At 36.8% G+C, this 216,507-nt stretch overlaps 1 protein-coding gene, 1 long non-coding RNA gene and 1 pseudogene across 13 annotated transcripts; 1 reads left to right on the top strand and 2 right to left on the bottom strand.

The window, feature by feature from the left end:
- Window positions 1-20,768: 20,768 nt before the first annotated feature.
- Cnot4 (CCR4-NOT transcription complex subunit 4) lies at window positions 20,769-174,225 on the bottom strand. 9 transcript variants are annotated; one of them, XM_040291391.2, is made up of 13 exons: window positions 174,089-174,219; window positions 173,295-173,380; window positions 113,727-113,992; window positions 107,555-107,752; window positions 100,765-100,851; window positions 99,907-100,008; window positions 99,065-99,190; window positions 96,210-96,343; window positions 84,907-84,964; window positions 82,351-82,600; window positions 81,064-81,561; window positions 50,941-51,153; window positions 48,829-50,220 (listed from the first exon to the last, which is right to left on the bottom strand). In XM_040291391.2, exons 3-13 carry the CDS (start codon window positions 113,898-113,900, stop codon window positions 49,919-49,921), a joined length of 2,142 nt encoding a protein of 713 aa, XP_040147325.2. In that variant the 5' UTR covers window positions 113,901-113,992; window positions 173,295-173,380; window positions 174,089-174,219; the 3' UTR covers window positions 48,829-49,918. The 9 variants fall into 9 exon arrangements, with proteins under 9 accessions (XP_077896701.1, XP_040147325.2, XP_005332455.2 ...); XM_005332398.3 differs by lacking the exon at window positions 173,295-173,380 and having other exon boundaries at window positions 96,219-96,343; window positions 174,089-174,225; XM_005332396.4 differs by lacking the exon at window positions 173,295-173,380 and having other exon boundaries at window positions 174,089-174,225.
- On the top strand, window positions 174,154-197,236 carry LOC144375468 (uncharacterized). Of its 4 annotated transcripts, XR_013435428.1 has the most exons (5): window positions 174,154-174,289; window positions 175,179-175,287; window positions 177,469-177,525; window positions 178,701-178,804; window positions 197,119-197,236. It is a non-coding gene; the product is annotated as an uncharacterized LOC144375468 (long non-coding RNA). The 4 variants fall into 4 exon arrangements; XR_013435426.1 differs by having other exon boundaries at window positions 175,179-178,804; XR_013435425.1 differs by lacking the exon at window positions 197,119-197,236 and having other exon boundaries at window positions 175,179-180,419.
- On the bottom strand, window positions 186,629-187,760 carry LOC144375466 (integral membrane protein 2B pseudogene; annotated as a pseudogene).
- Window positions 197,237-216,507: the final 19,271 nt, after the last annotated feature.

Consider the following 216,507-nt stretch of genomic DNA (forward strand, 5'->3'; position numbering starts at 1 on the left):
CTCAAGTGGTAGCGCGCTGGCCTGGCATGCGTGCGGCCCGGGTTCGATCCTCAGCACCACATACCAACAAAGATGTTGTGTCCGCCGAGAACTAAAAAAAATAAATATTAAAAAATTCTCTCTCTCTCTCTCTCTCTCTCTCTCTCTCTCTCTCTCTCTCTGTCTGTCTCTCTCTCTTTAAAAAAAACTCAATTGAGAATACTACCAGCAGAGTAGAACACTTAGAAGATAGAACATCAGACAATGAAGACAAAGTATCTCAACTTGAGAAGAACGTAGACAGCTCAGCAAGACTGTTAAGAAACAATGAGCAGAACATCCAAGAAATATGGGATAACATAAAGAGACCAAACTTAAGAGTCATTGGGATACAGGAAGGTATAGGAGTCCAAACCAAAGGAATGAGCAATCTATTCAATGAAATAATACGAGAAAACTTCCCAGACTTGAAGAATGAGACAGAATCCTAAATCCTAGAAGCCTACAGGACACTGAATGTGCAAAATCATAAGAGATCCACACCTAGACACATTATAATGAAGATGCACAACATACAGAATAAGGAGAGAATTTTAAAAGCTACAAGAGAAAGGAAGCAGATTACATTTAGGGGTAAACCAATCAGGATAACAGCTGATCTTTCAACAAAGACTCTGAAAGCTAGAAGATCCTGGAATAACATATTTCAAACACTGAAACAAAATGGGTTTCAACCAAGAATCATGTATCCAGCAAAATTAAGCTTCAGGATGGAAGATGAAATTAAAATCTTCCACGATAAACAAAAGTTAAAAGAATTTGCAGCTAGAAAACCATCTCTTCAAAACATCCTAGGCAAAACATTACAGGAAGAGTAAATGGAAAATAACAATGAAAACCAACAGTGGGAGGTAGGACAGTAAAGGGGGGAAAATAATCAAAGAGGAAAACAAACCATGTTTAGTAACATAAATAAACAAATATGGCTGTAAGAACAACCCATATCTCAATAACAACCCTAAATGTTAATGGCTTAAACTCACCAATTAAGAGATACAGGCTAGTAGAGTGGATCACAAAACAAGACCCAACATTATGCTGCCTACAGGAGATGCATTTGATAGGAAAAGACATACATAGACTGAAGGTGAAAGGTTGGGAAAAATCATATCACTCATATGGAGTTCAGAAACAAGCAGGACTGTCCATTCTCATATCTAATAAAATAGATTTCAAGCCAAAGTTAATCAAAAGGGATAAAGAGGGACACTACATACTGCTCAAGGGAACCATACACCAACAAGACATAACAATCTTAAATACATATGCCCCAAACAATGGTGTAGCTATGTTCATCAAGCAAACTCTTCTCAAGTTCAAGAGTCTGATAGACCACCATACAATAATCATGGGAGACTTCAACACACCTCTCTCACCACTGGACAGATCTTCCAAACAAAAGTTAAATAAGGAAACTATAGAACTCAATAACACAATTAATAACCTAGACTTAATTGACATATATAGAATATACCACCCAACATCAAGCAGTTACCCTTTTTTCTCAGCAGCACATGGATCCTTCTCAAAAATAGATCATATATAATGTCACAGGGCAACTCTTAGACAATATAAAGGAGTAGAGATAATACCATGCATCTTATCTGATCATAATGGAATGAAACTAAAAATCAACGATAAAAGAAGGAAGGAAAAATCATGCATCACTTGGAGAGTGAACAATAGGTTACTGAATGATCAATGGGTTATAGAAGACATCAAGGAGGAAATTAAAAAATTCTTAGAGGTAAATTAAAACACAAACACAACATATCAGAGTCTATGGGACACATTGAAAGCAGTTCTAAGAGGAAAATTCATTGCTTGGAGTTCATTCCTTAATAAAAGAAAAAAACAATAAATAAATGATCTCATACTTCATCTCAAAATCCTAGAAAAAGAAGAGCAAAACAACAGCAAAAGAAGTAGAAGGCAAGAAATAATTAAAATCAGAGCTGAAATAAATGAAATCAAAACAAAAGAAACAATTGAAAAAATTGACAAAACTAAAAGTTGGTTCTTTGAAAAAATAAATAAAATCAACAGACCCTTAGCCATGATAATGAAGAGAAGAAGAGAGAGAACTCAAATTACTAGCATACGGGATGCAAAAGGCAATATCACAACAGACACTTCAGAAATACAGAAGATAATCAGAAATTACTTTGAATCCTTATACTCCAATAAAATAGAAGATAGTGAAGGCATCGATAAATTTCTTAAGTCATATGATCTGCCCAGATTGAGTCAGGAGGATATACACAACCTAAACAGACCAATATCAATTGAGAAAATAGAAGAAATCATCAAAAGACTACCAACTAAGAAAAGCCCAGGACCGGATGGGTATACAGCAGAGTTTTACAAAACCTTTAAAGAGGAACTAATACCAATACTTTTCAAGCTGTTTCAGGAAATAGAAAAAGAGGGAGAACTTCCAAATTCATTCTACGAGGCCAACATCACCCTGATTCCTAAACCAGACAAAGACACTTCAAAGAAAGAAAACTACAGACCAATATCTCTAATGAACTTAGATGCAAAAATCCTCAATAAAATTCTAGCGAATCAAATTCAAAAACATATCAAAAAAATTGTGCACCATGATCAAGTAGGATTCATCCCTGGGATGCAAGGCTGGTTCAATATATGGAAATCAATAAATGTTATTCACCACATCAATAGACTTAAAAATAAGAACCATATGATCATCTCGATAGATGCGAAAAAAGCATTTGACAAAGTACAGCATCCCTTTATGTTCAAAACTCTAGAAAAACTAGGGATAACAGGAACATACCTCAATATTATAAAAGCTATCTATGCTAAGCCTTATTCTAGCATCATTCTGAATGGAGAAAAATTGAAGGCATTCCCTCTAAAATCTGGAACAACACAGGGATGCCCTCTCTCACCACTTCTGTTCAACATAGTTATCAAAACACTGGCCAGAGCAATTAGACAGACGAAAGAAATTAAAGGAATAAAAATAGGAAAAGAAGAACTTAAATTATCACTATTTGCAGATGACATGATTCTATACCTAGCAGACCCAAAAGGGTCTACAAAGAAACTATTAGAGTTAATAAATTAATTCCGCAAAGTGGCAGGATATAAAATTAACACGCATAAATCAAAGGCATTCCTGTATATCAGCGACAAATCCTCTGAAATGGAAATGAGGACAACCACTCCATTCACAATATCCTCAAAAAAAATAAAATACTTGGGAATCAACCTAACAAAAGAAGTGAAAGACTTATACAATGAAAACTACAGAACCCTAAAGAGAGAAATAGAAGAAGATCTTAGAAGATGGAAAAATATACCCTGTTCATGGATAGGCAGAACTAACATCATCAAAATGGCGATATTACCAAAAGTTCTTTTTAGGTTTAATGCAATGCCAATCAAAATCCCAACGGCATTTCTTGTAGAAATAGAGAAAGCAATCATGAAATTCATATGGAAAAATAAAAGACCCAGAATAGCAAAAACAATGCTAAGCAGGAAGTGTGAATCAGGCGGTATAGCGATACCAGACTTCAAACTATACTACAGAGCAATAGTAACAAAAACAGTATGGCACTGGTACCAAAACAGGCGGGTGGACCAATGGTACAGAATAGAGGACACAGAAAGCAATCCACAAAACTACAACTATCTTATATTTGATAAAGGGGCTAAAAGCATACAATGGAGGAGGGATAGCATCTTCAACAAATGGTGTTGGGAAAACTGGAAATCCATATGCAACAAAATGAAACTGAATCCCTTTCTCTCGCTATGCACAAAAGTTAACTCAAAATGGATCAAGGAGCTTGATATCAACTCAGAGACACGGCGTCTGATAGAAGAAAAAGTTGGCTACGATCTACATACTGTGGGGTTGGCCTCCAAATTCCTCAATAGGACACCCATAGCACAAGAGTTAATAACTAGAATCAACAAATGGGACTTACTCAAACTAAAAAGTTTTTTCTCAGCAAAAGAAACAATAAGAGAGGTAAATAGGGAGGGTAAATAGGGAGCCTACATCCTGGGAACAGATCTTTACTCCTCACACTTCAGATAGAGCCCTAATATCCAGAGTATACAAAGAACTCAAAAAATTAGACAATAAGATAACAAATAACCCAATCAACAAATGGGCCAAGGACCTGAACAGACACTTCTCAGAGGAGGACATACAATCAATCCACAAGTACATGAAAAAATGCTCACCATCGCTAGCAGTCAGAGAAATGCAAATCAAAACCACCCTAAGATACCATCTCACTTCAGTAAGATTGGCAGCCATTATGAAGTCAAACAACAACAAGTGCTGGCGAGGATGTGGGCAAAAGGGTACACTTGTTCATTGTTGGTGGGACTGCAAATAGGTGCAGCCAATTTAGAAAGCATTATGGAGATTTCTTGGAAAGCTGGGAATGGAACCACCATTTGACCCAGCTATTCCCCTTCTGGGTCTATTCCCTAAAAACCTAAGAAGAGCATACTACAGGGACACTGCTACATCAATGTTCATAGCAGCACAATTCACAATAGCAAGACTGTGGAACCAACCTAGATGCCCTTCAATAGATGAATGGATAAAAAAAAAAGTGGCATGGAGTATTACTCTGCATTAAAAAATGACAAAATCATAGAATTTGGAAGGAAATGGATGGCATTAGAGCTGATTATGCTAAGTGAAGCTAGCCAATCCCTAAAAAACAAATGTCAAGTGTCTTCTTTGATATAAGGAGAGTAACTAAGAACAGAGTAGGGACGAAGAGCATGAGAAGAAAATTAACATTAAACAGGGATGAGAGGTGGGAGGGAAAGGGAGAGAGAAGGGAAATTGAATGTAAATGGAAGGACACCCTCAGGGTTATACAAAATTACATACAAGAGGAAGTGAGGGGAAATGGAAAAATAATTCAAGGGGGAGAAATGGATTACAGTAGAAGGAGTAGAGAGAGAAGAGGGGAGGGGAGGGGAGGGGAGGGGGGATAGTAGAGGATAGGAAAGGCAGCAGAATACAACAGACACTAGTATGGCAATATGTAAATCAATGGAAGTGTAACTGATTTGATTCTGCAATCTGTATACGGGGTAAAAATGGGAGTTCATAACCCACTTGAATCAAAGTGTGAAATATGATATATCAAGAACTATGTAATGTTTTGAACAACCAACAATAAATAAATAAATAAATAAAAATAAAAATAAATAATAATAAAAAATAAAACCAAATCAAATATGGCAAATGGATGTAACGCATATTCCTCAATTTGGTAAGCAATGTTGTGTGCATGTCATAGTGGACACTTATTCCAGATATATTTTTGCCATAGCACATACTAAGGAAAATACTCAACATGTAATTTCTCATTGCCTAGCAGCTTTTTCTGTGTTAGGGAGCCCTATGCAGATTAAAACAGATAATGCTCCAGCTTATGTAAGCTCTTCTTTTCAACAATTTTGCTAAGAGTTTTAAATTAATCATAAAACAGGAATTCCTTATAACCCTCAAGGTCAAGCCATTGTGGAACGAGCTCATTTATCTATTAAGCTTCAATTACAAAAATTAAAGGGGAGGAATAGGGTTATGACTCCCCAAAATAGCCTCAATCATGCTTTGTTCATTTTAAATTTTTTAAACTGTGATGCTGAAGGTCACACTGCTGCTGAGAGGCAAATGTCTCCCTCAGTAACAGGCCCTTTAGGCATAGTTTTGTGGAAAGATTTACAGACTGGTCAATGGAAAGGCCCAGACCCAGTGATTATGTGGGGCAGAGGTCATGCTTGTATATTTCCAGAAGGTGCTTTTTGTCCTATTTGGGTGCTTCAATGCACAATCAGACATGGAAGAGATAGAACTCAGATTCAAGCGACTGAAGATTGACCCGGAGGAGCCCCTATCCAAAAGGAGGAGATATCAGAAAAAGATGAAGAAAGACTAGATTGACCCAGCCGAAAAGCTGATTTCATGGGAAGACGTGAAGAAGCTAACAACACAGGCTTCCCGAATACTTCAACTCCTAGGAAAGAACAGGACCCCAGTGATGATGGTAGCAACAGTAATTGCCCTGCTGGGCTGTCAGGTAAAGGGGAATCAAATAGACACTTACTGGACATATTTCCCAGATCCACCCCTGGTACACCCAGCTGTGTGCACTGGAGAATCTATTCCAGTATTTATTAATGACTCATTCATGATGGGAGGATTTACAGATACTCATATTACTCCCAATCATGTGACTAGATTTAATTATTCTGGCTACAGTGCCCAATTACCTTTGTGTTGGTCCCACGATACACATACTGGCTGTCTGAAAGTATCATTCGAGGAAAAGACAGCGATTGGTAGACCTAGACTCACAAATAATTCTATTTATGGAGACTTAAAACCTTATACTAGATCAATAATTAAGATGGGACTTTCATCTGAGGCTATGGGGGAGTTGTGGGGCACCTAGGATGGTCTGAATGTTAGAGCCTCCACCATGCGATGCCAGTCATTTCTGCAAAACCTCCACAGATACCCCACTGTCCAAATAGTTCTACAATTGAGATTGGCACCTTTCCTAGATGGATGGATTGTGTAAATACTTTTCCTATACAACATAAGGTATCTAAAGATAGTGGGTATATTTTAGACTGCTCTCCAAAAATTGATAAGAGACAATTACAAAGAAATTCTGCTATGACACCTGCAGGATTTGTTAGTAATATTTTGACTTATACTGAAGGTGGTGTTCAAAAGGGTGTTTGGCGCTTAATTGCTGCCTCAGAATTCTTACATTTTACAGATAAGCCTTTACCAAAATTTGTTGGCAAGAACTGTAAGGAGGGATCTTGCTATGGCTTACGAGCCTGTGTCCAATCTCCTTATGTTTTAATTATTGGAAATGTAAAAGTTAAATACATAAATGACAGATATATTGTTACTTGTAATAAATGTAACCTAACAAATTGTATTACTAGGTATAATGGAGGAAAAGGAGTGCTGATACTTCATCAGCCCTCTTTCGTTTTATTACCTGCTAACATTTCAGAGCCATGGTATGCTGATACTGGTTTACAAGTCTTGCAGCAAATTCATGGCCAGCTATCAAGACCTAAACATGCTATTGGAGTTATAATTGTTGGTGTTTTGGCGCTAGTCTCTTTTATTGCCTCCACTGTCTCTACGTCTCTGACATTGTCTCAGAATATTCAGCATGCAAAATTTCTTAATAATTTAGCTCAAAATACTTCCAAGGCTCTGCATAATCAAGTAAATATTGATAAAAGGATTGAAACTAAATTAAATGCCTTAGAGGCGACTGTTATAGACATAGGTAATGAACTTTCAGCTTTAAAATTTAAAGAAAGGCTTAAATGCCATGCTAATTATAAATATGTGTGTGTTACAGCTGCCAAGTACAATGCTTCTCTCTGGGATTGGGAGAAGGTTAAAAACCATTTGTTAGGTATTTGGCAAAATAGTAATAATAGCTTGGATATTCTGGAACTTCATCACCATATCAAGACATTCAAAATAATAGAGCTGATTTTTCAGATCCTTCTTCTTTGGCTAACCAAATATTGAAAGAGTTGAATGGATTCAACCCTGGAAATATTCTTAAACACTTGCCCTGGCACATTATTGGATTATTCTCTTTTGTGTTGTAATTATAGGATGGCGAGTCTTCAGAACAAGAATACAGAAACTCCAAAGAGTGAACCGCAGCCTCATTTTTAAGAAAAGAAAGGGGGAATATGTGGGGAGCCATTCTCACACATGACTGGGCAACTCCCGGTTTGGGTCTGAGGCACTCTGGCTAAACTGTGTCTGAGCTTTCCTGGCCCTCTCCTGGTGCGAGAGCCTGTCCATGTGGGGGTGTGACTGACCCCGGGGGCCAATCACTGACCCTGACCTTGGAGTGCGGCCTCTCTCAACCTTCATTGGATGAAATTCTCCCCTGAATTTCTTGTTCCCCAATAAAAGGCTACTCCCTGGAGTGCTCTCTCTCTCTCTCTCTTTCCTGCTAGCCCTGAGTAATCCTTGCTGCCCTACCGGGTGGTTGGAGGTAAAAACCAGAGGGGGAGCCGTCTCGGACCTGGTCATAGAAAAAGGTAACTGAGTCTGTGTGTTTATTTACAATCTCACTAGTTAACTTTTATGCCAAGAACCTCATTAATGAAACCAGTGTGCTGGTCGCATGGTGGAGGCTCTAAGATCCAGATCATCCTAGGTGCCCCACAACTCCCCCATAGCCTCAGCTGCCACAGGTGGGGCCTCAGGCTCCCTCTGCTGGAATCATCCCCTAACCCAGCATGCACACCACTTTGAGACTATAGTACACATGTGACAGATTCATATGTTTCATTCTGAGTCTTGTTTTTTAAATTATCAAGATTGAGTTACAGAGTTTTAGTAGCTCAAGCAATGGAAGGAGTTTGAAGAGTACAGGGTATCAACTGAGGCTGGTGCCACACACCTGTAATCCCAGTGACTCAGGAGGCTGAGGCAGGAGGATTGCAAGTTTGAAGTCAGCCTCAGCAACTTAATGAGGCCCTAAGTAACTCAGTGAGACCTTGCCTCAAAATTTAAAAATAAAAAGATTTTTCAGGTATGGCTCTGATAAACCCAGCCTGATTCCCTCTTAAAATTGAGATCCATCTTGCCACAAAGGCATGAAAAGCTAATTTTGGCTTTACTATAAATTACTGTGAATTCTAAACTTGTCTGGAATGCCTGCCCGTGCCTTGGACTCACCCATGCCCGGCTCTCCCTGACCAGATAACAACCCTCCCTGAAACTTTAGTGACACCTCATAAATCTTGGCATTCCCTGGCCAGATAACAATCCTCTCTGAGGCTCTAATTACCTTCATAAATTCTGATGTCGGAGCCAACAAAAATATAAACCAGCCTTTGTGTTATGCTCATCAGAGTTTTGTTATCTGTAAGTTTCTCAAACCCCGCTTTGTGTAACTTTCTGGGCTATAAAGCTATAAAGCTGTGTTTCTAGAGAGTTGTGCGGCTGTCTTTTGCTCCTGTGGTTTTTGTTGAGAAAGGCAGCCCAGCAGGTTGAAATAATAAGCTTGCTTTAATTTGATTTTAATTGGAGTCAGTGGTCTTTTCTTTGCATTATGGTCTAACAGCTCTCTGGTTAAGGACTCTTAGGTTCAATCCTCTGTACCAAAAATAAAAAAGGAGTGTGTGGTCTCTCTGGGGGCCCATGATCTTTCCTAAAAATCTGAAGGAAAGATCACCTGAAGGAATCAAAATGCTACCATTACATTTTCACATACACAATGGACTGATTGTATCCCTCCAAAGTCACATGTTGAAATCCTAACCCCAAAGCTATGGTATTAGCAGGTGGAAGACTTTGAGAGGTAATTAGGCCCCGAGGGTGGAGCCCTCACAGATGGGACCAGGGTCCTTAGAAGAGAGAGACCCCAACGAGCTCCCTCACCCTCTTTCCAGCTTGGAAGGACATGGGCAGGAGGCATCTGTGGTCGGGAGTTGAGAGATCCCTCTCCAGAACTTGACCATACAGCCACCCAATCCCACACATCCAGGCTTCAGAACTGTGATGAATAAATTCCTGCTGCTTAGAAACTACACAACCTACTGTATTCTGCTATAGCAACCCAAGAAAAGACAACACTTTAATTTATAATCCCACATTTGAAGCCGTTCCTCAGGCCTTAGGCACTTTGGAAGAAGGCCACTAGCCCTTTTGGGATGTGCCATCCTTCTATGCTTGGAAGGAATGACCTAGGCCTTTTCACTGTTGAAGACAGATAATTTAATTGGTAACCAGTCTATGCCAACGGATAGCTGCGGGGAAAATCATGCCTGACTACAAGACTGAAGGATACCAATACCTTCTCAAGAGTAGGTCACCTAGGCTGTAGGTGTCACCATCAAAATCCAGTAAGCTTGCCCTCAATTTTCCTCTGGAGAATCATCCTGATATGCAACTCTCAGGCCCTGTACAGAGTGTACTCCACCTGGGCTGCAGGCATGAGGGCACAGGCCCAACAGAACACAGCAATATCCCAATCACAGCATTGGGTCAGTGAGATGCTAAGGAGCCAAGCACATGAAAGGGTTCTTGTACCTGGACTTTGAGGAGAGGTGCATTCTCTCCTTTTCACTCAACTTGAACTTGGAGGATTCTGCTCTGGAAGCTTCTGGCAATGATCTCACCACAACATAGAGCCCAAGTAAGAAGTCAGCATAGGGAACAGAGCTGAGCTGAGACTGGGTCTTGGTGATATTTGGTCTATACGTCAAGACATGCTCAGTCATGTATTGCTTAACAAAATACTGTAATGCCAAATTCATGGGGCCCCAGTAGACCTACAGGAGCCAAATCCGATGGAAGCACACAAGAGTCTTTATTGCAAGCTTGAGCCTGGACTCATAACCATTTCAGATGCAATGGTCCCAGTGAGTGAGTCCTGACCCTTAGATCAGTAAGGATTTATAGGTTTTGGGGGGATACTCTATACATCACAACATCACATAGCAAATCATTTTACACCACGGGAAAATCAAACAACAACTCTTAACATTGATTTGCACATTCACTGGTGGGAACAGTTGGGTAGGATGATTGTCTAGTACAAGAGGGGGATTCCTTTGAACTGATTGGTTTAAGCCACGAGGGGTGTACATGCTAAACTACTTGGTTTCCCAACATGTTATCTACCACCATAAACTACTGGGGGGTCATCTGGCATCCCAGGTATTTTCCCTGTCTCATGCTGATTGGTGGTTGCTAGGGGGTCGCTATGGGTCCTCACCTAGCCTAACTGAGTCAGGGAGACCTAGCACTGCAGATCTCTCCTGTTATTTGCAGACAAACAACTCAGCAGGGTGGGTATGTGCCTAGAAGTGCTCTATGGGGTTTTCCAAGGACAAGGATCACTCCCCCCCTTCCTTGGACAGGCTTTGCTCTGAGGTAGAGGCTGGTTTCTCAAAAATGGAGTCACATCAGTTTCTCATCCTCCCCTTTGTCTGGAAATTTGGGGACCAATCATGGTTCTCTCAGTTGGGGGTCTATTTGGGCAGACCCTACATCTTGGTAAACAGTAACCCTCAGGGGACAGTCAACTTCCCAGACTCACTCAAAATTGGCCTTCTAGATCCAACCTGACTTGATTTACCTATCTACACTGACTATCTATCTATTTCTGGCTTCATTCTCCTTCTCATCTGTTAATCTCCTTTTCTGTTCACATTTTGAAACAGTCCTTGTAAATTTCTTAATTTAGGCAAATTATTTCATTTTAATAAAAATAAATACTTGATTTTATTTACAGTACTCTTAATTGGAACAGTTAAAGCTTTTGGGGCTTTATATATAGAAATCTTCTATAAACTCTTGTATATAGAATCACATCTGCTTAGCATTTCACGAAAGTTTTCGTGAAATGCTAAGCAGATGTGATTACTATATACAAGCGTTTATAGACGTTTTCTTCATATATAAAGCCCCAAAAAGCTCTTAACTGTTATCAATGCAATTTAAGAGTACTCAATGTTATATTTAACATTTTGCATTTTAACCTTGTAAATCAATCAGATATCTAACAAAAGTACTCATAAATGAGTAATCCCATGTCAAATCTACTTTACTTATTTTATCAAAATATCAGACAAGTGTATTGAACAGTGTTAGCCATTTCTTCCTTGTTGAAGAAAAGTCCCATAACAAAGGCATATCAGACATTTCATAGACATCAACATTTCATTAGTTTTTTTTGAACACCTAGAAAAACTTGTAAGCTTAATTTTAAAGACATCTTTATTTTCATCTGTTTACCCAATTTAAATTGAACCTTCTAAATCACGTGAATCAAAGATATTTGGATTCATTTTTTTTAATTTCACGAGTGCTCCTTATATATCTGCCAATTTTCATATCATATACATGACATATGGACATACATACATACAGATATTCAACATGTAATACAAGTGTGCTTTATAATAGTAAAGGCCTTGTAGCTTTTCACAGGTGAAATCTCCATTGCAATGTTTAAAAACTCCACAGTTGAATAAAAATAGAACTGATCAGAAAAACATTAACCTAGGTCTGTAGGATCAAAATCATGAGCTCAAAAAAATAGAGAGAATCTAAGAAAAAGCAAGAGTCCTAGAAAAAAATGACCAACCAGTAATTAGAACGTACAATACAATTTACTTTTTGGTTTAATCTAGTTTGAGTTCAGGTAAAAGACACTTTTACTCTATTTTTTCCCTTGGGCCTCAGATCAGTCTCCTACTGAGCTCAAAGGCTTCTTCCATTTGCACTTCAATGTAACACCTGGCTAAGGTCTGGAAGGAGCAGGGAAAACTGCTATTCTGAGCAGAAACTTCATGCCTAAGGCATTTTAACCATTTTTAGTTGAATAGGTTTGGATATTGAAAATTATGATACCTCGGGCCTGGGGTTGTGGTTCAGTGGTAGAGTGCTTGCCTAGCATGCATGAGGCACTGGGTTCAATCCTCAGCACCACATAAATGTAAAATAAAGATATTGTGTCCACCTAAAACTTGGTTCCTTACAGGGAAGCAGAAGCATACTAGGGACATTTTTAGGCTAAAATTTGGCTAACGTTACTTTCTCACATCTAAGGCAGATCAGAACTTGGGACACCGAATCAGTCCAAAGTAAAACAATGCCATCACACTTAACAGAAACACACACAAAAAGACACACAAAAACACATATTCCCTTTTCAGATTGACAACAAAAACAGAAGTGGGGTGCTGGACCCAAGCCAACTGGGGCCTTCCCCTCAGACAAACAGAGGGGAAGTATCCCCCTCAGATTGGGGTCTGGGACGTCTCCCAGGAGCCCCGGCTAGTGACCCTATAGCACGTCCACCAAGACCAGTTGCCAGCCCAGAATACAGATTCTACTGGCCATAGTCAGAACAAAGCAGACAACAGACACACAAATCATAAGACTCAGCGGTTTGGGGGTCCTAGGATCTGAAGGATCCTGGACAAGCCCCCAGATGTAATGCCAGATTCATGGGACCCCAATAGACCTTCAGGAGCCAAATCCAGTGCAATAACACAAGAGTCTTTATTGCAAGCTCAAGCCTGAACTCACAAATGTTTCTGACACAGCAGCCCCAAGGAGTGAGGCCCTTAATTCAGTGAGGATTTATAGGTTTGGGGGGATACTCTATGCATCGCAACATCACACAGCAAATCATTTCATACCGCGGGAAAATCAAACAACAACTCTTAACATTGATTTGCACTTTCACTGGTGGGAATAAGTTGGGTAAGGATGATTGGAAGATTTGTGTGAACTGATTGGTTTAAGCCATGAGGGGTGTATGTGCTAAACTACATGGTTTCCCAACATGTTATCAACCACCATAAACTACTGGGGGGGTCATTTGGCACCCCAGGTATTTTCCCTGTCTCATGGTGATTGGTGGTTACTAGGAGGTTGCTATGGATCCTCACCTAGCCTAACTGAGTCAGGGATACCTGGTGCCACAGATCTCTCCTATTATTTGCAGACAAACAACTCAGAAGGGTGGGTATGTGCCTAGGAGTGCTCTGTGGGTTTTTCCAAGGACAAGGGTCACGCCCCCTTCTTTAGACAGCCTTTGCTCTGAGGTAGAGGCTGGTTTCTCAAAAATGGAGTCACATCAGTTTCTCAATTGCCTGTAGAGAAATGGTGTTACGGGGAACTCTGTTATTGTACAAATGTCACAGAGAACATTCATACAAACCTGTATGGTATTGCCACCTACATATCCAGACCACATAGAATACCCTAATGCTCCCAGGCTACACACCTGTACAGTGTGATACTGCACTGAATACTGTAGGCAGCTGTAAAACAGTGGCAACCCATTTGTGTATCTGAACAAACCTAAACATGGAAAATGTACAGTGGAATACTGGATAATACTAATTTTTAGCTTTATTACAATCTTCTGGGTCTATCTCTATTTTTGCATTCTGTCAGTGACCAAAATATTGTTATGCTGTTATCTGTCACTAAATTCTTTTTTGCTTACACCAATTTTATCTGGGTCTCTGTCACTTGCAAACAATCAACAAAGACAATCCACAAACTTACACTTTTGTCTTCATTCCTAGACCAGTTTTTTTTTTCACTAGAATTACTTACATAGTACTTGGTCAGTTTTTAGGCTTTATGAATAATGATTGTTAAATTTCAGAAGCATAAAAATATTTTAAAATGAACAAGCAAGTGAACAAACTCAACAAAACACCTCAACATGTTTCTCACAACAGAAGTACTTGTCTAAAATGTGGCTAACCAATCCAACTGAGTGTTGGAAAAACAATGTAAAGGTCATTTGTTCCCACGTGAAGTGGCGCACACCTGTAATCCTTAGCAACTTGGGAAGCTGAGGCTGGAGGATTACAAATTTGAGGCCAGTCTCAGCAATTTAGCAAGACCCTGTCTAAATAACAAATAAGAGGGCTTGAGATGTGGCTCAGTGGTAGAGCACCCCTGGTTCAATCCCTGAGAACAACAACAAAATACCATTTGTCTCTAAGGTGCTTCACTCAACTACATATCAAATTTCACAGGCACATGATGCAAAAGGTAAGGAAACCAACTTTAACCATAGAGGTCACAGATGAGTTTTTCCATACAGCTTTCTAGGGCCCTGGCTTGTTTCACCAGAGTTGAAATTGTGAAATTCTAGATTTGGATTCGCAAGATTATTTCCTAAGCATGAAGCTTAGGGAAGGTGCTTCAGGTGAGTTCAAGTGATTGGTTTATGAATTAATTCATGGTCCAAATACTTTCCATACTCATGCTTAATTGAATCTCAGTTTATAGAACAGGAGTTGGCAAACTATGGCTAATAGACCAAAATAGTCCCACTGCCTAATTTTGTAAATGAAGTTATTTTGGAACATGCTCATACTTGGTTTGCACATTCTATGGGGCTGCCCTTGTGCTACAACAGAAGAGAGGAACAGTTCTGACAGGCTCACAGAGGCCTTCACAGAAAAAAAAAAGTGCTGATCTCTTCTAGAATACAACTCCAAAAAATGACTTTTTAAAATAGACTTTCCCTTTTTTTCTTTAAAGAAAATTAGTTTTACAGCAAAACTGAGCAAAAAGCACAGAGAGTTCCCATCTATTCCCTGCTCCGACACGTCTTCCACTCCACATCTCCCACCAAGTGGCACATTTGTTACAACTGACCAACCTGCAACATCTCACCATGACCACCCACAATTTGTACTTAACATTATGATTACATTTTCTAAAATCACTCAATTTAAAAAGTCTTCAGCACATAATATTTCTCTTTACTTTTTATTAAATAATATACAATGTGGGCCTGATTTCAATAAATGGAACAACTCATACTTACATACTTTAACAAAATGTATTTCCTCCTCTTCGACAGGTATCAGTTTCCTTCTGGAACTGCACAGACCACAAGGTTTTCTTTGAGATCACTCTTGCAGAACACAAGCTGCTCAGCAGGAAATGTTGGTAGGCAATTTGTCGTTTATAATCTTGATCGCTGCTCTAGTGTAATCTTGGTAACTGCTTCTTCTAACCCTTCAGCTTATCTCTGCCTCTACATTTCTAGGAAGTAGAAATGAGACTGAGAACGTTGGAAGGAACTAGAGAAGAAAGTAAGGCCCAGAGAAGGAGGGAAGTTACTTCATCTAGTCGCATTGCCTTGATGAATGACATCAACCAGCTGACCCAAGTCACACCTGGGCATCATCCTTGTTAACGGGACCGCCATGTGCAATTTTTCCCAAGTTCTGCCAAATTACCTTCCTCAATAATTTCTCATGTGTGTTCCATTTCCTGCCATGGTCAACTGTATTAACCTCACTGAAGCCACCGTTTTCACTCCTTTTGCCAGTCTACATCAATTTCCTTATATCTTACATCATAACCTATTGTCTTCATCCAATTGATTTTAAGCACAGTGGTCTAGATGAACTCTTAAAACACAAATCTGACAGTGTCTTTACCTTTTAAAAACCCTCTCTGATTCTCCTGAACTCTAAGCATAGAGTGAAGGTAATCCTTAGCAGGGCCCATAATCATGACTCGTCTCCTCCAAGCCTGGTTGGTTGCTCACCACTCCCCGACCCCATGCTGTTTCTGACCAATGGCAATGGGACCCAATCAAATCGTCCAAGTTCACTCAGTCCACCCTAGTCACTAAATTGTGCCTCTAGTCTCTTGAGTCAGGTTTTTCTGTAGATACAAGTGGGCTTAACACCCTCGTGCCACTTTCCAAGTCTGTGGCTACAAGACAGCAGGGGATCTCCAAAAGCACAGACCAGGTGCTAGTTTACTGTGTGCCTGGGCTCAGGCCTGACAACAAGAGGTGGCCCACGTGCCAGGCACAAACATTGCCCCCTCCATGGCAGGAGCTGCTGCTAGTGCCACAGGAGAAGGCACAGAACTGGCTTTTCTCAAAAACTTTGGAATTCTTTTACCCACTTCAGAGGGTGGAACAGCTCCTCAGAGAGATGTATGCATTAGTCAAGGAGTTAGAACTCCTTACTTTTTTAGAACTGTATGTGGAAAGCTATTTAATTTTCAGTTGTAGATGGACCTTTATTTATTTATTTTTATGTGTGCTGAAGCTCGAACCCAGGGCCTCACCTATGTTAGGCCAGCGCTGTACCACTGAGCCACAACCCCAGCCCCTGGAAATTTATTTTTATTCCAGTCTAATGAGGTCAGAAGATTGTGGGAAGCCATCCATGAAATGCATGAGGACCGTCTCTCGGCATGGAAGCCAGGGAGGGGTAAGCCTGGCATTGGGAACTTCCCATGGCTCTCCCACGTTGACAGACTGCCCAATGCATGTGACCTTCCCCTCAGCTCTGTTGGAAAAGTTCCTCATAGTGGCACCAGAGATGGTTGTAACCCATCAGGTACTGAACAGCCCATCTTTATCCTATTTTGGAAAAGAACATTCTATAGAATCTCGTTGATGTCTCCCATGTAAATAAAGCAGGCATGGGCTCCATTTTGTCAGAAGCTTGATCCATCTGGTCAGCTTACCCGTCCTGCCCCCACTTTGAAACTACTTTCTGTCTTCTAAGGGTTTTTTCACCGTTCTATTTTTCCTAGCTTTTATTTCTCAGCCATCCCATTCCATGGAGGGGAACCCCATTCCCACCTCCTACATGGGATGTGGGCCGGAGGGGATGACTACCATGAAAAGAGAGTTTATTTCTCACAGTTTCCAAGAAGAGGGGCACCCACACGAGGCGTGCCACATGGGAAACCCCAGAGTTGACCAGGACACAAAAGATTCTGGGAAAAAAATGTGGACAAGAGGTTTTGTTTGTGTACTTTGTGGAGAGGAATAGGCAAGGAAGGGTGAGCAACCGGGCAGATTGCAGTCTGCATAGATTGACGAATCTGAGTAGTCTTTAGGGTGGAGGGGTTGTTCCTACCTGGCCCTGGGATGATTAAAGCAAGGAATCTTAGCGCAACAAGAAAAAGGAGGTGGTAGAGGCTGTGGGCTCTGGCTTGTTGGTTTGCACATGAAATGCAACTCACAGGGGAGTCCTCTGCTGCCTCTCAGAACAGGCTGGCCCTGGGAAGGCAGACTCTTGCCAGACAGGGAGTTCAAATGCCACTGCATCAAGAATACAGGAAATATTGACAAAATGATGCTAATGGGTGGGTCTTGAGTTTCTCACCAGAATAGCTCCTGGACATTCTCCCTTTGTCACCATCTCCTTTGCAATGGCCTCAAAAATCCCTTCTTCCAAAACAAGGGCCCAGGGCAAAGGGCAAGGCAGATTTATGGAAGAGAAAAATCAAGAGTGCTAAGCAAAATTTCTCCCCTGGCAGGGGAAGTAATCTGATCTCAGAGCTGAGAAGGAAGAGAGAGTAAGTGCCCAAAACCTAAGAGGAAAATGGTTGCAAACAGCTCCGAGTTTGGGAAGGTCACAGAGCTTGAGGGAGGGCACGGTGGCTGGAAATTAGGGTCAACCAAACTGTCCCATGTGGAACTCAGGCCCTCCACATCTCTCCTAGAGGTTTCTTTTCAGGAAACATGCATACCCCTGTAAGGACACCACCCCTATAAGGACACACACTCCCCCCAGTATTGTCTTGGTTTTGCTTTTGTTTCCCAGGACCATAAAGGAGCGATGGGATTAATCTTTATCTGCCCCCATTCTACTGTCCTGGAGAAGCCTGCGAGCTTCTCCATTTGGTTCAGGGGGTGTGTTTCACGCAGAAATTCCTAAGCAGCTCTACTCACCACACCAATGCTCTGGGAAATGTTCTGGGTATGCTGTAAATTCAAAGATGCAATTTGAGAGTCCTAGGCCACCGGGTCAAGCACACTGATGGTCTGATAAAGGTGACTTCAGTGTCCAGGACTCCTTGGGTGCTCTGCCTGTGCTAGTAGACTTGGCGCGTGAAGGAGGGGGAAGAAATGATGACCTGAAATGGCAGGGCGGGGCAGGCAGGAATATTTTCCGTGTTACAACAAGCTTAAATCATCCAGACTAAACACGGAAGTGAAAGATGGAGAATCAGAAGTGATTTCTTTGGCATCAAGTCAAAAGCAGAAGCATGGGGAACTGGCCAGGACACAGGCCAGGGCGCTTCCTGGCTCAGCTGTAGCTCAGGTCTCATCATCCCTCCTGACTCAGAAGGGGCACTCACCATCCTGCACAGGGCAACCCACCTGGAAAAGTCCTGGCCTCCTTCCCTCCTCAACACAAAGTCAGCTGCAGGAATGCAGCGGAGGATCCTGCTCTTAAACACTGAAAGATGAACAGCCTGGCATTCAACAAAGCCTCCAATAATGAACTTCAACCTTGCTTCCACACCAGTGCTCAGGCTGAGAAAACCAGCTAGGACTCGGTGCATCCGAAAACAAAACACACACACCTCAGCGTTTATCCAGAAAGTTTTCAGAGAGAATGAAGAGAAGGGCCACACCCAGGGCTACATTTCTGCTTGGCGCTTGCTCAGTCAGGGGGCTTTATGAAGCAGGTGGGCAGGAAGGAGCAGGGGGAGGTCGTGGAGGTGAAGGGAGGAAGGGTGGCAGTGCAGTGGCTTCTAGGGACATTCACCCCTGCTGCCCTTGTTGATTCACCCCAGTGTGACTCTATTGCAGTGGCTGCTACCCCAATTCAGAGGCTGGTTCTGTGGGATGGACCCACAGATATTCCTCGTGGGCAGCACTTTTGTTGGAGCATGGTTGATGGCCTATGTTCTTTCTGGCCTGATTACCAGATTCTAGGTTGGCCAGAGGAAGGTGGAACAAACATATATTCAAGTCAGTGACAGTGCAGATGTCACATCACATCACTACCACCATGTGGGGTATTATGATGTAGTCCCTCCCGGGGTTCTATGTCCAGAGACGGTGCTCTCCAGCACTGGAGGGTGTTCTGCTGTGACATAAGTTCCCTTCATTCTGGCTAGGCCCTCTCGTCTGCTCTAAAGAACACAGGGCGCAGGGCACTGGGCTCCCTCTTCCAGCTTCCACAGCATTAAGGCAGATGGGCTTCAGGGTTGGCTTTTGGGGGCTGAGCGGGATGTCACCAAACAGGCAGCATAATATTGACTGTCCCTAGGGGAGAGGGTGGTGACTAGGAGTCCCAAAGGGCGGGTGCACCCAGGCCAGCACTCGGTGAGGCTCCTCCCATGCAGGAGCTTTGTCCTGAGCTCTTCCACAAAATCTTTGTCCCACTAACATTTGCCCTCTCCCAGCACGGCTGCACGAGGCAGGAATACCCCTCTTCCCTCGTCCTGGATGGTCCCATCTTCTTTGCCTTGAGCTTCCTTACAGGAAAGTGCCAAGGAGCAGCTCTGATCTGCTCATTCTGGGTACAGGTCCCCCACCTGTGGAGCGAGTGGCCTCAGACTCATGGCACACTGAGCATGTTCCAGGTAGCACTCACCCTGGAATGGAAGGGCCCCTAGGGAGGCTGGTGGGGGGTGGGGTGGGTGCTGAGCTCCAGGAACTCCCCAGAATGCTCCATGAGCTCCAGAGTGCTCATGCCACATGTCTGCAGAGGATGCTGAGGTTGATAGGAAGACTAGAGTTGGGGTTCCCTGGCTGCAGGAAACAGCTACACACACAGCATGCCATCAGCCAGCTTCCCTCCACCCAATCCTCCCTCTGAGGTCAAGCAGGGTCACTGCTTGGTAAGTGGCAAAGACTACAACCCATGACTGGGCCCCCAGCTAGCATTCTCTAGATGATCCAGGTCATTCCCTCCCTGTTTCCTAGCTGGGAGGGGGGATGGGCCTGCCAGAGCCTTCAGGGACAGACAACAAGGGCGGCAGTGACACCTAGTGGAGAGATAGAAACCAGCTCCCTTCCACCTAGGGACAGGAATAGGCCTGCCCCTGCTCTGGGCCAGGATTCTGAACACACCCCACCTTCTGGGACTGGGCATGGGTCCTGTCCATGGTGCTGACCGCATGCTTGGAAATAAAAGCCATCTGGACTGGGTGACCACAAAAGGGCCCCACTGAGGACACCTGGAGTCTCAGGGGCTTCAAGATCCCAGCTCACACATGTGATTTCCCAATGTGACTTCCCTGGATGCTGTGTCCCTGAGTCAAGGCCCAAGTCCTGGCTTTTATCAAAGGGTTTATTCCTTATATCTTGTGTCTTCCAAGGAGAAGACAAGGAGAGAAAAGATGTTCACAATCTGCAATGCCATACCAGCTGAGAACAGGAATCTAAAGAGAACATTACCTTCGGGCTTTATTCAAGCATGTCTCTCCTCCTCTGCACCCCAGTATTGGGGATGGAAGCTGGAGCACTCTCCCTCTGATCTATGTCCACAGTTCTTTCTCTTTTCTTTTCAGACAGGGTCTTACTAAGTTGCTGTGGCTGTCCTTGAATTTGCAGTTCTTGTGCTTCTGCCTCCCAAGTAGCTGAAAGTACAAGTGTGCACCACCATGTCAGCCCAAGCATGATTAGTGAATGAATACCCCTTCCTCCTTTGGGTCCTTCCTTCCTTCCAGCCGTCCACTCAGCTGTCCATGCACCACATTCTAAGCATCACCCCCAGTGATAGGTATGTCACATTTGGCAAAAACACACAGGCCCCTGCCCTCTTGGAACCCATTACCTAGTGGAAGAGACCAGTGTAAATCAATTAATTATACAGATCAAAATATAATTTCAATGTGACAAGATATAATTTCAATGGTGCCATTGAACTTTATGACAAAGAAGGTTTTACCTAGTCAAACACATCAGAAAGAGATTCCCTGAGGAAACGATGACTATGGTTTGATCTGTTGGTGAAATGACCATGTTTCTGGAAGAGGCAGCAGCCAGGGCAGGAGACACAGGGCAGGAGACACAGGAGCATGTAAGGAGCCCAATGAAACCTGGTGTGTAGGGGTGAGGAGGGAGCAGGGTGCAAGCCAGGCAGGAGACCTGGACAGGCACCACATTGGTCAGGCTCTATTGGCCATGTGAAGTTTTGTCTTCAACTGAAGAATGATGGTAAATCATTAATATGTTTTAAATAGGGAGGTAATGTGAGCAGGTGTATTCCAAAGAGATTGTCCTGGCTGATGTGTAGCAAATCAACTAGAAAGGGGGAGAAGGAATGTGGGAAGACTGGGTAAGAGGCTCTTGCAGGAATCTAGGTGATAAAAGACTGTGGCTAAGACCAAAGCAACAGTAAAGACAGACAAAACCAGGCTGGGGATGTGGCTCAAGCGGTATCGCGCTCGCCTGGCATGCGTGCAGCCCGGGTTCGATCCTCAGCACCACATACAAAGATGTCATGTCTGCCGAAAACTAAAAAGTAAATATTAAAATTCTCTCTCTCTCTCTCTCTCTCTCTCTCTCTCTCTCTCTCTCTCTCTCTCTCTCTCTCTCTCTCAAAAAAAAAAAAAAAAAAGAGACAAAACCGGATGGATATTAGGAGGGAAAAAAATCAAGAGATTTAGGAGGTAAAATCAAGAGAATTTGGTGATGCATTGACCATGAGGGTGCAGGAAGGCAGCAAGATGTTGAGAGATGGCAGGGGGTTCCTGGGTTATATGATGGAAGTTAGTAAGACTAAACAAGGACCAGGTTTGGAAGGAAGAACCTGAGTGTAGCTGTTCAAATGACTTTGCAACATCCAAGTAGAGACCTCAAGGAGGCCGATGTCCATACATACAGAAGACCTCCCAGGAGAAAATCGGAGATGACAAATTTGAGATTCAAGCAATTGCATAAATGGTAATCATCGTCCCAGGTATGGATATTCAGGTCAAGTGACAAAGTGCAGAATGAAGAGAGGACACAATGCCAGTTGCATGACCATAACCTCCTAGGAGGAGCTGCAAGTCATCATCTCAGTCCAGGAACAGCAGCTGTAAGAGGACAAGTGACATCTCTGGCTGCCCAGGCCCAGGTACCAGCTTCTGCTCTCCCTGGATCAGAGAACTGTTGAACGTGGTCCTTGAGAACAGAGAAGGACAGCAGAGACTGACAGAAGGGCATTAGCACTGTGGGGACGTGAACCAGGCTCTGCTTTCCTTCCATATCTCCCTCTGAGGAGGGCTGGCCCCTGGCTGGACTCCCTCTGGGCAACTTCTCCATATCCTTGACAGATATGCCAAGCTAGTGATGAAAGAGGGGTACCTCCATGGCTGAAGTTCTCTGTTGGGAGAGAGGGCAATGGAAGCGTGTTGGGATGCCCATGCCTGGCTCCCAACGTGCCTCTCCCAGTCCATCCTGCTTTGATTTGCCCTCCAAGAGAACCCAGGGAGGTGGCCCCACGCAGGAGGAAGAGTCGGCCTCCCCAGCCTAGTACTGAGGAGACATTGGGGGCTTATGAACAAGAATGCCCAAGGGTCATGGACACACCTTCCTGCCTTTCTCTGTGCTCTGCATCCCATCATCCTCTTGCAGGGTTCTTGAGCCTCTCCCTGATCTGCTGGCCCTTAAAGCTGGAGCACCCCCACCAGGGGGCAGTGTAGGCCATGCAGAGACTGAGAACCAATTTTCCTTCCCCCACCCCACCTTTTTAAATTGGTAAAGTTATACATATTAATGGGATTTGTTGTTACATATCCATACATGCATACAACAAAACAATTTGGTCAATGTCATCCCCAGAATTTGCCTGCTCCCTGCCCCTCACTCTTAGTCCCTTTCCTCTACTGATCTCTTTGATTTTCATGAGATCAGGCTCCATCTTTCTTTTCTTTTTTCCTCTCTATCTTTGACATATGACAGAAAACATACAACGCTTGACCTTCTGATGAGTCTGACTTATTTTACTTAACAAAATGGTCTCTGGTTCTATCCATTTTTCTTCAAATGACATAATTTCATTTTTCTTTATGGATGAATAAAAATTCCATTGTGTACAGATACCACATTTTCTTTACCCATTCATCCACTCATGGACACTTGGCTGGTTCCATAGTTTGGCTATTGTGAATTGTGCTGCTATAAACATGGGTATGCATGTGTCACCATAGTAAATTGACTTTAATTCTTCAGGGTAAACACCAAGAATTGGTATCTCTGGTCATGTGGTGGTCCCATGCTTAGTCTTTTGAAGAGTCTCTATACTGATTTTCATGGTGGTGGTACTAATTTACAGTCCCACCAACAGTGTAAAAGTGTTCCTTTTCCTCCACATCCTCGCCAGCATTTATTATTGTTTGTATCCTTAATGACTGCCATCCTGACTGGGGTGAGATAAAGTCTCAGTGTAGTTTTGATTTACATTTCCCTACTTGCTAATGATGTTGAACATTTTTTCATGTATTTGTTGGCTATTTGTATTTCTTCTTTTGAGAAGTGTCTAATTCCTTTTCCCATTTTTTTTCAGTCTGTACTTCTTTTTTCTTTCTTTTTTTAAATTGTTCTTATTAGAATGACATGACAGTAAAATATGTTTTGACATACACATATGGAGTATAACTTCTCATTCTTCTGGATGTACAAGATGAAGAATTATTAATTGGGTTATTTGATTTTTGGTGTAAAGTTTTTTGAGTTCTTTACATATTCTGAACATTAATCTGCTGTCAGAAGAGTAAGTAGCAAAGATTTTTTCCAATTCTGTAGATTTGTTCTTCACATTCCTAATTGTTTCCCTTGCTGTGTAGAAGACTGTTAATTTGAAGTCATTCCATTCTTGGCATTATTTCCTGAACGTTAGGGGTCCTGTTGAGCAGGTTGTTGCCTGTGCCTATATGTTAGAATGTTGACCCTATGTTTTTTTCTATTATTTGTATAGTTTATGATTTAATTCCTAGGTCTTTGATCCATTTTGAGGTTTTTTGTTTGTTTTGTTTTGTTTTGTTTTTGGTACCAGGAGTTGAACTCAGGTGCACTCAACTACTGAGCCATATCCCCAGCCCTATTTTGTATTTTATTTAGAGACAGGGTCTCACTGAGTTGCTTAGCACCTCGTTTTTTTGCTGAGACTAACTTTGAACTCGAAATCCTCCTGCCTCAGCCTCCCAAGCCTCTGGCTTAAGTTGATTTTTGTGCAGTGTGAGAGATAAGGGTCTAGTTTCATTATTCCACATATGGTAACCAGTTTTCCCAGCATCGTTTGTTAAATAGGCTGTCCTTTCTCCAATGCGTTTTTGGCACCTTTGTCAAGGTTCTGATGACTTTAGATGTCTGGGTTTGTCTCTGTCTTCTATTCTGTTCCATTGGTGTCTGTGTCTGCTTTTAGGTCAGTATCGTATAGTTTTTGTTACTATAGCTCTGTAGTATAATTTGAAGCCAGGTATTGTGATGTCACCAGCATTGCTTTTTTGACTTAAAATTGCTTTGGCTGTTCTGGGTCTTCTATTCTTCTAAATGAATTTTAGAACTTTTTTTTCTGGCTCTGGGAAGAATGAGAGGGCCTAATTTTCAATGGTAGCCTCAGGCCAGGGCAGTGGTGAGATGAGGTTATGGGACCAGTTTCTTCCAGCTGCACTTCTGTCAGGGCCCTCCAGCCCTCTGCAGAGCATCCTCCTCAGAGGCCAGGCACTCACGCTGCCGGGGCCTTCACACACACTCAGCCTCCCCCACAGATGTGGCACCTCCTTCTTGTCTCCCTTGCAGCCTGGTGAGAGCATCAGCAAGATGCCCACATCCTGGGCTCCTGCCATGTTCCTGTGAGTATGGCCAAAGTGTCCTGGGCAAAGGGCATCCCCTCAACATGGCATGGTGGGAGGGGGAACCGTTGTTCAGTCCCGGCCACCCATCCTGTCTTCCCCATCCTCCAGAGTGCCCAGTTCTAATCTCTTCTCGTATGAGCTAGAAAGTACAAGCCCCCCAACTAGAATTCCTCTGTAAATAGCCTTCACTTTGTCACCAGAAAGGTCTTTCTAAGTCATAATAGTCTGTTTCTTCAGGGAAGTCAGACTTCACAAAGAGAATCAGAGAAAGAGGCTGAGTTTGTGGCAAGGACTGATAGGGATGCCGGATGATTTTCTTTTCCTGTAAGGGAAACAGGTTGTCTACTACCAAATAGGACTAACTGGGGACAACACTACTGAAGACCACCCATCATAATACTTGCAGGACCCAAAGCAGAAATGTAGATGGAAGCCTGGATACCAAGTGTCCGATTAATGGAAAGTTATAAATCGGGCAAACAGTGAAAGAAATATGCTCTATCTTGAAAAATACACTTTCATAACAACCTGGTGGCTAATTTTCACTCTGAATTCAGAAACCTTGAAGTCTGTGCTCCAACAGTGTGGTCCAGGGACAACAGGCCTCAGCTCCAGCCCAGTCCCCTGATTCCTCTTCCTTGGCTCCATCCCACACCACGAGAAACATGTAAATGGACATCCTCATCCAAACACCAGAGGTCTGTTCACTCCCCACCCTGCACCAGCACCTGCCCTCAGTCATATCCTAAGGTGACTCCTTGGTTGAGCCTGGGAGTGCACACCTGGGCAAGTGGCCTGCAAGTGGCCATCTGGGTGGGAACAGCAGGATCTTGGAATGAGAGCATGGTCTACAAAAGGGACTCCAGGGTGGCATGGTCCCTTGGACACAGACTCCTTGGCATGGGGAAAGGACTTGCCCAGAGGCATACCGGAGCAGGCCTGCCAGCAAGGCCTAAGGACAATACCAGCCGGGCAACACAGCCACTTCCTCTTTTATTGGCAGGTGATCAGCCAGTGCACCTGTGAGCCCTGGAATGGTCTCTATATGTCCCCTGCCCAAGTTTCGCCCTGACCTTTCTTTCTTTTTCTTTTTTTTGTACTGGGGATTAAATCTAGGGGCGCTGAGCCATATCCTCAGTCCTTTTTATTTTTCACTTTGAGACCAGATCTCCCTAAGTTGCTTAGGGCCTTGCTAAATTGCAGAGGCTGCCCTTGAATGTGCAATCCTCCTGCCTCAGCCTCCTGAGTCTCTGGGATGACAGCCTTGTGATGCTGCATCTGGCCTCACCTTCATTTTCTAATGCTTACCAATTAGACTCCCAGCAGGGAGCAGAAGGCACCATCAAATTAGATTCTTTACAAAGGCAGAGTGAAATGTGGAGAAACTACACTGAATCTGTAGTTACCCAAGGCTAGCAACTACGGAGGGACTCTTAACGCCCTTAGGCCAAGGACAGGGAAGGAGGGGATTGGCACTCAGGAGACAGTCATGTGGAGGAAGATAATTGGAGAAATGTCTGAACTTTGGTTAATAGACACCAAGATGCTTCACAGGTAGGAATCTGGTAGACTAAAGGTCTTTATAATTTCCTACAGTACTTCCCATTGGCCAAACCCACCCAAAGCCAGGGGGCACATGAACCCTGATGTAGCCCAGGTAGGTCAGCCCCTGGGGTGAGAACCAGGTAGGTCAGCCCTTGATGAGGAAGGGCAAAAGAGGGATCTGGAGGAGTGATCAGAAAATATCCAGCATGCCACTAAACAATGGCTCAGATAGAATCATCCATAGTAAATGACAAAAGGTGGGTATTTATCAACAGATTTTGGTGTCAGGTCAATAAAAATGCGGGTCTCAATCACAATGTATATGTCCAATACTGTGCCACATGGTTGCCGGGCATAGCTGGCAGGTGGTTTCACAAGTGTCCCACAGAAACGTCCGGAGTCTCCCAGAGACACCCAGATCAGTGCGAGGCTAAGAATAGAACCCAGGTCATCGCAGCCTGTGGCTTTTCCCACATCCACTCCGGGGCAGTACTGACGAAGCCTGTGAGCAGACGAGGGAGAGAGAACAGGCTGGGGGAACAGAGGAAGGTTTCATGCATATTAAGTGTGGAGGGACAGTGGACATCTACATGGAAATAGCCAGACAGTGGCTGGACATGCAGGACTATAGCAATAGCAAACAGAAAAAAAAAAAATGCCTCCACACTCCTTATCCCAGGCACCAGATGAAATGTGGGAGAGGACTTCACCTCGTCTCCACAGAAGCTGGCTCAGGGACCAGCCACACGGGCAAGACCAGAGAGCCACATCCCAGGACGGAGCAGGCCACTATTCCCTCCTATTTACTTTTCCTTCCTGTTCTTTCCCTCCCCTGCCCATTTGCTCAGTTCTCTAACTACTGCTCAGCCCATCTCTGCCTGACCTTTCCCCATCAGCCTACTGAGAAGCCTCTGCGCTTTCCTTAATTCATCCAACCCCTGATGTTGGTGAGCATCACCTAATGAGGACCAGATTCAAAATTAAACACCATGAAACACAAGTGGACTAAATTAAAAGGCATGATGGGAACTGGCTGTCATATTGGATACTTAAACGGAAATCCTACACAGTTTTCCATCGAAATGTCATCTGATCGGAGAGCATATGCACCAGTGAGAAAGGGATTTTTCTGGATCTCTGACATGAAGGAGCCTACTCTGGGGAGCTGTTCTCTCAGTCTGTGACTTAGCTCAGCCCCAGGAACAAACCCCCGCTCGGCTCATCCTGAGCAGCGTTGATCTGAATGGGAAACGTGCCAGTTTTCTCATCGTAACTGGCAGATTTCTTAATTAACTTGCTGATACTGTCACTGTTTTGGAGTGCGGCCCTGACTCTCCTATTTTTAGGGGCTTGTACTAGGAACCCACCTGTCATTCAGCTAGCCTGTCTTCAAGCGTGACATGAATGTGGGTGCCATCGACCACACGGGAGAGGAGCACAGCATATGGGTGGCTTCCGGAGACTCGCCTCGCTTCCTTAGGGCTCTTTGGCTCCACATCCTCCTCTCACTTCCCTAGTTGAGAGTTCCCAGGTCAGTCCTGAGCCAAGCTGTGCCCTAAGAACCCAGCCAAAGAGAAAGACTTAATCGATTAGGCTAAGCCTTGAGGTCCCCAGGGAAGAGGACAGAGCAGCGTCGGGTGCCAGTGACCAGCAGACTAAATCCCAATGTGGGCCAGCTAGTGTTGACATGTTCCCAGGCCTACATGGCACATGTGGCCCTGGCCAGTCACCTGATAAATGGATGCCACAGTCACAAGAACACTCTAAAGCGGGGGAGAATTTTCAAAATCATTTTCAACCCCTCATTGTATAGATGCAGAAACTATCTGTGGCCTGGAAGAGCAAAATGACTGACTGCTAATGTATTGAGTGATCTCACTGGTGTTAGAGGCTAAAGCCTAATGCAAGCCAGGTCCAGGTTTCAGATACCCAGCAGATCATGTGTCAATACTGCACATCGTGACCACTGGACACATAATGTCGAAGTCCTCGACTATGCCATGGAGGACATCGTTAGCATCATGGGAGGGGTTTGCTATAGACACCGGGTATGCCATCTTTACAGTGCTATTTATGATTAATAAAAAACATTCCATTTAGTGGGATTATTATTATTCTCCTCCTCCTCCTCCTCCTCCTCCTCCTCCTCCTCCTCCTCCTTCTTCTTCTTCTTCTTCCCTCCCCCCCCCTCTCTCCCCGTTAATAGGGATTTAATCTAGGAGGGCTTTACCACTCAGCTACATCCCAGCTCTTTATGTATTTTATTTAGAGAAGGTCTCACCAAGGTACTGAGGTTGGCCTCCCTGGTCACTGGGATTCCAGGGTGTGCCCTGTGCCCAGCATCAATTTAATGGTTTCCCATCTTCTGCTTAAGAACCTCACTAGGACTGCAGAAGAGAGGCTGGGGTGTAACAGAGGCAGCACCTCAGATAGCAACAACCAATGGCAAACATGCAAAAGTGGGCTTTGATCAAATTATAAGAATGAACACAAAGAGATTAAGAAAAGGGATGGAGTTTTAAAAATCCAGCCTTGTTTTCAAAAGAGATGGGGAATTTCATGTTTTTTTAAAAAATAGTCTTCTCTGGCTACTTCCACTTTCTCTCTCTCTCTCTCTCTCTCTCTCTCTCTCTCTCTCTCTCTCTCTAACACGCAAGGAAGTTTATTGCGGCACAACAACACAAAAAACATGAAGTTGGAAACAAAGTGAATACTTATCAGTCAGAAAATGGCTGAATGATTCTGGTTCATTGACACCACTGAATACAGGGCAAATTTTAAAAGTCTCACAACAAATTGAATGAAGCAGGTATGAGAATTCAACTGTCTCCTTCAAAGCAGACAGTAAAGAAGCCAGCAAAAATGCAAAACAGGACTGAGGGAGAGCACAGGGGTAGGGTGTGGGCTTCACAGGCCCAAGGGCCTGGGTTTGGTCCCCAGCACAGCAAACAAACACGAAAAGTCAAAATAATGCCTCTCTACACTGTCCTTACTCCTGGTTCCTAAAAATATAGATATTTGAAAATATATTTCAAATGTTACCCTAAACAAATTAATATGTGAATATTCGACAACAATTCTCATTGAATGAGGGCCATAAGAAAGCTACAAATTCAATAAGGAAAAAAAAAAATAGACAACCCTGGAGAAAAACTGGCTGATGACCCCAACAAATGTCACAAAAAAGGGGCTGGATATGTGGCTCAAGCGGTAGCGCGCTCGCCTGGCATGCGTGCAGCCTGGGTTCGATCCTCAGCACCACATACAAACAGAGATGTTGTGTCCGCCAAAAACTATAAAAAAAAATAAATATTAAAATTCTCTCTCTCCTCTCTCTCTCTATCTTTTAAAAAAAATGCACAAAAAGAAAATATAAACAATCACCAACCACATAAAAAATGTTCTTGTTATGGTTTTGATGTGGTGTCCCCCAAACTCATGTGCAATGCAAAAAGGTTTGGAGGAGAAACAATTGGGTTATAGCCTTAACCCAGTCAGTGAATAATCCCCTACAGGATTAACTGAGTAGTAACTGGAGGCAGGTGGGGTGTGATTCAGAAAGTGGTTAATTGGGGGCATGTTTGGGGTTGGGGTACAGATTGTATCTGGCAGCGTAGACTCTCTCTCTCTCTCTCTCTCTCTCTCTCTCTCTCTCTCTCTCTCTCTCTCTCTCTCTCTCTCTCCTTTCTGTGAGTTGCTTCCCCTGACCACATTTTTTCGCCATGTTGTTCTGCCTCACCTGGAGACCTGAGGAATGGAGCTGGATGTCTATGGATTGAGATCTCTGAAACTGTGAGCCTCCAAATAAACTTTTTCTCATCTATAATTGTGTTGGTCGGGTCTTTAGTTGCAGTAGAAAAAAGCTGACTAAAACAGTTCTCAATAATTTTATAAATAAAAAATATATACTAGCTGGGGTCAGTGGTACACACCTGTAATCCTAGGAGCTAGGGAGGCTGAAGCAGGAGGATTGCAAGTTCAAAGCCAGCCTCAGCAGCTTAGCGAGGCCTTAAGGAACTTAGTGAGACCCTGTCTCAAAATAAAAGAGATGAGCCTAGTGGTAAAATGCCTCTGGGTTCAATCCCTGGTACCTACCCCCAAATACATATTAGTATACTAATACTAACATATAAAAGTATATATTAAAATATTGTACCAGTGTTAATTTCCTGGCTTTGGATAGTATCCTGTGGTTATATGTTAACATTCCAGGAAGTTGGTTGAAGGATATGTGAGAATTCTCTGTACTATTTTTAAAGTTTTCCAAAACACTAAAACTAGTTTAAGATAAAGAGTTAAGGGGCTGGGTTGTGGCTCAGTGGTAGAGCGCTCACCTAGCACATGTGAGGCCCTGGGTTTGATCATCAGCATCACATAAAAATAAATAAATAAAATAAAGGTATTGTGTCCAACAATTCTAAAAAGAATGTTTTTTTAAAAAAGAGTTAAAATTTTATGGTAGGGCTGGGGTTGTGGCTCAAAGGTAGAGTGCTTGCCTAGCATGCATGAAGTACTGGGTTCGATCCTCAGCACTACATAAAAAATAAAATAAAGGTATTGTGTCCACCTACAACTAAAAAATAAAGATTTAAAAAATTTTTTAAAAAATTGTATGATGGTTAAATTTTAACATTAGAGTGTGGGAACAAACACTTCTCAGCCCTTTTTTAATATTTATTTTTTAGTTATAGATGACACAATATCTTTATCTTACTTTATATGGTGCTGAGGATCAAACCTGGTGCCTCATGCATGCCAGGTGAGCGCTATACCTCTGAGCCACAACCTCAACCCACTTCTCAGCCCTTGTAAGCTGTTGATTTTCCTCTGCTCACTGTACTGCGCAGTACTGATACTAAATAATGCTCACCTTGCCAGGCAAGTGTCCTAGTGATGGTCACATTACCACCAAGTTACTAGGCTTTCCCTCCTTGCTTTATAGAAACAGACTAAAGGAAAGAAATCAGGAAGATGTGATCGGTCAAAGGTGATGATGTGATTTCATGAAGGCGGTACTCTAAGCTTTCTTGGCTGCTTGAAAGCTACTTTCTGCATAGTTTGAGAAGCAGATGTAAGATAGTTGCCTGGGTTTTACTCTTCCTGAAATCTAACCTATGTAGAGAAAATGCATACGTACCATGAATGATTTCAAAGTAAACACTCGTAGAGTCGAAGGGTCAAGAAATGAAACTTGGCAGTATTTCCAAAGCCCCAGCTTGTGGCTTTCCCTCTAATAACCTCTGCTTTCTAGCAGTAAGTGCCATCCCTCTTTTTCAGCATCTTGCCCTCTTTTTAGGGCTGTCTTGTAGCTTTCTTTTACCTATTTTTAGATTAAATCTTTTTATGTATGAGTGAAGGCTTTACATATCCTTGTGGATCTTGCTTTTTCTCAACATTGTGAGCCTAGTTCATGTCATTGTGTCTCTAGAGTTCATTTCTTTTCATTGCTGCATCTCATTCACTTTTTTGTAAACTTTTTTTTTCAATCAACAAATAATCATGGTACCTATTTGTGGGGTGCAACCTGATTTATAATATATGTATTCATTGAGGAATGATGAAATCAAACTAATTAGCATACCCATCATTTCACAGACTCATTTCTTCCTAGTGAGAGTGTTTAAAATCTACTCTTGGGCTAGGGATATAGCTCAGTTGGTAGAGTACTTTCCTCACATGGACAAGATCCCGCATTCAATCCCTAGAACCCACCCCACACACACACACACACACACACACACACACACACACACATAAAATAATACTCTTTCTGCAATCTTGGAATACATTCTACATTATTAATAATAGTCACCATACTGTGCAAAAGATCACTAGAATTTATTTCTTCTAACAGAAACTGTCCCCTTTGACAGGCATCTCCTCTGTTCTCATCCACCCACCCGACCAGCCTCTGGTCAGCCATGATTCACTCTGATGAGCTCAACTTTGTTTCTTTCTGTTGTTGCTGTTTTGTTTTTGTGTTTGGTGATGGGGACTGAACCCACAGCCTTGGGGATGCTAAGCACTGAGCAACATATACTCCCAGCCCCTCAACTTATTTAGATTCAACATACAAGTGAGATCATCCATTCAATCTTTAAGCCACCATAATCACACTGTCTTTGTAACTGCTACCTCCCCAATTTAGAATGTCACATGCTTCTATCCTCTCTACACCTCCACAGCCCCCTCCCCAAATCTCTGGTCTCACCCTGCTCATCTTTTATAGCCTGGTTTCTGGGTTTCCCATCCTGCGCGGTCGACTCCTCCTCCACGGCTGAACACATCCCTCTTCCCACCACATTACTACAGCACATTACTCTGTACATCGTGGCTTCCCAGGCTTCATTATGCTATATTTTGCAATTTAAAAGTTTTGAGAGATACTTATGCCAGCTACTCCTATGAGTCTGTGACTTTCTTAGGGGTCAGGAACACATCTTTTCATCTTGGGCATTCTAGCTGGCAGGGGCTCAATAAGTGTGTGTTCAATGAATAAATATAATTTCCAACCATCTACACTGAGTTAAAATTCAGTCTTCTCTGGATACACAAGGACACATTATGTGGTCCCTGAAATGCTTCTTGGGCACAGGAGTCCATAATCTACTTGGGATACCCTGGCATTTTCTTCCCAAATGAAGTTTCCCAGCATATGGGGGAAGGGGAAAGGGGGAGCAGACAGGGAGGGAGAGAACAGTTATCACAACATCTGGGTTAAGATTAGTAACTCTTCAATGTCAAATATAATCAGGGTAATTATTCAAAGCTGTCAACTGATAGTCTGAGGCAATCAAACCCCAAGCACTGGTTTTCCCCAGGTGGGCTGTTCAAAAGAATTCAAACCAGAAGCCACTGGAACAGAAGGTCTTTTTTGAGGGGAAATTGTGGGTGTCTTTCCAATATGCAGTGAGGTCTGTGCGACTGCTCAGCGCACCTTCTTCTATACCTGAGAAGTCCAAGCTTATGCCCAAATCCCTGGCCACCAGTGGGAAGTGCTGTAGTGGCATTTCATGCAAAATGAGCAAAAAAAACATTTTGCAGCAAATTATTACAGCACTTCTTATTTGCTTGTACTTTAGTTTTCTAAACACTTTCACTCACAGTATCTCATTTTAGCCTTGAAGCCACATGAGCATAGTGAACTCAGTGCATAGGTGAATACACAGAGGTCAAAGGTATCTGGTCTTCCCCAGGCCAACTGGTCAGTGGTAACACTTTTTGCCTTTTCATTCAGAGGTCTTTCTGCTAAAGCCTGGAAATCAAGAAGTTATTTCAAAATCTTCAGTGTAAGTATCGGAGAAAAACCTGATGCTATCACATACTCCAAGATTACTTGCTCTTGTCACTGATAAGTAACTGCTAGATTAGGAAGGAATTTAGGAGGTCACTCAGTATAATCTTGCAAGAAATTCCCTTTAGCAACTGCTATGGTGCCGTGTCCGGCTAACTGGAACCAAGTCCCGCGAGGGACGATGAGGTTAAGAAATACACAGGACACCAAGGTTCTTCATCCAGGAGTCTCTCTTTATTCCTAACATCCTTCCCTTATATCCCCCAAGCAGCAGGAGTGGAAAATTACTCAGAAAAGGGAGGGAGAGGGGAGAAATTCGGCTACGACATCTGCCATTGTTAGACACCGAAACTTCTCTTATCAGGGAGTCCACCAGAGCAGAAAAAGGTCAAGACGTTCCTGACGTTCCTGTGGAGCACATATGTCTCAGACAGACAAGCAGGAAAACCGCAAGCTTGCTTGCATGGCCTAGTGAGCTGGCCACTTTGACATGCATAACAAAGAACTGGAGGCTGGGCCTCAGGGGCCTGGGAAAGGCCTGCTACCAGCACTATGGTTTGCTGGGTGCCCTCCAAAAGCCCATGTATTAAAGTCTTGGTCCCCAGGGTGGTGCTCCTGCAGGGTAGTAGAACCTTTAGGAGCTGGCCTTGTGGGAAGTCCTTAGGGCATGAGTGAGCCCTCAAAGGGGATTTTGCTGAGGCTGGCCTCAAACTTGGGATCCTCCTGTCTCAGCCTCCCCAATTTCTGGGATGACAGGTGTGCACCACTTCAACCAGCTTGCTTTTAGTTTTTTCTCCCCCCCCCCACTTTTTTGTTATTGGGGGTCAAATGCAGGGCCTCATGTATGCTAGGCAAATACTCTACCACTGAGCTACATTCCTGACCGTTTTAAAAAAGGATTTTATTTTGAGACAAAGTCTCACTAAGTGGCCCAGGCTGTCCTTGAATTTGTGATCCTCCTGCTTCAAGCTCCCAAGTAGCTGGGATCTCCTTTTCTCTCTTGATTCCTGGCCATTATATAAGCAATTTGTTGGTCCACAGAACTCCCACCAAGATGTGTTGTCCTCACCAAAGGCCCAGAGAATGGGGCTGCCTGATCTTGGCCTGGAATTCCAGAATCATGATTCAAAATAAACCTTTTATCTTTACAACTTCATAATCTCAGCTATTTTGTGATAATAACACAAAACGAATACACCAATCCTTAGCCATATTAGGTCTTCCTTATATTGGGTATCCCTTTAATTTCTTCCCATAAGTCTTAATTATCCTCAGTGGGACTGCAAAAAAAAATGTCTAATTCCTCTTCTTCAAATATTTGTGAGTGGTCTGCTCTCTTTTCTGGCCTAAATATTCCAGCTTGCTCAAGCCATTGATCTGTTTCTGGTACCAGCAATAATAGAACACTTCAGTAATTTCTAACATTTATTGAGTAGGTAAAATGCTAAATACTTTACATAAATTATTTTATTTAAGCCTCTCCACAACTACGTAATAATAATAATAATCAGGATAACTCTGTTAATACATAATAATAGCTCTGTTATCCTGATAATCATTATTACACAGTTATTATTAGTATTATATATTAATAGAGTTATCCTGATTTGACCCATGGAAGACACTTGAGATTTAAAGTTTAAGCAACTTGCCCAATGTCACCCACCTAGCAAATTATAAAACTGGTAGTTATATCCAGGCACTCTGAGTTTGTAACTCTCCATCTAAACCATTCCACCATAGACTCTCTGTGTTCTTTCCCCATCTGCAGTATAACAATGAAAAAAGGCTTCACATGCTAAATGAATGGAATGGAGGCTGGTAACTCTAAGAACCAAGTCCTAATTCTTGTCACCCAATTACTGTGACTGGAAGCAAATCAAATCACACTACGCTACATTTTGCTGTTATGATTCACACCCTTTCCACAGAGACACTTTAGTCACTGTCACCATCCACCTATCACTCTTGGGACTAAATAGACTACCTGGCCAGCTATGAAAGCCATGAACCATTAGGTCCAACTTACAGGCATCATCTCACATTATTTTCCACCTCATTCACTGTGCACCAGGGGACACGGTTGTTTTCAGCTTCATGTGACCAGTCCCCATAGTAGGGTCTCCACGTGTTTACACATGCTCTTCCCTTCATTTGATAATACCTGAATTTATTCTCATGGTTTAAAAAATCAAACAATATAGATAATACAAGAAATTCTCCTTGGTGCCCCCTTGTTGGAGTTGGCATGGCTGGTTTTGACACAGAAGAAAAGAATCTGACAGTTCCCAAGAGGAACTTTTTATTTTTCTTTCTTTCATCTTTGACAATTGTGCCTGTCCCAAATGCTGTGTGAATGCTCCAAGAGACCCCTGCTTTGGCTATAAAGGTTTTGGTTGAAGACTGTCCCAGATAGACTCCACCCCACATCCTCTCAAGGTGACTCTGTCCCTCTGCAGCTGCTTCAAATGTCTTTACTCTGGTGAGAGCCCCTCTTCTACTCATGACTAAGCAGAAGTCTGCAGTTAGCTGACAGGACACTGCATATGTATGAACCACCATCTTGTCTACATAAGAAGCCTTCCTCTTGCCCTTATCAGGTCAGTCCACATACTGCTTCCCCTTAGGCTGCAACATAAGTCATACTAAACCCTCTTTTGCATGGTTATATTTCTCCTTTGTGATTTATATCTTGTGTGGAGAAGGCTGAGCTGATTGTACGAAGAGCTGGTAATACTAAAGGATGTAGGCACTAAAGGTGGCCAGCAGCTGGGGCTGGTAACACTGAGGGCAGCCAGCAGCCAGGGAACTGTGGGGAGCTACGAAGTAATGGGGAGAGAGCTGTTAAGAGCTATTAGCTCCAGATGTTGAAAGAGTTCCAGAGAGCTGCCAATAGCTGCTGGCTCTGGCTGATAGAAGAGCCCCCAGAGAACTGCTGGTAGCTGCTAGGTCCAAGTGCAAAGATCCACAGGAAGAGCTACTGAAATTACTAAGAACTGAAAGCTGCTGGCATTCAAAGTTCAGAGCTGCTAACACTAAGGGAGCTTCACTTTGCCTATTCATGATTTCTGTCCAAATCAAGCAAAGGAACGCTCAAGCCAATTGATAACAGTTCCAAATTCTTCAGATTTGGGTTTGCAGATCATTTTCTCAGTGAGGCTTTCTCTTCTATCCATCCATCCATTCATTCATCCACCCACCCACCCCTCCATCCATTCATCCAATGTCTCTGCTGAGTATATAGAAGCAGTTAAATATGATGTCTGCTCTCCAAGAACTTTATTGTTTACATTCTGTTGCTTTGATTAAAAGCAGTTTCTCTACTGCACAATTATTGTATGTTATACTTTTCCTTTAAAGAACTGTCAGATCTGTTAGTTATATGAAATTTTTCATTTTGTAATACCTGAATTTATTCTCATGGTTTAAAAAATCAAACAATATAGATAATACAAGAAATTCTTCTTGATACCCCCTTGTCATCCCCCACCACAGTTCAATCCTTTCCATAAGGATGTTGCTATTATCATTTTAGCATGGATCCTTCCAGACCTTGTGTATGCTTTTACATGTACAGAGACACATATAAATACATGGTTTTGTTTATTTCATATATGTGTATAATGTAAATGGTGGAATAATATATATAGTTTTTTCACCATGTGCCTTGTACATAAAAATTAATTTCATTCTTTTAATCTCTTCATGATGTTCTATAGTATGTTTGTCTAACACATGAATTACAAATAAGCATTAATCCTGTTTAATTCTTTCCTCTTATAAATAATGTCATAATTAACATGATAAACATAATAAACAAGTGCCAGGAGAGACATTATTAGGATAAAATTAATGGGAAATTTTCATTTTCATTTTATTAATCCATTCTCAAAAAGAAAAAAAGTTTGCATCAATTTATACTCATATCCAAGGTGCATGAGATACCTATTTTCCTACACCAATGTATTTTGCTTTTGTTAATCACAAGAGCAAAACATTCTCAATTATCCCTATCTGCAAATTTTGTCTTTGGCCATTTTTCCTTAATCTTTTAAAAAGATTTATTTATAGGCATCCTTTATATAGTTGGAATATTGATCCTTAGTCTACCACCTCAGTTGCAAATATTTTCTCCCAGTCTGGTGTTAATCTATTTTTTTTAAAGAGAGAGAGTGAGAGAGAGAGAGAGAGAGAGAGAGAGAGAGAGAGAGAATTTTTTAATATTTATTTTTTAGTTTTTCGACAGACACAACATCTTTGTTTGTATGTGGTGCTGAGGATCAAACCCGGGCCAGGCAAGCGAGCTACCGCTTGAGCCACATCCCCAGCCCCTTAATCTAATTTTATTTATAGTGTTTTGTCTTATAGAAGCCTTAAATAAAAAAAAAGAAGCCTTAAATATAGGTTTAGTAAATTGGTCAATATGTTCTTCTTTGGGGTCTTGTGTTTCACATCTTGCTTGCAAATGCTTTCCTTTTCCCAAGGCTATAAACATATTCTGCATTTTTTGTCATGACTATATATTTGTTGGGTTGTTTCATGGTCATCTCCATTACCTGAATTTGAGCCCTAAGAGTCACATTTACTTTATTTCTAGCTTCATCCCCTAGAGCATATCACAGCTAATACCTCCATGTGCAATCAAAGTTTATTGAGTGACAAAAAGAGAATGATGTTGAGCTGGGGTTGTAGCTCAATATTAGAGCACTTGCCTAGCATGTGCGAGGCCCTGCGTTCGAACCTCAGCGCCACATAAAAATAAATAAATAAATAAATAAATAAAGGTTTTGTGCTCAACTCCGACTAAAAAATAAATATTAAAAATGAGCGAGAGAATGATATAGATATTATTAACAAGAAGATACAGGCTTCCCTGAAAGAAAATCAATATATAGAATTTGGCTATTGTGAATTTTTATAAAAGAATACATTGTCTTCATTCTATCAAATTTTTCACATAATTTTGAATTCTAGCAATTGCTACCTTCTATAGTAATCCCAAAATTATCATAGAATCTTAAATTTTGAAAGAAACTGTTAGCTGCTATGCTGGTGCTTTCAGGGACAACTGCCTATACTTGCAAGATGTTAAATGACTGTGAGCTTGCCTCTCAAATGGTTTTTTTTTTTTTGGAGAAGGCCTGCTAGAGAAACTTAGAAGGTTACTTGGAAGTGAACTCTGCCTCAGCTAAGTTTGCAGAATCATCCTGCCCCACCCTCCTTTTAGGTGACCTAAAAGAGAACTTTGCTCATTATAATATGGAAATTCCCCCTCAAGGATGTTCCCATCTGCCATTTTTTTTAAATATACAATATATGAAGAGGCATGACATTGAACTGAGCATACTCAGGAATGTGCCACTTCTGCATGTGATAACGAGGCATTCCTGCATGGCTGTGTATGAGTTTCCCCAATAAAAGGCTTTGATTCGCTTGCTTGAGGAGACTTTGCTTTGGGAATCAACCCAGAGTTGTCCTTACTTACCACCTCTCTCCATCCCTTCATCTCTTGGTCATTTTTATTGGGTACCCACTCACCAAGAGCTCAAACTATTACTTTTGGTTAAAAAAATTAGGGTGCGTCATCCTGTCATCTGATGTGGCATTCACTATATGGCTTTGTCTTCTGACAATGGGGTGCACAATGTGAACCCAGCTGGAAAGCACCAATACCTTTCTGGGACATGGATGGCTTGGTTGAAGAGCGCCCTCTGCTGGTGTCCTTCAAAGGACCTACACACCTGACGGCTTGGATACATTTACCATCTCCCGGAGACCCAGCCCCAGGATTTTCTGCCATTTCTATTTGCCAGAAGCTCCTGGTAATCTCCACCACCTCTGTTCCTTTCTTTTTCTCCAAGTCTGATGGGAATTTCTGGGTAATATCAAATCATTCTGGTTGGGCCCACTTCGGATGTAGTATTATTAGCCTCATCTGGGCCTTCCCTGTTGTTTACCCTCGTTTGCCCTCTTTTTGTCCATTCTTTCACCTTCCTGTTGCATTCAAGGCTGCATGTTCTCAAGCTCATGATTCCACCTCCTGCCCCCTAATTATACCCAGTTTATGGGCCCTTAACATCCTGTCTTCTCCTGAAAATTCTCTTATTTCTTTTGCTGCTCTCTTGGAGAAAGAGTATCCCTCTTCCTGAGACTTGGCCTCCAAACATGCTCCTGAGTCTATTCAATTCAGCTTTCTTATTCAAATTTGCTTTTCCAAATAATTTTGTCTTAGTCTTAGTCTGACTTCTATCGACTTACGATTGGAATAAAGCTTCCTTCACTTGAAAGTGTGTTATCATTATTCCCTCCTCAAGCTTCTTCAGCTTACACTATCTCCAATTAACTCCTGGTTGTTCTTCATTCTTCAACCCATTGCATTTGGCTTCCATTGCCTCCCCCACATTAAAACCAATCCCTTGAAGATCATTACTTATTTCCTAACAGTAAAATTTAATAGCATCACCCACCACTAAAAGCTTCCTTCCTTCCTTCCCTCAGTCATTCAAAATAAATGTCAGGAGTAAGGAGCAGTGGGGATGACACATGCCTCTCAGCAACTCTGGAGGCTGAGACAAGAGGATCACGAGTTTGAGGCCAGCTTAGTCAATTTAGTGAGACTGTCTCCAAAAATAAAAAATAGAAAAAGAATGTGAGGCACTATGCTAACTAAACCTTGGGTACACTCAGCTGTCCCCTATTCATAAGGGATTGGTTTCAGAACCCTCCATGGATATCAAAATCCAAGGATACTCAAATCCTTTATAAAATGGTATAGTATTTACTTATAATCTGTACATATCCTTCCATATATTTCAAGTCATCTCAATTACTATTAATATATAATGCAATGTAAATGATGCATAGTTGTTATGCTGAATTGCTTAGGGGAAATTACAAGAAAAAAAGCCTACATATTCAGAACAGAAGAAATCTCTTTCAAATATTTTTGATCCACAGATGGTTGCATCTTCTGATGCAGAACCCATGCATACAGAGGGCCTACTGTAGAGACAAGAAGAAACATCCCTTCTTCAAGGAGATTATGGTATAATGAAGGCATACTGAAGATATCAAGGGAGGCAGGAACACCTAAATCTGCACAGGGATGTGAGAAAAAGTTTCAAGGGGCAGATCACCAGCGAGGGGACAGGAATTATATATACCTTCCAGCTGCGAAGACAGATGTGCAAGGAAGAGGCACGGTTACTTGAAATAGGAGAGAGTGTGCTGGGTCCCACAGCAGCCCCCGCCATGGGTTTTGCATTGGCAGATTCAACCTTTTGTTATGAAGGTGCTGGGGAGGGTGTCCTTGGACAGCTTTGACAGGGACGTGACATGAACCATTTTAGTCTCTCTGAACCCCAGGTGCTGGCTGTCTGTTGACAATGAGTCATCAGCTCTACCCGCTACCATCCTCTCCTCTGTATTACGGTTTTCAGATTCTCTCCCTAGTTAGATCCTGCGACCAGGTGGGACACAGGTGAAATGTGAAAGGTGGAAGAGAAGATATCATCATTCTCCAAGTGGCAGCTGTAGGCAGGTGGCCACTGGTAAATGTGGGGTTTTGGTAGCAGCTTCTTAGAATCTTCCTGGGGTCACCCGCTGAGGGCACTCTGGGGAGGCATTGAAGGACTCCTGCAATTCCAGATCTGAAAGCCAGCAGAGCCTCCCTGACCATCCTCCTTTGGCCCTCCCCATGCAGGTTTTCAAAATTCTTCACTGGAAACATTCCTACAGTGACATCATACACTTCATTTTGGACCACTCCCCAAAGTTCCTATCTCACCTGTGCCTCTTATAAGATAACTCCCAAACAGTTTCTACCTCTGGCCTTTCTCCTTTGCAACACAGCCAAACTTCCAACTATTTCCTGGGACACCTCCACCCAGACTACCTGCTAGAACCTTAAGCCAACAAATTAAACAAAACAAAACAATTGGCTCTGTTTGAACTATAGTAGTTCCTTTTCACATTTCTTTTAAATACAATTAGTTATTCCAAGTATCTGGCTCAAAATAACATTATTTTAGTTTCAGAAATATTAAATTGAAAAGGCATAAATCAGTTTCTCTTTAAATCTGTTATTAGAGTCTTAACATTATCCAGACCACACAAAGATATATCTCTCTGGCCTGTGAATAGTCTTGTACACCTCATATTATTTATCTCCCATCAGGTAAAATATTTGAGAACCTACTTTGTGTGATATTGTTGTTTCTCAAGGAGTTTACAACCTGGTAGAGGGTCTAGAAGAAATCTAAAATTGTTGTTAGGTAGCTTCTTTTATCCTTCAACTATGGTTAGTAACTTGCAAAATTTGTTCATTTCTTCTTAAACCTCTCTTGAATTCTTCCCTCTTTTTTCTATTCCAACCAAACTCCCTTATTAGCACAAAACCTTCCCACAGAGGATTGAGTATTCATAAAGCAGAATCCTACCCAGACTCTGCCCTGCTTAGAAACTGTCAATGGCTCATTTCCAAAGAAAGCAGGGCCCCTTACAATTCTGGACTTCTTTCCCACAAATCCCCCCTACAAAACCCAAGTTCCTTCCAAATTAAGATCAGTACCCAAACGTGCCCTAAGCGCTCTCATTTTGATGCCTTTCCCTGTTCCCCGGTCTCCACTAATATCCAAAGCTCTCACCTCTTTGAGCTACCTTGACACTCTGCCCTTCTGAAACTCACATTCGGCCTTGTTTTAGAGCCATCCGAAACTTTTCAGTTTGATAGCAGAGATCATTTTATTATTTACACCTAAATTAGCCCAAAATAGGTATTTTATTTAAAAAAAATTTAAATTAAACCCAAATCTCACATCCACATTTCAGTCCTAATTGTGTCCTTCGTCCTATTTTTCCCTTCTACAGACCTGTATTTTAAATATTTTAAGATAATCACCTTGTCTTTGTTCCTTATCTGTATAAAATCCAGAAGACACCGGCCAATTTATTAGTCCAAATGAATGTAAACATAACCCAAATAAGCACAAAATAAACAAGAAGTTCCTAAGGGACTTCTTAGGCAAACTTTGACTCATACCCTGATTTGGGATAAATAAATGCAGTATCTCTTCATTTCCTTTCACCAACCACCATGTGACTAAAATAAGGCAGAATGTCTGGGGTTATGGCTCAGCGGGGGAACACTTGCCTAGCACGTGCAAAGCCTTGGGTTCAATCCTTAGCACCACGTAAAAATAAATAAAATAAAGGTATTGTGTCCAACTGCAACTAAAAAATAAATATTAAAAAAAGGTGGGGGATAAGATACCACTCTTTCCGGGCATGGTGGTACACGCCTGTAATTCCAGTGGCTTGGGAGGTGGAGGCAGGAAGATTGTGAGTTCAAAGCCAGCCTCAGCAAAATCGAGGCACTAAGCAACTCAGTGAGACCCTGTCTCTAAATAAAATACAAAATAGGGCCAGGGATGTGGCTCGGTAGTCAAGTGCCCCTGAGTTTAATCCCTGTACCCCCTCCCCCCAAAAGAGATAACACTCTTACCACTTTGTAAACAAAAAAGCTGGCCAAGCACTTGGAGTTTTGGAACCAAGTCATTAATAAATGTAGCCCAGGATGGGCAAAAATTAGTCCGATCTCTGCTTTAAAAAAAAAAAAAAAAATCTGTGACCTAAGACAAAGACTTTGTCTACTTTTGGCACATGAGTCTGATAAAAGCATAGGAATTCCTGCTACTGAAACAACATAAAAATGTATCTCTGGATGGTTGTAATACACCAGGGACTTTTATTAACATTATTTTAATTTTGGAAATATTAAATTGAAAAGGCACAAATCAGTTTCTGTTATTAGAGTTTTAACATTATCCAGACCACACACAAATCTCTCTCTCACACCTACTTCCTTCAGCTGTGAGGAAAAGCCATGTAAGGAGGTGCAATGACCACACCTACTAACACCTTGCCTTTTTTTTCTTCTGGTACTGGGATTTGAACTAAGGGGTGCTCTACCACCAAGCTGCAACACCAGCCCTTTTGAGACGGGTTTTTTTTTTTTTTCTTTTTTTGGACTGGGGATTGAACCCAGGGTTCTTAACCACTAAGCCATTTTTTATTGTACTAAGTTGCTTAGGGCTTTGCTAAATTGCTGAGGCTGGCTTTGAACTTGTGATCTTGCCTCAGCCTCCAGAGCCACTGGGATTACAGGCATTTGCCAATGTGCCTGGCAGTCCAATACTTGCCTAACACACCATTTCCCTTGGAGACGAACCAAGCAGAACATATTCTTTAGAATGGCCAATTCCTCTCAGGTGTATTTTGAATATGTGGGCCCATGTATATGTTCTTTCGCAAATCATCTGAGTTACCACCAAGGGAAAGAATCCCTGTGGAAATACCTTAGTTCTTAAAATTTTTTTAAATCATTTACTAATTCCCTAAATTAATTTGTTCAGACAATCTTCCTGTTGGACCATCCATGAGTGTCTGAAGATTAATCCTGAAGTACATTAACAATCTGGTAATAAGTACAAAGAGAGTACTGATTTTTGTGATAAAATACACTTTTGCAAATAGTTGTTGCTAACAACTTCAGCCATCTTTCAGACCACTTGGGCAGAGGTAGTTAAATCCAACAGAAGACATATCTCATAAACACATTTAGGTTATCTAAGACTTCTGATTTTTAAAAGTTTACAAATCCTAATAATATAGATCTTAACCCAAATGTTGTTGGTAAAACTTTGTTAGAAAACTCATGTGCAGTATATCCCATGTCTTCAAGTTTAGGCAAACTGTTGGAGAGATACAATCAAATTTAGCTCATTACTGTGTTATAGCAGAATTCCTGTGGAAATACCTTGTTGACACTTATGAAACTGTTCCCAGAATACAATTCACATGCAGGTAAAAGTGTGCTATTTTTTCTTTCTTTTTTTTTTTTGTGATTCTGTAATTATCCTTTAATCGCCTAAGTCTAGGCAATAACCCATATCCTTCTGTCTTGCAACCCCCACCCTCCCAAAACTGCAGCAAAATTTAACATTCAGCTTAAACTAACCACAAACTAAAAGAACACTGCTGGAAAACAGTAAGTTAAAAAGGGAAATCAGCTGGGATACAGTTCAGCAGTAGAGAATGTACAGCCCCTGGTTTCAATCCCCAGACACACACACAAATAAGGTTAAAAAAAAGATGACGATGACAGGTGCCATTCAAACCAAGGAACATGCAACATGCTGGTTTGTACTCATTGGCCAATGGGAAGAGAGAGTACCTCCCCCTACACTTTTGCACACAAATTATGCCTATTAGTTTGTAAAATCAGAGCATGAATCTGGGCAAAGATGGCAGATCAAACCTATGTATCTAATTTCATTTCTTTCTAAAAGTTCACCAAAAGTAGAGTGAAGAAGTAAAAGCAGATTAACAGCAATAAAATGTGGGAAGCTCGAAATAAGATGGTTGTGGACTTAGTTGATTTGAGGAAGTCCAACCTTAAGCTAACAGTGGGTAAAACTGAGATCCAATCCCATTTATATGACAAAATCTTCCAGGGCAAAGAAACTGACAGTGCTGCGCACCTTCAAGCCAGCGATAAAGCATACAGGAGGAGACTAAAATAGACTACTAAGAAAGTGACACAGGAAGTTAGCTCCTTGGACTCATTCCCCAACTCTACCCCATGGCAAAATCACTCTTCTAAAAGAGCGGGTATTTTAAGATGTAATCTTTGGGAAGGACTAAAAACAGGGATTAAGAAATATATATTTAATGAAAACAAAAGCCTCAATACTTGATTCGCCGTCAGTCAGACCGTTACCCTCCAGGCCAGCTGCTTCTCTATGGACTCTGACCATCAGAGACAAGGCCCTTAAGACACTGGCAACAAGGGTTTCCCAGCCACCCAGATCTTCCAACAGGAGCTCAAAGTTGGCAAGCTCTCTTTTTGCTTTCAAAACTTCCAATCAAATCTTCAGTCTTATTCATGAGCAGATAACAAAGGGTTATCAAGCACTGGAGAAGACTCTAACAAGGGAGATGGGAATGGAAGCAAACAGAGATAAAATCAATCTGGAGAAACGCGAAAACAAGAAAACTATAGGTAACAAGGTTAAGAGAAAACTTCCTACAAAAAAGAAGAAAAGTTAGAGATGGAAAACTGGAGAAAAGATAAGAAAAGTAGAAGAAAAGTCCCTAAAGTCCAATTTTTGAATAATGAGATCTTTTGAAAGAAGGACAGAGAAAATAATTGCAAGAATTTCACTAATGAGATAAGTAAAAAACACTTTCCCAGAGCTGGACATGAATCACCAGATTTAAAAAGCCCACACTGTGTTCAGCACAATGAATTAAATGAAGCCACACCTATAGTGCTAGTGTTTCTAGCACTATAGGAACATACACACTTTTGACATTTCAGAACACAAAAGACAAACTTGCCACAAGCTTCCCCAGAGAGAGTAAAACAGGTTACATATAAAGGATAAGAGTAGTCTTGGAGATTTTATCAGCAATATGGAAAGAAGACAATGAAGTAATACATTCAAAATTCTGAAGGAAAAAAATATAGCTTAAATTTGGCAGATACCAAATTATTTATTGAAATAGAACATTATTTTCAGACATGCAAATTTTGTTTAAAATATTTTTCATGTAACTTTCTCAAGAAATTATGGGAGAATGTCACTCCAGCAAAGTGAGAGACTTAAAAAAAAAAAAAAAAAAAGGCTAGGGTATGGGTTCTGGCACTATAGGAAAAAGAGGATCCAAACAAGGAAAAGGGAAATCCTAGGAATGATCACTGTACATAGGATCTGAGTATCATGACTTGAGAAACAGACACAGTGACCTTAGGTACAGAAAACAACAGGATTCTCACTGCTACTGTACCAATAGGATGCCTGAATCAGACACAGTGACCTTAGGTACAGAAAATAGCAGATGGCTCTTTTAGACCCTACATGTGCCAAAAATAAAGGACCAGGCTTACAAACAGACCTGTCAAATACCCCAACCCATGTCTTTTAAACTTACCAGAAGAGCTACTACAACCCCTATAACCATAACCCAGAGATTGATGGTAATATTGCTCTTCTCTTACACAGCAAGGCTTGGCTTATTACTCATCTTTTAAAAATTAAACAATGTATATTTTTCAGGGATACATATATTGCTGACAAAAGTCTGAAGACAAGATTGACATAAGAAAACAGGATAATGGTTATTTGTGGATGATGAAGAAAGGGAAGTGGAGTTAGAGAGAAGCACCCAAAGGGGTAACATATTGAAGGCTCTATTCCTAACCTGGGTGCTAGGCACACAGGTCATTATTGCTTATTTTTATCCTTTAAACAATAGTCCTAGTTGTTTTTTTAATAAAGTCTTTTGGATATATGACTCAGTAAACATAAACACGATTACAGTACAACCTCCCAAGGTAGAACTTCCCTCCTTTGACTGAAAAAAACAACTTTTAATTGACACACCTGTCTCAGGACCCACCCCCTACCAGCACACCTATCTCCCCACACACACAAAAAAAAAACCTTAATTATAAGACATTGCTTCCTGAATATTATTCGCGTGTTGGTCCATCACAATGTGATGGTTCAAGAGACCAAGGCCAAGTTCATAAGGCACAGAGAGTCAGTCCTTTCCTCTCTGATCACAGTAACACTTTTGATTAATTTTTACAAACATTTTGCTATCCTCTTGGTCAGCATCTATTTGTAGCAACATTTGTTTGAGAATGATATCTCAAAAACTTTCTTAAAAACAGTACAAACTAAAGAATGAGAAAATCTTAACCACTAAGCCCTTTTTTATTGTACTAAGTTGCTTAGGGCTTCGCTAAATTGCTGAGGCTGGCTTTGAACTTGTGATCCTCTTGCCTCAGCATCCAGAGCCACTGGGATTACAGGCATGTGCCACTGTGCCTGGCAGTCTAATACTTGCCAAACACACTGTTTCCCTTGGAGACGAACCAAGCAGAACAAGTCTGTAGAATGGCCAATTCCTCTCAGGTGTACTCTGAATATGTGGGCCCATGTATATGTTCTTTCGAGAATCATCGGAATTACCACAAAGGGAAAGAATTCCTGTGGAAATACCTTAGTTTTTTAAAAAAATTAAGAAAATTAAATTAAGAAAATCAATCTGAAAGCACAGTATTAGAATTAGATCTAGGTAATTCACCCTACAAAGTTCCTCCTCATGGACATGTGCAATAAAATGGTAACTTCTGAAAGCAGTTCCAAATAAGACAGACACCATATAGACTGCTAGTGTTCTAGAAGAGGAAATTTAATTTCTATCCTCTACCCTCCTTTGATCAGTAATGTGATCACTTCTCCATCAGGAGGCACTCCCTAAAATGGTCTACCATTAAAAGATGTATCTGTGGGCTGGGCACCATGGCACATACCTGTAATCCCAGCAACTGGGGAGGTTGAGGTAGGAGAATCACAAATTCCAAGGCCAGCCTCAGCAACTCAGGGAGTCTCTAAGCATCTTAGTGAGACCCTGTCTCTTAAATAAAAAATTAAAAGGGCTGGGGATGGCTCCCGGGTTCAATCTCTAGTATCAAAAAAACAAGCAAACAAACAAAAAAAACCCAACAACAAAAAATCCAAAACCAAAAACATGTATCTTCTTCCACTGGCTTTCAGGTCTTGTGGACAAGATAAACTGATCTTCAAAAATTATAATCAATGGTTTGGTTTTGTTTTCCTAATTTCTTCTTCTAAACCATCCTCTCTATTGCTGAAGATGTAAAATCAAATGAAAACATCAAATGGCACTTGTCACAAAATGTTTCAAACTCATATGAAATAAAAATGGAAAAACAGAAGCAAGAACAACCCAAGGGTCATCATCAAGTTTTTTGTTTTATTTAAGATTTTAGTTTTAATTCTGAAGAAAGAGGTACATTTCCTTGTTTTTAGTTTTAGCATCAGGTTATAACCAGGTTTCTGTTTGCTTTTCTCCTGTCTTTTCAATACTGCACGAACGTCCAGAAACTACAGGGTTACGTAAAAGCTGCAGGCAAGGAGGTCAGAGATTTGCTCCTGTTGGTGATCGTGTGGCCCCAGAGCAGTGCTATCTCAGAGTGCCCTCATCAGGTGGATTGAAGGTCAAAGAAAAAAAGATTCTGACAGAGGAGAAAGACTGAAGAAATCACTTATATTTCAGCTCTTATAATATGTATAGGTATTAAATCTGTGAATACTTTTTTTCTTTAAAACATTTGAATTTACTTTAAATCTAAAGCCAAAATTTGTTTTCTCCTTTTAAAAAAATCACTTCTCCCCTCCTTATGCTCTTTAGCAATAGGCCAGTTACTACTTCAGATCAATTTGTCTTTCCATCGACTTTCAATAAATTCTTTTGCTTAACGACATAATCAAGTCCTCCCCATCAACTCAACAAAAGAATTAAAAAATTAAATTAAAAGCATTTTTCCTGCAATAGTGATAAGCTGAATACAAGATGGATGCCAGGATCACTGCTTTCCCCCATGCATCTAGCAATCTCATTTAATTTAACCTGGTTTTCAAACTTCTGCAGTTGATAATGCATTTCCTTGAACTTTCCTATAGATTAATCGTCATTTTCTGCTAAGCAGATTATGTCATTATTATGCGCAACAGACAAACAGTAATTTTCTAAGTATCGAGACTGCCCTTTGATTTCTTTTTTTTCCCCCTCTCCTTAAAAAGGCATTTTTTTTTAAACATTCAACAGTGTCACTCAAATGCTGAATCAACAGAAACTTTTACAATTAAAAAAAAAAGATGGTAATGACCCTGTGATCGCATTGCATCTGGGGTAGGGAGAAAAAAATTGATCAGGAACTGGATTCTTCAGAACATAAGAGATGAGAGGGAGCTGTGGGTGGGCTGAGAGGGAGAAAACAGGGTGGGACAAATCCTGCATTTTCTAATGTTTCTCCTCTTTGCCTAGTGGCGGTCCAGTGTTGAACTCTGTAGTAGATCTGCGGGAGTTTTGCTGGGGGGTCTGAAGGCCGTCTGAAAGCCGGGGGGTGGGGAGTGGAAGCTGGAAGGATTTGAAGGAGGAGGGTAGGGACTCCAACTGGCTCTGTGCAAGGGGATCTGTGTGCTGAAGGGGGCGCTGTGGTGGGTCTGCGACGGAGCAGCGCTGGGGCCGTCCATTTCTGTGAGGGCCTGAAGGGATTTTAGCCAGTGTGGAGGATTGTCATCTTGAAGAGAGTCTAAACTGTTTCCTGAAGATGCTGGAATACCTAAAGAGAGAACAGAAAACAGGAGGGAAAATGGTGAGTCTGTAGAGGAAGAATAAGTAGTTCACCAAATTGAAAAAGACAAAAGTGATTAGCTTATCCAAGAAGAAATGCAAAGAAATTATAATTTGAAGTTTCTTCCAAATAAAACCTTTAAAACCTCATTATGTTCCATTTATTCCCCGAATCCAGCAATTACTAAGATTTACTGTCACACAAACCCATGTCCCTCTTCAACTAGCAACTTAGTCCCCCATTGTCAGAGACAGAACTGAAAAAAACAACAAAAAAAACCCCAAACAAACAAAAAACCTATTCCCCAAAACTGAATGACTATATTTTTCCCACTGTGCTTGTCTTTCTCTAAGAGGGATACATAAACAAGATAGCCTTATAATAGAGAGCTTTATTTTTAAAAAGTGGAGTATGTTTCTTTTAAGACGGCTCAGATTCTTTTGTACTTTGAGGCCTACAAAATACACACATACTGCCAGACGTGAATACCTACTTAGACCAAAAGGAGCAACCGAGGCACCAAACGCCTTACTACACAACGAGGCCGACAGCTGCACAGACTGCACAGCCCTGAGAATCAAACAGGCCACCCCTCACTTGGGGCTTTATGGGAAGGAATGCACGTCCAAGAGACCTCTGCTTTGATCTAATCTGTGCTAAAAACCAAATGTTGGCTGTGAGTGGAGCTGAAGGGGATGAGGGAGTTACCTGTGATGATGGCTGGGTCTGTCCAGCTGCCAGGGCTGTCCCAACTCACGCTGTCGGTGGTGGCAGTGTTGGACGTTGGTGCACTGTGGTTGGCGTTGGAGGGGGAAGAAGAATTGGGCAGTCCACCAAAGTTGATGTTAATGTTGGGTAGAAGTGCCCTTAGCCCGTCCTGCCATTCCTTCATATTTAAACTCTCTACAGAACTGCTGTTGTCTGGGAGATTTACCAACAAAAAAATGAAAGATAAAAAAAAAAAAATAAAAGCTGACGTTAGAAACATATGTTGTTCTTTAGTGGTCAAATGGGAGAAGAGTTATTCTTTCTTTATTGAGCATTTAAAATGGGCTGTTCTAGCAAAATTAACTGGGTTAGGAATTTGCTTGTGAGCTCAGAGCCCCTGAAGTTAAGGGAGGGGAAACCTGCTCAAGGATCTGGAGAGGGAGCTTCTTGTCTCTCTAGCCTCTTCACCACTATGTGTGGGCAAATCCAGTTCCAAGACTCAATGCTCCAGAACACAATCTAGTTCCAGTTATATTATGAAGATTCAGTTAGTAAGGCATTTAGCCGGTCGAGCTGATGTACACTATAAAAAAATCAAGTCTGCAAAGTTCAATATAGGAGCTTATTTTTGGGTGCATTAAAGGGAAAAGAGAAATCATTGTATGAAGAATAAACATAAGCCAATATAAAAAGAATAATAATTAAGTTCTTCCTGATTATAAAACTGGCAATGCATTTCAGAGGACAAAGCAGTAATGAACAGGCTTTTGAATTTGAAAGGGGGATTTTTCTGTTAATCACAAAGACCAAGGAGGCAGGGGCTGGGACACCTCTTGGATGGAATAATTTCCAATAGTTTGCTACTCTACTAGAACATCTCTACCAATTATTCAAAAGCGAAGTTCTGGAGTCCTACAGTTTCCAGGGCCTATTTATGAATAATGTCAAACATAAGACACTAACAATAAAAAGGTTTTTTTTATAAATTCTGACTAAGCTCAGTTGATGTACTACCATTCAGAATCCACACAGTATGACTAACTGGTGGTGGTGCTAGGTAGACTCTAATAACTACTTACAATAATTGTTTTTACTGAAAATAGAAATGTGAATCAAATTACCAACTAGAAAAAAAGCATAGAAAAATATTTCTAGTTCTACAGAATTGATTAAGTCAACATTGAGAATGAGGAGGAGGAGGAACATGAGGAGGATGAGGATGATATTCTATCAGGGACAGTCTATGCCATTAAGGAATTTGGAATTTTCTTTTTGTAATTGCTTTGCGCCAAGTTTTATCAAGTTCCATCAAGTGAAGCATTTACTTTCACCTTATTAATAAAAAAAAAAAGTACAACTAAATCAAATAGAATCATCTCTGACTTTGACTAAGATGAAGATAAACTACTATACACTATACAAACAATAGAAGGAAAGATCAATTCCTCAAAACTTTCTTTTCACAATTATCCTTCTCATAGCTACATATTATTTTACATTTGCATTGTGTCATCTAATTTACAAGGCACTCTCATAATTAATCATTATTTCATTTGACCCTCACAACAACCCTGTGAGGTAGGCAAACGAGGAGGAATATCTGCATTTTATAGATAAAGGAACAGACTCAAGAATAATTTGCCCAGTTCACAGAACTCATCATTGAGAACTTGAACCCTGGGGTTTTATTAAAATAAAAACAAAATACACCAAGCATTCTTTTTATCCGTTTTGTATAGACTATTAGTTTTTTTTTTTTTTTTAATGGATCAAATATTTAAGGAAAAACCCAGGGGTCAGTGAGATACGAGATTAAAAGGAGGCAAAAAAAAAAAGAAACACAGAAGCTTTATAGGTCTGTCCATTGGCCATGATTAGCAGGACTGAGAAACACTGTTCCTGAAAGAACAGACTAGACTCTGCAGCCAGGGGGGATGGGATGGGGGCATTCTAATCAAGGACACAACCCTAGTTCCCTAACTGCATGAGGCATAAATAAGATCACACTGGTAACAGAATCCTAGAATACCTTCAATTACAGGAAGGTTTGGTGTACATTCTGACCTTTAAAAGCAGTCAAACTGACAGGCTGAATAAACTCAAAATGGTTTTTAACTAGACATAACCAAACTCTCACCAAAAGCACTTCCTTGGAGGGAAATAAAATTTCTCTGAATAAAAAAGATGTTGTAGAACCATATGAGAAATTTTCTGCAAGATAGGTAGCTTGAGAAGTCTATGCAAATGAGGGGCTCCTCTCTTTTACTGAGCAGGGGAGAAGACCCTGTAATTCATTCAGACCAATCTGCTCTTTCCTTTTGCTTCCCATTTAGTGAAACATGAAATTAAAGGACACTTAATTCTGCATTAGCAGAATAACACTGGTATGTGTGTAAAATGTATTTAAAATGACTATTAGCCTAAAGTCAAAAGACAATGAAGTAAGGGGTCTGTGAGAACTCGCTACTTCATGCTTGGTTTTGCTTTGAAACTAAGACTACTCTAAAAATATAAAGTCTTCCTTTTTTGAACAAAGGATATTTGTTTCTCCGATTTCAGACTAATAAAGTGTTAGGATGTTAGCTAGCAAAATTCATCTATGGCACATGATGAGGAAACAGTAAAGAACTTATATCCTTCCAGATATACTAGGATTTTATGCTACTTTGGGAAATAATTTAGCTAGTTTATAATTTTTAATAATCTTGAGCAACAAAACAAACAAGAACAACAACAACAACAACAACCCAAAACACATATGAAGGCATTTTGGAATCCCTAGAACACTGAGTGTGTGCTTTATAGTGAAGCAAAAGTGAGACAGGGAAATGGACTATCTTCTTTACCTCTTGGAATGGGATCAGATTCCAAGTATCTTAGAAGAAGAAAATAAGTTAACTTCATTGTTTTCTCCACTGTAGTTAGGCAAGTGTTGGCATAAAGAAAGGGTAAGAGAGAGGCAATCTGTTAAAACCTAACCTCATCAAAACAACTTACCCCAATCCAGTTGCACTTGAAATTGTTCCTTTACCCTCCCTGTACCCCCTGCCTCTGTTTTGGCTGTGGCCTTCTAGTAATTGCATTCCTTTAAGTATATATAGCAGTTTGTTTGGGCTGTGTAGGGGGTGAATTGGTAGGGTGGATGGCAAAATCTCTCCCAGCAGAGAACCACGATCAACACAAGGGAAGTTGGTTGCTTTGTTTGTAGGGCTCTACATAATTCCAACTGAGTACATATTTCCCCTTCAAAAAGTATGACTCTGACCAATGAGTCAACCTGATTTAAGTTCATTTCCCTTTATTTATATGAGAACTCACACTGGGAGTTCAAAATATGCAAATCAGTAGGTCTAATGCAGAAAACCCATCTGCAGGCTGAACACTGCAGATGAGTTGCGTAAGGCAGCTCTACAATTGACTGTCAACATAACCTTGGACATGTGTCCTACTTAGTCTTCTACCATTCCAGGACCCTACTTCATTAAGTAGGAATAACATCTGCTTTACTCTCTCATAAGGATAAAATGAAATAAGAGAAGAATAAGCAATCTGAAGCACATTCATTACTTGACGTCTAACAACAAATGCATCTCTAGTGGTCAACCCTGAACAGATGGTAACCTTTCCAATAAGCCAAGACAGGGGATTTCTTATTTGCCAGGAATTGGCCCTGTGCAAAAGTCTCTTCTTAGGAACTTGAGGATAACATCCATCATTCTCAGAGGTACTGTGTAGTCAACCTAATTAATAAACTCTCATCACCAAGACACTGCAAAGACAAATTAAGATGTAGGAAATACTTTAAATTTTCCATAAGGAAAGTTTGAGAAGACCAAGCAAAGTACAATGAAAATCAATTACTGAACACATTTTATATTAAAAATGATACTAATTTTATTTAAAGCATTTAATTAGAACACTACATTGGGAGAAGGACTGTTTATTGCTAATAAGGTTCAATGTTTTATGATGTTAAAAATTATTTTTATGTTATATCGACAGGTACAGTAAAACACTATTTTCAGTTTTAAAAACCAGGATGGTAGAGGGGGTCAAATTATAATATTTTTCTTTTGGGCGTAGAACTCAAAAGACATGCCACTTAAAGTACTTTCAGGATGCTAAACAACCACTTATATTCTCTTTTGTGAGAAGTAAATGACCAGTTTCCTTGGTTTAGAGAATATTATGGTTAAAAATGTGACAGCTTGGGACTGGGGTTGTGGCTCAGCAGTAGAGCGTTGGCCTAGCATGTGCGAGGCCCTGGGCTTGATCCTCAGCACCACATAAAAATAAATAAATAAAATAAAGGTATTGCATCCAACTACAACTAAAATATATATGTATATGTGTGTGTGTGTGTGTGTGTGTGTATGAAAAAATTTGCTAGCTTGTTGGTGGCCTAACACCTAATTATAAATAGGTAAATCCTTATACACTGATCACATTGACAAATCTAGTTCTTAAGCAACAATAATAGAAAATCTGTATAAAACATATGTATGAAGACTGCCAAGCTAAAAGGCAAAGCAATTCTTGACTGAGTGCCTCCAGTGTGGAAGGAGTGCAAAAGCATTTAAACCATCATCTTTGTTCTCAAGAAGCTTGAAGCTGTCCCAATGACAGTACATGAAAAGGTCAGCAAGTGCGGACCAGGCAACAAAAGAAATATCCAGAGATGTACATCACTAACAAATACCGAAAAAGTCCAGTAAAACAAGAGTCTGGTTGAATACATGTATGGAAACTTCCCGGTGGTCGAAGCACAGAAGCATTCAAGGAGTCAATTTTGGTTACTACATAGGCTCCCTGAATCTGAAAATCTCGCACCAGGTTGAAACTATTTTTGGTATTTCTACTTAACACTGGACTAGACCAACTACTTACAGGAAATAGAGGGAAAGACATTATAAGCAATGACTACAGCACAAGATAAAATTAGGCTGTGTTCAGACATCAGACCTTTAAGAGAACATCATAAAACAGGAAAAGACAGTGATTTAGGCAAGTGCACATACAGAATGTTTCTTTACTTTCTGTTTCTCAGATTAACTGCTGCATCTTAATTATTACAAAATGCAAAACTACAGACAGCAAAATGTAGATAAACCTGCTCTTTACCAAAAGCTGTCACTGGCCACAAGCCAATGAGCTTTTCTGGTTTACATAGAATCTTTACCGGAAACAATGGAGGAAGTTGAGAGGGCAAGACGCTAGGACAAAGCATCCATCTCACCCCGATTCCATCCATTTCACACATTAGGGTATCATAGAAAATTCCATTTGAGAAAAAATATCCGCTGTTAACAGGGTGAAGACAGAAGATCTCTGTAAAATGACAACACAAAGAGATAAAAACACACTGCAGAAAAGCCCTAAAGCCAAAGGCTATTCCAGGTATTATTTTCTACTAGTACATTTTTCTACCACAAGATTTGAATATTAAGCCTTCTTGGTATTTTAATTGGTGCACTGTAACTATATATAATATTGGAAGCCTTCTTGGTATTTTTGCCTCCATCTTCTTTTTGGTACCCCTTTCCCCGCCAAGTCTTTCATTAACTAAACCACCTTGATACCAATGAATTCACAAATCAACAATGTCTCCAGTTTTTATGTTTGTGTAGGAGAGCTGGCTCATATATTAAGTCTGAATCCTTAGGTTTCCAGTATATCCTGTAGGACCTATGGCCAGAGACCTCACATTTCAGGTTAAACTGCTCTGTGAGAGTGGTCAGACACACCCCAATCGGAAGGAGTAACTGGGAAGAGTCCCAGTCACAAAATTTTCCTAAAGTTCAGTCTGTACTTCAGTTTTTAAGCCATATCTAATGGTTACTACATAAAGTCTCAATATACAACCTGATCATCTTTCTTTTATCTTCCCCAGTTCACTGTTGTCCTTTACAGTTCAAAATCAGATGCTCTTACTTCTTGCAATTGCTGCAGGGCACAGGGAACAGCCTATCTCAGTCCCTACACTCCCTGCCTCCCCCAGCCCACCTCACCCTATTATATATTATTTTCTATCAATTTTAGATTAAAGTCCATCTCCATACTACTTATTGCAAGAAAGTATAAGCTCCCTAAAATGTCTACCAAATTTCTAGGGTTATGTTTATTGAATAAAGGCAAGACCAATACTGCAGAGTTGCTAGGGCATAGATAAAATCTTAAAGCCTTATAGGTATGAAAGCAAGTTTAGACAAAGTGAAAATCTTTAAAAACTCAAAAAAGAGGGATCTGAGCAGATATAAAGGACAAAGTAATGGCAAAAACAAAAAAAAACCCACAGTCAAAAATCTGGATCAGCTAAATATGATTTATGCTATCTGGACTTTACTTCCTGTCATTCTCCTTGACTAGAACGCCTTCCTGATCTTCTCAATTTTTACTCTCTTCCAAAAGTCTGCCTTTTTTCTTCCACTCAGATCATTCCACATGACAGCACTTACGAACTGAACAACACTCACTTGGCATGTAGCTCAGTGTCTTAAGATATTTTACATTCTTTAAGATGCAGACTGGTAGGTTTGACTTGAGAAGAGCTGGAAAGTGACTTTTCCCAACAAAGTCTGTTTAGTTCTTATCTGTATGATGCTATGAACAAATGGTTCTTTCCAAAAATCTTTCTGAAATCAGGAGGAAGTTTTGGGGTTCAAGAGGCCTCTGTACATGTAAACTGAGGGAAATGAGAAACACTATGATGATGTTTTTAAATGTTTCAGATGCCAAAACCCAAGTGTCTATACTTTTAAAAAAGTATAATATAATAATCCAGTGGATTATTATTGTTTTAATAAGGATTTTCCCCCCTGGTATCCTTACCTCATGCATGCTACATAAGTGCGTAGACCATTGAGCTTCATCTCCAGCCCTTTCTAAAATTTTATTTTGAGATGGGGTCTTGTTGTACTGCTGAGGCTGGCCTCAAACTTGAAATCCTCCTGCCTCAGTCTCCCAAGTCTCTGGGATTATAGGTATGTACCACTGTATCTGACAATGAATTTTTTTTAAAAAAAAGTATTCTAATACTATGTACAGGGCAATAACCAAGGTGTACAAGATATATTTTACTCACTTTCTATTCTGCACACTATTCATTCACTTATCTGCACTTTTTGTACTTGATTACTTTCCAATAAGGGTTAAGAAGCGGCTTCATTTTACAAATGAGACAGCCAAGTAAACTCTGGTTGTTTAAAGAATTTGCCAAAGATCATATACAGTAAAAAAGAATGGAAGTCAGTAGTTAAATTCAGCGAACTCCAAAACATTTGTACCAACTAATCATTGTCCTGGCAGGATTCATAGGCCAATTAGGGGGCTCGGCAAACAGGTTTAAGTAACTACAATGTGACAAACAGTAAAGACTACGCTAAAATGAACAAAAGGCATAAATACGGAAGTGACCAATCCTGCCATTCTGCTTGTAGGATCACCACTGACCAGGGGCCTAAGGAAGACAAGCTGACATGGAAGTAGAAAAAGCATTCCATGTAGAACACAGGGCAGTGCAGGCAGCCAATCATAAAAAGAAGGAATACTTTAACATCAGATGTCTTTTGCACAATGCACATTTTTCTCTTCTAGAATGTTCCTACAAGAATCTATAAACTATTTTGGAGGAGAATCAGATCCTCTGAGAGCTGGAAGACATCTTGATGATTTATTAAGGATCTAAGGAAGCAGAATCAAAGGAGAGATGTCCATGTGTAAAGATATATATACATAAAAGTCATATATAAAATAAGGAAAGACTAAATTTAAAAATTTAATGCAAAAATACATTCTCAGAAGCAACACAGACTGGTTCAGATGATCTACAAGTTGTAAACAACAGAGCTAAATGAAGGAGAGGACAGAACAATGACAATATAACTAAGAAATCTGCAAAGCCTAAAATGAGAAGTGGGGAAGGAAACACAGAAATGAGCACCAAACTGAGCAATGGCTATGGCCAAAGCCCTGTGGAGAGATCCAAAGATGACCACAGAAAGGTACAACCAAGGAGATGACACACCAATCACCAGAACAGTCATCAAAACAGGATTTGAGATACATGGAGGGTGTCAACTACATGAACAGCTTCTGAGATCAAAATCTGCTATAAGAAAATAAACCTGATACATGTTCCTTACTGACCATCTGTCTCTCTTTTCCAAGGTGGAAAGGAGGGAATCTTTAATATTGGACTTCATTCTGATCAACAAACAACTGGATAGTGTCTGAGAAAATGCAAACCTTTGGAGTATATGACGGGGACAAAGAATGAGAATAACTGAACTTGAGTTCTTGGATGGCAGGCATCCTATTCCCAACTAGATTCTGAAGTCCTCCTTGATTAGGTAAATAGTAGCTGAACCTGAACCTCAGTAGGTACATTCAAGTTACCTAAACAAATAGCCCTTGCTTCCAGGTTTTTCATTTTGTTTTTAAAAATAAAACAGCTTTCCAAAAAAAAAAAAAAAATCAGAGAAAGGATAGGTGGGGGTGGTCCCTTGGCTACAGGGAATAGTTGTTCACAGGCCACAGAAGGTATTACAACATATCATTCTGGCAACACAATAATAAAGAATACTAATAAGAAAGTGAGAGCCGGGGTGGGGATGTGGCTCAAGTGGTAGCGCGCCTGCCTGGCATGCGTGCGGCCCGGGTTCGATACTCAGCACCACATACAAACAAAGATGTTGTATCCACTGAAAACTAAAAAATAAATATTAAAAATTCTCTCTCTCTCTCTCCTGTCTCTATCTTTAAAAAAAAGAAAACGAGAGCCAGTTGTATAAGTAGAATCTGATGTAATGAGATTTTAAAAGAAAGCTTAAAGAAGATATATCCTACCTGTATGTAAAAGTATCATAGTCCTTTGTGGCTTAAGGTCAGAATCCATAATGATCTGAGGCATACAAAAAATGCTGAAGGCAAGAAAAAGCTGTGTGTGAAATTATGAGAAAATTAAGAAAGGCCACTATTCAGCCTGATGACATAATATTAAGCCATGAGAAAAGACAGAGCAATGTAGTTTCATGTTCATTTTACTTCCTTCCAATTTTATAAGAGTGTGATCATTTTACCAATAGCAAAGATTAAGCAACACAAAGAAGAGATTGTCAGGAAAGATATGAAAATGGTAAAAGAGCATCTACTCAATTAAAATGTATTTAACATCTCTAGGTACAAAATGGATTGTGTCCTAGAGTATTAATACTCACAGATGAGATCACAATATTATTGTTAAGAGAAGTCTCAGAGGAAATGGCAGACTGCAGAAGCCACATGCTTAGAATTAGTTCCTGATAAGATTCTGAAACAGATTAGGGACTTGATAATATCGTCTTCAGAAATAAATATGACAGATTTATCAACCACTGTTCCGCTTTTTTTTGGGGGGGGGAGGGGGGACAACAGGAAGCATTTTGGATAGAATCCCAGCTCTCTTCCACCTAAAATAAATCTTAATTTTGAAATTCAACAGGTGGTCATGGAGGGAGCTTCTACTGATGACTGCTTAACATTGGAAATGTCCTCCTATATCCTGTGGCTTACTTTCTTTTCTCTTCTGCTGTCTGCCCAAATTACAGACTTTGCAGCTAGCTCCACTCCCATTCCACTGACACATCAATCCTAAAAGAGTGGAAAGGAGTGACTGATGAAAGCTGAAATGAATTTTCATAAAGAACCAATGATACCAAAGTAATTTATTCTCTGGATAGTTTCTCAGGATGTCAAAAGCAGCATAATATATCTTGAATTCGACAGTTTCTGCTAAGTTCTCTGAGATTTCCTTTTGGGATGAAATAGTTAAGTATAGCATGGGTAACAATATTTGAATGATTTTACACAGAACTGAAAGGTACTGTGTTGACCTAAAGGTGTCTGATTTTATGGTTTATGTTTGACTCCATGCTTTGTATTATACTTAACCCACAAAGTTCATTTAAATATGCAAACAAAAAAACCAATTCTATAGATGATAAAATCAATAATGGAAACTACCAAACCTTAAAATTCTTGTATTCTTCACACAAATGTTACCAACAGTGTTATCGATAATATTTATCTTTTGCTTTATAATAGTCCGTTTATTACACAAACTTATAGGAAGAGGATGTACAAATTAAATATACTCTAACCATGTTAAATTCAATCACATAAAGTTGAATATATATATATATATATATATATATATATACACATTCAGATTTTTAAAAATGCATTAGGACAGAGCAAGATAAAAGAAAGCTAACTAGTGTATAAGGAAAAAGGTCAAGGGGCTTTATTAATAGGTTCATGAAACCTGATATGACAACTTGGGTAACAGAACTCCTAAAAAGGTAATATTAAGACCATGTAAATGGATGTGCAATGTCTAAATTAGCAATAATCTGACCTTGGGCAAACACAAATGGTAACCACTATGCCTCAGATTCCTCATTTATAAATGGAGATAATACTCATCCCACAAGATGCTTTTATAAAAAAAAAATCTATAAATGTAAAGATAGTAGTAATAAGAATAGTTTTCATGAAAAATTAAGATTAGATGAATGTATATGGATTATTCAAGTGTGAGCTTCTCCTTTTCTTTACTTTTGTAGTACGGGGGATGGAACTCAAGGCTTCGTACATACTAGGCAAATACTCTACTACTAAGCTACAATCCTAGTCTTAGAGCTTCATGTTTTAAGAAAGACACTGTCAAGTCCAAAATACGTGTAGAAGAGTACTAGACTACATGAAAACTGGATGTCAAGTTACATGTGGAATGGATGTTTAAGCTACATCCAGGAAGTTACCAGAAAAGTGGTAACTGTCTTCACATATTTGATAAACTGCTCTCAAAAGGTACAAATGGGAAAAGATGAGAAGACTTTGGCTTAAAACACCAGGGAAAAATGTTAACAATTACAAGTTGCCCCAAAGAACTTCCTACAAACAAGCTCCTAAAACAGCTCAGCAGTATGCATAGAGTTCTAAAAAAGCAGATTCTTTTTATGATCTTTCTGAATTTTGTGTACGTGTTTCATTAAAGATTTATCAACATTTTATATATAAATAGGAATAGGATGGTAAGAAAAGTGATATGTCATAAAAAAATTTTAAAGGTGGTGATGGCTGGTGGGGTATTGAGAAGAACACCTGAAAAAAAGCTAAGAAGTGAGTTTTCCCGATTCAAAGGTTAAAAAAAAAAAAAGAAGAAGAAGAAAAGGAATAATCACAGTGAGGGGTTGTGGGGGAGGAAATCTTAACACAGAAGGCCACAACAGAATCCAGAGGTAAGTTATAACTCATGTGCAAATGAGTTCCAAATGCTTCCAGAAGTCCTGCTGTAATCAAAAGCAGATCTGTGCTTTGCAGAACTCCAGAAACATCCCGCTCTCAAACACTAATTTTTATTCAACAAATATTAATTGAATGTCTACTCTGGGCCAATTTCTCTGGAGTTCCAACAGTTTCCTAAAATTCACACTGTTGTGCTTGTTTTCTTTCTTTACTGAGTCACTACAGGTTGGCCATTTTAAAGAAAGTCGGTGATATCTTTTGGTTGTTTACTGCCAACAGCATATTTTTGTTGGGGTAAAAATTTCTCTTCAGGCTTACATTCAGATCAAAGTATTTTGAGCCTTTGCAGCAATTCCCCTGATGCTTATATGTCTACTGAAATTCCTAAGATTTTTGATGTTCATAATTTTCCAAATTAAAAAATTTCCAAATTATTGAAGTTATTTAAAACATCAAACCAGTTCTTCACTGTTTTTATTACATAGCTTACTTTTATTTCAATATTGAAGATGTTTCATCTTTTTCTAAAAGGAAGGGTCCTATCAACATAGAATTATTTTTATTTAAATCAAAGTCACGAGAATCCTAAATAAGAAGACTAAAATTGTTCATTTTTTCCAAAATATGATTTTAATTGATAAATGCTTCATAACCCAATTATGAGTTTCATGTCTGGATAGTATTTTTAGGCCTTAAAGCAATAGTTTGTTTAATTTCAGAAAATAATTATTTCAGAAAAGGTTATAATTTCCCATTATTTTATACTAAAACTAAATGAGTATAGTGGTAAACATTTTCAATATATCAGACCAATCATATCTTTAAAAGAATTCTTTCTCATTGTACAAGTTACCCAACTAAGGGATATTTATTTCAGGTTTGTCTTAAGACTGGTTTTAAAAATATTTTTTTTCTAAATTTGACTTAAATATGTGGTTTAAGAGAAACAAAAAGACTGCAGAAAACTTAAAGATATATTACTAAGTAAAAGAAGTAAATCTAAAAAGACTATATCCTACATGATTTCAAATACAAGACCTAGAAAAGGTAAAACTGTGAGATAGTAAAAAGATGAGTTGTTGCCAGGGATCAGAGAGGAGAGAAAGTGAGACAGATGAGTAGGAAGGGCATAAAGGATTTCAGGGCAGTAAAACTATTCTGCATGATACTATCATGACAAACACAGGTCACTATACATTTTTTTTTTTTTTTTGAGAGAGAGAGAGAGAGAGAGTGTTTTTTTTAATATTTATTTTTTAGTTTTCAGCAGATACAACATCTTTGTATGTGGTGCTGAGGATCGAACCCGGGCCGCAGGCATGACAGGCGAGTGCGCTACCTTGAGCCACATCCTCAGCCCCATATACATTTAACTAAACCTACAGAATGTATCACATCAAGAGCCTAAGGGCCACCATGGTCTATGGGTGATAATGGCATGTTAATATAGGTGGCTCAACTATGGCACTCCTTTGAAGGATGTTGATAATGGAGGAGGACATGTGTGAGGGCAGGGAGTATATGGGAAATTTCTGTATTTGCCATTCAATTTTGCTGTGATTCTAAATCAACACTAAAAAATAAAGTATTTAAAAAAAACTATTTTGCTTTTTCTTCCTTCTATTTATTCATATAGTAATATAAATAAAACTTTTGTTTCCAATTTTCAAATGATGTCTCAATCTTAAAAGTCTGTATCTATGGAAACTCTTGGGCTCAGGACAATATCACAGACAATGTCCTAGTATTAACTACTCTAATGTTAATGCTACAGAGCTGTAATTATTAAACTGATTATGTATGTCACAAGTAGTCCTATAATAATACATCCTGTCCAGTCCTACACAGGATGATACTCCTGTGGAGGACATTATTTTAAAAGACTCTGATGCATTCAAAGACTTACATGCTCACCAGCTAAAGGGCTCTTTGTTTAAAAGTCACTTAAAATATACATTTATTTAAATATTCATCCTTAGCTATGGTTATTATAGTTGAATTTATAACAGATTGAGAATTGGTTCTGTCAAGACTGTCTCTGGCAATCAATGTTGAATCCTATTGAGAAAAAAGGCAGGAGGAAAGAGAAGGAAGATCAGATGAATACATTATTAAATATAAATCAGAAATTATAATTCTTATTTCAGACATCCTGGAATTTTATACTGATTTATGTTTTAGTGAAAATAATTAACTATATAAAAAACACATTTATGAATTTTAGTTACATTGTTTAGAAGTGTTAGATAAATTTTATTTATCCACCTCTTTTTTTTGTTCCCAAGTGTTAGGTAGTTTTTAAAAGGGTGAGCATCACCTTAAAAATGGGGTCAATTAGGACTGGGCTCTGGCTCAGTGGCAGTGCACTTGCCTGGCATGTGTGAAGCTCTAGGTTCGATTCTCAGCACCACATATAGAGGGTGTAATGGATGTCTTATCAACAACTAAAAAAAAAAAAAATTTTTTTAATGGGAGTGAATTAAATGATGCAAAACTTAAAATGTAAAAATCTTCACTGATTCAACTTTCAACAATGTAGTGGTTGTTCCTCAACCAACTCCAAAATCAAAAGTATGCCTTCTGTTTAAAAATTCTATTTTGATTTAAAAGAGTGTGAAGAGGAAGAGAATAAAGAATATGGTCACTTAAAATCAAAAGCCAGTTTGGAAATAAGCTAAACGCTAGAAGAATAATTTGGAGGGAGATACAGGGTCTGGTGATTCTGGTAACCGAATAGACACTCCGAAAGAACACTGAACAGCTGGATGGAGGAAGAGCTCTCTTCTGTTAGAGGGAAAATTCAGGCTTGTCTAGGATCCAACAGAGAAATCATGCAGGTAATAAACATTAAGATCTAGTTGTGACCTCCCTATTAAATGTTGTAAGTTACATGGAAAAAGAAATGATTGCTTTTTTTATCCAAAGAAGGAAAAAGAAACTAGATGGAGAGGTGAGCACAGCTATCAGAATGGGACTCAAGGTGATCAAGAATTGAAAGATTTTTTTATTAAAATAAAGCTTGAAGGGCTCTGTACATTTATTCAGAGATTATTTAAATCAGTGCTAGTTTTAGTAATATGTTTTATTCTAATGAAATAATAACCTATCACTTAAAATACACGTTTTAGAGTTTATACCTTAAAAGGACCGACTAGACCAAAACTCAAGGAATGTTACAACTGTGAGACCAGTGGACGACTATGGTTAGGTTTATTAGCAAACAATTTAGAAAAGAGAAAAACACATATCTGGTAGCAAATCTTTCTCTAAATTGGGGCCTTAGGGAAGTAAGGCATGTAGATCAGCAAAGAATAATATATATATTATATTATAAAAATATTTATATTTTTTAAGCAACGTTCGAGATTGATCCCAGGTTCTTATACATGCTAGGCAAGCACTACAACAATAAATGTTAATAAAACTATTATTTTAATAGAGAAAATGTAAAAGGCATGTAACCCAACACTCAGCTTATGGCCAATGAGAAACCTTCCTATTTGGCTGCTGAAGTCCTAACCCATCACTTCCTTTACCTTTTAGCTGGGGACTCAACTTACAGACACAATAAAGGAAAAAATAACCAGCTTTGGGGAGTCAACGACTTCTTACAAATGGCAACATATTACATGATGAAGTTTAAAAACATCCTAATTAAGTTCCAAATCACAGTGTTCTACTCCAAGACTAATAACAGAGTATAAATACTGGCAGTCTTTGGGACAGATCTCACCATGTTAGAAAATAGCACTAGGTTACAAAAGTTGATTGCAGTCAGTCTTGATTTTTGTCTTGGAGATGGTGATAGTTATTATCATCTTTAAATCCTCATGGAGCTTTCCCTGTTTCTGTATGCTGAAAACAACAACCTCTTTGATTGGAAAAATAAAATCAGTAGATATGCTATCATTCAACATGATATAGTGCAGGGCAGTTCTTCTTGAAAGTTGAATCTGAGATCACATCATTAGTTTGGGTGTAGTGTATCTTGGTGCCATTATTTTTTCTCCTTCTTTATTTTGTAATATTAAGGATATCAGCAGTCTAGTGGTTATGCCTGTTGGTTCTTAACTGCTCCTAGGTACTAGAGAAAAATCCTAGGTAAATTAAATTCTACTTGTTTTACTCTTTATTTTTCTCCTGACACTAGGAATTAAGTAATTCTGTCTTCATGAAGAATAGTTGCAAGGTTATAGTTTTTACCCTTCTCAAAGTTAGACTCTAAGATCACTGGGCCACGTTTAACATAAGGTTGACTTGACCATACCTATCAGTCTGTGGACATTTTTTTTTTTTTTTTTTAGAGAGAGTGAGAGAGGAGAGAGAGAGAATTTTTAATATTTATTTTTTAGTTCTCGGCGAACACAACATCTTTGTTGGTATGTGGTGCTGAGGATCGAACCCGGGCCACATGCATACCAGGCGAGCACGCTACCGCTTGAGCCACATCCCCAGCCCTCTGTGGACATTTTGAAAGACTTAAATTCATATTATATGCACTGATTCATAGCTGGGAGTCCTTCATTAGAGAAAACTGCTATTATAACTAAACTGTAAGAACAATGTTTAGGGAAGAGATAAATCCTTAATTTTGAAGTTCTTTTTTCCACTGAATTCTATGTGTGAAAACAAATTCATGTGGTAAACGCTAAGGGAACTTTAAATTGCTGCTAGAATGTGGCTAGGGGTAAATCACGATTCTTCTGAGCCTTGTTATTATCATCATCATCATCATCATCATCATTTGATTTCTAAAAAGTCCTGTTAAAGATGGTTACAGGTTATCTCAAGTTTCATGACCTCAATACAAATCTTGTATTCTTTAAGTTTTTCCAAAGAGTGTGACATGGGATGGATATCCTCAATGTGAGAAGAATTTGATGAGAAAAAGCTATGAAATATTTGTTTAGATAAAGCATGACCAGGGTGAGCTGGGCACCAGTAATGTAATCTCACTGCATATAAACAGTCTTTCTTTCGTTAAAAAACAAACTCAGAATAAAAATATTGATCCTGAACATGTAAATAATTGAAATATAGAAGGAATAAACAAATAAGAAGTAACAGAAAAATGGCCTAGACTTTTTGCTTTGCTGTATTTGTTAAGGGGAATTTAACTGAAAACTACTTTATATTTTAAAAAAAACAATATAAATGCACATATGTACATGCACACATACTTCAACTCACATGTACAGAACCAGTCTTGTCTTTTCTTTATTGTGGTATGAAACCCAGGGCCTTGCACAGGCTAGGGAAGCGCTCCATCACTGAGCTACACCCCCAGCTCTATTTCTTTCTTATTTTTCAGACAGGATCTAGTTAAGCTGCCTTGGCTGACCTTGAACCTGCAATCCTCCTGCCTGTCCCTTCCCAGAACCTGAAATTACAGGCATGCACTGGGAGAGAACTAGTCTTCTAGATTACTTTTCTTATACAATGCTAATTAAGTATCATAGAGATAGTAAAACTGTCATTACCATTTCAAAACTACTCTGAGAATTGCTTCAAACATTTTAACCTACTCAGAAAAACAAATTTCATAAGGGTCTCTTGCCCAAAGCTCTGCTTTTCTATTTTTATTTTTTTGGGGGGAGGGTACACATTTGTTGCTTTTCTATTTTTATTTTTTTGGGGGGAAGGTACACATTTGAATATTTTAAGGTTTGCCATTTGCCTTTCAGCCTAATGGGTAAAATAATAAGTCTAGATGCCGCTATTATCATACAGCTCTAAAAAGGAAGGGGCCAAAATTCTCACAGGTTATTTATTCTACTACTTTGACAGAGAAATAATTTAAAAAATAGTACTAGGCCAATGAATTCTATTTCATGTGAACAGTTAATAGTTCAAATAGTTAATTCTATTTTATGTGAATTCCACCTCGATAAAAAAAAAAAAAGCTACTGGATACTTCCAAGACATTATAAATTATATGGAGAGAAAGCTTTGGGGGTGTTTCTAATGAATCTGAACACCAAGCAGGAGCAGGAAAGACCAAACTATTCTAAGTATATTATGTTCCAGATTAGCTTGGAGCTTCAACAAACCTTTAGAATAACCTTAAGCATGTGAAATGGGCTACAACAGAAAAGTCAATAGTTGCACTAGGAAGTGTGACCAAGAGGAACCTGGAGGAAAAGGATTGTTCTCAAAACAATTTCAAGCTGTTTTGTGAACTTCAATGTAATTTAGAACTTCTATGTAATTCAATTTTCAAGTGGCTTGAACAACTTGGGCTTACCACTGGGCACAGGTCCACAATCAGCATCTCAGGTGATTGAGGCAGGACCAAGTTTGAGGCCAGCCTCAGTAATTCAGTGAGACTATACCTCAAAACAAATAACAGAAAGATCTGGAGCTATATATAGTTCAGTGGTAAAGTGCTCCTGGGTTCAATCCCCAGTACAAGAAAACAAACAAACTTTTGGGTTTACCACCTCCTGTTCTAGGTACCTAACAAGTGTAAACTAGATTTCTATATAACTCAAACTCAGGATAGATTCTTCAAAAGACCATGAAATAGGACAGGGGTTTGTGGCTCAGTGGTAGAGTGCTTGCGTAGAATTCATGAGGCACTGGCCTCGATCCCTGGCACCACATAAAAATAATAAACAAATAAATTTTTGGTATTGTGTCCATCTACAACTAAAGACCATGAAACAGAATTAATTCTTAATGAATATCCTTAATAAATCTTGAACTATCAAGAGCTGATTCTATAGAAATAGCTCCTAAAAGAGCTATAAGTTGGTATGACCAGCAATTTGGGGTGGCTAGATTGATATTCTTGGAAGTAAACCACAGACCAGAAAGGAGATCTAAGGAGTATGGTTTCTCAAGCCATCAGCATGATTTTGCAACATGGTATTCTTGAGTAATGATTTACAATTTGAAGCATTATCATTTTCAAATTTCACAGTTGATATCTTACTGTTGTATATGGAAATAAGCCCTGTGAATTTTTATATAACTTAGTGCCTGGAAACTAAGGTTGCTTCCAAACTAGTGATATTTGCTGTTGATATTAAATATATCTTCATCCCTGCCCTACTATATCTACATCAATTTTCCTATAAGGTTACATTCTAAGTAAGCAAACTATAGACTTGTCCAATAATTTGGAGATTTTATTTATTCACATAGTATATTATCTTGAGGGGAGTGCCAAAATATTTTTATAACCTAACTTCTCTTTTCTACTTTACACCAATATACTACTTTTAATGAAAATCTACTATATACATAAGGAAGAATGGCCTCTTCCAACTACGTAAGAAGAGATCCTTTCCCTTTGTAAGTAGGAAAGCCTATGCAGGTGGGGAAGGGAGTTTTCTATTTTGCTTATGAGACTGGCAGAAGCCAGCTCACCTGTAACATGAGCTCCTCAACCTCCAGACTCTTCATATCCCAGACCTACCACTTTATCTTAATCTTTCACTTTGTAAATAACATTTCTGCCAATTCCTTGCACTCACTGGACTTACTTGTGCCTATCTATTCTCATGACTGGCTTTTCCCAGCCCCTCCCCAGCACTCTGCTTCCATGTCTTCCTATTGTGCTTTGAGAAAAGAAGTTTGCTTTGAGTCATTTCAACTGGAAACCTTATTCAGGATTCCCCAGGTAATACCACGCTTCCTACAATTTTCTTTCATACAGACTGACTTCCTACTCTCACAAGAAGACAAGGGTGGGGACAGGGTAGAGAGCATAAAGGGTTACAAAAGCTAGACTTCTTACTAACCCCCAACACTAGTTACACATTGGACCACCATTCTTCCGCTGCTTCTCACCCATCGTTTAGCACTATGAGGTCAACACACTGACCAGTCTCCTTACTTGCCGTTCTTTTAATGGATGTATTTATGTATTTACTGCAGTGTTGGGAACTGAACTCCGGGTCTTGCACATGCTTGGCAATTGTTCTATCACTGAACTCTACCCTCAGCCTTTGCCATTCTTTTAACAACACTAACTTATTCTTTATTCTCATTAAATCTAAAATCATTAAACTCCCTTCCACATGACTCAGACCATTGGTTCACAGAAAACTATCTCAGTGGACTCTTCCTGACCATGAGATTAGGTATTTTAATATTGTCTTCCTAAACATCTTTATATCCATGTCCTCTTCATCTTCTAACCAAACTCAATATTTGCTTTTCTACTCCTGATGCTTTGTGCCAAACCAGAGGAACACACAAAACTATACAAATGTGGACTCTTTTTTATAAACACTTCTAAGTGGACCCATATCTTTACACAGAAATTCTATATTTCAAAGCTAAAATATCCCTCCCAACTCAACTCTTTCACCTTCATTCTCAAATAATGCATTCTAATAATTACTGTTATAATTTGTTCTCATTTTCTCTAATATTGCTTTCTTTTTCCCTAGTCTTTTAACTGCCCTGACACATGATGGGGAAAGGTACATCTCATTTCTCTAAAGATAAATCACAACTTCATTTCAAGGGTTATTTCCTTCTACCATCTGCAAAGGTACGTTTATCCTGCTGAATTGGCCTCTCTTGCCTTCACTACTGTCAGTCTCCTCTTCTCAACTGTCATATGTCCTTATCGGTCTTTTCCTTAAAAAGCAGTGTCTCCTAAGCTCTACCACCCATCTAGTTAACACTATGTTTTCCTTTTCACCTTCTTACCAAATTTCTTAAATAAGTAGATATTCATATCCTTCACATTTCCTTGACTAGTTCCAGGAATCTGGCTCCCTCTCCTACCTTTATATGAAAGTTGGGTCGCGAGAGATCTGATAGTCAAACCTAAAGTCCCTTTCTCAGATCTCATGCTTTCCAATTTCTAGGTCATAATTTCTTTTTCACCCCAACTATTACATTGTAGCCCAGGCCAACCAACTCATTCACTCTGCCCAGCAATGGCACTGCTTTCTAATTTGTCCTCACTGTAGTCAAACACATTATCCAAATTACTTTTCTTAAAAACACTATAACGAGTTAGGCAAAGTGGTGTACACCTGTAATCCTGGAGGCTCCAAAGGCTGAGGCAGGAGGATCCGAGTTCAAAGCCAGCCTCAGTAACTTAGAGAAGCCCTAAGAAACTCTAAATAAAATATAAAAAGCGCTGGGGATGTGGCTCAGTGGTTAAGCATCCCTGGATTCACTCCCCAGCACCTCTCCCCCAAATGCTATAATGAAGCAACATCTTTGCCAAAACCCCACAGTTCTCTACCTCTACCATATCAAGGTGGAACTCCCTTTTTTAATATTCAAGGCTCTCAGCGCTTGACTTACCTACAGGACCTATACAACTCAGTGAGTGTATTTCCTTACTGTCCTTCCCTTCTAACTCCTTTGCACCATGCTAATTTCTGCTTCTAGTCTGTGGTTCAGTCCTCCCCCTTTATTGTACTGATCTTCTACTGCTTTCAATTTAAATTTAAATCATCTTTGAAAGTCAAAAAGTGGGCTGGGGATGTGGCTCAAGCGGTAGCGCGCTCGCCTAGCATGCGTGCGGCCCGGGTTCGATCCTCAGCAGCACCACATACCAACAAAGATGTTGTGTCCGCCGAGAACTAAGAAAAAATAAATAAATGTTAAAATTCTCTCCCTCTGTCCCCCTCTCTCTCTCACTCTCTCTTTAAAAAAAAAAAAAGAAAGAAAGTCAAAAAGTACCATACTCTTTTCATGAAGCCTCTCCTTATATCAGCTCACAAGAACTTCTTTTCTTTACTATCAGCATATTTAATATTTTTCACTAAATATTTACATGATGAACACTTTCATATCTTACTGCCACTTACTCATTCAGAGAAGGGCACAGCACTAAAGTGAAGAAAGACAAGACTGACACCAGATAATCTGACTTTGCCAATTTTGGAAAATAAAAGAGTGTGTGTGTGTAATTGTTTGGCATTATTACTTCTTTAAAAGGCTGGCTGGGTGCAGTGACATACACCTGTAATCCCAGTGCCTCAGGAGGCTGAGGCAGGAGGATTACAAATTTGAGACCAACCTTGGCAGCACAGCAAGGTTCTAAAGACTTAGCAAGACCCTGTCTCAAAACTAAAACATGGAAAGGGGGTGGGGATGTGGCTCAGTGGTTGAGCAACCCTAGGTTCAATCACTGGCACACAAAAAAAAAGGAAGATTGAATTGTATTTCCAATTGTATGATATCTATCACTTAAACAGATTTGGGGACACTTTACAATGAATCATAAACCAGGGGATGGGATTGTGGTTTAGTGGAGGAGCACTCGTCTAGCATGTGCGGGGCCCTGGGTTCGATCTTCAGCACACATAAAAATGAATAAATGGAAATGAAGATATCGTGTCCAACTAAAAAATAAATACTTTTTAAAAATCATAAACCAAAAATCTAAAACATTACAAATCAGCATAGGATAAATGGTACCCCAGTTTGTCTGCATAAATAATAATCTTCATTTTTGTAAGATTTCAATACAGCTATTTGTTCCTTTCTCTTGACTTTCTGCAGCAATGCCTCTGTGGGTGTACTTCCCACCTTCCTAAGGGCCTGTGTCACAGCAGAAGAAAGATCTGGCAATCTTGAAGGTACTTGGAATAAGATACAAATAGGAGCCATGTCAGTAGAAATGTGCACAGACAAATGCATTAAAGTTGTTTTTTTTTTTAAAGGAACACAACATGTATATAGAAGGCTTCAGTTATTTCCCAGAACACTAAGTAAAGATACATGAGCATACACACACTTAAATAAAAATAACAAATATATGTTTTTCCTATTAAGGTTTTTTTCACCTCCTACAAATTATCAAATATTTGAAATAAAAGTATTCAATATTCTTTGTTGCCACTGTTAAAAAGATTACTGAGAGATGAACAATGAAATGAATCTGGACTGTTATGACTATTCTTATTAAAACATATCAAGAGCTGACCTGATAAAAATAATGTGAAAATACAATTGCCACTGGACTCATCCTTGGTGGCAGGATGTACATTTATCTCATTCAACTTTGTATCCTTCAAGATCTAGCTCAGGTCACTACACAAAATCAGTACTCAAATATTTAATTAAAGCTTTGTGAAAATAAGGGGAGAATATACAAAAGTATCCCCTGGAAAAACACAATGCAACAGTAGAATAAGAAGGAAAGCATTACTAATCAAAACATTTTTTTCTAATGGGATCTTTAAGAAAATGTAGTCAAGAAAGAGGCACTTGATATTATATAACTAAACTCTTTCAGTGCAAGACTATTTTCTACAGTGGCACCAAAAACTTTTCAAGGCAACAGTTAATCCCCCCTTTTTTTATTTCTTTGAGGTGTAGATGGGTGTCAACAAACCCCTTATAAATCTAGTAACTAAAGATTGTCTCTCTCTCAAAAAAAGAATAGATGTGTACATGCACACAAATCCACAATTTTGTAGCTTCAGAGTTCTGGACTCCAGGTTAAAATTCCTATGTTAGAGAAAGACCAGTCGCTTTATAAAGGTTAAGGATGTACAAATATGTGTGTGTGTGTTTGTGTGTGTGTGTGTGTGTGTGTGTGTGTGTGTGTATAAACTTTTCCTTGCAAAAGATGGACCTAAACAAACCTGAAGCTTTTTAGAATTTCTCATTCTTTACCATCATTTTGGTTACAATTTGCTAGTCAGGTGAAATGGTGCTTGAGCATAAAATTATGGCTGACTTTTAATACTTCTAAGGAAACATATTAAATAAACTATTAAGTAAGCAAAAAGATAAGGCCTTACAAAGTGGTCTTGAAATTCATCAGTGAATTTAAGGATCACTTTTAGACATTCCTTATAAAAATTTGGAAATTGGAGTCTTACTATCTCAAGAAGCACTTTCCTGACTGGTGGTGTGCCTGGAAGCAGGGAGAGATGAGCAGCAGCAAAGGGACTGCTTTGGGAATCTATTCAGGACTCTGGGAAAGTCTGGGTAAACTTCAAGACAGCTTTTCTATACAAATATGAATGGAAAAAAGAAACAGAAACAGAAAGATCAGGAAAGGAGGTTTGTTTAACAGGTATCTCTCTCAACACTGAGAAGTAAGCAAATAAGAGCTAACCACCTGCTATGGCTTTGAAAGAAGATCCAGGAGATGAAAAGCTTACATTGAAAGCTAGAGAAAGCTATGAGCTGGTAAGCATCATGACAAAGAGCCCATGTTTTGTTAACAAAGTGAAGGACCACTTGCTCCGCAGGAAATAATTGGCAAAGTGTTAGTCTTTTACAACAAAAATGAAAATCATAATTAAATTAAGCTACAATTAAAGATTGATGTTTAATAAGTCTACAGTGTTTTATTGGATTTTCTTAAAATGCTGGCTTAAAACCACTTCTAAATGAAAATTAGAAATTGGTATTCATTTGGAGTTTCATAAAAATAACTTAGATGGCTAGATAATTAGTTCCTTCTGCATCCTCAGGTAACCAAATCTCAGGATATTAAGTATAGATTTTGGTTTACCCAACTATACTTCAGGATAAGGCCATTTAATTTGTTGCACTATATCTAGAAAAAGTAATCAGATCTTACATAGAATATAATCCCCAAATTCCAACTCCAACATAACAATAGCATCATCTACTAATAAGCAGATTTTATTATTTAAAATCTCTAGCCTTTTTGGTATTCATGACACCCATCTTGTATTTTTTTAAAACAAATTAAGGCATACTTTTTTGTTGTTGTTGTTATTGTTAAATCACAATTGTTTTGACTTTCCCTTTCTTCTCAGATGCTGCTTCACATAGGCAGAATATGATCATGTTTTCTAAATCAGCTTTTGTCCACTGCTCCAAACTGAGTTCAGTTTTCTTTTATTACCAGTTTTAAAACTATTTCAAGAAATTTTGTATTATCAAAAACATCACTTTACATTATCCTATAAAGAACTCCACTATTTTTTGTGATTCACTAAAATATCCATTTACAACTTACATGGACTAATTTTAGAGGACATCCAAACTTTTCTCTTCTACTTTAAGTCTCATTTAGGTCAAATACTTACAAAGACTTATTACCACATTTCAGGTATTAAACAATAAAATTTCCAAACAAATATCCCACCAAACTACTATTTGTTCAATAAAAATGTTATACTACTTTAGCGGCTACTCACATACAATGTTCATCCCACATTCAAGTTTCTGATAAATCAATTAGAAGTTGAAATTGTGTTTTTGAGGCATTTCCTGGTATACTAGGCAGTGCGTTAGGAAAGAGATTATATTGCATTTAGGCCATAATAATTATCTTTTAACCATCTATTTTATAATTAACAACCATTCAAAAATAAAGTGCGAATGTGCAAATGAGAGAGAACAAAACAGTTTCTACACATGTAATGCATAATATAAGATATAAATCTAGGTAACTGAAAACAATTGCTGACAACATCCTTCTGTGCATTAAATGACACCAACCAAGTTTGTTTTATATGTATTCTTTCTTCTCAAGTATTCAAAGAATGCAATAGACATTATCATCTCAATTCTCAAATTAGGATATTACCATTTTTTTTTCACAAATCAGAAAACAAAGAACTATCATTACCTTTGTATATTTTCAGTTATAGAGCCAAAACAAGAACAATTCTAGCTAATCTCATCTGGGATCTTAATTAGTATTATAAGTTTATTCATATGAGTTAAAAATAGCATCACTCATAAGAAACAATGCCAAAATTATTATGCTAATAAATTATGTTAAAGGCCTAATGAAGAAATACTTTAGCAACTATGAGGTAACACGCTAGTTGTAGGCATGAGGAACGTTTATATTGGCTCTTTTGGGTGTATACATTAAATGCAAAATCAGAAAGGAATCATGCAAAAATCCGGTTGCCCATGCAAGCACCCCAGAGTCTAATCCTCTCCTCTCAGTTCTGTTGTCAGGCCACAGTAGTGTGGAGACTTGTAGGCTGCTGTCCTTGTTGTAATGAATGGGAAGAGGCTGACAGTGGCATGGTCGAAACCTTCACCTCTTCTTCCCCTGTGGAAAAGTCAGTCATGGTCTAGTTATGGGTGACTAGATTTGTTAACAGTCCCTTTAAAAATGATTTCAAATATTTGGAATACTGATACATATATAAAATACATGCTTAATGGTTGGAATCCGGGTGTGAAACTAGACACGAATTCTAGAATATAAACTTTTCAAGTACTTAGAAAGTAGTTACACTCTAAACACACCCTTAATTTTAATGCTGTCAGAGATAAGATCAAATATAGTAGATTTAGATTACAAATATACTACCAAAAGAAAAAAGAAAGGAAGACAGGGCAGGAAAGCCATTCTTTTCCAAGCCAATTGGACGCCTTATAAACAGAGACACTCCTAATGAGAAATATTTTATGAAAAAATTAAAAACTGATTCACAGGAATGAAAAACTCATTTTTGAAAAAGAAAATTATAAATCCATCTTTTAAAAGCATAAGCTATATACATTAGGAAAAGATGGAAATTATAAAGATTAAATCAGTAAATTAACATATAACATGAAAACTTAATGTGTACTTTTGAGGTACCAGAAAAATATTAAAATGCTAACAATATATTGATCCAATTGACTGAAAGTAAGATGACTACTTTTAGGTCAGAGAACTACATATGAATGAAATCAGTTCTCCTAATTATAACTGATCATTATTTCACTAAAAGTGAATGATTTCACATATGACTCAAAATTCAATCAAGTCACTGTGAAAGCAGTTGATATAGAAACAAAGAAAATTTAAAGAAAAATGCTCTCATAAGTAAAATTAGAATTAACAAAACAGGAAAAAAAATCCCAAGTCTAAACAATTTCAAATATTTTTAAAATATATCTTGAAACAACAAAACATACAGACTCAGACTTACTATTATTGTTTTCCAAATAATTTTTAACATTATGGAATAAAAACATCTTGGCAGAGAATTCTTTAGAATAAATCTGCAAAATTACATTTGGAAAGATAGCTTAACTGACAAAATGTAGACAAAGAGTGTATCGATCCATAGAACAGATTATTTCAGTTCTTCAATAAATTGGCAAACTTCCTACAAATCCCAAATACATAGCAAGAAGACTGGTAAAACAAAACTTTAGACTAGAGTTCTTAGGTAAGATCATGGTATTAACGAGGACTAAGCTAGAGACTGATTTTCATCAAGTCAATAAACTTCATTCAATTTTGTTTTTATTTGTTTACTATAGGCTATATTTCTGAGCTGGGCCATTTTGTCTCATGAATAAATACTATTGATAAAAAGGGACTTACAAGTATGTGAGAGCAAAAGTCAATTACTATGGGAAGAAAGCCAAGTTAAAGTACATGCCAGTGATCTTCAATTGTGAAGGAGAGCATCAGTGTTGTAGTGCAAAAACATTTGCATTATTGAATTTGAGGTCTGGGTTCTTATGCTAACTCTACTACTAATTGAATGTGTGACCTTTAACAATGTAGTTAAGCTTCCTAGAATACAGCTCTGCCATTCCTAAAATGAAGAAACTGGACAAGATAAGTCACTTTTTACAACAAAACCACAGGGTTCCAATAAAAAAATCTAAATGAATTTATTATAACTGCCCACTAATCAAAGTTCCTCCCAAGAATATTCATTTAAATTTTTTTTCTAAGCTTGGCAAACCAGACGTGCAGCTAAGAAAATGCTGCTGAAAGGATTTCACCTAATTAAGGAAATAACTTTAAAAACAAAAATGTTTTCAATTAGATAAAGGAAACAGAAGCTGAATTTCTGTCAAACCTCTGGTAACTGTTCTTCCCATGATAGGTTTCAGATACATCACTTTTTAATGATTAACTGAAACAAACCAAAAATAAAATTTAATACAAATATGTAATACACAGACATGAAATCTGTAATGATATACAGGTGGCTGCCAACTCTGATTCGCTCCAACAGTTAGGAACCCTATTTTGCCCTTCATACCTAAGAAATAAAATATACATGCTGTTCCCAGTGTTGAATTAGTTTAGAATATTCTTTATCTTAAAGTAGCAAGCCCCACTGAAACAGTATGGAGTCTTCATTACTAAAGCATTTAATGAATAACTACTCTATATGAGATACTATGATGATCACTACCATAGTTCATTTTCAATAGTTCAACTCAAGGACAACTGAGTTCCAGCTGCAGATGGGGAGACAGATATTACCTAGGTATAAACTGCTTCAAATTAGACACATTGAAGAGGTATATAGGTTTTCAGATTTTTTACTCTGTCATTTTACTCTGTCATAGTTACTGAAAATCCTAAATCATCTAGCTGCAATGATTCAGTTATTCTGCTTTTAGGCTTAGCACATTCAGTTTCCTGAGGTATCTGTCAAGTGTTTATAAACCATGAGAGGATGCTGTGTGACTCTTGCCAAACAATTTTAAATATTCTGGTATATTAAACTTAAAATTTCTCTAGTTATCAGAGCCTTAAAAATAATCTAACAGCTTAACCACAGTCACTATTTAAATACCAAGCAAGTATGCAGAGCCCAAACTTGAAAACCTGAAATAACGAATTTCCCCCCACCAAATACAACAATGATTCAAAACCTTAAGTTGGTGCTTTATTTTTAGCAACTCTGAAAAATAAGTTTTTAGTGTCCTATGGTTGAGTATAGAGTAAAAGAAAAAAAAAACAGAACTATCATTTAATGCCACATTTTAAAAATAAAGTATCTACTGCAGATAAAGATTTCTAATAACTAACATAGGAAAACTACATTCACTGATCAGTGATGACTTATTACCAGTGTGGCACTCCAAAGTATCTGCTTACTTAAAATACTTGGATTAAAATTGCTCTTTGGTGTTAATGGACAATTTGAAAACTAAGAAATTGGAAGAACACATAATTTATTGAAGATGGACATGTAGAAAGTCAAATAAAAATATATAATGAAGGCAGCTAAGACTAGAATCCCATATCAAGCCCACACTATTGTGCCTCGCTCTCCAGAGAGCCTCATCTTCTCAACCATTGTATTACTATGGCTTAAGAAGCACTTCCTATTATGGAAGGCAGTTTTAATGCATTTTAATGTAATGACACACTAATGCCTGCCCTTTGTGCCTTTACTAAAGGGGTTTCCATCAACATAAAAGGCCCTTTCTCTTCCCCTGCCACTAACCCAAATCCAAGATAGTGTAGTACAAATCAATTCCTATTTCTTCAATTAAATCTCCCCAACAATTACAGGGTACATTGATGTCTCTCAGATTCCAGCACCATACAATGTTACCATTTTCATACATAACTTTATCTCTTCAAGTATACTCTAAAACTACTTGGAAATAGTGTTTGTATTTTATACTTCTTTTGTATCCCCACATGGCCTGGCTCATTGTTTGATCAAACAGGAACTGAAATATTAATTATAATTAGGTTAATACTTTATTTTTAAATATTTAGGGGGACTTTAATTTCTAATATTATAATCAATTATAAGATTCACTACTAATAATTAAAACGCCACCTTTCTAAATGATTAAAACAAAGCAAAACAAAACATAATTGTATTCTAATGTGCTATCTTGAATGGAAGAAAAGAAAAGGTGCACAGAAATTGAACACTTGTTTCATAAAGGAATATCACATAGAAGGAGAGGACTGAAAAATGTCACTCTGGATTACCTACTATCTACCATAATTAAAAGAGCAAATACCACAAGTCTCATCAATGTGTAAATCACTATATCAGGTGCTCTTAAAATTATGTAAATTCACTTTACTTATCCACAGTCACAAACTAAGATCTAGCTTTCTGTCTAGATCATGAAATGTTGTACGTTCCAAGGGAATACAGACAAAGAATTTAGATGGACCTCTGTATATTCATTTATCTATCTTGCTAACAACAAGAGAACGAATACCTTACTGTCAAAGTATTCTAATATAATAACACCTGTGTCATGCCACACCTTAAAGGTTATGACAAGATAAAAATAAATTATATAAATTATATATATCACAGTATAGGATTATTCTATTCTACTTGAAAGAATAAGGAAAGGAAGAAACTCTCTTTTACACATTATCTCAAAAGCCAAATTAAATGAGAACACTATTAAGAATGACTTCCTCAGAAAACACTACATCTAAAAAATGTTACAGGATCTTAGACCCAAAAGTTCTGAAACCTTCAAGGGTAGCAGTACAAGACCAGAAGTATTCTGGTATCAAACTTGTATTCTTAAATATATACCTAATATTTTCCCCCAGAAATAAAAACAAGACAAACTAAAAGGGTAATTTCTCTCCTTGAACAATTTCTTTTCCATATAAAGTATGTCTGTGACATGTTACAAAACATTAATAATCAGAGCTCTCAAATATTCTCATACTTTATTTATAGCGCAGTTTTGATATGTGTATGTGTGTATCTGTCAAAATAAGTAAATGCCCTACCAGTTAGAGTGGCTTTATCCCTCATGCTCTCATTGACTATCATTTTAAAAAGGGTTTTAACCACTTTACTTTTATAACATAAAATAAGATTTTTTTTTACTATGGTGTTAAACTTCACAGCATCATAATTTCAGAGTTCATTTGTTTTCCTTTTCTTTTTGCATTGATATAGCATATGAAAGTTTGATAATTATCCTATTAAGTAAAATGCTTCCAAACAATGACTTGGTATAATACTCCACCATCCTTATAAAGCTCAATATTACAAGGCATCTGTCTAATTAAAAATATTTTAGATTATGATAAAGACTAACTTTTTTTTACAGAAATTTTCATGACCAATAAGTACCCTCTGTTATTCAATAGTTCCTTCCCTACCCACCCAACAAAGTAAAGGCATGAGTTATTCAAGAATTTTCAAAGGCTTTAAATGAACCTACCTGCTATAGGGATCCCTCCCAGACCTGTGTTGTGCTGTGGCGGGAGATTCAAGTCCAAGAAATTACTATTTGAGGTGGGGTTTGCTGTGTGGTTCAAGTGCATGATGCTATTGCGTGGAAAGGCCATCCAAGGATAGCGGGCTGCCTGGCCTGGAAAACTGAAGGAATTATAAATTGCTCGGTGCTGCTGAAATTGAGGGAATCTTTGTGGCAAGACTGAAAAGGTACTATTAAGAGAGTTGGCATTTGTCGGTGCAGCAGGGTGTAGGAATCCAGAGCCTGGACCTTTGGCGGTTGTAGTGTGTGAAGAGGAGTTCTGAAGAGATGTGGGTGAAAGGGAAGGCTGGTCTTGGACGGACAATTCCTTCTCAATCAGGTCTGCTAAGGCTTTTCGAGTAACGTCAAAGGGATCAAACCCCAAGTCATCCTCTGGTTGTTTAGAAGAACCAAAGCCAAATGCTGCTTGCCAGTCTGTGGAGGATGATACTGGGATTGTTTCTGTTAGGAAGAAAAATAGTGATGAATATAATATGCATCTGGTCCCTTTCACAATTAATAAGCAACCACAACTATGAAAAACATGTCGTATTGTAAGATAAAAGCAAATATGTGCAAAATCAATGACTTTTTAGCTTGGTAAAATAATTAGTTACAAACTACTTGATATCCAAATTACACTCAACAATTCATAATCAAAACCAGCATAAATCATTTAATGAAACAAAGTAATAAATACAACAGATTTTAATTAGTAAAACTTATTTGTTAAAATGTATTTATCAAATACAAAGTATAAATATTTTTTAAATGTCTTATATACTTCCAAGAAAAAAAATGCACTTTAATGAAAAATATTATAGGTTTTTTGTCTGCTTCATAGGTGCTGATTTGAATGCTAACTTATGGCATCAATAAGAGAATTTATAGTAAATAAAAATGAAAATAGATTTAAAAAATGCCAAAACAATTTTTACAACTAAATAACTATCAGTTGGGGAGGGGAGAATCTTAAATTTAACTACAAAAGCACAAACCTAATTTAAAAAATCCTAATTCCAAGAGAAATAAGCTTTTTTTATTGGAAAAATTACATACCCCTTGATTTCTGCAGAAATGTCTTTTAACACAAAAACTTGTGGGTTATATACAACAATTTATCTTATCATCTAATCCTACGCAGTTTAAATGTTTACACTTTTATCAAAGGAAAGTACAAGAGAAAAAGGCTAAGAATATGTCTTACTAAATGGGTTTTATGTTACAAGTCCAGGTACTTTAGTTATATACCTGATGTGAAGAGACTCTGTGGCTCTGGTGCTGTAGGCCAGTCACTAGATGTCTGTGGGGAGCTGGGAAAAGGAGGAAGCCCACTTGGGATAGGGTTGGGATGGCGAAAATTGTCTGAGAATAATGACTGTGACTCTGTTACTGCCCCTTCAAATGGGGACCGTGCACTGTGATTGGATGAACTGATGGGGATGACTGAATTGGATTTTGATAAACCAGGTGGTGGTGAAGGCGTATCACTGTTAGATATCTAAATAAAAAAAAAAAAGAAAATAATCAATACAAGTTTATACTTTCAATAAGCCACACTTAAAAAGAGTTGCAACTAAATATATTAGAACTGTAATCTCAAACGAGGGAACTCAAAGACTTTTTAATTAAAGCATGGAGTGTCAGAAAATCAATCTTATCACTAACTTGCATCTGTATTCTTTTAAAAAAAAAAAAAAAACCTGATCCAGCTGAAAAGATTAAACCAATCTTTTTTCCTTTTACAATCTTACTCCTCTCACTTTGTAAACAAAGAATATTTCTCACTCTCTAGGATTTCATTACAGTATTTTTCTTAAGAATAAAAATTTTCTAGGGACCAAAGACAAATTATTAGAAATGTTCCAGTTGGTAACAAGAGAGTAAGTGACTATAACAACTAGAACCTTTTGAAAAATTAGATGTTCCCCCCACCTTTTTTTTTTTTTTTTGCTTTTAACAAAACTGAAGATTTTGAATCAAGTTGTTTCCAAAGCTATCATTAAAAAATAATTATGGTACATCTTTATATGTGTTTTAGGTATCTAATTCAGAAGAAATTCAAAGATTTAAGTGATAATAATGTAATATTTCTCCTATCTACTTAATTACACAAACAAGATGCAGTTATATCCTAAGAAAATGAAAAACCAGGACTATTGCTAAAACCTGTCTCATTTTACCAACAGATAATATTCATGTAGGATACATGAAATCTAAATTTAAAATTGCCCAATTCATCTCCCTAAGAAATGAATTTCCAATAAGTTCAGTTTTTATGTTTAATGATTTTTTTATCAAAATCCACACATTGTTTTAATCAATAATTCCTTTTAATAAACATTCAGAAAAAAATTGACATTTAAAGATTTCACAGAAAAAACATTTTTATTTCAATTCAAAATTTATATGCATATTTTATTTGGGTATGTGTATTAAAAAAAAATACATCATATCAAGATAAAACCCTAATGGCAATAGAAACAGGAGGTCAAAGAGGAAAAGAAATGACGTACAATTTTTTTTTTTTTTTGTTAAGAGAGAGTGAGAGAGGAGAGAGAGAGAGAGAGAGAGAGAGAGAGAGAGAGAGAGAGAGAGAGAGAGAGAGAGAGAATTTTTAATATTTATTTCTTAGTTCTCGGCGGACACAACATCTTTGTTGGTATGTGGTGCTGAGGATCGAACCCGGGCCGCACGCATGCCAAGCGAGCACGCTACCGCCTGAGCCACATTCCCAGCCCCGACGTACAATTTCTGACAAAGAGGAGTTTGTATATTTTTAAAAACCGGATGGTGGGGTATCAAAATGTATGATCAAAACATTACAATGGGATGTCAAAACATTAAACTTCTTAGTTATTGAAGGAGCAATGTAGCACTTTTACTTAAAAATACATCCTTTGTCTTATGAAAAAAAATGTCAACCAGAATACATAAGGGGATATGTAGATTTTTCAAATTCTTTTGTGGAATTTGTGAGTGAGAATTATAAGAAAACACTGTATTTTAGACCTCTTGGTTTTTCACCTATATTGTGGGAAACTGGCCATTGCTATTGAAGCAATTAAAATTACATTTATTTTACCAGTGTAAGAAATGTACATAAATGTAAGTAGTGAAAAACAAGTTTCCTAAGCAATAAAATATTACAAAGTATGCTCTAATTGTTTTCACAATGAATGAAAGTTTGAACAGCTCATCTGGTTTACCATTTCAAAGCCAGCATCATTTGGCAAAGAAAGGAGGAAAGATGTTAAGGGATAAGAACGCTGGGTGAAAATTCTGACAGCAAAAGACAGGAAGAATATAGTGGAGAATCAACTCTTAAAAGAACTCAGAAGGGGGGGCTGGGGTTGTGGCTCAGAGGTAGAGCGCTCGCCTAGCATGCACAAGGCATTGGATTGGATCCTCAGCACCACATAAATGTAAAATAAAGATATTGTGTCCACCTAAAACTTAAGAATAAATATTAAAAAAAAAAAAAAGAATTCAGAAGGTATGCTGGCCTGGGAACATCTGAGTAGAGTGAAAAAAACCAATAACAGAAGTAGATTCTACCATACAATACAATTATATATGGTCCTAATGATAGTTTTAAATCATCATGAAAGGGTTAAATTATGCTGTATATATTCTGTGAAGGAAAAGAAGGCTACTAATAACACACTCAACAATGCTGTCCATCAAAGGTATTTAATTTAAATTGTCAGTATTTAAAATATTTTTCACTATTTAGAAACTTTGCTTGCACAGAATACCTTGTTTTCAGGGTATGGCAGATAAAGTGATACTTTATCCAAATCTTACCTGCTGGGAATTATCACCATTCCCTATACTGAGAGAATCTGAAGGTTTATCAATGGGGCTGTAAAAAGAAAACAAATCAAATAAAATCAAGAGTAAAGTCATTCTGCCACAATAAAAACAAACTTCCCCAAAGCCAGAAAAATAGACATTTACCATCTTAATGAATGTTTATTTGAGGCAATGTGATGTAAGACATTAGGTTATATAATGAGAGCACAAAGAAGTACACTACCCTTCTTTGATCATTATCCCGTGAATAACTAACATTCTAATCAGACTCTAGAAAAAACAGCTTGTGGGGCAAGGGGGAGTACTTAAATCATATACTTCTTTAATTCACAGGTCAAGGGGCTGGGAGTTCAGTGGTAGAGCACATGCCTATCATGTGTGAGGCACTGGGTTTGATCCTCAGCACCACATAAAAATAAATAAAAGTATTGTGTCCATCTATAATCAAAATATATATGTGTATATATATATATATATATATATATATATATATATATACATGTGTGTATGTATATATATATATATATGAGTGTGTGTGTGTATATATATATGTATATGTATATATATTCCATCACTTAGTTCTGTGCCTGTGATAAACTGACCCATTTTTCTTGGTATATGACACAAGGGCATAAAAGTCATTGAACGTTCTCAACAGGTTCTTAAGAGCCAAAAATTTCATTGAAGACTTCTAGATACTAATCCTATCCTTATAATAGGCATATGTTTACATGCATACACACAAAAAAGAGACAAATGAAACACACTTTTATTTAAACTGACTCAAAACAAACATTGTTTTATTTTCATACAAAAAACCATAGAATCATGGTAAAAACAGAAATTACTAACTTCAAGTCCATTTTAACTCCTCTGATTAAAGGCTAGATAAAATTTCTACACACACTGCAACACTGACTTAGTGACATCACTTCCATAACTAACTTTATTTAACTTAGCACATGAACAAAAGTAATATTACCCAAATGGATATGCAGGGAAAAAAGTTAAGATAGCAAATTTCTCAAAATTATTTTAATTCCTGAAAATATAAAAAAGTCACCTGGCAAAGAGATAACTTACTGGTACCATACTTAATTGCTCTAAACAAAACTGAGCAAGGGCTAATACCCAATCTGAATTCCAAGTATATCTTCTGCAGAAACACTGCTAGATGCTCTTGATTCTGGCAAACAGACTATCTGCCAGGGGCAGCTATCATGAATTGTTTAAGTCCTTAAAAAGGCTTACACCTTAGAAGAAAGAAAAGCAAGCAAACAGTAAGGTAGCAACAGCACAGGTGTCAAGAGTCGAAAGGCTGCAGAGTTGGGAGTCAGGTAATTAACTAACAAATAGGACAGTGTAAATAACAGTGGAAATTTCTGAGCACAGAAATGACCTAAGCAAGCAATGTTTATGAAAAGCTAATTTGTGTGACATAAAGAACGGTATGCAACATAACAGAAGTGATCTAAGATAAAGTTGCCCTATTCTTACAATATGGGGCTAAGTGTTTCAAGTTGAGAGGAAGAGGTAGTAACAAAAAGATGAAAGCAAGATATTACAAGAGAAGAACTTCAGTGTCTGGATCTTGGTTCATCCTCCCAGCCACAATCATTAAATAGAACTAAATAAAATTTTCATTGTAAGGGAGTCAGTCTTACTAACATTCAGGTCAATAAATCTTTCTGGATTAACAACAAATTCAAATAATTTATATCATCTTGTCCACCATCCCAATTGCATTTTCATAAGTGTGACTTTATGACACCTTTATGCTTCCTCAGGAAATACTTAAGCATTTCTAAATTAGAATCATGAATTCAAAAACAGCTGAAAAATTGGTATTTGGGCTGTGGTTGTGGCCCAGTGGTAGAGCACTTGCCTAGCACATGTGAGGCACTGGGTTCAATCCTCATCACCACATAAAATACATAAATAAAATAAAGATGTTGTGTCCATCCACAATTAAAAAACATTATTTTAAAAAATAGGTATTTTAGTAAGCTTATATTCCACTTAGTTTTATTATATCCTCCTCAACTTATTTAATAATTAATAGATTTAAGGAATAATAAAATAAAAAATTAAAAATAGATACATAACTAGAAATTATTTTATATGTGGGCTGTTGGAAAACAAAAATAAAAATCAATGATAGTTGCACCTAAAGTGCAGACAAGAAACCATGGGAAAGTCCCTATAAAACATGCATAACCCCAATAAAATGAAAAGGATATTTACAAATTCCTAAAAATATGAACTCCTTGGATCTCTAATGGCTGGACATAAATTATATCATGTGCCTACTACTAACATGACTTTACTGGCATCAGATATAGAACTTCCCTTCTCATCAAGCCCAGTCTGCTCAAGCTATGGTCATTTTAACAAATTTGTTTTACTTTCAACATTCAACCACCATTATCATGCCTAGAAGGCAAATGCTTAAAAAAGAAAGAAAAAAAAGGAAAGGAAAACAAAGTTTAGTAATATTGTGTTTACTAGGAAGAAGACCTATTTTATGGTAGAGAACTGCCAGGTTCCTATCATATCAGATTTAAGAAGCTTAATTGTACCAAGATAAATTGCAATATAGGTTTTAAAATTTAAAACCACACAAACAAAAAACTTCATAAGCTTTCTTAAATCAATCTCTTTTTGCTACACCAAAAGAGAAAAAAAGCTTACATTTTGAAGCAAAAGTTTGGTTGTTCACTCCATTTTCCATGGAAAGATTTTTGAACTATATGTGGAGACTAGAGATGTGGCTCAGTCGTAGAGCACTTGCATAGCACGCATGAAGTCCTGGCTTCAACCTCCACCACAAAAAAAAAAAAATACGAACAACCACCTCCCAACCATTTGTACACCAGAGAGCATGGAGTTGCCTAATGAGAGAAAAAGCTAGAAAGGTGTTTGAAAAGTTAAGGATATCAATTTGGTTCTCAAAAGCAAAGAAAAACAGATAATATAAGCTGAATTAGACCAAAGAATGAGAAGCAAAAGCAGAGGTTTACAACCATATTTGAAAAGGCTAAGAGCTGGAAGACATATTCCTATGGTTCACTCAAATATGACAGTTATAATGCTAAGAAAAAAATCAAAGCAATGAATTCCCACAACTAACACAGCTGATTGAAAAGTATTGGATTCAAGTGGTACTGAGAAGTACCAATAAAACCATCTCATAAGATTATCGAGATTATTATTTCCAAAAGGCAATTTGTGAGTAAATCTTTGTAGATAAAACTCTGAAAACATATTTTACACTCACGCTAACTTCTTTTTTAAAGTTCTAGTCCTAAATAGTTCTGAAATCTATGGTGAGATCACAGATTTCTTAGAAATATTTTTAAATTAATGCAAACAGTTGAAATCAAATTCAAGGGAGCGCTTCAAAAAATAAATATATAAGCCTATGTAGATATGTTTATATTTATTTATTTATTTATTTACTTATTTATTTATTGAAAGTATAAGGTATATATCCAGTCTTCATCTCTGGAGATTCTGATTCAATTAGTCTAAATTGAAACACCTGGCATCTGATGCAATAGAGGAAGCGAAGAGGAACGCAGTGAAAAGGCATCATGTCTCCTCAAAGTCTCTCAAATTATTAGATTTCACAGCTAGAAGGAATCATTAAAATCAAATTTAAATATTTTGTTTTACAGATAAAGAAGCCAAAATTCAAAACCATCTGCAAAGAGGCAGCGACATAGCTGGGCCTCAGCTGGGATCTTGAGATCCTCAGCCAAGTTTTGCATTTTTTTTTTTTTTAATCTTTTTGCAGTACTAGATATGGAACTCAGGGACGCTCTACCACTCAGGGAGCTACATCCCCATCCCTTTTTATTTTGAAACATGGTCTCCTTAAATTGCTGAGGCTGGGCTCTAACCTGTGATTCTCCTGCCTCAACCTCTCAAGTCTCGCTGGGATTACAAACATGCGCCAATTTGCCCAGCCAAGTTTTGCTCTCTACTAACTTGCCCCAAATGCAGTGCTTGAATTTCACTTCCTTAATGGTGCTGCCAACCAAGTTACTTTCAGTGTAGTCTCCTGGATGCTTTTTAAAGTAAAAAAATTACAGTCGAAGAATCTAAGAAAAATTGACTTTTGGGGACCAAAGATGAAGTAGAAAACACGTTGAGAAGGTCTAGTTTCTCTGTTTATCAAATTTAAGAGATAAAAGTAGTAATGGTGATAGTATTAGTTTTTAGTTAGATTTTTTAAGGTAAGGTAAAATTTACATAAAGATAGGTATCAATATAATGGGCATTCCAAATTTCACTGCCATGTTACCACAAATTCAAGTAGGTATTCACTTTGCTCCTAAATCCCCATACTCATTTAGAGGAACTCATTTTAATTTGTTATGTTCACAAGAATCTTAAATAACTCTTCAGATATACTTAAACATTTACTACCACAAAGGATATATTTATGTCATCAACAGGTAAAACTTGCCTTCACAGAATACATTTTATTTGATAGGCTAAACATTTAGAGTACCATTTTGTTACTAAAATATGAACATCTCAAGTGGCACAATTAGCTATTGGTGGGGGTGGGGGAGGATGCCTCAATAATCCTGGAAGGTCATAGTTGGGCAAGTATTATTTTAATTGGAATTTTCTCATAACCCCAAACTTACTTAATTCAAAAGAAAATAAATGGGTGATTATTAGTAGGTACAGAATTAATTATTTTTAATATTAAACTTGGAAGATGGATATCTACCACCTAAGCACGTGGCAACCCTTGAAAAAGAGCAAGTAACCATTAATTTATTCTAATTTTGTATTTCAGTAATAAAATTTAATTTTAAATTTTAAAAAGATATTATACATTCAAGTTGAGTTTAAACATACAATTGCTCGATTGATGTGCCTTTTCTTCTCTTCTAGGAAACAAAGGCACAAAGAACCCTATCTGTAACCTCTCTTCTCCAGCCCCACTCAAACCAGCCCTATCTGGAACAAATCCTGTAGAACTATTCTATTTTTCTTAGGTGGAGTAAGATCCCCCAGATCACTTAACAGTTTTCTACTATATATGCACATGTGCAGGAATTGTGTATAAATCCAAACACAGCATGGGAAGAAAAGTTTGAAAGATTTTGAGACATAACTTAAAAAAAAAATCTAGTAAGTCACTCATTTTAATGTAAATATCAAATTTCAGCAAACCTTAACTCACCCATTTAATTTACTAGTAAACAGTCCTTAGTTTTATACAAAATTAAAAGTGGGGAACTGCAAATCAATTATCCATAATAAAATAGGAAATGCCTTTTTGGAGATCCATTTTACCAAATGTAGGCTACCTCTCATGACACCACTCTACACTTTGAGAGTCACTACACCACTCCTAAATTCACCTCTAACCCATCTACACCAAGAACTGATTTATATGTATACAACTATTTACAGTTCATGGACCCTCTCTCAAGAAAAATGTGAACACATGCAAAATTTTACAAAAATTTCAGGGTTCACAGATAACTCGAAGCCTATCCATGATTTCACAAGCTCTGCCTGAGACTATTTCCTACAAGTCTACATACTAAAGCTTTTCTAGATCTTGGGACTTTACTAAATAATGCCAGGGAATACAGAGTGAAGAAGCCATGCAGTGACCACTTCCATTCTCCTGAATTAATGCGGTATTTTAAATATACTTTCAGAGATCATACTTCATTTTCAATATGGAGATAGCCATATTATAAAAATGATGTACCTGTCCTCAATGTAATTATAAGTGATAAATTCCCACAGAAGTCTTCCTTTTAATATTTCGCTAGCTAATCCACTACTGCCACCAATCTTATTCTGATTAAAATACCATCAACTCCTTGGAAGTTATAGTTCATCCACAGTATTGCCCTGAGGTAAGAAGTCTCAAGCACCAGAAATCTTCATAGTCAAACTACATACAGTATGACACAGGTTCATTTAGCTGAATTAATTTGATAGACATTAAGGATTTTTTCTAACAGTTTCCTCTTAAGAATTTCAGCTCTTAAACTATGACAGAGCAGGGAAATCAACTTGGGCTTTAAAAAAGAGACAGATTTGGTTCAGAATCTGGTTGTTACAACTTATTTGTGTAGGAAACTGATAAATCATTCAAATTCTCTGACATTTATCTTTAATAATAACATACCTATCATAGGACTATTGAGCAGATTAAATAAACACAAAAGACCCCAAGTTTTTGTTCAACCTAATATCTCTGTTTCCTCAATGGTGGCATGTTTGTGTTATAATATCAAATCACAACCATTTATGTTGAATGATCTGCATTCTCAAGGAGTCTGACAACTAGACTTGCTCACTAGTGTGGGCACAAAAGCTCACCTAGCTAATATTTACTACTATTCCTTTTGCAGTACCTCAATCTAAAGGTATTTCAAAGCCCAAGCTTCAAAATAAAATATCTAGTCCTCCCACATCACTACTGCACAAATTCCTCTTTTGCCCATCCTCATCACTTACAGTCATCACTTCTTTTCTTTTTTCTCCCCCTTGGTAACAGGATTGAACCCAGGGGTGCTTAATCACTAAGCCACATCCCTATCCCTTTTTTATTTTGAGACAGGCTCTCGCTAAGTTGCTTAGGGCCTCACTAATTTGTTGAGGTTGGCTTTGAACTTGCAATCCTCCTGCATCAGCCTCCTGAGCTGCTGAGATTAGAGGCATGTACCACCACACTCAGCTAGTCATCATTTCAAAGCAATTTAGTAACATAGAAAAATAGTGTATTCAATATCTCAAAATTCAATCAAACTGATATGCTCTCAAATTCATAATAATTGAGGGAAGGGGATTCCGCCTTTTGGGTCCTCTCCTTCCTCAGGGGGAAGTCTTTTCCATTATCCTTTAATAAAGCTTTTTACTTTCCACTCTAAAAAAAGTTTTTTTAAATTCCTTTTTTTAAAATGTTTTGCTTGTTAAATGAGATAGGAATACGATATTACAGAGAAATTCACAAACTAATATATGTATATCCAGGGACCATGTCAGGGTACAGTGAAGATTAGTAGCTATGGTACAAGTATTTGTAAGATCTGTATTCTGACTTAATTAAAATTACATTTTAAGTTTAGTGTCTCAATCTATGAAGTCACAGGCTTTGCTTTTCTGAAATTCTTGGAAAACTGCTACTTGCTATCTAGGAATACTGAAAAATAAGAAAATAGAATTGTTTGAATTTCTTTATTCCCAGAAAGTTTAATTCTCAACTTACCTTAAAGGGTGGGGGGGAATCCTACCTCTTGGGTAGGACCAAAGCAAGAATTACAATATGCATCACTCTAACTTGGGAAGTCTTCCCCATGCAAAGAAGAAACCTTATCTATGAATTCATCCCTACCACCTACTGGTTTTTTACACTTACCCTGGATGGCAATAAGATGCAAGAGGAAACCAAAGCAAAGCAGACCCTCAGTATGACATGGTCCCTGGATATACAGCTAAAGGCTTACTCTTTCAGGGATTGTCATGGTAAGAAAGAAAGCTATTAGACCTTGCCATCAAATGTGACTTAATAAGTTTTGGATAAGTACATGAAAACAAAAACTAACTAAACAAAAACCCTTCCTGCTGGGCCTACCTGCTGGACGTGTAACCCCAGCTATTTGAGAGGAATAGGTAGAAGGATACTCAATTTTGAGGCCTCCGCAACTTAGTGAGACACTGCCTCAATATAAAAAGTTCAAAAAGGGCTGGGGATATATAGCTCAGTGGTACACCAAGTTCAATCCCCCCCCACACACACACACATCCCCCCAAAAAAGAAAGAAAGAAAACAAAAAACAACAGAAAAAAACTTCCTTATCATAAACTATGTGCAAAGCAAAAATACCTATGTCATAATTTATTTTGGTTCCAGCAGTACTGGTTTGGGGAAGTTATATTAAATGAGTTCATTTGTGTTAAATTTCCCCCTTTTCAGGCTAAGAATATAGCTCAGTGGTACAGCCCCTGCCTAGCATGGGTGAAGCACTGGATTCAATCCTCAGTACTCCCCATAACGCCCCCCCCCAAAAAAAAATTTTCTCTTTATCTCTCCACCCCCTGCGACTTTGGCTCCTGTTACCAAAGTCATCTCTTATCACCAAAACAATTATGAATGTACTCTGTATATCACCTAACTATACCTCACATTGAAGGCAAAGTCGATAAAACATTAGTAAATTAATAATTCATCACAAAAATATGTAAAAGCTAACTACTTGTTATAAATGCCAAAAAAGAGCATATCTTTGTTAAAGTAGATTTTTTCAATGTTTTACAAAGTTACATTTTCAAAAAAATTTTTACAATAAAGTTGTTTATTAAAAACTTCTGAATGATGAAAAAATAAGTACATAAATGCCAAAAGGATCTTTTGATAATCCCAATATTCATTTCCAACCTAATGAAAAAAAACTCAATAAATCAGGAATATCAATGTACTTTAATATTGCAATTAAAAACTATTTCAAATGATCAAAATCATGCAAGAGCAAATAAAACACTAGAAATATCCCCTTAAAAGTAAAAATGAGACAAGAATGCCTGCTAGCTCCATAGGCTAACACTGTTCTCCAATTTTTGCTTAAGAATCTTCCAACAGTTAGAAGACATGGAAGATCCAAAATGATAAATCAGGAAAAGAGATTTAAAAAAAAAAAAATGTTTCCTGAGAAGCAACCCCCCCCAAAAAAAAAAACAAAAATAAGATGATGATGATTTTGATAATGGGGATTAAACCCAGAGGTACTTTATCACTGAGCTACATCCTAGTCCTTTTAATTTTATTATTTTGAGACAGATTCTCAAAATAAGGGCCTCACCAAACTGCTAAGGCTGGCCTTAACTTGTGATCCTCCTGCCTCAACCTCCTGAGTCATTGGGATTACAGGTGTGCATCTCAGTGCTCAGAGATTTGAGATATGCCATGATAATAATTGGAAGTAATCAATGTTGCAGAATATAAATTCTCCTCAAATTATAAATTTAATTCATTCTGAAACACAAATCAACTAATTGAAAAAAGTCACATCCCTGTAATTCACATAAAAACAAATACACAAATAAAACATGAGAAACAAATTCACAATGTATAAAAAGTTTTACTCTATTCATCAAATACAAATTAAAATTAATTTTAATACAGATAATACAAATTAATCTTTTTAGTTGTTTATCAAACTGATAAATATGTTGAAGGAAAAAACCAAACTCAAGGAAATAGGTATATTCTTAGATTCTGTGATCAGTAGTTCTACTTTTTAGAACAATCAAAACTGTAACTAAAACATTTACATGAAAAGATGTTCAGTACAGTGTTATAAATAATATCACCAAAGTGAAAGTAACATAACACAGAAACACAGGAGGTTGACTTAATACATTTCAAATATTTATACCAAATGAAGTATCATGCAGCCAGAAAAAAATATGTTTTCAAGACATGGGGAAATATTTATAATAATGCGTACTGAGTTTTCAGATGTAACAGTTATTTTGTGTATAATGGTATATATACATTCATAGGGAGAAAAAGACCACAAGGAAATACATACTACAAGGAAAATACAAAAATCATTTTCAGTGAGAACCCTTGAGGACTGGGACCACATACAATACTTATTTTCTTCAGTATACTTTCATAAATTTTTCACATTTCCTTCAATAAAAATATTACTTTTATATTCAGAAAATAGCAAATGTTATATCAAAGAGATAATCTAAATTTTCAAGTAATACTCTGAAGTCTCTAAGGGCTATAAACCCAGAATATGACTTTAACTAGAATAACAACATTTTTAATGAGAACGATGATGCATATAAATACTGAATGCATCTGAAATAAATGTTTGCTACAATAGACTCATCCTTATACCAAGAACTATAAAAGCAACAATCAATAACATAAGAAAGAGGACACGGTTCATCATGAACACACAGGGTTGAAAAAGGGCAGGTACAAATGATCAAAGGGTTAAGGTTTGTTATGTTAACCCAGGAAGATTTCTGTTTGGACGTTGCTTTTATTCCTAGCTTTTATATAAGCAAATCTCAAGCAGTTTATTATACAGCAACTTTATTTTGCTTGGAAGTATGTATAAATATAAATATATACACACATGTGTTTAAGTAATAAGTATTTAAATAGTCTTTAATATTTAAATAATCTCCACTATCAAACCGAATAAATAGGGACTTCAAAATTTAAACAACTTATACAAATATCTTTGTGAAGAAATGGATTCTAACAACAATCCATGCAGTTATTACTGGTTACATCTGAAAATAGCTCTTTCAGCCCCGCACAGTGGTACACATCTGTAATCCTAGCTATGTGGGAGTAAACCCTAGCTATTTGCCTCTTGATGCAAGAGGATTGAAAGTTCAAGGACTATCTGGGCAACTTTGAGACCCTGTCTAAAAATTTTTTAAACAGCTGGGGATATAACTCAGTGGTTAAGTGCCCCTGGGTTCAATTCCCAGTACCTGCAGGAAAAAAATGACTCTGACCTTTTTAAAAACTAAATAGACACTGAATATCCAAACCTTAAAACTTAAATTAAAAACTATCATTTAAATTTGACTGTGGTATAAAAAAATAGAACAAAGATCCTAACACATAAAGCTTAAGAACATCCAGAAATAGGGTAAAAATCTCCAATCACTATGATTTTCTGACAGGTCAAAACCAGATATAATCCAAGAGATGAAGATTACATATCAGAATGAGACTCAATACTGAAGAATACATACATTGGTTTAAACACTGACACAATATCACCCACCCCAAACCATGTTAGGCATGTAGGATAGAAGACAATTTGTTTCCCCGAATGAGTACCCTCGTTCACAGGATACAAGATTTCAGTGATTCCTGGGATTAAATGTGTCCCCCCAACACATAATCCTTCCAAAAACTCCCAGGCTCCCTTTTACAATATTTTTCTCCCTCATTGTATCAGGGAGAAATTTCAATTAGATGAGAAGAGTGTTATCACACCCAACGCCCCTTAATTTCCTCTGGAATAAGAAAGGTGTTCAATGGACTGAGATGAGTCTAATCATCAAGGGGCTTATCTGAAATGCTACCAGGCAGTGGTAGCAAAAAAATATTTTGAGCCCAGAAACTGTAATTCAATAGTTCTCATACAGCTAAACAATAGTGCATAAATGACAGACGTTGTCAAAGGTTTTGCCTTAAAAAGATGTATAATGAAGAGAAGATTGACAGATATGAGGATAAGATGTCTAACTATGTTAATATCAGTACTTACGTATCATACCTCTGCAGTGGTGTCACTTTGTTCTTATTTTTATCAACTGAACCCGTAGATAATTGAAGAAAATTGGGATTTAATTTATATAATTCTTGAAGTAGTTTCTGTTCATATTCTTGGTGTTTACCCGCCTAATAAAAGAAGAAATTACAACTGCAGTAGGATTCACAAAATGGCAGATATCAAATATGGAGTTAACTTCTGAATTATTAAAGATATCTTAAAACATACAAAGTTTGTTCATGGATTCAGAGAAACCTATAAGGATGATGTTAAAAAATTTTAGACCAACAAAAGTTATTACAATTAAAATTCTATGATATATAAAAGCATTTCATCAACCCCTTTATTGTACAGAAAAGTATATTATGAAGAGAACAATTTCACCAGCTCAGGACACTAGAAGGTCCATTTTAAACCTACTTCTAAAGCTTCCATATAATTAAGTCTTCTAACAGGTCAATATTCAGTTTACTGACAATCCAAATTTATCAATCAATCTTCTAGAGATTAACAATATAAATAATTCACATACAGATTTTTTTAATATTCTTCATTACCTTGGCACTAAGTAAACTTTTCATTAGTTTGTTTTTACTCTCTTTCCTCCATCAAGAGTAAACTAAAAATTAATGTGATTTTAAACTCTAGACCAAGAGTTAGCATTTACAACCCGTCACTTGTTTTTGTAAATAAAATTTTACTGGGACACAGTCAAGTGGAATGTTAAAACAGATGGTTGAGTAGTTATGACAGAGACCACATAGCCCAAAAATCCTAAAATATTTATGAAAAAGGTTTGCTGACATCTTCTCTACACACAACAAGAAAACGAGGTATTTACTATAGTTGTGGAGCTATACATCAGAAGACAATATCACAAATGTAATGGAAAAAAATCAAACCAAGACTCATTGTGAAAGCTACACAAAAATAAATTATATTGAAACTACTTTGAGTAATATTTTACATGTGTATCATGTCTGAAATATTTTTACTTACCTTTAGGGATATCAAATATTTTAAAATTATGATTTAAATAGAAGTTATGGCAAAATCAAAATGGAGCAGATCAAAACAAAAGCAAAACATTCAGTGAAGGCAAATTTTAGCACAATTGTATCATGTACACTGCACAATGCATCGTTCCCTGTTCTGAGGTCACTTGCTTTTTTCAACTGGATCTAAAAATTCATTCTAAATTTTGAGTTATACAGTAACAAGGAAAATTTTTGTTTTTTATGATTTAATTTTTCAAATTCTCTTTCTACACTGGAAAGTGGGTTTTTTGTTTTTTTTTTTTTTTTTTTTTTTTTTTGGTTTTGAGGATTGAACCCAGTGCAATCATTCTACCAACTGAGCTATATAACCCCAGGCCCTGGAAAGTGTTTTAACAACAACTCAATACTGAAAATCCCTTTCAAAGTAATTTTCAAATTCAGGTAAAGAGCAGGATGAGTTCAGGACAGCACTGTGAAGTCAATTTTAAGTTATGAAAAAAATACAGTTAGATGTGGATTTTACATCTTTAAAACATGAGAAGCCTTGAAAATTTCAGGAGGTACTATGGCTTTCATTAGCCACAAAGTGTTCAATCTGATACTCAAATGACTCTATGGGGGCAGTTCCTATAGACATCTTAAATCCCATTACAAATACATTTCAACCAATTGTCTATATATTTTGCTTTATTATTCAGCTATACTTTAAATGAGATCACCTGGGGCTTAGAAATTCTTTGATAGAAATTTTCATTATAACAATATATGAGTAAAGTATGCTCTCCACTCATTAAAATTCAGTTTGAAAAGGATCTATCTAGATTTTATTATAAAAAGTTTTATCCAAAAAAACATTTATCAAGTAATTAAGCAGTAAGTCCCTCTTCCATTCCCATTAAATACAGATGGACCTTACTTTCACACTGTTTTGAATCATAAAGACCATACTGTCGAGCAACTCCAATGTATTTATTATAATGGGATTTAATCTGTATTAACTCCAAGTCAAAAAGGGTAAAAATACTTCATTTTATTTAACAATCTGCTCTTAAAGGAGGCCCTACCAGACTTTCTCTAGTTTGACCTGGAGAATGAAAGGTAGCAATGAATGCCCCCCACCTTCTAAAAGAGAAGTATTCCTGCAAAAGTCCACAGCAACAATCTGAAGTCCTCATCTATAATAGGGAAGTGCAGCATTGTGCTTTGGTATAATCCTCATTTAATAGGCCATATGGTCAACATTTTTACTTGTAAAAGCATGTTTATACTACAAATTGAAAGGAGACAGGAGAAGAGGAAATGTGAAAAGAACATAGGATATTAAGCCTTCAATTCATCCTGTACAGGATAGCGACTTTGTGGACACATTGGAGAATCAATTTATAAAAATGTTGCTTTATTAATATCAGTAGACAGAATATTATTTTCTAGCTTATTCTGAATAGAGATTGGGCCAAAAACCAATAATTACAATTTCCCACTTGGTTTTCATTTTGCTGACATTCCCCTTAGTGTAGCATTTCACAAACTGTTTCCTTTGGTCAACTGAGTGCTGGTTGTTTAAATGTACATATCCATTTTTATTAGCATAGTAAAAACTCTGGTCCTGAAACAAAGAAACCTGTTCATCTTCATTAATCTCATTTTCAAATGTAGTTGACCATAGACCCATTTTTATTGTAACAATATCTGTAGAACTGACACTTCATAGAACACTTTGTTTGGAAAGTGCTACTTTAAAGCAATACCAGTTTTCATCAACTCCCTAGATTTTGCTTATGCAATTTTAACTTTTATTAAAGAAAATGTACTCCCTTTGTGCAAAGTTGATAATTCATATGACTTTACTACCTGCATTTCCTCTTTTGTGAAGCTTGCTGCCTCATCTCCCAATTCATGTAGATACATGCAATCAGGTTTTGGACACTGCATATTCTTTAAGAAGTAACTGCAGTATTTTGTTGTACCTAGAGATGCCTGCAGGAAGAAGAGGGGAGGGAGAAAGAGGACTCAAAATGTGAACTGACATCCCAATGAGAATTTCCATGTTTAGTGTTCACCTAAAATGGGCACAGATAAGATAAAACAATAAGTATGGCCAAGAATACAAAGACTATTACTAGTAGGATTTATTATAGATAATGCTCATTTGGAACAACTAAAGAAAACGTCTCAGTCTATGGCTACTAGAACATGAACACCAAAGGTGCTTCCCTAGACATCAGGAGAATAGATAAGATAAAATTCTGTTTCATGTTAGGAGTAGTTAAGCACAGAGGCAAATTCCTTTGTCTAATTCTTCTTCTCTTTACACATCACAGTGCTTGGTAGGATCTGTTTCTTAAATTTGAACCAAGGTTCAGGCACTTAATGACAACAAACCTGAACACTATATTTCTGGTAAGAATAATAGTTCCATTTTTACAAAATTTTAAAAAAATGCAAAATATGGAAGATTTTAAAAAGATTATCCTGTAATGATGAACATGCTGATTCCTACCTTGTAAACAGGACCCTATGGAAGTTACCAATGAACAAATCAGCTATCACAGATTGCTATGGGTACCTAACAAGCAATCTTCAAATAAACTTCCTTCACCTTTAGTATGTATGTGTTGGGCTCTCTCTACTTACTACATTTTATTCCTCGCTCTTAAAAAGAAAGAAAAAAAAAATCAAGAGGATCATATTACCTTAAGTGTTCGGCCATCTACCACCACATTATTGACACACTGTATAGCTCTGAGAGCATCTTCTGACCGGATATAGGTTACATAAGCACTGGCACTTGGACCCTGAAGGAAAAACATCCCAAACCACTGTTATTAGTTTCAAATTGTTTTAAGGATACTTTAAAAAAGAAAAGAAAAAAAGAAAGAATATTCTCTAGCAACCTGCCTAGGGAATGCTAAAGGTGTTTACCACTACTGTTGTTAATAATAATGACAAGTACTAATAGTACTAGTAGCAGTAGTAGCAGTTTTATAAAAATTCTAAACTAGCTCATTTAAAAGCAATCATACCTGAACTTTATCTGATTTTAAGTAGACTATAACAGATGAATAAAATATTTTTGGTTTAGCATTTACTTTCTTAAAACGTCAAGGTTACACAACAGTCTGAAATTCAAATTTAAAAATTAATATTTACAGATACTATGTTATGTTTGAGAGAAATTATGTTCTCTCAAAAATAGATGTAATCTACAAGTGTATTCTTATATCTGTTAATAGCAATATTAAAAAGATGCTCGATTAAATTGGAATATCTTAAAAAGTATTTGATTGTAAGTCATTACCTAATTATCAGAGTGCCTAATAATAAACTCAACTCCCCCTCTTCCCCCTTTACCCCATGACCAAAATTTCTATTTTATTATTTCCCTCTTAATAAGCACCCCAAATCCCCCACCCCACCAACAGAGGTCACTACACTCCTTACATCTTTGACCCTCAAGCTTTCTAATAACAGAAAGTAAATTCTCCTTCTGAACAGCCCAGGTCAAGCCCAGACCATAGGGAGGAAAGGCAAAAATCCCTATAATTAGTTACCTGTGAGCCTGCATATGATGTGCTATTATTGATGACAACTTTATGTATTTTACCAAACTTCCCAAAATATTCTGGTCGTTTTAAAACCTATAAAAGAAGAAGAAATAAGGTATAAACTGTCCCCATTTTCATCAATTTTATCCTTATAATAGGGACATTCACCATACTTTGTCATTAAAAGGAAAAAGGTAATTTTTTTCTAACAAATGTTATTACTCCCTAATTGTTACTTATATAGCTAACCTACAGAAAATCTAAAATGAAGTCTAAAAAGCTACTCTTTTTTTTTTTACCAACTGATAGAAACTGAGGCTAACTTTGGTATTATCTATTATTTTTTCTAATATCTGCACTGATGATCTATGGGTTCTTATTGTCATAGTATCCTAAAACACAAAACAGATCAAGTTATCTTAACTGCACTGTCATTAACAGATGATCCTTATAAGAAATTATTCTCAATACAGTGACTGAAATTATGTCTTAAGAGCATAGACAGAAACAAAAAACAGATATAAGACAATCTTTACTCATACATCTATGTATTTTATATTAAGACATTGTTTATAAGTTACAAATTCCAAATACAATAACAGTGTCCCCTCAATGTTCCATGCTTTATGATTTATTGCTGTGTAGTTTTCAATGTCCATCAAGTTTACAATTTTTCAATTGTCTCCCAAATTTTCCCACACTACCCCCCAACCCACCCTGTGCTTTTTCTGGTAAATTACATTGCGGGGGGGGGGGGGGAGTTATACTTTTTCTCTCTCTCGATTACATGGTTACTTCTTGGTGGCTACTTCCCTTCATACTTACCTCTCCCTTTTTTTTTTTTTTTTGTAATTATCACATGCATTCTTTTACCTTCTCTTACAAACTTACTTAACCTTGGCTAATTTGATCAGTATGCGAATTTGACACAAAATACTCTTCCATGATTTGTTACTCAACATTAAATTTTGTTGTTCCCTAGAAATTAACTATAGCCCTACTGTTGCTGCACTCTCTCCAAACAACAAGCTCTCTCCCATTGAAAGTTTTCTGCATACACCTGTTCAAGTTGGTGCAGAATACTTCTCTTTCCAGTTGTATTTGATAATATGCTCACATACTTATAATTTAAATATGTTCTATATCTGATAGAATCAAAGCTTAAAGTAAACAGTCTATGGCTGGTGTCATTAATTCTTAACAATCTTCAAGTTAATATAACTAATTAATTTCAACATATTTCATTTTAGGTGCTCATATAAGTAAAATTGTTACGCTTGTTACAGCCAATTCTAATGGATTAATAGGTCTTCAATATTTTTTCACCCAAATCCTTTTAGGGATAAGATAAAAACAGTAACTAATATAATGACCCTCAGGTTGCTTATAATAAAGTCTCAGGGTTGAGGGGTAGCTCATTGGGAGACATTAAGGACATTCAGTGGATGGAAGTCAGGAGTGTCTTATAAGACTTAAGCTAGTCCTGCAAAACAGCCATCCTGCACAATGTGTGAATGTTCTCTAAGACATTAATGAAATTAAGAAGCCTATTTATGGGCTGGGTTTGTTGCTCAGTGGTACAGCACTTGCCTAGCATGTATGAGGTACTGGGTTTGAGTCTCAACACTGAATATAAACAAATAAAATAAAGGTTCACTGACAACTAAAAATATATTTTTTAAAAAGCCTATTTATAATGGACTCTAGAAACAAACTCTAAGTATTTCCCCAGTTTTGACATGCGCTAAATGTACAGATAATGTTATTAAAGGAAGACTACGCATGTTGTATGTGCAATTTTACTAAGAGTTGCTTCACAAAAATCACATTATTGGCATTTCACGGTACCCAAGTTGCCAATGCATATACCTTTAGCAAGCTGCATTTGTGGTCATCACATTCAGTGAGACTACAAGTAGGAGGCCAAGCATCTTATTACTCTATTTTGTAGTGTAAAAAATAGTACTTCAAGAGCTCAAATACACATACAAGTCCTTTGAGGAACTAGTTGAAGTGCATATTCAGATCCAGTAAATCTAATGCACAGCCTGAGTGTCTTCATAGTAAGCTCCCTGCTAGAGGCCCTGAGACTGTACCTTGAAAAAAGGTTCTAGAGTAGTGGTGCCCAAGCACTTATGTGTAGCTATAAATTTCTGATTATTTTCCTTTTATTTCTCCTTTATATACATATTTTCTTTCAAATTACATGGGGAAACATATTATCAAGAAGTCATTTTATGACAAAAATCACGGAATTTGCAGGGAAATGGATGGCATTAGAACAGATTATGCTAAGCGAAGCTAGCCAATCCTTAAAAAGCAAATGCCAAATGTCTTCTTTGATATAAAGAGAGCAACTAAGAACAACAGGGAGGAAGAGCATGAGAAAAAGATTAACATTAAACAGAGACGAGTGGGGGGAGACAAAGGGAGAGAGAAGGCAAAGCATATGGAAATGGTAGGAGACCCTCAATGTTACACAAAATTACATATAAGAGGTTGTGAGGGAAAAGGGGGGGAAACAAGGGAGAGAATTGAACAACAGCAGATGAGGTAGAGAGGGAAGATGGGAGGGGAGTGGAGGGGGGATAGTAGGGGATAGGAAAGGTAGCAGAATACAACAGTCACTAATATGCCTTTATGTAAAAATGTGAGTGTGTAACCGATGTGATTCTGCAATTTGTATTTGGGGTAAAAATGGGAGTTCATAACCCACTTGAGTCAAATATATGAAACATGATATATCATGAGCTTTGTAATGTTTTGAACAACCAATAAAAAAAGAAGTCATTTTATTAAAGTAAAGGGCTATAATACATATCAGTTTTTTGATAAAGTTGAAGACCACTCATTTATAGAAATAGTTTCTGGCAAACATTTGGGTATGATAACCTTCATAACAACACAAGAATGGTACATAATTACACTGACATGTCCACAATGCAGCCAGAATGATATTTTCAAAGCACATATTTAGCCGTGTCACTCTGTTCTTAAAAACACTCAACAGCTTCCTGCTGCCTTTAGGATAAAGTGAAAATTCCTTCCTTAAGCATAGTTAGAAAGCCCTTTATGACACTGCCACTTACCTTGCCTACCATTTTTCTCACCATTCCTCTCTAGTATTCCGGTCAAACAAATCAGACTGTAGATAGAAGTCTCTTTGGATAGTTTGTGTGCCAGGAGCACTTTACCCCAAAGATAGCAGAGGAGGATACACCTCCCCTGCGAGATCAGGTGCTATCCCTTGTGCCTCCATAGCACATAGTACTTCTCATGCCATACTGTTATTTTTGTAAAAAAGCAGGAACTATCTTGTTTATCATATTTTACATAGTGCCTGGCATATTACTTACTGACATGTTTACTGAAAAATTGGTGTTAGCAGTGAACAAACAACTATATGGAATACAGAACTGGTGAACCTCCAAGTGACAGCAATATATTAATATGGAATAGGCTGCCCATGCAAGGGAAATACCAAGAATTTAAACTTTTTATATTAATTTGAACACTCCATATTCTGCCTAAACAACCAGCAAAATAGTGTTCTATTGAATAAAGAAAGGATATGGGAAGTAGACAGAGTATGCTGTTTATCAGCTCATTATTTAGGTATTCAGTATCATACATTTTCTTCACAGTGGGTCTCTTTTAGCATTAACAAAGAACATACAATATAATTAAAATATAATTATGTGACAAAATTATAAATGCCCAATAGCATGCCTAATGACTAAATTGTCTTGCTATATGTTCTTTGGAAACATAGTTAAGTGTTCACAGACACTACAGAGAAAAACAAAAATTTCATGGATGGCTGAGTGGATAAATGAATAAATGGATAATAATAGACCAATCATCAATACAGAATACACTAGAATAGGAGCTCTATGACCACAGGCAAATCACTCAACCTTTCTTTGCTTCAGTTTCTCATTTTTAAGATAAAATGGCTGTGTCTAAACAATCTTTTAATTCCTCAAACAAAATGCTCTCTGGGGCTACCACACATGTCTGGGATGCTACTGTCCCTAGTTAAGACAGGCTTATTAGGTCTTTAAGCCTATATAAATCATTCTTTTTTCAAGGAGTTTTTTTGTAAATCTCTATACTAGCTTAGCACCCTGCTGTTACATGTTCCCAAAAAGCTGTATACTTCCTTATTTATAAGTGTTCAACACACATATAAGCACTTAAATTCTGTCTCCCCTTTAGACTGCAAGACTGTTAAGGGTAGAATTAGTAGGGCTTGCTATCTAAATTATCCCCAATATCAAAGCTCCCTAGCACATGCTATATATCCAGGAAATTAATTTGTACAATTAATGAAGTAAGTCTCTCCAAATCTAAAATTTGTAAACTTAAAATTTTTTCATCATTACCTCTAATCTAATCGTTGACACTAATTACCATGGCTTCAAAAACGTTTTTCTATTGACGACAGAAATAAATAAATGAATACACTTTACAATCTTAGTATAAAGCTTTCTAGTGTGCAAAAATTATTTTCAAAATAAGCTTTATTTCTCACCTGTTTTGTTAACCAGAATTTGTTGACATAGCAAATTACTCAAAGATATGTAAGCTACAGGGATCGTCTGTGATTTGAAAGTAACTCTGACAATTTGAAATTTCTTTGAGTTTTCTAGTGAAGCCAACTTTAAGTTTTCCAAAAACTTATGATAAAGTTATACAAATAAATTAAAGAGATTTTTAAAAGACACAAAGAATTAGTAGTATTTGATTTTTAAAAAGCACTGTCTCTGGTCTTAAAAACAAATGTTTTAAGAAAATGAATTAAAAGTTTTAAGAAAATGAATCTCACTATTAGCAATAATGATTTTTAAAAGTGTAAAACTAGTGATTTTTATAGGTATATTTAGATTCCTGATAAAGTGCTATCTCCACGTAGTTACCACCAAGATTGATTTCCTTTTGTGTAACAGTTCTTCAGATTAATCTGAAGTTATTTGAAGTAAAAATAAAGAATCTCTGTAAGTAAATAAAAACCTCTTACAAATCACAGACTCAAAAGAGATTGGAAACCTATAATCCAAATATCAGAGTTGAGCTATGACTTAATTTCATCTACCTTTGTGTCTGTTCCATATGTCCCCAAAACTAGAATTGAGTAGACCCAAGACATAGTAACAAAAACAAGTACATTCATATCCAAGAGCTCTCAAATCAAGATAAATGTTCCATTAATTTATTAGAGTAGCAGTTTCAGAAAATTAGATTCTAATCAGTAAGATCAGGAGTAGAAAATATGAAGTGCCCTCAAGTAGGAAAAGAGGCAGTGTTAAGAGAGAGAAGGTTTACTGCAAAATTGTAGCCATGTTCAAGGAAATGGTTAAGGGAGAGGTGGGATTTTTGTCTGCCTAAGGAGTAAGCAGAAAATAGAAGCTTAGGAAATTGAAGAATTAGCTGCTGAAAAGTTGAGTCATAGTTCTAAAATAAGCTCTCAACATATATAGTTACTACAGTTGAGTTGTTCGCTCACCTCTTTGGCTCTGGAAAGAACCTGGTTTTCTGCATATCATGTAGCCCACTACTGTCAGGATCACTAGACCTAGGGTCCTAGTAATTCTTGAGTTGCCTCCATGTTTACTGACCATAAGATTCTCCTTAATAATGTCTCCCTGACTTTCTCCTGTATTGATTCTGAAGTCCTTTATACTCTCAACACATAACAAACTCACTATCAATAAATAACTATTTTAAATTAATTTTTACACACAGATATGAGGCTCCTTATAGTTCCTCTTTCTGGGGTATTTTTGTTTTGCTTTGTGCAGGAGAGGACTGAATCCAGGGCCTATACATGCTAAGTATAAGCTCTTTCACTGAGCTACAATCTATTCCCTTTCTGGGAGCTTCAAGCCAAGTTCAAATATTCCTTCTTCCTTAGGCACATTTGCTACAATTCTCCTTCTGATTGACACTACAAAGAATACTACTTCAACCACTTTCAAGGAGTCCTTTTGGAAGATTCCCAAAATCCAACTCTCTCCTACTGAATACTCTGGCTGTCAGTCAGTTTCTACTTGCCATCCCAACAATCTAGTCAGCCCTTCATAGTATATAAGAAATTTAAAATTTGCATATGCATATTCATGGGCCTCAAAAAAAATAAATATAAACTCAATAATATGTCAATCAGGCTAGTGGTGGAAGGAAAGAAAAAGAGGTAGTAAACAAAAAAGTAAAAATCTATCCTGCCCCAAATGAGTAACAAATAACTTGGTCCTTTACTGCACTTAATCAAATTATCCTCCTTTTCCTAAAATTATATTATAATGAATAAATAAAGGAGAGTGACATAGTACTGTAGCAGTTATAAATAAAAATAAAAATTACTATTTAGGGTAGAATTAAAAAAAAAAGGTCATTATGATCTCTAGTCGGTTCAAATAACTGCATCTCCATTGTTGGTCCTTAACACAGGTACAGAAAAGAGGAAAGAATCAGAGTATTCATGTCACATGTTACTATTAAGGGCAAAAATAGAACCATTATTCATTTGCAGAGTAAAGGGAACTTCAGAAATCTAGTTCGCCTCCTTAATTTTACAACCAAAGAAACTGAGGCCAAGAAAGAGATGAAACATTTGCCTAAGATCATAAATGGTCACTGGTTCCTTAGCTATTATTAAAATGTCATTTCTTATGTTCTCCAAGGTTTCATATATTCAGAGGGATCCTACAGGTAAATAGGGTCAACTATCATTTCCAAAACAGCAAACACACAAGAAAAATGTCAAGTTGACAAAGAAAACGGGAAGAGTACTCACCTCTGGGTCAGCTAGGCGCTGGGACAGACCTACAACAAAGACGAGGTTTTTTTGTACAACACGTACACTAGCCAAATGTTTGCGATTTTCTGATATTTTCTGTTTTCTCTCATTTTGTTTCTGTTTTTTCTCATTCTTTATCCTTTGTAATTCTTCCTGGGAGAGGGGTTTGTAAACTGCTGGATCTTCTGGATATGGCTTTAAGCATAAAACACAGACATTAGCATTAAATAAATAAAAAACTGAATAAATAACAAATGTCCAATTCTGGATGGCGGGTATAAGGTTGTTCTAATTTCCTTTTTTTTTTAATAGATTAAATTGTTTTTACGTAATAAGTTAAATATCAAATAAAATAGTTATTAAGATACTTCATTTTGGAACTTAGCACAGACCACTTTTAGCATTAAAATATCAAAGGTTCTAAGTGACCACAATACCACTAACACCCAGTCTTGGTATTTGCCACAGTGCACAGCAAGCAGTTTATAAGAAGCTTCTAAGGTAATGCATAAGAGGAAAAGAATATACATTCTCTTATCTAAATATGGGATTTACATATTATAATCAACAAATACATAATAAAATCTACCACATGCTAAAAGATTAATAAAGTTATATGCTTTTTTCTTTAATACATCCTCAGTCTGATAGTGAGAGAAATAGCAAATAGTAATATCTAGATACTGGACTCAGGAGTCTGAATTTAGTTTTAACAGCAGTCAGGTAGTAATGGGCAAGTTAAACTCTATGTCTCAGTATCCTCATATGTAAAATGAAAATAATCTTAAAGGTTGATGTAAAGACAAAGTAACACTAAAAAAGCTATTCTTACTGTGCCTGGCACATAATAAATCCCTCAATAAGCTAAGAATTTCACTGTTTTGTGTCTTTATCTTTTGCTTCTCAAAATTATGGCATTATTTTCATTCCTGCTGCTAATGTCAGGGCTACAGGAGTCCAAATAAGAGCTGTGGAGTCTGAATGCCTGGCTTTGAACCCTAGCCCACCCTGAGGTCATGTGACCTCTCTGCCTCAGTCTCCTCATCTGTAAAACAGAAATTACAGTACTTTAGCCAGAGAGTTTTTGTAAGAGTTAGCAATCCTGCCCATAACCAAAGTCATTTATTATCACTAATAAATATTGCTAATGAAAAATGGAAGATGAACATTAAATGCAATAATATTAAAAACTGGATATGAAGAGATTGCAAGGAATAAGAACCAGAATTGGCTGGACACTTTGCCTATCAGAATATGGAAGTGGAGGACAACAAAAATTATGCCAATAAGAAAAAAAGTAGGAACAGAGAATAATGAAGAGACTATCCAGAAACCTAAATCCTTACTAATGCCTTTAATATGAAATTATTTTCCTCTCTTCATATGTAAGTAAATAACAAACAAAACCCCTCAAACTTGTGAACATATCCAGAACAATGATGACAGCAATTTACAAAGTGAGATTTCCTTTTATGTTCCTCAACTTCTACTAGTTATTACCTTAAGTTCTCCAACAACCTGATTCTTTCCTTTTTATGCCTACTTTCAAATTTAACCTGCTGCTTTTAAAGAAAATTGTATACTCTTCATAGCTTATATCATCAAAAAACTACATACCTAGTCATCTAAAAACGATGTTGGCACCCATGCCATTTGATTAAAACATCACAAAATCTGAACCTCTTAGTTAATTGGTCCTATTTGGCATGTTCCAACTTGTGAGTAGGGGGCAACAAAACATCTGGCTCAGTGACCTGACTTTTGCATGATCCTTAGGATTCCAGGATCAAATATAAAATAATAGAGCATGGCTCTTTTTAAAAGTTCAGTAAGTATTTGCCAAATAAATACTAAATTACTAACTAAAATTGGAAATTTAGCAACATTTTCTTTAAAAAGTATGTTTTTCAGATGAAAATTATTTCTTGCATTTTAATTCCAGGGCCCAAATGGCTAAGATCTATTAAAGAAAGTTCAATTCCTCAATCAACCACATAGTCTTCCTCATTTGAGTTTTTTCTCAACTCTGCCTCTCAAAACTTTCTTGTCTCTACTCACTTTTCCGTACATGTATTATCTTCTTCCAATCTTATCTACCTGACTGGATGATTTTAATCTCTTGAAGGTATTTGGAGTTGAGTACACACTAGTATAAAACTTATACAATAAGTACCAAAAAAAGCACAAAGATGAAACACATATCAAATTACTAATTAACCTGGGTCTACTGTAATCATTTAATTTCTTCCCCATGTGTTATGTTCTTGCTTTGATTCCAAATGCTCTTTACTTGTGATGTTTACTTTTATCAGACTTTCCAAGAATTTGATTGTTTTGGTCTTTTTAGAGAATCAGCTCTTTTACTGAACTTTTTCTTCCTATTTCACTAAATTCTGTTTACTCCCCTGCCTTCCACCATACCAGAGCTTTTTTTCTTTTCTGATTTCAAAACTTTAAAATAAGTTTGCTAATTTTTGTTCTGTTTGCTAATTTTTCTTCTGTTTTCTAATACATTTACATCTTTAACTTTTCCTTTACATATCATTTAGGCTTCACTCTAGATATTATGATAAGTCACTTTACAATTACTGATTCAAAATAATTTATAATTTTCATTTTTTTGAGAGAGAGAGAATTTTTTAATATTTATTTTTCAGTTTTTGGTGGACACAACATCTTTATTTTATTTTTATGTGGCACTGAGGATCGAACCCAGCGCCCCTCGCATGCCAGACGAGCGCGTTACTGCTTGAGCCACATCCTCAGCCCTTATAATTTTCATTTTGATCTCTTAAATCAACATTACAGAAGACCATAATTTTTATTTTACAGATGGATAACAAAGATCAGAATCTGAAACAATCCCGATTCTTGGTCTTTCATATGTTTTTCTGCTCTGCAAATTCATAGAACTTCTGTTATCTTCAGTATTCTGATATTTCAAAATAAAAGTTAATGCTAGGTACTTGAAAGGCCTATTCATCAGGAAACATGACTTTTGGTTCTAGGAAATACTCTTCCATCATATATTTGATAATTATTTCCCCCCTGTATCTCTATATTCTCTTTCAGAGTACTAATATTTGGTATTTGACCTCTTTGATTGCTCCTCAAATACGCTTAATTTTTCTCAAATATTCCATATCTTTTTTTTTAATGCTTTCTCAAAGATCTTCTCCACCTCATCTTCCAACACTTTCATTAAGTTATTTCTGCTACTGTATTTTAATTTTTAATAACTATAGTTATTGGGGCTAGAGTTATAGCTCAGTGGTAGAGTGCTTGCCTAGCATGTGTGACGCACTGGGTTCGATTCTCAGCAGGGCAGATAGATAGATAGATAGATAGATAGATAGATAGATAGATAGATAGATAGATAGATAAAAAGGTCTATCAACAACTAAAAATATTAAATTTTAAAAAATATTCTACTAAAAACAATAACTATGGTTATTGTTCATTGAATGTTCTTTTTTATACTGTCTTGTTCTTGTTTCATGGAGACAATATCTTCTATTATCTTCAGATGAAAACAGTAACATTTCTGTTGAAGCCCACACTTCCTTATTCAGTCTCTGGTTTTCATGTGAGTGAATATTACATGATACTATGTCAATGCACCACCTATGTTCCCCCACATCTCCTGTTTCCCACCAGGTATTTTTCTTAGAAATGCTGCACTAAGTGGACACACAAAGGCAGTTAAGGCTGTGGATATAACTCAGTGGTAGAGTATATGCTTAGCATGCACAAGAACCTGGGTTTGATCCCCAGCACCATGAGGAAAAAAAGAAAAAAAGCTTGGGGGTGGAGGGGGGAGATAAAAGGAAATACTAAAAATGACCAAGTTGGGCTGGGGTTGTGGGTCAGCGGTAGAGCACCCGCCTCTCACCTGCAAGACCCTGGGTTCGAGCCTCAGCACCACATAAAAATATACGAATAAAATAAAGGTACTGTGTCCAACTATAACTAAAAAAAATTTAAAAAATTAAAAATAAATAAATAAATAAAATTGACCAAATAATCTGTTTAGTAACTAGGACAAAGAGCAACACTAAACTTTCTTGGTTTTTGTTTTTCAAAGCTCTTAAACCTTCCTGCAGAAGGGCACGTTTCCTCTTGTGAGCCAAAACCAGAGCTTGCTTCAACCATCTCCCCACTTGCAACTCCAAGTTTACTCACACTATCTTGACAAGCTACCTTACAGAGTGGCCTCTGTAGGCCCTCTTCCTACAGAACTGGATTACATGTAAACTGCAGCTTCCCTGCCCTCTTCAGACATCTAGTAACATTTGTGATAACCCTCTGTGTAAACACAGCCAGTGTGGCTGGTCTTCAGAGACTAAAGACTTACTAGTCTCTGACAAGACACATTCAGCTCATGTCCCACTGATGAGCTTCTCCCAATCTAATAATGACTTTGTGAAGTCAACCAAATTCACACTTCTTAGAATCTTGAGTGATCCTAAAAGTCACCTTGAAAGAGTTCAATATGACTTTTGAATGGTTGATTTTAAAAATATGACTAAATACTTAAAATTCATAAAAATGTATATTTTTTGACTAAAGCAATGCTAAAGTTTTCACTTACCTTTCTATTCACATTTCTATATAAATACATGCTATAGATATATTACATATTATGTAATATGTACAATATATGTAATATACAAATATATGAACTATATTAACATTTAAATAGATTTTTTATTTATGTGACATAAAATATGTGCCCATTTGATTTTTAAAAATAAACAGAAGTGAATTATGCATCAGTTTCTGAAATTTCTTATAAATCCTCAGGTAAAAAGGTTAGAAGTAGTTTATTTTCTAAATTCTAGATATGAAAAGCATGTTTTGATTTTTTCAAAATTTGGAGTAATAAACCCAGAAGTTCTTTGAAACAGTTAATTAGAAAATAAATGGGGTAGGCAGAGCGAGCATGGGAGGAATAGACGAACTCTAGATAGGGCAGAGGGGTGAGAGGGGAAGGGAGGGGGCAGGGGGTTAGCAATGATGGTGGAATGTGATGGACATCATTATCCAGAATACATGTATAAAGACATGAATTGGTGTGAACATACTTTATATACAGAGATATGAATAAGATTGTGATACATTCCATTGTTGTGTATTTAAAAAAATAAAAGCAATTAAAAAAAAAACAAAGTTTGAATTGTATAATATGAAAGTGAAGACAAATTTCATAACATAACAGACATCTTAATCCCTAAGGTCACAAATAAAGTCCTTTAAATGGAAATGTAGCAGTCCTACCTACCCTAATAGTTTATTTATTACACTGTAGCTGTGTTGTAGTTGTTATTCAAAATAACAAAATCCACAGAACATCAAAACTCACACATTCTTAGAGTTAGAAGGGGCTTTCAATAACACAGTATTTCAGGGAAAAAAAAAAAGACTTTATACTCAAAAGTATATCTAAATTCCAAATTTACTACTCAGAAGTTGGTGACTCTGGGACAAGTATAAAACGCAAATAGTAATATCAGCCTAGAATTATAGCAAGGGTTCAACAAATAAGCAGTTACAAACTTATGAACCATAATTTCTCTGCCATTATTAACTTCTTTCAGTAAAAATCTTAACTTCTCACCTATTTTGTACTAGAAAATTTAAATGAACAACCCAACAAAATACAGAGCATGTTTTTCCAGTTTCATATCACCCTACCCAAATTCATTTCTTTATTCTTAATCTCTTAACAGCAAGCCCCATCGACTGTCCATTTCCTCAACCAGAAAGATTATTTAACTTCACAAAGGTCACATAGCTAGTTAACAACAAAGCCTTGACTTGGGTCTGACTCCCAGGGCAATGTTCTTTCCATCTCATTTTGCCCTTTATTTTATTTTTTTAATATTTTTTTAGTTGTCAATAGACCTTTATTTATTTATATGCAATGCTAAGAATAGAACCCATGGCCTTACACATGCTAGGCAAGCACTCTACCACTAAGCCACAACCCCAGCCCTCACTATTTCTTAAAGATATAATGCTACATATAATCTCACCTGAGGTTTGTAGACTGTTTATAACCAATTACTCATATTCATGAGGGAAAAGAACTATACAGTTAGAACTGTCAAGTTAAAAATTTTAAAAACTATACAGTTAAATAACTATAAGGTTATTTTGAAGTATTTACCTTTCTACATGCAGGACAAAGTCCATTTTCATCAGTGCGAATTCGATGCCAACAAAATCGACAAATCTGGTAGCCACAGGTGCAAGGGAAAAAGTTGATATCATCTATCTCCAAGGGCTCCATGCAAAGAGGGCATTCCACAGGGTCTTCCTTAGCATCAGGACTTCGAGACATCTTCACGTTTATTAAACAGCAGCAAAAGTTTATAATAATTTAAGGGAGAAGGAAGTTCAGCACTGAGAGCTAAAATGTAGAACTTTGAAGACCTGCATAAGAAACATAAAAGATAATGTTTATTATTGGAGAAAACAGCATACCCAATAATAAAAAATGACATCATCAAAAAATTTAGAAAAAGCCATGTGTGGCATGCCTATAATCCCAGCAACAGGAGACAAAGGACGACAGCAAATTCCAGGCCAGTCTGGGCAACGTAGCAAGACCCTGTCTCAAAATAAAAAATACAAAGGGCCAGAAATGTGGCTCACTTGTGAAGCACCCTTAGATTCAATTCCTGATACTCCCTGATAGAAGGGGGTATTGGGTGGGATAGGGTGTGTGGAGTGGGATGGATGAGGAAGAGAATATTAACTTCTGCTCTAATCTTAGATTTCTGAAAAATTTTGCATAGCAATACAAAAGGCCTGGCAATAATTTTTTTATTTCAACAGAAATATAAAAGAACTTCCTTTTTTCTAGATAAAACATTTAATAATAACTTACAGCAGTATTTATTTTACTAATTATTTTATGAAAATAAGATAAAGAAACACTTTAAGCTTTAAAAACACTAAAAAAAATCTTATCTCTGACCTAAAAGCTAGTAAAATTGCCATATTATCTAAAGAAGTATTATAATATGCTAAAAATGTCACAATTTACATGAAACCAATTGAAAAAGATAAAACTTTAATCATCTAGTGTTACACATTAATATCAAGCTCTTGCCACAGAAAAGCTTAGCTCACAGGAGAATTACAAGTGATTTTGATTATGAGAGATTTTGATTATGAAATAATGATGAAAAGATGATCAACTTCTTTATTTAATCAACCAAAAATAGCTTTTATTTTTCCTATTAATCTGTCAAAGAAGTTCATACCTCCACTTCAAAAGTAGAGATTATCACTAATCTAGTCCCTCTTTGATGGAGGAAATGTAATCTATTACCTTGCCTTAAGTTACACAGCTATTAAGTGAGGTTGTCTGGATTCCTTTCAGGAAGCCTTTGCCTCACAATCCACTCCCTTATATCAAATAAGAAGATTTCTACATAAACACACACATGCATCAAGCAGTTGCTATGTTCTTTAGCACTGTTCATAATATAGAAAACTACAAACAACACACCATCCATTAACGGGGAAATCATTAAGTTAAGATAAGCCATAAGGTAAATATGTGTTAACTCAGAAATATGTCTTATTATAAAGTTAAGCATTTAAAAACAGGAGTATTATATATACATATAAACTAGCATTTATATACATTTACTTTTTTTGAGAGGGAGAGAGAATAAGTCAATCTTTTTTGTAGATGGACACAACACAATGCCTTTATTTTATTTTATTTTTGAGAGAGAGAGAGAGAGAGAGAATTTTTTAATATTTATTTTTTAGTTTTCGGCGGACACAACATCTTTATTTGTATGTGGTGCTAAGGACCGAACCCATCGCCATGCACATACCAAGAGAGCGCACTACCGCTTGAGCCACATCTCCAGCCCCAACAATGCTTTTATTTTTATGTGGTACTGAGAATTGAACCCGGATCCTGCCCGTGCTAAGCAAGCACTCTACCACTGATCCACAATCCCAGCCCTATATTTACCTCTATATAGATTTATTAAGCCATATAGAGAAAGACAGAAGTATAGATACAGATATTTCCTTCACCAAAAAAAAAAAAGTTTGAACATTGAGATGTTGTCAAATTACAAAACAAACTCTAAATGACTAATATTTTGTTAGAAAAATTGGTATTATCTGAATTGCTGAAAAAAATTATTTTCATACATCAAATGGCCAAACTTTAAAAAGAGAAATTGTTTTCATTTCCCTCAAGAAACTTTTGACTTTTGTTAGTAATTACCGCCCCCCCCCCCCCGCAAAAAAAAAAAAGAAATGGTATCTTTCTGTGACTCTGTAATTACTTCAAAATTAAAGTGTCTAAAAACAAGTACACTGAGGGCTGGGTAGCTCAATTGATAGAGTGCTTGCCTCACATGCACAAGGCCGTGGGTTCAATCCCCAGCACAACAACAACAACAAGGAAAGAAATACACTGAATATGTATTGGTAAACAATATAGCACTCCTGAGCTACAGACCTGGATTTGCCACTATCAGATACCTTCATATATAAAAGTAGCAGTATTCAGTTATTTTCTAATGGATCTTCCAATCTGGCCATTCAAAAACTATACCTCTAGAAAACACAGGCTTAAATACAGGTTCTATCAACAGGAAACCAAACTAAACTAATAAAGGAGTGCAGATTGTACTTTTATTTTTTTTTTTTATCAATCTCATTTTTAATTTTTTTATTTTTTTTTCAAACCATAAAATATTCTTTTTTTTTTTATTGGTTGTTCACAACATTACAAAGCTCTTTTAATACCTTAGACAATAAGCCAGCTTTTGCTTAACTACAGCTTTATTTGAGTTTTAGTGAAAGAATCTATGGATGGGAAGAAAATAATATACTGGCGTTTATGACCTGCAAATCTTTCTAGAAAGTATATTACTATAAATAAAAGATGACACATTGAAGTTTTTGCTTTTTAATATTCATTTGCTTTTTTGTATTTTTTATTTGTTTTAATTAGTTACACAGGACAGTACAATGACCTTGACATACCATACATTTGAATCAGATGGGATATTATTCCTCATTTTTCTGAGTATACAGGTTGCAGAATCATATTGGTCATGCAGTCACATACATACACACAGTAATAATAATGTTTGTTTCATTAGATTTGCTTTTTAATTTTAAAAAAGTTTACAAGATTATGCATCTTTCCATTTAGATGGAAGAAAAGGGACAAAGAAGAAAGAAGTACACCTAATACAAAAGCAGGTACATCTTCACACTTCTAGCACCATGGAGAGATGCCACAGAGCAGGTTAATCAGTCTGATACAGTAGAACACTGAAATTTAAAGAAAAAGACTTCACTTCATATCATCCACTAAGTAGCTATGATCTTGGATAAGACACTCAGAAGTTCTAGAACTTAATTTCTCAAAAATGTGAAAAGACATGAACTTTTAGGGAATTTCAAGTATAAAGAAAGTTCCAAATGTAATCTTTCTGAATTAAGTTTTTAAAATAATATTTGAAAAAAACTCTCTCCCCTCCTAATACTCTGGCTCAAATTTTCATAGGGAAGAATAATTTTATTTGTGAGTCTACTTATATTAAAATAAATAAATAAATGTAAAACACAGTAAGTTGAAACAAGATACAAAGGTATTCATTTTATTTATGAAAAAGGCAAGTAAAGCTAATGACTTCCTGGATTGGTACGGGGTGCTTAGGATAGAAGTGATCAGTTTTTAATTCAGTAATTAATTCTATAGAAAAACTATTTATTTTCTTATTATTTAATCCTCACAGTGAGTTGAAAAGAATATAAACCCTTTAGAAAACACATAACTGAGGCTAAAGTTTAGAGTTAAACTTTAAAATAAAGACTGCCAATTTCAAAATCCATGCCCTTTCCAAGACAGAAGTCACATACTTAGGTGTGAAATGAAAATGCCCCCCGCAAATAAAATGACATTGCTTTCCCAAAAATTAAATTCCACAGCAAAATTTTACCTGAGTTGTTCTTCTCTGTATCATAAGTAACTTATGATAACAACACAGACAAACTCTGAACTGCATCACCAAAAATCTCAGATACCAAATAGCAACTGCACAAAATTAAAACTGCACACAAAACTAGGCTTGAAAATTCCTCATCAATTATATAATGCTATATACATGGTTTTATGTTTAGGACTGTTAAAAAAAAAAAAAGAATGTAAAGTAGTACTGCCACTGTGGAAACTAATTTGGCAGTTAATCAAAAAGTTAAACACAGAACTAGAATATGTTCAGTAATTCAACTTCTAGTTATATACCCAAAGAACTGAAAGCAAAGATCTGAACTGACATTTACACACTGATGTTCACAGCAGCTTTCACAATAGCCAAAAGGTGGGAATAATTCAACAAATGGATAAACAAAACAAGGTATACCAATACGATGGATTATTAAGCCATAAAAGGAATCAGATTATGATGCATGCTATAAAATAAGTGAATTCTGAAAATGTTATACTTAGTAATAATAAGTCAGTCACAAAAAGACAAGTATTTTATGAATCCACTTGTATGTGGTGTCAAGAAAAGGCAAGTTTATAGAGACATTTTGAGTGGGGGTTGCGGGGAATGGAAAGTTAAACTATTTAATGGGTACAGAATTTCTGCTTAGGATAACAAAAAACAACTGAAAACAGACAATAGTAATGGTTACACAATGTTGTGAATGTACATAATGCCACTAAGTTGTATACTAAAAGATGGTATTACATATTTTATCATAGTAAAAAACACACAAAAGTAAATATGCCATGTATTCCCTTAAATAAATAATAAAAGAGTACAAATGCAAAAATTGTATTTGATTGTCATATTCAAATTAACTAATCCTTTAATATTCTGCCAATCTAATAGCTAATTTTCTTTTTTTAAAATATATGTATTTTTTAGTTGTTGATGGGCCTTTATTTTATTCATTTATTTATATGTGGTGTTGAGAATAGAATCCAGTGCCTCACACATGCCAGGCAACCACTGGGCCACAACCCCAGCCCCTAATAGCTGAATATCTAATAAGATAAACGCATGTGATACAACTTCGATGATAGTTGCATTGAAATTACACTGCCAACTATATTATATGTACTCTGTAATTACACATAATTAAAAGCTATTTATAAACATAAACACATATATACTGTGATCTAGAATAGACTCATTAAAATTCCCATTAAAATCCCATATACATAGAACTGTAAACTGTAAGTTTTTTAAAGATCTATAATATAATTATAATACCACATACTTTATATTTTATTTAACTAGTGTTTTTTAACTATAAAATTGTTGTTTACTTCAATGTCTATTCTCACTGGAATAGAGCCAAAAAGGTACTAGTGCATCCCATTTATTTTATTTATTTATTTTGAGCTGAGGAGGCGGGTAGTGGGGATTGAACTCAGGGACACTGAGCCACATCCCCAGCCCTATTTTGTAGTTACTTAGAGACGGGGTCTTATTGAGTTGCTTAGTGACCCACATTTTGCTGAGGCTGGCTTTGAACTCTCAATCTTCCTGCCTCGGCTCCTGAGCTGAATTATAGGTATATGCCACCAGGCCCAGCCTGTGCATCCTGTTTATCATGGTAAAACAAGCAACTACAACAAGGCTGCTAGTAAATATTAAGCACTCACATATTCCATTAATGAGATAAAAAAGGAATAAATTGTTATGTCAGTTAATAATAACATTTTAAAAAATAAATACTAGCACTAGGGCTAGGGTTATAGCTCAGGGGTAGAGTGCTTGCCTAACATGTGTGAGGCACTGGGTTCGATTCTCAGCACCACATATAAATAAATTAATTAATTAAAGTCAATCAACAACTAAAAAAAGTATTTTAAAAAAACAGCACTAAGCTGTCCACTGCTTAGACTCACATTTCAAAAAGTATGTTATTATATAAATTATACAAAGTCACAAAACAGACTCACAGTAGCTTTAGACAGTTTGATAAATAAAAAAGGAAAGTGACTAAGTATCAGCACCAATACCTATTTTACCCCTTTTAAATTTGTACTGAAGTCCCAATATATACGTTAGGGTTAGGCTAGTTTGTAGATGAGATCCAGGAAATAAAAAAACCATGAGATCTCCTAGGGTCTGAACAAATTTCAAGAACTGACCCAAAGATCTGTTTGGTTATAGCAGAGAATTATTTCATGTCCCAGGGTACTGTTAAAAATAACAAAGCAGTCAGCCAAAAACAAATGGATCTTAAAACCTGGGTGTGGCTAGGGAACCCAAATCTGTTTCCCTAAGAAGCAACACTGCAATAAATAATCTACCTAGCCAGTAAACTAATAAGCAAATAATAATAAACTCTTGAAGGGGATGAAGGGAGTCAGGAGATCAGTACCTAGAGCTGGTACAGTATTACGTAACTACACAGCTTCCAAAAACAACAACAACAACAACAAAATCACAAGCTATGCAAAGAAATAGGAAAGTTTAACCGGTGTACCAGGAAAAAAATGCAGGCAAAAAATACTGCCTGCAAGAGCTAGTGAATGATAGATTTTAACAGAGAGTGGTATTAAAGGAGTCACAACACAATTTTAAAAACAACTAACAGAGCCAGACACATTTCTATAATCCTAGCTGCTCAAGAAGCTGAGGCAGGAGGATTGCAAGTTCAAAGTCAGTGGCAACAACTTAGGGAAGCCTTAAGCAACTTAGTGAGACCCTGTCTCAAAATAAAAACTAAAAATAGCTGTGGATGTGGCTCAGTGGTTAAGTGCCTCTGGGTTCAACCCCTGGTCCCACCCTCCCCACCCCTGCAAAAAATAAATAAATAAATAAAATAAACAAAAAACTAAATAAAACCATAATTAAATTAGAAAAGTATGATTTCAGTGGCACATCAAAAAACAAGAAAATCAATAAAGAGACACTACTGAATAGAACTAAACTGGGCACAGTGGTGCACGCCTGCAATCTCAGCTACTCAAGAGGCTGAGACAGGAGTATCACTTGAGCCTAGACAACCTGGGCAATATATGAAGAACCCAACTCTTGAAGGAGAAAATAAAAAAAGAATGAAAACTCTATAGAGTTGGAAAGCACATGACTGAAAAAATTCACTAGGAGTTCAAAAGATCATCTGAAATAGAATAACCGGCAAACTTTAAGTCTTCAAAAAAGCAGAAGAAAAAAATACTTTTTAAATACAGAACTCACATCAACAAACTCATAATGGGAGTACTAGAAGAACAGGGGAAAGAGAGAAAGGAGAAGGAAAATTATTTGAAGAAATAACAACTATGAAAATGAAAGACTATGCATTACAACAACATAGATGAATCTCACAAACAATATTGAGCAAAAGAAGCAAGGCATATAAAATATGAATGCTGGTCATATAAATATCAAAAGAGAAAAGAAGACTGTATTCTAGGGATGTACCTTAGGTGATAAAAATCAAGATAGTGATTATCTCTGGGAAAGAGAGAGAGAGAGAGAGAGAGAGAGAGAGAGAGAGAGAGAGAGAGAGAGAGAGAGAGAGAGAGAGGGAGGGAGGGAGGGAGGGAGGGAGGGAGAGGGGATTACATGTGGCAATGCCTGCGGGACAGGGGATATTCTGAGATACTTCAAATATCCTATTTTACTCCCATGAAAAGGTTAGCAAGAGGTTTGCTTTATAGTCAAAGTGTATATATTTTACAGTTACATATCTTTTATACGATTTTGGATGTATATTTCTTACTTTATCAAAGTACTAAAACAATAAAATAGCAGCTGCAAATTTCCCAGAATTGGTTAAAAATAATCTCAGATCCACTGGGAGATCAATAAACCCAGATCAAGAATATAAAACTGCAGAACACTAAAGGCAATAAATATCTAAAGAGTAGTCATAAAGAAGGGATTCTTTACCCAAAGGAACGAGAATTAGAATATCAGGAGTCTTCTCGACATCAGCAATTGAAGCCAGGAGGCAGCAAATATATCTATCCTCAAGATATTGAGAGAAAATGACTGTCAACTTAAAATTAGGTTCCTAGGAAACAATAACCCTGAAATCAGAGAATTAAAGCATAAACATCATTTTTTAAATAATAGAGGAGATTTTGACATGGGCTAGGTATTAAATAATATTAAGAAATTACTGCTAATTTGGTCATACTATGACAATATGGTGTTTATTAAACCTCGTCAGTAGGAGATTCATTTGACATATTTAGACTTTGTGATGATATTCTAGCAGGAAGGGAGGCACAGAAAGGAAACAGATGAATCTAACAAAATGTTGGTAACTGTAGAAAATTAGGGATTAAAATATTGGATTTTATTACTCATTTAGTTTACTTTCATGTATTTTTAAAACATTTCATGATTAAAAAGCTAAAAGTGACATACCAAGTAAAAACATTAATTTGTTAGACTTAAGAAGGATAAAATAAAATATTAGAAAATGTCAGTTGGGAGGGAAGTGAAATAAGAAATTATTCAATGGTAAATTTTAAGAATGGTAAAATCATATAATCTTCTATGATCTAATAATTCCACTTCCTTTTATCTTCCTTAGAGAAACAATTGCACATTTGCATGAGGAGCCATGTACAAACAGATGGAGCACTGTTTCCAACAGCAAAAAAAAAAAACCTTGGAACTCTAAATGTCCAATGATGGGAAATGGCTAAGTTATATTTTAATAATAAAATGAAAGCAATGTAAAAGACTAAGATGGATTGGCACATACCAACAAACTGAATAAAAAGTTACTGCAAATACTGTGTATCAGTTTTTACATTTTTAAAAAACATTTTATCTTTATAATTATATATACAAAAATCACAGAAAAAAATTACAAGCTGCTCAAAGTGGTTACTGCTAGGAAACTAGGAAGAGAAGGATTTAGAAACTGAAACCTTACCTATGTTCCTTGCAAAGATACTATTTATGTATTTCTTATAAAACAAATTAATTTTCAAAAATAACTTTCTTGGGAAACTAACCTTTCAATATTTTGAATATAAAGACTACCTATTTTGTTCAATACTCTACCACAGACTGTATGTATAGTAAATCAGAAGCTCCACAACTGTGTGCATGGGACAATTATAAAACAGTTATCTAAAGGAAATATATAAAAACAGATTTGGGCATTGACTAGTAGGGCTAGGGGTAATGGGCTTTCTTCCTCTTATTTTCCTCTACTTCCTAATGTTTAGAAGTGAACATTACTTTTATGAAGGGAAAAACAGTATTAAATTAGTTGAAAATTAAGTACAACTGACAAAAAGATACAATAAAGCAATGAGATAAAACAAACTTTAATGTATAATTAGAAAATCAGCATTAACATGTTTCCTATTAACTTAATGCTCTGTCAAAAGGAGGCTAGCTAAGAGTTTAAGAAATTAAAGGCCAAGCCTGATGGAAGTGTTATTAGTAAGATAAAATTAAATCTGCACAAAATCAAAGAAGAGACTAATTAGTGTGCTAATTAAATTAGTTCTCTATCATACTTGCAGAGGTTGTCAAGAGAGTTGCCTGTATCAATGTATTTTCAATTCAGGAAGAAATAAAATATAAAAGTTCTATTTGAGGAAAAAAAGTACTTGACAGAAAGGTGTGCGTATTTTAAAGTTTGTGAGAACTCAAAAAAGAAGGAAGAAAAGTCTCAGAACCCTTTTAAATTTGCTTAATATGACCTTATAAAAACTCACAAGAATTAAAAAAAGGTTTTTGAGGACTGACTCACACACAGACTTGAAACAAGTGCACCCAGGTATCATAAGTACTTCCCTTCTAGTCAGTGTGGACTTAACAAATTTATTTTTAGAGATGTTCTGTATATCAATTTATAAGATCCCAGTAGTAACAGACAAAATACAAAAATTAATTTGAGGAGAAACACTAAACTGGTGTATAAGGTATATAAGGGCTAATCTGGGCCTTTTTTTTTTTTAATGTTTGTTTATTTAGCATGGCTAAGTGCAGACTATCTTTTGCCCGATCCAAGCATAACCAAGTCACTTACATTCTACCACCTCCTAAATTCTGATCCCAGGTGGCATGCGACCAAGTGCTCTTCCTTTCACCAAGGTATCACTGCCAATTCATCCTTCTCTCATTTCATTTAGGAACATTCTGCCCCACTTCTGTGGTTCCACCTCATGGTAAACACTAATTCATATGGAAGTCCCCTTTTCAACTATTATGACTGAGTGGGGCAGGAAGGAAGAGTACAGTAAGACAGAACTCATACAGGAGGAAAGAAGAAATATGTGGATAAATAGCAGTTTTTTAAATGGGGTAAAAAAAAAGATTTTAAATTTTTTTAGGCAAAAATAGGAAGTAAGTATACACAGAAAATTCCCTGGAAATATCATTAGATTTCCAGATATGTTGGCATGAGATTTCTGGATATGTAGGCATGCAACCATCTAAGATAAAATTTAAAAATTAATAAAGGTTTTAAGGGTCTTAAAATACAGAAATAATACCTATGAATTCTTTTTTGGGGGGATGCTAGGGATTGAACTTGGGGGCACTCAACCACTGAGCCACATGCCCAGCCCTATTTTGTATTAGAGACAAGGTCTTACTGAGTTGCTGAGGCCGGCTTTGAACTCAAGATCCTCCTGTCTCAGCCTCTTAAACCACTAGGATTACAGGCACCCAGTCCCTGAATTCTTTAAAAGGAAAAATTCAGTCTTTTAATTTTCGCTCCTCCTTAATCTCTACATATGCCTCACTTCTATTGTGACTCAGTAAAATCTGGATTATCAGCAGCTTTTCATTATAAAATTAAAATAGTAGTCAAGAATTCTCTGCTCTATGTACATCCACTTCATTCCTATTTCCAACAGAAAATATTAACCAAACTAATATTCATGTAGAAAGTCCCCAAAGAGAAATGAATGTCAGATTGTTTTAAAGAATAAAACATTCTATAAACATAAATTGATTCATGACACTAGATTGATTACAATTGTGAAACACAGTCTATCATCTCTGTCCCACCAAAAAACTCCCAAAGAATTATGTGGTGGATAGGAGGAGTTAAATACATAAAATGACGCAAACTTATTTAACTAACTCAAAAGCTATGCTTCCAACATAGAAAGTAACAGTCAATATATGGGTGCTGGCTTTATTATTCTTTAAATTGCCCCTAAATATATGTGCTGTATATACACACTTTAAAAACAAAAGTCTATGATCAACTATGAGCAAAGAGCTATTTAGAAAGAAACATTCATTTTGCAGCCAAAATGGTCTACATAAATAAATATATACCTTAAATGGCTTCAGGAAAATTAAACTTAAGTTTAAAAAAAAAGGACTAAAAACATATATGCATATAAATTCTGATCAAAGATATTCTCTTTATTCAGTTATGAGATGGAAAATAATATTAACTCAACCATACCACTGCCATCTTAGAATGCTAAAGCCCCAGTTAAAAACTGTACACAGGGGGGTGGGGATGTGGCTCAAGCGGTAGCACGCTCGCCTGGCATGCGTGCGGCCCGGGGTTCGATCCTTGGCATCACATACAGACAAAGATATTGTGACCGCCGAAAACTAAAAACAAAATAAATATTTTTTTAAAAAATTCTCTCTCTCACACTCTCTCTAAAAACTGAGCACAGGGACTGGAGTTGTAGCTCAGTGGTAGATCACTTGCCTTGAATGCGTGAGGCACTGGGTTCGAATCTCAGCACTATATTAAAAATAAATAAAGATATTGTGTCCATCTACAACTAAAAAAATTTTTAACATTTAAAAAAATTTTAAAAAAACTGAGCACATTCAAAGAAAAGAACCTTTTTTATTTTGGTACTGGGGTTAAACCCAGGGGCACTTTACTACCAAGCTATATCCTCAGCCCCGCCACACACACACACTTTTTTTTTTTTACATTTATTTTTTTTACTCTGAGACAGGGTCACGCTAAATTGTTCAGGCCCTCACTAAATTGTTGGGGCTGGCCTCAAATTTGCAATCCTCCTGACTCAGCCTCTTAAATTGCTGGGATAATAGGCATCTGCCACCACACCCAGCCAAGAAGAGGCTTTTTTGTGAAAAGCTTAATAAATATACACCCTGTCAGTCTCACATAGACTTTTGCAATTACTCAACTTTGCTCTTTTAAATGCAAAGGTAGTCACAGATAATACATGAATGAGTGTGGCTGTGTTCCAAGAAACTTTACGTAAAGACATTAAAACCTGAATTTTATTTAATTTTCACATATCAAAAAATACTATTCTTCTTTTGGTTATTTTTTTTCCTACATCTCAGGCTTCATAAAAACAAGCATTAGAAAGGTCAGTGGGACATAGTTTATCACCCTGCTCTACTCTAAACCAACAAAGAAGCCGCAGAAATACAAAGTCTTGGATCTTAAACTTCTCACTGAAAAAAAAATCTGTTTAATACTATATTAGGCAAATGGTTTCTCTTCCCTCTAAGGGTTCACTTTTACATGCAGTGATGTAATATGAAATATGTTTGGTCTTCATCTCCAGTGCCTGTCACAAGACTCCTTAAACCCTTAAAAATCTCCTGATAGGGCTGTCTTATTATTCATAATATCTATATATCTATATATAGATATAGATATAGATATATACCTTTTGATCACACCTGAGTTTATGCTACCACATAAACTGATGACTTAGCCTTGGGGCCTCTAGATGTCCTTAGGATGGGGCTGGTCAGAAGAAAAACCAAAGGACTATAGGATTGGCACTTTCAGTCCTACTCGTGAACCTCTGGGAAGGGGAAGAAGAGATAAAGCTCTATGAAAACTCTTGAATATTCAATGACTTTTCAGGTTGCTGAAACTCATCATGGAGGTCCTGGGAGTGTGGTGAACCCACAGAAGTGCTGTATATTTCCTTTAATATCTTGCCCTGTTCATTTCTTCATCTGGGTGTTCATCTGTAATCTTTATAATAAACTGGGTAAATGTTAAGTAAGATGCTTCTCTGAGTCCCATAAGCCACCACAGCAAATCAATCAGACTCAAGAAGGACGTTGCAGGATCACCAATTTATAGCTGGTCAGTCCAAAGCATAGTTGATAACCCACTACTTTTGACTGATATTTTAAATTGAGGGCTGAGTCTTGTGGGACTGAACTCTGAACCTGTGGGATCTGACTTAAGCTCCTGGTAGATGGCATCAGAATTGAACTGAACTGAATTATAGGCCTGTGTCTGCTGAACTGCTTGAGGGTGGCAGGGATGGCCTCCTCACATCTAGTCACAAAAGTATTCTGTGCTGAGTGTGAGAATAAAGTGTTTCTTTTTTTTATCTTTACACATGTCTTGTTAAATGGGCCCTAGCATGTTATGAGAAAGAAACTAATAAAACTATTTTAAAATACAGAGTTGGGGGCATAGCTCAGTGGTAGAGCATTTGCCTAGGATGCAATGAAGCCAAACTTATCTTAAAATATAAAAAATTCTTTCTGCATGTTCACACTCTTAAAATTCCACAAACCTGAAGTAATTTGAAGATACAGGCATATTTTTCCAATTGGACAAAATCAAAAAATACTAGATAAATACTGACATGAAAGATTCAGACTGTCAAACAAAGACTACAATCAAAACAAGGTCACTTGGATTATACATGAGAAAGCATTAAGTACTACTGTCCTCAAAAATGTAATCAATACCTATAGAGAATACCCTATAAATTTAGAATTGGGTGAAGATTCATACATCATGGAAGGAAGAAATTTACTTGGTAGAACAAAAAGGAGTGACAATGAAAAGGAAATATAAATAATGAAGGATCAGCCTGAAGTGGTGGCCCATGCCTGTATCCCAGCAATTTGAAAGCTGAGACAGGAGGATCACAAGTTCCAGGCCAGCCTCAGCAACTTGGTGAGTCCCTGCCTCAAAATAAAAGAGGGCTGAGAGTGCAGCTCAGTGGTAGAATATCACTGCATTCAATGCTTAGTATGGCAAAAAATAAAAATAAATTAAAATAAAAAGGGCTGTAGATGTAGCTCAGTGGCAAAGCACCTCTGGCTGGGATCAATTCCAGTACCAAAAAAAGATCAAAGAAAGTAAAGGCTTAGGGTTGGGGCTGTGGCTCAGAGGTAGAGTGCTTGCCTACCATGCGTGAGGCACTGGGTTCGATCCCCAGCACCACATACAAATAAAGATATTGTGTCCACCTATAACTAAAAAATAAATATTAAAAAAAAGAAAGTAAAGGCTTAGAAGTAAGATAAAACATTTATCAAATTCTAGGTTAAGTTTTAATAAGAAACAGATAAGATGGATTAATGTGTCTGATAGACAAGGAGAAAGGTGAGCTTAAAGAAAAAATAGCTTATATGAACAACAGTAGTGAGAAATCAAAGGGGAGATCCTGCTAATCTAATCAAACTTTGATTCGATTTTTAAGATTGACTTTAAAAAAAGCCTATATAATTTAATAGTAATGAACAATATTTATGAAGTGCTGTATACTTAGTGGGTGCTTAGTAATTATAGAAAAGGGGGCTGGGGATGTGGCCTAAGTGGTAACGCGCTCGCCTGGCATGCTGGGCTGGGTTCGATTCTGAGTACCACATAAAATAAAATAAAGATGTGTGTCCGTCAAGAACTAAAAAAATAAATAAATATTGAAAAATTCTCTCTCTCTCTCTCTCTCTCTCTCTCTCTCTCTCTTTTTAAAAAAAATAATTATAGAAAAGGATGAGGGAGAAAGGGAAGCAGAGCAAGAACAGACTAAAGGAAACTAGATAATAAATCTAATAACATAATAACAAAATCTCAACTTTAAAAATCTGCAGAACAATCTTACAAAAACAGACTTTAAAAGAATCCTAAATATCATATTAGCAAAACCAAATTCAACCTCTGAGTGTTCCCAGAAATGCAAGGACTTCGTAATAATAAATTATTTAGCACCTTAATAATTCAGAAGAATAAATTGCCCCTCTCAAGAGATTCCCAAAAGTCACTTGATAAAAACCAATATTTTGCCCCTGTAAAATCTCTTCAAAACTAGGGATAAAATGACAATCCTCTAACATAATTGGTACCTATTCTACTCTTATTCAATCTAATGATAAACCATTAAAGAGATTATTACTAAAATTAGGAATAATACACCATTATTACTAACATGATTCCAGAATTTGTAGCCAAAGCTAGATAAAAATTTTTGATTAAGAAATAGAATTTTAAAAAAGTATTTTAAAAGAACAAATGGTTACTCATAAAAAATGAAACAGAAGGGGCTGAGGTTGTGACTCAGTGGTAGAGCGCTCACCTAACATGCATGAGGCACTGGGTTCAATCCTCAGCACCACATGAAAATAAAATAAAGAATAACCAACAATAAAAAAAGAAAAAACAAAAAACAAAAAAAATTAAAAAAATATTTATTTAAAAAAAAAAGAAAAGAAAAGAAAGATATTGTGTCCACCGGTAACTAAAAAATAAAGATTTTTTTTAAAAAATGAAATAGGAGCACGGCTTAGTGGCATACACCTGTAGTCACTGCTACTGAGGAGGCAATAGGAGGAATATCACTAGAGCCAGCCTGGACAACACAGTGAGACCTTGTCTCTCAAAAAGAAAAGAGAGGGGTTGGCTAAGAGATTATTTAAAGATACTACAAATATTAAAAAACATAAATAAAATAATATTAAAGGAATTGCATCCCAATAAATTTAATATCTAAAGGAAATGTCTAGCTTAAAAAAAAAACTTCTCAGAACTGATGGAAGAAACAGAAAATCTAGTTGGCCTCTGTTAGTATAATTTATATTTTAAAACCACCCTACATGGCTTCACAAGCGAATCCTTTAAATATTTAAAATTTAAGTATTACCAAACGTAGACAAGGTCTTTTGTAGAAAAGAAGTTCATTTAACAAGGCCATATGACCCTATCTTGACAAAATCATTACAAAAAAATTACTGAACAAGGATCTTCATGAACACAGACATAAAATCCTTAATAACTCAGCAAACCAAACTCTAAAATGACTATGAATTTGTTCCTGAAATGCAAAAGTGGCAGAACATTAAAAAGAAAGTGATTCACATTAACAGAATAATGAAGAATCATACAATCATCTCAAAATTCACAGAAAAACGTATGTGACAAATGTTAACATCTATGCATAATAAAAACTTTGGGCAAACTAGAAACAAAAGGAAATTTCCTCATTCTTTTAAAAAATAATCTTAAGACTATGTGTTGAACACTTTCCTTAGAGTCAAGAACAAGTCAAGAATGTCTGCTCTCAACTTATCCAACATTTTACTACATGTCTTAGCATGTATAAGACATGGGGAAAAAAACATTAAAGATGTAAGATTGGAAAATAAATAAAATTGGTCTTACATAGAAAAAGACTAAACAATGGGAAAACTATTCATTTAGCTACATCACTGGTTTTATATAAAACCAATTTGCAAAATCCATTGCATTCCTAAATAGTAGTTACAATGGAAACGAAGTAAAACTACCCCACTATTTACAATAGTATCAAAAAAAATCAAATACCTAGGAATAAATTTAAAGTAGATGTGAAACACATCTACATTAAATCCCAAAATAGCACTGAGAGAAATGAAAGAAGACTGGGTATTTAGACAACACTGTTACATAGACCTATAAAATGAATATTCCTTCTCAAAAATGTTTGGCACCAGAAGTGTTTCAAAAATTTTTGGACTTCAGAATACATACATAATGAGAGTATTTTGGATTGGGGATATTCTACCTGTATTTCACTTTATGTAAATTATACTTAATATACTGTGGAAAGGAAAAGAAAAAGGGAAAGAAAAAATAAGGAAAGAAAAAGGAAATACAGACATGCAATTTTAAGATTACCTTCATGGTCTGGTTAATCCAAACTTCTTTCAAAAAGTAACATCAAGGTATGCTTTGTAGAGTGTACTTTAGTGTCGCTTCTTATTTTTTATTAGAAAAAGAAAAAAACGAACCATGCTCTTCTGAAATCTGGTTTCTCCTAAGCTCTCTCTCTTTTTTTTTTTAACAAAAACTCCAGGATTTGTATTTTTTAATTTATTTTTTAGTTTTATGTAGACACAGTATCTTTATTTTACATTTATGTCGTGCTGAGTATCGAACTCAGTGCCTCAAGCATGCTAGGCGAGTGTTCTACCACTGAGCCATGACCCTAGTCCCTCTCCTAAACTCTTAATGCAATTAACATCATTCCTCTGCAGAAATCAAGTGTTATGGCTCTCAATGCATAATAGTCTCAATGCATAATAGTCCTGTAATTTAACTAGTCTCCTTTACTAGACTTCTTTTTCCAAAGGTTTACTGCTGTAGCAATATTGTGTAAAAAAAAAAAAAAAAATCCATGTATGTCTATTTATGTTAGTTTAACTGTAACTCTGAACGGTTAAAATGGTTCTGTCATGACCACACAGATCTTTCACTAAGCTTTATTTATTTAGGTGCCTGGGATTGAACTGGGAGCGCTTAACCATTGAGTCACATCTCCAGCCCTTTTTAATATTTTTATTTAGAGAAAGGGTCTCCCTGAGTTGCTTAGGGCCTTGCTAAATGGCTGAGGCTGACCTTGAACTCATGATGCTCCTGCTTAGCCTCCTGAACCACTGGGTTTACAAGCATGCGCCACCAGGCCCAGCTTCACTAGGATCTTGATCTGGTATCAGCAAATCTTTTCCTTCAAGGGCCACTTCAGGCTTTGCAGGCCACACACAATCTATGTTGCATATTCTTTGTTTGGTTTTTAAAATCTTATAAAATTGTAAAAAAACATTTTTAGCTCACATATCTTACAAAAACAGATCATGGACAGAAGGTGGCCTTCATGCCAGTTTGCTGACTTCTGATGTACAAGTTCTACAAAGACCCGTGAAGAAAATAAATCAACCCAGAATTCCAGATGGTGTGTGCCAATCACCATATTTTATTGGATAGTCTAGTGTGATAATTTTTAGTTATATTTATGAAATGCAATTTATTTTTTAGTATCTTATTCTAACTCCCATGTGACTAGATAATTATTTTAATTTATAATTAAAAAGGCTAGTGTACAAAAAAGAAATGAGCAATTTTAAAGGTATTAATCAGAATAAATGATTTTGCTAATGTTCTTAACCCTTCAACTACTCTTTTCAAATATTTAGAAGATATTTTCTGTAAAGCAGCTGCCAACAAATCAGTATACCCAACTATGGCTGCCTAATGATTCATAGCTACAGAAATAAATACCATCATTGAATTGTTCCCATTTTAGTCTACAGTACATTTCTACTTTACCTATAAAACCTTTAGAAATAATAAGCAGAAAAATATAGTAAAAGTAATATTAAAAATTAAACTTTCAATATTTTCTTGACAAGATAACATTTTCAAAAAAATACTCTTAACAGCTTCTGCAAATTCTACCCTTTAAAAAATAAGGATAAGACCAGTGAATTTCAGAGAATTATAATAAGAATATCTGTCTTATAAGTATATTTTATGTTCCTTTGCAAAAAAATTACTAGGCAAGTGAATCTTGAAGAAAGCTAAAGGAAAGGAGAAAAATAGGAAAGTTTAAATGGAAAACATGGAAAGTAGACAATCTGCAGGTACAGGTTGAAGACTAACAGAAGAAGGTTTACTTTATAGTATCACCAACTTCAGTGGAGTTGGTGACTTTTGATTTGTGGTGTCATGCTGTAATATCAGAACAAATGGGAATTTACAAAATATAATCAGCCTACTCCAGTTTGCCCTTATGTTCTTCAGTCTAATCTATTTTGATCTATTATATAGAATCACCTTTACAAACTTTCCATCTGCACTCTGAAGAAGAGAAAAGATGGCACAGAGAAAAAATAGAATGAAAAGAAGTGAAACCTTACAAGATTGGAGCAGGCACGATGGTACATAACTATAATCCCAGCAACTGACAAACTGAGGCAGGAGGATTCCAAGTTTACAGCTATCTTGGGCAACATGGAACTGGACACTGTCTCAAAAAAATCACAACCAGGCTACTTTCAGGGAGTCAAAATATTCTAACAAGTTGTTAAACTAAATGCAAAATGAAATCTATTAAAAGAAAATAGTATTCATATAAATTAAATCATTAAAAAAAATGGAGGGGGCTGGGGTTATGGCTCAGTGGTAGAGTGCTCACCTAGCATGGGTGAGGCCCTGGGTTCGATCCTCAGCACCACATAAAAATAAATAAATAAAAAAAAGGTACTGTATCCATCTACAACTAAAAAATAAATATTAAAAAAAGAAAAAGTAGAGGATGTAGTTCAGCCAATGAATGCAGAGCTCTTGCTTTCAATCCCAGGACAAAAAAAAAAAAAAAGAACGTGAAGAGAGAACCTACAGAATGAGAGAAAATCTTTGCCAGCCACTCCTCTAACAAATGATTAATATTCAAAATATTCAAAGAATTTTAAAAAACTAACAAAAAACCTGTAAATAACCCAACTAACAAGTTGGCAAATGAACTAAATAGACATTTCTCAAAAAAGAAAAACAAACAAACAAAAAACCCAGCATGGTTTTGGCACCAATATAGACATGTAGACCAATGGTACAGAATAAAAGACACAGAGACAAACCCACATAATTAACAGTTATCTCATACCAGACAAAGGCATCAAAAGCATACACTGGAGAAAAGATAGCCTCTTCAACAAATGGTGCTGGGAAAACTGGAAAGCCATATGCAGGAAAATGAAGTTAAACCCCTATCTCTCATGATACACAAAACTCAAAAGTGGATCAAGGACCTAGGAATTAAACTAGAGACCCTGCACCTAGAAGAAAAAGTAGGCCCAAATCTTCATCATGTCAGATTAGGACAGAAATTCCTTAATAAGACACCGAAAGCACAAGAAATAAAATCAAGAATCAATAAATGGGATGGAATCAAACTAAAAAGCTTCTTCATAACAAAGCAAACAATAATGTGAAGAGAGTGCCTACAGAGTGGGAAAAAAAAACCTATTCCACATGCACATCAGATACAGCACTAATCTTCAGGATATATAAAGAACTGAAAAAACTTAACATCAAAAACAAAATATCCCAATCAATAAATAGGCTAAGGAACTAAATAGACATTTCTCAGAATAAAATATACAATCGATCAACAAATATATGAAAAAATGCTCAACATCTGTAATAATTAGAAAATGCAAATCAAAATGACTCTTAAGATTTCTTCTCACTCCAGTCTGAACGGTCATTATCAAGAATACAAGTAACAATAACTGTTGGCAAGAATGTAGGGAGAAAGGTATACCTATAGACTGCTGGTGGAATGCAAATTGGTGCAATGACTCTGGAAAGCAGTTGAGAGATTCCTTAGAAAATTTGTAATGGAATCACCATTTGATCTAGCTATCTCACTCCTTGATCTACACCCAAAGGACTTAAAATCAGCATACTAGGGGCTGGGGATGTGGCTCAAGGGGTAAAGCATTCTCCTGGCATTCGCGGGGCGCTAGCTTCGATCCTCAGCACCACATAAAAAAATAAAGATGTTGTGTCCACCGAAAACTGAATAATAAATAAAAATAAATAAATTTTTAAAAATCAGCATACTACAGTGATGCAGCCACATAAATGTTTATAGCTGCTCAATTCACAATAGCTAAACTGTGGAACCCACCTAGATGCCCTTCATTAGAAGAATGGATAAAGAAACTGTGGTATATATACACAATGGAATATTACCCAGCATTAAAAAAGAATAAAATTATGGCATTTGCAGGTAAATGGATGGAGTTGGGGAATATAATGCTAAATGAAATAAGCAAATCCCAAAAAACCAAAGGCCAAATGTTTTCTCTGATAAATGGATGCTGATTCATAATGGGGGTGGGGATATGGGAAGAATGGAGGAACCTTAGGGGAAAAGGGAGTATGGGCAGGGGAAGGGGCAGGTGGGTAGGAAAGATGGTAGAATGAGACAGACATCATTATTCTAGGCACATGTATGATTGCATGAATAGTGTGACTCAACATCATGTACAACTAGAGAAATAAAAAGTTGTGGTCCATCTGTGTACAATGAATAGAAATTCATTCTATTATGTATAATTAGAACAAAAAAAAAACAGCCAGCAAATACACGAAAAAACATTCAATATCTTTAGCAATCAGCAAATGAAAATCAAAATTACACTGAAATTTCCTCTTATTGGGCTGGGGTTGTGGCTCAGCGGTAGAGCACTCGCCTTGCACATGTGAGACCCTGGGTTCGATCTTCAGCACCACATAAAATAAATAAGTAAAATAAAGGTATTGTGTGCAACTACAAGTAAAAAATATTTAAAAAAAAAAAGAAATTTCCTCTTACTCCGTTTAGAATGGAAGTCATACAATACACACATACACTGGAGTTGCTGTTTTTTAAAATATTTTTTTGTTGTAGATCGATACAATATCTTTATTTATTTATTTTTATGTGGAGCTAAGAATCAAACCCAATACCTCACAGGTGCTAGGCAAGTGATCTACACTGAGCTACAACCCCAGCACACAACGAAGTTTTATCATCAATAAAGAAGAATGGATTATGTCATGTGCAAGAAAAATGGATGGGACTTGACGGCACACGTTAAGCAAAACAAGTAAGACTCAGAAAGTCAAGGGTCATAGTTTCCTGTAATATGTGAAAGCTAGAAAAGAGGGGGGGAAGAGGGAAGGTATCTCATGAAAATAGAAAGGAGATCAGTACAGTAGAAGAAGGGGACCAGAGGAAGGAAGAGGGATAGGAAAAGGAGGTACTAGGGAATGAAACTGACCAAATTATGCTATGTGTATACACAAATATGTCACAATAAATCCCATTGCTATGCATAATTATAATGCACCAAAAAAGAATATCTTCATTTCTATATATTTTTATATCAGCCATGCTAGAGCAATAAAAAGATTGGGGGGCTGGGGCTCTGGTCAGTGGTAGAGGGCTCACCTGGCATGCGTGAGGCACTGGTTTGATCCTCAGCACCACATAAAAAAATAAAAATAAAGGTAGTATCCACCTACAATGAAAAAAATGTTTAAAAATACAAAAAAAGGGTTGTAGCTCAGCGGTAGAGCGCTTGCCTAGCATGTGTGAGGCCCTAGGTTTGATCCTCAAGACCACGTAAAATAAATAAAAATAAAGGTATTTTTAAAAATACAAAAAAAGGAGGGGGATATATATGGCTCAGTGGTAAAATACCCTGGGTTCAAAACCCAATACCCCCCCCCAAAAAAAGAGTATCATTTCTAAAAAAGAAACAAAAAAGGGTGGGAGTTTATAAAGTAAATCAGCATGTTTCAACCTTTCCTACAATTTCTGTGTAAGGACTCCTATATTTAGGGGTAACCATATTATCCTGGATGTAGCTTTAAGCAGTCAGATGTACATTTAACATTTCATTAAATTCAAATCTCACTTTAAAACTCCATGTAATTTATATGCTACTCAATAACATGAATAGGTTTATCAGTGCACTCTAAATAACTTAATAGGAACCCCAATATAGAAAGATGCTTTTCCTGAAGGTGTTGTTAACTCTTCCAGTTTTTATGAAAAAAATAAATTCTCCATTCTTTTTTATTCTTTGTTCCCAACATTCTTCAAGACCAAGTTATTTCAATTGTTGTTTGATTTTAACGATCAATGCCTAAAGTTTCTCATATCTCATAAAAGGACAACAAATGCAAAGCTGTGGCACTAAAGAAAATCTGTTAGATTGAAGCAATAAAATCAGATAATTCAAAAACTTCCTGAAACTAACCTGAGGAAAACTATAATTTTTAAGTGTTATTTTTTTAAGAAGTGCATATATATTGGGCTGGGGATGTAGCTCAAGCGGTGGCGTGCTCGCCTGGCCTGGCATGCGTGAGGCCCGGGTTCGATCCTCAGCACCACATACAAAGATGTTGTGTCCGCTGAAAACTAAAAAATAAATTTAAAAAAATTCTCTCTCTCTCTCTCTCTCTCTCTCTCTCTCTCTCTCCCCCTCTCTCTTTAAAAAAAAAAAAGTGCATATATCTATGTACATACATAAAATCTCAGAAGTATAGATGCTAAACTAATAAGAGGAATAAGTTAGCTAGGGTTGGATTAAGAGGTACTCGTGTATGTATTACTTGTGTAATTCAAGGTAAATTTTTAAAATTTTTACAAAAAATAGAAATTTAGTCATTACTGTAATACAAAGGTTACTAGCCAAAAAAGATACGCAACAAAATGAGAGAAATCAGGAATTAAATCACAGTGGATATCTGAGAACTACTCTGGCAGGGGATAGTCTACATGTTGGAGAAGGAAGAGCAGGTTTGTATATAATACATAAATGTCCAAGAAAAAGAGGCCAAATTTAATAGACTAGATATTTAGGGCAAATTCTTTTCTTATTCTCTCCACCTGCCTTTCTTCCTCCCTCCCTCTTTTGTTCCTCTTCCTTTTTTTTCTTTTTTCTTTCCTTCCTTTCTTCCTGTACTGGAGGCTGAACAAGATGACGGAAAACATTATCCAAACTAACTTGAACAAAAATAATTTGGGGGGTTGGGAATGTGGCTCAAGTGGTAGCGCGCTCGACTGGCATGCGTGCGGCCCGGGTTCGATCCTCAGCACCACATACAAACAAAAATGTTGTGTCCGCCGAAAACTAAAAAATAAATATTAAAAAAATTCTCTCTCTCTCCTCTCTCTCTTTTTTTAATATTTATTTATTAGTTTTCAGCGGACACAACATTTTTGTTTGTATGTGGTGCTGAGGATCGAACCCGGGCCGCACGCATGCCAGGCGAGCGCGCTGCCACTTGAGCCACATCCCCAGCCCCCTCTTCTCTTAAAAAAAAAAAAAAAAAAAAAGAATTTGGGGAGGCCACATGAATGATTAAGACTATGTAGTATCATGCATCCTCAGAGCTTTAATATGCTGAATATGTCAGCTAGGCACAGTGGCAACACCTGTAATCTTAGTGACTCTGGAGCTTTGAGTGAGGAGGATCTTAAGTTCAGGGCCAGCCTGGGTAACTTAGCAAGACTTTTGCTAGGGATGTAGCTAAGTGGAAGAGCACCCCTGAGTTCAATACCCCATACTGCCAAACAAAACAAACCTCCCAAACTCTAAATATGTCTAATTCCAAAATTTGTATTTCATTGGTCCTACTTTTCCTCTGAATTCTGTGTTCATTCAGTTGCCTAGAAAAAATGTCTGATATGTATTGGATACTTAACAAATAATCTGAGAGTTAACACATTTTCTAGGGCATCCCTGAGTGTCCTAATGGGAATTGTACTTGAAACCTCCTGCTCTTACTTTGTCATTTATGTAGTCCATTCACTGCCAGAATGGTTCTCAGACATGTGTTCTCAATCTCGAAGTGTCATTACACTCCTGATTTCTCTCTGATCTCTCTTGAGTACCTTTAATGGCATGCACATACTGCAATCTCTTAATTGTTTGGCATTACTCAGGCCATCATTCTATATATTTCCTCCCCCTTTGGATTCTTTCGTAGGTGGAAGATAGATATTAAAAAAGAAAGATGAGAGGTACAATATTGGGAGGAAGGCAGTGGTTTAAAAGTGATTGTGACATAAAATTGTATGCTAATTTGCTAAAAGGAGAATGTGGAAAATATACTAGTTGTTACTGTAAATAAAAGTTTGGGGAAGAGCTATATAATATAGAGGAAAAATTTTTTTAGTAGAGTTGTTCATGGTTTATTTGAGAGTGAGAGAAAAAATGTATTACTCCTTTGCTTCTAGTGTCTGAAAAGTAAGCATCAAGTAATCTGGAATATATTTTATTTTCTTCAGGTAACAAATTTCTTTAAAATTGTGAAGAAAATGAAAAAGAAAAGTTTGCCGCATAATTCAGTTAAACCACCAATACTTCTATTTTTATTTTCTGTCCTTATCTCCATTCTTACCAATTCCACCTTGTATTTTCTAGAAATTTTACATGTTTACATCATAGCCTATTGACTAAAGAAGTTTGATTCTTAGTGGTGATGGGAAACTAGTTGCAGCATGGAGTAGACAGGTGTGCACAGTACTTTGCACAACTATGTTTAGAACCAAGATGCTATATTTTAAAATCTGGAAAATCCTGAAATTTCTCTGTGTTCATAGAGTGAAGGTCACTGAGCATATAGTAAACTTATTAGTCATTAATATTTTCCCCAAACAACGACGTCTTTATCATCGTTGTCATCATCATTATAAATGCTTACTAATTTGATGTGTAATAGGCATCTAATTAGATTTACTCTTTAAAAAGTGATGAACTTCAGTTTTGTGGACAATTTACAGATAGGAAAAAATTAATGAAAATGTCCTTAAGGTAGAAGTAAAAGTTTGCCCTGAGATGGATGTGGTAGTGTACTCCTATAATTCTAGCTACTTGGGAGGCTGAGGCAGGAGGATCATAAGTTTGAGGTCAGCCTGGGGAACTCATAAAAAAATGAAAAAAAGAAGTATGTATATAGATATATACTAGGAGTGTAGTTTAGTGGTAGAGTGCTTGACTAGCATATGAGAGACCTTCATATGGTCCCTCATATGCTACATCTCCAGCAAAAGTCTTGCTAAGTTACCCAGGCTGGCCCTGAACTTAAGATCCTCCTCATTCAAAGCTCCAGAGTCACTAAGATTACAGGTGTTGCCACTGTGCCTAGCTGACATATTCAGCATATTAAAGCTCTGAGGATGAATGATACTACATAGTCTTAATCATTCATGTGGCCTCCCTAAATTCTTTTTGTTCAAGTTAGTTTGGATAATGTTTCCCGTCATCTGCAAGAGTACCGACAAGTCCTCTTCACTGGATCCTCACTTGTCAAAAGCAGTCAGAAAATAAACTCCACTACTACATTATATAATGCGCTAGTTTAAAAAAAAAAAAAGCAGTCAAAGAAAAAAATATAAATTTGATGGTTTTATTCTCTCTTAAAACTTTCCTTGTCTTTATTTTGCATTAGGGATAAAATGATCTAACTGGTTATTTATGGTACATAGCCATCCCACCTTTTTTGGTACCACAAATTGAATACAAGGGTACTTTACCACTGAGCCACATACCCAGCCTTTTTTATATTTTATTTTAAGACAGGGTCTTGTTGTTGCTTAGGACCTCACTAAATTGCTGAGGTTGGGCTTGAACTTGCAATCCTCCTGCCAGTCTTCCCAGTTGCTGGGATCACAGGCATGCTGCACTGTGCCTAGTGGTATATAGCCATTTGACTCATCTCTTACCCCCATTTCTTTCTACTACTGTATTTCAATACTGACCTTGAGAAAACATTTTTTTTAAAATACACTGAACATACGCCCTGCAATTAACCCAAGAAAAATGAAAACATAGTTCACAAAACGGCTTATATATACATAAATGTTCGTATTCAGTTTTGTTCACAATAGCAAAAACTGAAACACACCAAATGTCCACCACTATGCAAATGAATAAACAAACTAGAATATTCATTCAGTAGAACACTCTAATACTACCTAGTGAAAAAAGGGAACTGCTGGGGCTGGGGCTGTGGCTCAGAGGTAGAGTGCTTGCCTACCATGTGTGGGGCACTGGGTTCGATCCTCAGCACCACATAAAAATACAATAAAGATGTTGTGTCCACCTATAACTAAAAAGTAAATCATTTTTTTAAAAAGGGGAACTGTTCATAGATGCAACATGAACAAATTTAAAAGCATCCTGCTAAGTAAAAGAAACCAGTCACAAAATTATTTCATTTATACAAAATTCTATAACAGCCAAAACTAAGCTCTGGAGACAGAATGAGAACAAATACTCTGGAAGACAGATATTGAGTAGGAACAAGTATGGGGGAAGTTCCTAGGATGACAAAATTGTTCCAAATCATGATAGAGCTGTAGGTTACACAGGTTTATGTATTTAACTCAGGTAAAATTTATGTTCCATTGTATGTAAATTAGACCTCAGACTTTTTTTTTTAATTTAAGCTATGCAGAAAATCCTCTACATATGTCCATGGCTGCAGAACCTTTGCAGTTCAGCCCACTCCATAGGATTTGTCTGCACTATTCAGGTGGTGATGAAGACTCAGAGGATAGGTAAAGTCTTTTAAGAGAAGGAGGACAGTCTTCTGGACATGTCCTGCAACTCTATACACTGAAATACTCAAGACAAGTATCTTCAATTCATAGTAAACCTTAGTGAGTAGACTAGAAGAAGTGTGGAAATATCAAAAAAGGATTCCAATTGGCTCACATAATGACTTTTTCTTTTTCTGGCCAAACTATTCAGAGAGCATCCAAACAATACGGAAAAAGTTGATACTTAAAAGTCGGGCACAATAATGCGTGACTGTAATCAAGAGATGCAGGAGGATCACTAATTCAGAGCCAGCCTCAACAATTTAGTGAGGCAATAAGCAACTTAAGCAAAACCCTGTCTTGAAATTTAAAAACAAAATAAAAAGGGTTGGGATGTAGCTCAGTGGTAAGGTGCTCCTGGTTTCAATACCTAGTGGGCTGGAGGGGGATGGGGAGGTGATACTTTTAAGAAACTAAGACACTTCGTTATCTTATGAAGTCTGAAAGTCCTCAAAAATTTATCAAACTAAAACACATGACAATTATTAATTACTATGAGAGTTCTAAAACATGCCTAGAAGCAGCATTTTCACAAATGGAAGCTAAACATTAATCCTTAAAGAATTTGATAAAATGATGTGGTTTTCTGTTTTCTTTCATTTTTCTTGGTGCTGGGAATTGAACCCGGAGCTTCACATACGTTGAGTACCTGCTCTACCGCTGAACTACACTCCTAGTCCCAGATAAAATGATGTTTTGAGAAAGAAAATTGTCAAGAGATAAAGCTGAAAGTAAGAACAGTAGCCTTGAAAATGAATTATTGGCCAATATATACTTATCCTTCTCTAAACTCTATACTCAGCACCTGATTACACAATGAACTACATTTCATAACTGTCCTGTTATATATGTTAATCTTCATTTCACTAACCTGTACACTAATGCCTTGAAGGCAGTGTCCCTACATTAAGCAGAGAGTTGGAATACATCCTTACCAGCCTAAAGGAATCTTCCTATACAAAATGTTAAGCCCTCCTCACTACATGCTGGTCATGTCAGAAAGCATCTCATTGCACTTAACCCTTTTAAGCTAAATCTAAAGAAAATGGCTGGTTCCAAAAGAAGAGAGAGAGAAAAAGAAACCAAAGTATGCAATTCACAAATTATAAAAAATTCTAAGCAAATCTCTTAAAAATGAAAATACAATTGATTGTCTTATACTAAAAAAACAAGAATGATTAACCTTCTGTAAAAATCTACTCACAATAAAGTTTTTGGCCTGGATATTTGATAAAATCCTCAAAAGTGTCATAAATTGGAAAGTAAATAAAAATATTCACTCAACCTCCCATTTAAGCATTTCTTGTTTTCTGATAAATGAAATAGTGACCTTCTTTATTTAAAAAAAGTTAAAAAAGGGCTGCAAGGCTGAAGTTGTGGCTCAGTGGTGAAGCTCTTACATAGAATGTGTGAGGCACTGGGTTCAATCCTCAGCACGACATTAAAAAAATGAATAAAATAAAATAAGGGCATTGTGTCCACCTACAACTAAAAAAAATTAAAAAAAAAAAAAAAGATTAAAAGTGTGCACTGTGGTAACACATAACACATGTAATCTCAGCTACTTGGGAAGGATCACAAATTCAAGTCCAGCCTGGGCAACGCAGCAAGACCCCATATCAAAATTATTTTTTATATATATATATATATATATATATATATAACATACATACACACACACACACACCACATTCAAAAACAAGGGTGGGAAGAGGCGGTACATGCCTATAATCCCAGTGATTCAGGAGACTGAGGAAGGATTGCAAATCTGAGGTCGATCTCACCAAATTAGTGAGACCCTGTCCCAAAATTTAAAAATATAAAAAGGACTAGAGATACAACTCAGTGGTACAGTGCCCCTGGGTTCAAGCCCTGGTACCAAAATTAAATAAATAAACAAATAAAAATAAACAATAAGGAAAAAGTGAAGCTATTCTAATAACTTCTAGCTAAATTAAAAAAAAAATCCCAAGTAGGGACCATCTGTGCATGTTAATAAACTTGGATGGGGGATATGAAAAACTAAAAAAAAAATATTTTTATTTACTTCCCTGCAAAAAATATCACCATAATTACCAATTTGCCAAAGAATTAAAAAGTATCTTTTTAAACTATCTCAAGCAGAGACAGATTTAACAAGCAACGTCTGTCAAACTGCAGGATAAAAGTAGCATATTATTCTTTTCAGATTCTAAAGGGACATAAGACAAAAAAAACAAACTCCCTTGTTCTAAGATATTCTATGGTCTTCCTTCCAAGGATGTTTTCATCATGCTAATGATCAATCTTAATTTTTAATCTGGTTCTGATTCAACACATTAATGCAGAACACAGAAGGCTGCATAACCAAATGTTCTGTAAGATGCCTCTAACCTGCTTCTAACTTCTTGCTCCTATTAAATTTCTATACAAAGTAACTGAAAATGCAAATGAAAGCAACTTTCAAACTTTCACTTCCAAACAAGACTGCTGTACTCCTAATTAGGTATAACATTTCAAAATAATAAAACCTAATTCTATATCAAATATATTAAAACTGAAGTGCTTATACACTGCTGTTGGCATTATAAATTGGTCCAATCTTTTTGAAAATCAACACAATGCAAAATCTACAACAATGATAATATCCTCTGATCAAATAATTTCATGCCTGGAAATTTAGCCTAAGTGCACAATTTAACTACAAGAAATGCTGGCTATTTCAACTCTGTATAGCAGATTAGAGTGCAGTTACTGCAACTTAGCAGTCAATTTAAAGGGGATGAAATCTGGCTTAAATCAGTATAATATTTGTATTTGGACAAAGTAGCTATTTCAACTCTGCATAGCAGTTTAGAGTGCAGTTACTACAACTTAGCAGTCAATTTAAAGGGGATGAAATCTGGCTTAAGTCAGTATAATATTTGTATTTGGACAAAGTATCCAAATTGCCTTGCAGCACTTCCCAGGTGTTATCTGTGTGATTAAAAACAAAACAAAAACCTATAGAATAAAATGTTATCAAAGCCAAAGAAAAGTTACAAGCAAGCACAATTCCACATTTTATATCTCATCATTGGAACAAAATAAAATAAGATGCCCATATCATGAGCAATACTTTCAGAGTGAAAAGGCAATTGAAATACAAAAGGATATAAAGAATTTTGATACTTAATAAGACTTAGAATCCATAATATCAAAGAGAAGTTGCTTACAATTTTCTCATAGATTAGTTTAGAAATAAAAGATGTCTTTTATCTAATTCATAAAGACTATAAATGGCAGAATTACATAATAAAATTAAGTAGACCAAGACAAGACAAACTACACAGAGTAAGATATATATCACCGTCTTGACACAATCTCAGTGCACAACATTTGATGTAGGAAAACTGAATTTGGCAGAATTTCAAAACAACATTCAAATGCTGAATGTGGTGGAGCACACCTGTGGTCCCAGCTGGTAGAGAGTCCAAAGCAGGAGGACTACTTAAGCCCATAAATTCAGAGCCAGCATGAGCAACACAGCCAGACCCCCAAGAAAAAAAGAAAAGGGAAGAGAAGGAAAAGGAAGAGAAAAGGACAAAAGAAAGAGCAATCTATAATCTTCAAAATGAATTTAGAACAAAAATTGAGTCAATAAATTAAATGTTCATTATAAACTATAAAAGAAAAATAACTGATCCCAGCAAAATTAATCCGAATGAAATAAGGGTAAAAGTCTGAAAAAGTTTAATGTTGCTATATAGAAAACTTACCAATAAATTAGTTTAACATAGTTTTACATGAAAAATAATCTGATGAAAGCTCATCAATTTTGGTACAACTGATCAAACTACATGTATTCACAATATCCTTGGAAGACCAATATGTTCAGTGTGTAAAAATGATACTCAGTTAAAAAGATACATTAGCATAATATGTGTAATATCCAAAAAAAAAAAAAAGAAAGAAAGAAAGAAAAAAATCTGATCATCCAATGGGTGGAAAGTTTTCTTACCCAGTAGGCTGTTGTCTTCAAAGTATATGACTGTGGTGCTTTGGAAGAGATAGATACATAACCATGAGTAAGAGAATCCACCACACAATGCATGAAATCAGCCATCAGTCCAGGCAATAAATGTGGTAATACAAATCATCACATTGTCTTCCCCTCACAATTATAATGGGATATTTATTAAGCCACCGCTAAAAATGATGCTTTGTTTATTTTTATGTCCCCATCCTATTTCTGACAGTATGGTAGAGTACATGACAACTGGAGAACACTAATGCTATGGTAAGGACAACAAGCTAATATTTAAAAAGTACAAGCTAAATACAAAATAGAAAGATTGAAAGCTAACACAATAAACTTTTAACAGTTATCTATACAAGGCTTTCCTTCTATTTTGTCATGTACTATAATAAATATAATGCTATAAACATTTAATTCCAAGCATCACAAAAAAGTACTTTTACTTTTATTAACTGGGTGATCAAAATTAACAGAAAATAAAAGGATACCTATGAACATCATTCCATTTTTTAGGATCCTAATGATAATCACTGTAAACAATTTTTGTGTATTATTCTAGATATATTCAATGTATAAACATACACTCATGAATTTATCTCTTGCTATACCCTCTTTCCGAATTAAAAAGGGAAAACATGTATACATTATTATGACTTTCCATTTTTACCTAATATACACTAGAAGTTCCTTTATCTTGAGATATACCTCTACAATGTTCTTTCTCATGATTACAGCATATTCTATCATATCATGCACACATAATTTAACAAACTCCCTACAAACCCCTGTTTTCGGTCTTTTAGTATTATAATATTACAGTGCACACCCTCCAACATATATGTTCCTGTATAATCTCCAAAATACAATAATAGATTCACTGAAATTATAAAATTTACACATGTATCTGAACAAATCAGATACATGAACCAGGTATATTATTAATATATTATTTTGATGTATTTATGTATATTTATAATTACTTATATGTATAAATATATTTTAATACATTAAAAGATCTATTTAAAAATATGTGTTTAACAAACAGATGTTATATATTTATATTTATTTACAAACTTTAAATTTTTATTAATGAGACATATTTGCTAATTCTACATATTTGCTAATTTTTACTTCTAGTCATTGTTTTTTTATCTTTCCTGATGAGCATTAGAACACTTTTTGAGTGTTTTCACATCTTTCTTGAATGAAATATTTTATTATTCCAGTAGTTAGTAATTTCATTATTCCTAATGTCTCAAATACAATACTATTCTTAATTTTTACAATTAAGAATGTAAAAAAAATTACTAGAATTAACTTGGTATAAGTATATGTAGGGGGGGCTGGGGATGTGGCTCAAGTGGTGGCGCGCTCGCCTGGCATGTGTGCGGCCTGGGTTCGATCCTCAGCACCACATAAAAAAAAAGATGTTGTGTCCACCGAAAACTAAAAAATAAATATTAAAATTATTTCTCTCCTCTCTCCTCTCTCTCTCTTAAAAAAAAAAAGCATATGTAGGGTTTTTTTTAGCTTTGACAAATATTGAAAATTATCACATAAAAGTTATACTGGGGCTAGAGTTGTAGCTCAGTGGTAGAACACTTGCCTAGCAAGTGTGAGGCACTGGTTTTAAACCTCAGCACCACATAAAAATAAATAGATAGATAGATAGATACACAGACAGACAGATAGATAGATAGTGCTGAGTGAAGGTGCTGAGTCCACCTACCACTAAAGATATTTTTTTAAAAGTTGCACCAATTTACATTCTTAGAAAAGCTTATCAGAACCAGAACTAATCTTTACCAATCTAAAATGTAAATTCTTGAATCATTCTTATTTTTAATTTACATATTTAATATCTGCATGAAGGTATATGTACTTGATAGTGGCAAAAGTTCCTTTACAAACTAATTAAGGGCTGGGGATGTGACTCAGTGGTTAGTGTTCCTGGGTTAAATCCCCAGTACCAAAAACAAAAACAAAAAACTAATTAAATTATGAAGAAACAAAAATATTTATATGATAAATGTTAAAAGTATATAAATTAATTTTATACTACTAAATCTAAAATCAACTTCACATATTTATAAGGAATCAAGATAACATGCAAAAATGATGAACCACTGTTTATTTTAGGATTTTGGAACTAAAAGGAACTCTTTCCCATCTTTTTCAAGATTTTATCCAGTGTTTGTTATTACGCTGATTTTCTGTAATAATTAGTTCTAGCAGCCTGGGAGTAAAGAATAATCACAGCTTTTGATGCCACCCTGCCTTGATTTCCTATTAATGGCCTACCCAGTTTTCAGTTGCTCAGTGCCAAAACTTGATCATAATCTTTGATCTAGCACTGTCCTCCATCCTTTAAATCCTGGTCATTAAATTCTATTTTGTTTCTCTAAAACATCTCTCTTATGTCTTTTGGTCATCATTCCAAATTTATTACTAATATAGGATCTACTCTTTATCATAGGTTCTTTGTCTGGAATTCATATATAACAGCTGTTTGGTCAATTCCCTTAAACCAGAGTTTTCAAACTTGATCATGCATACAAACTACTTGAACATCCTGTCAAAAATTGAAGATTCTGATTCACTAGGTCTGTGGTAGACTTTGAAATTATGCAAGTCTAACAAGCTACCAGGTGATCCCACTGCTTTAAACCATGGTCTTGAAATCAATTGTCAGATTAAGAACCTTTAAATTGGCTAGTGCCTTGTGTTCCAATTTAAATTCCTTCTTGATGCCTAAGAAACTCTCTAGTTTACTTTCCTAGCTGCAGAGCCCTACCACATCATTTCATGGCTGACCATGCTCATTTTGGCTTGTATGGTGTTCCTTGGGTTCATTTCAACTTCCTTTTCCACTTTTTCTACCATTTGTTCAAGTATTATCTTTTCAAAAACTACATAAATTACTGCTATCCACATTCTTTGATGACTCCTTTACTGATTTTCTATAGTACTTCCCCTCTATATCTCTGGTGTCTGTCTACACTATTAGAATGACTGCAGAGCATTCATCTTGTACCTCATGAAATGCCTTGGGAAAGCAGATTTTCCTTTCATTTAATTGCCAGCAGTATGTTTAATACACAATTCCCAATTCAGAGTTAGGGGCATAACTCAGTCACAGAGCACTTGCCTAGCACACGAGGTAGGTCTGGGTTCAGTCACCAACACACACACACACACAGACACAACTAATTCAGTCTAGGCTTATCCAGAGAATCATACTTTGTGAATGGCTTTCAGAAGAATAACAAAAACATACTCCATATTTCAACACGGAGTAGTAGCATTTCAAATCTATTTGCCACTAGTATAAACTGTCAACATAAAAAAGTGTTACTATTTAAAATAAAGAATACTAACTCTTGTTTAGAAATGTCAAATGAGACATGGTTCAATAATTCTAAGGGGAGAAAATAATAAAAATAAATTACCAGTGATGCTGTACAAACCAATAATAAAGAAAATAAACCAAACAGAACAGAAGAGGAAGTGGGTCAAGAGAGTTGCATAGGGAAGTAGGTTGTACTACAGTAAGACTAAAGAGTAAAAAGTAAGTAGAACACATGTTCTTTTCAAGTATCCATGCAACATTCATGTGGATAGAGGATATTCTGGGCCATAAAACATTCCAAAGAACTGAAACCATACAGATAACCATAATGGGATCCAAGTAGAAATCAAGAACAGAAAAGAGGTAAATCTCCACACAATCAGAAAATTTAACAACATACTGCTGAATAATTCATGGGCCAAACGAAAAAGTCTCAAAAAATTTATTAAAAAATACATAAAGCCTAGTGAAAATGAAAATATCAAAATTTGTGAAATGCAGTTAAAGTGGTGTTTTAAGGAACATTTATAGCACTAAATGCTTATATTAGGAAAAAAGGTCTTAGATCAATAATCTCAGCTTACTTTAAGAAACTATAAATAGAAGCAGAAAATAAACCTAAAGCAAGGAGAAAGGAGCAATTAATAAAGGACAGAGAGCAATACAATTGAAAACAGAAAATAGTATCTCCCTACCCCCGCCAAAAAAATCAATGAAACAAAAAGCTGATTCTTTGTAAAAGAAAAATCATTGAAATTGTGCTGATGATATAGCTCAGTTGGTAGAGTGCTTGCCTCACATGCACAAGGCCCTGGGTTCAATCCCCAGCACCACACACAAAACAAACAAAAACAGTGAAATTGATAAACTTCTAGCAAGACTAAGAATGAGGAAAAAAATCACCAATACAACCCTAAAATAGGGCATTAACACTAGAGATCCTACATCATTAAAAAGACGATAAAGAAATTAAATAAATTATACTCCTAAATTCAACAAATTAGAAAAAAAATGGACCATTTCTTCAAAAGACAAACTACCAAAACTCAATCAAGATGAAGCAGATAGTCTGATTACTTTTATAACCACTAAAGAAACTGAAGCTCCCCCAAAAGGCATCCCCTGGCCATGACAGCTTTATTGGAGAATTTTACTGAAAATGTAAAAAATTAATTCTAATTTTATGCAATCTCATCCAGAAAAAAGGAGAAAACACTTAACTTATTTTATAAGCCCAAGATTACCCTGCTATCAAAACCAGATACAGATATTGCCAAAATAAAACAAAAAAACTTAGACCAATATCCCTTGCGAATTTAGACACAAAAATCCTGAACAAGCCAGGAGTGGTGGCACATGTCTGTAATCCCAGCAACTCAAGAGACAAGAGGATCAGCTCCAGCCCGAGCAACTCAGTGCGATGCTGACTCAAAACAAAAAGATTTGGGGAAGTAGCTCAATACTACAAGGGCCTCTGGGCTTGGGTTCAATCCCCAGTACCTTAAAAAAAAAAAAAAAATCATAAACAAAAGGTTAGCAGATAAAATCCAGCAATCTATAAAATATTTATAAATCCTGACCAAATGGGATTTTATTCCAGGTAATGTCAAAGCTGGATCAGCATTTGAAAATCAATATACTCTAGAGTATCGAAAGGCTAAAGAAGAAAAATTACATGACCATACCATTGACAGAAAAGCATTTGACAAAATTCTGATAAAAATTCTGAACAGGGCTAGAGGTATAGATCAGTGGTAGAGCACATGAGGCCCTGGGTTTGATCCCCAGCACCACAAAACAAATGAACTGAACAACAACAACAAAAAAAAGCTGGGGTGGGGGAATGGGGTAAGGGAGGCACAGTAGTACAAGCCTGTAAACCCTGGCTAGTTCAGAGGCTAAGGCAAGAGGATCTCACATTCAAGGCAACGTGGGTAGCAAGACCCTGTCTCAAAATAAAATATAAAGGCCCAGGGATGTGTTCAGTGCTTGACTAGCATGTTGGAAATTCTGCGTCCACTCTCCCATACCATAAAAAGCAACAGAAACAAACTCTGAACCAATCAGGAATAGAGGGGAACTCCCTCAATTTGGCAAAGTACAGCAATTAAAAAACAACAAAACTTCACTAACATCAGACTTATGGTGCTTAATGATAAAAACAGTATCTTTCCTCCTAAACTCAGGCACAAAGCAAGAAATGGCTTTCTAACAATCTTATTCAACAATGTTATAGAAATTCTAGCTAGCACAATAAAGAAAAGGCATTAAAAAACAAAGCAGAATGGCACAGAAGAAAATAGAGCAGAAGAAGAAAATAATTGACTTTTTGCAAATGGCACAACAATGTACCTAGGATGTCTCTAGAAATCTACCCTAAAATTCCCTCAGAGTAAGCAAGTTCAGGGAGGTCCCAAGATGCAAGAACAATATATAAAAAAATCAATCACATTTCTATATACTAGCAGTAAACATGTAAAAACTAAAATTAAAAATATGCTACTTACAATCACTCCTAAGAAAATGAAATACTCAAATGTAAGTCAAAAAAATGTGTGCAGTTCTGTATACTAAAAACTACAAAATGCTAATGAAAGATTTAAATAAGTGAAGAGGCTATGCTTACTGACTGGAAGATAGCACAGTAAGATATCAATACTTCACAAACTGACCTATAAGAATAAAGCAATTCCTAGCAAGATCCCAGAAAGATTTTTACAAATATAGATCAGCTTATTCTCAAATTTATATGAAACTGGGCATAGTGGCACACCCTGTAATCCTAGCTACCTGGGAGGTTAAAGCAGAAGACAGCAAATTTGAGTATAGCCTGGCCAACTCGGCAAGATCTTGTTTAAAAATAAAATTTTAAAAGGGCTTGGGGATGTCGCTCAGTGGTAGAGCACCCCTGAATTCAATCTCTGGTACTATTTAAAAAACACACACACACAAAATTTATATGAACAGGAAAAAGTCATAAAATAAAGCCATTTTGTTAAAAAGGGGGGGGGCAATGAGAAAAACTTCTTTTCCCCAATGTTAAGGGCCAGACCCTGAGCCTCCAAATTTAAAAATTTTCCCAGCTAGACCTGAAGAAATACAGCATTTGCCTTGCAAGCATAAGGCTCTGGGTTCAATCCCCAGCACTACCGTTTTTTTAAAAAAACAAAACTTTTGGTCTGTGAGTAATACTCCAAAAACGATAAAAATAAACACTAGAGCCTGGAAGAAAATATTTGCAAACCATATATTTAACAAAGAACTTGTATCTAGAATATATAGAGAACTCTAAAAAACTCTACAGTAAAAAGAAAATTCAATTAGAAAAAGGGGCAAAAGATATATGGACATTTCACTGAAGAAGATAAACAAAAAAGCCAACAAGAACATAACAAAGATGTTCAACATACTTCACCATTAGGGACTGCAAATTAAAACCACAGTAAAATATTACTACACATCTACCAAAACGGGTACAATAAAAAATACAGAGCTCAGGTTGAACCCTTGCCTCGTATATGTGAGGCACTGGATTCAATCCTCAGCACCACATAAAAACATATAAACAAAATAAAGATATTTTTAAAAATGTGTTGTGTGATTTTATATTTAAAAAAATGATACAACAAAGGAAACAACAATGTAAAAAGAACCTATAGAATGAAAAAATATTTGTAGACTGCATCTGACACAACTTAATATCTACTGAGTATATAAAGAACTCAAGTAAATCAACAGCAAAAAACAAAACTTCCAATTTAAAAAATGGGAAATGATACAAATAGATATTTCTCAAGAAATACAATTGGCCAACAGATATATGAAAAAAATGCTCAATATGATATATGAAAAAAGTGCTCACTGGGGAAATACAAATCAAAACCAAAATAAGGTATTGCCTTCTCCCAGATAAGATGGCTATTATCAAAAAGCCCAAAATAACAAATATTGGCATGGGTCTGGAGAAATGGAAATCTTTATACACCACTGGTGGGAATACAAATTACTACAGCTATTATAGAAAATAGTATGGAGATTACTCAAAAATCAATAATAATAATAATAATAGTGGAGCTATTATATAATCCAGCTATCTTACTGGGTACTTACCAAGGAATTGAAATTAGTATTCTAATTATCTAGAGATAACTGCAGCCAGGTGTGGTGGCCCACATCTTTATAATCCCAGCTACTCAGGAGGCTAAGGCAGGAGGATATGAAGTTTAAGCCCAGCCTGAGCTTAGTAAGACCCTGTCTCAATATAAAATTAAAAGGGCTGGGATACAGCTCAATGTAAAAGGTAAAGCACTTACCTAGACGGCACAAGCACATGCATGCGTGTATTCTGCCCCCCTACACTCCTCTCCCTCTCTCACATGCTTCTTCCTCTCTCACACACACAGAGAAAGATAAAAAAGAGATTATCTGCACTTCCATGTTTATTGCAAAACAGTTCACAAAAGCTAAGATACAAAAACAGCCTAATGTTCATCAGCAGATAAATGAATAGAGAAAATGTGGTATAAATACACAAAGGAGGACTGGGGTTGTGGCTCAGTGGTAGAGTGCTCACCTAGCATGTACAAGGCACTGGGTTCAATCCTCAGCACCACATAAATGTAAAATAAAGATATTGGGTCCACCTAAAACTTAAGAATAAATATTTTTTTAAAAACATACACAAAGGAAAATTATTTGGTCAGGAAAAAGCAGAAATCCTGCCATTTGTATGTAGCAACACAAATGAACCTGGAGGACATTATATCAAATGAAATAAACCAAACACAGAAAAACATATACCACATAATCTTACTCATTTATAGAATCTAAATAAAGTGACCTCAGAAACATGGAGTAAAGCTATGATTACCAAAGCAGGAAAGGGTAGGGGGAAGAGGAGAATATAGAGACATTAATCGATAAGTAGTTAGAATAAATCTGTTCTGATGTTCTGTAGAAGGGTGACTGACTACAGTAAACAATATAGTACATTTCAAAATAACTAGAAGAGAGAATTTTGAATGTTCTAGCTACAAAATGATATAATGTTTTAGGTGATAAATATGCTACATATTCTAATTTGATAATCACAATACACATAATATACACACATACATCTTTTCATATTCTGTATGAAAAGAAACATCAAACTGTACCCCATAAATACTATAATCCTTATGTGTCAATTAAAAAAATAATTTTAAAGAAAAAAGTGGAAATTCATTTTTCCAGTGGTAGCAGAATAGATATAGTGGTATAGTCTTACAACAAAATAATATATTATTGCTATAAAATACTATACTATGAATCTCATAAATATAATGCTGAATTAAAGAAGCTACACACAAATCTAAACATCTAATTCAGTTGTAACACAAAGAAACTTGGCCGATCACTAATACAATGTTTATGAGAATAAGAAACTACACAGCCATGCTGGAAAATAGGATAGCAGTTTCTTTTAAAACCCAATGTGTACTTATCAAACGACTGGGCAATTTTATTCTCTGGCATTTGTCTTAAAGAAATGAAAACTTGGGGGTAGGGCTGTGGTTCAGTGGTAAAAGAGCTCACCTAGAACTTGTGAGGCACTGGGTTCAATCCTCAGCACCACATATAAATAAATAAAATAAAGATATTGTGTCCATCTATAACAAAAAAAATAAAGAAAAACTTTGTGTTCATGCAAAAACCTATATATGGATGTTCACAACAATTCTTTTAGTAAGAACCAAAAACTGAAAACAATCCAAATATCCTTTACCAGGTAAACTGTGATATGGTTAAACTGTGGAACATCTATACATAGGATACTACTCAACAATAAAAAGGAAAAACAGAGTTGAAATACTCATTATAGATTCAGAAATTTTTTTATGGATCAATCCAAATCTAGGTCTTCACATCCAACAGAAAGAAGACCTAGCCTCAAAGCTTAAGAGGTACCAAAAAGATAAATACCAACAAGCAGCAAAATCTGTTTCAGTCTATAAAGGAATATCCTTCCTTGAGTATCCAACAATATGGACTTTTATGACCTCGAGTATCTTCCTTCCCCAAATTCCCATTGTCTATAGTCCATTTTTTTTCTTCTAGATATCTTCTTTTTCCTAAATGTCTCTATTTATAATACCTATTTTACCTCCTCAATTCTAATCCCCTTTTTAAAAATTAATTTTGTTGGCCCAAACTTTTTTTAACTTCATCTACCCTCTTCTTAACATGCTTTTATAGATTTTCCATTCCTAAGTGTGTACTGTCAATTCTGAAAGATTAGAATAATAAAAATAATAGTTCTTTTGAAATACTTTTTGGAGCTCACAAATCAACATCTCTTTAAAAACTACAGACAGCCAGGCACAGTGGAAAAACCCTATAATCTCGTCAACCTGAGAAGCTGAGGCAGGAGGATCACAAGTTTAAGGCCAGCCTCAGCAACTTAGTGAGACTCTGTCTCAAAATAAAAAATAATAAATAAAAGTAAATAAATAAAAAATAGCTCAGTGATAAAGCACCCATGCATTCAATCCTCAGTACCAAAAAAAAAAAAAAAAAAAAAAAACCACCTACAAGGTACCCAATAATCTGTTGTCCACATAAAAAGATAAACAGATTTAAGCTATATGCCACTTGATTTTAAACACAATTCAAGGCTTAACCCTTAGAAAGCATTCATTGAAGCACATATGAATCTTTTTTTTCATAAAAAGTTTATTTTTTTTAAGAACTCATAAACTTAAATCTTGGAAATATCAATCATAATATGGAATTTAGTAAAACAAAGCACATATGACAGTAGACTGAATCTGTGGGGGTTTTTTGTTTGTTTATGTACTTGTTGGGTTTTATGTTCAAGCAGATATAATCTCTTTCTTCATATGTAAAATATTGGGTTCATTTTCTTTTTTATCCATATATTTGCTTTTTCTTTATATTTTAAAATTGTATGCTAATAATGGAAGGACTGTAAAATGTACCATTCATAACCATAATTTTCAGAAGGAAAGGAAATAAAAATTATTTCTGATACTCTTACTTTTAAATTTCCTCTTCAAAACTCTTCCAGGCAATGTAGAGAAAGAGTAATTTATGTGTAAGTAGTACCATGGATACAGTACAGTAAAAGTCGAACAATTTAAAGAATACTCAAGGCTCGAGGAAGTGAATACTTTAGAAAGGATATAAACAGTAAAGTAGTTCACTTCAGGAAAATTATTTGATAATACACACTTTTGAAAACATTTTTAGCGAATATATAACAGATCAACCGAAATAAAGTAACTCCAAATATGTTAGGGTAAAAGACAAAGATAAGCTTAAGATAACACTAATAGAAAAATATAATGCAGATTACACATAATTTTAAATTTTCTGCTAGCCACAGTAAGATAAAGTAAGAATAAATAGAGAAATTAATTTTATTTAACCCAATATATTGAAAGTATGATCAGTTCAATATGCAATCAATACTTCAAAATTACTAAGGAAGTATTTTATATTCTTTTGTTTTTTGGTGCTGATTCTAACTCTTGTGTGTGTATTTTACATTTAGCACATCTCAATTCAGACTAGACACATCTCGAGTCCTAGGTAGACAAAGTTCCATGATGTAAAACACAGGTCTAAGAAGTAACAAGACACAGGTCTAAGAAGTAACTTGGGGAATCGAGTGAGTATTTCAGACCAACAAATTAAAGTATTCAATTGTTATGTGCTTGTTGATCCCAATAAGTAAGTGCTCTGAAAGGAATCAAGGAAAAACTAGAAATTCACCTTCAGAGCAAAGACTGTAAAGAGATAAAAGAAATCAACCATGAAGTTATTTTTTGCCAATCTCCCAAGATTCTTTATATGTAGTGTGGTGTAACCGCTCTAGACATCATTGGCATTATTAGCTTATGACAAATACATTCAGAGTACCTCATAAAAATCTTTCATTTCCCCAATTTCACACATGATTTCTTCTTCACATATTTGTATCAATTTTCCTTTTACTATCATGTTCAATATCACTGTGTTGGAAACTAACAAAAATAAAACCAACATATAGGAGCTATATGAATGGATTTCTAACTATCTGAAAAGGATGTTTAGAGTATAAAATACTAATTCAAATACAGCAAGAGAAAGGTCCTAATAAATAAAATATTCTATCTGGGAATGAGGAAAAAACAAAGGGTAGGTATACAGAGAGGACACTAAAAGTGGCAGGGGATTGGGGAAAGTAAGAATGTAGCTAATGGTTATAGGTATAATGAAATAACAGAGCTCTACTGAAAAAAAGTTGTCAATTCTTCTGTTCAAAGCAACTTTCCCAAACAGCAACCAACCCTTTCTTTCCAATTTCATCAGGAATCTTTCCTGTGCATGGAATGGGAGAGAGAGGGCTAGTGGGAAGAAAAAAAAAGAGGCCACGAATCATACCTGACAACTCTTTCCTCACCCATACAAACTCACATACTCAAAGACTACATTAAATGTGCTCCTAGGGCCAATATGAATTAGTTTAATAATAATAATAATAAAAAGACTAGAACCACCTCTAACCTTTTTTTTTCGACAGAGAGAGAGAGGAGAGAGAGAGAACTTTTTAATATTTATTTTTTAGTTTTCGGCAGACACAACATCTTTGTTTGTATGTGGTGCTGAGGATCCAACCCGGGCCGCACGCATGCCAGGCGAGCGCGCTACCGCTTGAGCCACATCCCCAGCCCCACCTCTAATCTTATTAACTCTTGAAATTCCTTAAATGTAGTGCAAAATCTCTTGCCACCTGACTATGTATTGGAAGGATCATTCTGTCTGCTATGTTTACTGATTTATTTTGTGGTACTAGGAACTAAAGACAAGGCCTCACATGCTAGGCAAGTACTCTACCACTGAGCTATTTTGCTCTCCCCAGCCCCTGACTGCTATATTAATAACAGATACAGAGTAGAAGCAGGGAAACGTTGTTAGAAGGCCACTGTGGTTAACCCAGCAAGAGATGATGATGGCTACAGAAACCATGAAAATTGATTGAATTCTGGATGTTGTGAAGGAAGAGTCGACAACCTCCTGGTTAAATGAATGTGGGATATGAGAGCAAGAGTCAAGAATGACTCCAGCGTTTCCACACACAGCAACTAGACACTGCCAGCAACTGAAATGATGAAGGCTAAGTGGGCAGAGAGGCATGAGAGGGAAAGTTTAAGAGGGAAAAGCAAAAATTCCATTTTGGACATGTTGAGTTTGAGATGTTTAATAGTCATGCAAGAAGAAAGATTACATATATAACTGGATGGGCAAATTTAAGCCTGGAAGAGTGTCATCATTTAGAAGGTATTCAAAACTATCAAACTAGCAAAAATCCAGAAGAGAATTAGTGTAGTTGGAGAACTGACTATGAGATTTAACCATGTCATTATTGGGAGACCTGGGGCAGGGGGAACAATCTTAGTACAGAGGTAGGGACCAAAGCCTGATTGAAATGGCTTAAGAAAGAACATGAGAAGGAATTCAGAACAAGTGCACTTTGACAATGCTTTAAGAGGTTCTACAGCAATGAAAACAGAGAAAAGAAACGGTAATCAAGGAAAGATATTTTTTATGATGAAAAAAGGTAAGAAAAATGTTTATATGTTAATCTAGGAGAGAAGTGATGATATACAGAGAAGAGGAAGGGTAGTGTCCAGAGTAAATGAAATACTCTAATGAAATATCTAATGCACCAATCAGAAGAAATGGAATTAGATAAACACAGTCCATAAAAAGTAGGAAGGAAAGGTCTATGAGTATATATGCAGTTGGAACATAGACTGGTGGCAGAGTCTCATCAGTACTCTCCTGGCTGCTTCTCTTTTCTCAATAAAGTAGACACTGAGTCTATCACCTGAGAGTAAATATGAGGAAGCAGGTTGGAATTTGAAAAAAGAGGTATAAATAATGTCATTTAGGAGAGGAAACTGAATGGACTAAGCATATTGAAGAGATTTGCCAGACAATATTAGAATCACCTGAGGTTTCTTACAATGTTTCTTACAATGTGAGGTTTCTTACAAAGTGAGAGGAGTCATCACAGTTCTATTTTTCTTCAGCTACTTTCAGGTGCACTGATGTAGGCATGTAGTGCTCAAAAGGCTAATTTAACTAATTTAAAACTTAGGTTTAGTCACTAAATATAAAAAAGCAAGAAAGGCTAAGCAAGAGAGTCAAGGGCACCTGAAAGGGAACAAATGTAACTACCTATGGAGTGTCTTCTAGACAAGGACAAAGAAAGAAAATCAAGGAGGCAAAGGACAGTGAAAAAGAAATAGAATCAGAGGACTGGAGGTCTCAGCAACAGTAAAGGATTGTTGAGTTGGAATACTAGGTAGAGCTGAAAAACTAGATGACAGTCAAGAGAGGGGATGGCATGAAAATCATGGAGAGGTTTAAGTTACATAAAATAACAACTATAGAGTGGTTGAGAAACACTGGAGATCAAGATTATTAAAGGATGTTTAGAATTTAATAGGACACAGTATTTGAAGGACCACTGATGACATACTAAAATTGCCCAGAATTAAAGATATACATGTTAGCAAGAATGACAGTTGAGCTAGGAGATAAATTAAGTCAAGAAAAGAGAAGGAATAATCCATGATACAGATGCCAGCAAACATAAGGTTTATGGACAATATAACTTATTAACAGAAATTTTAGGAAGAAGGGAATGGTAGACATCTGTCCTACTTTAGGCTCAGCAGAACCAGGCTCTCCCTTGATTTTTGTTAATGGAGGAGGTCAGAGTGGGGAAATGTAGCTTTAAGCCTTACTGCATAGAATGCCCACGGATAACTACTAATTTTTTATGAAAGAATGATCCAAGGGACGTAGCATCCTCAGGAAAGTAGAAAAGAGAGGAAATTGTTGAAAATGAAAACACAAGGATATAGGATTTTGCTGATGATAGACTGTGAATTCTACTAGGTTGCATGGTGTAAGATTCCAAGAGTTGGAAGGGAACAAAAAAGATAAGAAATGTGCAGAACTTTGTGGAAATTAAAGTGCGAAACATGAAACGTTACCCAGGAGACTGGTAGTAGCTAACATAAAAAGAAATAAAAGACATAATGGAATTAGTCCTAGTGAACTTCAGGCAGATAGTGGTGTTAAGGCTATAAATGTTAAAGGGAGAAATGGGATATCTGGATATCCTGTCAATGGAGGATAGCAATATGGGAAAGCATACTCTTAATCTCAGTGCAAAGATCCCTGATGGTGGCTGCAAGAAACCTAATATTCCTGGAAAGTTGTTTGTTACAGAATTTGTTTAAACTAATTAAGAGTATTAAAACAATGCCTAGGGGCTAGGGTCGTGGCTCTAGAGGCTTGCTCCTACATGTGAGGCACTGGGTTCAATCCTCAGCAACACATAAAAATAAATAAACAAAATAAAGATATTGTGTCCATTTTTAACTTAAAAAAATTTTTAAAAATGTCTAGTATCAAGCATTCAAAAGTAAACTTGTTATCAGCTAATAACTATAGCAAAATAAAAAAGATTAATTTTTACATTTTCCCTCCCTTAGCTAAATGGGTTTCCCAAGTGAAAATCAGTATTAAAATAAATTTAAGAAAACTCATTTGAAGTAAAAAGGAAGTGTTTGAGAAGGGTAACTTCTATGTTGTAATATCAATCTTGGAAAACTGGCTCTTCGCAAAAAAAAGTACTACAAGCATTTTAATTTGTTTCCCAACCATCCCACTTCAATGCAGAATAATTAATTTACTCATTCAAAAAGAATATATTAGCCAGGTGTGGTACTGCATGCCTATAATCCCAGCTACTAGGGAGGCTGAGGCAGGAGAAGGTTTCCAAGTTCAATTCCAGCCTCAGCAACTTAATGAGGCCCTGAGAAACTTAAGAGAGTCCTGTTTCAAAAAAAAAAAAAAAAAGGCTGGGGATGTGGGCCAGTGGTTAAGCACCCTTAGGTTCAATCCCCAGTACCAAAAAAAAGTTATAAAAAGAAAACTATATTTACCATCTATTACGTGACTAGTACTATTCCTAAATTCTCAAGTACATCAGCATATCAGGGAACAAAACAAACATTCCTGTCCTACTGGATTCTTTGAACAAAGATCCCAACAAAGATCCCAAGGAGACAGTTACATAGATATTTTTAAATGTGTTATTCAGTCAGAGGGAACAGCTAAAGAAAAGACCCTAAGGCCTTTTCATTTAGTTCTTGTACTACTTGGCAATAATTTTATTAATTTCTTTCTTTCCTATTTTTTTCCCTTCAAGCCTTCAATCTCATTCTACCTTATTTCAGCAGTATATGATAATAACAGCTAGCATTTACCTAATATTTTACCACATGTCAAGCAGTGTTTTGTTTTTAAAAGATTAAACAATTTAATCCTTACAACAGATCTATAAAATTTATATTTTCCCAAAATCATATAATTAGCAAGGGGCAGAGTTGTGGAACGGTATATATAATAATATATCTTCTTTATTAAGAACATTCAGTACAACCTGCCTCAAGTTTTCTCATCTCTAATAAATAGAATCTCTTGCCAGGCATGATGGTGCACACCTATAATCCCAGCTACTCTGGAGGCTAAGGCAGTAGTTTGATCACACTTTCAGGGCAGCCTGAGCAATGTAGCAAGATCCTGTCTCAAAATAAAATGGCTGGAGATGTAGCTTAGTTGCAGAGTGCCCCTCGGTTCAAGCCCCAAAACAACAAAACAAAAAACAAAACTCATGAAGTACATATACAGTAACTATGAAGACTGCTATTATAATTTGTTTTCTTGCCATTTTTACAGTCATTTTCTCGACTGAACGGTTTTTAGCACAGTCTCCAGTTGTACCCTCTTTAACCTCTCCAATCTGATTTTATACTTTCTTTCCTGGTCCTGAAATTGCTCAAAAGGTCAATGGTTATCCCACCAAGTCAATCCTAAACTATCTTTATTCCTCTTAAATGTTATGACAGCCCCCTTTCCTTCATGAAACTTCCTTGGCTACCTACAAGCAACACAATCCAGGTCTTCCTATTCCTCCCCCCCCCCCCGACTTTTCTCATGGAAAAATCTCCTACTTTGCTTTTCAAGACTTAAACTTTTCCATTTTCCTTTTACCTCTCTAATTGTTCCTTTAATAATACCTTTTTCACTTCCTACCTCTGAAAGGTAGGGACCCTGAAAGTTTAGTTTGGGTCCTATGTAATCAATTAAAATAATCTAATGGGCAGAGGGAGGGGAAGGAAGGAAAGGAAGAGGGGAGTGCTAAGGAGTGACACTTTTTCTGTTATCTCAGTCTCTTTTCAGGTTTGTGTACCAAATGAACATTTATTGAGTGCCTACTATCTATCAGGATCACTTTTGACAGATTCGTGAATAGAACAGACCAAAATAAAATTTTAAAAAAGGAATCCTTTGTTCATGTAAAGTCAAAAAATTCTATGCTAACAAGGATACTCAAAACCACTGTCCAGGGCTGAGGGTATACATTAGTGATAGAGCACTTGCCTTAGCACATATCAAAACAAAAAATTATCTTCCACTAAATAACATTTTAAAAACCTTGAATTAAAGCAAACAAACAAAAAACTCGCAATGATTCCCTTTTATCAACCACAACTACATTTCTCTGCCTTAGTTCAAAACACTCCAGCCAAGCATGGTGGCACATGTCTGTAAAAGCAGCAGCTCAGGAGGCGAGACAGGAGCCTCAGCAACAGTGAGGCACTAAGCAACTCATTGAGTAAAATGCAAAGCAGGGCTGAGGATATGGCTCAGTGGTTGTGTGCCCCTGAGTTCAATCCCCAGTACAAAGAAGAAGGAAAAAAAAAAAACCATTTGTATCATATCTATCCAGTTCATTTTCTATTACTCCTTGATTCTAAAGGATTCCAGGCAGGCCAGTCTTTTGATTACCCCTCAAACACAGTGCATATATTTCTATTTGGTCGAAAAACTAATGAAACATGTCTGTCCAGCTCCTATTCATGGAAAAAAAGTGTACAAAATAAAAAAATTGAATGCTTCTTGACTTTAAATGTGTGTTAACGGTAAATACATATACTTCTACAGGGCTACACGCCAAACACTATTCTAAGCAGTTACATATATTAACACTCTCTCTCTTTTTAAAGAGAGAGAGAGAATGAATCTTTTAATATTTTTTTTTTTTAGTTCTCGGCGGACACAACATCTTTGTTTGTATGTGGTGCTGAGGATCGAACCCGGGCCGCTCCCATGCCTGTCGAGTCCAGTCGAGCGTGCTACTGCTTGAGCCACATCCCCAGCCCCTTAACTCTTTATTCAACACAAGATAGGTCTTTTTTTTTAAAAAAAAAAAAAAAAAACAGGCCCACAAAGTGAGGTGACTTGTCATAGGTCTGAAAATCAGTAAGTGACAGAGCCAAGATTCACACTCAGGGAATTTGGTTCCACCCATACTCCCAGCTGACATAATAAATAAAAACAAGAAGAGTTCAAAGGGTTTACACTAAAAACTACAGACTACTGAAAACCATATTCAACTACAAAAAGAAATTATTTCAATTAGTCCTTTACTCCAAATGGTGAACATTTCCTTTAAAATCATGCCAAGTTTTTGAAATTATAGAATTTAATAGTATATAGTAGAAAGCAATCTAAGGTTAGAGATGTAGCCCAGTTTAAAAAAAAAAAAAACTATAAACACAAATATATCACATATTACTTAAGAGTCCCCCAAATCTGCTGAAAACATTTACTAGGCATAAATAAATTAATTAAAATGCATTGTGACACATTACATTTGTGGACTAACAAATGTTTTCTGTTAGCATGCCTATACTATTTTATTCTTATCCTTGCTCTCATCAGGGATTGAAAGATTTGAATACAATGCAGAGAAGATTATTACTTTAAAAAGATTACCAACTTTAACGTTTGGAAACAAAATTTATATCTAGGATTAGGTCCAAAATAACAAAAAATAAAATTTTAGTACAAGCAAGAAATTTCCAAAAAGTACCAATAAATAACTCACACCCATAATCTCAGCAACTCAGGAGGCTGAGGCAGAAGGATCACAAGGCCCTCCTGGGTAACTTAGTGAGACCCTGTCTTAAAATAAAAAAAATAGAAAGGGCTGGGATGTAGCTCAGTGGTAGAACAACACTGGTTCAATCCCCAGTACTGCCAAAAAGAGAGGAAAAAAGTTTCTAAGGACTCACTGAGAATTCATTAGGCTACTTTTTTTAATTGGTGCATCATAGTGGTACATAATAATGGATTTGTTGTTACATATTTGTACATGCACACAATATAACAATATAATTTGGCCAATATCACTCCTCAGCACTTCCCTCCTCCTTTCCTTCCTTCCCTTCCCTCTGCCTATTAGATTATTTTGATTGATTACATAAAAATTAAAATGAAAGGCAGAAGTTCTTCCATAAAACAATACTAACACTGCAGACTGGGAGCACCATACTATCATTTTCTTTCCAATCTTCCCATACTTTCCAGGACATAAATTCGTCAGGTTTTAAGATAGAAAGATTAAGCCAGTGAGGTGACACATGCCTGTAATCCCAGTGCCTCAGGAGGCTGAGGCAGGAAGATCAAAGCCAGCCTCAGCAACTTGGAGAGGCACTTAGAAATTCTGCAAGATCCTGTCTCTAAATAAAACATTTTAAAAAGTGGCGGGCAGAGGGGGCCTACTGGAGTTGTGGCTCAGTTTTCGGTTTGATCCTCAGCACCACACAAAAATAAATAAATAAAACAAAGGTATTGTGTCTAACTATACCTAAAAAATAAATATTAAAAAAAAGTGGCTGGGGATGTGGGTCCGTGGTTGAGCAATCCTGGGTTCAATCCCCAGTACCAAAAAAAGGAGGAAAAATAGATTAAAATGCACAGGCCAGGAAAAGGACTCTAGTTTGATTTGGAAAAGACTAAAGATTGTGGCTTTTTACAAATAATTATAACAGGTGAACTTAGAAAAGAAAACCTACAGCAGAGATAGTAACCTCACATGTCTTTATTATTCATACATTTACACACTTTCTGCTTGCCTAAGGACACATTTACTTCTTATGAGACTGTGTGTGTGTGTGTGTGTGTGTGTGTGTGTGCGCGCGCGCGCACCAATGTTTTGCTGGGGATGGAACCGAGGGCCTTGTGCATGCTAGGCCAGAGCTATAACACCATCTTTCTTATGAGACTATTTATCTTTAATAAAGGACTAAAGTAAATCAGAAAAAGGGACAAAAAAGAAAAGAAAAACTAAGTATATGACAAAGGCAGCAAAGGAAAACAGTATTTTTGATGACTTACCCAAAAGTACACAAGAACCATTAATAAAATTTGAAGTATTTATTTGCTGCCTCTCCTCCTTTTTCCTGGGTATATAAGCATCTACCCTCTTGGCTAACAAGGCATCCCCTAAGGACACTCTACAAAACCAGCTTCATCCCAACCACTGTATGAATAAAAAGTATATAAACCTTTAATAATCTGAGATGAATTCAAATTAGTTTCCAGTTCCCAAACTATCTGGAAGAGATTTTAAATCATAAAGCAATTTTCTCCTTCTTTCACCCACTGCCACCCATTGTGATGCTTTTATAAGTGGCTCCACACTTTCAACAGTGTATTAATAAGTTTTATGTCACTAAAACAATCTATCTGCAATAATTAACTTATAAAGAGAAGAGAATGGGCTGGGCTCGGTAGTAGAGACTTGCCTACCATGTGTGAGGCACTGGGTTTGATTCTCAGCACCGCATATAAATAAATAAAATAAAGCTCCATTGACAACTAAACAATATTAAAAAAAAAAAAAGAGAGAGAGAGAGAGAGAGAGAAGAGGTTTATTTGGACTCACAGTTTTAGAGGTCCCAGTCCATGACTGGGCGGATCCATTGCTTTTAGGCCTCTAGTGATACTGGATAGAATCGGAGGAGAAAGCATATGCAGGAGTAAAATCAGTTACCTCGTGGTCAAGAAGCAAAAGGGGAAGAGTCCAGGGACCACAATCCCCTTCAAGGGCATGTCCCCAATGACCTAAGGACCTTCTTATAAGACCATACCTCTCAAAGGTTCAACCATCTTCCAGTAGCATCACTCTGAAGACTAAACCTTTAACACATGAGTCTTTAGGGGACATTCAACATCCAAACTATAACAAAAGAATTAAATAAAAATATTTGGGGTTGGGGGAGACTACATTGGGCAGCTACCACTGAAGATATTCTCAAATACTAATGCTCTTCTATACAGCACAGTTGATATTTACTTCCCTCCAATATACCGTGGAGGCAGAATAATGCTTCTCAAGATTCTCCTGCACAAAGAATATCTTAACTCAGATCTTACATCAAAAATTAATACATTAAAGCCCCTATTAAAACAAACCCCAAGGAGAAGGCAATATATTTATATTCTACTTATTTGATAGGACACATGAACAGCAAAGTAGTAAAAGAATTTTGTCAAAAATTCAGTGGCTCGGAAGACTGAGACAGGAGGATCCCAAGTACAAAGCCAGCCTTAGCAAAATAACTCAATGAGACCCTGTCTCTAAATAAAATTCAAAATAGGGCTGGGATGTGGCTCATTGGTTGAGTGCTCCTGAGTCAATCCCTGGTACCAAAAAAAAAAAAAAAAGCCCTGTCATCCTGGGAGCAGTGGTGCACACCTGTAATCCCAGCAACTAAGAAGGCAGGAGGATCACAAACTTGAGACCAGCCTCAGCTACTTAGACCCTGCCTCAAAATTTAACAAAATTTTTAGAAAGGCTGGCTATGTAGCTCAGTGGTAGAATGCCCTGGTCTCTATCTCCAGTACCACACAAAACAAAACAATAATAAACCTGTCACATTACAGAGATTAGGAGCTCTAAAGATGAAGATAGAGGGAATGTCACTGAAAAACAGAATACAGGCTGAGTATCTCTTATCTGAAATGAAAAGTATTTCAAGGTTTTTTTTTTTTTTGGATTCTGGAATATCTATAAGAGACATCTTGACAACAGGACTCTAGTTTGACAAATTCATTTAAACTTGTATATGTTTCATATATACCTTAAACACATATACTAAAGGTAATCTTACACAATAAAATTTTAATTTTAGTGTGCCTGCCTTTTGACAGCAACTTGTCACATGAGGTCAGGTGTGGAATTTTCCATTCATGACTGTCATGTTAGTGCTCAAGTTTCAAATTCTAAAGCATTTAAGATTCTTGGGAAAAGAAGGTCCAACCTGTATTTCTCAATAATGCACAAAACTAAATAATGGTTTTTATGATTACTAATATTTCCCAAGTAAGAATAGGCCTGTGGCATTTTGATAGATCCTAACTTTTATAACATAGGAAAGAAAATAATTGGTAAAATTGTTTAATTTTAAAATTGTAAACATCCAGGGCTTGAGAGATTTTCGGCCTCAATTTTAAGAATCTTTGAGGTCCACATGCTAAATATAGTAGAGGAGGAATCCTGAGATACTGAAGGAAGCAGGAAAAAAATAAATGGCAATAAAGTACTATTCATCCACAATTTACAAAGCCATAAACAAGAATCTTTATCCCCCAGTTTTAAAATAAATGTGAAATATTCATATATATATATATACATATATATATATATAAAATCATGTTATCCAGAAATACCCAAAAGATGAAGAAAGTTAGCTTCCTGAAGGGTCAACAAACCAAAACAAAGAAAAACTCTATGAGTCTCAGAACTTTAAAAACAAAAAAATCCAACTCAAACAAATATGGCCAATGTTTAATCAGATTTTTAAAAGGCATTACTTCTTCAAAACAAAGTGTATTAAAGTAAATCAAATAAATCCTCATATCACAATTACCCTTCATTCTTTGGCAAGCCTACTGACTTAACCTTAACCATTGTTAAGGGAGCTTGGAGCTAACAATATTTAATGGCCTACTTTATCAGAATTTTCTATCATTCTTTCTGCTCAAAGCAGGCCATTATTAAACTCTAAAGATATCTAATAACATTTACTGGTTAAAATTATTCAAATAAGAAGTCTCCTAACATCCCTTCTGTACCAATAAAACACAGAGAAACAGATGAGGCATCAATTTCTCTTTCACAAATGAGGTCTGTCTTATCTCTTACTATATCACTTAATAAAGATAATCATTATTTTCCAAGTAGTTGTTCCCCAATAAATGAATACTTGAAAGACTGATACCTATTCTCTATTAAAATTTTTTTGAGTAATCATGGATCATTTCCTTTCCAAAAACTGGGCTTTATGTGGGGCACAGTGATGCATGCCTGTAGTCCCAACCTACTTTTGAGCCTAAGGCTAAAGGACTGCTTGAGCCAGGAGTTCAGAGCCAGCCTGGGCAATATAGGAAGAACTTGTCTCAAAACAAGGAGGTAAAAATTTGCGGTTTACCATCAAAGATAAATGAACACATTTTCTCAATTGTCTACTCTTAAAACTTTAGTGTCACTTTTGAATATAGCTGAAGAAAAGATGGAATCAATTAGCTGCCTAATCCTGTAGAAGAACCACCCTTATTTCTCTCAGAATGGCTCCTTACTTTATTGGCCTGGTCTTCAATTTTTCAAACAAAACTCAACTGTCAACCCCCAATTATGCTGCACACTACTGAAAGAGCAATCTTTCTATTAAAAAAACACCTTGAGCATGTTACCTTTCACACTACCAGTCTCTTCTGGCTCCTTATTGTTTAGCAGATCAAATTCTAACTGACTCTGAATACACATTTCATAATCTAACTCTATCCTTCTTTACAAACTACTCTGCCACCATTCCCAAAAATTAACACTTTATTCTACAAGATTAGACTTCTTACATCCCTCTCACATCATGCTGGTCCCCACCACCAAGTGTTTGCTTGTGTTTTCATCGCCCACGTGCAATGTATGGAATGTTCTTCTGGAGATGCACTGCCATACAAATAGTCCATATTCTTTATTCAAGTCCCACATTCCCCAGGAAGCCTCACTCCCAAAACTTAGAGATTGAAGAAAACCTGACACAAGGACTCAAACTACAAGTATCACAATTGTGTGTATATTGCTTGAAGAATGCTAGTTACATTATTATGAAAAGTGACATCGTTTTCCAACAAGCACTCAGACTACTTGAAAAACTGATTGAACAATACTAATTTAAAAAGTCAAGATATTTTAACAAGAGTTCTAGTACAAATAAAACAATGTGATGACCAGAACTTGCTTCAAAATACTGCAGACCAGGGGCTGGGGATGTGGCTCAAGTGGTAGTGCGCTCGCCTGGCATGTGTGCGGCCCGGGTTCGATCCTCAGCACCACATACAAAAAAAAAAAAAAAAAAAAACGAAGATGCTGTGTCCGCGAAAAACTAAAAAATAAAAAATGTTAAAATTCTCTCTCTCTCTCCCTCCCTCTCCCTCTAAAAAAAAAATAAAAAAATAAAATACTAGGGCTGCGGGTGTAGCTGAGAGGCTCAGTACTTGCCTAGCATGCACAAGGCCCTAGGTTCAATTCCCAGTGCCACAAACAGAAAGGAGAGAGAGGAAAAATAAAAGCAAGACCAAAGAATAGGGGGAAGAGGGATAAAGTAAGTGAGGTATTGATGAAACCAATTGGCTATGAGTTGATAATCTTTGAAGCGGACAACTAATGCCAGTCATAGCTACGTTTTTCAAAAATATTTTCAGTTGTAGATGGACACAATACTTTTATTTTGTTTATTTAGCTTTTTTATGTGGTGCTGGGGATCGAACCCAGCATCTCACACATGCTGGGCAAGCGGTCTACCATTGGAGACACAACCCCAGCCCTCAAAGCTACTTTTGTACTTGCTTAAATTTTACACACACAAAAAAAGGCTTCTTAAAAAAAAAAAATACTGTCATTTTAACGACAAAACCAAAATACATTTTAATGATTTCCTTACTCGACAAATACCTAGATTTCCATTGAGAGTTTAAGTTTCTGGAAAGATTTAATTCGGCAGGAAACATGGAGCATCTAACAATAAGTTGGAGGAAAAAATATAATCAAAATGGAGAGAATCTCCATCAAAATATGCTCATTAGCAAAGCAATACTGTCTACATTACAAATTTTCATTCAATTTCAGCATCCACAAAATAGTCCTCCCAAATAATAACTGAAAATAAACAACAATGCAAAAAAATCATAAGCAAAAATTTTGTATTTTTTGTAGTTCTGGGGATTGAACCCAAGGCACTTTACCCCTGAGATACATCCCCAACTTCTTTTATTTTTTGAGACAGGGTCGTGATAAATTACTGAGGCTGGTCTCCAACTTTCAATCCTCCTTGTCATCAACCCAAGTTGCTAGGATTGCAGATGGGCACTACAATGCCTGGCAGGAAATTTATTTTAAGTTTTAAAAAGGAGAAAAAAATTGTTCAATAATCCAAATCAGCCAATGTTATTTCAGGAGATTCACAATCTGAAGACACCTGATGCCCTAACAGGGAATTATATAGCTTCTTAAATTATCTGAAAATGACTTTCTTGGTATTCCAAGGACTGAAAAACATGCTTAAGAAATTCCAGATATTTGTTTTAATGACAATGTATCTGTTTGTTGCTGGTAAGGAATGCTCCACCCCATTTGATACTGCAGTCTACTATTCAAAATGCAATCAATATCTGCCGGATGCACTGGCTAATGCCAGTAATCCCAGGGACTGGGAGGCTGAGGCAGGAGGATCCCAAGTTCAAGGCCAGCCTAAGTAATTCAGCAAGACCCTGTATCAAAACAACAAAAAAAAAGACTGGGCTCAGTAGTAGAGTGCCCCAGGGTTCAATCCCTAGTACTACAAAACAAACAAACTTCATAGAAGTAAAATAAAGTCATACTCATACTGCCTTATATTTGTACTACCTTTAAGTCAGGTTTTCCTCTGCTGATAAAAAAAGCAAAACATGTTACTAAAATTTAAGAGGGACTCAGAATGTAGCAAAGGTAAGAGCTCAGAAGTAACCTCCACCAAGCTCAAGGTGGAGCAAGCACAAGGTCCTGGGTTTGATTTCCAGCAGCAAATAAAATAAAATACACATGGCCAAAAGAGTGTTGAACTTTCCATAATCAACTTTCTGATTAAATAATAAAGAATCATATCATAAACATGTGTGGAAAAAACCCACTAGATTATATTACATTTGAAAATTTTGAATTTTATCAATCTTTTCCAGTAAAGAAGTCCAAAAAACAAGATAAAAAATAATTTTGATGAATACTTTTAGAATAATATTATATCTGATTAAAAAGTCCCACCTATCTCCTTTTCTTGCATTACAAAAATAACAGTAAATTATGCTATCTTTATTATTTGTGTACTCTCAACTTTTGAGGGGAAAAAAATATGAAACCTTGAAATTATCAGGGATATTGCTACTTTCTGTTCAAGAATTGATATATGTAGATTTTTCCTAATAACTGAGATAACATGAAATTTGTAAAATGTCAGAATGTGTTAACACGTTTTATCAAATACCTGCTATTCCAGTGGGATGAAAACCATTTACAAGTTCCATTTAGATTAAGAAATCCTTTGAGAAAAGTATGTAGTACATTCTAGTTATACTGTTTCTAGAACAGCAAAATCCTCTATAACCTAGTTCCCTACTGTTTTCTTCAGAACCAAATGAGCTGAATGTAACTTCTTTCACTAGAAGTCAACACAGAATTATAGGTACTGACAAAGAACCAACTCAATTTTCAGCAGAGGCTGAAGTTTTCCATTTAAAACTTTCTCTCCCAATTATATAGACAATAAAAACAAAAAGACTGAGTATAAATAGATTAATCAAGAATTCTCTGCAGTCACATAAAATAATTCATTAAAATGAAGATTACAGCTTCATTTTAAAATTGGGAATAAGGAGGAGTAGAAAGGGAAGACTCTTAAAACCAAACTGCTTAAACTGAGAAGTTAGTTTTCATTCTTTTAAGACATATAAAGTCATTTTAAAAATAATACTCCCCTGAGAGCACTTGCCTAGTATGTGCAAGGCCCCAGCCTCCATCCCCAGCATCACAAAAATAAATTAATGAAATAAAACGCTCTTAATGCTAGTAGTTCATCATTAAGCGACTCCTTCTTTCTTTTACAAAGTAATGAATTATGAACTATTGCTAGTACTCCAATTTAAACTGAAGATGAAGAGCATTACAAAATCATTTTATTTTCTTGTATTTTGCCATTTAACTGTCTCATCCTAGAATTAAAGATCTGTTTATATAATTTCAAAAAACAAATTTTATAGAAAGACAACTTTAAGCAATTCATGTTTAAAACCTTTACAAGTAATCTATTCATTTGAAGAATTCAACTACTGAACTGACATAAAGTATTCCAAATTATCAAAAGAAATCACAAAAGTATGAAGCTACAATGTTGATGTTACAACTAAAATCTTAAACCATAAAAAAATATTTAGAAGCTTCAGCTTCTTACTTCCTATCAAAGTGTCACTTTATCTTCTTTAGACATATTAAAGATCCCTAATAAATTCATTTTGACTTCAGAGGGCTGAAACTAAAAATTTGATGTCTATGGGCAAAAAGTATGGAAAAGGAAAAATTACTTATGAAAATATTTAAAAACATGTATTAAAATCATTCATCCCCTTCTGTCAGACAAACAGTCCTCTCCTTAGAACACATTGCTTAGGATTCAGCCAAGTATAACTGCCAAGGGTTTCTAGACCTATGTTAGAACTGTTCAAAGTGGCAAGCATTTCCAACAACGTATATTTTTTACCTGGAGTCGAAGAGTAGTTATTAAATTTGCTGCTCCTGATGAATTAAATGGAAGCAACACTTTTTTCAAAACTTCAAGTTATAACTTAGGACAGGGATTGCTATATAAATTGCTTCCAATTCTCAGAAAGTAAGGATTTATTTAGTTCCTTCAAACAGGGACTTAAGTGGCTGAAAGGAAATAAGTTTTATAAACAGTTGGTATGAGGACTGCCTAGCCATTTTTATTTTTTATTTTGAGACAGGGTCTTGCTAAGTAAGCTAGGGTCTGACTAAATTGCTTTAGTCAATTAGGCTCGCTTTGAACTTGTGATCCTGCTGCCTCAGCCCCCCAAGTATCTAGGATTATAGGTGTGCTCCACTGCACCCAGCTATAAACAGCTTTTCTAACCTTAGTTTACACTGGTTAAAAAAAGACTATTTTTCACACTCAAGGACTATAACTTCAAATGTAAGATGATACTCAAGTTTCACATGCAAAATACATGATTATAATAATCTAGTAATGTGCAGAAGTGACTAAAGTGTATTTGAATTTACACTTAAGATGTTACTTTTGCCAATGAGAGATTACTGCATAATATTGTTATTATAACTTTAAAGATTTTTACAAATATATTAAAAACACAATGTCTTGTTGATGTTCAAACTTGATGTGTGTGTATCTGATCTAGATAATCTTGTTTGCTTTTCTAGTAATTCTTTATTTCAAAATGCTCTATTATATAGCAAAGGCTCTTTCTTCCCATTATGCCGTTAGTCACATTTCAATTTTACTTTTACTAAAACATGCATATCATAAGCCACTTCTTGCTTCTGTTTCTGCTTTTTACTGTAAATAACAATGACAGTACCACTAAATATACATGTATGCACAGCTTTGTGATATCTTTTCCCAGCTCCCTTCTTTTCTATAGAAAAAATATAAGGGATTTAAGTTTTCCAAAACAAAATATGTTTTTCTTTTGCCTATATACTTAAAGTTTTTGCAAGACAATTTATTCAGATAGCTACCACCCTAAAAATATCAAAGAAGAAAACTTCCTAAGTCCAAAAATACTAAGTAAATCTGATGTTAGCCGGAGGAAATTTCCATTTAAACCATAAACAAAATGTCATCAATTCAGCTGAACACCAATATAATAACTCAGTCAATAATTGAGTCTTAAGATAAAAGAGATCTGTAACACACATTATTAAAATATCATTTATATTTGCTTGTGGAGTTTACAGATATAATGTGAGTGTGTGCCAGATTTATCATATTTTGAAATGCTTAGACTAATATTTATAATCAGGAGACCCATTAAGTGTCCTGAGAGGAGGCAATTCAGAAGAACACTTGGTAAGGCGAGAAGGCCCAAAATGAAAAAAGGGAAAGGGAGCAGCCAAGTCCCAACAGAGCCAATAATCGACAAATAGATCACCGAAAGCAAAACGAGGCTCCTGAGTCGCGTGAATAAAAATCTTTACTCATAACGTTTAATAGTATCCTACCTCACTTCATTCACCTACCAACTTCCTTTACTTTTCAAGGACCAACTCGGGGCATCCCTTTTTCTGGAAATGTGTGTTGAAATAATCTGCATAGGAAAGAGGGGAGGAAAGGAGAATTCTCAAGAAGACTGAGAAACAGGTGGGTTAGGAGGAGCAGCAGCATAATCTAGATACTTAGGGGAAGCTTTAAGATGACAGATGTGGCTAAAGGAAAAGACTGCAAATAGGAAGAGGCTCCAGCCTGGCAAGGAGACTGGGGTCTGACTGCAAGCACCAGAGGGGGGCAAAGGCTAACTCCAGAGCGGTAGCAATGGAGCAAAAAACAAGAAGCAGGACGAGTGGGCAATGAGCAGTGGGTTTAACGAGCAGCAGCAACACGGGTCAGCGTGGAAGTGATGGCTTTGGTCTTGGGAGACCGGGGCCAGCAGGAAAGGACGTCAGAGAGGGGAAAGGGAGCTGGGGAAACAAGGAGGACTGAGACCTAAGAATCCTGGTCCTAGAAAAATGTGGGGGAAAGCTGAGAACCAAAAGCCGCCTCGGCTCCCCAATAGAAGAAATTCTCGAAAGAGAGTCGGCGCTGGCCGCCGCGCTGCCTCCTGCCCCGCTCCCTTTTCCTGTGGCGTAGAGGGGAGAGGGAGGAAGAGAAGGAGGAAGGTCGAGGAGGAGGAGGGTGAAGATGAGGCGGGGGGTGGGGAGAAAGGGGGGTGCGGCCTGCACAGTCCCAGCGAAGCCTCCGCTCTCTCGTAGCCGGTCAGCCCCGGGTTTCCCCTAAGCCCAACCCCGCATAGACTCACCCGCCTGCCTTGCCTCGCTTTTCCCTTAGCCGACTCCACGCGCTGCCGCGTCCTCACAAGAGACCACTGAACGAGTGTCGGGGGAAAAACTCTTCAGAACCGAGCCTGATTGCTTCAGCGAGTCCGACCTTTACGGCTGAGAGAGAGACTCTCAGCTTTCGGTGGGTTCCACAGCCAGACGGGCCACCATCTTACATTAGGGTAAGACTCCTCCGGCCTCCGTTGCGCAGGCGCACGCCGATCCGACCGGGAGGGGCGGGGGAGGGGCGGGACCAGCGGCGGGCGGCCGAGTGGGAGGTTGCGGCGGCCGCGCCCGCAGCACCCTGGGAGTTGTAGTCCTGGGAGAATAACCGCCCAGGGGCAAGCCGGGAGTTGAAGTCCTCACTTGAGAGGGCAGCTGGAATCGCCCACCTCACGTGGCTGCGGGACCAGCGCCTTTCTTCGTGTTTTGCTTTCTTCTCTCCCGCGTGTGCGGCTTCAGTGACATTTGGTCGGTGGTTTTCGGTAGTATTTTTGTTTCCTCAGTGTTTGCTGAAATGTGAGAAACCAAAACTCGGGGCAGACATAACCAATTTGGGGGAGCCGAGAACGACTCTGCCCCGCCCACCACAGATAGGTATCTAAAGGGGGCGGGGTGGAGATGGAGGCAGTTTGGGGGTAAGAAGAGCGCGGGATTTGATCTAGAGCGAGAGTCTGATTCTGGCTTGGCATCTTACTGAGAAAAGTGAGCGTTAATTCGTTTCTCGGTTAACCAGTTTGCGCTTTCTGGAACCATCAATCTTGATCCCATTCTTAACCGTAAAACCTCCCGTGAAGAAATACCCTAAATTGTCGTGTGCACATTGCCGAAGAGGACGGAAGACCCATGCACTTAAAGTAACATGAGTTTCTGGTTATGTGAATTTGATAACAGTTGCAGGCTCTGATGCAAATTATTATTAATTCGGAGTCCTGCCTGCACAGCCGTGTGTGTCAGATTCATAAACTCCGCACGCTTCAACACATCCCAAAGAGCACAAGAATGCAGTACCCAGGAATCCTCAATCACAAAAATTAGTCAATTTATTGGTCCCTTTCGGTTGCCTCCTAGAATTCTGGTGAAAGTGGCGCTCGAAGCAGTCGGTTTTACTTATTGCGTGTGTTCACCCATACTCATTTACCTCCTCCTGGGTGCCCAGCACTACGTTGCCAGTACAGCGGTAAGCAAAATCACAAAATTCCCTGTCCATATTCTAGTGTGTGTTGTGGTTAGGGAGAGAGGAGGGGAGGCAATCGATTTTAAAATTACACTATTAAAATTGCATATTCTAAGGAAAAAAATTTAAACCGGGAAGAGAGGAATATGGAGAGGTTGCAATTTTAAATCCATGAATCTAATCTCATAATAAGAAGCTCTCATTTTGTTCTTAAAAAAAAAAGTTTTCTGTGTTTCAGCTTCTTCATCAAATCTAGAGATATCTGGTGAAAATATAGGAATAATATGCATTTTACCATAATTTTGAAATTATAGAGCCATGAAATGGTCATCTGGCAAGGAAACTTGGGAAATCATTTGGATTCACCTTTAGGTAACTAAATGCCTAAATGTTCAGTACAGGTGACCTGTATTTTTTGATGTGCTTATATATACATACATATGTATATACATATAACTAGTTTATAGTGGCTAAACAAAATAGTAAAAAGAAAAAAAAAGAATATTTCCATTATTAAAGATTCAACCAATAAGAATTGTTTAACATAAGAACTGGAAGGGATCTTAAGCATCGCCTAATCTGCTGATAACTGATACCTCTATTTTATTTTATTATTATTTAATAAATTAGTATCAGAGATTGAATCCAGGGGCTCTTTATCTCTGAGCTACATCAGCCTCCCCCCCTTTTTTTAAGACAAGGTCTTACTAAGTTGCTGAGGCTGGCCTTGAATATGTGATCCTCCTGCCTTATGTTCCCAAGTCCCTGGAATTACAGGTGTGCCCCACCATGCCTGACTAATACCTCTTTTTTTAAGTAAATATTTTCATAATGTCCCCTTGATGAGCCTGAAGTGAAATTCATAGGTAATATAAACTATTTACATTTATTATTTTGTTTTAAATCAAAATTGTACTCTTTGAAGTACAAAGAAAAGAATTTATAATAAAGTTATGTTTTAACATAAGTGTCAAGCATGACTATTCTAGAAAATATAATGAATTTATCATGTGCTAGCATTTATTAATAAAGTCCCCATGAATGTGAAAGCTATATTATTAACTTGACACAGTATGATGTTTTGGCTGCCTTTGTGGAATAACACTAATCTGTCCTCACTGTACTATAGTTGCATTCCTAAAATATTTTCTGTTAAAATTAAAAACAAAAACAACTTTGTGTTCATATGTAAATTAAGTTATATATTTTAGGTACAGATAATTACGAACTATTTTTCACCTATCGGGGAACATTTAATAGTCATGTGAGACACAAAATAGTTTCCTTCCTGAGGAACAGGACCAAATTTTGCAAGAATCCTAGCTACTTGGTTTCTGTATTCTAAAGGTCAACAGTACCTCCCAGAGTATCCAACACTAGGGGGCATTGCCATTCCTATCTTGAAAATCATTCATTGTTGGAGACTGACATTAGAGAAGTTACAGTTCTTAGGTCACCAACTAATCAGTAAGAGTTACTATCGTCTCAGACCAGTGCCTCAATTTCTTACATATTTTATGTTTTAATGTGTATGTGCATAATTTCATATAGACTTATCCATATAACAATTATCAAAACCACATGAATACATTTCTATATAATAACAGAGAAAATAGTGGAAGGATTCATACACATCAAATATTTAATGTGTTGTCAGTTACTAGGAGGATTATAATTAAAAAGAGGTAGAAGGATTATAATTAAAAAGGGGTAGAGGGGTAGAGGGAATTTATGTGTATAAATCCATTTTATCCTTTAAAAAAAAAAAAAAAACAGATCACTCTGCTGTGTGGAGAATGGATCAGAGAATGGCAAGAATGAAAATGGAAAAACTAAGCCGAACAAGGTAGTACATGCCTATAATGGAATACTACTGTATCAGCAACTTGGGAGACTGAGTTAAGAGGCTCACAAGTTCAAGGCCTGCTTCAGTAACTTAGTGAGACCTCTCTCAAAATCTAAAATAAAAAGGGCTAGGAAATAGCTCAGTGGTAAAAGGCCCCTGTATTCAACCCAAAGTTCTAAAAAGAAAATGGAATGACATATTGTAGCTTTTATTGTGGTGACAGTGAAGGTAGAAAAAAGGTGATGGATTCATGACATATGTCTGAGACCAAAATAATAGGACTTGGTGATAAACTGGTTATGAATGACTCAGATTTTCTGGCTTAAATGCCCTAATAGATGGTGACTTCTTTGGTAAAAGGAGAATGGTGAGTGTTGCAGTAGCATCTGGAGAAGGTAAGAGAACAACTTCTGCAGAAAAACAGCAGGTGTTTAGGGAAATAATGATTTCCCACTTGAGACTGGTAAATTTAGAAATCCTGGTAAGTGGTTGGGAGTATAGCTCAGTGGTAGAGTGTGTGTTTAGCATGTCCTAGGCCCTGAGTCACCAAAAATAAAGAAAGAATATTATGACAGTAGTATTTTGCCCAACTTGGTTTTTGTTTTCCCCAGTGATAATGCTTACCTTCTTGGATTCTGCCATAGAAAGGACATATGGGATAACCTAGGTTGGAAACAGAAAATGAGAACCAGGGAGGTTTACAAGGCAATTATCGTTGTGGGTAGTTTCCCATTTTTTTAACCTTTTTAAATTACTAATATATATTTTAAATAACATTTTTTAAGTTATATTCTTGTGATATTGGACAAAAGAAATAATCACTTTTATGTCTCTTATTATTGTCAGACTGCTTTAATATTAATAAACACTAATGCCACTTTATTTTTGTGGGTCTTTTTCCCCAAAGGCCTGTTAATTTTGGGTTTTATTATTATTTATCATTTTTTAGTTTTAATCATTTAGTGAATATTGAAGTCTTGAATACTGGATATATGATAGTATGCAAAGCCTTAGGCTCTCTCAAAGATTTAGGGTTTGAAAACACAGACAACAAACAAAATAATAAGCAAAATACTTATATGTTGTCAAAATATTAAAAGGGAAAAGAAATATCAGGAGGAGACTACTTTATATTGGAAAGCCTCTCAGAGAGATAACTGAATCTCAGATTGAAAGGATTAGAAGAGATTAAACATTTAAAGAATGACCTGAGGCTGGGGATATGGCTCAAGCGGTAGCACGCTCGCCTGGCATGCCTGCGGCCTGGGTTCGATCCTCAGCACCACATACAAACAAAGATATTGTGTCTGCTGATAACTTAAAAATTAAAAAATAAAGAATGACCTGTACCAAGACCCTAATGTGGGAATATGTTTACCATGTTCCAGGAATGGAAAGTTAACCAATAAAGTTAGTGCAAGGCAGAGTGGTAGGAATGGGATTAAGGAAAAAGATGAGATTCATATTATGCAGGACTTTATGGGAAACCTGGATTTTATTCCAAGTAGAATGAGAGACAATTGAACAGTAAAGCAAAAGAGTGACATGACTTTACCTTTTCTTTCCAAAGATCACTGTGGCTGCCACGTGGACAATGGATCTGAGATGGTTAGCAGAGTTAGAAGTGGACAAACTAGTTAGGAAACTACTGCAGAAGTACAGCTTGGAGATAAGGTATGACTTGGACCAGGGCAAGACAACAAGTAGGGTGAGGCAAGTGATGCATTTACTTTGGACATAAAATATAAGGAAGCATCAAAAAACTCAGTAATCACAGAAAACAATATTGTGGTAAACATTTTAAAAAAACAAAATTTATGCAAAATTTGAAATGAACAAAACAGTAATACATGAAGATAACCATGGTGGTGCAGGCCTGTAATCCTAGTAACTCAGGAGGCTGAGGCAGAAGGATTGCAAATTTGAGGCCAGCCTTGGCAAAGTAGTAAGACTGTGTCTCAAAATTTAAAAATCAAAAGGACTCTGAGATTGTAGCTTTGTTTAATCTGAGTTAAATATCCAGTACTTAAAAAAAAAAATCTAGCCTTGAATTTACACTTTCCTCCCTAATCCAGTCCTGGTTCTAATAAAATCTTAACCAAAACAGATAGCTGGCTTTCAGGCCATAGTTTAATGGCTTGATTTTTTTTTTTTTTTTTTTTTGGTATCAGGGAACTCAACCACTGAGCCACATCCACAACCCTATTTTGTATTTTATTTAGAGACAGGATCTCACTGAGTTGCTTAGCGCCTCACTGTTGCTGAGGCTAGATTTGAATTCACAAGCCTCCTGTCTCAGCCTCCCGAGTTGCTTCATATAACATCAGGCATGTTCATATAACCTCAGGCATGGTGGCACAGATATAATCTCAACATGCAAAAATTAGTAGGACCGAATCAATAAATGGGCCAAGGACCTGAACAAACACTTCTCAGAAGAGGATATACAATCAGTCAACAAATATATGAAAAAATGTTCATCATTGCTAGCAATTAGAGAAATGTAAATCAAAACCACTCTAAGATTTCATCTCACTCCAGTCAGAATGGCAGCTATTATGAAGACAAACAACAATAAGCGTTGGCAAGGATGTGAGGAGAAAGGTACACTCATACATTGCTGATGGGACTGCAAATTGGTGCAGCCAATATGGAAAGCAGTATGGAGATTTCTTGGAAAATTGGAAATGGAACCACCATTTGACCCAGCTGTCCCTCTCCTCGGTCTATACCCAAAGAACTTAAACACAGCATACTATAGAGACACAGCCACATGAATGTTTATAGCAGCACAATTCACAATAACTAAACTGAGGAACCAACCTAAATGCTCTTCAATAGATGAATGGATAAAAAAAAAATGTGGCATATATACACAATGGAATATTACTCAGCAATAAAAGAGAATAAAATCATGGCATTTGCAGGTAAATGGGTAGAGTTAGAGAAGATAATGCTAAGTGAAGTTAGCCAATCCCAAATAACCAAATGCCACATGTTTTCTTTGATATAAGGAGGCTGATTTATGATGGGATAGGGAGTAGGAGCATGGGAGGAATAGATGAACTCTAGATAGGACAGAGGGGCTAGAGGGGAAGGGTGGGGTTATTAACGATGTTGGAATGTGATGATCATTATTATCCAAAGTACATGTATGAAGACACAAATTGGTGTCAATATACTTTGTATACAACCAAAGATTTGAAAAATTATGCTCTATGTATGTAATAAGAATTATAATGCATTCCACTGTCATATTAAAATAAAAATAAAATAAAAATTAGTAGGATTCCCACATATCAGTGATGATACAAAACAGTATAAAAAATTGCAAGTGTTGGGATGGGTGAGTACAGGACAATGGCAGAATATTTGCCTAGCATGTACAAGGCCTTGGTTGGGTTCAATCTCCAACCCCACAAACAGTAAAATTTCTTAAGTTTTGTTTATAGGTTTTTAACAGTCATTGAGATTTCTGGCCTCCAGTAATAGCATAGAAGATGAATCTGACCAGACTTTCTAATTGTGCAAGGGACTCAGAGGCATACACCACTGGTTCTGCATAGTGTAAATGTAATGATTTAGTGGAGAAAAATAAATTGCTGGCAGAAATGTAAAAAGATACTATTCTTTATTATCTAATAGATAACACATGCTTAAGCCTGACATAAGTAAACCAGGTGTGTCCCCATTCCCAGAGGGAGAATGCCAGTTTATAGGTCTATTCTTTGTGATTCTTTTTCAGTGTTGCTAGAGATTGAACCCAGGGCCTGGTACATGCTAGGAAGGTGCTTTACCACTGAGTTATGTCCCCAAAGCCATCCTGCACTGTTTTAACTTCATATAGAGACTGGAAATAGGGAGCATCTAGGCAATTATATAAAAATAAGAACTTCCTGACTGAAAAAAATGACCTTGTTAGAAAGGAGAAGCTTCTGGAGCTCAGGTTCTATTGAAAGCCCCTTTTTCTGTTGAGGGAGTATCTTGTTAGGCTACTTGTATAAATAACAAAAGTGCTTCCAAGATAACTGCCTGGCCTGGTGGTGCACGCCTGTAATCCTGGCAACTCCAGAAACTGAGGCAGGAGAATCATGAGTTCAAGATGAACTTGGGCAACTTCAAGTCTGTCTCAAAGTAAAAGGGGCTCGGGAATGTACCTTGGTAGTAGAGCACCTCAGAGTTCCATCCTTCCTATGAAAGGAAGGAAGGGAAAGGATGTAGTGGCTTATAACAACAGCCATTTGTCCTTTCTCATGCAACCTCTGGGCAACTGGGGATCAGTGGATGTGAACCAGGCTCATCCGGGTGGCTCTGCTGCAAACTGCAAATCTAGCTGGATTGGCTTCTCATGGTGTGTTAGGTTCAGGATTGCTTTCATGTGTGTTCAGGGGTGGTCTCTTCCTGAGCAAAGTTGTTCACATGGCTTAGATACAGGAGGGCAAGCCCTGATATGCAAGCACATGTCAAACTTCTCCTTGCACCACATTTGGTAGCACTTCAGTAGTCTTAGCAGGAAAAGAGCTGGAAAGTTTGGGGAAAGTAGTGAATATTTGCTGAATGATTATCACAACAACAAAAGAGAGAAAGGATTGGGTATCTAGGACCATCCAGATTTGTCTTTTTCATTCCACTTTCTGGTTCTTGGAGGCTCATTAAATATAAGTCCCTTTGACCTTTCACTGAAGACAACTACAAAGAAGTTGAATGAATACTAGAAGCATTTATTGAAAAGCATCAAATACATAAAAATATAATAGGCTTTGAACTGAAAAAGAGTTGGAACTTAAAGAGGTAAATTGAAGTAATTTTTGTCCACGGGGCATTTAATCTCTCAAAAAAGGCATCTGAGCCATATGGCTACCTTGGGCCAGTGGCTAAAGGTAAAGGGTTCTGCCGGCCAAAAGCAAAGATTCTCCATCTTTATTTATTTATTTATTTATTTTTGGTACCGGGGATTGAAATCAGGGGCACTTTGTCACTGAGCCACATCCCCAACTTTTTTTTTCACAATACCTTTATTCTATTTTACTTATTTATTTTTTTTAGTTGTAGTTGCACACAATACCTTTATTTTATTTATTTTTATGTGGTGCATCTCCATACTGCTTTCCATATCCCCAATCCCATTTTGTATTTTATTTAGAGCCAGGGTCTCATTGAGTTGCTTAGTGCCTCGCCATTGCTGAGGCTGGCTTTGAACTCGTGATCCTCTTGCCTCAGCCTTCTGAGCTGCTGGGATTACAGGCATGCACCACCTCACCCAGCTTCCATTCTTATATATATGCTGAAGGACTACTTCTTTTAACCAAGGGTCATTTGCTAATCTGAAGGAAGTAGCTAAAGAATGGAGTAGCTTCTTGGACACCTCAGTCTAAAAGAACAGACATTATATCCAATGGTGGAGACTTTCTGCCCTTTGTTGGTACCCTGAAATGCCCTACTTAAGAAAATAGGGTTAAGGTCCCAATTCCAATAGATCAACTAGGTGATCTAGCCTTTCTCTGGACTAATAGCACCATCAATTACTTGGTAGAAAGAAATAAAAAAAATAATGGAGGAAGCCTATGTTATCCTAGCTTTTAAACTGTACCTAAAAGTAATTTTTTAAATAAAATGGCCTTCCAGGTGTGGTGGTGCAAACCTATAATCCCAGAGGCTTGGAAGGCTGAGAAAGGAGGATCTTGAGTTCAAGGCCAGCCTCAGAAATTTAGCAAGGCTCTAACCAACTCAGAGAGACCCTGTTTCTAAATAAAATATAAAAAAAAAGCTGAGGATGGGCTGGGGCTTTGGTTCAGCAGTAGAGTGCTTGCCTAGCACATGTGAGGCCCTGGGTTCAATCCTTAACACCACATAAAAATAAATAAATAAAAATAAAGGTATTGTGTCCAACCAACTACAACTAATAAATAAATAAATAGAATAAAGATATTGTGGGAAAAAAAAGGCTGGGGATGTGGCTCAGTGGTTAAGCCCCTCTGGGTTCACTCCCTGGTACCAATAAAATAAAGTCAAGTAAAAAAAAAAAAATCCTTGGGTCTGGGGTTGTGGCTCAGTGGTACAGCATTTGCCTAGCACGTGTAAGGCACTGGGTTCTCAGCACTGCATATAAATAAATAAAATAAAGGTCCATCAACAACTAAAAAAATTAGCCGGGCACAGTGGCACACGCATGTAATTCCAGAGGCTCCCGAGGCTGAGACAGGAGGATTGCAAGTTCAAAGCCAGCCTCAGCAAAAATCAAGGTGCAAAACAATTCAGTGAGACCCTGTCACTGCACCAGGCACTGTGCCAAAGACTGTAATCCTAGCTACTCAGGAGACTAAAGCAGAAGGATCACAAGTTCCAGGCCAGCCTGGACAACTTATTTTTTTTCTTCTTTTTTTTTCTTTCTTTTTTTTTTTTTTCTTTTTTTTTTCCGACACCTCCCTCCTCCTTTCTCTGCCCTTCTTTTCCTCTCTCCCCCTTCCTCCCTTCCTCCTTCCCCTCCCTCCCTCCTTCCCTCCCTCCTCTCTTCCCTCCTTCCCCTCCCTCCCTTTCCCCTTCTCCCATTCCTCTCTTCTCCCTTCCCTCCCTCCTTCTTCCCTCCCTCCCTTCCCCCTCCCTCCTTTCTGAGCCTGGACAACTTAGCAAGAGCATGTCTCAAAAAAAAAGTGGGGGGAGCTGAGAATGTAATTCATTGGTAAAGCCCCTCCTGCAATCCATTCCCATTACCACAAAAATTAATTAGTTAAGTCCAATTAAATATGCAATACACATGAAATTAAGGCAATGCAAATGAAAACCAAAAAAACAAAAACAGACAGCAGAAAACAAAATTCAGAGACATTTAAAATGATCAGAAGAGGTTATAAAACAATTACATTTCCTCTTTTTGAATAGAAAAAAAAAATTTGTACAAGGAACTAGAAACTATTCAAAGTGACATTGCAGACTTGGAAAAGATCCAACTAGAAATTTAAAAACTAATAATCACCAAAATGAAGAATTCCATATGTGGGTTTCACAGAAGATTAGGTATTGTTGAAAAGAAAAGTGAACTCTGTGATGAAAGATTCATCCACAGTAAAACTCACAGAGACACACTGAAGGTGTCTCTATTGAAGGAAAATATGAATCAGAGAGCAACAGATATATAGAATGCTATGAGATGACTCCATGTAATTAACATCCCCAAAGGAGAAGAGATAAACTGCAATTGAGGAAGATATATTTGGAGATAACAGTTGGGAGTTTCCCAGAAGTGATAAAATACTTAGGTTCATTGATTTAAGATGACTAGTGATTCCCCAAAAAGTTAAAAGAAAAAGAAATTCATGTGTGTTCGTTTTGGGGCTCCTACTAGATAGCATTGTTGAGTCTTGCTTTTCAATTCAGTCTGATGATCACCACGTTTTAATTTGGCTGTTAAAACTGTTTATTTATTTATTTTGGTACCAGGGATTGAACCCAGGGGTGCTCAACCACTGAACCACATCTCCAGCCCTTTTTTATATTTATTTACAGACAGGATCTCGCTGATTTGCTTAGGGCCTTGCTAAGTTGCTGAGGCTTTCTTTGAACTCAGGAATCTCCTGTTTCTGAAGCCACTAGGATTACAGGTGTGCACCACCGCACCCTGATATAACTATTGATGTGGCTGGATTTTTTTTTTTAATTTTTTTTAAAGAGAGAGAGAATTTTTTTAATGTTTATTTTTTAGTTTTCGGCAGACACAGTATCTTTTGTTTGTATGTGGTGCTGAGGATCAAACCCCAGCCGCACAAATGCTTCTGCTTGAGCCACATCCCCAGCCCCATATGTGGTTGGATTTTCATCTATTGTATTGCTAGTTTTCTGTTTGTTCTATCTTTATTTTTTTGCCCTTTTTTGCTGCTTTCTTTTGTATTAGATATACTTTATTCCATTTCATTTCCACTATTGGTTTATTCTTTTTTATTTTTTTAGTGCTGGGGTTCAAAATTAAGTCTTGCACATGCTGTTAGGTAATTAGGTAAGCACTCTATCACTGAGCTCAGCTTAACCCTTAGGTTTTACATCTTTAATATATCTACCTTTAAAAAAATAAAAAAATGTGTGTATTTACATATATGTAACAACTCCCATCAGTATATACAATTATAATGTACCAATACAAAAATGTTTGAAAAACTTTTTTAAAATCTACATTTTAGCCAGGTGCAATGGCACATGCCTGTAATCACAGCAGTTTGGGAGGCTGAGGCAGGAGGATTATGAGTTCAAAGCCAACTTCAGCAACTAAGCAAGGCCCTAAGCAACTCAGTGTGATCCTGTGTCTAAATTGAAAAAAAAAAATACAGGGGCTGGGGATATAGCTAAGTTGGTAGAGTGCTTGCCTTGCAAGCACAAGGCCCTGGGTTCGATCCCCAGCACCAAAAAAAAAAGGGGGCGGGGGGCTGTAGGGCATAGTTTTGTAGCACTTCACAGACAGCAAAAGCATCTTGCATTAGAGGTATAGCTCAGTGGAAGAACACCTGCTGACTTTGCCCAGGGCCTTGGATTCAATCTCCAGAATTTTTACAAGCACCAAAAAAAAACCTTATAACAACATATTTCAAATTCCTCTTTGCCATTCTTTGTCATATATTTTGTTTTATATAAGTTATGAATCCCCAATACATTACTACTCTGAGATTATAAGAATAACAAACTTAGTTTCTCCTATACTCTCACAACACAAAATATTTCTGTAACTTCCAATGTGTGCAGGTTTCACACACCAAATAGTCCTTCATCAGGGGACATCAGCTAGATGTCCTCTAATTCAGTTCCTAAAACATGCACATAGTATCAGATTCAAGTTTTAGGGCTCAGTCCCACAAGACTGCCTCCCATATCAGATGTAAATCTTTTTTTTAACTTCTATTTTTTTAATATTTATTTTTTAGTTGTAGTTGGACACAATATCTTTTTTTTTCTTTTTTTTTTTATTGATTGTTCCAAACATTACAGAGCTCTTTTTTTTTTTTTTTTTTTTTTTTTTTTTTTTTTTTTAGTCAAACAACTTTGTGATATTTATATTCCATTGCACAGATATGGGTTATACAAATTAGTAACACAAGTTATTTCTTAAACTCCAAACATTTTCTAAAATATTATTACAGCATATGCCTAGGATATTAAAACATCAAGGTGGAAATCATACTCTAAATAGTTGAATGCAACACTGAAAATACTGTACATTTTAATTAAAGGAAAATTAAAATGTGTGCTCAAATGCTCTAACAAACTAGGCAGCAGGGAACTAACAACTACAAATAAGTCACTGTGGTCCATTTTAATGTATGCACATATATGATTATTCTTTAGATAACCCCTCCTCTTGAAAATGCATAATTAAAACATAAAAACCCAGATAAATGATTAAAAATTTTAATTCATCCTAACACTAAGATTGGTGGTGAAGTGCAGTATTATCCATGACTTCATACAATTACTAATTCGAATATAAAAGACACCACACTTAGAAAGAAGAAAAGATGTTTTTAAAGGTAATGGTTTTAATTGAATTAATGAGATGAAAAGATAGTGAAGCCCTGTTTGCTACTTACATGAAAGTAGATTTAAAAAATAATCACTGCACAAAATACAAAGGATGGGGTTATGCTGTGGTATTAAATTTTTCTTCATGTTTTTCTTGACTGTTCAAGAACAAATTAAAGTTTCCACGGCAAATTTGTTTTCAAAATGCCGAATTGTGACACAATCACTGGCTTCCCGTTTCTGAATACCTTTAATAGTTTCTCTGCGTTGCAGTTTGTAAGTTTCCTTGTCATGACACAGTCGATAAATAAAGAAACCCAAGTGATCGATGTTTTCAATGCGATCAGTAATAACCATGTGCTCATGAATCAGGTATGACTGTGGCAGATAGGTTCCAGCCTTGATGTTAATAAGTAACTCCAACAGGTTTCTGGGCGGCATAACAATGGAAGTGTTCAGAGGGATCACATAGCATTTATCCAGGTTAAGATCTAAATACGCAGTGAGTTTCTTGTTTAAGTCATGAACAATGTTAGCAGGATCACTATCTGCAAATTCTGGGACAGGCACGCTGATGAATTCAACCGCATCTTCTTCAAAGATTTTAATATTTTCTTCAATTGTCTGGTAGCGAGCAGCTGGGGCATCTGCAGAAGGCTCATTTAAGATGACATCATCTTTGATGTACTTTATTCCACAGTAGTACACGTCATCTGGTTGAAGTGCAAAATATTTGTACAGATAAGCTCCTCCAAGAATGACACCTGCTAGCATAAATGCTAGTCCAAAGCACATGCACCAACACCAAGCTCTTCTCTGGCCAACTGGTACCACATCATCTGGATCCTTGCAGTCCACCGCGACGGCGTCGGGGGGAATGATGAGCGCCTCCTCGCCGCTCTTGGGATCGTCCTTCTTGGCCTCCTTCTGGGCCAGAGCCGAGTTGAACGTCACCTTCACCATGGTGCGGCCTGGAGCGCCCTAGGCGGGCGGCGATGGGCTGGAGGCGCGGGCTGCGGGATCCCGGCTGCAGCTGCAGCCTCCTCGGCCGGGCTCCGAGCGCGACTCAGTGGCGGCTGTTGAAGCTCCGGTGGCTTTGCAGCGGCTGAGGCGACGACTAGCTCCGCTCTCTCATTACAGAGCTCTTGATAAATCATCTTTCATACATTTGACTCCATTGGGTTTTGAACTCCCATTTCTACCCCAATGAACACAATATCTTTATTGTATTTATTTTCATGTGGTGCTGAGGATCGACAGATGTAAGCCCCAGTTTGTCTTACCTGTGCTTCTCACTAACCCAGTATTAATCAGGATACCCACAAACCTCTCCTTGGGTTCCATTAATACTAGAGTGACTCACAAAACTCAGAGAAACATTTATTGACATTCACCAGTTTATTTTAAAGGATATTATAAAGAGTACTGATGAAGAGATACATAGAGTAAGGTATGGCAGGAGGGGTGCAAAGCTTCCATGGTCTCTACTGGTACACCATCCTCCAGGAACTTAGTGTGTTTCCCTACTTGGAAGGCCCCTGAACCCTGTCTTGTTTGGTTTATATATGGATATTTCTTTAGTTAGGCATGGTTGATTAAATCATTAAATCATTGGCCTTCGGAGATCAGGTTAACCTTCAGCTCCTCTCCCTTCCCTGGAGGCTGGTGGGTGAGACTGAAAACCCCAGCCTTCTAATCCTGCCATTGGTCTTTCTGTGAACAGCTCCCATTCTGAAGTTGGTTAGAGGCTACCAGTCATCAGTCAATTGATTAGTACACAAAAAGGCATTTTCACTTTGAAGATTCTCAAGATTTCAGGAATTATATACCAAGAAACTGGACAAAGACCAAAAAATATATTTCACAATATCATTTACTATTTTTGCTTCAGACATCAATTATCTCTTTAAAAAGTTACTTTCATGGGCTGGGGATGTGGCTCAAGCAGTAGCGCTCGCCTGGCATGCGTGCGGCCCGGGTTCCATCCTCAGCACCACATTCAAACAAAAATGTTGTGTCCGCCGAAAACTAAAAAAAAATAAATAATAAAAAATTCTCTCTCTCTTAAAAAAAATTACTTTCATGTTACCATTTGTTGAGCTCGTTTGTTCATACAGATTTAATCTCTATCATACTTCCACTTGAAGAACTTCCTTTAAACATTTATTGTAATATACAATTGTTCTCTGTAATTCCCTCAGCTTTTGTTAGATTGAAAAAATATATACATATCTTTTTGATACCAAGAATGTAACCCAGGGGCACTTAATCACTGAACTACATCCCCGGCTCCTTTTTATTTTTTTATTTTGAGACAGGGTCTCACTAAGTTGCTCACTAAGTCTCCCTAAATTGCTGAGGCTGGTTTTGAACTTGCAATCCTCCTGCCTCAGCCTTCCAGATTCCTCAGCCTTCTGGGATTACAGGCATGCTCCACTATGCCCAGCTACATTGACATATTTTTTGAAAGATGTTTTTTGAGTCAAAAGATATCTTTGCTTTTCAGTAGTTTGGATAATGTGTCAGCCATAGGGGAGCATCACTCATATGTCCTCTGAAAAGAACCTGCTGCAGAGAGCATAGCTGCCTCATAATCGTACCTATCATGCCTTTTAAAAATCTACCACTCCCTTCAGAAACAGTCAACTGCAGAAAGCACTGAAGGCACATCTTAAGCATCAGGTTGGAGAAAATACACTATGTTTAGGATGTTGTCCTTCTAGATGCAGTACATACATTAAACTAGAGTCCATGTGACACAGTGTCACCAAGAGAAAGAGAAAATGGGTTTAAAAATTAAGGGTGAAGCAGAAGTGGCCTAATTTGCCACCACTCCCACTGGGGATTTTATGTTCCCATGTTGAAGGCTGGGCTCTGCAGTGTTAATGGTTCTGGTACCCACAAAGGCCATTTGCTTGCTGGAGGATATAAGCTTACCAGGGCTCAATGGAACTATAAGGTACTGCTGCCACCAGTGCACTTTGAACTCCTTATGATCAGGAACCAAAACTCCTTATGATCATGAACCCATCTTCATGACCTAATAATCAGTTCCATCAACATCTAAAAAAAGAAAAAATCTTAAAAAAAAAAACAGGGTGCAAGGTGATGAGCAGGAGTGGCCAGGATGGTAGCTGATATTAAAGAGTAGGGGGAGAGGATAACAGCCAAAATACATGAATTCTGAAGTTTATAAAAGGAAAGAACAATAGAAATCTGTTCCCTGAAATATGCAGGATATAAAAATAAGCACCTTCTATTTCCCGTATTGTGGTATGCTTAGGGTACATTTATAGTTTAGTTAAGAGTAGTAAATAAAGAAAATGATCTGGCAAGATATTGAGGATACTTGTTGACCACAGAGGTGAAATCCTAAGTCTCAGTGGAAGAGTTGAAGAGGAAGGAGAGAGGTGAGAACTGAGTCAGAAGACACAACTAACCACCATGAATGAGAGTAAGAGGGAAATAATGGATGATGTGTTTTTTAGCTTGTGAGTATAGCATCTTGCTACTTTAGGTGTATCATTGGCATCACCTAGGAGCTTGTTAACATACAAAATCTCAATCCCCATTGCATTAGAATCTATATATTTTTTAAATATTTATTTTTTAGTTTTAGGTGGATACAATATCTTTATTTTATTTTTATATGGTGCTGAGGATCGAACCCAGTGCCTCACAGGTGCTAAGCGAGCACTCTACCACTTGAGCCACAACCCCAGCTCCAAGAATCTATATTTTCTAACAAGATTCCAACTTACATAATATGCATATTAAAACTTAAATTATACTACTATAATAGACATAGTTTTTGTTTGCCCAGCATTCATTCTGATTTTTTCTGGAAAGATACTCTGATAATTTCTCAGGGAAACATAATTTCCCCTTTTGATATTCCTGAGTTGCAGGTGATAGAATCACTAGAGGTGGGACACATGGCTATGGCCCATTAAAGAATCAAAGCTCCTGAGCCACCCTGATAGTATAATGGTTCAGGGTTGGTCTAAGACTAAGTCTCTTTAATTCACATCCTTCTGTCCCTTTGACTCCTTGGTATAGAGATAAGTAATCCAAGTTAGTCCAATCAGAGCAACCCCAGGGACTTATGTAAGAGTGGTGAAAAAGAGATGCTGCATCTGGTGTCTATAGACCCAAGAGATTTCACATGTTTTTTTTTTTTTTTTTTTTTTTTTTTTTTTTTTTTTTTTACCACACAGAACTTGTCAGGGAGCTCACACAGAGGAGATCAGAACTAACAGATGGAGAGACCTGATGACATTGTTGAGTCCCTAGTTCTGTCCTTGGGCTTTTTGATCCTCTGATTGTATGAGCTAAGGCCTGTTGGAGTTAAACTTTCTTATTTACAACACAGAAGCTTATCTGATAACAGTGTGTTATGTATAGATGGCTCTGATGCTCTGCCCCATCTCCCGTCAGCCCACTGGAGTTCACTTCAGCTGCTACTGACTTGGACACTTCTCAGCTTCCATATATCATTGTTTGGATCTTAATGTGTCCCAAAAGCCGATGTGCTGAAGCCTTGGTCACCAGCCTATGGCCCTTATTGGGAAGTGGTAGAACCTTTAGAAGGTGGGGGTGTACTAGAAGTTAGGTTTTTGGGTACATGCTCTTGAAGAGGATTGGGACTCTAGCCCTTCTTCTCTTTTGTTTCCTAGCAACTTTGCTCCACCACACAATCCCCATGCTGATGTTCTGCTTCACCCCAGAGTCAAAGTGACAGGGCCAAATGGCCTGAAACTTCTGATACCATGAGCCAAAAAAAAAAAATTTTTTTTCTTCTTATCTCAGGTATTTTGTCATAGCAATGGAAAGCTGACTAACATACTATGTCAAGAGTCTTCACTATGTCTGCTTGGCTGCAGGCTGCAGTAACCTGGAAGCATGATTTTAATGTCACCAGGGATGACCTTCACACAAGAGGGCTTGAAGATTGATTAAAAAAAATACCCCCTGTCTTCTAGTCTTCTTGGTGGGCAATTCTGAGACCTATTGCACATAGTATCTCGGAGGGTCCTCAGCAGGACTGAGCACCAGTTACCCACTTCTGAACTGATCATTAACGTACTCTTTTTGTCTTACTTTCCATACTTCCTCACTCATGCTTGGGATCATCTCCCACAATAACTACTTCCACCAAAGTTCTTACTTCCCAGTCTGATCTTGAAGGACTTTAAGCTGTCATGTGTCATCAGGTGTATAATCACATAAGCCTCACGACAGACAAGATATAGAATGATTCCTTCACTCTAAAAGCTTCCTTGTGTGTGTTTGCAGTGTTCCTCTCTCCCCACTGCCCACCTCCAGCAGCCACTGACCTTTCTGTATCACTTTCTCTATCACTGTCATTCTGCTTTATATATTTTTTCATATAAAATGGAAACTTAATTTAACATTTTTTATCTTGTTGATTTTTTTATGAGAGTTAGAAAGAATTTGTTATAAATGCTCAAAGCTACTGTGCCCAAGAAGGACCCCAGGGAGAATCTCATTTGTTCCCACTGCTGGGATTCTTACAAGTCTGAATATCTCTAGGAGAAGGAAGGATAGCTACCAGAAATCTGCCTGTAGAAGATCCTAAAAAAATCTCCTGAGAGAGATGACTCTCTAGAGAGGACTGACAGACAAGACTGTAACAAAGCCTTAGTCACTGGAAAAAGCAGGGGATGATACTGAATCAGCTTGTTACTCATTTTTGTGTTCAAAATCTCAGCCCCCTCCAGAAACTCAAGTCTGAGTAACATGGACACCCAAGTGCAGGGGTATGTAGTGGAGAAAAGAGGAAACGTGAGCTATGACTCAATACTGAGAGAGTGATCTCCCTAAATCTGTGTGACATTGGTGTGCTAGCATCATGTCTTTTGTATTCACACATAAAGCATGACATATAAAGCATTTCTCAGAATTTAGAGGAGATTTGGCACCTTGAAAATTCCAACATGTCTACCATGATGATACCCAGAAAGGAAGGCAGTGATGATCGGGGCAAGTGGGGGCAGCTTGAAAATCAATAGCACTTGTGCTGAGCTCTTTTGCATGGCTTGGCAGGCAGCAAAATCCTGAGCAATTTCTGTTGCTGTGTCTAGGAAAGAGACAACATAGCTCAATTGATTAAGACTATGAAATTGGGAGTCAAGATAGGTCTTGGATTCAAAACCCAAGTGTCCCTGCATCCGATTTTCATGGGAACCCTTGATACAAGGCATGTACCAATTAATAGTTGGTATCCAATGTATAATGATTTTTTCATTCATTCAACACTTATTGAAGACCTACAGTGTATCAGAGCCACTGAGACATGACAGTGAGCAAAGCAAATGAATTCCTTTTGGATTCAAGTGCAAAGGCTCAAATCCTTCTCTGCTAGTCACTTCTTAGCCTGCTCATGTTATTTTGCCATTTCCAAGTTAGAGTTTCTTTACCACCTCTTCACCAAACTTGCTTTGGACAACTGTATTTGAACTTGGTAGCTTTGCCTGGATACTTTCATTTCCTCTTGACCAGCTGTCCTACCACATTCTTATGCCCAAACATTTTCTATTTGCTTGAGAAGAGAGAATTTAGACATTTATCCTCTGACAGCTCTGATAACCATATCAGAAGGAAAGAGCATTATCTAATTCCCAGAGACCAAAGCATCCCTTTTTTACCTCTGTTTTGATTTTTTACTTTCCTGCTCTTTCATGAGGGGATCAACTCAATACCCAATGTTAAAAGCTATCTCACTTAAGACCCCAGTTCTAGGGATCTCTGTGCTATGTTTACTTCTCTCAGAGACTTGCTTGCCTTCCTGTTCACTGTATTAGTCAAGGGTTCCTGATTATGAAAAACAACAATAGGTCCTGGTTATTATAAGTAGAATGTAAATTTGTTAGAAGGATATTGGATAACTCACATAATTTGGCCGAAAAATGGAAAATCAGGCTTGGAAAACAGACAGGAACCAGGAGACTGCAAACTGGGGAGGCCTGGTTGCCAGCAGGGCAAATGTCACCAGCATCATGTTCTTTTTTTTTTTTTTTTTTTTTTTAATTGGTTGTTCAAAACATTACAAAGCTCTTGACATATCATATTTCATACATTTGATTCAAGTGGGTTATGAACTCCCATTTTTACCCGGTATACAAATTACAGAATCACATCGGTTACACATCCACGTTTTTACATATTGCCATACTAGTGTCTGATGTGTTCTGCTACCTTTCCTATCCTCTACTATCTCCCCTCCCCTCCCCTCCCATCTTCTCTCTCTACCCCATCTACTGTAATTCATTTCTCTCCCTTGTTTTTTTCCCTTTCCCCTCACATCCTCTTATATGTAATTTTGTATAACAATGAGGGTCTCCTTCCATTTCCATTCAATTTCCCTTCTCTCTCCCTTTCCCTCCCACCTCTCATCCCTGTTTAGTGTTAATCTTTTTCTCATGCTCTTCCTCCCTGCTCTGTTTTTAGTTGCTCTCCTTATATCAAAGAAGACATTTGGCATTTGTTTTTTAGGGATTGGCTAGCTTCACTTAGCATAATCTGCTCTAATGCCATCCATTTCCCTGCAAATTCCATGATTTTGTCATTTTTTAGTGCTGAGTAATACTCCATTGTGTATAAATGCCACATTTTTAAAATCCATTCATCTATTGAAGGGCTTCTAAGTTGGTTCCACAGTCTAGCTATTGTGAATTGTGCTGCTATGAACATCGATGTAGCAGTATCCCTATAGTACGCTCTTTTAAGGTCTTCAGGGAATAGTCTAAGAAGGGCAATAGCTGGGTCAAATGGTGGTTCCATTCCCAGCTTTCCCATGAATCTACATACTGCTTTCCAAATTGGCCACACCAATTTGTAGTCCCACCAGCAATGTACAAGTGTACTCTTTTCCCCACATCCTCGCCAGAAAAGAGTACAAGTGTACTCTTTTCCCCACATCCTTGTTGTGTGAGGAATAAAGATTTGTTTCCAGGATGTAGGCTCCCTATTTACCTCTCTTATTGTTTCTCTTGCTGAGAAAAAAACTTTTTAGTTTGAGTAAGTCCCATATGTTGATTCTTGTTTTTAACTCTTGTGCTATGGGTGTCCTATTAAGGAATTTGGAGCCCGACCCCACAATATGTAGATCAGAGCCTACTTTTTCTTCTATCAGACGCAGAGTCTCTGTTTTAATATCAAGCTCCTTGATCCATTTTGAGTTAACTTGTGTGCATGGTGAGAGAAAGGGATTCAGTTTCATTTTGTTGCATATGGATTTCCAGTTTTCCCAGCACCATTTGTTGAAGATGCTATCCTTCCTCCATTGCATGCTTTTAACCCCTTTATCAAATATAAGATAGTTGTAATTTTGTGGATTGGTTTCTGTGTCCTCTATTCTGTACTATTGGTCCACCTGCCTGTTTTGGTACCAGTACCACAGCATCATATTCTTAATCATTGTTCTGCATGGCAAAGATGACACTGTTGTATCTAGAGTTACATGCAATCACAAATCAAATATGACTAGCTCCTTCTCCTGAATCACTTACTCCTAGAAAGTCCTAGAAAGAGTATCTACTTGCAGAGCCTAGGTCGTACTTCTACACTAGCCATCCAGAAATTTGATAATATTGATTGATTACCCTCTTTCTTTTTTAGTAAGACAGAATCTAGCTGTGTTTCCCAGGTTGGTCTTGAACTCATGAATTCAAGTGATCCTTCCTCTTTAGCTTCCTGAGTAGCTGACACTACGGGCATGTGCCACTGTGTCAACCTGATTATTTCTCCCAGCTTCTCAGGGCTGATACGGCTCCAAATTTTCTGGCTGAGGAAATGGAAGGATCAGGATTGACCACAGATTGAGATGCAAGAACATATTTGCAAAAAGATTTACATGAGGGGCTGGGAATGTGGCTCAAGCGGTAGCACGCTCGCCTGGCATGCATGCAGCCTGGGTTCAATCCTCAGCACCACATACAAACAAAGATGTTGTATCTGCCAATAACTAAAAAATAAATATTAAAAAAATATTTACATGAGTTTCATACATAACCTATTTGGGCCCATTATTGTGTGGAAGTTTTCTGGAATACTACTACTATTATTTTTTTTCTCTGTGAGTTGCCTTTGGTTCCTTTGTTTCTCCCTTGCCATTGTTCTCCACCTTTTGCTTTGCTATGTTTCACCACAACCCTATTTGAACCTGCGTTTTCATTACTGAGACCCTTCTCCCAACCTCAGTCATCTCAAGCTTTCTCTTTCCAGGTTTTGGGTTGCTTTGACTCTGGAAAAAATCTGTACATGTAGCTAATGTTATTTCTCTTCAACCATCTCATTCTGCTATCCAAATACTTCACTTAATTCTTAAACCTTCCTACTCCTAAAGAAAGTAATTCATTCCCCAGAATCTAGTATTCTTTTGCATGGTACAAACCTCTAATTTCTATTTTATTGTTTTCCTAATTTACCATGTATTTTTTTTTAATTTGGAAATAAGTACCCCAAGTAAGATTTTAAAGAGCCTTCTTTTTCAGTGTTTATAGAATGTTATTTTCCCACTAAAATATTTATGGTCTGTATGCTTAGGTGTATTTTCCTTCAGCATTAGTTATAATAGTAAAACATAAGATTATAACAGTAAAAATATTCGGCTGGGGATGTGGCTCAAGCGGTAACGCGCTCGCCTGGCATGCGTGGGGTGCTGGGTTCGATCCTTGCACCACATACAAATAAAATAAAAATGTTGTATCCACTGAAAACTAAAAAATAAATATTAAAATAATAATAATAATAATAGTAAAAATATTGGTTAAATAGTAAACATAATGTCCGTTGATAGTAGACTGGCTAAGGAAATTATGGTATATTCATGTAATAGAATTCTCTGTATTTAAAATAATGATGCAGACTTATATACTGGTATGCAGTCATACTCAATACATCCTGAGAGGTGAAAAAAGAGGGGAAATAAGTGTGTGTATGGTTTATTATCACTTGTGAAAAAATTCATGTATGCAAAGATTATCTCCAGAAGGATATACAGGAAACAAGAAACGGTGATTGCCTCTGGGACTGGCTATGTAGATCGGTGATGGAGCACTTGCCTACCATGCACAAAGCTCTGGATTTTGTCCCCCGCATTGGGGAAAAAAAAAAAAAGTGATTGCCTCTGAAGAAGGAATTTGTTGGCTGAGGGGAAACGGTGGGCGGGAAACATTCTTTTCACTGCATACTCAGTATGGAACCAAAATAAATGGATTATTTCCACTAGGGGGAATCCAGAGACAGACAAAAACTATAATAATTTATGATTCTTCTGAAAGACCTTGAAAATTATTCCATTTAAAAAATGTTTTGTTCATAGTTTAAATATTTTCTGATTTCTCCTCTCAGTTTAATTGTCACAAAAACTTTGGGGAAAAAAAGATCTTTGGTTTATTTTCTCGGGAGAGACTGATCTGCATTCTTTTCTTCTTCTTCTTCTTTTTTTTTTTTTTCCTTTGCAGTGCTTGGGATGGAACCCAGGACTTCATACAAGTTGGGCAAGTAATCCTCTCCAGCTTTGATCTGTATTTTTTTCCCACATTTTTTATTGGTGCATTAAAGTTGCACATATTGATAGGATTTGTTGTTATGTATTCACAATATAACAATATAATTTGGCCAGTATCACTCTCCAGCATTTCCCCCTCCTCCCTCCCTCTCACGCCTTGCTGATCTGTATTTGTAAAGAGCCATTCTAGAATATAGAGGCTGGATCTAGTGGTATCTTCCCTCTGTGTCATTCACTTATTTAAGAAGTGTGTATTGAGCATCTGTGGAACTCCAGGGCCCATGCTACACATTGAATTGGCCCATTGGCTGCAGGCTGATTTCAGATCCTCTGATGAGAATACAGTATATAAGAAAAGAAAAACCTGATAATGATACTTCTTGCTGTGCCATTGAGGGCATAATTCTGTGTGATTTTTTTTTAATTCAAGTTCTTAAAAAAACAGTGAAGGGGCTGGGGATGTGGCTCAAGCGGTAGCGCGCTTGCCTGGCATGCGTGCGGCCCGGGTTCGATCCTCAGTACCACATACCAACAAAGATGTTGTGTCCGCCGAGAACTAAAAAATAAATATTAAAAAAAAAAAAAACAGTGAAATTACTTGAGATTTTAAAAACAAAAAAATCCTTTGGGGCTGGGGATGTGGCTCAAGCGGTAGCACGCTCGCCTGGCATGCATGCGGCCCAGGTTCGATCCTCAGCACCACATACAAAGATGTTGTGTCCGCTGAAAACTGAAAAATAAATATTAAAAATTTCTCTCTCTCTCTCTCTCTCTCTCTAAAAAAAAAAAGAAAGAAAGAAAGAAAAAAGAAAAAAAATCCTTCTAGATTCAGGTCTATTTACTTCCAAACTATGCTGTTTTTCTTCTAGTATTAAGCCAGGGTTACTCTATGACTGAGCCACATCCTCAGCTTGCCACCCCCTTCTTTTTGTTTTTCTGAGACAGATTCTCCTTAAGTTGCTCAGACTGGTCTCAAACTTGAGGTCCTCCTGCCTCAGTCTTCCAAGTTGCTGGGATTACAGGTGTACACCATTGTGCCAGCCAAATGTCAAATCATTTTTAAGAAACAAAGTTTTTTGTTGTTATTGTTGCTTTTATTCATTGTCTATTTTGTTTTGTGTGAGTGTGGTGCTGGGAATTGAATCCAGGACCTTGCACATGCTAAGGTGAGTGCTCTACCACTGAACCATATCCTCAGCCTCTCCAGAGTTCTTATTTTCATGGTATGAGCTTTTGTAGAACAAATCAAATAAGTGATAGACCATACAAAAGATCATAACAGAAATTTCTGTTAAAATATATATAATTTTAAATATATGTGTGTGTGTGTGTGTGTGTGTGTATATATATATATATGTATATATATATATATAAAATTTTGTTCAAATACTTTTGCTAGTGTACTTGGGATCTTAGTGATTTCATCAAAATAATGCTGAAGGTTTGGAAATTAATACTTTTAGACTCACATCTATGGGAATCAGTTCTTCAGTTCCTTTCCAAAGATTTAGACAGTCATTTCCATCTGAAACATTCATGGACACTTGATAAATAGCAGAGCAAGTGAGACAGAAATGTGTGGCACTTCACTCAGCCAAGTTGCAATTGTGATGTTTATCAGTTTTCCAGTGGGGGTGATCACTGAAAAATAACCAGCCTGAGCCAAAACAGAAGCCATCAAGAGGCCACTAGGAAAACAAATTGACCATAATGGCTTAAGGAATAGCAATTTTCAGAATAATGGTGCAGATGATATGGTGCTCTCAGGTTATTTCTGCATATTGATGCAGTTGATTTTGCCTACCTCTCTCCTTCAGCTAGAAAAGCTACTTCCTCTTTTATTTCTCCTTTCATAAGATAGGTAAAAATTTTAGAGCACTATAATTTGCAGGGGGTGGTGCTAGAGACTGAACCCAGGGCTACATGCATGCTAGGCAAGCACTCTACTACTACTACTGAATGTCACCCCTAGTACCTAAAGCATTATATTTTTTGTACATCTTTTTCTTGAATCAGTGGCATACCATATATTGCACATGCTAGGCAAGTATTATAACACTGAGCGACATCCCCAGCCCCCTGCAAAATTCTTTTTATTGTGGGGGTACCGAGGATTGAACTCAGGTGTACTCAACCACTGAACCACATCTCCAACCCTATTTTGTATTTTATTTAGCCATAAGGTCTCACTGAGTTGCTTAGTGCCTTGCCTTTTGCTGAGGCTGGCTTTGAACTCTTGATCCTCCTGCCTCAGCCTCCCGAACCACTGGGATTACAGGCATGTGCCACTGTGCCCAACCGCTGCAAAGTTCTAAAATTAATGGTATGAGGTTTTTTTGGGGGGAGAGGTACCAGGGGTTGAACTCAGGGCACTGGACCCCTGAGCCACATCCCCAGCCCTTTTTTGTGTGTGTATTTTATTGAGAGACAGGGTCTCACTGAGTTGCTTAGTGCCTCGCTTTTGCTTAGACTGGCTTTGAACACAATCCTCCTGCCTCAGCCTCCTGAACCACTGGGATTACAGATGGGCAGCATTGTGCCCGGCTCATGGTATGAGCTTTTATAGAGGAAATCAAGTAAGTGTAAAATGTCCTAGCAGAAATTTCTGTTGAAATATTGAAAATATACCTGGGTGTGTTCGTACACACCTGTAATTCCAGTAACTTGGGAGGCTAAGGCAGGAGGATCACAAGTTCATGGCCAGCCTCAGCAATTTAGTGAGGCCCTAAGCAAGACCTTGTCTCAAAATAAAGAATTGAAAGATCTGGGGATATGGCTCAGTGGTAGAGTGCCCCTGGGTTCAATCCCTGCTACAAAAACAACAACAACAACAACAATGAGGGATGCCTCTTTGACATATGTATATATTTATATGTGTGTGTGTGTGCATGTCTGTATATTTATATATATTTTAATATATTTTAAGAGGCTTAAAGAATGCCTCTTTGGAAATGTGTAAGTAAATTCTAGCAGATGGAGTTATTGCATCATGCATAGAACAGCATGCTTTATAATGTATTTTGACTCTTCTAGAAAGAATACTGAACTTGCAGTCAGTTTTATGTCTAGCTGTACCACTTTCTGGGTAATCTTAGGCACACCACTTGACTTTTCTACACTTTTCTCGTTTGTAAAATGGGAAAATAATAGCTTCTCATTTACTAAGTTGTTATGAGGAAAAATTAGATGATACATGGAGGAAGGAGGACTTTTTAACCTGTAAAACTCCATTCAGTTAGAAATTTGACCACTTGCATTTGACTGTAATAGCTGATTCAATTTTCTATGTAATGAACCATTTCTATGAGCCATTCATATTGCCCAGTAAATCCTTAGTCACCTGTCCCCAAATTTTGGCCATTTACCTTAATTCCAGATCAATCTAGAAAGTCTAACTAGGGCTTAAATTGCCAGAAGGGGTAGTATTGTAGGTGTGGGAAAACTGAAGTTCTTTTCTTCCTTTTCACCCTATTTTATTGCTCTACTCTGCCCTTTCTTCCTGTAGAAATCCCTCTGTCCACCCACTCAAATGAAGAGGGAAGAGGAGTTTCCTTCCCTATATCTTATCTGCCCTTCTTTCCAGGGCACTTTATGTACAGTCATGTACCCTGTGCATCCTGGTGAACTGTGGCCATGTGCTGATGTACCTGTTACTACTGGACTTCTTTTTTAAAATCAGTTTTTCATGATGGATTCTCAATTAATGCTTGTTGGATTAAATTTTATGTGAATAAACTATAATGCAATTGAAGCTATTCAGAGCTCAGAGCACCTTTCACACACTCTGATCAAGTGATTTATTCAAGGAGACTCTCAAGGGGGTTAAAAATAGAGATCTGGATACCAAAAAAAATGTTTAATGATGAAGATAATGTCCATGGTGTACATGTGAAACACAGAAACAATCTATATATATAATATTAATAATTTATACTAATACCCATTGTTAAGAGAATTTTGAAGGGGCAAAACAGCACTGACTACAGGTTAGAGTCATACAATTTGTATGGGAAAAATGCAACATACTAACAATTGCACAATACTACCAGGGAAATGTCTGGGTATTTTTGCACCTTTGGAAGAGGTGTATTTCTGTCTGAAATATGTTTTCTTCTCTTCCCCCCTATCTTTAATCTTAGTCACAGCTTAACTCTGTAGCACATAAGAAATAAGCAAAATTTATAGAATATTTTCCCTAAATCATGATCCCTTGAAATAATGACCTGATGATTCTTTCTCCTACCAGTAATTCTGAAGTCAACATTGCATATAAATATTGCAACTGAATGTCCACAGTTTTGATTTCAAGTTTTATTTCTCGGTATTAGACTTTATCCCATTTTTGGTTCATTTTTGTGGAGGCCTTATAATAATGAGTTTATGTTAGACAACTATTGTATCCTATTACTTTTTTTTTTTTTTTAGTTTTTGGTGGACACAACATCTTTATTTTATTTGTATGTGGTACTGAGGATCGAACCCAGTGACCCACGCATGCCGGGTGAGCACGCTACCGCTTGAGCCACATCCCCAGCCTTCCTATTACTTTTAATGTATTTTGCTTTATTTATGTTTTTAAATATAGAGTAGGAGGAATGTTTGTATTTTAGTAAGTTCAAAACTTCACCAGCAATGAAAAATGCAAATTGAAATGATACTGTTTTTACTTAAAAAAAAACACTTTCAATAACATCTATATAAAAATTTTAGTATTTGATGCTGGTAAAGTTCAGAGAATCAGTATATTCTCTGGCAGAAATTAAATTGAAAGTCTTTAAAGCAATTTTGCAATATACATGGACAGTATTAAAAAGTTCCCTCATACTAAACTAATAGTACTGCTTTTAGGAAACCCATCTAAAGAATGTAGACAAAGATTTATACATAAGCATGTTTATCAAGTTGTTGATAACAAAAAATTAGAAAAATATAAACATTTCAGTATTAAGAGATAAGTTACATTTATTTAGGACTGTGTATCTGTCCATGTGCTAGAATAATATGTTGGCTTTGAATTCTCAGCATGTAAATGTTCTTTGATGAAACTGACTGAAAATGGTGATTTAAAGAATATTTAAAGGCTGGGGTTGTGGCTCAGTGGCGGAGTGCTTGCCTTGCATATGTGAAGCACTGGGTTCCATATTCAGCACCACATAAAAATAAATAAACAAAATAAAGATATTGTGTCTATCTATAACTAAAAGACAAATTAAAAAATATTTAGCCAGGCATAGTGGCACATGCCTGTAATCCCAGCAACTGGGAAGTCTGAGGCAGGAGGATCGAAAGTGCAAAGCCAGCCTCAGCAATTTTGTGAGGCCCTACGCAACTTAGAAAGACTGTCTCTGGGGCTGGGGATGTAGCTCAAGTAGTAGCGCGCACACCTAGCATGCTTGAGGCACTGGGTTCGATTCTCAGCACCACATAAAAATAAAATAAAGATATTGTGTCCACCTAAAAAATAAAAAAGACTCTGTCTCAATATAAAAAACAAAAAGGATGGGGTATATAATATTAATAATTTATATTAATACCCATGTGTCCAAAGGGTTAAATCAAGTTTTCTATTAGATTGTGGCTAGTTTTGCTTTTTATTCTTTGCCCTATTTTGTGCTTTTTAAGTGCCCTATAATGAGCATGTGCTACTGTTAAAATCATTTTAAAATATTGGGGCCAGGGATGTAGCTCAGTTGTAGAGTGATCACCTAGCATGCATGAGGTCCTGGGTTAATCCCTTGAACCACAAAATAATAAAATTGAATAAAATAGAAGTCAGATGGAGTAAGAAAAGAAGTCAAGAGCCAATTGCCAAAAGAATTCTTATTAGAAAAGAGTAAGATAGACAACCACTATGCAGACCTACCAGTGAGAGTTTCTGCTTGGCAAAAGAATAATTTTTCTTCCTTTCTCTCTTTTCTTTTTTCTTATTTTTGTAGTGCTAGAGGCCAAATGCAAGGCTTTGCACATGCTAGGCAAGTGCTGAACCTCTGAGTTAGAACCCTAACCCCCAGAGAGTTATTTAATAGGTGCTGAGAATTCAAAACTTAGTAATGCAAGATCATGGAAGAATTTGTTTGATCTTAAAAAAAACTGAAAACTCTTCTATAAAGGTAGATGATCAGAGAAGGTAGAACCAAGAATTTGGGGCTTGAGATGTAGCTGGAGTGGTAGAAAGCTGCCTAGTGCATGTGAGGCCCTGTTTTTTTTATCCCAGAACCACTCCACTGTGCTAAAAAAAAAAAAAGTTTGTGGAGGTTGCTAAAGAGAACTGATAGCTAAGTAGTCATACAGCAAGGCAGAATAGTACCTCCTGTGAAGGTCAGTCATTCATCCAGATGTGTCAGCATTCAACCACTTAGGCACATGAGGATGAAAATTAACTATTAATCCTTTTATTTCTAATTTATTTACCCAAGATATTTATTAAGCACTTCCTCATGCTAGGTACTGTACAAAGCCCAGGGTGATTGGTGAATGTATACCAGGAACACATTTATAATTGAACACATTGGTTGATTACTCATTGCTGTTAAGTAGAATACACACAATAGGGAACTGTAGGAAGTCTTAGTAAGAAGGTATAAGAAAGGAATTAAAAGATTTGGGATTTGGTTTAATAATTCTGTGTAGGGTCCAAGGAAGCAGAGGTTCAATCTGGATTAGTTGCTTTCTAGAAATGGGAGGTAGATCTAGGGTTGGGGTTTTCTAATATGCCTTAACTATAGGGTGGGCAGATTAGAGGCTAAAGCTTTATAGTAGTTCACCCTTATCATGGGGGATATATTTCAAGACCCACAGTATATGCTTGAAACTAAAACCTATATAAACTATGCTTTTTCCTTTATATACATATCTATGGTAAGGTTTAATTTATAAATTAGGCTATTAAGAGATAAACAGTAACTAATGATAAAATAGAACAATTATAACAATCAGAACATGTTTTCTGTTTATGTCTTCCACCCACAAATTTAATGCCTTTTCCATATTAACTAAGCACTTATAATACACACTGTGGCTATAACTTTTGCAATTTGAAGTGTAAGAGCAAAACTAGCATGAATTATTTTTCGTTCCTCACAATTTCACCAATGGATTTGATCTCACTGAAAAACTTAGCTGCCTCTGAATATGCCTTTTTTCTTTCCTTATTAAGTCCAGAACTTTCACCTTTTCAGTTCAAGAAAGCACTTTAAAGCTTCTCTTTGGCATATGTGAATTACCAGCATTATGATTCCTGCACTTCAGGGCCATTATTAAGTAAAACATAAGCACTGCCTTGCCTTATATTATAATGGATCTTATAATCTCAAAGCTACTAAGTGACTAATGGAAGAGTAACAAAAGAGTAGCATATACTGCCTGGATACTCTGAATAACAGTATGATTCATGATACTCAGATGCAGCAGGACTACATGTGATTTTTATCACACTACTCAGAATGGCACAGAATTTAAAACATAAATTGTTTCTGAATTTTTTATTTGATATTTTCAGACCATATTGATTGCAAGTAACTAAAGCCATGTAAAGTGAAATTGTGGATAATTGGGGACTACTGTACTTGGGGAATAAGTGGCAATCATTCATATTAGTTGGAGTGAGGATATTTGGCATTTTCTAGCTTAGATAATTATAATGCTTGTCATTTTTTGTTAACCTTTTTTGGTTGGTCCTAAGTAGAAGTGTTGTCCTCCATAAAGGCAAGTAGTACTATCTTTCTCATATATGTTCAGATGCTAGGCTAATCCTGATTATGGAAAGGATTCATATACTTTTTCCCACTCCATGTTTTTTAGACAGGAATAATTTATTCAAAGTGTTCAAAATCCTGCAAAAAGGAAAAAAAATTGTGCCTAAAAAATAGTACCAAGAAAAAAAATGTGTCCTAGAATTGGGGAATGAGGTCAGGAAAAAATTTATCCTTTGAGATTACTGTGTTCATTTATTCAACTATTTATTGAACCATATGCTGGGCTAGTTGCTGAGAAAAATAGGTGAGAAGAAGGAGGTCTCTGCCCTCATGCCTTTTCAAGAGAGAGTTAGCCACTAAACAATTTGTCAAATAATTTGAGAGGAAAACTAATAATGATTTTTAAACTACAAACTTTAATAGTGATCACCCAGTTTGATAGATGAAGTGGTCATTTATTTACAAGAAATGCTAGGAGATATAGTGAAAATGTGTTATGGATATTTGGAAGAACAAGTACAATCCAGAGAGGAGTATTTTCTAATCTCATCAACAGAGTTGCTCAATAAATCAATTCTAGGAAAAAATGAAAGCACTTAGCTACAATGTGCAAGTCCCTGGGTTCCATCCCCAGTAGCATACACACAAAATAGAAAGGTCTGTCTTAGAAAAAGGAGATCAAAATAGCTAGATTTGTGACTGTCAGGATGTGCCAGGATGGTCTAGGAGACCATCCTCTCCAAAGACTTTACTTAGTGATTTCTCTTGATAAGCAAATATTCTCGTTTGCCATTTACTCTCTTTATAAAATTGAATTAATGAGTTGTCTCTCCTGGATAATTATAATGCTTGTCATTTTTTGTTAATTTTTTTTGATTGGTCCTAAGTAGAAGTGTTGAATGGAAAGAAACTGCTAAAATTGAATTTTAATCTACCTAGTTAGGATATATTATCTTCTCTATATATCACTGGATTGGGGGATTTTTTAGTAGTTGGGATTTTGGCATTGATGTCCATAAGAAATATTGGTTTGTGATTATCTTTTGTCGTAATGCTTTATCAGATGAATAATGGTCTTTTTAAGATTACTAGGGAAATGTTTACCCCTCTATTTTCTCTAAGAATTTTTATAGGATCTGTATCATTTTTTTACTCAAATATTTATTAACATTCACAAAGAAAGCCATTGAGGACTTGAGTTTCCTTTGTAGAATGGTTCTTTATTATAATTCCCATTTGAGGAGAAGGTGCTGGAATTGAACCCAGGGCCTTGTGTGTGCCAAGCACACACTCTTACCACTGAGCTATATTCCCCAGCCTCAAATTCAATTTTATCAACAGATACAAAGCTGTTTGGGTTTTCTATTCTCTAGATTTTTGTCTTTGAGGAAAATTTATCATTTCATCTAAGTTGTCAATTGACATGTGTTGATGTAAAGTTGTTCACAATATTCTCTTTATCTTTTAAATACTGAAGTGATGTATTTGTGTTTGCTCATTTTTTTGATCAGTCAAGCTACAGGCTTATTTTTATTTTATTTTAAAAATAATTCACAGTTGCTTTAGTTGGTCTTTTCTTTTTTTTTTCCCCCTTTTCCTGGTTTAAAATATTTTCTGATTTGGGGCTTGGGAGTGTAGCACAATAATAGAATACTTGCCTAGCATACACAAAGTCCTGAATCCTGGATTTGTTTGATCCCCAGCACTATAAAAGAAAATATATATATATAATTAACATTCACAAAGTAAGCCTTTGTATGGTAAGGATGTATGTAACCATCCTTAAAAATATTGTAGGTTTTTTTTTCCCCTTGGGAACTTCTTAACAGTTCTTTTTCTCTCAGTCTAACTCTATCCCATACATCTGTTTTTTTTTCCTCCTGAATATTCATTCAACAAATATTTATTATTATTAATCCACTTATGAAGAGTATAGGTTTATTTAGCTCACAGTTCTGGAGACTGGGAAGTTCAACAATGTGGAACTGGCATCTAGTGAGAGGTGCATCACAACAAGGTAGAGGGCATCCCATTGGTGAGACCTAAATGAATTTTTATTGACCCTACCACAAGGTGCTTGATACTGTTCTGGGTTCTTGAGTGGCATGAGTAAATAAAATAATAACCCTGTCTTCATGTAGCATACATTCCAGTGATTCCACTGAGCTACATCCCTAGTTCCCCACTATTTTTTTTTTTTTGTGTGTGTGTGTGTAGACAGGTCTTACTAAGTTGCCTAGGCTGGCCTTGAATTTGTAATCCTCCTGCCTCAGCTTCCTGAGTAACTGGGATTACAGGTGAGAGCCACCATGCCTGGTTCTGGACATCTTGATATAGTATTTTATACATCTCCATTATAATTTTACAATACTTATTTTTATGACACTATGACTTTTACATTTAAAAGATGCTTAATACCTCATATTTATACCTGAATAGCTGATTGAGACCTATTTTTTACATGTTTCCTAAATTTGTAATCCTCTTTGTAAGAGAGATGGTATTTATTAGGAGATATTCCACCGCGCGACCAGCATGCTGGTTTCATTAAAGAGGTTCGTAGCATAGAAGTTAATTAGTGAGATCAAAATAAACACATAGACTTAATTACCTTTTTCTATGACCAGGGCTGAGAGGGCTCTCCCCTCTGGCTCCTGCCTCAAGCCACCTGGTGGAGCATCAAGGTTTACACAGACCAGCAGAGAGAGAGAGAGAGAGAGAGAGAGAGAGAGAGAGAGAGAGAGAGAGAGAGAATACGAGAATGCCAGGGAGTGGGCTTTTATTGGGGAACAAGAAATTCAGGGGAAAATTCCATCCAATGAAGGTCGAGGGGGGCAGCATTCCAAGGTCAGGGTCAGTGATTGGCCTCAGGGTCAATGGTCAGTCACACCCCCACATGGACAGGCTCTCACACCAGGAGAAGGTGGGGATTAGTTCTGACACAGTTTGGCCAAAACGGGAGGTGCCCAATCACATGCAAGAATGGCTTCCCACAAGATATGTTCTCTTCTATCATTTTTATTGCCTTTTTCTGTCTGAAGGGATGGAGATAGACTAATTTCCAGAAGCACCTTTCTTTCTAGCTTTAGGATTCCATCATCACTAAGGTTTTCTAACATTCAACCCCCAAAATTACTGAAGTTATCTCAAAGTGCAGAGATTTACATTTTAATATTATAATTAATCAAAAAATGAATTAATAAGGAAGCTTTCCAATGATCTAAAGACTTATTAATGACAACCTTTTCTGGTCACTTGTAGAATGATCCTAGTTTTAAAAGTAATGCATTAAAAAACAAAATGAGTACCCAAGAAGGATTTAATGTTCAGAATATATAAAGAACTCCTACAACTAAACAATAAAAGACAACCCTGATTAAAAAGTGGGCAGAAAGTCTGGGGTTGTAGCTCAGTAGTGGCACACTTACCTCACATATATGAAACACTGGGTTCAATCCTCAGTACCACATAAAAATAAATAAATAATAAAAGGTATTGTGCTCATCTACAACTAAAAATATTTTTTTAAAGTGGGCAGAAGACTAAGTAGATATTTTGCCACAGAAGATGTACAAATGACCAGTAATCACATGAAAAGATGTTCAACATCACTAGTCCTTAAGGAAATGCAAACCAAACACAATGAAATACCACTTCGCCCATTAGGGTGGTAATTTTAGGAAAAGAAAACACTAGAAAGTGAAAGTAAGGAGCACATGTGCATTGCTGGTTGGAAAGTAAAGTAATATAACCATTGAGGATGGTATGATGATCTCTCAAAGAATTAAACACAGAATTACCATATGATCCAGCAGTTCCTCTTCTGGATATATGCCTGGAAGACTTGAAAGTAGGGATACAAAGAGGTATTTGTACACTCATGTTCGTAGCAGCATCATGCACCATAGCCAAAAGGTAGAAGCAATCCAAGTGTTCATCAACAGGTGAATGGATAAACAATGTAGTATATACATATACAAAAGATTATGGAATATTATTCAACCTTAAAAAGGAAGTCTGACACATGTTATACCATGGGTGAACCTTGGAGGTATTATGTTAAGTGAAAAAAATAGCAAAAGGACAAATTATGTATGGTTCCAATTACACTAGGTACATTAGGTATCTGGAGAGTCAAATTCATGGAGACAAAAGAGAACAGTGTTCACCTAGAGGTGAGGTAAGGGGAATGATGGGTTAAGTGCTTAACAGGGTATAGAATTCCATTTGGGGAAGATGAAAAAGTTTTATAGATGGATGGTGGTGGTGGACACAAACAATGCGACTACTCTTAAATCACAGAACTGTAGACCAGAAAATAGTTACAATGGTTAATTTTAGGTAACATGTATTTTGCCACAATAAAAAAAAATGATTACCTAGACCTGCAATAGGTACTGTACAGAGTTAATTTTAAAAACCAAGAAGGGGGGGACTGGAATTGTAGCTCAGTGGTAGAGCACTTGCCTAGCATATGTGAGGCACTGAGTTTTATCCTCAGTGCCACATAAAAACAACTAAAGCCATGCTGTCCATCTACAACTACAAAAAAAAAAAAAAAAAGAAAAAGAAAAGAAAAGAAAAAAAACACAAGCTGGGGCTGGGGTGGTAGCTCAGTGGCAGAGCACTGGCCTCGCACATGTGAGGCACTGGGCTCACTCCTCAGCACCATATTTAAATAAATAAATAAATATATTGTGTCCATGTATGGCTAAAAAATAATTTTTTAAAGACTGTCTTTTTTTCCTTTTTTTAATTGTTAGTTGTTCAAAACATTACATAGTTCTTGACATATCATATTTCACACTTTGATTCAAGTGGGTTATGAACTCCCATTTTTACCCGGTATACAGATTACAGAATCACATCAGTTACACTTCCATTGATTTACATATTGCCATAACTAGTGTCTGTTGTATTCTGCTGCCTTTCCTATCCTCTACTATCCCCCCTCCCCTCCTCTCCCCTCCCCTCTTCTCTCTCTACCCCCTCTACTGTAATTCATTTCTCCCCCTTGTATTATTTTTCCCTTTCCCCTCACTTCCTCTTGTATGTAATTTTGTATAACCCTGAGGGTCTCCTTCCATTTCCACGCAATTTCCCTTCTCTCTCCCTTTCCCTCCCACCTCTCATCCCTGTTTAATGTTAATCTTCTTCTCATGCTCTTCATCCCTACTCTGTTCTTAGTTACTCTCCTTATATCAAAGAAGACATTTGGCATTTGTTTTTTAGGGATTGGCTGGCTTCACTTACCATAATCTGCTCTAATGCTATCCATTTCCCTCCAAATTCTATGATTTTGTGATTCTAAAAACTAATTAAAAAAAAACAAGCAACAGTGTTTTGCTGCTAGATATTACCTTTTCCTCCCTAAATTAAAAATTTTAAGTGATTTCCTTGCTTTGAATTGTCATGCTTATGTCATGCTAGAGATGGAAATATTAAAATCCTAGTAAAAATCAACTCTGAGTTCCTGAAGTCACATCAATTTTCTATCGAGGGGCTGTGATTGTGGCTCAGTGGTAGAGCATTTACCTAGCATGTGTGAGGCACTGGGTTTGATTTTCAGCACCACATATAAATAAATGAATAAAATAAAGGTTTGTCGACATCTAAAAAATACTTTAAAATTTTCTATCTAATTTTATAAGGATTTAAATTATAGTCTTTATCACTTCTGTGCTTATTAAAAGTGCAATTTAAAAACGTCCCTTGGGTTCAAACCCAGTACCAAAAACGAAAACAAAACACCTTTTCTTTGTTTAATTTGAAACATCAGAGTCTTAAGCTAGGTATCTAAATGGTGGAAGCAGAATGCTAATTACCTCTCAATATTCTTCTGTAGGAGGAATTTGAAATTTTAAAATATTTTTATTTGTTCTTATTAGTTATATATGATAGTAGAATGCATTTTGACATATTATACATACATGGAATATAACTTCTCATCCTTCTGGTTGTACACGATGTAGGATTACATTGCTCATGTAATCATATATGCACATAAGATAGTAATGTCTGATTCATTATACTATCTTTCCTATTCCCATTCCTCCTCCCTTCCCTTCATCCCCCATTGTCTAACCCAAAGTATTTCAGTTGTTCCCTACTACCCCCCTTATTGTGAGTCATTATCTGCATATCAGAGAGAACATGTGGTCTTTGGTTTGTTGGGCTTGGCTTATTTTACATAGCATGATATTGTCTGGTTCCATTCATTTACTAGCAAATGCCATATTTCATTCTTCTTTATGGCTGAGTAATATTCCATTGTGTATATATACCACATTTTCCTTACTCATTCATCTGTTGAAGAGTATCTAGGTTGATTCCATAGTTTAGCAACTGTGAATTGAGCTGCATGACGTGGCTGTCTCTGTAGTATGCTGATTTTAAGTCCTTTGGTTATAAACTGAGGAGTGGGATAACTGGTCAATTGGTGGTACCTTGCTAGGAAATTTTCAAATGACACTCTTAGGTCATAGGAGATCATTGAGAAGTTTTGACCAGAAGAAGCATATGACCTGTTTTGTGCATTTGAAAATCACCTGGGGAGTTGTTTCATTCATCTTTCTCACTGCTGGGATGAAAGACCTAACCAGAACAATTAGAGGAGTGAAAGTTTGTTTGGGGGCTCTTGGTTTCAGAGGTCTTAGTCCATAGATAGCCAGCTTCATTGCTCTGGACCCAAGGTGAGGCAGAAAATCATGGCAAAAGTGTGTGGCAGAGGAAAGAAGCTGGGAATGTGGCACCAGGAAGCAGAGAGAGACAACTCCACTCTCCAGGGACAAAATGAATATCCCAAAGGCACGCCTCCAATGACCCACCTCCTCCATCCACATCCTGCCTGTCTACAGTCATCACCTAGTCAATCCCTATGAGGGGATTAATGCACTGATTAAGTTAAAACTCTAATTTCCCAGTTCTTTCACCTCTAAAATTTCTTGCATTATTTTACACATGAACTTTTGGGGAATACCGAATATCTAAACCATAGCAGGAGCCCATGAGAAGGGAATGAGATAGAAATCAGGGAGACCACTGAGAAGATTATTACAAGATACCATGTACTAGGCGATGAGACCTGCAGAGAAAAATGGCATAGGTAGCCGAGAAGAGAAAAAGCGTTCCAGAAATTTATGGGGTTGGATGAACAGGGATTTTCAATGGAAGGAAGAATATAGGGACTCCTGGCTTCTGCCTTTGACAACTTGGAGGATATAGATGTCAGAATTTTAGGAGGAAAATGATGACATAAGTTTTGGACACACTGATTTTGAGATACCTGTGTGACAATAGAGAGTATACAGATAGATATAAAAATCTGAAACTCAGCAGAGAGGACCAGATTACAGATTAAAAATGGGATTCATCAGCAAACAACTGTCCCCTCACTCAGTAAGATTTCCAAGCGCTGGTAGTACAATGAAAAGGATAGAGGCTGGGGGATGACCCCAGGGGAAGAGCTGCCATTCATGGAGGAAAAGAGGAAGGCCACAAAGGAAGTTTTAAAAGAACTAAAAAGGTAGGAAGACAACAAAGAGTGGTGGTGCCCCATGATCCACAGGAGGAAATAACATCGAAGAAATCCAGAAAAATGCTTGTAGAATCTGATTAATGATGCAGGTGACTATACTGAGTGTTTTCAGAAGGGGTTATAATGACAATATCCCAGTTGCAAAGGACTGCCGAATTTCTAGCACACAGAGGGAATGCTTGTAAGTGTGATGATGGTGACAGGGAGTGCTGGAAGTTCAAGAGAGCCTTCATAGGAAGCAAAGTCAACTACAGATTTTGTGGGCTTAAAATTAAAACATTGTGTTGGGGGTGGGGTGGGGGGAGACCTGTAATAGTTGTGTTGAGAATGAAAATCTTCATTGAAAACTACTTCCTGAAAAATGACTTTGCCTTTTCATTTTCTCTCCCTTTACTCCTTAAAAACACTTTCACTGTAGTTTGGCATTTGTCTCTATATCATAATGACTTTCAAAAAGTCGCCAGTGACTTTTGTGTCTCCTAATTTACAATGTGTCACTCAACATTTTTGTTTGAAAGAATTAGTATGCCTAATAATCTTTTGGAGGGGTTAGGGGGATGTTGGGGATCCAACCCAGGGTTTTATACTTGCTAAGTAAGTGCTTTTACCTTTGAGCTACAAGTCCCAGCCCTATGCCTAATATTCGTCTTTTAAAATTCCTGATATTATTAACAACTACTCTATGATTTTACCTTAATTATATGTTTCTGATTTCTAACATTGAAATGGGAACATAAGCCCTATTTACTTCCAGCCTCAGAGGAATGTTAGTGAGTTGATAGAGATTGTAAGGTACACAGACCATCTGTGACATAGTAGCTATAATTTTATTTTCCCAGTAAAACTGTTGCAGAGATTAAATGAGATAATAATGTTAGGAGAATAAGATAAATGTATCCATAATAATGGACCTTCTTGCCAAAATCTCCTGTAGGAATATTTTTTGTTGGTAGTACAATAAATAATAAAGGCAAACTTATATCAATTCTATCCAAATGCATATTTTCCATATATGTTTCAATGATTTTTAATGCCTTTCTTGCTTCAGGCGTTAACATTCAGGGAGAATTTGGATCTGATGGACCTTTTAGGATATCAAATAAAGGTCCCAACTCTCCTGTTGGTATACCTAGATAAGGCCTTATCCAATTTATGTCTCCTAGTAACTTTTGAAAGTCGTTAAGTGATTTGAGTTGATCTACTCGTATTTGAATTTTTGGTGGACGGACCATGGTTGAGGATAATAGAACTCCTAAATAATTAATTGGAAAATTTAATTGTACTTTATCTATTGCTATCTCTAGATTATAATTTTTTAATAAGTTTGTAAGTGTGGCATAACATTCTAGCAATGTGTTTTTATTTTTGTGTGCTAATAATACATCATCCATATAGTGAAATATTTGTAGTTCAGGATTTTGATTTCTAAGTGGCTGGATTACTTTGTTAACATAAATTTGATACATAGTTGGGCTGTTAGCCATCCCTTGAGGGAGTACTTTCCATTCATATCTCTGATCAGGACCTTCATGATTCAGTGCAGGGATAGTAAATGCAAAACGTGGACTATCTTCAGGATGAATTGGAATTGAAAAAAAACAATCTTTAATATATATAACTAAAACATACCAAGTTTTTGGCAAAGCAGACAATTGAGGAATCCCCAATTGAGCAGGTCCCATAATAACCATCTCATTATTTTTATTTTTTTTTAAAGAGAGAGTGAGAGAGGAGAGAGAGAGAGAGAGAGAGAGAGAGAGAGAGAGAGAGAGAGAGAGAGAATTTTTTAGTATTTATTTTTTAGTTCTCTGCGGACACAACATCTTTGTTGGTATGTGGTGCTGAGGATCGAACCCGGGCCGCACGCATGCCAGGCAAGCACGCTACCGCTTGAGCCACATCCCCAGCCCGCTACATCTCATTATTAATGGCTCTCAAATCTTGCAATAATCTCCATTTACCAGATTTCTTTTTTTTTCTTTTTTTAAATGATAGCTTTATTGTTTTTTTATTTTTAAAGAGAGAGAGAGAGAATTTTAATATTTTTTTTTTTTAGTTTTCGGTGGACACAACATCTTTGTTTGTATGTTGTGCTGAGGATCGAACCCGGGCCGCACGCATGCCAGGCAAGCACGCTACCACTTGAGCCACATCCCCAGCCCTTGCCAGATTTCTTTTTGATGACAAAAATGGGAGTATTATGGGGAGATACAGAAGGTTGTATATGTCCTTCCGCTAATTGTTGTTTGACCAGATCATGGGCTGCTTGTATCTTTTCTTTAGTCAGGGGCCACTGAGGAACCCATACTGGTCTTTCTGATTTCCATGTAATTTTTATTGTCTGAGTGGCCCTTTCTGAAAATCCAACCCATGTCTGTCTGTTCCTTGTTCTATTTGTATTGGTGCTGCTATACCTTCTTCTTGTTTTTCTAATCTTTTTCCTTTCCTAAAACCTTGTCTAGTCATAATAGTGGGTGCATTTTGATTGATGTTATTTGTTAATGTCAAACCTAATTGATCTAGGACATCTCGTCCCCGTAAATTTACGGGAAGATGATCCAATACATGTGGCTGTATAGTTCCTTCACATCCTTCAGGATCCTTCCAATCTAATACCATTGCACTTCAGGAGCCACTTGTCAAAAGAAACGAACTTTATTTTTAGAACCACACAGGCCAAACAAAACAGCTCCTCAGAACAGCTCCTCAGGAAAAACCCTCAGAGCCCAACTGCCACCACCGGCTTCCCACAAGCCTCTCACACAAAACAAGCCTCACCACCTCCCACAATCCTCCTGCTCTTGAGGCCGATTGGCTGGGTCACATGGACGGAGCCAAAGAAGTCCCCCAATGAGCATCACCGCAGAGGAGCCAAACAGCTAGATGTTGCTGGGGCCGCTGTGAGCCAATCATCAGCTAGCAGTCTGAAAGTTTGCTGGCAGCTTGATGTTTGCTGGGGCCCTTTTGGCTGTGTCTCTCAACACGTGACAGTAGAAGCATTTTGACACATCATACACAAATGGGGCATAACTTCTCATTCTTCTGGTTGTACATGATGTAGAGTTACATAGGTCAAGTAACACACACACATAGGATAATAATGTCTGATTCATTCTACTACTATCATTCTTACCCCTCTCCTCCCCTCTGTCTAGTCCAAATTACCTCTTCTCCCCCTGCCTTATTGTGAATTAGCATGTGAATATAAGAGAAAACATTCAGCCTTTGGTTCTTTGGGACTGGCTTATTTTGCTTGGTGTAATATTCTCCAGTTGCATCTATTTACTGGCAAATGCCATAATTTCATTCTTCTTTATGGCTCAGTAATATTCCATCATGTACATATACCAATTCTTTATCTATTAATTTGTTGAAGGGCATCTAGGTTGGTTCCATAGTTTAGCTATTATGAATTGAACTGGGGCTGGGGATGTGGCTCAAGTGGTAGCGCACTCACCTGGCATGTGTGCGGCCCGGGTTCGATCCTCAGCACCACATACACACAAAGATGTTGTGTCCGTTGAAAACTAAAAAATAAATATTAAGAATTCTCTCTCTCTCTCTCTCTCTCTCTCTCTCTTAAAAAATGGCTGGGATCTAGGGAAATACGCTTAATTTACAAGATTTCTCAGCATGAAACTGGTGAATTCACATTAAGGTCCAAAGCTAAAATAAATAAATAATAAAGTGAGTGAAAATTAAAAAAAAAATTTTAAAAATGAATTGAGCTATTGATACTAATTGAGCAATTTATAATTGATGTGGCTGTGTCAATGTGGTATGCTGATTTTAAATGTTTTAGGTATAAACTGAAGAGTGGGATGACTGGATCAAATGGTGGTTCCATTCAAAGTTTTCTGAGGAATCTCCATACTGCTTTCCATAGGGATTGCACCAATTTACAGTCCTATCAGCAATGTATGAATGTACCTTTCCCCCTACAACCTCCAGCATTTATTGTTGCCTGTATTTTTGATGATTGCCATTCTGACTGGAATGAGATGAAACCTTAGTGTAATTTTGATTTGAATTTCTCTAATTGCTAGAGATGTTGAATATTTTCATATATTTGTTGATTGATTGTATTTCTTCTGTGAAGTGTCTGTTCAGT

This window comes from Ictidomys tridecemlineatus, chromosome 2, assembly GCF_052094955.1.
Source record: "Ictidomys tridecemlineatus isolate mIctTri1 chromosome 2, mIctTri1.hap1, whole genome shotgun sequence".
In the NCBI taxonomy this organism is placed as follows: Eukaryota; Metazoa; Chordata; class Mammalia; order Rodentia; family Sciuridae; genus Ictidomys; species Ictidomys tridecemlineatus.

Coding starts and splice junctions, on each gene's coding strand:
- Cnot4 (XM_005332396.4), bottom strand. CDS start 113,900: ATGTCTCGAAGTCCTGATGCTAAGGAAGACCCTGTGGAATGCCCTCTT. Junction 99,191..99,906: donor TAGATGGCCGAACACTTAAG/GTAATATGATCC, acceptor TTCTTCCTGCAG/GCATCTCTAGGTACAACAAA. Junction 82,601..84,906: donor ATGGTGATAATTCCCAGCAG/GTAAGATTTGGA, acceptor TTTTTTATTTAG/ATATCTAACAGTGATACGCC.